Source organism: Xyrauchen texanus, chromosome 49 (genome assembly GCF_025860055.1).
Source record: "Xyrauchen texanus isolate HMW12.3.18 chromosome 49, RBS_HiC_50CHRs, whole genome shotgun sequence".
Classification (NCBI taxonomy): domain Eukaryota; kingdom Metazoa; phylum Chordata; class Actinopteri; order Cypriniformes; family Catostomidae; genus Xyrauchen; species Xyrauchen texanus.
Genome location: NC_068324.1, coordinates 12,035,744 through 12,324,101, shown reverse-complemented (window position 1 = coordinate 12,324,101; position 288,358 = coordinate 12,035,744). Strand labels below are relative to the sequence as shown.

General features: G+C 37.9%; 16 protein-coding genes and 2 pseudogenes across 33 annotated transcripts; 5 read left to right on the top strand and 13 right to left on the bottom strand.

Annotated features, from left to right (window-relative positions):
• Positions 1–3,842: 3,842 nt before the first annotated feature.
• On the bottom strand, positions 3,843–6,400 carry LOC127640352 (shaker-related potassium channel tsha2-like). Its single transcript, XM_052122860.1, has one exon. It carries the CDS (start codon positions 6,036–6,038, stop codon positions 4,659–4,661), a length of 1,380 nt encoding a protein of 459 aa, XP_051978820.1. The 5' UTR covers positions 6,039–6,400; the 3' UTR covers positions 3,843–4,658.
• An 8,753-nt stretch (positions 6,401–15,153) lies between these two features.
• On the bottom strand, positions 15,154–52,396 carry LOC127640348 (GRAM domain-containing protein 4-like). 5 transcript variants are annotated; one of them, XM_052122851.1, is made up of 21 exons: positions 52,106–52,396; positions 41,796–42,003; positions 39,561–39,681; positions 32,353–32,473; positions 32,069–32,127; positions 31,447–31,582; positions 30,978–31,003; positions 30,709–30,800; positions 30,221–30,312; positions 29,651–29,699; positions 29,465–29,536; positions 29,308–29,351; positions 28,267–28,376; positions 25,465–25,619; positions 25,196–25,213; positions 23,645–23,792; positions 23,476–23,523; positions 23,262–23,355; positions 19,198–19,288; positions 19,055–19,123; positions 15,154–18,011 (listed from the first exon to the last, which is right to left on the bottom strand). In XM_052122851.1, the coding sequence occupies exons 1-21, from the start codon at positions 52,132–52,134 to the stop codon at positions 17,895–17,897; spliced, it is 1,899 nt and encodes a 632-aa protein (XP_051978811.1). In that variant the 5' UTR covers positions 52,135–52,396; the 3' UTR covers positions 15,154–17,894. The 5 variants fall into 5 exon arrangements, with proteins under 5 accessions (XP_051978811.1, XP_051978813.1, XP_051978812.1 ...); XM_052122853.1 differs by lacking the exon at positions 23,476–23,523; XM_052122852.1 differs by lacking the exon at positions 25,196–25,213.
• A 4,109-nt stretch (positions 52,397–56,505) lies between these two features.
• Positions 56,506–124,593, bottom strand: LOC127640341 (cadherin EGF LAG seven-pass G-type receptor 1-like). The gene is made up of 35 exons (XM_052122837.1): positions 121,113–124,593; positions 102,210–102,848; positions 97,262–97,484; positions 95,122–95,237; positions 93,775–93,863; positions 83,543–83,700; positions 76,236–76,399; positions 75,424–75,549; positions 73,760–73,926; positions 72,960–73,145; positions 72,502–72,615; positions 72,235–72,409; positions 71,980–72,121; positions 70,452–70,572; positions 69,986–70,169; positions 69,292–69,393; positions 69,089–69,183; positions 68,695–68,904; positions 65,809–65,992; positions 65,328–65,468; positions 65,011–65,221; positions 64,707–64,874; positions 64,469–64,595; positions 63,515–63,715; positions 62,758–62,932; positions 62,549–62,661; positions 62,013–62,089; positions 61,750–61,876; positions 61,379–61,504; positions 61,125–61,261; positions 59,358–59,455; positions 59,119–59,262; positions 58,727–58,939; positions 57,650–57,920; positions 56,506–57,516 (listed from the first exon to the last, which is right to left on the bottom strand). The coding sequence occupies exons 1-35, from the start codon at positions 124,591–124,593 to the stop codon at positions 57,492–57,494; spliced, it is 9,030 nt and encodes a 3,009-aa protein (XP_051978797.1). The 3' UTR covers positions 56,506–57,491.
• Positions 124,594–125,037: 444 nt separating this feature from the next.
• Positions 125,038–133,861, bottom strand: LOC127640351 (E3 ubiquitin-protein ligase Hakai-like). 2 transcript variants are annotated; one of them, XM_052122858.1, is made up of 6 exons: positions 133,618–133,861; positions 132,955–133,113; positions 132,648–132,748; positions 131,184–131,267; positions 130,993–131,066; positions 125,038–127,587 (listed from the first exon to the last, which is right to left on the bottom strand). In XM_052122858.1, the coding sequence occupies exons 1-6, from the start codon at positions 133,628–133,630 to the stop codon at positions 126,576–126,578; spliced, it is 1,443 nt and encodes a 480-aa protein (XP_051978818.1). In that variant the 5' UTR covers positions 133,631–133,861; the 3' UTR covers positions 125,038–126,575. The 2 variants fall into 2 exon arrangements, with proteins under 2 accessions (XP_051978818.1, XP_051978819.1); XM_052122859.1 differs by having other exon boundaries at positions 125,038–127,572.
• Positions 133,862–134,810: 949 nt separating this feature from the next.
• Positions 134,811–138,222, bottom strand: LOC127640359 (protein FAM3C-like). Its single transcript, XM_052122871.1, has 9 exons — positions 137,969–138,222; positions 137,075–137,149; positions 136,842–136,898; positions 136,610–136,727; positions 136,477–136,535; positions 136,191–136,241; positions 135,759–135,843; positions 135,501–135,648; positions 134,811–135,369 (listed from the first exon to the last, which is right to left on the bottom strand). The coding sequence occupies exons 1-9, from the start codon at positions 137,985–137,987 to the stop codon at positions 135,283–135,285; spliced, it is 699 nt and encodes a 232-aa protein (XP_051978831.1). The 5' UTR covers positions 137,988–138,222; the 3' UTR covers positions 134,811–135,282.
• A 571-nt stretch (positions 138,223–138,793) lies between these two features.
• Positions 138,794–152,779, bottom strand: LOC127640347 (interferon-induced GTP-binding protein Mx3-like). Its single transcript, XM_052122850.1, has 14 exons — positions 152,547–152,779; positions 152,176–152,372; positions 147,707–147,844; positions 146,731–146,850; positions 145,996–146,150; positions 145,769–145,907; positions 145,477–145,675; positions 143,827–143,905; positions 142,709–142,831; positions 142,238–142,370; positions 141,814–141,969; positions 141,576–141,652; positions 141,274–141,483; positions 138,794–141,169 (listed from the first exon to the last, which is right to left on the bottom strand). The coding sequence occupies exons 1-14, from the start codon at positions 152,624–152,626 to the stop codon at positions 140,936–140,938; spliced, it is 2,040 nt and encodes a 679-aa protein (XP_051978810.1). The 5' UTR covers positions 152,627–152,779; the 3' UTR covers positions 138,794–140,935.
• A 9,851-nt stretch (positions 152,780–162,630) lies between these two features.
• LOC127640273 (uncharacterized) lies at positions 162,631–167,804 on the bottom strand (annotated as a pseudogene).
• LOC127640354 (uncharacterized) lies at positions 167,077–171,155 on the bottom strand. Of its 2 annotated transcripts, none has more exons than XM_052122862.1 (4): positions 171,001–171,155; positions 170,615–170,708; positions 170,373–170,466; positions 167,077–168,935 (listed from the first exon to the last, which is right to left on the bottom strand). In XM_052122862.1, exons 1-4 carry the CDS (start codon positions 171,020–171,022, stop codon positions 168,228–168,230), a joined length of 918 nt encoding a protein of 305 aa, XP_051978822.1. In that variant the 5' UTR covers positions 171,023–171,155; the 3' UTR covers positions 167,077–168,227. The 2 variants fall into 2 exon arrangements, with proteins under 2 accessions (XP_051978822.1, XP_051978823.1); XM_052122863.1 differs by lacking the exon at positions 171,001–171,155 and adding an exon at positions 170,851–170,986.
• An 868-nt stretch (positions 171,156–172,023) lies between these two features.
• On the bottom strand, positions 172,024–173,662 carry LOC127640355 (uncharacterized). Its single transcript, XM_052122864.1, has 4 exons — positions 173,555–173,662; positions 173,382–173,475; positions 173,217–173,304; positions 172,024–173,087 (listed from the first exon to the last, which is right to left on the bottom strand). The coding sequence occupies exons 1-4, from the start codon at positions 173,592–173,594 to the stop codon at positions 172,407–172,409; spliced, it is 903 nt and encodes a 300-aa protein (XP_051978824.1). The 5' UTR covers positions 173,595–173,662; the 3' UTR covers positions 172,024–172,406.
• A 6,274-nt stretch (positions 173,663–179,936) lies between these two features.
• Positions 179,937–181,946, bottom strand: LOC127640272 (uncharacterized). The gene has a single exon (XM_052122727.1). The coding sequence runs from the start codon at positions 181,944–181,946 to the stop codon at positions 179,937–179,939; it is 2,010 nt and encodes a 669-aa protein (XP_051978687.1).
• An 8,462-nt stretch (positions 181,947–190,408) lies between these two features.
• On the top strand, positions 190,409–221,762 carry LOC127640629 (plasma membrane calcium-transporting ATPase 1-like). Of its 12 annotated transcripts, none has more exons than XM_052123299.1 (20): positions 190,409–190,598; positions 201,130–201,327; positions 201,984–202,241; positions 203,150–203,275; positions 204,515–204,730; positions 205,272–205,292; positions 208,324–208,464; positions 208,588–208,802; positions 209,161–209,403; positions 210,416–210,657; positions 213,783–214,020; positions 214,308–214,487; positions 214,570–214,657; positions 215,077–215,183; positions 216,222–216,413; positions 217,591–217,804; positions 217,899–218,110; positions 218,644–218,751; positions 218,824–219,012; positions 219,158–221,762. In XM_052123299.1, exons 1-20 carry the CDS (start codon positions 190,409–190,411, stop codon positions 219,494–219,496), a joined length of 3,717 nt encoding a protein of 1,238 aa, XP_051979259.1. In that variant the 3' UTR covers positions 219,497–221,762. The 12 variants fall into 12 exon arrangements, with proteins under 12 accessions (XP_051979259.1, XP_051979258.1, XP_051979267.1 ...); XM_052123298.1 differs by having other exon boundaries at positions 205,260–205,292; XM_052123307.1 differs by lacking the exon at positions 205,272–205,292 and having other exon boundaries at positions 204,515–204,668; positions 208,331–208,464.
• A 1,451-nt stretch (positions 221,763–223,213) lies between these two features.
• LOC127640631 (G2 and S phase-expressed protein 1-like) lies at positions 223,214–233,579 on the top strand. The gene is made up of 12 exons (XM_052123310.1): positions 223,214–223,331; positions 223,572–223,629; positions 223,775–223,832; positions 225,020–225,650; positions 225,746–225,907; positions 227,091–227,232; positions 227,551–227,943; positions 229,568–229,637; positions 229,715–229,930; positions 230,106–230,397; positions 230,565–230,681; positions 233,303–233,579. The coding sequence occupies exons 2-12, from the start codon at positions 223,608–223,610 to the stop codon at positions 233,393–233,395; spliced, it is 2,196 nt and encodes a 731-aa protein (XP_051979270.1). The 5' UTR covers positions 223,214–223,331; positions 223,572–223,607; the 3' UTR covers positions 233,396–233,579.
• A 1,492-nt stretch (positions 233,580–235,071) lies between these two features.
• Positions 235,072–236,927, top strand: LOC127640271 (actin-related protein 6-like; annotated as a pseudogene).
• A 971-nt stretch (positions 236,928–237,898) lies between these two features.
• On the top strand, positions 237,899–242,231 carry LOC127640696 (synaptonemal complex protein 3-like). Its single transcript, XM_052123393.1, has 9 exons — positions 237,899–238,031; positions 238,149–238,151; positions 240,671–240,749; positions 240,861–240,895; positions 241,022–241,139; positions 241,229–241,328; positions 241,585–241,683; positions 241,778–241,882; positions 242,178–242,231. The coding sequence occupies exons 1-9, from the start codon at positions 237,899–237,901 to the stop codon at positions 242,229–242,231; spliced, it is 726 nt and encodes a 241-aa protein (XP_051979353.1).
• A 1,283-nt stretch (positions 242,232–243,514) lies between these two features.
• LOC127640458 (uncharacterized) lies at positions 243,515–250,957 on the top strand. The gene is made up of 11 exons (XM_052123042.1): positions 243,515–243,617; positions 243,950–244,191; positions 244,346–244,400; positions 246,186–246,708; positions 246,999–247,150; positions 248,816–248,902; positions 249,018–249,141; positions 249,643–249,752; positions 249,832–249,950; positions 250,619–250,718; positions 250,820–250,957. The coding sequence occupies exons 2-11, from the start codon at positions 244,016–244,018 to the stop codon at positions 250,877–250,879; spliced, it is 1,506 nt and encodes a 501-aa protein (XP_051979002.1). The 5' UTR covers positions 243,515–243,617; positions 243,950–244,015; the 3' UTR covers positions 250,880–250,957.
• A 710-nt stretch (positions 250,958–251,667) lies between these two features.
• On the bottom strand, positions 251,668–252,448 carry lyrm5b (LYR motif containing 5b). Its single transcript, XM_052123043.1, has 2 exons — positions 252,225–252,448; positions 251,668–251,888 (listed from the first exon to the last, which is right to left on the bottom strand). Exons 1-2 carry the CDS (start codon positions 252,267–252,269, stop codon positions 251,676–251,678), a joined length of 258 nt encoding a protein of 85 aa, XP_051979003.1. The 5' UTR covers positions 252,270–252,448; the 3' UTR covers positions 251,668–251,675.
• A 1,070-nt stretch (positions 252,449–253,518) lies between these two features.
• LOC127640487 (protein NEDD1-like) lies at positions 253,519–279,912 on the bottom strand. Its single transcript, XM_052123088.1, is given in 18 exon segments — positions 253,519–254,221; positions 254,335–254,401; positions 254,508–254,616; positions 254,706–254,889; positions 257,293–257,438; positions 257,587–257,631; positions 257,812–257,916; positions 258,062–258,106; positions 258,214–258,345; positions 258,487–258,646; positions 263,400–263,601; positions 263,812–264,041; positions 264,166–264,306; positions 264,481–264,597; positions 264,689–264,783; positions 265,506–265,649; positions 279,239–279,360; positions 279,824–279,912. Coding segments are annotated over 18 exon segments (2,178 nt in total). The 5' UTR covers positions 279,853–279,912; the 3' UTR covers positions 253,519–254,116.
• On the bottom strand, positions 269,077–271,440 carry LOC127640486 (endophilin-A1-like). The gene is made up of 3 exons (XM_052123087.1): positions 271,116–271,440; positions 270,483–270,628; positions 269,077–269,413 (listed from the first exon to the last, which is right to left on the bottom strand). Exons 1-3 carry the CDS (start codon positions 271,134–271,136, stop codon positions 269,323–269,325), a joined length of 258 nt encoding a protein of 85 aa, XP_051979047.1. The 5' UTR covers positions 271,137–271,440; the 3' UTR covers positions 269,077–269,322.
• Positions 279,913–288,358: the final 8,446 nt, after the last annotated feature.

The following is a 288,358-nucleotide window of genomic DNA, read 5'->3' as shown; positions in this document are numbered from 1 at the left end:
GTGCTGTAGTGCTTGAGACCGGACCAATTTCATGGTCTTGGTCTTGTCATGGACTCGTGAGCATTTGGACTCAGGCTTGACACGGACTTGAGTAGAGTCCGTTTTCAAAAAATATACTGTAAAAAAATAAATAAATAAAATAAAATTATATATATATATATTTGACTGACAATATCAGCATTTTTAAAACATGTGTCCCGTTATTCATTTGGCTGCTTAGAATCAGAAATAGTGATGGCCTGTTCACTAATAAATCATTCTGTTGAGTCGATTCTTTTTAGCGAATTGGCCAAATGGGTAAAAAGATCTGAATCAATTCGCTATTCAGTCCAATTTGTTCAGACTGCTGTCTGAATAATTTGCAGCAGTCTCTCACTCAGTAAAACAGCATCAGGATATTTTAGAAAACGGAGAACAAACCAATAATTGGATGAAGTTGACATTTACCAAATTTTTTGAGAGGTACATTTGGGAAACTTCCATTGGAGTTGTTTCATGATAATGAGGGGCCGTTCACACCAAACATGTTATTGTGTTCATGTTGTTTTTACATAAACATGCCAATTGAACATCTTTAATCATTGCACCATGTATCCAGTTGCGGTTGTGGCTTACTTGGTGCCACAGGCGTGATTCTAAGTGTTTCGATGGATTTTAGGATGTTGACAACTTTTTAATATAGATAAATATATTAAAAGGTAAAGTCACACATGTGCTGCCTGCTTAGTTTCTCTTTCACATCTGAAAGTGAAAATGGAGATTTAGAGTAAAAAGGGACCACTCATATCATGTAGCTTCTGAAGACACAGATTTAACCAATGGAATCGTATTGATTACTTTTATGCTGCCTTTATGTGCTTTTTGGAGCTTCAAAGTTCTGACGACCATTCACTTGCATTTTATGGAACTACAGAGCTGAAATATTCTTCTAAAAATCTTAATTTGTATTCTGCAAAAGAAAAAGTTATACACATCTGTGGGATGGCATGAGAGTGGGTGAGTAAATGATGAGTTAAAATTTTGGGGTAAACTATCCCTTAAAATAAAAATGACAAGAAAATTAATATAGAAATAATGTAACTATATGGCAAATTATTATAACATTTACATAATTTGAATTGCACAATTAAACTATAGAATCAATAAAGAAAATGGCAGAATACTTACAGTTTGCTACTTGTGCTATTACACTTAATCCCTAATTTAAAATTTAACATTCCCCTCCTAGTTTTCATTGATACAAAATCATCAATGACTTTGTCATATCTGCCCAGCAATCACATGGTTGATACTAATATTCTCAAGATCACTGAGGTGATACTGTGTCATGGTGTACCTATACTGGTTATCATGGTTATCTTATGTTTCTTCGGAATTTGAGAAAGCATTATGAACATCCACAATCCTAACCATGTGGAGTCTTTGAGGCCGAGTAGCCTGTCAGGAACAACTCAGGGCACCTTACTCCTACCGCGATAGAGCCAAGGGCGGGGATGCACAAACGTACGCGGCCGAGTAGGTAACATGTCCTGCCACCCCAGAGAGCGGTGCCGCCTTAGACGGCTGCTAATATTGCCTATATGCCAGGATCCGTGTAGGAGTGCCGCATAAAAGAACATAAACTGTTAAAAACGTGGCTCGAGACACCTGCGTTCTGGTCTGAACAACCACTATGTCTTTTGGAAATGCTAATATAAAAATACTTCTGTCAATGTCATCAGTTTAGGTTTAGATTCACTTTCTGTGTAAACATGGTCATTCATATTTAATACAATACTGTATTTTGTATAGCAGAAATGTTTACTTGACTTGAATGGAATATAATAGTATACAGACGCTGGTAGTTTGTATTGACATGCAAAGCCACACAGTTTCTGAGTGTATAGGGGCCCTAAGCGAAATCCTACATGGAGCCCCAACCCAACCTGCCCCTTCTCCCTGGATCCAGGCCCCCCAAGAATGACAGCACAATGCAGTCTTCAACATATTTGAATATATGAACTTAAATTTGAATATATGAACACATTAACAATAAATAACTTTATACAATGGGACACAATTGCATAATTGCATAACGTAATTGTTGCATATTAATGCATGACATCATACAAACACCATCTAGCCAGGTGGCTGCCTTACATCCATTACTTACCAGTGATCTATCTGTATTTCTCTTCCTTTTTCTTTTTCCACTCCTGATTTGTAGGCATGCTTCATGATGAGTCTTACATCCAGCTTTTAAAATAAAAAAAAAGACATTGCTTTGCGGGGCCCCCTGATGATTCAGGGGCCCTAAGCAGCTGCTTACCACTTATAACTAGAAACAACACTGCACATAGGCCCTTTAATTTCACTGCCATGTTGTTAACACTGACAAGTCGTAATCAGGCATGTGCAGAGGATGTATCTCTAAGGTCTCAACCCCTTCCCTTTTGCTGATGTGCCCATCAAATGCCACACACAATGAAAGCTTGCATCCCCAAATGAAATGAGTTTTTTATGTGTAATAATAGTATGTAGTAATAATAGGCAATATTTGAAGTCACTACCCTCAAAATATCTGTGCATGTGGCATTTATTTTATTTTTGTTCTCGACTGGTAAAATAACCCAGCATAAGCTTAAGCTCAAATAAATGAGATATTTTGCATATACTCTACTAGCCTAGAGTTGTTTAAAATATATATTTAATACATTCATAAACAGTCTTGTCTCAGACGCTGCCTTTTCTGGTCTCTGTCTCGACTTGGACTCGGCCCTCTCTGGTCTTGACTGTAACTCGACCTACTCTGGTCTCGGACTGAAATTGGACTCGGATGAGCTGGACTCATCCGAGTCCAATTTCAACTCTGACTCAAGGTACAACTCTGACTCAAGGTAAGATGTAACAGTGCAATCCCAGTGAAGAACTGGTATTTTGGCATGGTCAGCATGTGAGAATCTCATATGATTACATAAAACGAGGTGGCACATTTTTACTGTACAGTGAATATTTCTCAAGGTAGGTTTGTTTTTGAAGATCAGTTTTTGTTGGCATACATCTTAAATTATTGACTACAAAAAAAAAGCTATGACTATTTCAATCAATATTTGCCAAGAAAAAACACATGATGAATTGAACATTCGTTGACCCTGCTGTTGGACATGCCACTCCAAATGACCTAAAATTGATCTTTTGCTGTTATGAGGAATGTTGTCACACTATGAGTTAAAGGAATATTCTGGGTTCAATACAAGCTAAACTCAATTTACAGCATTTGTGGCATAATGTTGAGTACCACAAAAAAATATTTCAGCTCGTCCCTCCTTTTCTTTAAAAAAAGCAGACATTAAAGTTTCAGTGAGGTACTTACAGAGAAAACACGTATGTGTAATTAGACTTTTGGTTCAAAACCATATAGTACTTACTTAGATACAGCCAGTGTGACAACTTCCCCAAGTGACAACTTGCCCCGATCTCCCCTATAAATTTAAGGGGACAATACTCATGATCACTCCAACATTTATGGTCATATGGGCAATCCATTATTATAGATCACTCCCTATTTACTTACAGACCAACACTGAAACAAATGTATCAAGAGAAATGAAGTGATTCAAACAGAAACTTTAGCTATGAAAATAATAATGCATTTATTTATCAAAAATTAGTTAACAATTCTTACCTCATTAAAGTGTTACAAGGTCTTCCACTTGGCATGAGGCTGTTATGTGGGCTCTTGAACTATCCTAAAACAAATGCTATGATGAAACAATTTATGACAGCTCAAACCAAGATCTCTTTTGTTCTGTAAAGTCAATAAGCCCACAGTGTCCTACAGTGTCAGTGTTGATAAATCCAAGAATAACATATGATCCTAAGCATAAGCAACATTTGCAAAGAGCCACATTTGCATTTAAAGCACATTATGAATAAGTTCTCAGATAAGCCACAAGGCAGTACTTTTAATACAGGTTTTATAGACAGAGAGAAAAAAACAAAAACAAGATAAATTCCTCACAAGGCAATGGCAAATCTTAAAATAAATAATAAATAAAATCTAGATTAAAATAAATATATAAATGAAAATGTTTTACAAAAATGCTTAAAATACACATATATTACATGTTTACAAAAGTAAGATGCCTACTTTATAGAGATTAGCAGAATCAATTAAAAATAAACATAATCGTAGTGAGTGACACATTAGAAGACATGCACCCATCTTTAACGTGACATCATTTATATTCTCAAGCAGTGTTCATTAACTGTTTACAGCTAACTAGTATGATTGGTTGGATGTTGAAAGATGCAAGACTTAGCTTCTACAAAGACCTAAACCAGCCACACAGCGGAGCTCGATGTTCATAAAATAACTTGCACAATCTTGTACTAGCTGCGCTCCTTTTGAACAAATAGCTTTTAGGATAAAGGCAGCACTGTTAAATAAATAATTACATTTATTAAAAACAGTAATAATGGTATCAGTAGGCACAAGCAGTAGTAGTAGTAGTAATAATAATCGCAATAAAAATATTCCTCCAAGTAATATAACTAATTATAACTGTAGGCTTGCAACCTAGGCATATTTGCATTTATGCAAAATTATTATGGATCACATTAAACGACATCTAACCGAATATAATCTTGATAAGAAACCCACCAGGTCCTCACTTTTCTTACGCATCCGTGAATTTTCCTGTATATTCGTCCAATGAATTGAATTCGCTTAATGAACTGAAGTCGTCATCTATTGAATGGTCTGATGATTTAACGAGAGAGGGTTTACTGTCGCTCTTATTGTAGTCAGTCAGAGACTCCGGCGGCTGAATACAAGTTACGTGCGCGTACTGCACGCGCTCCCCCTCGTTGTTCTCTCGGCGATAGAAATAGTTAAAATTCGACACGATCACTGGAACCGGCAGTGCGATTGTAAGAACCCCTGCAATGGCACACATGGATCCAACAATTTTGCCCCCGATAGTGATGGGGTACATGTCTCCGTATCCAACAGTTGTCATGGTCACAACCGCCCACCAGAACGCGTCAGGGATGCTTGTAAACGCCGTATTTGGTTCGTCCGCTTCGGCAAAGTACACTGCACTGGAGAACAATATGATGCCGATGATAAGGAAGAATATCAATAGTCCGAGTTCGCGCATGCTCGCATGTAGGGTTCGGCCGAGTATTTGGAGACCCTTGGAGTGCCGTGAGAGTTTGAAAATCCTGAAGACGCGCACCAAGCGGATAACTCTCAGGATGGTCAGAGACATGGTCTGTTGGGAGCTTGATTCGACATCGGCGAGGTCTAATCCCAAAGTTATGAAATATGGAAGAATTGCCACGACATCTATGGTGTTCATGATGTCTTTTAAGAAGGCGGATTTGCTTGGGCAAGCCAGACACCTTACAACGAGTTCAAAGAAAAACCAAACGATGCACAAGGTCTCCAGCCAGAAAAATGGACCCGTGAATGTTATTCCAGTAGTTGTCACGTTTGGCGCAAGGTGGTTATTGAAACCTGCATCTCTAAATACCGGCAAAGTTTCTAAACAGAAGATGACGATCGATATCAAGATGACCATTACAGATATGACAGCGATTATTCTGGCTGATCCAGAACTGTCAGGATACTCAAACAGCAGCCAGATCTGACGCTGGAAATCATTAGATGGCATCGGGCGTTCTTCTTCTTCTTTCAAACCCTCGTCCTCCCGGAAACGATCGATGACGTCTTCGCCGATCTCGTAAAATCGGATTTCATCCAAAAAAAATTCAACCGGCACGTTGTTGGGTCTTCGAAGCCTCCCGCCGGATTGGTAGTAGTACAGGATTGCATCAAAACTTGATCTGTTCCTGTCGAAAAAGTACTCATTCTTCAAAGGGTCAAAGAACCGCATTCTTTTGCATGGGTCACCTAGCAGCGTGTTTGGGAATCTCGCAAGTGTTTTAAGTTGAGTTTCGAAACGCAAACCTGAAATGTTGACAACGACTCTGCCGCAGTCATCGTGGAGGGAGGCAACTTGGTCCACGGTCTCATCCTGGTTCTCTCGGGACATGGTTGTCCTTGTCCCTCGAGAGTGGTGCTTGGTGTGCCTCCTCGCCTCCCCCCCACTCCACCAGTTTTTAGGATCCGCAAACTCCAGCCTGACGGCGGTGAAGCCTCAAACTAATGGCTTGAATGTTTATATCCACCTCTTGTTTGTCCTGTTACACTTCTAAAACTATAGAAAAACGTATTTCTAAATTAAATCAGGTGTATTGTTGTAAGGCAACAGGACTTGTTTCGACAATATGCTCAGCTGACCGCTCAAACAGATATAAGACTCGCACTGCTGAAGACAGCAAAGTCCACCCTTTGACTGGCAGGTTGAAACTGCGCCGGGGGTCTTCTGAACTTGAGTCAATGGTTGAACCTGTAATTTGAAGCAGATGAAGCCGATCAAGTTGTATTTTATTTATCAAGTACATTTGTATAATCACTTCGCAGGCCTATAGGAAATTAATAAAATGATATGTAAAATAAGAACAAATATTTATTTGATTTGTGAAGGATATACATTTGCAAATTGAATGAAGGTTTATCTTGGCTAACTAAGGTTTCCTTTGCTTATTTGTTGCTATAACTTGACAAAGAATCGTCCACCCACACATTTTAATTCTCTCATCATTTACTCACCCTCACTCCATCCTAGATGTGTATGACTTTCTTTCTTCAGCAGAACACAAAGATCTTTAGAAGAATATCTCAGCTCTGTAGGTCCATTCAATGCAAGTGAATGATGAACAAAACTTTGAAGCTCCAAAGTAGGGATGCCACTTTTAAAGCTTTAAAATAAGGGACACTAAAATGGATGTGTGTGTGTGAGAGAGAGAGAGGGGGGAGGGTCACTGCCTTTGACAACATCCTCCACAGTTTTAGCAATAAATGTGTTATTATTATAAATGCGAGTTAATATGCATTATTAATACAAATTTGATATCCTTTCTTATATGCTAAAATGAGAACTTTCCTGACCCATAACTTAAAAATGTTTCTATTATTTGTCTTCTTAACTAATTTATTTATACATTTTGGATGGTTTATACATATTTTTAAAATTTTTTAATCATTTTTTTGTATTTATTTAAAAAAAAAAAAAAAAAAGTTTCCTTCACCTGTACTTGTCTTTGTGATTGTATTCATACACTGTTGATCTTATTGAACATTTATATATATATAAAAAAATTCACTGTTTTACCACTATTTGTGGACTGTTCAGACGGTCCCTTACCACACCCTCCTCGGTATTAGCACGTTTTAGCACAATGTGTGGACTTTTCAGAGGGTCCCTTACCCACCAAATATTCCAACTTATATCAATGTTAAAGTGGCGATCTGGAACGATTTCAACACGATGCCATCTGACCAGGTTAAATACGGGACTTAAATACTGGCCAATCCCATATTTTATGCGATGGGTGGCAACCCTACTCCAAAATGCACATAAAAGCAGCACAATAGCAATCCATACAACTCCAGTGGTTAAAACAATGTCTTCTGAAGCGATCCAGTCGGTTTTGGGTGAGAACAGACCAAAATGTAAAATATGTTTCACTGAACATCTTGTCATTGCAGTCTCCTGGCATGATCATGATTTCAAGCTTGGTGCTAGGAAGTGTGATCCAGCTTGAAATCATGATCGCCAAGAAAACTGCTCTCAAGATTTATACTGAAAAAGGAGTTACATTATGGTCTGTTCTCACCCCAAACCAATTGAATCGCTTCAGAAGACTTTAATTAAACCACTGGAGTCATATGGATTACTTTTATGCAGCCTTTATGTGCTTTTTTGTAGTTTCAAAGTTTTGGTCACCATTCACTTGCATTGTATGGACCTACAGAGCTGAGATATTCTTCTAAAAATCTTTGTTCGTGTTCTGCTGAAGAAAAAAAGTCATACACATCTGTGGTGATGGGAATGATAAAATTTATTTTTAATTGAACTAACCCTTGAAGTAATTTAATTCTTCTCAAATTAGCCATTTTACTGACATTAATTCTAACTATACTAATACTTTACAAACGGTTTACAGTTAAATCATTTTTAGAATATCCAAAAACTCTCTTACAGCTTTAGTGTTGCTATGGGGCCTCTTGAACTGAAGCATGAAAGTGCTAGCTTCACTGACATGTGAGCACCCGTAGAGGATAACACCTTAAGCATAGGCATTAGAGACAGTTACAGGGTGTGATTTTACTTCTAAGAATACGAGGGCCCAAGAAGAAATTTGATCATTCAACAACCAAGCCTCCAGCACAGTTGTAAATGTTTGAGCTTAACTGTTCAGGTCTTTTGGCAATAATTTATTCTATCTCTGACTTCAAATTGATATCTTCACTTTTGTTTTTATACTGGTGTTTTGAGGGTCTCACAATAGAGGTCAGGTTAGTTATTTTATCCAGTAAATTAATTGTGTTCTGTTCAGTGATCATGAGGATTTATATGTGTTAATTGCATCAATCAATAATAAATTAGGCAACATAAAGGTCAGGAAAAAAAGCAAATACTGTAATGTGTTGAAAACCTCTCCTGCATGAGAGCAGAAAAATGGTCATTCTCTCAACATTTACTCACCCATGTGCCATCTCAATGTCAAATTACTTTCTTCTGTAGAACACAAAGATATTTTGATGGAGAATTGATGTGAATATATCTATACAATGCAAGTCACTGAAAGTGACAAAAATGCCCCCAAAATTCAAAATGTATAGGGGCAAAAAATGCCACCATATTTAATTTCATGTAAACATCTGATATATTTTACTCTAAGGCTTCTAAATATTTTCACAAAATATTATTTGATAGTGATATATCATATATATATATAGGTCACAACCTTACTGAATTAATTTACTAATAAATTAAATACAAGCATTTTACATTCTTCAATTTTAAAGATGGTAAAAAGTTGTTTTTAACAAATGCCCTAAAAATCACATGCAGGGGGCAAATATTTCCATATAGCAAAATAGGTAATTTCTGCTCTTGATGAGGTACATTTTCAAGTTACAAAAAGGACCTAAAGGCATCACAGATCATCCATAAAACTCCACGTGTTCTCTTCTTAAGTCTGCTCTGCGTATGCGTCAAGTGCAAGGAAGTGTAAGCGAGCTTCAAATCATGATCGTACCAAGAAGACTGCAAATGACAAGATATACAATAAAAACAGTGGACATAATTAGTTACATTTTGGCCTGTTCCTCAGCCAAAAAAAAACAACTGTATCACTTCAGAAGGCATGAATTAAACAACTCGCTTTATGCTGCCTTTATGTCCTCTTTGGAGCTTGAAAGTGTTGGACCCCACTGACTTACATCGCACCTCATATCTCCATCAAATTACCTTCGTATGTGTCCTGCAAAAGAAAGTCATATGAGTTTGAGACGGCATATGGGTGAGAAAGTTGTGAGAGAATTATCATTTTTGTGTGAACTATTTCCTTAAGAGTTTGAGAAATACATTTGAAAGTGTCTAACACTTTTCTGCAAATCTATAAACACTAACACATTAGGGTAAAGACCGATGCTCTGATCAATTGCCTAGTGGGTCAAGGTCTTGACCCCGCACTGCCCTCTGGTAATTTGATAGCAGACCGTTGACAGTAATGGGGTGTATTTGTCAAACTGACATGTCACCATTATCATCTGCAAATATACAACAGGAATAAACACTCAATTAATGAGAACTAAAATAGTTTTCATGCCAATTGTGGCACATTGTATTGTGTTACACGGTCAACCCTAACAATGTCATTACTGGAAAAATCAAATTGTCTTAATTTAACATGACTTGAAATGTCACTGTTTGGGCAATTAAATCAAAAATATTCCTTGAACTTATTTTTCTTAAAAAAAAATCAATAGGCTAAAACTCAAATAACTCAAACAATCAAGTACAAAATGAAGGCTATGGGGAAACCCCACAATGCCTTGTGCTTGAATTATTAATTATGTTTTCTTGGTTAAAGGGAACATATGGGGACATTTAATAGTTATTATGAATTCATATAAGTTTTGGCTATTTTGTGATGTCACCATTAGGGTGATCTGATCCCCTTTAGTCAAATTGGAGTCTGACTCTATTTCATATCTCCTTGGGCATGTGCAGTACAACTGAAGTACAGGCATATATAACAACAATAATAATACTTTTAACTTATATAGTGCTTTACATGCAACAACAGACATAAATACATCAAAACAAAACATTTAAACAATGCAGTATGCACAAACACAACGTTCCAGAAGTCTAAAGTATAGTCCGAAGTGAAAATGTGGATTTGCACATATAATTCAATAATTCAAACAAAACGAGCAGTAGGATAAAAACATGACCAGAGTAGTCTTCCATGCCATAGAGCTGAAACGACACCAAATGGTGAATGGGAACATACAATGATGACAGGCACCATGCCACGAAATCCCGTTACAGCTGCTACAGCAGCTTTCACACTGCAAAATCCAGCAGGTAGGCAGGCCAGTGAGGTGAGACACAGTAGCAGGACGGTGAAGCACGGCACGTCCCGGCGCACCAGCAGGAACCATGAAAACAGGCAAAAGTCCATTGGAATTAGATTCAAGAATGTCCATTTTATGAGTGTGTAAGATGAAAAGAAACGTACATTAAAGCAACTACTGTATACAACTAGACAGAACAAAACAAAAGACAAACAAATAGCTCCGGTGTGAAGCAGAAGCCAAATGCTCACAGTATACTCACACCAAATATGCTTTTATTATGCATTTATTAAATGCATTTCTGTTGAGAATTAGGCTTATTTATTGATTGACCTAGAATCAGTTATAATGCTCTTTTTAAAGCACTTTGAGACCATTCAAATAAAATTCTTAAGTTACAACAACATGTGAATAGAAAATGGTAAATGGTCTGCACTTATATAGCGCCTTTTAACATTAGCGCTATTCAAAGTGCTTTACACTGCGTCTCATTCACCCATTCACACACACCAATGACAGCAGAGCTGCCATGCAAGGCGCTAGCCTGCCATTGGGAGCAACTTGTGGTTCAGCATCTTGCCCAAAGAAACTTCGGCAAGAATGTGGAGTCGTGTGGGCCGGGAATTAAACCACCAACCCTGCGATTAGTGGACAACCCGCTCTACCACCTGAGCCACAGCCACACCGAGTTAAGTCTACCTGCATCTAGTTACATTTCATTCTATATGAACACCAAGTTAAGTTTAGGAGACGCCATTACTCAATCCATTGAGTAGAGTCAACTTCAGGGTTTCTGCAAACATAACTGGTCAACTGTCATAAGAGTCCTTCAAGGAAGTCAGTATGATTATAGGCTCTGGTAACTCTGCAGTAGCTCTAAAACTGTTCCTCTCTCTATATATTTCGAAACAACATTGTCCCTACATACTGCATGTGGTTATAAACAGACATGATAAATCAGTGAGGCACGCCCGAGCAATTCTTCATATTGATTCCTGGAGATGGTCCTGATAAACAAGAAAATCTCTTTTGCCAGGGTGGAATGGCCAAAGATTCCCTGGGGAAAGTAAGTGATAGTAAGTAGTATACCACCTTAAAAGATGGCAGCAGCACTGGCTATTTAAGTGAAGGACAGCCCTATGGGACGAGGTATCATATTTCCATTCACACCCTAAACGTCAGCATGGAATTCTTGCGATGTTCAGAAGCCGTCAGCCTCCCCAGTGAATCTGTTCTCACGTTCCACCTCAAATGTAACGGTGTAATGGTACATCCACAAAGAATTTCTCATGTTTTCAGGTATGACAACCCTTAAGCCTTCAAATTTCAAAGAGCTTAAGATAAATAGTGGTTTGTGAAGCTGGTAATCTTCTATTTAAGTTAAGCTTCCGTGCAGTCATGTACATAACCAAACAAGAGACTTTCCCGTGTCTATATAAAGCTTAGATGAGCTTACCTCCTTCCTTCTCCGTTTAGTTTATCAGCTCACATTACAGACACTTGTCCAACAGACAGTTTTATATGTTCACCATCCCGTGTGTGTGATAGTACCTTAAAAAACACTAGTGTGTGTAGTGGGACAGATCTGTACTCATTTACATAATATATTTCGGGTCATTAGATGTTTTGCATGTGAAATAACATGCCTTCTTAAATAGATAGTTCACCTATGATGAAAATGCTGTCATCATTCACTCACCCTCATTTAGTTCCAAAACTATTTGACTTGCTTTTTCTGTGGAACACAAAAGGAGGGGTTTAGCAGAATGTCCAGGTAGCTCTTTTCCATAGATGTCAGGAACTGGGGCAAGCTCCTAATATGACATAAATGCACAATAAATGTCCAATTAAAGTTTATCATATAACTTGTATTAGTATTATTATTGTATTAACACAGTATTCCAAGTCTTCTGAAGCCATACGATAATTCCGATAAAGTTTACAGTGAACAAGAAACAACTTTTACAACCCATTTTTCTTATGACACACATTTCTGATTGAAACAGAATGCTTAACAACAAAAAATAGAAGACTGATCTCAGAGTGAAATCTGCCAAAATAAGGCTGTGCTTACCTAAATTCGAAACACTGCCCCAGTGGACAAAGCGGTAAGTGTTGTTGGGCATATAGGCACATTTGAGCTCCGTTTTCCATGTGTAATGTCCATAGAGGGGCGCCAAAAGCGAGTTGTGGTCAGATGTTTAGGCTGTAATACAGTGAAAAGCATTTTTTATCAACTGTACCCCCCAACCCAAACACAAACCTTAATATAAGAGTAGAAATTAAAAAAAAAAAAAAAATTACATTAGAGTGAACATGCAAAATATTACGGAAAATGCAATGGCCAAATTGCGCTCGTCAACGTAATTACTTCCTGGTTTCAATTTGGGATCTGAACCCGGGTCTCCCACGCTGCTCATGCAATATACTTCCGGTCACGTCACAGGTGAAGGTGTACACTCTGGAGCCAATGCAAAAATGTCTGATAGGAGATGGCGCTTGACAGCGAGTTGCCATAATGTAGCTGATCCTACCGTTCTGAAACTCTTAGAAACAACGTTCGGACTTTGTGTGACCATGTTGAAAAAAGTTAGGGTGGGATTTAATTTTCTGCATCAATAATTGATTGGATAGTGAAAAGTGGTTTCTAAGTGACAGGTGGTTGTAGGCGAGGGGTTAGACATATAAAGGATTCTTGATGATAGCCGAAAAAGAAAATTGTTTCAGAGGCAGGAACAAGTTTACAAAGACAAACTTTTTTTCAGTAATGTGCACTGATAAATCATTCAAAACGAATGACTGTATAATACAAAATAAATAGAATCAATTTGGATTTTATGATTAGATTAATAGCCCAAGTTCTTATTCAGTTTCACTGTTCATAGAAGAGCAGCCAAGACACTCTGCTGAACATCTCCATTTCCATTCCACAGAAGGAAGAATACATGCTGTTTTTTTTAAACAACTTGAAGGTGAGTAAATGATTACAGAATCTTAATATTTGTGTGAACTATCCAAACCACCAATATGACTTCAGTTTTCCATACCGTATAACACAAAAAGGAAATATTAGTCAAAATGTAAGGGCCTGACAGCATCAGTCACCTTTGGAAAAAAGATGCAATAATAGTGAATGGTGACTATGGTGAAAGGCTAACATTATGCCATACATCTCCTTTTGTGTTCCACAGAAAAACGAAAGTCATATGGGGTTGGCATGACATGAGGGTGAATAAATGATAATACATTTTAAATCTTTAATTAAATTAGGCATAATTTTCATCTCAATAGTTGATGGCCTCTCAACAAGGAGTGAAACAGTTATGTATGGATGATTAGTGAAAGGCTGCTGAGAGATTTTCCTTCCGATTATTAGTCTCCGAGACATAAATAGCACATCTACATGTAAAGTTAAGACATTCGGACATGGCGTAAAAGGATCATGATCAGTTGTTTGCGATGGCACCTTGAATTACCAAGTTTTAGTCAATTATATAAATAAAATAAAACAGTTGCAAACTTCAAATAAGTCCTAAAAGTTTTGCTGAATGGCTGATGTCCACCTGCAGTGTGTGAGATGTCATTTCATAACAAATGCCTTCAATTAAAGGTCATAGTATCATAATATAACAGGGTGGACAAACAAACTCCACCATCACTGTTAAAATGACACATTAACCACAAATGAAAACATTCGTTATTTAGAGAATATACTACTAAACTCTTTCTTTTATTTGGGTGGAAAAATATTTTTGTCAAAGATGTTTGGGGACATGAGGAAATGTCACTATGCAATAAATGAAAATGATTACAATAATAATAATAATAATAATAAAACCTTTAGGCCCACAGTGTATAAATGGTCTTTATTATTTTTACCAAGCCTATTAAAATTGTTGTTGCATAAAATGTAACATAATAAAAACCACAACTTGTACTGGGAACGCAAGTGTCATCGAATTGAAGGAATGTATGGATGTAATGAATTCAGTAAATAAGAAGAATAACTCAAGTATATATTGTAATTGTCACTGTAGACCTAATTTTATTTCAAATTAAATGTAACATGTTACACTACACTACTTATTAGTGTAGCCAACTAGTGTCCTTTTTTTAAATGATTATTATTGTTTTACTTAAAATGAATTTCAGAATCATTATTGTATTGTAAAGCATTACACCCAACACACTGTTTTTGGTGTTTGTAAAAGGCAATGCCAAATTTACATTCTTCCACCGGTTTGTGCACAAAGGTCGACCAAAATCAAATTCAGGCATTTGATGCTGTGACAATGTGTGATCCAATTATTCCAAATTAGGAAAGGAAGTTGCAAACTGTACTGCAATTAATTAATTCTCTTTCTTATAAAGAGATAACTTTTCTGTAATGCTATGACAGTAAAATATGCGATTCTAAAACACATTTCCATTAGGTGTACAGTATACGATTTCTCAAACCACACATGAGATACAAGCTACACAAATTCTATTTTTCGATTAAGTTTGCCTTGGTCAAGCTTTTATATGCATCATTAGGAGTATGTATGCAGCAGATCCTTTACAAACCACAACAGCTACATGTGCTGCCCTCTAGTGAAACATCAACCTTTGGGAGCCGTTTCAGAGTTCTCTCACCTTTCATTCTCTAATACATAATGAGAAAATAACACTAACCAATAAAGATTACAAAGAACTCAGTTTATTTCTTTTCCAATGATGACTACTTAGAGGAAGGCAAAAAGGGTTTACCAGACATGTACATCCAGTGTAAACACAAATGTTTGATGAACACAAACATCCAGTCACATTCAGCACAGATTTATTTAACACATTTCTGAGTATTTTCAAATGTGAAGACTCAAATTTATGGTGGTTGCTCCTCTCACAAATCGATTAAACCCCAGTTACTGGGCAGCTGTAAATACAATTTTTGTTTTCTACAACCAAAAACACAGATGCTTTAAATTTAAAACAACTGGAACAGTGAAAGATAATCCAAGAAATAATACAACGACACCCCTTCATGCTATAGATAAGGACTTCCTGGGAACAATAATCATATTTTTAAAATTGGATGAAAAACAAAAAAGAATGCAGTAAACTCAATATCAAATAAAAGCATGAGAGGTTGAAAAATATCCTTGTTTTTACAAGGCATTTAAAACGTTAAAATCAACCCTTTCCAGCCACTCCAGCATTCATTATAGGCAAAAACAAAAGCTAATTTTCATGCCCCCATTGTTCTGGGGATCAAACTAGCTAATGACAGCAGGATCAACACACATTTCTGTAAACACAACTCGGGGGCTGAGGCAGGACAGAGCGCAAACAATACACATATTTATTTGGCAAAAGACAATCATTATTGGTAATTTAATTTTCAAACGCACGAGTCAACAGAATTAATATGAAATTGAATGAGAACTAAAAAGGTAAAATGTGTAAACCATTATTCCCATAACCCTCAGCCAAAGTACATAATTAACGTGTATTAGTGCTACAAATATTTACTTATGCAGAGCAAATATTACCATCATATTAGTAACTCTAACTGGTATGGTATTCCACTTTAAAAAGTGGTATTATTTAAAAAGCCAAAAAAGTGCTACATAGTAAACTTGGTTAAAATGTAAGACTGTCCCTCAGAGCCCCGTTGTCATTCCCGTTAAAAGCCAAAGAAGGCGCTAGCATTGATAAGGTATATAGCATCCAAGGAGTCCAGCATCTACGCCAATAGACATATATTGACTAAAAATCAATTTCAAGAAAAACAATTAAAGTGTCAAATGGTTCTAAAGCAAAAAACAAACAAAAAAAAAGGCATTATAAGGCAGGAAAGTAATAAGGCTTTAAAATAAATGAAAAGTTTAAAGTGCAATTTAGCACAGCACAATTTGAATTGCAGACCAAATCAGACCAAAATAAAAATAAAAACCATTGAGAAAACTCTTCCTGTTAGAAAGAAAACACCTGCTTCTAATCCAAAGGAGCTATTGACATCTGCATAGCAAAAAGTTAAATTAAAAATGTTATCCACAGAGTAATGCAATGTTTTTAACATTGCAATGTAAAAGTTTTTAAAAACTGCAATGTTTTTAAAAGCGTAGCATGTCAAAGATGTACAAAAAAGTACATCAAAATGTTTTCCTACAAAATGCACATTGTGAAAAATCATAATACAATACATCTACACAGAGAATGTGGTTTCCTTATAGTAATTCAATGTTAATATAGGGAAGAGGATTTGCAATATAAAAATGTTTAACTTATGTCAGCAGTGCCAATAACATTCAAGGAGGCATCAAATACATCTACAATCCCAGGAATCAATTATACGCTAATATGACAGTGACGAAGAACGAGATTTATACTCTAGCTTATTCCTACTCTGTCTGAATGGTCTTCCACACTTTTTTGTGCACATTCATTTTATGGACAAGACATAATATTTTTGTGCTTTAAATGAAAATTCTGGCATCATTTACTCACCCTCATGACATTCCAAACATCTAGAATGGCAAGTCTATCTCCCTTGAAAAACCAAAGGAGATATTTAGCCCAAGCAGCCTAGAAATTTTGCAAGCAAACATGCTTGGACTGACACGAGGGTGAGTAAATGATGACAACTTTTTCTTCAATTAAAATGTATGAGGTTGCTATAATTTTCCAAAACACAATTCTCAAAAATACTTAAGATAGAGTACCGAAGACACCAAGGAATTGTGTGTATGGCAGTTGTCAGCTGCTTTGCCATAAAGATTTGCAATTATGCATTAAAATATGTTACTAAGTATTATGGAGTACCTAGCTAAGTGGTATTAATAATGAGAACTAGAGGTCAAGTCTGTTTCTTTGTACCCCAAATCATCCTGTATCACATCTAAAAGCTCTCAACACTACTAAGTGCAATATGTTTCTTTGTGCAAGGCCAGCGGTGATGCAATTAAATGGAAGAAAATGGGACTTAGCACAGAGATGACGGGTTATAGGGTCTGATTATTACACAGAAAGCCCTCTTATCAGAGTCTTTTTAATGAAGGAGAACCAGCTCCTGTTCCAAAGTGGCATTTTGCTGTTGTAGAACATAAGACATAAATAAGAGGTACAACCACTCTCCTACCTTATAAAATAAGACATCCCGACAAACACTTGTGTATGATTACAGAATGTCTTATGAGAGAAGACTATATAAAAAACCCCTCCTAATACTTGCTTATAGTCTAAAAAAAAGAAAAGTTTTTTTGGTAGTCCATCTTTCGGATTGCGCCCTGGGGCAGACAACACCTGGAAGGCATCAAGTCTCCACATCGGGGCTAGATTAATGTGCTACATTAAGGTTAGAACTGACTTATGGACTAAGTTGTGTTATGTGAATCAGGGTTCATACGGTCGAGGCTTAAAGCCTGCCTGTGTCCTATGTCTCTGGGTTTGGGACTGTTGTTGTTGGTGTAGAACCCATGATCTTCGTGTACTGAGTGTAGATGGCATCGAAGGCCTCGTCACGATGAATCATGGCACCAAACACTAGAGGCTGCGGAAGAGGCAAAATGGAGCAAATGTTGATGTTGATTTAAAGCCGTTTTGATAACTTCAATGCACATTGAGAACCACATATGAGAGTGTTTGAAAAAAGGGTCAGTGGTATCGATCATAAGGAATTCATATGATTTGTTATTGGTATAAAATAGTGCTAGACTGATATATGGGCAGGGAAAATATTTGGTAAATATCGTAAAATATGCATAAGTGTTAATTTAAAGTCAGTCATTTTGTGTACAATATATAGGATATCATTAAATTGTCTGCCAATGAGTCACCCTACGCTCTAGATATTGGTATCCTCCATAAAAAAAATAATAAATATGCACGTTAACCTTTTTATTTCTGCTGGACTAAAACAATCATTTGTCTTTTTTAAAACGTCATGTTTATGCTTTAATCCAACTGAAATTGTCTGCTTTATGTGATGTTGCACTAGCAGGCCTAGATAAAGTGATTGTAGCTTGACTTCGTCCAGCAGCATGTATACAAGTTAAACAGACCAAAATCCATGCATTTAACCTGGCGTATTTGACGTCCTTCCTTCCAACTCACTGTAGCTCGATTATACCGGAGCACATGTAAATGTACTGAATAACAACAATTAGCACTTATGTCTTCTGCAGCTTACATTCTTCATTTCTTGCTCTATATCAGATCTGATTACAGATCTAAGAAAATGCTATTCCATGCATTTAAATTTTGGTAGTTAAACCAAAGGGACAAGCCATGATAAAAAAAATTAAAATAAATGATTTGAACAACGATTTCCACTTTTGCACTGAGGTGAATGCAAATATATTATGGCTCTGAGCCAATTACCTAATACAATCTGAAAAGATACCTGTAGGGGGTCAAAGTGTATTAGGGTTGGATGCAAATCGAGTCAAACTGGGTTTGAACCATATAATCAAACAAAGTGTAAAAACAGCAAAAAAACAGTAAACAGTAAAAAAAAAAAAAAATATATATCTTTACAACACTTTCTGAAATTCATTACATTGACTTCACTCTGTATGGTGACTTGCCAATTACCTTTTGAGTGGATGGCGTAGTAACTGAGATCCCCATTCCAGATCCAGGCAATACTGATAACACCTTGTACTGTTAACATGAATGGAGAATCCAGTTAGAAACCAGCCAGTCAACAACCAAGAAAAAAAAAACTAAACATTTACCTTCTGAATATCGGTGATGTCGAGGAGCTTGATGACTTTGTTCTTCTTAGAGGAGGTAGCCCTGGAGCTGGAGCTCTCAAAACACAGGTAACTAAAAACCACAAGACACTTGCTTTAGTAATGACTTTGAGGGTAATTAATAATTATAATATGGATAGTTCTGGTACTAAATGCTGATTGGTCAATGCAGCTTTTCAGCCATGCAAATGTACGTGATTTTGCAACAGCTATGATGCGAAAGATATTTTCATCAAGCTATGTACCGTTTGTTCTTTTCCACCAATGGGCCAAACAGTTCTCTTGCAAAACCGTGCCATTCTGGGCCAGTTGGCGTGGAGAATGTACGTAACGGATGACGGTGTGAGAGGTAAACATTGGAGCAAATGCACTATTTGAGGATGATAGCATATTCCAGTTTTTAGTACTGCTTTTTTCCCTGGTTTTACTCTTCTAATAAAAAGGAAAGACACGGATCATGTTGCAAAAAGGAAAGCAAAGAGAAAAAGGCACAAGGTTTACCATAATTTCCTGAGGGCTTGTGTATGCCATCAGACATAAACACACAAAAGGTAAATGTTCCCAAACTAGCTTAAAAGGATAATCATTGACAAAATATTATGTAAGCATTACATGAAACTAGTATATATGAGAAAATATTGATATATTTTGAGTTTTAATAAGCTAGTAATCTACTTCCCTGATGAAAAAGGTGTGTAGAAAAATTAATGTAGGCTACTGGGCAGTGGTGGCTCAGTGGTTGAGGCTCAGGGTTACTGACCAGAAGGTTGGGGGTTCAAGCCCCAGCACCACCAAGATGCCACTGTTGGGCCCTTGAGCAAGGCCCTTAACCCTATCTGCTCCAGGGGTGCCGTATCATGGCTGACTCTGCACTCTGACCCCAGCTTAGCTGGGATATGTGAAAACTAATACATTTCACTGTATATATGCAAAAAACTGTGTGTATAATGTGTGACCAAAATAAAGGATTCTATTCTATTCCAGTTAAGCCATCATCATAAAATAATGATGACACAGAAAAACATAAGCTATTATTGATTAAATTCACCAAATTATTAGCAAACTTGGTGAGCTAGAAACAACTAAAAGCACTATAAATTACCTTGGCACTGTCAAATTCACAATCATGAGACGCCACCTACTAAAATCGTTCCACCAGCACAGTTGAGTATTGTTGAGTACGGTTAGCTAACCATGCTGAGAATTCCGGTCCAAGAATGGCTTTTAATCGTGCCGTGCCGAACTGTGCTCAAGTGGAAATGCTACTGAAACTGTTCCATACTGTGCTCAGAGCCGTTCAGCCTGACAGTGGAAAACCAGCTTATGTGTATCATAGCACAACACACATGAAGACCAACTATTAACTTAGCTCTTCAATGGAAGAATGACACCAAATAAATCTGCTTTATAAAAATAATGTTTTTGTAAATTTGAGTTTAATAAAAACCTATAAAAAAGGCACTCAAGGCCGTGCTATATTCAGAATAGTCACAGCTGAATGGGTTGCAGGCATATTCACAATATAGCATGCCTCTTCTACCTTCCGCTTAAATATGACTAAAAATGTACACCTTTTTTGGAGTAAATCGAAGTCACAAATTAACTAAAGATCAATAAATGGTCAGTTTTAACAGATACAGTTGAAGTCAGAAGTTTACATACACTTAGTTTGAAGTCAATTAAACAAATGTTTTAACCACTCATATTAGTAAACTATAGTTTTGGCAAGTCATTTAGGACATCTACTTGGTGCATGTACAAGTAATTTTTCCAACAATTGTTTACAGCCAGATTGTTTCACATTTAATTGACTATACCACAATTCCAGTGGGTCAGAAGTTTACACACACTAAGTTAACTGTGCCTTTAAGCAGCTTGGAAAATTCCAGAAAATTATGTCAAGCCTTTAGTAGGGCTGGGCGATATGGCAAAAAATATTATCACAATATTATTTTTCATATCATTCGATATCGATATTTATCACGATATTCAATCACATTTGCAAATTTTTTATTCAATCACATTTGCAAATAAATTATATATATATTTTTTTACAAATAATTAATTAATAATGTTCATATTTCTATACATACAGATATCCAAGTATGGGTGCATAGAAGCCCTTGTGACTGAGGAATGATACTGTATGAGGGTTCAGGGGTATCACTAGAGAGAAACCTTTGAAAATGTAAAAGTCTGAATGGAACATTTTTCTACTTTCATTAAAGTAAGAAAGACTAGACTACAAACTAGTAATAGTTTTGTCTTTCATCCTTGTCAGAGATGATGAAATTTGAATAATTTCACAAAATTACAACTGAAATCAATTGGTTTATTATTTTAACAAATGTTTATTATCATTTGTTTATTAAAACTAAATTTAGAAAGAAAAACATCATGGTCTAAAGGCACTCTAGAAACACGCACCTCATGTATACGCACATGTGGGGAAGAGAGGATGCGGGTGCGGCCCAGGAATTGTGAAAAACTGAGTTGAAATGTATATGGCTGAGGTGTAGGTAAACTTCTGACTTCAGTTGTATTTATAATTTTCTGCTTTTTAAAATATTGAATTTATTGATAAATGGCACCATCTGGTGGGTAAGTAGCGAATAGCACTTAAAACACAATTGCACTACTGTTCGGGAGGAAACAACAGTGTTTACAGGTAAAGGAACTTAATGTTCATTTGGTCACCATATGCAGCAGAGCTTTTTTTTTAAAAAAAAACAAAACACTCCTGACATTATATTAACATATATTTTAACGTTTACTTCAACAGTGCTCATCTACGTAATCACAACTCTGGAAAACAATGTATATTATCTACATGATACGATGCAGTATTTTGACTAAGCCCACCAGAAAGGGAAATGTTTAGAAAAACAAATACCATTCAATTTCTGTGTATATTATATATATATATATATATATATATATATATGTATGTATATACACACACACACACACACACACACACACACACACACACACACACACACACACCGATCAGTCACAACTTTAAAACCACCTGCCAAATATTGTGTAGGTCCCCCTCGTGCCACAATTCTGAGATGCTATTCTTCTCACCACACTTATACAGAGCAGTTATCAGAGTTACAGTAGATTTAAACAGTCGAAACAGTCTGGCCATTCTCTATTGACCTCTCCCATCAACAAGGCATTTCCGTCAACAGAACTGCTGCTCATTGGATGTTTTTTGCTTTTGCCATCATTCAAATTCTAAAGATTGTTGTGTGTGAAAATCCCAGGAGATCAGCAGTTACAGGGGGCCTGGGTAGCTCAGCAAGTATTGACACTGACTACCACCCCTGAAGTCACAAGTTTTAATCCAGGGTGTGCTGAGGGACTCCAGCCAGGTCTCCTAAGCAACCAATTGGCCCGGTTGCTAGGGATGTAGTGGAGGATAGCGTGAAGCCTCCACACGCGCTCAACAAGCCACGTGATAAATTATTTTATCACAGATTATTTCTGTAACTGTTGATCTTTTGAGATTTTCACACAAAATGTCTCAAGAATTTAATCATAATTAAAATGATGGTGCCATAAACAAACATACATCCAGTGAGAGACAGTTCTGTGGATGGAAATGTCTTGTTGATAAGAGAGGTCAAAAGAGAATGGCCAGACTGGTTCGAACTGACAAAGTCTACAGTAACTCTGTACAATTGTAGTGAGAAATCTAGCATCTATACACAATATTAGGCAGGTGGTTTTAATGTTGTGGCTGATCGGTGTATGTGTGTGCATGTATTTGTGTGTGTGTGTTATTATTATTACTTATATTTAGTTACCATTGTGCAAAAAGCATTAAATAATAAAATATCAATTATCAGTTCAGAAGTTATTGCATAGTAAAAGAAAGAAGAAAAAAAAATAATGTCAATGTCTATGAATAAATGGCAAAAAGATTTTTGCCAGTTTTGAAAAAGCACCAAAATTTATATTCTGCAAATCAGCAAATTAAGAGTACATGTCAAAGTACATATATTCCTAATCTGCTGTATAGGTGCACCAGAACATACTTTTCCGTCACATAGAGGACACCATTGCGGATATAGTCCGTCGGCATTTTTCTGTCCCTGTTGATCAAGCAACATCGCCATCCGTTCTCACACACTGTGAACCAAATCACACAAACATTAACTTTTACCAGCTGTTTAAAATTAAAACAAGCACCTTATGTTCTCTATTAAAGGGATTGCTCACAAAAAAATGAAAATTCTGTCATTTACTCACCCTTGCATTGTTCCAAACCCTTTCTTTTGTGGAACACAATGTCCTTTCCTTGTTTGTTCCACAGTAGAAAGTCAGTCATACAGGTTTATAGGGTGAGTAAATGAAGACAGAATTAAAAAATGTATGTGAACCATCACTTAAATCTAGCCATTTCAGTTTCTCTTCCCACCTGACAGAGGGCGCTCATTCTCAGACAGGTTGAAGACTTCATGAAAGGGGCCTCTTTTGGTGTTGTAGGTCCGCCCACTATCCTCCTCACGACCAATTCCACAAGGCATACCAGCCGCTTGGCTACCGCGTGCTACCACAGGCTGGATCTGCGGTGAGGAACAATTCAACCGATTGGTTTAGGAGCAGGGCACCAGGATGGGCAAATCTTCCAGGCTCCAGTGTGCCTATGTAGGATCAGTATTTTATCTTTTCATTTTTCACCAGATATAGAATAAAACTGATCCCAGATCGGCACCCAAGAACCCAAACAAAAGCACCCATGTGGAAGCTTGTCAATCGTTATTAACCCAGTGAATGCCATTGTGCCAAGCAGCAGTGGTGAGTTAACCTAGCATGCTGAATGACACGCTAGTGGCTCAGCTGCATGTGGATCCTGAGTTCAGCTGGTACCACATTCAGTTCATTCAGTTCTTTAGGGTTGGATGCCACATAGTAGCAAGGAACGCCTTGAGGTGCTGAGGACTAATGCAAAGCTCAAAGCCAGTGTCAAACAGCCACTTATCATTCTAATTATAGTCACCAACATAGGTATCAGGTATCAGTTTGTTGTTAATATTATGATTCATACAGATGGGAGCTAAACATATCTGCATATCTCTTTGAAATGTCAATTAGCTAAATGTACACTATTAAAAAGGTCATCATTCAAAACATTTAAAAAATAATTATTTGAACCGAATAGCCATAAAATTCATAGCAATTCATGTGATAATCACACAGTCTTAAAGAAATAGTTCACTCCAAAATAAAAATTATTTTGGAAAACTATTCCTTTAAGTCAAGTACTCTATTTACATCACACCCCTAGAAAAAACCATACATCTCAAACTAGTTTTAAAAATGAAAAACTATAATGTGGCAACACCAGAAAAGCCAAGCTTTCACAATGAGGAACCTACATACATTAACCTACATAAGACGTTTATGTAATCATGGAAAACAACCACAGACTTTATATACAGTTTATAATGAGACTTCGGTTTCCTTTAATCCTCAAAATGTCATTTGTTACTTAATTTTGTAGAAGCTTGGCTGCTCTGATGTAGTCACCAGAAACACTTTGAAATTAAAAAAAGTAGTATACTATACTAAACTATACTAGACCAAACATCACTACACTGTACCTATAATTACAGCAGAAACATTTACTAAATTAATTTAAATGAAATAAACCCTGCATTTCACAAACAAATATTCACACGCAGGATGTCTAAAACTACCACCTCTTCTGATGACAATGGATCAAAAACATCCTGGTACTTCTGTTTGCATTTATGTTCACATTTGTTGTAGCATTTTGAAATCTACTCTGTTTTTGATCCAGTTGCCAACATACATTTTCAGCTTCATATTGCGGATTCCTGACAACACACACACACACACACACACACACACACACACACACACACACACACACACACGCAGGACCAGCCATTGGTGGCAAACACAGGCACTGTTTTCAAACCAAATGCCACACTAGATTCCCTACCTTTTCAAAGCCAGACAGCTGAGAAAGGAAAAATAACAGAATAAACATGTGACAAACCAAAATCCTGACATTTAATAAATTAAAGAGGAAGCCATCACTTGTGTTTTCAGTAAAAACTGACATGTTCCTCTTCATAAAGAGAAATTGGGAATAAAAATGTAGGAGCTTTTCAAAATTGGAATAATGAGGTCACACACACACACACACACACACACACACACACACACACACACACACACAAACACACACAAACACTTTCGCACACTCACCCGTCTGTTCTGAGTGGCGTTGTTACGCTCTTTCAGCTGTGGGTCAGTGGGTAAATTGGTCCATATAATGTAGGGCGTGTCGTACTTGTCCCTCAGTTTGGGGCAGCTTTTGAAGATGAAGTCAATGATGAAGAATTTAATGCCAGCATAGATGCCTTAAAAAGATTGTAAAGCAGAATAGAAGTTAATATGAGAGAGACAGTCTACTTCTGTGCATTCAAATCAGGTTATCCACACCTTTTGATACAAAAGATCCTATAAATGTGCAGTGTTAATCTCGTCAACGAAATCACAGCCGAAAACATCCGTTGATGAAGGGGTTTTAGATTTCATAAACGATAGTGAATATGAGATAAAAAAGACGCATCATGACGATGATTAAACACTTTTATTAAAGCATACTGTTGATGACGATATGAAATAACACTGCAAGATATTAACAGTCCAAGTGCAACATCCAGAGAAACATTTGTTTAGAGAAGATATTAAATAAGAATTCATCTAATAATTCAGTATGTTGAGGATTTCCCCGTTTGAGCTGCGTGAGTGTAATGCGCTGAACACTGGAAAAATGAACCTCTTTAAACCAGTTAATAATCTAATTTAAACGCATCCTATTTATACATGAGATCAATCACTATATCAACAACATACAGCAAATGTAATATTACAACCTGAAAATGCGTCTGGCTGGGATTTATAAATTGCATGTAAATGTCTGGGATTTGGCTTGGTCTTCATAATGATGTGCTCTCTACAGTTAGTACTATCATACCTTATGTGTATTTGATACTGCACATCAGTTTTCACACATATATTTCATTAAGTGTGATTATTCTGGCTGAGATCAGCAGCGCACACTCTTTCAAAGAACTTTCTATCTCACCCGCACACCCGTGCTATGTGTGTGTGCAGGAAAGAGATCGCCACACGTGCTCTGCCGCTCTCATCCAGAAACATCAATAATGTAAGTACACTTTAAAAAGTACGTTCCCCAACTCTGCAAATTATTACATAGAACAAATGTTCTATGAGACACGAGTTACTACGCAAGACATTTCTACCAGAAAATGTTGACTATACAGAGACAAAATCAAATATGCTATGTATTATTATTATATGACAGGTGAAATAGACCATGGAAATTGTACAACTCAGTCCGTTACATATTTGTAGTGCAACCTCTGTAGGTTACCTGTAAAGCTGGCACTTGCATTTCAATGGAAAAAAGTGTCAGCAAATACAATGAAGAACACAAGAGAGGGGAGAAGTCTCTATTCATCTATTATCCATCCTAAATATAATGTGAAAAGAACACGTCAGGAGAGTTTGTCATAAAAAATTTTATCTTAACTTTAGGGAAGTAGGCTACACCTGGACACAGCAGGAGGACTGAAAAGTGTGAAGTGTAGTAGAATAAAAATATATTTATAATGGTATCTGATCTTTTCTGTTTAATTTTATGGGCATTATTAATGTTTTTTGGAATTCCCAATACGCTCCAAATCCTCGTGGTGGCGAATTGACTCGCCTCAATCCGGGTGGCAGAAGAAGAATCTCAGTTGCCTCTGCATCTGAGACCGTCAATCCGCGCATCTTATCTCGTGACTTGTTGAGCACGTTACCGTGGAGACAGCGCATGTGGAAGCTTCACGCTATTCTCTGCGGCATCCTAGCAAAACTCACCACATGCCCCACTGAGAGTGAGAACCACATTAGTGCGACCACGAGGAGGTTACCCCATGTGACTCTAACCCTCTCTAGCAACCGAGCCAAATTGATTGCTAAGGAAATCTGGCTGGAGTCACTCAGCACACCCTAGATACGAACTCACGACTCCAGGGGTGGTAGTCAGCGTCTTTACTCGCCGAGCTACCCAGGCCCCCTAAATGTTTTATTATTACCATTTATAAAATATATTAAACACATACATTTTATTTAATTAATGACAAGTATTTCACCTATCATTTTAGATAAAACTAAACTTAATTGAATGGACAAATTGAAAATTAAGTATAAAAAAACAATTAAAATTCAAAATAATAACAACTCTGTTTGTAATGACTAACGCAGCTTTCACTTACTTTAGTCTATCTTTGAGTGAAGGGGAAAAAATCAACAAATAATTGAAAAAGTCAACATAAAACAGTAAGACGTGCGTTGAAGGACAGTTTTGTCTTCATACACCTAAAGCATATGCTTTCATTCTGAAACCACTTTGAAGTTTGTTTAGCAAGATACTAATCATAACATGTGAATATGAAATGCAACAGTGGTGTTTGTGGTGCATTTATATTGACAAATTGTTTTTTCAAGTTGTGAAGGCTAAAATAAGCTTAAAATATTGATGTTGAGTTTACGGTTACAATTTTTATTCAGATTCAAGAACAGATTAATTCGGACTCGGACTGTTATGGACTTGGTCTTGAGTTAGACTTGGCCCCTTTTGGACTGACTCAACTGTTTAAAAGACTCAGACTTGACTAAGGTGGACTTGAACCCAACACTAGTATTCAGCCTATCTTTTTGATAAATGTCTAAATGAAGAAAATGTTCATACGTTGTTCCAAAATGTTAGAAATTTGGATTAAAGTTTGTTCTGATTAAGTTTGACGTTTGGTTTTTGTCATTTTGCACAGAGTAAAACTGACTAACATGAATGAAAATTACATGACAAAATACTTACCAAATTGAAAGGACATTTTTGCCAAAAGACTAAATCTATGACTAAACAAAAAACGGTGTAAAAAATTAACACTGCAAATGTGCCAAACAGACAGCATATCATACTGAATTGCTTACCAATCATGAAGCCCATGAGTTTGTATGGCAGAAAACAGGAAACGATGAAAGTAACCCACAAACCAACGTACAATTTCTGTGTAATTTCAGGCTGCACCCACATGAACAGGCTGCAACATATACAACATCATACATAGATCAAACATGTAGTATACTGCATGCAAGTACAAATAGATTTCTATAATATAACATACTCACTCAAATATAGGTGGGAGGTATATATACATATATACATACACAGTACTGTGCAAAAGTTTTAGGCACTTGTGAAAAATGTTGCATAGTGAGGATGTCTTCAAAAATAGTTTCATTTATCACTTAACGTCATACAAAAAGTTAAATCAATATTTGGTGTGACCACCTTTGCCTTTAAAACAGCACCAATTCTCCTAGTTACACCTGGACACAGTTTTTCTTTGTTGTTGGCAGAGAGGATGTTTCAAGCTTCTTGGAGAATTCACCACAGTTCTTATATCTATTTCGGCTGTCTCAATTGCTTCTGTCTCTTTGTGTAATCTCAGACTGACTTGATGTTCAGTGGGGGTCTCTGTGGGGTCCATCTTAAGACAAATTCTTTTGTGAAACATCTTATGTGCCTAACACTTTTGCACAGTACTGTGTATATATATATATATTTTACATAACTATGTAACAATTACCATTTTTGAAATGTCAGACCATTAAAAACATTACAAGTAAATGTAATATCATATATTTGATTTTAATTAAATTATTTTCATTAAATTTGGAACTGGGACACAAACCAATATATACAGACATGAGCAGTGTGTTGTAATGCAAAAAACTAAATTGATCACATTGTAGTCCACAAAGTCGTCAATGCTGGAAGCACCTGTCTGCCCATCCGTTTGCAGAGTAAACTATTTTCTGGTTGACATTTGATTTTTAAAATCACATTGTCAATATGCAGTGGTATGAATTGGTATAGCACAGTCTGTACTGGGTACTGGGTCATTTCTACCACCACATGATACACCATCATACTGCCCATCCCTGCACTCTAATATATAAAATACTCACTTTTTTATCTTTTCCAATACATCTGCCATCTTTCCAAATAGATTCTGTAAAAACAGTTAACTTGTGAGTTTTAACAGGTTTACTGTATTTGTGAACCAATGCAAAATGTGTTTGCTTTACACTCAATCACAGCAAGAAATGAGAACAACAACCTTACCTGGGCTTTCTGTGCAACATCCAGAACTAACTGGAACTTCTCTGAGACAGTAAGATCTTCTTTTGGAGGTTCCTGAAGAAAAATAGGGTGATGGAAAAAATTAAGCATTTTTCCTAAAAAAAAAAAAAAAAAGCATTTGTGTGCTTCTCTTATTGATGTCAAACTTCTGAAACAATTCTTATTTACCACAGGTTCTGAGACCACAGGCACAATGCTCCACTGTATCCTCCAACCTCTAAAAGTACAGAAAGGGTGGATTTTAGTATGTATAATTCTGACCCATTAAACACTGTAAATAACTTTAGGTATATTCCCTAACTAGTGACTTTAAAGGAATAGTCCTTTTTAAAACTTGAAAGTCCTCGTTCATTGTAATTGGAAGGAAAAGTGGAACCAGTATGTTCTTAAAAATATCTTCTTTTGTGTTCCATGGAAGACAGAAAGTCATACAGGTTTGGAACGACATAATGGCAAGGAAATGACGAGAGAATTTATTTTTGTTGGAACTATTTCTTTAAAATGTAAATTATACATTTAAAATGTAACATTTAAGTTTTTCAAACATTTATATGTAATGTTTTAAACAATGAACAAATGCTTATAAATTCATCATTTGTTATTTTATTTATTAAATAACTGAATGCCAAATAATTTATAATATATTATTACAAAAAGACCTCATGTCATGCATGCAGCACACGTGCTTGTGAACCAGTAGTGAGATCTAGTGGTAGTGACTAATTATGTCAAACGTACTTTGCTATGAGGTAATTCAAGGACAACCGCAGAATGGCTAAAAATAGAAACATGGGGATAACCCAGCCATGCCAGGCAGAATTCATATAGATCTGTGGAAAAGATGAGAGGGAAGAAGACATTAAAATCAAGGATAGCATGGTATGTTAAGAGTGTCAATCACTTTACAGAAACATTCGTAAAAATGCTATTTTGCCATCTATGCTTTAGTAAATTTAGTCAACTTTTATCACATCCCTAACAGGTGAACTAAATACATTAAGGACATTTTCATCCAAAACAGAATATTCAATCATCATTTTAATTATTGGGTGAACTATCCTTTTAAATTTTAAACTGTGTCTGGTGACGTACAGACAACAATGAGCTTGGCAACACGTATTATTTGCCTTAATTACGGTAAATGAACAAACTTTGGACTATACAAATATGATAAAGAGTGATGAATAATGTTAAAGAGGTTTGTGTGGGAGGTTGACCGTGCTCACAATAAAGGCGATGAGTGACGTGTAGACAGAGTGCCAGCTGGATAAGGCAGAAAGGTTCCTCATGAAGTTAGTTACAGGCTTAGCACCCCGTTCTGGAAACAAACACACAGGCACACACGCATATGCAAAACAGAATTTCATTTCAGTGACACAGCAGAGGTGAGAGGAGTTAAAAAGTGGCTTACTGAGAATTCAAATGAGACTGACCAATTAAAAAGTTCGGCATTATAGCTTGGAGATTTTTTTGGCTACACTATGAAAATACTCACTTAGTCGTCTCATATTTTCTGTTAATCTGCAAAGAGGAGAAAAGGAAATTAATTATTTAATGAGATCCGTCGGGAGTGTGAAATTATAAAGCCAGAAATAGCATGAAAATTGAGAATCTAAGCTGGGCAGGCTACAATTAAGGAGCGGAGTCTCAAAATGTCCAACCCATCTCAACACTAAGGCAATATAAAAAATACAATATGAAAGCATAAAAATATATATATATATATATATATAAATAAAATAGAGCCTCCAATTTTGATGCTTGGGGTGAAAAAACATTTAAAAATTAGGTACAAAACATAACAAACCTTTTAAAAATGTTTTTTCACCCCAAACATCAAAATTGCATCCATTTGTTTTAAAGGTTCTCTTTTAAACATCCATTAAAACTTGAGTAGTTAATCATTGATTTGATTCACAAAAACGCAAAGACAAACCAAAAGACGCATTATTTGGACTGGTCACCTTTTAGCACTTAGTGGTTCCTCAGTCTCTACTGTGTTCTCTTCAGGCTGAAAGCGGAAGTCTTCGATATAAACACCAAAGCGCTCATAGAGCCATTTCCACAAGCGAGAGCTCAATGTCTCCTTCTGTTTGTCCCCTATCAGTTCAAACACAGGAGAACACTTCAGCAATGTCACATTGACAATTAACTGATTCAGAATATGAACATCAACTCTGTAACAGTAGGGTTAAATAAACAATCTAATAAAAAAAGTGTTTAATTACTAATTGCAGAATTCTTAGTGAAGAACTACACTGCCCATAATCCTAAAGACATATCCACCAATCAGAGAAGGTGCTTTTACAGTGGAAACAGGAATCATGGCAAAAGAGCCTACAAGAATTCAGGAGTGTAATAATTTAAAGATGCGAGCACTGAAAAACCTATACTTGTAAACTACAAATCTGAATATTGTGGGTGTTGGGTGCGAGGGTGCCATAAATTAATAGATTATAAATAAAAAAGTAATTTTTATGAAGTAGGGAATAATTAACTGATTATAGAAATATAAAAATGAATGCAGAAGAAACTAACTGGGTCCCATGAATGCTGTTTTGATAAACAAGTATTTTGGAGATTTACCTGTCCCATTTACAGCTGTAACTTGTGGCTTTGTAGGCGGAGGCGGCGAATCTTCAAGTCTGAATCAAACAGACATCTTGATTAAAAAAGGTAGATTAAATGTATTCCTTATTCTTTAGTATTTTATTCACAGGAAAAATGATAAGGCCTATATTTTTCAAGTTTTTTGTATCTCTTTACTTATAGATGAATAGTATTGGCAAATCTGACAATAGTAATAGATTATATAGAGTTAATTTGTTATATGTAATGTCTATTCTTTGGAAGTGCATCACTTCTCATACCTGGATCTGAGAATTTCATTAATTTTCTGCTCAAGATCGACCCTTTTCGACTTTTCTTTCTCAAGGTCCTGCTTCAGTGTCTCAACATTCATCTCCTCCCGAAGCTTCCGCAGCTCCTCCTCTGTAGGAGATAAACAGAGAAAACAATTCATTTAACTGCATGACTGAAGGACTAAGGAGATTGTTGTTGACTTCAGGAAACTAGGAGGAAGTTAAACATCAATCAGCACTGGTGTGGTTTCAGTGAACAAATCAGCAGCTTCAGGTTCCACGGGGCCGCAGATTTCAAATGTGTAAATATAACGGTTTAGTTTAGCTAAATAATGTTTAGCTAAATAATGACGAATGTAATTACATTCGATAAGAGACATACAACTTGCAATATACTCATTGTGTATGACCACGTCCTTGAAACTGTAAAGTTTTGGGGGTATTTGCAGATTTAGAAGTCAATTCCACCTCATTTATTAAGGAAAAAATGGAGGAAAAAAAGAAAGAAAAAGAGTTGTAAAGCACTATCAAGATATGAATGGGAGAATCAAAATGTGTTTTCACCATTAAGCAGAATGGTTCTGAGCATTTGCACTTGAGCAAGGTTTGGTGCAATAGGATTACAAACCAATCCCTGCACAGATTTCTCTGCACGGTTAAATAAACATACTCAGGACAGAAAACCAAGCCAATGAAATGGCTTTAGTGACGTGACAACGCTTGATGTGGTTCCTGATTTCGAAGCATCACAATGGAAAAAGAGACTGTTGCGTTACCCAGGGTTGCGTTTCCCAAAAGTATCGTTGGCACCAATGGTCTCTACAATCAACTTAAGCTTGCAATTCTTTTGGGAAACGCAGCCCTTTGGGAGTTAGGGATTGTCCTACTATTAAAGGATATTGGCAAGACATTCACACTCTATTAGAAAATATCCTGTAAAATCACTTTACATTTAAATTTGAAACTCTATATCAAGGCAATGTATTGTAAATATGTTTAAAATCCACATTTTATCACACAAATACAATCTGCCTACAGCTCCAGAGAGACTGATTATTGAATATTGGACAAAATGGTTTCGACCAAATAAATTCTATGTGTAGACTGTTCATAAATCTCACCCATCTCGGAGATGACACTAAATTAAGCTCTCACAGGACAAGAAGCTCAACAGAGGAACAATATATTAGGTTTACTCAATATGAGAGAACTTTATGACTCTTGAATCAGACAGACGGGAGAAAAGGATTGTTACAGTTCTAACAAACATCTAGACAGCATGTTTTTTAAAGCATTACTTGCTTCTCTACTCATACATCAATACAAAAGCAACTTTTTCCATCTGCCCTGGATTACATATAGTACAATACGTGCATCAAGGTTACCTGGAACATGAGCCCAATCTCATCAAAAATTCAGCAGTTCCTGAGTCTCCCGCAGAGGTGCTATAGTCATGATAAAGACCCCCTGCTGCTGACTCAAGGGCAGGTGTGAGAGAAGACATCTGAATCTAGATGATCAATGAAGACCCCAGGGGCTCGCACTAAACCCTGAGCTTGCGACGAGAGAGACTGAACAAGGCGTTTCACAATGTTACAACCATAGAGTGAAATTAATATTTACGACCTAATCCAATTCACTATCGCATGATGTTATTCTTGTCTTTACAGCCAGGTCGTATTGTGGAGCATCTAAAGGCTCATGTATACTTAGTTTTTCTGCATTGGATAGCGTATGGTCGACCCGGTTGCCTTTCAAATTATACTCTTTTGACTATGACTGAGTATTGAAACAGATTTCCCCATTCAATTCAGATTCAAAAGCTCTCGATTAATTTTGATTCCAATTTCGATTCATATGGGAATATTTCAATTATAATGTCTCTTTTGCTTACATATGAAAGAAATTACTTTCCAGCAAACACTTAATTATACAGGGGACCTTCTAACTAGGTACATTACAAAAATAAAAATGTTTACTACTTACACTTATTAGTTTTTCATCATGTGTCACATTTTGGCTTTTTAAAAATTATCAAATCCAACTCAATAAACAAATAAGATATATTTCATATATTATGTTTTGTTACACGTTTATTGTTTAATTGCATAATTTGTACTATTTACAAGTATTTACATTGATTTGTTGCACACATGCTAAAACCGGTACTGTCTCTTTAACAAAACTGGCATTTCTGTAAAGAGTCTGCATACATGATTAGAATGTTGAATATTTATTTTTTGTTGCTTTTGATCAAACACTGACTAGAGAACAGAAAGAGCATTAAAGGAGAAGTTATTCTATGAAAAATGGGTCACGTGTATCTCGTCTTAGATGCACGGATCACTGGTGAGTAAAATCTAAACATTAACCAGTTAGTTGCCTAATACAGCCACAACATTAAAACCACCTGCCTAATATTATGTATAAGTCACCTCGTGCAAATAAAACAGTGCCAACCCACATCTCAGAATAGTATTCTGAGATTTTATTCTTCTCACAACAATTGTACAGAGCGGTTATCTGAGTTACCGTAGACTTTGTCGGTTCGAAACAGTCTGGCCATTCTCTGCTGACCTCTCTCATCAACAAGACATTTCAGTCCACAGAACTGCCGCTCATTGGATGTTTTTATTTTTGACACCATTCAAAGTAAATTGCAGAGACTGTTGTGTGTGAAAATCCTAGAAGATCAGCAGTTAACAGAAATACTCACACCAGCCCATCTGGCACCAACAATCATGCCATGGTCCAAATCACTGATACCCACCCACCCCCCCCCCCATTCTGATGGTTGATGTGAACATTAACTGAAGCTCCTGACCCATATCTGCATGATTGTATGCACTGCACCGCTGCCACATGATTGGCTGGTTAGATAATCACATGGATGATTGTTGGTGTCAGATGGGCTGGTTTGAGTATTTCTGGAAAAGAGCAGCTTGGACATCCTGCTATAAATAATGACAGGAAGGTGAGTAAATTATGCATTTTTCGTTTAATCTATTTCTTTAAACAAACATGAAACTATGATAAAATGAAATATTTACAGAAGTCCTAATCTCCTGTTACATGCAGTGCCAGGTGAACGTGGCATTTACATGAATAATCCTTGGGGGAACATATGAGCAATTTGTGAGATTTGCTAGATCTAGATTTGTGCTGTGATTTGAGCACTCTGGTATGCAAACTCTACCTCAGTTTCTATACATGCTTAAATGTGGTGGAAAATCAATGTGCAAGTAGAAAATAATTTTGATTTAGATTTATGCATTTGGCAGACGCTTTTATCCAAAGCGACTTACAGTGCAATTATTACAGGGACAATCCCCCCGGAGCAACCTGGAGTTAAGTGCCTTGCTCAAGGACACAATGGTGGTGGCTGGGTTAGAACCTGTGACCTTCTGATTAACAGCCCTGTGCTTTAGCCACTACGCCACCACCACTCTAATAATTCATGCAATCCTAGCAAAACTCAGTGCCAACAAGACATCTTGTTACAAGGTACAGATGAGACACTAGGCTCCAGTGTCACTAACTGTACATGTAAAGTTAACTAACTGTAAACCAACAACCCTTAAGTCAACAAGAAATGTAATAACGTCCCATTTTTACGTCCCATTGTCAAATAAGAGCTTTTGTCCACCGTCCTCCACTAGAAGCCCTGACTGTTGAGCTTGTGTAAAGCAACCTGTTGAACACAAGTCAACCTATTCTGAATCTGCCAGCGCTCTCTGAGTGAATGACATCCAAACTTGGGCCTCGGTGCATGCTAACTTGCTAAAGAATAAAACGTGAGAAAGGAAAGATGGCAACTAAGGGTCCATCTATGCAAAAGCAATTAAGCGTATAAAAGCCTTTCTAAGCAACTGACAGCATCCTATTCACATCTTTCGCACAATCAGCCTGCTTGTCTTTGCCAAAAAGAGGTTGGATACAATGATGAAGGCTACTTGAAACAATGGTCTATGCTAACTCATCAAGACATACAGCTGCTATATAGTTATATATACAGCAACATTCAATTAACTTGTGTCTTGCTCAAATCATGGGCTAAAATAATTGTTCAGAAGTGCTCTGACTGAAAATAGTTTCAGTGAATTTGAACGTGAATATTCAGAAATCCTGCCGCCTTGAATAATCACAGCATGAATATTAGAGAGTTAAGTCAAACATTAAGGTGAATGCATAATGGAATGGAGGCATTTCTTATATTTATTACTACTGTACATTTGTGTTATTATAGTTACTATGGGCAATCACATCTCTATTGTAAAATCTCGACTACATCTTCCAAAGAGGTCATCAAATGATCCAATGACACTGACATGAGAGAAAATAAAGTATGCAGTACTGTCTTATGACTGCTTTTAATGGCCCCTAGCGAATACAGTACTTACATCTCAAGACAAATTTCAATATTGTTAGGCAAGAATTCTTTTTAACTAAATGTTCAATCAGATATAGAATATAACCAAAAATTCAAGGTTGGGGGGACCAAATCAAAAGGTTTATAAATATGCCATTAAAAACCCACATTATTGCACCAATAATCTGAATATTACATATCAAATTTCACCTCAATAGAAACTCAAGCCCTATGTGCGATCTATTTGCCATGATGAAAACATTATTCATCAGGTTTTGCCTTTTTTCTAAGCACTGCGGCTTCTGTTGTGTAACAAACTATTAATAAGCCTAGTCTGCTTTTATGGGCAGCAACAGTTTGATGGTCCTGGTCTGACCTTTTGCTGCTCTCCAGTACTGCAGTGCTTTGGGGCAATGTGCACACACGCATACTAATACAAACACAGAATCAAAAAATAGACCAGATACCCCCAGTTTCTTAATACATAACTAACATATAGTTAAATACAGTATAATTTGGCAAACAAGATATTATTATGCTGCAACAGGTTGGGGAAAAAACAAATCAGGAGGCAGAGAAAAGAAATATTACAGAAATACTGGCTAGTGTTATTATTGTTAAACAAATGCAAATGGAAATAAAACACATATTTGAAAACTAAAACATTAGTAAAATGGCATGAATCCCAAACAAACAAAAATAAATGAATTTAATTTATTTAAATAAAATTGAACCCTGTTAAACATATAACTAAACTAAAAACTAGTTGAAATGAAAAAATAAACCCTGAATTACTTACAGGATGTTGTATATGTGTGTGTACGTTTTGACCCCAATGGAGGGGTCTAATCTCCGCCTCCAAGAGCCACACTAATAGAAAAGTGGTACAGGTCACACAGATCAGCCGTATACATGGTGGGTTTATCACTGCAAGGACAGCTGAGGTTGTGCGAGTCCTAATGAGAGTGATCTCACACTACTGCACAGGGTGATAAACTGACAGACAAGCTGAGTGAACAGCCATTTAAACCGTGATATATTGCAGGTCTGGAGCCCAGAGAGGTAGACTCGCCTTTTTTCCTGGCTGTTTTTTCCAAATTCAAAAGACATCATCATCAAATGTAACCTTCTTGTATTAGGCAATCCAAGCATGCACTACAATTTGCTCAATGAAATAAATCATCCAAGGCGGCGGATGTGAAATGTCTATTATAACGATACTGGTATTATACAAAGTATCACTAAAAATAGCTTAATATTTAAAAAAGAACTATTATGGCTAATGTTGTGTGTGCCATATATTTTTGGTGCTTATTGGAGTATTGATTTGTTAGCAACAACAACCGCTGGATTCAGCAACTGTAAAGCCAAGCATACTTTACGCAAGCACGCGGACACAGACGAGGGTGCTTGGCCACACACTGTTAACGCACAGTCCGTTTGAACATACTGCATAGGTGCAGTATGTAAGATTCAGAAGCCCTTGTTACTAATGACACCTGTGGCCGTTAAGTGAACTGCAGCCAGCTGCCTGTTGCTCGTGCTCACACTCCATAAGGACGTCAGCCAAAACAATGACATAAAGTACAAAGAGGCTGAATGTGATTCTGCTGACAGATGAGGTAGCATAATTAAAATTACACAGTAAGGATTGTTTTACTACAAACTTTGAGACAGTATATTATATTTCACTCTCCAGTGCTGGAACAGGTCTAAAACAAAGTGTGGATATAGATCTGACTATGAGACTGTAGTTTGAAGTAATCACTTTTCTTTGCATGATACATCAGCTATCGTATAAATGTCAATGTCGGCATTAGCTAGCTAGCCAGCTGTTGCTGATACTTCAAAGTCTGCCGTGATTCGATTTAGATTTGATTAGACTCAGGACCCAGCGATCGATATTCCGAAATTATTTGCCTATTGTTTTACAAATAAATATGTTGCCGTTGTCAAGACGTTTCACATGAAGATTAAACTGCTCCATGGTACTTTGAAATTCTCATGTAAAATTAAATTGGTTTGCATGCGCATCGATGGAAGCCGCGTTTTGTGTTTTGTTAACTGCGTTTGTCTCGAGAGCTCGCGTTTTAAGGAGCGCACGGTTGACGCACGTGCACTGATCCTGTCACACGGTAAGCTCGGTTGATGCGAGCATGGATAGCAGAGCACAATTGGGCTTCACAGACTCTGTGCACATCCTTGTCTCACATGAAAAGCGTCTTTACTGCTCATAAAATTAAATAAATTAAATAAGGTTGCTTCATCACCTGACGGAAATGCGTACAGACGTGGCTGACATGAGAGTATTCAAATAACGGTGCATCTTAAAAAAAAATTATATCGATATTTACGCGTTGTATCGATAACAATGGATCATTGGTTATTGGATCGATGCATCGATCCAGATTGACGGATCGTTACACCCCTAGTACTAAAGACGCTACATGCTGAAACAAACAGTGAGGCACTGCACAATATCAAAGACATCAGTGTGTAACAACAATTAAGCTCCAATTAAAAAATTAAGCTCCAATTAAAAAATCCACAGACGAGAGTGCATCCTGTGTGAACAGCCCTTTAAAAGGCAGTAGGCAGCAAGGCAGATCAACATTTTGGAATTGAGCTTTTAATACAATGACTCACAAATTATAATGGTGCCATAATTGTGTATGAAATCCCACAGAAAATAACAGCATAACAGCAATAGCTGGATAACTGAAATTAGCAACAGAACCACGAATCAGCAAGAAGATCTTTATCAAGACAGCTGTAAATAATTATTTAGGACAAAAGTAATAAAGAATGAAAAATAGGGATGCAACAAAAACTTTTCTTGGTTACTTACGTAGGAAGTGCTTTTCCAGTAAGGCTATCTCCAGATGACCTTTGACCTCATTGAGTCGGTCAGTTTCGCACCTCTGGTAGTCCTGGATGGCAGTAGACATGGTCAGAGTCCCTGAACCAGCCTGTATAAAGTCAGTAAGAGCAATTACAAAAGCTTAATTTCCTACCTTATGAACAGAGATAACTGCTTAGGCTGCAGGACATGAATGACTGACAGCAAACATCTAAACAATTAGATTGCTGTTGAAGTTAATAAGCAATATCAAAACAATAGTCTAGTAGTGGATATTCTCAATACAATCCAACAATTTACAGAATATGGTCACCACATTATGGTCTACTTAGTCTAATAAATGAGCATCCATTAGAGTCCATAAATAAGTGCTGTTCCATACACATTACAAATCTGTGAATCCAGCCTGCTAGAGACATAACAGCATTGCCTTTTCGGAAGTCCAGGTCGAATAGGATTCAACAAAACATGGCTCTAGTCATCAATTGAACGCTATTGTGGCTTTTGTAACCATGGCAACCAGCTCATAAGCTTGCAGAGACAAAGCAGAACTCCTAGGTGAGCTTTCCTGTCTTTATCGAATTATAACCAGCAAATGAAATTTACTTGACAACATGCTTAGACACGGCTGCCTCAGATAAAAACACTTTAATAACATTATTTTGACTAAGCAAGGTTTCAGATAATTTCTTCTCTTTTAAAAAATGATAGTTCACCCAAAAATTTTAATTCTGTCATTATATATTCATCCTCATGTTGTTCCAAACCCATGTGATTCTAGAAAAAACACAAAAAAGGTAAATATTGTTTCAATAGTATCCTTAATGCTTTTTCAATCTCTAAAATGAAAAAAAGGCACCTGGTACTATATTCCAGGTCATCATAAACCAAACGATTGCTTTGTGTGAGGAACAGAAATGAAGGTCCTTATTCACTTCTCCTGAAATGGACTACAACATTTTTATGAACTACAGATGTGGCATGTAGATGCCATATGTCATTTATTTATTCGACAAAACCTTTTTACTTTTATTATAGTGAAAACTGCAGCCAGGATTTTCTTTAAAAGAAATCCGCTTTTGTGTTCCATGAAAGAAATAAAATCATAAGGGGAACGGCATGAGGTTGAGTACATGATGACACTTTTATAATATTATTATTGAGTGAACTATCCCTTTAACATTCATCTAAAACATTATACAAAGGTCAATGCTGAACACAGTGTGCCCTTCTGGAATGAACAGAGACAGAAAAAGAGCCACTGCAGCTACAAAAAGTATTTTTTTTAAGATTTTCCCCTAGAAATAGTTTTTGTGGACAACAGAACGCAATTTCAGCTACAACAACAGTAAGAGGTCATTACAGAAAGAAATTCAGTGAACCAAATGGATGTTTTGGCTGAAATTCCATTGGGAATTTGGCTGTCTGCCTCTTAATGCAATGCAAAGCGCTTTAAATTTAGGCTACTAAAAGTAGGCTAGAACCTGCTTGAAAGAAATGGGCAACATGTTTATTTTTTATATGACACTACACTACAACTATCTGTCAAAATTTTCATAAAACATTCCAGGACAAGAACATTCCAGATTAAATACATTCACAAGTACCTTTCTAAGAGTACCTTAGTTTGTATAAACAAAAAATTGCATTAGCCGGTACAGTACACATACATTGGAAGTATATGGGGCAACCATATCATGGTTGTGAGTCACATCGTCCCCTGGACTGGAATTTGTCTATCCACACTAAATGTGAAAGTGCTGCATGACACAGCACAATCACAACCACAACCACTCATAAGATATTTGATGTTTAATATACAGTTATGTGGAGCAAGAATTTGGACCAGTGAGATTTCTCTGTGGGTGGGGCTCCCCAGCACTACATAACAGAAACCAAGAAATTGACAAAATATCCTGTTGCTCGTAGCATCAAAAACATGGACTTACATGAAGAAATATATTTTATTGTTTATTGTATCACATACGGTTGAATGTAGTGTCAAAAAAAAAATTTTTGTTTTTATAAACGGAGTATCTGAATTTCACTTAAAGCTGGTTTAAGGTGTTAAGAAAATGTTGAAATATAGGACAACTATTTCAAAATGGCCCTTACATAATCATATCAGCATTTTAGACATGTCTAGAGAGAAATAAAACAGCACTAAAGCACAACATACATTTTTTTTTTTTGCATTTTCAGAGATGAAGGAACATCACTTACAGGGTCTCGCAACTCCTCCGAGTCTTTGATGGATCCCCGCTGTTTCACCGGGACGTCGTCATTACATTCGTTGTCAGATGCGTTGGGAGACTCAGCAAGGTCCAAGAACTCATCTCGCTTGGGTCCTCTGAACCTTATCTTATCCAATCGCTTTAGCATATTCAACACAGAGATCTGTGTTTTTATCTTAACATGGCGGGTGGCAACCCTGTGGGGACAAGAGATGCTACTAAGTCATCGTGTTGACAATAAATGGTGCAGCAACGAAGAAATATTATAATTGCATAATATACTGCATGTCTTGTTAAATATCATCAAGGCAAGCACTGACTGGAAGAAACCCTTTGTTTAGGCCAAAGCTTCTCTTAACTAGATCTGCACACTGCAAATGCTTGCACCTGAGCATTATAGTTCTGCTTTTTAAAATGTATTTTTACATCTTGGTTACACATGCTGAATATGGAAAGTAGGACGATAAGTCATGATTACGAAATGTGAGATATAAAATTTATGATTTCTAGCAAACAAATATTCGTACAAATATTGCACAGGGTAGAATAATATTAATGGTCCTATTTAAATATCAAATATTAACTAATTAAATATATGACAAAGTCAACCATTCTGAGCAAAGGGAGTTTGATAAAGAATAATGTGCATCTTACATGCACACTCTTGCACAAGAATAGTCTCTCTGAAATGGGTACGGAGGTCTGTCGGCTGTAGAAGAATTGCAGAGTAAATGGAACACACTGTGAGAACTTGTTACAATATCAGACAGATCAGCTGATGTCAGACTAGTGTGAGATTAGTCCAGCAGCCATGCTCTGCTCAGTATGTGGGTCAGGGGTAGAGGCCCCCAAACTTCATAGCAAGAACATTTTCCAATGTGATTTTTTTTATATAATTTTAGTGGTGGTGTATTAATTTGTGTGCTCCAACTGGAAGACAGTTTGTCATGTGAACATGTCATAATAAAATATTGTGCACTTTCTCTGGATTGCATTTCTGCAAATTTCTTCAAAAACCCTTTGTGCATTTTAGAATCTCCGGCAATTTGGAGACTAAAACACTTGCACAGCTTTGCAACATGTGACAGGATTATATGTTTGAAAGACCTTCAAAATCACTCTAAAAAAAACAAAGACTCACAGTGGGCTACAAAGAAAAGGCTTGTTAGTGTTCCAAACTCTGAATTCCCTGCAGTTAGTTGACCTTACAGAAAACAAAACAGGCCTGGAAACAAAATGACTGTATGCGTGCCTTGACACTCAAAACCTCCAAAAGGGTTCTAATTTCACCTCCAGAGCATGGACAACATGCTGTACATGATAATGACAGAACTGAGGGTTTTGCGCCAACCTTCTTGCTTCTAAGCTGCCTGAACTTGGCATCCTGTGATTGGAAAGGGACTTGACAATGAGCAGAAATTTCAGGCAGTTCGTTGACAGGCTTTCTCTTGAGGCAAAAGGAAAGGTCTCAACGGATGGTATTTATAACCCTTGTCCAGAGTTGTCAGATTTATGTTTAATAATGATCGCAATGATGTTTTACAAGACATGGTGAGTGTGTGTTAAACATCAAATCTAATCATGTCCTCTTGCTATATATAAATTCAAAAGAAAAAAAGGTTTTATTGCGCAAAGTGATACTACAAATCAGGCCTATAGTCAAATTAAACATCCACTATTTTCCATAGTGTAAGAAAATGCCTTCTTTAAAGGGACAGTTCACTCAAAAATGAAACCTGATGTGACAAGTCTTAAAGGGATAGTTCTCCCAAAAATTTAAATTCTCACATAATTTGCTGTGTATGACTTTCTTTCTTCTGCAGAACACAAATAATGAATTTTAGAAGAATATTTTAGCTCTGTAGGTCCATATATATAATACGAATAATAAAGTGAATGGGTGCCAACATTTTGACACTCCAAAAAGCAAATAAAAGCATCATAAAAGTAATCCGTAAGACTCCAGTGGTTTAACCAAAGTCTTCAGAAGTGATGTGATCGGTTTGGGTCAGAATCAAACAGATATTTAAGTCCTTGTTTACTTGAAATTCTTCTCCTTGCCCAGTAGGGGGCGATATGCATTAAGAATGTAAATTACCAAAAACACAAGAAGAATTTCAAAGTGCAAGTAAAATTTATCATAAGAAAGGATTTAAATATTGATCTGTTTCTCGCCCACACCTATCATATCACTTCTGAAGACATCTGGATTATGATACATGCTGACTATGTGATTTTGGACCATAAAAAATTTGAGTTCAGCAGATTAAAGAAAATCATCTGGGATGGCATAAGGGTAATATGATGAAATAATTTTATTTTTGGTTGAACTATTCCTTTAAGGCACCAGATTTGATTGTGCATAAATGCAAATGAGATTTAGGAGATCATTTTGATCAACTGACCAATTCAATTTTGGTCTGTTCTTCATAGAACAGCCTGTGCAATGTCGATGTCAGCCTGTGCAATTATATGACGGCAAATGCTGCGATTTTATTAAATAAATAAGTGCATGTGTGGACGTGACAGCCCATTCTCTCTGAGAGCTGTTTGCCCATTTTCTACATCGCTAATAAAGATGACCAGTCAGTCTCAGTTTAGGGAGTGGAACGTGTGGTCATGTCATGTGAGTTTCCTGTGTTCAGCGTGGAATCAGGTGAAGATGGATGCCGAGCAGACCGACAATTAACTGGTGGTCAGAAAAAATAACACAGAAACACAGATCACGGCTTGGCAATATGTCTTTAGTTCATCAATAATTCAAGTTAATTTAATACTGACACAAAACTCTGTGCGGTCAGAGCCGCTTCAACCAGTCGTGAAGCGGCTCTGTGCGGTCAGAGCCACTTTAACCAGTCGCGGAAGAGACCCAATCAGAGCGGGAGCCAATACCGGGAGAGATTTAAAGTTCCGCCGGGTGATGCGCACTCTAACACGGAGATGCTCATCTCTCACCCCCACTGTCTGCAGCTTGCAATGTGTAGCATCATTGATGAGATCATAATAAGATCAATCTTACAGTATATGAAAAATAATGTTAAAATTACAACAACAATAAAATGTGTGTGTGTAATATATATAAATACACACACACACACACACACACACACACACACACACACACAACAACAGTTTTAGTGGTTTGAGTGAACCACACTTTTATGTCCAGTTTCCTTTTTAAAAGATTTTCTACAAAGTACATGTTACATTCTGATTAAATGTCCCTGTTTTTTGGACAATCTTATTTTCGTGAACATTTGTGTTCTTATTTATTGTTCTATTTTATTTAGGTGTAATATTGAGAAAATAACAAGTTTGCAGTAATGCAAAGATATTATTTAATTTTGTAAAAATATTTTAATTTGAAAACAATGTGCATTTATAGTTTTTGCTAGTTTGTATGTTTGAGTTGAAAAATACACATTTCAGCATTATCAGTAATCTATTTGTGCATTTTCCTTGATAACCAAGCAAGTTTACTCATGATACCATTTGTTTATTATATCGCAATATGACATTTTCCCCAAATCGTGCAGCCCTAACTTAAAGGAATGTTATGAGTTCAAAAGCTAAGCTCAGTCGGAAGCATTTGTGGCATAATGTTGATTACCATATAATCAAAAACAGACAAACTGGTTAAACTGAACAACTGCTAGCTGCCTTGAGACGTCACACAGGTCACATAAACAACAACACATAGAGACTGTATCAACTAGATATCTCATACAGACTGTCTGTTCCTCGAACTACCAAACACAAAACTCTCCCTAAATCATTTAGAAAAAAATTGATTATGGTCAAACTTGAACAAAACAAACAACTTGACGATAAACATCATATAAAAATAGGGCTACTAAACATTAGATCGCTTTCTTCCAAAGCACTAATTGTAAATTAATTTATTACAGATCATAGTTTAGATGAGCTCTGTTTGAACGAAACCTGACCTAAACCAGATTAATATATTAGTTTATATGAATCTGCTCCCCCAGGTTATTGTTATAAACACGAGCCTCATCTGAAGGGTCGAGGAGGAGGTGTGCTACAATCAGTGAAGTTTTTGCCGTTACTCAGAGGACAGGATATAAATTTAAGTCTTTTGACCTAATAATGCTTAATGTGACACCATCAGATATAAATAAAAAACGATGTCGTCTTTTACCCTTGCTACAGTTTATAGATCACCCGGGACTTATTCTGATTTCCTTGGTGAATTTGCTATTTTTTTTATCAGATCTTGTAGTTACTGTTGATAGAGCTTTAATTGTTGGTGACTTCAACATTCATGTAGATAATACAATCATCATAATCATATGCTAGATTTAATTCTGTCATATGGAGTTGATGTTGATAATATAGAAATTCTGCCGCAGAGTGATGACATCTCGTATCATTACCTCGTCTCTTGTATGCTGCGATTAGCTAATATTACTCAATCTACACCACGCTATCGTTCAGGTAGAACTATTCTTTTGACCACTAAAGATATCTTCCCTAATAATCTTCCATATCCATCTCATACACTCATTAAACCCCAAAGCATAGAAGAACTTGATGAAATAACAGAAAATATAAAAACGGTTATTTCTAGCACTCTTGATATTGTCGCACCCCTTTGAATAAAGAAAATGAAAGAAAAACGCCTTGCACCATGATACAATGATCACACTCGTGCTCTCAAGAGAGCAGCTAGGAAATGGAGTGCAAGTGGAAGAATACAAAATTAGAGGTATTTCACGGTGCATGGAAGGATAGTGTATGTAGCTACAGAAAGGCACTAAAAGCTGCCAGGTCCGCATATTTTAATACACTAATAGAAAATAATAACAACAATCCTAGGTGTTTATTTAGTACTGTTGCTAAATTGATTAGGAATAAAGCCTCAACTGAACCAGATATTACGTCGCAGCACAAGAGTAATGATTTCTTTAATGATAAAATTGAAATAATAAGAAATAAAATTGGAATTATGCCATCATCTGTCATAGCACCTCAGAAAACAGTGTCTCATTATTTTCCTTACGTGAAACTTCAATCCTTCGCTGTCATAGGTAATGAAGAGCTAACAAAACTTAACGAATCATCAAAAGCCACAACATGTCTGTTAGATCCAATACCAACCAAGCTCTTCAAAGAGGTATCTCCTGTAATCTCAGAACCTCTTCTTAATATCATTAACTCCTCGCTATGCTTAGGACGTGTCCCAAGAAACTTTAAAATGATAGTTAAAGTAAGAAGCCACAACTTGTTAAGAAGCCACAACTTGATCCTAAAGAACTGGCTAATTATAGGCCGATTTCAAATCTCCCGTTTATGTCGAAAATACAATAAAAGGTAGTATCCTCCCAAATATGTTAATTTCTGCAGAGAAATAGTATATATGAACAATTTTGTCAGGATTTAGGCTTCATTATAGTACAGAGACTGCACTTATCAGAGTTACAAATAACTTTCTCTTATCATCTGATCGCAGCTGCATTTCACTTTTAGTGCTTTTAGATCTTAGTGCTACATTCAACACAATAGATCACGGCATTCTCTTGAATAGGCTGGAGAATTATGTTGGCATTTGTGGAGTTGCATTAGCATGGTTTAGGTCCAATTTAGCAGACCACTACCACTTTGTCTATGTAAATGAGGAATTGTCAAACCAAACAAAAGTAAAATATAGAGTGCCACAGGGATCAGTTTTAGGGCCTCTGCTTTTCACCTTGTATATGCTTACCCTGGGAGATATTATCAGGAATCATGGAATAAGTTTCCACTGTTATGCCGACGATACCAAACTTTATATTTCTTAAAAACTTGATGAGATTTCACAATTCTCCAAAGTAGCAGATTGTATCAATGAAATTAAAGATTGGATGGCCAGAAATTTCCTTCAACTCAATTCCGACAAAACAGAAATACTAATTATTACCAAAAACCACTAAAAATAAGCCGATAAAATAAAATTTGACTTCGATGGATGTACCGTTTTATCATCTTCAACAGTGAAGAACTTGGTGTTATATTTGATATCAATCTGTCCTTTGAAAATCAAATGACCAATGTTTGTAGAACAGCATTCTTCCACCTAAGAAATATGGTAAATTAAGACACATGCTCTGTTGCTGATGCCAAAAAACTAATTCATGCATTCATGACCTCAAGACTAGATTATTGTAATGCATTACTGGGAGGATGTCCAGCAAGATCAATAAATAAACTTCAATTTGTTCAAAATGCAGCAGCCAGATTGCTGACGAAAACCAAGAAATATGATCATATTAGCCCCATTTTATCATCGTTACATTGGCTACCTGTTGAATTTCGTACACATTTTAAAATTCTGGTAACTATGTACAAAGTTTTAAATGGTCTAGCTCCTCAGTACTTAATTGACCTTCTACCACGCTATATTCCATCACGTTCATTACAATCGCAAATTTCTGGCATTTTAATTATTCCAAAAATATCAAAATCCACAAAAGGAGGTAGATCCTTTTCATATTTGGCTAAACTATGAAATAATCTCCCTAACACAGTTCGAGATGCAGACACACTCATTCAGTTTAAGACTCATCTATTTAGCCAGGCATACACCTAATTTATCCATCAACTCACAATAAGGCTGCTTTAGTTAGGTGTGCCAGAGCCAGAAACAGTGATCGTGATCTATAATGCTGCAATAAATTGAACGGCATCTATACTAATATTTATTTTATTTGTTTCCCTGTCTCAACCTCGGGACTCCTATCCTGAGGTCACCAGAACCGGCTGGATCCAGCTCCACTCCTGCTTCGTGTTGGAATCCACTGCTACATGTCTCTGTGTGATGATGACTAATAGCAGCTGGTGCCAGCCAAACATCACTTCAGTCTATTACGATGGACTTCAGAGGATGAACTGATGCCAACTCCAACCATAAGACATGGGATACTTTATATGCCACTGCCTGAACCTTGGACTTAGGACAGACCCCACCACAAATACCATCCAGGTTGAACTGCAATGCACCTCACTGATCTCTGCCTGCATCATCTCGGTCTATTGATGGACTACGCTCTTGAAATGGAATAAATAGACTATCAATTGCCAACAAAACCCTTCATCAGCCAACCAACAAGGACAATTGCATCTATGTGAACTTCTGCAGTTATTCTAGGATGGACTTCAATGACATTAGTTATTAATCTTACAGTTCATAAAAAATCTTTGTTTAAACACTGACCCTTAACACTTACTAAGTTCAATAATTTTAAACCATGAATTTAATTATACATAAGTAATATTGACATTATATTCATGATGTTAGCCAGAGGGGAACTGGCCCCCACAGTCAGTCTGGTTTCTCCCAAGGTTATTTTTCCCCATTAACCAACATCTTATCGAGTTTTGTGTTCCTTGCCACAGTCGCCTTCGGCTTGCTCACTGGGGTTATAAATACAATTATTATTTAATTACTTATTTTTAAACACAAATCGCAATCGTATTTTATCAAACTACACAATGACTTCAAGACATTATAGATATTAAATTTGTATCTTCTGTTAATGCATGATCTTCTGTAAAGCTGCTTTGAAACAATGCGTGTTGTGAAAGGCACTATACAAATAAAAATGACTTGACATGTAAAATGATTATGACTCGTCCCTTGTTTATTTAAAAGAAACTTAAAAAGTACAAATTGCAGTTACATTAAAGAGATCATGACATGCGTTTTTATCATTTTAATATGTCCCTTGAGGTTAACTTAGAATAGAAGTAAAAAAATAAATAAAATTATTTATTTGTAAAACGTAATTTTCCACCTCATTCTGACCCTCTGTCAGAAACACTCTGTTTTGGTGCTGCTTCTCCTTTAAGATTTGACAGTAAACTCCCACTGTTCTGATTTGCTCTCTGCTCTTGATTGACCTGCTCTTTCATTGTCATCTCACTGCTCACCGCTACTGGGTGGGGCTACAGAAGTGATATAGTAAAGTAGGCGTTGATGTGTTGTCGAAGGTGGTTAGATGCAAATGTCTAACACAGTGTGACATCACAATGTGGAGGAAGTAGAGAACGAGTCGTTTTGGCAGCTTGGGTTCAACAAATGCTCATTTTGCAGTGAACAGGTTTTGAGCTCTGAATTTTACAGTATGCTTTTATAGTATATGTTTTAAAGTCTTTTTTCTCTCTCCCCAATTTGGAATGCCCAATTCCCAATGCGCTCTAGATCCTTGTAGTGGCGTAGTGACTCGCCTCAATCCAGGTGGCGGAGGACGAATCTCATTTGCTTCCGCGTCTAAGACCGTCAATCCATGCATCTTATTACGTGGCTTGTTGAGCGCATTACCAATCTCGATGGGCACCCACAGAGATCGAGAACCACACATTATAGCGACCACAAGGAGGTTACTCCATGTGACTCTACCCTCCCTAATAGCAACCAGGCCAATTTGGTTGCTTAGGAGACCATGTCTTTACTCGCTGAGCTACCCCAGCTCCTGGCCTCTTTTATGTTAAAAGATCAAGGAAAATGTGATTCCTCATTTCATGACCCCTTTAAGACACTTACAAGGGGAATAAATGGGGCCAGTCCATTAACATTAAAATTCACAATATTTCAAATATCCAAAAAGACATAAACGTTATATGTTAACATGATTTTAGTATGATAAAATCACTTACTAACTTTATCTGTGTAAAGTGAAATCCAATACCCCATTGTACATTACAAGGTTTACGGGCGTTACGTCGTCATGACGCCTAAACTGATATATTGGATATAACTACACAGATAAGGTCCGTAAGTGATTTAATCATACTAATATCATGTAAACACATATAATGTTTAAATCTTGTGGGCTGTGGCTATTCTATACTTTTGAAACACTGTGTATTTTAATGTTTATGCAATGGCCCCATTCACTTCCATTGTAAGGGCTATACTGTACATTTTACATTGTACATTTTTGCTTTTATTATTATTATTATTATTAAGAGTGTGCAAGGCAAGACTTACTGAACTCATAACATTTCTTTAATTCACTAAATTATAATTGAATAAATTAAACAGATGTTTTATTTTCTAAAATTGTGGCTAAATAAGAATATCTATTATTGCAACATTTGCTCTTTTGTCTTGCAGAAAATGACATTAATATATGCCTGAAAATGTGTGAATCTCATAACCATGAATTGCTCCACCCAACAAGGTACATATGTTAACAACATAAACAACTTGTAAGCTTACAACAAAAAGAAAACAGAAATCCCCACACAGAAAACTCAGCCCTTCTGTTCTATATAATTTATATTCTAAACACCATTCTATGTCAAGTCACAATTTTCATGACATAACCTACTTCTATATTTATACCCATTACAATTACATCATAGATAAACACCATGGCTACCACAACTAATTTCTCTACTGACTCTTTCGGGCGACACCCCTTTCACTCTCCCCGACTCAAACAATGAGTTCAGCGGTCAGACTGCTCCTCTGTTCTCCGTTCCAATGACTGCTCTACAATCTATCCTCCGACATGACATTGTAACAGACATCTCTTTTCTCCCACACTCTTTCCAAACACAGCTAGCACGCCCCTATTTGTCATTCTCTCTGCAGCCTATTATTTCCAGAATGTTAGCAATGATTTGCGAACCTATTTTTTTATTATTATTTCATGATGCATTACAATTCACGCAATCATCTTCAGACAAAAACGTTTCATTTCCGAGCCTTGTGGTCCAGCGTTTCGCAGCTTCATTTTGCCATGTGTTCTTGGGAGCGATCGGTGGTTAAAGTTGGATCTCATTAATAATATACATCGAGGGTTGACGCCATCAATACATGCGCGCGATTGATGCCTTGACCTAAAAAGTCACTCGTCACTACAAAACGGCTTATATATCGATACAATTATCACGCAAGAGGCTCTGCAATACCTTGTAGAATGGCGGCTTTTGTATGCCTGCAAGCATGTTACAATCGTTTTCTTACCTCGTCTTTCTTGGCGCGACGCTGTGCAATTGGATGATTGTCACATTAAGCCACCTAATCTATTTGGCAAATATGCCGTGAAATAAACACAACAATATCAAACAAAGAGCAGCTCTTTTGAGAAACTGTGTTGCTGTGGTAAACTTGGTGAAACTACAAACAACGATTTTGCACTTTTGCTTTCTCGCGCGGTATAATGAGTTTGAGAATTCGAAGCAACAATGTTCGATACAATGTAACAAAAGCTTCATACATTGTAACACGCGCCCCGCCCGCCACGGGATTAACAGTCAGAAAGGGATACAAGTACAAAGTTTCTCACCCACCTTGCACGGAATTCGTAATAGAGTTTCATTAACAGGAAGGCATGAATATTCGAGCTTCGCCCCTCTCTCTCCACCACCTTCTGTTAGCAGCAGCTCGACGAGAAACCCTCCGTAATACCGCTTTCAGTGAGCCCGAACCAAACCATTGATCTATCAATGCGATTCCTAGACCTGTCAAATAATATTTCCAGCGGAATGGTGGATAAAAACGGCATGCAAACGGCACATTATCATTTGCGGTCCGTTTCAATCTGTTGTTGATATCCAGCTAGACTCACTTCACACACACCAGGAAATTTCGTCAATGACAGCGACAGACGCTCTTAAAGGGGCCGATAACTGACAGTCGTCTTGTTTTCAGTCGACCAACTATACTCAAGAAATTGTTCTGATGAATAAAGTAAAATCCAAATGGACGTCTTCTTTGGCTAGGCTATATTAAAAAAATAAAAAAAATTAGAGCAACAACCGACCTAGTTTCAACAAGTGAGGTGGACATTAATCCCATAACACTCTAAATCCATGCTTAAAGTTTACACGACATATAAATACAAGGTTGAAAACAAAAACAAAGGAGTATGTCTTTATCTATAATACTGAAGTAGTCTTGATTTATCTTGAAGATGCAGTATGAGCCCCGAGACAGCTAGGTACCCGGTCTGGTTTAACTGGTTTTGAGGTTTCTGTAGTTAGGTTGGTTAATGTCCACTAGATGGTGATCAAGGACTGCTCAATACACTGAAAGTTGTGAAACACAATCGTACTTTGAAAATGGTCCCTGTTGCTTGTGTGGTATTATTAAAACTACACGATGTAACTTTTTTGGTAAAAAAATAACAAAATGTTATTAACGAGAGAGTGCAACATCTTCCAAACCATGTCTTTACTTTACCCAAATACAATTTGATAAACCTATAAAATGATCATATATTATAAATATTTTAGAGCTGTCAGGAAATTTCGCGGGAAATTGCATACATACGTCATTCGCCGTGCGTGTTGACGTCATAGCCATACACAGAGGAAATAAGGCCCGTCTACTGTAGTGCATAAGATGTGGGACAGTGGGAGTAGCTGAAGCTGAAAGTTTGTTGTCACAACGAACAAGAAAAATTTACCATGGATCATTCCAAACGTCAAACCTCCGGGGAAGCACCAGTTGTAAAAACAAAGAAAGCCCGAACAGAGCAGAGTCTACAAGCAAAAAGGGAATGGGTGGCTTTTCTGAGATAGCTTTTTTCTTACTCAACAGGTAACACTTCTACAGCCAGTATATTCTAATTTGAAGTTTCCATTCCATTCCGGGCCGGAATTTCTGTTTATGTTTTGGCCTGTGTGATCCCGCCCACTCACTAGTATTTCGAAATCTGCCGCCATAGATGCCAGCAAACGAACTGGATCAGAGATTACAGATTCCTCCCGACCTAAAAAGCCTCACAATCCGTCTTTAAACCAACATGATCAGAGGTGTAGTAAAACAAAGATAATATTGGAGATTCCTTTGGAAGATGGAGACAGCTTAAAGCCCAGATATCCTTAGTTTAAACGGTGCTGAGTTGGCTAATTTGGACGTCAACTTTCTGGCAACCCACATGAGCTTCGAGTCAGGGACGGGGCAGACAACTCTCCAATATTTTGAATTTGGACTGCAGTACCCATTTCAAATGATTGTTGTCAATCTTACACCTTTAAGAAAACATATTTTATGTTTTTATCACATATTTTTGTTTTGCTAAATGTATATTGTACAAGCCTAAAATGAACATTCTGTTCCTGTAAAACACTTGATGTTTTACAGGAACATAAATATATATATATATATATATATATATATATATATATATATATATATATATATATATATATATATATATAGAAAAGAACATAAAACATGACAATGATCTTTTAAATCTGTTTATTTACATTGTTCAAATGTATTATCAGTGCCAGTAGTCAGAACATAAATACCTTATTTACATGCTGCCACCTGATGTCTATGAACATTGATAAGTAATAGAGGTATTTCTTGGATGCACATTGATCTATTTCATAGTAGAATGGGTGTTATCCTACAGATTATTGATACTAAATGCTTCTAAACACTATTAGTTTACATAGTTATTGATCTGGGATCTTCTCTACAGTTTGACCTTTACAGTTAACATGAGAATAAACAAAAGATTGGGTCCCTGAATTTGTCAATAAGAACATGTTAACACAACAGGTTTGGCAGAGCAGAAAAATACTGTATGATTTGTCAACAGGCACTTTTGGAATCTTGAGTCTCTGTTCACTGCAAAAAATAATTTTCTTTCCAAGTATTTTTTCCACACTGAGAACCCAAATAAGTTGACTCTACTAAATTGATTGAGTAAACTTGTTTCTTCAACTGAATTTAGAAATGGCGTCTCCAAAACTTCAGTATATAAGTTCACTTAACTTGTTGATCATATAGAATGAACTTAACTGTTTAAATTAAGGTAACTAGATGCAAGTAGACTTAACTCAGATTTGCTATTTAAATGTTTTATGTTAAAATGTAGGTCATACAATTACAGTTTTAAAAATTGAAGATTATAACCGATTCTAGGTCAACCATCAAATACATCTATTTCTGTACCTCAGTTGCACATGCGCAAGGAGAACTGAGATGGTGTTAACTGAACAAAGACAAACTGGAAGGATTTTGGGCATTTCACCCTCTACAGTGCACAATATAGTTACAAGATTCAAGGAATCTGGTCAAATCTCTGTGCGTAAAGGGCAAGACGAAAACCACTCCTGAACGTGAGTGATCTCTGATTTTTCAGATGTCACTGTCTTAAAAAGCATCATTTATCTGTAATGGATATCATTATAAATGATTAAATTAATTGGGATTCATTTAGTAAACCTTTGTTAGTCAACACCACTCGCCGCTGCATCCGCAGATTCAAGTTAAAACTTTACATGTCAAAGTAGAAGCATTAAATCAACACTGTCCAGAAGTGCTGCCGGATTCTCTGGGCTCGGTCTCATCTTAGATGGAAAGTAGAACAGTGGAATTGTGTTTTTTGGTCTGAAGAGTCCACATTTCCAAAAGTTTTTGAAAAACAAAGCCATCTTGTTATCCGGACCAAAGAGGAAAAGGACCATCCGAGCTGTTATCTGCATCAGGTTCAAAAGCCGGTGTCTGTATGAGCCAGGGGTGTGTCAGTGCCCATGGCATGGGTAACTCGCACATCTGTGAGAACACCATGAATCCAGATAGATATGTAAACATTTTGGAGCAACATGTACTGCAATCCAGCACCATCTTTTCCCAGGACATCCTTGCTTTTTCCAGCAGGAAAACTTCAAACCACATACTGCCCGGATTACAAGTGCATAGCTGTGTAAGCAGAGAGTGGGGTGCTAGATTGACCTGCCTACAGTTCTGACCTGTCTCCAAGTGAGAATGTGTGGTGCATTATGAAGCGCACAATATGGCAATGAATACCCCGTACAATTGTGCAGCTAAAGACCTGCATAATGGATCAATGTGGGAAAATTCCACTTTCTAAACTTAAACTTGTGTCTTCAGTGACTAATTTCTTAATAAGTGTTATTAGAACAAATGGTGAGGTTTCACAGTGATAAACACTGAAGTGTCCCAACTTTTTCGGAGCATGTTCCAATCATCTGATTTGACATTACTGTACATAAAAAAATAAAAAATGAAATTCACAGGGTAAAACATCATATAATGTGTAGTTGTAGTACTTTCAGTATTACAAAGGGTGATTGTAACTTACAAATCACTACTTTTGTTTTTATTAGCATTTTTCATACTGTCCTCACTTTTTCCGAATTGTGGTTGTACAAAAGAGCTAAAACCTCTATGAATTCTTAATAATTACTATTTAAATGCCCCCATATACTCCTTCACCAAATAAACATAATTAAACAATTTAAGTGCAAGCCATTGTGGGTATTCCCCATAGGCTCAATTTTTTTTACTATTGATATCTTGAGTTATTAACACTTTAAGCTATGCTTTAGAAGTCTACACTGGATTCTTTCAAGAAAAAATAATTTCAAGTAAACTTTATCTTAGTTAACTGAAGTTATGAGCCTAAAACTTCACATTTCAAGTATTTAATTAAGATGACTTGATTTTTTCAGTAATGAATATTTAAACATTCTTGAAACAAAATACATTTTTCTTGGGAAGCAAAATTACAAAATATCAATCTTAATTTCAGAGAAATGAACAAAATGTTGTAATGTTTATGCTTTAAAAAAAACAACAACAACAACAACAACAAACTTGCCAATGGGGTAAAAAAAAAAAAAAACAAGTTTATTTTTCTTTTAAAGGGAAAACAAGTTTATTTTTCTTACCCCAGCAAATTTGTTAGATATCTCTTAACTAAGTGTCTTATGTCATTCTGCTTTTTTTTCTTCTTCTTGTTTTAAGGATGTTTAGATATTTAAAATAAGACAAAATACTCACAAAGAAAATGATTTTTTTTTTTTGCTGTTTTGTTAATTGAGATGCTAAGCAAATGTAACAGAACACTGATTTTTGTGTACAGCACTGGCAGTAAGACATTAAGGCATGCTGAACATACTGTATATTGTTTAATACTATCAGTGGTAATCACTGTCAGTTAACACATAAACAACATTGGCAGAGCATTAGAAACAATGACTGGAAAAAAAACCTTATAGTTTATGAAAACAAGTAAACTAACTACCGTATCAACTGACTTATAAAACATCTTACAAGTAAAGCTATAACTGTGCTACTTCTTACAAAACGTTGTTAAAAAATGTTGTATTTGTAAAACGGTGTTGTAGAAATATCAAAGCATATGTTTTTAACATAAATATTCAATATTGGCATCACACTGAAAGCCAAATTTACAATCTACAAAACTTCTATAACATTTAAAATACAAAATGGTATTATAAACAATACTTACATATCTAAAGTCATCATTATATGATGAAGTCCAATAGGAACTTTACAGATGCAAATTTACAGTCTTTCTTTTTCCCAATACTGTTGCTCAAGATCAGCTGTTCTGTCCAAAGGTACAGTCTAAATTTGAAGCCATACATGTTGACGGCAACTACATCATCCAGGTTCATGCAATGTAACATACTTACAGCAGAAATCTTTCTGTTCCTCTCCAGCTCAGCTTGGCCTGTGTAGCATTTTGGAATGCTGGGATACCTAGTGCCCAGCTTCCACTCAGGTTACACTGGTAACACCTTTATAAATAGTGAAAAATAGAGCTGTACACTCGTCACTTTTTCTTCAGGGCAGCACCATATTGTGCATTAAAACTGGTCTTCATTGGAGCGGTCACAGACACTGGTCCTTAAAACCAGTTCCGATTTGTGAGCTTCCAATTCAAAGTCAGATTGAAGTTTCATTGCTTCTACTAACAAGAAAACATACAGAGAGACAAGATTAATCACCTACATCTGTTATATTCAGAATGAAACAATATAAATCTGACTGATGAGTATAACATAGCGAATCAGTCCTCAATGGAATTCGGTTATTTTACTCACTCGGAATCAAAGTCTTCATCCGCTAGTGCGACAGGGCCTGTTCCCTGTTCCACAGCAATCCCGTTCAGTGCAGTCTTTGGTGGTAGTGGAGGTGGTTTGATGATGAAGCTCTTGGCCTCTGTTCCTGAGTGAACCCCTTCATTTGACCCCCCTGATGGACTCTTACGAGGGATCTTGGGTGGGTTGTAGTCACTAAGTTTCTCCCTTAAGCGGTTCTTCATGTTTTTGTCTGTCAGTGGAGGAGGATATGTGATCTTGTTCTTTAAAATGCCTGAAGATAATAAAGAAAATTAAACCAAGCAGAGAACTTATAAAAAGGACTGGAAATAATAAATAAATAATAATAAAAAATAAAATAAAATCAGACCAATGCAGACACGCACACAATGTTATTGAGCACAATAAACAGCAAAGCAACGTCTTTATTTCCCTTTTGAAATTTTCCCTTTCCCTTCTAGTGTTAAAAGTGTTTGGTCATGTCTGTCTAAATATTTTAAAATTAAGTATGTCAGGGGTTTCCAACATTTTATTTTACAGTGTTCATGTTACTGTGTATTTACATTGGTAATTCCTGAATAATAATAATCAACAACATGTAGAGCTGCTTTTACTTTTATTTAGTTACTGTTATTACTATAGTAATCAATAATAGTATACAGTTCCGTAGCCAAGGGTGGGCCAGGGTGGGTCTGGGCCACCCAAATTAAACCCAAATCCACCCAGAATATTAGAGATCATTCTTTGACTTCAAATATATATTTATAAAATAGTTTTAAAAATGCATAAATTCCAATTTTTTTTAAAGTGTGAAAAAACTGTCTCTCTGTTGTTAAGAAAAATTGGGTACATTTTTTATTAAGACCCATCAAAAAGTAATTTTATGGCTATGCCCTGAAATATAATATTGAATAATAATAAAACGGAATAAAATGTATACAACATAAAACACAAGAAGTAGCATAAAGTATGCGAAAATAATAAATAAATAAATGCAATAAAGTACGCAATAAATGATATATTAAACTGTGTGTTCATACTGTATATCTATACATGTGTTGTCAAATGTTCATTGCACACCTCTCCTGGGTAGCTGGTTGCTGTTTGGTTGACTTGGTGAACTCTCACTCTGAGACATTTCTCCATTGTGATTGAATTTATTCCTTTGAAGGAGTTCCGCATTCACATTCGTCTCCACCCGCAGTTTCTCTGGAACAACCTTACCCTCACTTTCACTGGCTGTGGGTGGCTCCTCTGGCCAATATGGCTTCCCATAACTGGACACTGCATTGACTGTATAAGAATACAGTAAAATCAATCAGTAAAATCAGTAAAATCCATCAAGTTTACAAATAAAGGTTAGATATTAAGTATTTTTTTCAGGAATGTGTGTTTCCTGAAGTTTGCTTGAACAAATTAAGTTTGCTTGAGTAATGAAACAGGTCGGTGTTCATAGAAAAGGTCGTGGGCACCTTTGGGCATGCTGTGGATGGGCGTTCTCTCATTATTCCATTTGGTCTTGGAGCGTCTGGCCTCATCCTCACTGTTCGAGGAGTGGGAGGAGGCATACGAGCTGCTGTGCTCATCCACCGAGAGCTCACTGTCTGAATCAGAGTCTGAAAAGACAGACAAGTTTATGTTCCAGTTAAGTTTCTTTAAAATGTACAGTGAGAACCATCAAAAACACATAAGGTATTATTTCCATCCTCACCTCCTGCCTTTTTTCTCTTGTTGAAGAAGAGTGATGAATCTCCATCATCCTGTCCCACTTTTCCACCGTTAGAGGACACACTGCGTTTCTTCTTCATCCTGTGTGAAAAGAATGATAGAGCAATAATAATATGATTAATTAAATATTGCAAAATTGTTCCCATTGTTACCTTAAAACATTATTAGAGCTGTTCAGTCATGATGTCAATTTAGGCCAATCCAGAAAACTAATTTGTGACAAGTTCCCTGTGGGGGGTGGTAAGGAGGAGTCTAAGGGATAAGGATAGACAGGGGGCCCAGCAGAACCCCTAAGTCTTTTCAGGCAAGATTTTGTTATAAATGACCACTTTGCATTGGTTAGCTAAAATGAAGCTAAAATGCTCTTACTTGATAAAAAAGATGATAGTGTATGGGATCCCCCTATAGAGCATGCTGTAGACCACAAAACTTGAATTAAACTGACCATTTTCTATTTCTAAGCACAATGGAGAATGTCAAACACCTCATTAGGCCCAACGGACCTGACATTCTAAACAGGGCTGACGAGGAAAAGAGGACAAAAAATGTACTGAATGCAATTACAGTAGCATCATCAACTTAGTAACAGGTACTGAATGATTTGAAAGAAATGTTATAGATTGATATTAAAACTCTAAAAAGGGAAGGAGAAGGCAACTTAATTTTTATTAAAACAAAGCCGTTTTAATTATACTGTAAATTTTAAATGTGTGTAAGCTACTGTTTTTTCCATAACAAAAAGCTATAGTTTTTGTTAAAGAAACTATAGTTACATTGACCTATTCGATAATGATGAGCCATCCATGGTCAAACCTCTGATAATTCTTAAAAAAGTCAAATCAAGGGCTTTAAAGCTTGGACCTCTTTGAATGATGGACGAAGCTATCAGTTTTTCACCTGTATAAAATCTGTTCTGTTCTTAAGGGGAAAATCTGATTTAGTTTGCCTTCAGATACTCCAAGAGATGACTTAAATCAACATTTAAAACAAAAAAATCCAATATTTCCATTATTCCCAACTCAAATAAAAATGTTTTGTTTGTATTGTCATTTCAATTAAATGCTTAAACATTATTTTAATAAACTTTTCAAACTCAAATTTGTGTCTCTTACTGAATGTACAATCATGAATAAGTACACATTTATGAATAATGATAACACATTTATGAATAATGATAATATTTCATGAATAAAGAAATGTTGTATGAATTGCAATAAGATACGGTGCCCAGAGTGCAAAGTTGTCAGGGGGTAAAAGAGCCTAATGACGCCCCTGTACATGATTGGAATTTAACAACACTTTGGGGGACTGTCAGTGGTTATGGCAAAACAGTAAAATAAAAATGACAATGACTACAAGATAAGGGGCTCTCTTGATGCTCAAAATGTTCATTTAAGTTTCATAATTCATAACGTTAATTTAGTCAGGACATATTGCTGAGACCTGATTAATGTACAATGACACAGAAAGAGAGGTCTGGAGAAGTTCAGAATTCAAATGTTCAACAAGGCGCACAATTTAAGGTATCATTCATATTCGCAGCACTAATGGTGCAGACCCAGTTATGCACCAAAATATCATTTGTAGGATTAGAGGTTTTCAAAAATGCACTATGTATACCTAATATATATATATACCTAATGGTAATAGTGATGCTTGCCTTGGCAAACAGCACTAATGTGAGTTAAGATGAGAAAACAACAAAAAGAGATCAGTTTATCAATACTCAAATATTAATAGGGTTTATTACCTGAGTGTGCAAGCGAGGTAGCTGCTGCTGTGACTTTTGCCTGATTTAACAGAGCTCTCCATAGACACAGTAGTCTCTCCAATGGTGGTGCGGTACAAACCTCCATCCTCTGTGTAGGCATCACCATTCAGAGAACGCTAGAACGATGGAGTTTGTGGTTTATAATGTTTATCTCAACCATTCTTATGTTATAGATATTGTTGAAAATGGTGAAAAAAACATTTTAGATGTCTGTGAGAAATGCACAAACTCACAGTGAGTAAAGTAGCTTGTGTTGTATTGGGCTCATCAACTGGCACTTTCTTTCCTGTAAAGACACTTTTCAGGTTCCTCCTCACGTCTTTGTTGAGAACACAGTGGAAAAAGAAGATGCAAATACCCTGGGGTAGAAAAAAGTAAGGAGTCTTCACTTTATAGACATATACTTTTCACTTAAATTGAAAAAATAAATATTCTTTCTTTATAATCAAGAAACATCCCTGTTTGTTATAGATACACCTACTGTATCTACATGTCTAGAAATACAAGTGGGACAATTACATGCCCAACTTGGTCTTCAAGTTCAAATGTATGTCCTTACAAACACTGTATATTATAAATCCAATATATGTTTAGTTGGTTGTACCTGTAGGCAGCTGAGAATGGCAAAGAGGTAGTGGAAGGACAGCACATCACTATTGACTGCCATTAGACCCAGCAGCCAGGTGGCGCTAATGAGCAACAGAAGGAGGAAGGCCACTCGTAGAGCAGAGCTGGAAAAGAGGAATTTGCCATATGAACAATTACTGTCTGATTTGAGACCATTTTTTTTCTCTGAAACATTGGTTGAGGTTCAGTTTAAACTCTCAGTTGTTTGGTTTCAACTAAAAACTCTCTTGTGGAACTTACATTGCCCCTGACTTCTCTGTTCGCTGCCTCCGTCCACATGAAGTTTTTGCTGCTAGAACTATCAGAACTATGTTAATCTGTTAAATAACAAAAAAAAAATCTAATTAATTAAAAAGATTCTTCCTTTATAAGAACAGAGGCTGAGAAAAAAAAGCCATGATAAATAAGGTTTAAATTAAAGGAATAGTAGTTCACCCAAAAACTAGTCTATATCTCACACAAATCTGTTGTATGGCTTCACAAGACTTGGAATATAGAGCAATATAGTCGTATTGACCACTTTTATGATGCTTCTGTGTCCTTTTTGAAGCTTGAAAGTTTCAGTCCCCATTCATTATATGTAGAATGAATGGAGACTGAAAGAGTGACCAGTATAGTCTTCAGAATTTCTCCTTTTGAGTTCCATAGAAGAGAGAAAGCCATAGGGATTTGGAATAATATGATGGTGAGTAAATAATGATAATGATCTTTCATTTTTGGGTGACGAATTCCTTTTAATACACAATTACATTATGACACACACATACTGTACTTACCAGCACTATTATGGAAATGGGTCCAGTGATGCTCCAAATGAGAGTATCATTAACAGAGAGCCAGCAGAAGTCAGGGTTTCCGTAACCCTGAGGATCTAAACCCACAGCCAGACCTGACAGAGAAAATCAGACAGATAAACCCAAGGGTATAGCTGATTCAAGCCATAACCTGGTGAGTGAATGAGTTTGTGTGAATATGACTGTTTTACCAGTAATAATAGCAGGTATGCCCCAGCCGATGGCGTAGTAGAAGCGCATGTGGCCCTGGTTGATGTTACGCATCTCAGTCAGCATGCGATAGATGTGCAGCCCCTCCACAAACATCCAGGCAAATGTGCACATGTACGAATAATGTAGCAGAATGGCCACTACTGTACATATAAACTACAAATCAGATAAGAAAGAGGTTTAGTATAAGTTCTGTTTTTATCTCAGAATAGACAATTTGTTTACGTAAAAAAAACAATAGGGTGTGGCTATAGTACCTACTAAAGACGCTAAGTAAAGACGCTGACTACCACCCCTGGAGTTGTGAGTTCGAATGCAGGGCATGCTGAATGACTCCAGCCAGTTCTCCTGAGCAACCAAATTGGCCTGGTTGCTAGGGAGGGTAGAGTCACGTGGGGTAACCTCCTTGTGGCGCTATAATGTGGTTCGCTCTCGGTGGGGCGCGTGGTGAGTTGTGCGTGGATGCCGCAGAGAATAGTGTGAAGCCTCCACACATGCGCTCCAGTCTCTGCAGTAACACGCTCAACAAGCCACATGATAAGATGCATGGACTGACGGTCTCAGATGCGGAGGCAACTGAGATTCATCCTCCGCCACCCGGATTGAGGCGAGTCACTACGCCACCACGAGGACTTACAGTGCATTGGGAATTGGGCATTCCAATTTGGGGAGAATTTTTTTTTAATGAATTATTGGTTTCATTGTTTAGTGTTCTGAGGCCTCTCATTGGCTGCTTACTGGGCTGTCGGTCTGGTTGATGCCAGTGAGGAAGATGAACTCAGAGAGAAAGATGGCAGCCACTAGGTTCTTGTGGATGCTGTGTAGGTTGGAGCGCAGTTTGCGGAGGATGGCTAACAGGAGGAATGTGATAAGGAGAGCCACCAAAGAGGAAGACACTGTTGTGTAAGTCACCACTTTCAGAGGAAGAACATCACCATGCTAACGATGAGAAGACAAAGGGTTTAGCCATGATGGTGTTAAAAACAATGTTAACAAGCTTATATTTATATTTATGGATCATAGCTTGTTTGATGAAATGCAGTTGGCAATAATGTCAAATGCATTCACTATTGTAACTTAAAGGAATATTTCGGGTTCAATACTAGTTAGTGAGACACTTGCAATGGCAGTGAATAGGGGCCAATCCATAAACATTAAAATACTCACTGTTTCAAAAATATAGCAACAAGACCTAATCCATTTGCATGTTAACATGATTTCAGTGTGATAAAATCACTTACTAACCTAGTTGTGTAAAGTTAAATCCAATTTTGTTGCCATGACGACATAATGGCGTAAACCTTAAAACAACTGTAATAACAGTGATTTAATCAACTTTAAAAAAAATACACAAGTTTTATTAGTAGTTGTAATGTAAGTTGTTTTATAAAACTATTAGCTCCACATTTCTGACTTTAAACCCTCCAAAAATTGGCCACATTCACTTCCATTGTAAGTGTCTCACTGGAACCTCGATTTCTCACTTTTTTTTAAAGAAAAGGAGGGACAAGTCAAATTTATTTTTGGTGGTAATCAATGCTATGCCACAAATGCTGTCGATTGATCTTAACTTGTATTGAACCTGGAATATTCCTCAAACATATAATGCCTGTTTGTTCAAATATACAATTACATCAGTAACAACAGAAAGTACAACTAATTATGGAGAGGTGTCCTAAATTCAGATCCAACCTCTCGTTTGGAGATGTCCATGAGAACAGCAAAGCTGGTCATGTGGTTACACTGACAGCTGATGTGAGTTGAGTTCCTGAAGACCAGCTCACAGCCTTTAGAAGACCAGGCACCTCCATCAGCAACCCTAACAAAGAACAGCAATAAATATAAAACAGAAAACAAAAACTCAAAACCAAAAAAATGGTTCCCTTCTAAGCATAACCGAATGACATCGTCAAAGACAATAGTTACATACGGGATGGAGTGGTTCCAGTAGACACACACAGGTTTTGTCCTCTCGTGGGTCTCCAGGAGCCTGAAGTTCAAAGTGATAGGTCTTTGGAGGGGGTTAGGGAGGGGTTCTCCCTCTCTGTGGACCACCACACTCACTATAGGGGTGTTGATGATGGGACGAGTGGGCAGTCTAGGGACATGTGGTCGACCATATATATTTATTTATCAGTATTATCCTGGCTGCATACAATGCATCAATGCTGTTATGTATTCACACTAAATCAAATCTGTTGTTTTTATGTAAAATCATTGGGCTGAGGATGTACCTAAGGCTGCGCCGATCTGGATCATATCTCTCTGGAAGGAGCCGACCAAGAGACCTGTAGATCAACACCATGACAACAGCAGGCAGGTCAGTTGCTTCTGCATGGCGTCTTTTCTTAATAGATGCTGCTGGATCAACAACATCCGATCCATCTTCAAAAGTGTAAGACTCAGTTGGTTCAATCTGGGCTGGGGGCATCGTGGTGAACAGATCTATAGTGAATGCATAAAGTTTTACTCAATAATTTGGACATTGCTCTTTTTTATTAATATTACTGAAAACATTAGGAAATGAGTCTTGTTGGGGTAAGTTACCAACCTTTGCCCTTTTTTGGCATGGAAGGCAGGTTTGGGAAGATAACAGATGACTCCAGCTCTTCTGAGTACACCTTCCTGTTCTCTTGAATTCGAGGGATCTTGGCCTGGTCTGAGGTAGAGTCCAGATAATCTATAGCAACAACTTGAACATTAAGAAAGTGGGTTAATACATTTATTCTAAACAAACTGTCAAAACCGAGCAAGACAGGTTACAGTGTAGAGCAGTGGTTCTCAACCAGGGGCCTGGGACCCCTAGGGGGCCTCAACAAACTTCCAAGGTGGCCACAATATGACAAAAAAAATATTTAAAATAAGTTTTTCAAATAAAATAACTGAAAATGTTAAGCAGCTAAAAAAAAAATCAAGATGTAGGCCTACAACAACTGAGAGATCCTTGGGGGCATAAAATATTGTCTTCGCCAATAGGCGGCCTTGGAGTCAAAATGGCTGAGAACCACTGGTGTCGAGGATCCAATACTAACTCATGTTGTCCGTGATAATGGTGAAGGGTCTCAAGTAGGTCTTCCTCATGTTCTGTACCAGAGTGTTGGCATACTCCTCGAAATGGTGCAACAGGTGGGCTGTGCCACCTTCAGAGCGCTGTATCTTCTCCCAGTTCTCCTTGTTGACTGGATCAAGGATCGCACTTCCAGCTTTAATGATGTTCTACCAAAACATGCACAGACCAAACAAATATGATGATCTACAGTATTTCACAAGACCAAAAGCTAAAACTCAAGAGTTTACTCTTAATTGGACCATAACCATCCACTTTGGTCCCAAAATATAATTTAGTTAATATACATACATCTACTAAATATATTGCATAATTGATTGTGTGCCTGGTAAATAAGATAATGTGCTTAAATTCCATTCTTGCACTTACGATTTACCATTTATTGTGCTTATAAATGTTATCCTATCAGTAAGCTAAAGGCCATCATAAAGGTTAATGAGTGAACTGTATTAATTATACAGATTAAATCACATTATTCTACATAAATACATGACTAAAGCCCATAATAAAGCCTATCTGTAAAGAGGTAGGCGAGGATGGAGGATCTAAATGCAGCTTTTTAATGTAAACAAAAGATGAACAAGGCAACTCAGAATAAAATGAAAACAAAACATTGGGAACCAGGTACAGAACATGAAAATACATGTAAAGACTGACAAAGAAAACAGAGGAAACAAGGAACACCTGTGGAAACAATCAGGGAATGAGGAAAACCTGGGGAACAATCATGAAATAAAACTACGAAGGACTACAAAACTAACAGGAAACATGAACAGGGAACTAAACAAGAATTACAACATAAAAGTCAGGACAAAAACAGGGAACTATATGACACTATCACTCAGGGTTATTCTTTCTTTCGAGGGCCATTGTCATATCTTCTCCACTAAGCCTCCATAAAGAAACTAAATAACTTACTTAGCATATAATATCAAATTACTGTTTTAATAACAGTTTAATGTACAACTGTCATTTTACAAAAATACATTTCACAATTAATAAAAATAAAATGTCTACTTTTCCTCCTAAAACTCCAAATGAGAACAGAAAAGGGACCCTTTACTGGTCCTTAAAATATTTTAAACTTGGGCACAAATGGAGCTAGTGCAATTCTCAGACATTTGCTGCCGTGTCCTAGTGCCTAATGGGAGGACATACCCTGTATCAACTGTTGTGGCTCATCTCTTCTCTACATCTGAAGATTAGCAGCTAAAATACTTCTGATTGGATAAGACATGATCAAACATGTGTTGGAAACTATGGTATCTGAAATATGGCTCCCATCTGAATATGGACTGTGGTCCATTAATTGACGACCATTATGCTGAGATTTCTATAGTGTTTGTATGCTGATTTTATCAGGCAGCATAGCAATTTCTTCAAAATCAATTTATGGGCCTTTTACAAATTATTAACTGAAAAGAATTGGAGAGCGTGCTGATAGTTAAAGAACCCTGCTGTAGTTAGTGGCAGCAAATTGAAGCAAGATTTCAGAAGTATTTATGAGCTTGAAAAATAATTTAGGATTTAACTGTAACATCTAAAAATGTAGATTAGGTATTACACTTTGTGTCAGATTCTTGCACAGTGAAAAATGTGACTAAATTAAGTATGAAGCAATGTTGCAATGAACCTTATAGTACAGTTTTTTTTCTTTGATGTAAACAAATCGTTCACTTGCATAGTTTCGGTCATAAATTCTGTTTGTTTGTTTTTTAAAAAATAAGTAAAAAAAAACATGTTATGATTCACTCATAACACAGGAAAGATGTTCATTTGTCACCACCTACTGCCAATCTGTAGAAATGGTGACTGAATGACTCAGTAAACTATTTTATTTGGTGAAAAGACTTGAATCAAAAGACTTGAGTCACTGGGATGAATTAAAATCCCCAGCAAAAACCAGCTTCGAATGAAGATGTTTTAGGCAGTACAAGCTAGTTGGAGCTAGTAGACCACTTTGGACATGAAACAAACCAGCTACCATATTCCAAAATCAGCTTGACCACTTGTTATCACCTGTTATGACCTGGTTTCTCCAGCAAAGCTTTCTTTTCAAATGCACTTAAAATTCAAATACATTTTGTGCTCTTACTATACTCTTTGGTGTAATACACACCAGTTCGAATCAGTTTTCTTGGAATAAAAAAATATATATACATACATACATACATACATACATACATACATACATACATACATACATACATACATATATATATATATATATATATATATATATATATACTGCCATTCAAAAGTTTGGGGTCACTTGACTGAAATGTTTCTCATGAACTTAAAAACCTTTTGATCTGAAGGCGTATGCTTAAATGTATGAAATTAGTTTTGTAGACAAAAATTAAATTGTGCCAAAATATTCATTTATTTCATTACAAAACTAAAATGTTATAAAAAAAGACGTTTTTGAAATGGATGACTAGGACCGAATAATAAAAAAAAAGCAGCTAATAAATGCCCTGTATTCTCTCTTTCAATACTGTTTAAAAACCATCCCAGGGTGAAACCTCAGGAAGCTGGTTAAGAAAATGTCAAGAGTTCATGTCTGCAAATTCTAGGCAAAGGGTGACTACTTCGAAGATGCTAAAATATAACACAGTTTTGACTTATTTGGGAATTTTTTAGTCACAACACAATTCCTATAGTTCCATTTCTGTTCTTCCATAGTTTTGATGACTTTACTATTATCCTTAAATGTGAAAAATAATAATAATAATAAAGAATGAGAAAGTGACCCAACCTTTGACCGGTAGTGCATATACTGTATACAGTATTTATATAATTTTACAGTAAGTATATATTCATATAATACTTGCTGAAAGTGCATCTGTACCTCGTTAAAGTCTGAATCGTGTGTTGCAGTGAGATCAAAACCCTGCTGCAGACTCTCATGTTCTAGGACACTGGTCAGCAGATGATAGGCGGTCTTAACGTCGTTCCCAAAGAGACGATCAGTGTGGCCCATAGCAGAGTGCAGTAGGCCTGCCAGGCTTTTTGATCTTTCTCCATCCATTCGAGAAGCATTAGCGTGAAGATCCTCACTCTAAATCAAAAAATTAAGAAAAAGTTAAAAATTGCTCACTTCTAGAATCGCTTAAGCTGTTGTAGAATATTTAGAGTCCTACGAGAATGCACAATCAAACATTGAATTTTTATTTGTGATTCTTTGGGATGCTCTTGACAACAATTCTGGACTGAATAAACACACAAAAAGGAGACACACACACCTCTTTCTTCAGCTTTGAGAAGCTGAGGGAAGAGCAGTTGAAGAGCTCTGGTGGAAGCCAGCCTTTATCATTGCTGCAATGACGGAACGCTGTGCCTGTGAAACCACACAGATAAATCATAAAGTCAATGTGTCCAAACTTTTGGCTGGTAGTGTAGGTTCTTGATTTAGTTCATGAAGCATTTGTCTAATGTCTTGACTCACCACTGGATCCTTTGGGGCAGTTAGTGGCTAGGGGGCTATCAAAAATAGTCCTGGGCCACCAGATACCATCTTCAAAGGCTTTAGGACAGCCATCATAAACCACTAAATAACAAAACATAGAGAGAAAGTGAGACTGAGAGCATGGAAAATCAGGCATAACAGATATCTTTTAGTGTGACTAACAAGGCTTGTGACTGCAAGTCTTAATGATGGCCATCATTTATGCTCCTCGAAATCCAGATATTACACATACTCCATCCTGACATGAAAGCTTTCTGCTCATAATTTTCAGTTTTCTGAAAATTCTGCTTTTGAAGGATACGTCATTTGCCATATAGAGCATTTTATAAACTTTAAAGTTTTACTTAAGTCACATGGACTGTTTTTATTATACTTTTATGGTGCTTTTTCTTTTCTTTTTCTTTTTGCTTGACAGCCCCAGTCTCCATAAACTTTCACTATATGGAAAAGAGCAGCCAGAATATTGTGCAAAATGTTCCTTGTTTCAACAATAAAGGGAAAAAAAAATACAAATTGTTTTTTTGGTTTGGAATGACTTTAGAGTGAGAAAATAATGATAGCATTTTCATTTTTGGGTGAACTACTACTTTAACAAGAGTTAAGACCTTTCAGACCTGTCATCGTCTATCCTGGACAATAATTTATGTGAATGGGTGACTGACAGCATGCATACCCACACATCCCCCGACCGTCACTTCTGCAAAGGGGTTGTCACAGCGGTTGCACTGGTGACCTACCACGCCCATCTTACAGGCGCACTGACCAGTCACAAGGTCACATGTTCTGGAATGTGCCCCAAGGTGAAAACAATCGCACGGATAGCAAGTGTCCCCACCAGGAGGCCGGTAGTAATTTTCCTAAAAAAACATAAAAAGGAGAAAATATTTTTTTTTAAGTATTGACCAGTGATAAAGACAAGCAAAAAGAGTAAGAAGAAGTTTGATCATAATCTGTATTTTTATCAATATGTGACTGCTTTAAAAAGAAAACACAATCTTATTCAAATAATATGAATTTGTTACTATTAAACTAGAAAAAATTAGATGCAATCTGATTGTTGTTGAACGCCTCCTGACACTCCACTTCCTGTCTTGTGCATTATCTTAAGAATTTGGAGCATGCAATCACTTGCAACGTACCTTGCAGCTACATTCTCCTGTGGTTTTATTACAGTCCCTTTTGAAGCCTTTGCTGACATCACAGTTACAGGGCCCACAGGTTGGGTATCCCCACCAGCCACGAGCACAAGGCTGGTCCCCTCTGGGTGTGTGTGCGCGCACATGTCAAAGTGTGTGTGAAAAAGGACAGGGAGAAAAAGAGATACTATAAGAGTGCAAGCAAAGTGTCAAGCAAACACAATTTAAAGTGAATCGGAATGCACTTCAAACTGTGTAAAATGAGACACAGCTTGCTTTGAAATCGGACATAAATTGTGCTGTAAAATCAAAGCAAACGGTTCTGACTTCGAGGCAAACATGGAATTGAATGTGCAAAAGCAGTATATCATTCTAAGCCTGCTTTCTTTGTTAGAATTTAAAAGAGAATCTATTTATGGTTAAAAAAGCAACTGAAACTAGATAATTTCAAAAAGGTTTTTTAAATTCAACCAGCTTTGCTAAAGAACTGTTTCCCTTTAATTGATGAAAGTCTGGCCAAGAACTGGATCATTCCAACAGTCTGTCTTTTTTTATGCGTTGCATAATAATAAAAAAAGCGTGGGCGTCAGAGACATACTGAATTATAAGACCAGAATTAAAAGCAAATCACAAACATGGGTAGCTTTTGCTTTGGCAGCTTTCACCACCTCCTAGCAAAACCTTTGAGCATTTGTTACTTTGTTTGATTTCTTTGGCATTGACAATTCAAGAAACAGAATATCAAATTCTAAAGCTGCTGTCAGTGAGCATGTTTCACTGGTGGACGTACATGCTTTAAGTCCACCAGTGCTTTCTTAATCCTAACCAATTACAAAACTAAACATTAACATTTTAACGTGAACAAGTCAATTAGACCGATTCAAGTTTTAAAAGCTTTAAAGGAACAGTTCACCCAAAAATGAAAATTCTCTCATTATTCACTTACCCTGATACCATCCCAGATTTGTATGATTGTCTTTCTTCAGCAGAACACAAATTAAGATTTTTAGAAAAATGTTGAAGCTCTGTAGGTCCTTATAATGCAAGTAAACAGGCAAATTTTTATTTTTGACGAGTAGTATACATTACACAGTACAGGGCATTTTACACCAAACATACTTTTCCATACATTTGTGAGGTTTTCCAATAGTTTTTTATGTAAACCTGTACTAGGTGGACGTCTTAGACTAATACGCTGGTTTTTCGCTGTTTTTTCAGCATCTTGGTATTGAGCGCCATGTTTGAAATTTAAAAGAACTTCAACTTTAAGAACAAGTCTCGAGGCACTTGTCCAATCTTCTATTTGTTGTGCAATGTCTTGCACATTTGATATGAATGGCCCCTAACAGTGTTTCTTTCGATTTGAGTGAATTTGATTTTAATTCAGTAACCATCCCAACTGATTCAGTGAGTCATTAGATTGGTTTTAAACTGATAACTTGTGGATTATTGATATGAACAAGAACTGGTTCTTGATTCCCAACACTATAATGAATGAATGAATGAGCCAAAGAGCAAGAGTGACACTAACTTGTGCTCGCAGTATTGGCCGTAGTAATTGTGTCCGCAATCACAGCTGTAACCGTGCATGGTGCCAGGTTTGCGCACACAGGTGGAAGTGTGTTCACAAGGATTTAAGAGACATGCATCCACACAATCTCTCCCAAAGTAACCTAGTGCACAGTGAATGGGAAAAGGAAAGAGAAAGTGAGTGTATGAGTCACATATATTGTATATAAAATTGCTCTTAAGCTCTTTTGTCACTCTCAAACACTGGTAGAATTACCGGGTGCACAATCACATGTATGAGAGGCCCAGTTATCCCTGCAGCGACTGTGTGTTGGGCACAGATTGGACTGACATGTATCAGGTTTATTACATCCATCTTTAGCACGAATTTTCACTGCCTGCTGCATGTTAATATTGGCAGTATTGGTGGTGGTCTCGCCCATTCGCACACCCTGCAAGATAATCACATGATACTATATAACACATGAACAACACAAACAAGACAGTGTAAGTGTGTTTCTGTGTTTGTGTGTGTGTTATTCACCTGCATGCAACCAGTAAATCCACCATGGACTGTGCCGTCTTTTTTAAGCACTCCACCGATAAACAGGTTCTTCAGTTTAAGTCCAGGCAACTCATTGCCGATCTCCACTGTCCTCTACACAATAAAACAATATAAAAAAATCATGAATGCAAAGAAAACTAAAATGCATTGCCCACACTTAGAGCCCTGTCTTAAAGTGGACAAGGACATTTGATGGTCTTTGCTGGTTTATGTTGTATTCCCAGCCTGGTTAAGCTGGTGTTCAACTGGTTAAGCACACAGACTTTCCAGCTAAGAAGTGGAAACCCCAAACCCCTTCAAAACCAGCCAACAGATGTGCCTGATCAGGCTGGGAGACCAGCTAAGACCAGCCAACCATCTTAGGCTGGTTTAAGGTGTTTGTCTCAGCAGAGAGGTGATATGTAAATAAATATTGAGATGATATACTGTATATATACCTGAAACATGCCATAGTCCAAAGACACAAGTGCCATGTATTTGATGTCTTTGCCATCTTTTCCACTCTTGAGCTCGACGAGCACATGATGCCACACGCCGTCATCAACACTGACTTGAGGGAAATCCAGGAGCGCCACCCGTCTCACACCCAGAAACACCTGGAACCTTAAATGTCTCTTGTTCGTCTGGAATAACATTAAGTTATACACTGAAAGTGGCTGAGATGAGCAAGGAAGATTTCATCAATCTGCTTCATTAGCAAGGGCACATAAAAAACATGAAAGTGTTTCATGTATTATGTAGACGTATGTTCACAATGTGAACCCCAGTCCACCCAGAAATTTGCAAAAATTTAAAAATCGTAATGAACATATTAACACGCCCATTTTTTAAATTACATGTACTGTAGATTCAGCAACTTGGTAGGGGTTTTGTTAATCATTTCAGAGCTCAATTACACATAGAGGTCTTCAGGTACAGTACTGTCTTTTTAATTCTACACATCAATAGGAGGGTGGAAATGGTCATGAAAAAATAATTTTTTATAATAAACTGATTTATAATGGAAAAAGGTGAAAAAGAGCTGAATGAGGCTAAATCTGGTTAAATTAACAGGAGACATACAGTAGATCTAGTAGAACATCCAACCTGCAAGGTAACTGTGGTCCCCATTTTGTCAACCACATCTTTAGTAGAGTTTCAATATTTGTTTTCCAACTCAACAGGCTGATTTCTAGATGCAGCGGATTATTGAAATGATAATAGTATAATTTAAGGGTTACTAAATCACAATACTCACCATCAGACTAATCTTAGAGAACTCCCCAGCGCTGGCTTGTAACAGAACGCCAGTACTCTTTCGTGTGCGAAACATAAAACCCATGTACCAGGGGATGGCAATGGTGATATCAGTCTCGCTCCATGACATGAGGGCGTGGCCATCGAAATGCAGGGGTGCAGGCATTACTACAGATAAAGATCATCAGACACGCTAAAGTAATTCTAGACATAACAATCAACATAGTTTGGGTGACAACCAGACAAAACAAAGTTGTTTTGTTTTGATGTCTGTTAAATAAAAAAAACACACGCTGAGGGAAATGCCACTTGTTGCTTTGACATTCTCTTCTGTCTCAAGGCAGAAATAATCACTATCATTCATGTGCCGAGGAATGCTTCCAAGTCATCCAGGAGATTTCTTAATGTTGAACATTCTTCACCACCATTCTCCTCAGGGCAAATATTTTACTGCTCTATTTGAGGGCTGAACTTACAGAAATAACAGTAGTATTTCTTAGACCCAACTCTGGCAGTGTGACAGTAATATGAGTGATATTAATGGGTGGGCCGCCTTCTCAGTTTTGCTTCAGTGCATTTCATAAAGAACACATCATTAAAGGTCTAGAATGAAAATTGAAAATCACCCAAAAAAGAAAATTCTGCCATCATTTACTGGTACTTACCCTCATGTCATTTTAAACACAAAAGGACTTTCTTGCACGTTTTTGCACATATTCAAATTGGGAACGAGGGTAAGAAAATGATAATAGAATTTTAATTTTTGGGTGAACTCTCCCTTTAAACAAAACAGTGAAAATGGCATGGAATTCATAGGCACTTAGAAAAGGACTCACAAATAAGAATGATAATTATTTAATCATATTTGTGGCAAACTTACTGTACAAGACATCCTTTTGAAAAAAAAAAATTAAAAGAAGTTTAAAATAATCAGATCAACTTCTTGAGTTCCGTTGGCTGCGGAGGTAATAACTGCAGATTTTTATGTTCTTACAGTCTCATAATATGGTGTGATCCCTTCGTCCAATTGATAAGCACAAATAAATAGAACATACTAGTTCAACAGCTTTTCCCTCCAGAAAATTAGGTCAAACTAAGCTTGCAGAAAATGTTAATCACTTGCAATACCATTACCGCCTTCAAGTTAGATGGACACTTTGTGATTATAATGTACTAAAATTTATTTACAGTGGAAAAAAATATACTTCAATATACTGTATAACCAATATGTAACATCAATATTCAGCACGTTTTCCTGTAGTATTTTAAAAACTAAAATACACATACTAATTACAAAACAATTAAACAACTTCACTGATTAATGAACTTCAACATGACTGGCAATTGGCTATTGAGTAGCAAAAAAAATGAAGCATACAAACTATATTGTGCTAAATAAGTTTAGAAACAGAACATAGTAGGCTACAGGGGTAATGAAATGTAAAGGAAGATTGAGCATTTTTGAGGAAAGCTAGATTTCTGCAATAGGTGTCTTCGTTGCAAGTATGAGTCATTGGATTTTTGTACACATTGGTATTTCAAGGAGGTCAAGGCAAATCAAGGTAATGGACGGGAGGTGTGTCTACATGTGTGTCCTTTAAGCAAGATTAAGCCAAAGGTAGAGATATTACAAATAAAAGACTTGGAAAGAGAGGATTATCTTACCATGTTCACAATTCTTTCCTCCAAAGCCTAATGGGCAGTTACAGAAGTGGGTGTTCCATTTATTCACGCAAACTCCTCCATTCTGACAAACAACCTTGCTACAAAAGTCATGTTTTGCTGCACAACCTGAATAGAAAGGAAAAGCTTATTTTAAATATTAAGGTTCGAGATTGGCATGTACTAATAGATAGTTATAAAAGAAAGAAAGACTTTCACTGAATAGAGCTGTGAATGTTTTCCCCCCATTATTTAAAAAGATTTCTGTGCCAAAAACAGTCATTATTTTGACTTCCATTATCATTTACAATCTCTATTACAATAAAACTCTTATTATTTAACAGGTGTTCAGAAGGAAATGCAGAGCACCAGGTGCTATACACAGCTAGGAACAGCACAAGGTGTGGAGGACTTTACCCACATCTTACTCTTATAGTTAGTTCTTCTGGTGTTTATGATTTTTTTGGATTTAGAACTAATAGATCTATACTATTTCCTTTGTCTTATTTCATTGTGAATAGGCAGGCAAAGTTGCTGAACACTATATATACTGTATGCCGTTGAGGTGTAAATGTGGGCTTTCATGAGTGCAACCATTTGATGTCAGAAAGTGGAGGAAGTACAGTGTGAAAAAAGCCATTTTTGCAGATTAGTTTTTTTAAAAAATTGGGGAAGAGTTGGGGAGGAAGTTTTGTGTTTTTAAAATAACAGTATGTTTTATAGTACTTGATATTTAAAAAAACAAGGAAAATTTAATTTGTTATGATATGGCCACTTAGAACGTATCAGTTGTGGATGGGTACACATTTTCTAACCTGCAATGGTGCCGTTGTTTGCGATGAAGTCAGACATGTCTATGGGTTTGCTGTCGATGGTCAGGTTCCTAATGCAACCCACAAAGTCTCGGTTCTGTACAAGGAAATCCTCAGGCAAATTTGGAACCCCACCCAGGAGCAGAGGTCCAGTGAGATCCAGCGACCTGCATAGCCATGGAAATACAATACCCTGAAGCCAATACCCAAACACTTCTAAACATTATCCACTATGTGACACAGTACAAATTGTAATAAGGTTTAAAAGTAAAAAATTGACTGGTATTATACTAAACTTTTGAAAATTAGTAGGCAGCAGATCCTATGGACCCTTTTCACAGCCACAGATAATTTTTGATGATGCAATTCTGCCTTATTTAGCAGAATAAATCTAACAAATGTTCCCCTTCTGTCGCTCTCTCCACGTTGTGTCGGAGAAGCGACACTAGGGGGTCTCTCTTGAGCGCCGATATTCACCTCTGATCTATTGAAAAGGGCCAATGGGAGTTGGCAGTCAGTATTTGCATACCCCGCCCGGCGTACCTGGGTTGCAAAACACGCAGGCAGCGTTTTTTATGAATGGTCTATGTTTTCAGTACGAAAACAGCCATGACAGCATTGCGGTCATAGGCTTTCTCTTGTAGTGAGAGAGAGCCGCTTCAGCCGCCCCCCGCGCCTCGCCTCCTTCCCACGGGATTGAGGCAGGCGCCGCGGGCGATGAAAACGATCTGGGGTCACTGACGGGCTGCGTTTCGCCGGGTGAACCCCTTGAAACCCCCGCCTCCCGGCACGCTTGCTGTTTTCTGTCCGGGCTCGGGATGAGCATGCTCTCCTGTTTTCAGCCTGAGAACATAGCTGCAGCAGCGTTGCGATCTCTGCTTTCTTGTGAGGAAGAAAGCCACTTCAGCCGCCCTCCGCTCCTCGCCTCCTTCCTACGGGATTGACGCAGGCGCCGCGAGCGATGAAGATGATCCCGGATAATGGCGGGCTGCGTTCGCCGGGTAAAACCGCCGAAACCCCCCGCCCCCTGCACGCATGCTTGCTCCCCTCACGAGCTCGGGATAAGCGCGGTCCGCCTAACGGCCGGCCGCCCGGTCCCTGGAGCTCCCGGACATTGGATGACGACATCACCGCTGCATCGGAGAGCGTCACAGCGGCATCGGATGCGGATAACTCGCCTGGGCCGCCACCTACGGGTCTGCTTGCCCAGTCTGAGCCTGACGCACGGAGATCCGCTATGCTTCCCCGGGCTTGATGATTCACGGGCTGGTGCGCCGCCCACAGCCGCGCCCCCCCGTTCCTTCCCGGACGTGCACGACGAGCCAAGCTTCCTCGCTCCTCCGCTCTCACTACCTTCGGCGGTAGAACGGTCCCAGACCGCTCCCCCCCTGCATGCCATGGCCCCTCCCTGCAAGTCCACCGGGCCAAGGCACTTCAAGATTTGCACTTGGGTAGTCCTGTTCTTGACGTGCTGCAGGAACTGCACTCGGACAGGCGATGTCCACCCTCGTGGTCCAGAAACATAACAAATGGACTGGATCTGGTCGTAGTACAGGAGGTAGACAAAGCACGCTTTCTCAAAACTCTCCAGTCTCCCAGCTCCATTCGGCGACACCATCTGACGACTCCACCCAGCAGTCCTCAGTGGTGCAGAAACAGACGGAGGCCAGGTCACACGTCCTGCCCCGCCGCAAACCTGCCGCCAGGGGCCATGCCCTGTCTGCTCGCCGAGGGCGTCCTCCTGCGGCTTTCAAGGAAGGAAGGCCCCGCCGGGTACGTCCAAAATACTCGTCCCTTTGGTGCCCCTAGCGTAGAGCTGGGAAGCGTGGCTTTCGCTTCCCAATGCATCACGCTGGCTGCACCGGACCATTCGACTCGGTTACGCAATTCAGTTTGCCCGGCTCCCGCCCCCCTTCAGGGGCGTCCGCGGAAATCACGACCCTCTTAGCCAAGAGCGCGGTAGAGCCCGTCCCTCCAACCGAAATGAGGAAGGGTTTCTACAGCCCTTACTTCATTGTACCCAAGAAAGGCGGCGGCAAACGACCAAGGCCTTGTTAAAACTCCCGTTCAAAATGCTCACGCAGAGAAATATTCTGGCTGGCGTTCAGCATCTAGATTGGTTCGCTGAAGGACGCGTACTTCCACGTCTCAATTCTGCCACGACACCGACCCTTCTTACGGTTCGCGTTCGACGGCCAGGCGTTCCAGTATAAAGTCCTCCCCTTCGGCCTGTCTCTGTCCCCTCGCGTCTTTACGAAAGTCGCAGAGGCGGCCCTTGCCCCGCTACGAGTAGCCGGCATCCGCATTTCTCAACTACCTCGACGACTGGCTCATCCTAGCACACTCTCGAGAGTTACTATGCACACACAGAGACCAGGTGCTCCGGCACCTCAGCCGCTTGGGGCTTCAGGTCAACTGGGAAAAGAGCAAGCTCACTCCGGTTCAGAGCATCTCTTTTCTCGGGTTGGAGTTAGACTCAGTCTCAATGACAGCACGCCTCACGAGCGAAGCGTGCTCAGTCGGTGCTGGACTGCCTTGCTTCCTTCAAGCCAGGCACAGTGGTCCCTCTAAAACTTTTCCAGAGGCTCCTGGGGCATATGGCGTCCTCCGCGGCGGTCGCGGCGCTGGGGTTGATGCATGCGAGACCACTCCAGCACTGGCTCCAGACTCGAGTCCCGAGACAAGCATGGCACCACGGCACGCATCGGGTAAGGATCACCCCCGCCTGCCTCAAAACACTCCGACCCTGGACAGACCTCTGCTTTCTACGGGCAGGAGTGCCCCTGCAGCAGGTGTCCCGACACGTCCTGGTCACAACCGACGCCTCCCGGTCCGGGTGGGGTGCCGTGTGCAGCGGGCACGCAGCAGCAGGCCGTTGGAAAGGGGCCCCGCTGCGTTGGCACATCAATTGCCTGGAGTTGTTGACTGTCCTTCTTTCTCTCAGGAAGTTCCTCCCGTTAGTTCGGGACAAACATGTCCTCGTGAGATCGGACAGCACCACAGTAGGGGCGTACATAAATCGCCAAGGCAGCGTACGCTCCCACCACATGTCACAACTCGCCCGCCGTCTCCTCCTATGGAGCCAGCAGCGACTCAAGTCGCTGCGCGACACTCACATCCCCGGCAAGCTCAACGTCGTAGCAGACGCGCTATCACGACAACGCCTGCCCGGAGGGGAGTGGAGGCTTCACCCCCAGTCGGTCCAGCTGATTTGGGAACGGTTCGGCAAGGCCCAGGTAGACCTGTTTGCCTCCCAGGAAACCTCCCACTGCCCGCTCTGGTACGCCCTAACAGAGGCTCCCCTCGGGACAGACGCGCTGGCACACAGCTGGCCCCTCGGGGCTGCGCAAGTACGCATTTCCCCAGTGAGCCTTCTTGCACCGGTGCTGTGCAAGGTCAGGGAGGACGAGGAGCAAGTCACGTTAGTGGCCCCCTACTGGCCCACTCGGACTTGGTTCTCGGAACTCAGGCTTCTCGCGACAGCTCCTCCCTGGCGAATTCCCCTGAGAAAGGACCTCCTCTCTCAGGGACGGGGCACGCTCTGGCACCCGCGCCCAGACCTCTGGAACCTCCACGTCTGGTCCCTGGACGGGATGCGGAAGAGCTAGCCGGCTTACCGGCGACCGTTGTGAATACAATCACAACGCCAGAGCCCCTTCTACCAGGCAACTTCACGCCCTAAAGTGGCGCTTGTTCGCAGATTGGTGTTCTTCCCGAACTGAAGACCCAAGCCAGTGCTCCTGTTCCTACAGGAGAGGCTGGACAGGAGGCTGTCCCCGTCCACCCTCAAGGTGTATGTTGCCGCCATTGCCGCCCACCACGATCCTGTAGACGGCAAGTCTTTGGGCAAGCACGACCTGATCCTCAGGTTCCTGAGAGGCTCCGGAGGTTGAATCCCTCCCGGCCAGGCCTAGTTCCCTCCTGGGATCTCTCGGTAGTCTTGGCAGGACTCCAGAGACCTCCCTTCGAGCCGCTTGAATCAATTGGACTCAGGGCCCTCTCTCTTAAGACGGCCCCGCTGATCGCGCTCGCCTCCATCAAGAGGGTCGGGGACCTGCAAGCGTTCTCTGTCAGCGACACTTGCCTGGAGTTCGGTCCGGCAGATACGTCTGTGATCCTAAGACCGCGACCGGGCTATGTGCCCAAGGTTCCTACCACACCATTCCGAGATCAGGTAGTGAACCTGCAAGCGCTGCCCCGGGAGGAGGCAGACCCAGCCCTTTCGTTGCTGTGTCTAGTGCGCGCCCTGCGCCATTTACCTGGACCGCACACAGAGCACCAGACGCTCTGAGCAGCTCTTTGTCTGCTTTGGGGGATGGCAGAAAGGGAATGCCATCTCCAAACAGAGGCTCGCCCACTGGGTTGTCGACGCCATCACACTGACTTATCACACCCAGGCTGTGCCCCTACCCTTGCGGGTCCGAGCTCACTCAACAAGGGGTGTTGCGTCCTCGTGGGCACTGGCAAGGGCACCTCCCTAGCAGACATCTGTAGAGCCGCGGGTTGGGCAACACCCAACACCTTCACAAGGTTTTACAACCTCAGCGTTGAGTCAGTTGCGTCTCGTGTTTTCTCAGGTCCGAGCCCGTAGAACTCGGTAACACGTAGACCGACCGGCCGGGTGGATCGCTTGCGCCCAGCGGCCTTTTCCTGACGTCAAGAGTAGTGTGCCTTCTTCCCAGGGCGCCCCACTCCGAGTCGGGCCCCTGGTCGATTCCTCCCTAGCCCTCCAGGTCCGCGGTTCAGCGGAGGAACTCGCCGACCCAAGCCACTGCGGGTACCCTGATGGCTACCCTGTACTGGTATAGGTGCTCCACAGGTAAGGCCTCCTGCTCGGACTCCCCCTGTGTGTAATTCCACGGTTCTGTCCCCTTACGAGCAGACCCCGTGTCTCCCTTAGGCAGTTACAGCTGCCCCGGTCGCCGTGCTGTAGCAACTCCCCCCTTTCGAGGCTGGATCTACCACCGAACCATACTTTCCACACGAGCCCAAAGACTGCCGTGTGACGTGTCTACCACTTTTCCTCCCCAAGAAAAAGGGCACGTGTGGTCTCCGCAGGGTCTGGGTAAGACCCCCTTCCCTATATGCGTGTAAGGGCCCCGGCCGTGATTGCTCTATGTGAGAAACATAGAGAGAAAAGAGGCCCAGCCAGGCTGGCCCGTTCCCATGTTGGCAAACATCGCCTTGTTCCCCTCCCAGGGTAACTAGAAGGATTCCGATGTTCTTATGGGGCATTGGGGAAGGGTATGTGCAGCCAGGTACAGACGATGCGCGGCACTGGATGAAATGCCTGCCCGCCTCTGTATCGGCGGTTCACGTACACGGTTCAGCGCATGGCAAGATTGGAATGGGTCCCCTAGTGTCACTTCTCCGACACAACGTGGAGAGAGCGACAGAAGGGGAACGTTTGGTTACGTATGTAACCTCCGTTCCCCGAGTTGTGTCTTTCCTCCGCCATGTCGCTGAACCGAGCCACTGTTGTGGCCGGACCATTTCCGGCTCCTCAGAAAAATCCTGAATGAACTCCCGTATTTGCCCCGCTTAAATACCCGTATGTCCGAGGCGGGGTATGCAAATACTGACTGCCAACTCCCATTGGCCCTTTTCAATAGATCAGAGGTGAATATCGGCGCTCAAGAGAGACCCCCTAGTGTCGCTTCTCCGACACAACGTGTCGTTCCCTCCCTCGGGGAACGGAGGTTACATACGTAACCAAACGTTTTTTATATTTGACATTTTTTTATTATTTAGCATTTAATTAATTTATTTACCTTGGCCTATATTTAAAACAAAAGCCAACACTGCTGTGATGGATTTCCATATATAGCTGCTGATGGGGTGACTATCAGCAGCTGAATTTGGCATCTTTATCTCTTCTGATTGCCATAATCCATTATTCTCTATTTTTTTCCTCTTTTGAATGGTATGGAAACTTAGTATGAAAATGTTACTTTGGATGCATGATTTTAGGTTAAAATTTACACAAACGTATAAAGGAAGGAATACATGTGGGTATGTGCTCTTTGCTGTATGTAAGATTATCATATAAGATTTTGCAAATGCTGTTTAAAATAGTTACAGATGGAGTATACTGTAGCATGTTCACTGCAGTATTTAATGCCAACTACCCATAAATGCTAGATATGCAAGCTTCTTATGTGTGATTCATAGTAAAATTAAACATTAAAGGTACAGAAATACAAATCAGCTTACACTGCATTAAAACATAAAATGTGCAGAGCTACTAAAAGCTGTATACTTACAGTATGTTATGTGGTCTTTCGACTCATTATCTTGATCAGAATAATATTTGATTTCAATTGTTTTCAATTGTTTTATTTTAGTCTATTTATTTTATACCGTGGTTTTGTATTTCAGCATTTGAATTTTACAGCATTGAGAACAGCATTTTATCAACAATAAATTGTGTGACCCATAAATCCAAGATGATCTGAAGGTTTATGTGTCAGCACTTACTGTGAGTATATGGTCTGACCCTAGCAGTTGTATTGCAAGGCTTTACCAACCATATCTCCACTTATCTCAGATGGAGATCCACCATTTCAAACTGCACTGTTCTCGAAACAGAGACACAATTAGTCTATAATGGCAAATCCCAGCTGCAGATAAACTGTGATTGTGGTTCCATTGTTGAACCAATAAAACTAGTTTGACATGAAACAGAATGCAGATTGGTGGAGATTAGAAAAAAGTTGGAGCTGAGTGAGAGGAGAGCAGCACAATGCTCTGTAATCTCCTGTAATGATCAGCTATTTAACACCAGTCTGCAGTTAGAGTGCCTCTAAGTGCTCAAGTTCCTCTGCCCCATCACAATCTCCTTTTCTGTGCAATATGTTATGCCTTGAGGACATGGAATGATGGAGGGCTAATTTTATGTGGGAGACAGACAGAGTGAGAGAAGAAAGAGAGAAGGGAGAGAACAACAAGTTGTGCTTCAGTTGCTATCTAAACAAATATCTTAAGTGTAAACTCAATATGAAATCAAAATGGTCTTTCTTTTGTCACTTGTAGTCCCTGTCTGATAGTAACCTTTGAAGCCATCTTTCTTCTAGTGTACTCATAAAGTTGACAAAATAAACTTTTAGCAGATATACACATTTCAAATGTATTGTTTCTCTAGGAGATGACTTATCTTGTACTACACATATTTTTGTCCAATCAAATGCTCTCTAGATTGAGAGTGTCCCTCCCATTTAAACCACCAGCAACCGACAGCCAAGTAGCAAATGATGGTTGAAGAAAAATTGGTTATGAGTGCTGTTTCATGCTGACTTAAAGAAAACACTTACTTCTTTTGGCCTGTTTGGGTACCGCGGGCTGCACAGGTGTAGTTCCCAATCTGTTCCCCGAAAAGTAGAGCAATGGCCACATCACAGTTGTTGACAGCAACAACAGCAACCTTTTCCTCAGAGGGGCCATGAGGGATGCCAAGATGACCAATATTGGGCTTTAATAAAAAAAATGGTAAACTTAATTTTATGATTTTGATTACAAAAAAACTTGATTAAAGTTGCACTATGGAACTTTGTGCTCTCTAGCAACATCTGTGGTTGAATCATTTCTCCCTTTTTCTCCCCAATTTGGCATGCCCAATTCCCAATGCACTCTAAGTCCTCGTGGTAGCATAGTGACTCACCTTAATCCAGGTGGCGGAGGACAAATCTCAGTTGCCTCTGCTTCTGAGACAGTCAATCCACGGTTGTTGAGCGTGTTACTGCAGAGACCTAGCATGTGTGGATGCTTCACGCTATGCTCTGCAGCATCCATGCACAACTAACCATGCTCCGAATCCAATGTGACTCTACCTCCACCCTAGCAACCGGGCCAATTGATTCCTTAGGAAGCCTGACTGGAGTCACTCAGCACGCCCTGGATGCAACTCAAGGTGTGGTAGTCAGCGTCTTTACTTGCTGAGCTACCCAGGCCCCCTAAATTCTGTGGTTGAAATTTTAAATTGCAAACAATTTGAGGAAGAACACTTTATGTGAGTTGTGTTTCTGCACTGCTCTTCTGCGTGGATAAATCTCATAATTTGAGCTCACTTGGACATGCCTGTGTGTGAGATCATGACAGGGAGATATTTAGAGTCATAATGTTCTACTTTCATGATAATATTATGCTATTCTTTTAAACATTTCAAAATGAAATATTGCTTAGATAAAGATAAACAACACTACTATTTATTGCTTACAAACAGATTTGTAAACCGAAAGACTATCTGCTAAATGGCAATAAGTGATTGCTTGTGCATTTCTGCGACTGGGGAAAAGAAATCAGAAAACAGTGGCACACACTCTTAGAGAACTTGGAAAATAGAGCAATGTTATAAATTACTCAGAAGTCATGAATATTAGTAAACACGTGACAGTAGCCGGGCATTATATACATCGCGATCAGTTAAAGGGGTCATGACATGGGTTTTTTTATTGTATTATTATGTTCCCTTAGGTGCAATTATAGTATTAATATATTTTTTTTTATGAAAAACTTTTAAAATCTAGTGATTTATGAACTTTTCCCACCCTGTTTCTCATCCTCTGATTCAAACAGTCTGTTTTGGGGGCGTTTTCCATTTAAGACTTCAGTGTTAACGCCCACTGTAATGATTGGCTAACGTCAGTGCCTATGTATCAATTATTGACGCCCTCAGCCAGAACAATATGCAAGTAAACTAAGTAAAAACACTGTGATTATTCATAATGAATGAAATTGCGCTTTAAAAAGTAGTTTAAAGTTTAAAATAGATTACTTACAGTTTGCGTCGTCGTTGTTCCCAGAATAGTCGGCACGGACTTATCTTTGAGCAACAGTTTTCTGGCAAAGCCAGCATCATATTGAGATTTGTTCTCAAAACAGTCATCCTTAAAATGTACAGAACAAACGCTTAAGTTAACACTGCCGTGACTGGGACGTCCGCAAAAAATAAACTGCATCCATTTTTCCCTGACGTCTGGATCTTTCGGCAGCTTATTCAGAGGTTTTGTTTGACCACAGCCAGGAACAGCACATCTGTGTGGCATCGTAATTTTCCTGTGCACAAGTAGTCTCTGTCAGAGCTCGCTGTCCATCGACTGAACACTTGTGAGGTGCATGGCGATACTGAAATGAGCGTAGTTGTCTTCTAAGCGTAGTTATCTTGTGCTGAGGCGGTCATATGCAAATGCTGTTACGTCACTTCTAACCGACACGTCACTTCTAACCATGAATCCAGAACGAGCTGTATTTTGAGCTTGATTAAATAAATGATTCGTTTAGAATGGGGAGGACGTCTTAAAATATTAAACTTGCAGGACGTTTTAATGATACAAAGACCTCTTATATACCAAAAGATCAAGGCAAATTTGGTTTCTCATGTCATGACCCCTTTAACACACGTGTATTGTTTGATACATAAGAGCATGACAAGCAAGATAAGCTTCAACAACCATACCAGACCTACTATATTCAAGCATTATAGCAAGTAAAGAACTTTGCCAAACAGTTAACAGATAAATATCCATTGAGACTGCAGAGATGATGTCCTGAACTGTGTGACTGTGACTGACTAAACTGAACAACGTAGTTTCGCCAGCCTGAACACGCAACAGCCATAATTACTTTTCTGTGTTTACGGACACATCATGACATAATGATATATGCCTGAGATTTCATTCCCATTCCGACCGACAACTCAAAATACAAATAATTTTTCCAGGCTTACCGTAGTGAATCAGGGTAAGGTAAGGACATTGATTTGAATTTTTTTTTATTATGTTCTCAATCAGTAATTGCATTAAACAAAAAGAAATTACCAAAAAAGAAATAAATAAATCTTCCATAGTGCAGCTTTAAGTGACTAAAAGCAGTGCAAAGTTATTTTGTGGGTCCTTTGTTGATGACAGATACAGTTGGATAAAAGCAATGGCAAAATGGCAAAAAGACAACTTAGCACTGAGAATAGTTCAAGCATAATTTGCTTGTAGAGGCCTATAAATTTCATAGTTGTTTATCTAATGCAATGAAATTCATACATTTTTAAGTGTGGCTTAAGTGTGCAAATGTTTTTGGAGCAACTGTACTTAAAAACCCAATTCGTTTTCAAATCCTGTCTTAAGAATCCCAAAGTCTGAGTACAGGGAGAGATAATAGGCATTGTTTGTAGGTAATCTCTGACATAGAGCATGAGATGATACTACTCTGACATTTTAGCCTTTTCAACCTCACCAAATTGGATTAAGTCAACAAGATGCTTGCACAGAGGAGATACCAGAAAGAAAGAACCCAATTCCATGACAAACCTCCCCAGAGACCAGGGTTTTCACATCACAGCAGAAATATGTATTATCATCTGGCAACACCCTTCCCATGTGAGGTTTATAACATTTTCTCAACTCATTAAAATGGATGTTGTGGTGCATTTTACATGAGCTGCTTTTTGATGTTGGCCCTGTGGTGTTAAGAATGTCAAGTGACAGGGAGTGCCCTCTGGTCACCCTGTATGCAACTAATGTCAATCAGAGTCTGATATGTTTTCTTGTTCTGGTGGGAAACATGAGGACATTTTATAGATAGTCCATTGCATTGCATTTACAATGGGAACAGACATCCAAACTAGCTGACTATGTTTATCTAACAATGTCATCTGTGTAGCTCTAGCTAAGTTGAAAGAGAGTGAAAGCAGCAAAAAGCATTTGTGAAAGCATTTCTAAAGCATTCGTATATAGAGTAACTATATGAAACAATGAGTCTATATATAAATATGACTTTATAACTAGATAGTGTGTAGCCCACTATGCCACCACCACTCCAGTGGGCTATGGCACATAACTGGTAATCAGAAGGTTGCTGGTTCGAAACCAGAAATCACATGCTCTCAGTGTCATTATAAACATGTGATAAACACAAAATGATAGATAGATAGATAGATAGATAGATAGATAGATAGATAGATAGATAGATAGATAGATAGAATTTATAAATAAATGGACACTGAGTGTATTTTATCTGCTTTTCCTACATTCTGAAGTGTGAAAATGTTATTAAGCATCCAACTAGACATTATAACAAGAATATTTTATATCTAGACCAACATTGTGTTATTCACCCTTGTCACAACAAGCTTAAATACAATTACACATAGATATATATCAAAAAGGTGCCAAATGCCTCAGGCTGTAGTTTCTGCTTCACAAGACAAGGGTTTGATAACAAAATGTAATTATACGGAATGCTATATAATTATAAGGAAATAATATATTATGTAACTTTAAAGCAATCATTGGACTTCATTGGAGAAAACAGATAAATATTGGGTCACACACTTCACATTAGTGTTAATATTACAGCCTAATTGCATGAGTTCTACTTACCGGTACACAAGAAATGTACATAGTAATTATACAGGATGTAGGCCTGCAATAAGTAACAGGCTCTGTAAAACAAAGTGATAATTTTCTGCGAGAAAAATATGAATTATAAGAATTACATCTTCCAGATGAAAACACACACAACAAATAGACTTCTTGGACATTTGTATGCTTTCAGGGATTCTCACTGCTGAAAAATATGACAATGGCCGAGCTGCCCCTTTGTTCACTTTATCCTTTAATACTTGACTTCTAAGAAAATGCATTCATTGATAAACTAGGTGTCAGTTTCAATATACCTCTCAGTTGTTGGCACAAAGCAGAAATGAAGAAGAGGGGAGTAAGAGCAGCACTGGTAAACCGGTCAACAAGGATAGCCATGAATAAGAGCATTCCTGCAGTCTGATGCAAGTGTAGAATAGATCCAAGGCCTGAAGCTGGATATGCAGTCAACAGCAGTCTTTTTGCTTTAATGTGATGTTCACCCATAAATAAAACGTCTGCCATCATTTATTCACCCTCATGTTTTTCCACATCACATTTGACTTGCTTTCCACTGTCTTTTCCTGTCTTTGTTGGCATTTGTGTTTACTTAAGTTTCACACAAAGGTTTTCACATCAACTTTAAAGAGTTAGGTCATTAAAAAGGTAACTAACTGATATCACAATTGTAATTTTTGGGTGAACTATCCATTTAAAGGTGGTGTGAAAAACAATGTGTATAACCTAAGTAAACCCAGATGCTGGCACAGATGGTAAAGGATGGAAAAACACCAAAAATGCATGGCTAACCTTTAATGAACAGAATACCAACTAAATATCATGTTTCCACCACTATTATGGCAGGCATACTTCTCTATTACTGTTTTCATCAGGTGTATGACATTCTTTAAAAAAACAAAAATCTAACTTAAACTCAACTTAAAATCACTCATAATAGGGATCCGTTTCCATTGTAACATCTTGATGATTCTGCATTTCTTATTTCCCCTGTCCAATGAAAGGAATGAACTCAGTGACAAGCTCAATGCCCTCAGGAACATGTATGCATACAAATCCCGACAAATGCTATTAACCTCCAACCCTGTAACTCATCAGCTTTTGAATCATCTCTCAAAGTTCAAAACAATGGCTCATGGATTCCTGTGGGTAAACATTAGTTTTTTCCTTTCCACATGTGCTTCTCCATAAAAAAACATTGTTGACGTCAAAAGCCGACTGTTCAATCAAAGTTCATGGTATTTTGGCATCCAATCAAACTTAATGGTATTCTGTCACTTGGGAATATGTCTAAAGGGGCGATCAAGCTAGGCTTTGAGCACGCACATTATTCTGGACAACGCAACAGACCAGGATATGATGTCACATGCGAGAGCTTCTGGTTTTAGCAAATAACCCTTCACAAATAACAAATAATAGTATAGTAAAATGTTAAAATATTCAAATAAAAAAATATGATCACCAACTTAAACCTCAGTAAACAGTCAAAATAAGTTTTAATACACATTTGAGTGTTTTAGTGAACAAACAGTTTAGTTTACCCAAATTTTAAAATAAAAAACAACTAAATCTCTCCACAAAAATCATGTCAAAAATATTCAACCTAAAGTCCTTTACCCTTAATAACATCAAATAAATGCTTCAGGTAAGTGTTCTCAGGCTTCCGACACCTCTCTATTGGAATTTTTACACATTTCTCATGAGCAAAAGCTTCCAGCTCATTGACATTCTTTGGTTTCTGTGCTGCCACTGCTTCCTTGAAATCCCAACAATGATTTTAATGATGGACTGAAAGGGCACTTCCTGGACATTCCACAATCCATCCCTGAACAAGATTTTGTACAACTTGGATGTTTATTTGGTGTTTTTGTTTTGCTGGAAAGTCCAGTGATCACCGAGCTTAATTTTACACACTGAAGGCATAACATTTTTGCCAAAATGGCCTGTTACCTGAAAGAATCCATGGCGTCAATCACATGGTCAGGATAGACAGTTCCTGCAGCCACAAAACACCCCCATAATAGGACTGACCCACCTCCATGCTTGACCGTGGGGATGGTGTTGTTCTTGTCATCACCTTGCCTTTCTTGCTTAGACCCATGGGTCTAAAACCAATTTTCAGTTTAGTGTCATATGTCCATAGTATCATATGCCTTGCACATTGTGAACCTGTTAGATTGTTGCCAAAACCTGGGAAGGAGGAGGGATGCACTGTTTTGGAGTCCTCGCCGCTGCCGTCCACTATGGGAGAAGCCGCTGCCATCCGCCAGGATGAGGGGAGGAGCCGTTCCGTCCGCCAGGGGACGGAGGAACTGCTGCCATCCGCCAGGAAGGGAAGAAGACGTTCCATCCGCCAGGGGTCGGAGGACTCGCTGCTGTCTGCCCGGGGAGGAGGGGCTTTTGTTCGCCAGAGGGCAGAGGAGGGGCTGAGGACCAGGCGACGGCGTGTCCGGGGACCGGCGAGCAAGATTTTCTCTATCTCCTGTCACTTTCTCTCTCTCTCTGTGTCTCTCCCGCTTGCACTTTCGGGGTTGAATAATTATAACATGGCTGTATTTTTTAAATCCTGCTATTTAGAAATATTAGGTTATATATTCACACTATGACTATGATTTATATATCTTTCCAGCAACAATAAAAACACAGCTTTGAAATATGTATCCTTTGAATTGAGCCTAGACGTCAGTGTGTGCAGTGTTGTACAAAGGTTTTCCCATGAGCTTGTATTTAATGTCTCATGTGTTCAGATGCAAGACGTTTTGGAAGCTTGGTTCCAGTACATTCACTATGATCACAAAATGCTGGCCTGTTAATAGTATCTAGAATATCAAAATCCATAAAAGGAGGAAGATCCTTTTCCTATTTGGCTCCTAAACTGTGGAATAGTCCTCTTAGCATTGTACGGGATTCAGACACACTCTCTCAGTTTAAGTCTAGAATAAAGCCTTATCTCTTTAGAAGGGCTGGACTAGTAATCTGGCATTCCAGGCATTTTCCCGGTGGGCCGAAGCTCTTTGGAGCCGATCACTGCCGAGACATCACTTCAGTCTACTATGATGGACATAACATAGGATGAACTGCTGCCAATGCCAACCGTAAGACATTGAATACGTCACTGGCCACTGCCCGAACCTTGGACTTAGGATGGATTTCACCAGAAATAAACTGCAACAAGCTTCCAGCCAAACTGCGATGCACCTCACTGCCCTTTGTCTGCATCATTTTGGTCATAGGATGGACTATAATCTCTAAAATTGAATGCACAGACAATAAATTGATTGCCAACTTAAAGGAATAGTTCACCCCAATATGAAAATTCATTACACTCCCAGATGTGTTTAAAAGACTTTCTTTCGTTAGCAGAACACAAACAAGGATTTTTGGAAGAATATTTATTTTTGGAAGACCTACTCTGTAGGTCCATAAATTGCAAGTGAATGGGTGACAACATTTTTAAGTTCCAAAAAGCACATATTGTCATCATAAAAGTAATGCACACGACTCTAGTGGATTAATTAATGTCTTCTGAAGCGAAAAAATAGGTGTGTGTAAGAAATAGGTCAATATTTAAAACTTTTTATAACTGGGATGAGGGTGAGCAAATTATCAGGGAATTTTCATTTTGGTATGAACTATTCCTTAAATAACAAAAGAAAATGCACATGTGTGCACTTCAGCAGTTAATTCAGGATGGACTTCAAAGACATTTAGTCATCAATCTTACAGATCATACAAAATCATTTAGTTTAAACATCAACATCTACTCAGTTTACTCATTTTAACCATGGCTTTTACTACACATAGTTAACTAATATTTGCTTTAAATTCATGCTGTTTAGCCAGAGGGGAACCAGTTGAGAACCACTCCTATTAAGGATCAAATACTGGCAAACTGTAAATTATCTGAAAGGGTTTCCATTCATCAAAAGATAGTTAGCAAATATCACACTAGGTAGTCAATGGCTGAGATGTTTTATTACTGATGTTAAATATTTGAAAGTGTCCCCCAAGACTGTTATAGACAAAATAACACATAGGTTGAACTTTGAAGATCAAAAATCAGTGGGGTCAAAGAGATGTGAGGTCAGCTAATCTGCAGCAATATACATTTTTGAGGCACCATTTCACCATGCAGTATGGCATTTCAACCAAATCTTGTTAGTGAAATTCTGTCATAAAAATAGAGATGGATTTCAGTATGTGAAACAGCATGTCAACACGACCTCACATGCATGCATGCAATAACAGAGCTTTCACTATGGCTTATTTGATCTTATCATAAGGACAAGGCCCCAGATGGGCAAAACTTCATGAAATAAAAAGCATATTCTGGAGATTTAGAATAATAGGACCGGGAGTTTTTATATTTAAGTGCATCTGAAAAAAACGTGTGCCATCTGCCTCTTTGAATCTCCAAGCACACCATTGTAGCCCCAGATTAACTCACCAGGGGGTCTGCTATTGTCTGCATTTTCAACCAATCTACGGTAGAACTTGGACTCCTTATATAAGGGGGTAAAGGGGGAGCTGGGCTACTACAGATACAATGAAGCAAACTCACCATACGCATGTGAAAATGAGCGTTGTTTACAAATAGACGGCTTTAGGATCTGATCTTCCTCTTATTCATTTTAGTGATGCTCCAATCCTATAAAATCTTGGTTTCAAATATTTATGGTTATGACAAGTGTAATATGATACTAACTTAAATGTATTTCACTATACAACGTCAATATATGACAAAACAAACCTGCAAAAAGGCAGACTATTATAATAAGTCAGGGGCAATGTACAGACAGCTGGTCATTATTGCAAAAATAAACCCTGATAGGGTGATATTCTTGTATCATCCTGAAGGGTTTATTTTGGATGCATTGATTTTAGTCATTTTTTTATGTAAGAAGATATGAGACAGAGTGATACGAGACAGATGAAACTAACACTGTAAAAAAAATGAATGTATGAGTTTACAGTGAATTAGCTTATCGCGGCCCATTTCACGGCCGACCCACCGACCCCTTGGTTCTCCCCATGGCCAGTCCTCCCCTGATTGGCTCTAAAGTGCGTTTCCCACCGGGAAAATGTCCGGTATGCCAGATTACCATTCCAGCCCTGGTAGTAGACAATACATCATGGTCTGACATAAAGTCAATCACTACATTGACTTATCATCTCCATACATTAGAGTACAATAACTTAAACTTAATGTTCTTAAACAAACTTGCATCAAATGGTAGAAAATGTATGGTCCCATTCAAAAGGGAACACTAAACACCATAATGTAACTGCAAATTAAACACTATTTTCCCATAATGCAGTGTGATTATTCAAATGTCTTTTTTCACAGTAATTTGTTGTGTTGTGACAGAAAATGAACTAGCCTGCATTGATTTTACAGTAAAATACAAAAACAGTATTTTACTGTAAGAATTTACAGTTAAAATCCTGGTAAATTTTTAGTGCAGCTATGTAGGAAATTGGTTGCTTGAGACAATAGTCAATTATACAGTTTAGCAGTCATTATACATAAATACAAAATACTGCACCAATCAGCCATGCATTATGTCAGAAACTGTAATATGAGGGTCTGAAAACTGTAGGATCAAAAAAGTAGAAAAGAAAGCTTCTTTTGAGAGGAGCTCTTAGACGTCGCTATGAACTTTGATACAGCTAGAAATGCCACTGACATTGTTTTGTCCTCTTTCATAAAATATGGACACAGAGGAACTGGTCTAAGAAACATTGACTTGCAAGTCCCTGCCTTTCTCCAAATAATTTCCTAAAACTGGACCCATGCTATCTAATTGACATTAACACCTGGTATTACAGCAATACAACTATCCAGTCAGAAAACATCTTTAGTGTACCTAATATCAAAATACAGTGACACTTCTGAAGGTGACTTCATAAAATAACTAAGAACCATGTCCTCGAAAAATCACATTTGTGGTGAGATTCAAATGAAAGCATATTTGGGACATTTTTAATTCATGCTTTCTTTTTTAATGCAGTGAAAGATTTATGTAGTCATGAAATCACAGTCACAGGAAACACATTTGAGACACATGTAAATACCAGGATTAAAAAGCAATCTGACCACTTGTCAACATATCCCCCTAGATTATTGTTAATACCGGGTGTACACAGGGCCATTGTGCCCAGTACAAGTGTCTTACCTTGTTGTAGTAATGTAGATGGACTGTGTGCCATTGTCCGTCACTAACCCCACCAGATACCAATGGAGCAACTGTGGTTTTAGACTCTCCTGAAGAGAAAAACAGGACAGATTAAACCAGTTTTACTGATTACAGGTGGAATTTAAGAATAAGGGGCCATTCAAACTGAATGCATTCTTGTGTTAAAAAACAACAGAACGCAGGTGTCTCAAGACATGTTTTAAAGATTGAAATTATTTTAGCTTGATGCAGCAACTAAAAAACATGGTGCTACTGTGTGAGGCGCTAAAAAAATGGATGTGATGTGGAGCAACGTTCAAAGAGGTCCATATAGCACATGCTTACATTAAAAACAACAAAGAACAGAGAAGATAGATCCAAAAATTTGTTCTGAGTGAACTGCCTCTAATGCTGTCAGTCTGTTTTAGTTCAGAACTACATATGGTAATTCATACTGTCCAGTGGTGTGAACACATTATTCAATGTTGTAAAAGATGTCCAAAATATGTTACATGATTAACAGAATGTACAATACAGCACTCTAAATTCCCACATCACCAAATTCCAAACTTATAAAATGTGTCCTAAGCACCTTGCTTAACATATAAGAAGAATTTTAACATGCGCCATTTTTCCAGTCTAGTGGGCATGATAAGTAAATCATTATAGAGGAGATACTGACATATCAGGACCTACGATGACAGCATTGTCCACCGGTGCGTACACCATAAAATATCTTGTTTATGTCCTAATCCGCCTTAATTAGTTTGAGTGACTTTCGCCCTCTGTGGGTTCATAATTTACCAGAATCATAGTGTTGTGAGAAGTTTTAAATTCCTGGTCAGTGATGTGCCACTGGAGGAAATGCCTTTCACTGTCTTTCTTCTCAGCTAATGTGGACTGTTGACCCTCAGAGCTGTATAAGATATAACAAACATCTGCTCATACTAAAATACTCTAGGGCTAAATTCCACTATTGTATTTCCTTTGGAAACAATTCTGACCTGTTAAAGAGACAGGGTGTGGTATGCATTGACTGGACAGTAACTCTTGTTGAAGTGTGAAATTTGGCAAAATAAAGAAACAGGTAGACAGAGGAAGTGTGTTTGAATGATCTTTGGCTACCTGTTTCCTTTGGCAAACTCTGAATACACACATACATAATGATATTACACAAAAAGGGGCTGAATTGCCAGGAGTCTCACACTGTACTTGTTCTTCAAATGAGCATAATTCTGTTTGCTAGGAAACTTGGTTACCGGTTGCTATAATGAAACAAAATCAATTGTCTGGAAAAATACAACATAAATTAAACGTGCAACGCTGAACTAATAGTCGACTACTCACCAGCAGAGAATGTCAGCTGTATTTGTTCTTCCACAATTTCAATAGCAATGAAATCGTGTCTTTCATTAAACCTCCCGTTATACAGCAGCAAAGCATTTTTCTCCCTGGTAGCAAACCTATGAATGAAAAACAGCCTTTTTTTTTTTAACTGGAATGCATCATAATAAAATTGGTCAAATAACTGACAGACGCTACCATGAGGCATTTGTTTATGCCTTAAAAATCATCCAAATTGTGACTTTGACATCACATCCCTTTTCATCTCCAGCTAGTGAGATACTACATTTCAAAAGAAGTAAGTGAAAGAATACAGTTTTGTTCTCAACACTTTACACTTTGGGTTAGGAGTATATTAATGTTACTAAAACACAAATGTTTAATTTAGATAATACTTTAATAAAAGCCTAAGGGAAAGTGACAAGATGGTGAAGGTTAAACAGGTGTTTACACTTAGAACATTTTACCATGGTAACCATAGTTTCTTCCACACTAATGTGTTTGTTACTGGGAATACACAGTGGGAAGTTGATACTAGCCATCACTGTCATCAAGAATATTTTTGTACACAGCAAAAAAAAAAATTGTCCAGTAACTAAAAAAATAGCTTTAATAAATTAACTGGTTTCATTCAAATAAAAATATTTGTTAATAAAAATAAATATATGGGAGTGTTTGTTGCGTAGTGGACTAAAGCACATAACTGGTAATCAGAAGGTCGCTGGTTCGGCCACCACCATTTTGTCCTTGAGCAAGACACTTAACTCCAGGTTGCTCCGGGGGGATTGTCCCTGTAATAAGGGCTCTGTAAGTCGCTTTGGATAAAAGCGTCTGACAAATGCATAAATGTAAATGTAAACCACCTGACTACATTACACAGAAACAATACATTTTAATTTTGGAATCGTTTAATTTGGAATGCCCAATTACCAGTGTGCTCCTCGTGTTGCGTAGAGACTCGCCTCAATCCGGGTGGCGGAGGATGAATCTCAGTTGCCTCCGCGTCTGAGATGTCAATCTGTGCATCATATCACGTGGCTTGTTGAGCGCGTTACCGTGAAGACATAGCCTATGTGGAGGCTTCACGCTATTCTCCACGGCATCCACACACAACTCACCACGCGTCCCACCGAGAGCAAACCACATTATAGCGATCACAAGGAGTTTACCCCATGTGACTCTACCCACCCTATCAACTGGGCCAATTTGGTTGCTTAGGAGACCTGGCTGGAGTCACTCAGCATCCTCTGGATTCGAACTCGCAACTCCAGGGTTGGTGGTCAGTGCATTTAATCGCTGAATTACACAGGCCCCAATAAATGTTAACTTAAACAATGTGCCTCAAGTGGTTAGAAATATTATTTAACATCACTGAATCAACCTGAATCCATTATGTTTCACCAACAAGACCAATTTTAAGGGTTAGATCAGGAACAAATAGTTCTTAAGGTAATCATTGCAGGTTACCACTTTTTACAGTGAAGGCTGCACCAACTAAAGTCATTTTTAGTAGAATGTAGAACTCCTTAAGGTAACAACTGCACGTAACCACTATTTACAGTTCATAATATGAAAAAATGACATTTGAAATTTTTTTACATTTTGTAATTCATAAATTATTTGATATTAAATGGTATTAAAAATATATGTATTATTATTATACTTATATACTTATTATTATTATGTATTTTTTTTTTTTTTTTTTAAATGACCCACTTATCAATTTGTTTTTGTATGGAGTTGATTCAGTCTGTTCAGCAAGTTCTCTGAAATTATTTTAAATTCACTACGTATTTAAGGACGTTATTTTTGCTATTGTGAAACCATAAAAACAATATTGGAAATGTTTTTAATTTATTTTTAATGACAGTGGAGTTTAATATCCAGTTACCACAGTTGCATTGTAGCAACAATAGTATTTTGACTGAAACTAGGTTTACCATTGTAATTTTTATAAGAATAACAAAACTCTCATGTTATCTAGAGTGCATCATTTCTAACTTAAATTAATAAAACCATATGGATCAGAGCTTGTGGATTTCTTTGTCTATTTTCCCAAAACTTCACTCATTGAAACAAGAGAGTGGATGGATGGATTGATGGATGGATGGATGGACTGAATAATTCTAGAGGTTTTACTCACATGAAGGAGAGGGTGAAATGGAATCTTTGCCTCAGGCCTCTGAAGGTGATGAAGGACTGGCCAGGAAAGCTGCGTGTGGTCATCTCACAGTATGGCTTCTCATACTCTCCATCAGGACACTGGCACAGGAACCCTCCCACCAGCAGATCCACACACCTACCTCCATTCTTACACACATCGGGAACACAGCGACCTGAGCGCGAGTTCACCTCACAGCGCTCGCCTGAAAAGAGAATGATAACAAATTAAAGCAAATGAGCAAAACGTTATACAATCAATCACATACTAAAATATGCTTAGTATTTTTGGGACAAGTAGCAGTTAAAGAATGTATCAAAATATCCTGTGTTAAAGGGCTTATCACCACGTATTAGGACAATTTGCTTCATCTGGTAACATCTATATGAACAGTTTTTTTATCACTGTGCTGTTCCCATAACATTCTATTCGTCTTTACATGTCAAGGACTATATCTTCTAGAGAAGGATACTGCTTTATGAATTTTCATAAAATTAATTTGTGTCCTTAAATTTTTTTATATAATAAGTTTTAAAGGCAATAAGGCACTCAAGGTTGCATAATATTGGGAGTATAAATATGGCTGAAAGGGTTGCAAGCACTCTTTACTACATTGCATTGCAATGCAAAGGCCTCGAGTGCATTATAGGAACCATAGTGAGGCAACATACTAGTTTATGATGCATTACACAACATTGTATCCTTCCATTGACACATACTCATGGCAAGAGTAATTTACTTATGGAACTCAATTTCAGATAATTAAAAAGTTGTTTCCCAAACCCAACCTTCTAACCCAATCACCTGAGCAAGCTTAGCTTTAGTTCCAACAAAACAATAGCCCACAGTTGTGTCTAAATGAAAAGACTTCAGATAGAGCATTGAGCATCATGCTCTCTTCCTAGTTTGTTTAAAAGGGCTGCTGTGCTCACTGCTCCAGGCCAACCTTTGTTCATACTCTAAAGCAATAGGACCACAGCTAAGAAAACAAAGAACATTGGAGGAGCCATGGTGTTCTGTAAGACACCTGTTTTGCTTCACTATCCCTGTAGCAGGACATTACAAGTTGAATATGTTGACATAATTGACGATATTAATTCTCTGTCTGCAGTGAACGGAAGATGCCATTAGCAAAAGTGACATCATTCACATCGTTACAGGTAGATGTTTGTCAGAGGGCTCCTTTGATTTCAATTGTGTTTACACTAAAACAACCTGAGATTATGTTTACAGAATTTGATCAAATTAAAGATAAAACTTAATCAGAACACATATCTGACAGATAAGATTGCTTTGCTTCATGAGTTAAATGTCACTGAACCTGATTACCCTGTTTTCAAGCTTGTTTTCATCTTGTTTTCATTCATGTGTGTGTGTGTGTACAGGGTCCAAATGTAACTTTTTGCTACACATGCCAATGACTGGTGAACTTACAAGCCAAATTACATGGCTAAATGTTATTATTTATACTGTACTATATATAGATATATATAAATTGAGTCGGCCTTCGGGTCGGCCTGCCCAGTTTGAGGCTGACGCGCAGATGGCCGACATGCTTGCCCGGGCCGCCATGAGCGTTGGGCTGGACTGGAACCCTCTGTCCTCCCCTCAACCCTCGCGGATCGATGATTGGCCAATTCTCATTGGCCTTTTCTCAAAGCTCAGAGGCAACTGAGGCTCTCAAGAGAGACCCCTAGTGTCACTTCACAGACACAACGTCTCGTTCCCTCCATCAGGGAACGGGGGTTACGACAGTAACCTAGACATTTCCATTCATATTTTTTGATCCATATTTTGGGATATCTTATTAAAAATGGCTGGTTGGAAACACCAAGATGCTCACTTGAAGTGCATACATTCTTTTATTCGATAAGAAGAAATGCGCATAAACTATGATGGAAACACATTAACCGAATAAACTCCTGCTAAATTTATTATGAATACAAAATGTGCATCAAAGGTTTAAAAATCACGTGACTGAATCATTTGTTCATAACTGGACTAACCAGCGGGCTAATCATCGCATCTGAAATGTTGCTCTGATCATCCTGAATATATGGTGTCCTGAAAATCCAAAGCCTGCACAGAGTTTGCAGAGCAAATAAGCTGAATACAAACTTGAACTATGCCGAAAAGCAGTAGCGGTTTTAACCACCATGCAAACAAGCAATTGCGTGGGGCCCCGGACATCAGGGGGCCCCCGACCCAGTAGGAAAGCTTGAGGGGTGGCATGTCACATGTTGTTCTGTTGTCACGTGCGAATATGCTGTTGTAAGTGCTCTCAGAGCTGTTCATCTGGTCCACCAGATTGGGTCAGTTTTTCAAGTAGGACTTTTAGTTTGGATTTTTATGGATCATGGAAATGGGGCTCCGGGTTGATCGGTTGCTTGGGGCCTCAGAGATCGTACCTGCCAAAGAGCAGGTTGATCTTATAAATCAGCACGGTAAAGTCATAAGGATAGAGGAAAGCACACACGTAGTGCTCCCAGAACTGTTCGACGCTCAGTCGCTCCCGACGTGAGTTCTTTAGAGTGTGTTGTCTGTGTGTTCTAAACCACAAGTATTTTATTAATAAAAGAATCACAGTGGCTACAATTTATCTAGAAGTGACGATTATTATGTGTTGAACAAATGGGATGGAAACGAGGCTTTATTCGCACATTGTTTTTGTAATATTATGGATTTTCACATAAATTAAATTCCCAACTTGGATGGAAACATAGCTTATGTATTTGATTTGAGTCATGCACATCACTTACATCAGTAATGGTCAAACTATCATGTCTGCAATTCCACTTACACTGTGTATTATGTTTACGTAATGTCCTAAGGAAATATATATTTCTAATAAAATCACCAGACAACTGGAGTGTAGGCCTAACTTTTGCATTTACTTGTCAAAGCCAGTTTTTATTCACATTTGGCACTTGATGTGTTTTAATTTTATACCCTGTGTATATATACAGCTGTATGTGTGGTTTGCTTTCAGCTCAGATAGACAAATTAAAAGAAACCCACACAGGACATAAAGAGTGCAAATTAAGCCAATTGAAAAGAAACAGCCCAATAATGATCTCCCCAAAAATCTATCACCATGCTGACAAATGTAGTAGCCCCAGAGCAAACATCTGAAGTATGCTTGGAGGACTTTCTCTTGTTGTGTGTAATCCTGTATCTCTGATTAGGGCAAGCTCATTGTGCACACTATTGTGTACCTGCCAGTACCATGACAAGATCTGGGCCCAGAGGAACTATGTCTGCTGGGACACACAAAAGAGGTTCCAAAAAGGTAATGATCCAAATGTTGGTCAGATAATCCCTAATTTCTGAGGAATTACAGGGATACATTACTCTGTATTGAGAGCAACCCATAAGAGGAACAACAGAGGCCACTGTCAAAACCTCTAGTTAAGACCACATCCTACCTGAAGGTTTGATAGGGCAGAGGTTCACTACTCTTTAATGTAGTTCAGAATCCTGAGCAAAGAGAAAGAAGCTGTCAAAGTATGTGATCCAGAGCGGGAGCTGTGATTCCTGTTGTTAAACATGATTGTTCCCTCCCACAAGCATAGACCTCCATTCATGTTAGGACAGAAGCCAAACTAATAAGACTCATGAGAATGTGACAGTTTGCAACTAATATGGAATCATTAATCCATAAAAAACACAGCTAATTGTTATTAGTGGTATAGTTGTTTTTATTGCTCGGATTTGGGATGGGAATTTAAAGAAATGTAGTTTAAAACTCTGAGTAATAAACTATGTGCAACTCATCTGGCTTTGTTTGTGCTACAAACATGGATGATGCTCCAAATCATGTAGCTTGTTTTTAGATTTTTTTTATTAAACATTTTTGGATTTTCTACCCTTTTTCTCCCAATTTGGAATGCCCAATTCCCAAGTAGGTCGCTATAATGTGGTTCGCTCTCGGTGGGGTGTGTGGTAAGTTGTGCATGGATGCTGCGGTGGATGGAGTGAAGTCTCCACACACGCTGCGTCTCCGCGGTAACACGCTCAACAAGCCACGTGATAAGATGCGCGGGTTGACGGTCTCATACGCGGAGGCAACTGAGATTCGTCCTCCGCCACCCGGATTGAAGCACGTCACTATGCCACCACGAGGACTTAGAGTATATTGGGAATTGGGTATTCCTAATTGGGGAGAGAAAAAAGAGTATGTTCCCCAACTCGAATTATTAAATAAAACAGACTCAACATTACTTACATTTTCAATTTTTTACTGAAAATGTTGATATATTGAAATAACATAAAATTCAGGGACTACATATCAAGGAAATTTAAACTAATATGATGGATAAAAATAGACCATGATGGAAATTTCTAAAGTTCGTCAGAAATTTAGAGCGCAACCTCAGTATGTGACCTGAAAAGCTGGTACTTGCGTGCCAGTGGCAAAAAAGTCAGAAAATACAATGAACAAGAACAAAAGTAAAAAAAAATCCATGCGTCTCCTTTCACATACTATCTATACTTAATATTACTATGACACAAACCAAACAAAATACATTAAATATATTTACAATCGATTAAAATCTTGTTAGGCACATTAACCCAGTAAGCAAACACTATACAACCAAACGACCACCCATAACACCCTAGCAACCTCCTAGCAACCATCCAGAAAACCCTAGCAACAACCTAGAAATATGCTAAAAACACTCAGATAAACTTAATTGCATACACCTAGTAAGCAATGCCACATCCACACTAATCTGTATACGGTTATGGCGATTGTTTCCTAAAGTCTTCATTTTTGGTAAAGAAAAATGCCATTAGATGCCAGTGCATGAGAGCAGTAAACGAAGAAAAATGTATGTGCTTTTAAACAGAAATGAATTTCTGTGGACATGGCCTAAGAGATCAAATAAAAGCATACCGTAAAAAGCCAATAAGATAAACAGATACTGACCAGTAAAATCTTGTGGGCACTCGCAGGTGTATCCCCCCTCTCGGCTGCGGCACTTCCCGTTGTTCTGACATGGCCCTGAGTAACAAAGGTCCACCTCTGTCTCACAGTAGTCGCCGGTAAAACCGTCAGGACATCGACACCTTAGCCCGTTCACGGGATGTATGGGCCTAAAAAGAACCGTATTGGAGGCCACGAAGGGCGCCGTGCTGTCAAACTTAAGAACAGCTACACACTTCATATAGTTTTCACAGGGCTCGCGCAGACAGATGTTATCATCAAATGGCAGAACGCGTTGAGTTGAGATTAACCTTAACAAAGTGCGATTCAGGTACAGTTGTTCTTGCAGCTCCTCTGATGGGAAATACCGTCCTGGAGTTCCACCTGGAAGCAGGGCTGAGAAAGTGACGTTGAGAATACTACTAGTAACATCCGTGTCATTTTGGACATTGACGACGAAGACGCCATCAGGGCTGGTGGAGAGAACCGCGGCCACGCCTTCGGTAAAAAGCGAGAGCAGAGGGGAGAGGAAACGCTCCTGAGACATGTTCTCCAGACGTACGGTGATGCTGTTTGTGAGCATGTCGTCCGTGATGATGGTTACCCGGAGGGTACAGAGGGCTGAGACCTGGTGAAGACCATCTGAGAAGAAACAAAGGGACATTGAGGGACTCAATGGATAGTTTTTATATTGAAATGCAGTATATTGAGCTGCAAGTGGTAAGTTTACATTAAATGATAAGTACAAATAATTTTAAAGGGATAGTTAAACTAATGATGAAAATTCTATCATCATTTATTCACCCTCATGTCATTCTAACCCATATGACTTTTTTTAATCTGTGAAACACAAATGAGAATTGTTGAGGACTATCCACAATGCTCTGTTTAATAAAATAAAAGTGGATGGGGACCAGGAGGCTGTCAAGGTCTCAAGAAGGTCAAAAAGGACTATAAATGTATCATAAAAGTAGTTCATAAGACTCAAGCCCTGTATTACAAGTCTTCTGAAGCCATACAGTGTGAGAAACAGATTCAATTTAAGTAATTATTCACTGAAAATCAGCTCTAACAATGCCAAGGTCATACTACTGTAGAAGACCCAATGTGCACACACAGATGGTGCAGTAGTGCCAAGGTACTTTTATTTGTACCATGGTACTGAATGATTACCATATATATGTACCATGGTATTTAAAGTATCTGGTACTTCAAAGAATATAATGGTATTACCATTGTATAATCTTTCTAAATTCGCTTACAATTTCACGAGTCACGAGGAGGTGGATTTACTAGAGTTTCGCATTAGTTAAAATGTGCATTAAGGTGACAGAAACAGTTTATTTGAAAAACAATTATGTATTTTGACAATTTGTGCATGTGTTATAATTGTGCGATAGCTTGATGTGACTGGCCCAACAAAAATGTCTGACCTTGGCACACAATTCTTTGCTTTCGGAAGTGTTTAGCTCACAGCTGGTCGATAAAGTTGGTCCTCACAATCCACCTGAACAGTTTTGAGAGCGGGCAGGATTTGCAGCTATTTCACTTATTCTGTGATGTCTCCTGGCATCATTTAATAAAACAAAGTATAATTGCTCAAATCCTGCAAATAAAATTCTCCCTGAAGCAAGGAGGTCATTCAGCTGCACAATCATGACAAGGTGGCACCCGGCACCCTAAAGTTAATGCACATTACATAGTATATGGAAAGGCACAACAATTTCATATTTTCTTATGTAAAATTTTTTTTAAATGCGCTTCAAAAACGCAAAACATTTCGATGGAAACCCAGCTACTTTTTGGACAGCAATCCAGACAAGCTTCTTTGAAGGGTTGGGGTTCCCTAACCCAGATCTCAAAAAGAATACTGTGCTCAAAATTGTGTTTTGAGACTGGGGGTGGGTGTCAAGATACAAAGCCTTAGGACAAAATCCCTGGACTTGTATGGGTGAATCTTATTAAACCCTAAAATCAAAAGAAAGAATGAAAAATTATATTTTGCTTCAAGAAAATGAAGCCTATTTTAAGGACCATCAAGATTTTTTGCACTTTAACATCATTTTTATGTCAAATAAGCACTATGTTAATGACATTTATAAAACTAAGCACCATTTCATGATAATTAAGCAACCCATTTAATTTATGCTAATCTAAATAAAATCAACATTGCATTTTGGTGATTGTTTCCCCTTTTTTAACTCAAAAGTAAAACGTCTTGACGCACAATAGTATTGAGATAATGAAAAAGCATTTAATTGTCATGAGAAAAATTCACAGTGCATAAAATCTTAATTGTCTTAAAAATTGGCTTCATTTTCTTTATGCAAATTTTTATTTCAAATTTTTAACTTTTAATTTTGGGGTGAAATGTGACTTGGAAATGTTTTCATAAGATTTACCCATATACTTTATATTTATACAGAGAAACAATCATACACCTTCCTTTAGTCCTTCAGCACCACTTGACCATCACCAAAAGTTGAGAGCAAAGCATCTAAGAGTTGTGTTCTACATCTGGCCACTGATTCAAGGTTGCTCTTTCCTATATTGCAGACAGGCAATGTTCTATCCTCAGTCTATTCTCTGCTACCAGTTGCATGCTCTGGGCCCCTCTATCTGATGTCAAGGGGCCCTCTATCATGTGAATGAAGAGCGCTATAATTGCAGGACAATGAGGACAAGTTTCCACTGTTACACTGTCCGTTCAAATACAGTCAGCTAAAGCCAAACACGCAGTTGCAGACACAACAAAGAGTTCGCAAGGAACACACGGGCATTTACACAAACACATATAAAAGCATTAATTGAATAATTCATACCACAAATGCACAAATCCAACATTTGGTCAAGTATCATTTACTGCAAACAAAGTTTACCACTACTCCGTTGAGCCTTTAAACTGTCAAGTTTGACAGATTTCACCTTTCTCACTCACATTATAAATTACATTTGAAGTGACTGAAACAAAACCCCTACAAATGATTAAGTGTCATGGCAATTCTTACATAAATATTAAGGATGCATGACATATTGGTGACTATAATGCTATGGGCCAATTTTGCAGTTTATTTTTAATTATCACATCTATAATAAAAAAAACATCCCTGTTGTTACTAAGAGCAGGTCATCACTAATATGTTTTTATCAGAAAACGCACTGATTTTGCTACATTTATTGAAACTGCATTTTCCATTACCGCACATTTTGGAAAATAATGATTTTAGAATTTTAGACTTTTCAAACCCAATTTTAAAACAAAAAATCAGTATAGAATTTAATATGGCATACATTTTATTTTACATAATGTTGGTAATCATTTCAGTTACTTAATGTCAATTTACAGGAGTCGCGTGGTGTCATAAACTGGTGAGATTTGATACACCCTGCTACATAACTGTTCTAAGAAGTCAACATGTCAAAGAATTCAAAATCCAAGGCCTCTGGAGATATTAAAAGACACTGACATGCTCAAGCTGATAATCCAGAAAGGGCCGCAGACCAGGGACTCGGTTTGGTGGGTGCGGCAGGAAAAATTCAGCACCAACTGTCAAGCATGTCTGTAATGCTGGCGAAGGTCGTAGCGGACTTGGAGGATCTTGCTGTAAAACGTCGATTGATTACGACGATATTCTCTGAACTGGTTACAAGAATCGGGACGTCGAGAAAGGGAACAATTATATGGAGTCATCGGAGAGGGAATTAGCTGCTAATCCACTAGCGACCAAAATAGATTTGGAATGTTTTTGGGGAAAGCTGGAAGACATTGAGAATCGTAATAAGCGAAACAACATCTGAATTGTTGGAATTCCTGAACATGAGGAAGGTCAGGATTTGGTCAAATTCCTAGATTAACTCTTTCTGAGTCTGCCCGACATAACAGGCCATAAGCTGGAAATTGAGTGAGCTCACAGGGTTCTGGCCCAGAGATCTGCTGAGGGAGACAGGCCCGATCAATTCTGGGCAAATTTCTGAGATCATCCGATAAAAACCTTGTGTTACACGAGGCGAGGAGTAAAGGAAGGCTTTCTTGGAAGAACCACAACATTTAATTTCTTGTTCTCAGACTTTGCAAATTCAACAAGAGAGAAACATGATCAAATCAAGGAATGCAAGAAACTCTTACAATTAACGGAATATTGCTTTTGCACTGATGTTTCTGGCCAAATTAGGAATAGATACTAAGGATGGCCGCAAAATATTTACATGCCCACAGCAAACATTGTCTTTCATAAAGACAATGGGGTGAGTAAGCTATTTGGTGTTTCTCACATTGCCCCAATTGAGCTTGACTTGCAGAACATACACTTGACTGTCTGAGGAAGCTGGACACCTTTTTGTTTCTTTTTGTGTTGGTACCACCTAGCGGCTATAGTTTGTTTTATGTAGTAACACTCCTTCAAGAAACTCTTGCAATGACGGGGGTCGCTTTTGCACTGATGATTCTGGCCAAATTGAGAATAGATACTAAGGATGGCTGCAAAATATTTACATGCCCACATACACCCTTTTTTGTTTCTTTTTGTACTGGTTCCGCCAAGCGGTTGGAGTTTGTTTTGTGGAATAACACTCCTTCGTTATTGTAGGTGTACATGGACAGTTTGAGTTTAGAGGGATGGATGCCAGGGCTGGACTGGGAAGAGAAATCGGCCCGGGATTTTACATAGCAACCGGCCCAAAAGTTGTTGAGCGGGGGAGGGGGGTGTTTGCTGTCCTTTTCTGCATATCGTGGCACCGTTTTGTGGTCCTTTTTTCATAACGAGCCGGCTCATTTTAGCTCATGTTTCATGTTGACACACCGGCCCACTCGGTTCTCCCGATGGCCAGTCCACCCCTGATCGGCCCCATAGTGCGTCGGCCACCAGGAAAATGCCCAGTATGCCAGATTACCAATCCAGCCCTGGTTGGCACTGGGGTTTCTTTTTATGTTTGTTTAGTTCAGGGGGAAGTTCGGGGTTTGACTGTTGCACTAATGTTGGAATGTGGTCTTTATAATGTTTTGACACACAATCTTTTTTTCTAATATGTCAAAATGTCAAATGTTATTATGAGTGGATTGTCTCTCTCCACGTGGAATGTGAATGGGTTGGGGCACCCCATAAAAAGAAGGAAGGTTATTTCTTTTCAGAAACGTAAGAAATATGATCATATGTTTCTTCAAGAAACACATCTTTCCTGCAGGAAGCTGATATTGTTTTTGCACAAATTCAGGGGCAAAGGTGGATTTTGGCTAATATTTACGCACCTAAAGCTGATGATCAGGGATGTTTTATAGATCTTGAAGGCATGTTGCAAGCCGTTGGCACCCCTTAGGTTCTTGGGGTCTAGATTATACAGTATAAATCAGTATGGCATGTTTGTTTGGGGGCGGCATTGGGGATTGGGAGGGGTAGGGGTGATTGTGGTTTTTAAATGTTGATTGCATATATATATATATATATATATATATATATATATATATATATATATATATATATATATATATATTATTTTTATTTTGTATATATATATATATATATAATTTTTTTCTTTTCTTTATTATTGTAAGATTTAATAAAAAAGGTTAATTGCAAAATGTAAATTTACATAATAAGCCAAAGTTTTAATATTGCACCCCTAAAAGAACTGCTAGTATTTATTTCAAATACCTGTGGCATACATCTGGCAAACATTGCATCATAATTTTGACACATACAAACAGCAAGTTTAGCACAAATTAATAGAGTATAAGGGCAACAGACTAATAACAGGGGGAAAGTCCGTCATTTAAACCACTAAACAATTTTTTTTCCAAATTTAGTTAATAAACTTTGCTAAATCATAACAGAAATCTGTTCTCAGCTATACTCAGATGTGGGTAGCAATGTATGTACTGCTTCCTGTTGTTCAATTTAATGAGGTGTGCAATAAAATCTTACCCTATATATCAGGCCACTCTGACATGCATTAAGTCTCTCTCTCCTGCTTTCTGTTTACTCTCTTACAAATAATTGCAACTAAAGCATACTGAACACTGGCAAATAATATAAAACAGTCAGAGACACTCTACAATAAATCAAAGTATTTACTAAAATTCTAAATGACACTAAATTTCAAGGTGGAATACCATAGAAAGACTGTTCAACAAATAGAGCATTCTCAAAGTTATTACACACATAATAAATAGGCCTACTGGTATGTTTCTGGAACCCTTCCAGTGAAAGCTTGTACTACAGAATGCTAAGACTTGAAACTGGCTACAATGTCAAATAGGATTCACTCTGTTAATACTAATTTTATACACAAGCATAGGTGGTCCAGTGCAGGAACTGTACCAACAGATTCCAGAGTTTGCAGAACAAGAAAACAAAGCAAAACATTGTACAATCACTTTTAAATGGAAAAATCGCCAAGATAGCACTGTTCCACATGAAGTAACAGCTGCTACAAATTCATCAAAACTTGTACTGGCAAAGTAAACTATGTTGAATTCTTCAGAGTTTCACTTGGCAACAATTTCTTTACATGACCACTGAGGAGTGACAGTATTAACAGCCATGAGAGAGTGCCATGTTCAGTTTTCTTTTCTAACAATCTGAAAGCTAAGGCAAAAGTATTCAGCTGCTTTTCGGCATGGTGTCTTACTGAAAGGAAAGGCCAAACAGTCTGTGTAAAGATGACACTTTAGTGTACTTTACAATCAGTTTAAGTACACACTCGAAGGACACTCACTTTGCACTCGAAAGAGCTGTTCTGCAAACTAACACAGTGGGAATCTGTGGGATGTTTAGAGGTTATCAGCTAAGTGTTAAACTGTCTCATAACTAATGTCAAAAATGGCTTGGAACAAAAAAAAAATAAAAAATCACGCCAAAACCATTCCAAGAAAGGCCTACTTAAAGGTATAGTTCACCCAAAAATAAATTATTTGCATTGGATGGACCAACAGAGCAGAGATATTCTACAAACATTTGTTTGTGTTCTGCTGAAGAAAAAAAGTCATACACATCTGGGGTGGCATTAGGGTGTGAATGATGAGATCATTTGAATTTTTGGGTGCACTATCCCTTTAAAATTTTAAGAAGGTATTGTTAGATGGGTTGTATTTTGTGTAAAAAAAAAAAAAGAAAGAAAAAAGAAAAAAAAAATCTGCACTTTGCAGTTTTGCAGTGATTGGCGAAAGCTTGTGTTATTTAGTATTGTGCTAAACTATGAATATTTTGGTGCAAAAAAATCTCTTGCAAACCAATGTTTTTTAACCATCATTAATGTCAGACACATGTTCATACTAGAGGTAGACTAATATATTATATGGTTGTACCAATTATTCTGTGCCGATAGTTGCATTTTGAAACTATCGGTTAACGGCAAATATCAGTGATCGTATTTGCTGATGGTTTTTGTCCCCCTCCATGTTCCTCTATGACCAGCAAATATTTTGCGCTAAATCATGAGAAATTTTCAAGTTTTTACAGTGTTGTGCAACATTTTTGCAGTGATTAGGGAAAATGTGTGTTATGTAATGTTTACTGTGCTAAACTATGAATATATTTGGTGTGAAAATCGCTTATGAAAACCAATGGTGTTAACCATCACTGATGTCAAACCTGGTGCAACATGTGTTCATATGGCAAATTTCCACAAATAAATGCTAATGCAAATGAGATTTCAGAGCTGCAGCAGAGGCAACAAATTTCAGCTAATGCCAACGTGATTTCCATCTGTGAGATTAAAAGATGTAGAATGTAGCGCAAAAGTTGTATGGATTACTTGTATGGTAATTTTATAGTACTTTTTTATGGAACTTGACAGCCCATGGTCATATAGTGTGCCATTGGGTGAGACTACAAAACACATGACACAAACACATCAGACTTTTTTGTCTCTTCTCAGTCATCTATCCTAAAACACTCCCTCCCAATGGCATGTTGGAACATAGACTTGGACAGCTGATTGGCAGTTGGCTGGCACAACAGTAGCTGAGACTGACAGAGAGCTACCAAGATCCATCCAAAAGCATAAGTTAGCGAATGCCAAGACACATGGCCTGCTTCTCTGGTAGCGGCCAAGAGAACGTCACTGCTGATTGCTGACCTAAATATGTGCGAAGCCGAGCCAACTGGTGCCCGTCACACAATAGGCCCAGCTGAGAGAGGGGCTACTGAGTGCACACTGGCAATGAGGGTAGAACTGTGCCCATCTAAAAATTCACCACAAAGTGTTTGAGAAGGCTTCAGTCCTGTTCACATCTACAAATTTATTTTTGGAGTCTTAGCTAAGAAATGACTGTTATTCAGAAACATGCCAACTATCAAATATCAGAGGTCGTTATTCACTGAAAATCTTGACCATAGCTGTTAAGCACATTTGTACTTCAGGATATAAAAAAATGGGCACATTTTGATCGGTTACAAGACACACGAGAATCAATGTGGTGTTGTTTTGTAAAATACTGTGTGATGCATCTTCAAACTGCAAGTCTGAATATGTGCAAACGCAAATACAATTTGAAAGCTATAGTGGAATTGCCGGGCAGACACTTATATTCTGAAATAAAATTATTTTAGAATACAAATAATGATTATGTATTTGTTTCAAACAGATACAATGTAAGTATTCCAATTACCAGAGTTTTCACTCAAAACAAATGGCTAACTGTATATCTAATGTTAAAGAATAGTAGGTTGCGCATATGACTTGGAATATATAGCGAACTTGTTCATACAAACTATTCTATTGAACTTTTGGAACTTGACAGCCCCTGGTCACTGTCTCCTTTCGTTGTATGAAAAACACAACATAATGCCAACTATACCTTTAAGTCATGTAAATGGTCTGCACTTATATAGCATCTTTTTAACCTTAGTGGTATTCAAAGTGCTTTACACTACACTACACTACACTATACATCTAATTCACCCATTCACACACACATTCACACACCACCGATGCCATGCAAGGCACTGCAAGGCACTAGCCTGCAAGGCACTAGCCTGCCATTGGGAGCAACTTGGGGTTCAGTGTCTTGCCCAAGGACACCAGCATGTGGAGTCGTGCGGGCTGGGAATCAAACCGCCAACCCTGCGATTAATGGACAACCCGCTCTACCACCTGAGCCACAACCTCCCCACAATGCACATCATGTCAGTTCTGATGTGATTAAAATAAAATTCAATCCTAGAAATGTATTCAGTTCTATATGATAGTGGTCAGAGGTCATCATTAATAACATTCTATCCCACCAGCCCTTAACACAAGTGGCTTTCGATACTTGATTGTATGTTTTTTTGTTTTGTTTCTTTCTCACATATCTATCCTCAAGTCCAGCATTCCTGCTTTAGGCCTATTAAAACGCTTTTGCCCTTGTGTGGAATGTGATAAGTTGCACATAGAGAAGTTAATGAACAAAGCTCTCCACAGAGTGCATGGTCTAAATGCATGATAATGGAGACCACACCTCACAAGCAGTCTCATGAATCTGTTGTGATTCTTGTTACCATAATCTGCGTCAGGTCTACTTTGATCCCTCCAAGAACAGACATAAAACAGAGGGGAGCACTGGCAAATGGATCCCCTGAAACTAAAGGTGTGGATTTTATGGGTTTTGCCATTAACTTAGCTCCAAATCCAAGACACATGTAAAGGAGATTCTGGTTGTTATGCCTTAGTGTCTAGAGATTATTGAGGGTGAACGTTCACAAGCATTAATGTAAAATATTGATAAAGCACAGACATAGCCTGAGTCTAAAAGCCTTCGTTTGAAAATGCAGCAATATACACACTCCCTGCTATGCACTTGACCATTGATTCTGTTTTAAATGAATATATTAACATTAACATGTTTCTTTCTCCATTACACTGCATTAGGTGAGATTTAGCTGTGCTCATTCCAGTGATTTTTACACACAAAAAAAAGATGGAAAGAATATTTGATTCAAAAATTGTAATTCTCTCGTAATTTACTTCATGCCGTTTAATGACTTCATGCGGAACATAAAAATATATTTGTGTACTGAATAATACAAGGGGGGGGCGGAGGACATGTCTCAGTTGCCTCCACTCCTGAGAAAGTCAATCCGCACATCTTACCACGTGGCTCATTGTGCATGACACCATGAAGACTCTACATGTGGAGGCTCATGCTACACTCCGCGGTCCACACACAACTTACCACGTGCCCCATTGAGAACGAGAACCACTAATCACGACCACAAGGAGGTTACCCAATGTGACTCTACACTCCCTAGCAACTGGGCCAATTTGGATGCTCAGAAGACCTGGCTGGAGTCAATCAGCACACCCTGGATGCATGCCTCAAGTGAGGCACATACAATGGAAGTCAATAGGGGCCAATTTCTGAATGTTAAAATACTCACTGTTTAAAAATGTTTATGAACAATATGTATGTCAACATGAATTTACTGTGATAAAATCAGTTACTAACCTTTTCTGTGTAAAGTTATAGCCAATTTTACAACTTCATTACCATGACAATGTAATGTCAACAAACCCTAAAATACAACTTTACAGCTCAAATAATACACAAGTTTTGTATAATACACAAAAATGAATGCAAGTGCTTTTTATAAAATTATAAGCTTCACAATTCTGTTTAAACCATCCAAAATTGGCCACATTCACTTTTATTGACTCATTATCTCATTATCAGATAATTTTTTTGGATGTTTGGATTCTACATTTCCTCTGCCAAACATATGTAGTATTAAATCAGGCAATTATAATCGTTCAATTAACGATTCCACAGCAAATAATTTTTCTGAAGCTTTTTTTGCCTCATCACTCTTTCAAACAATAGAGTCGCTGCCTCCTGATTTAGTTGTAGAAGAGCATTTTAATCTATTTAACTCTAGCTGCACAAACATCCTGGATGCTATTGCTCCTTTCAAGTACAGAAAACAAAATAATCATTCTCATCCGTGGGTGAATAATGAAGTTTGTGCCCTTAGACAAGTTTGATGTAAAGCGGAACAGAAATGGGAAAAGGATAAATTGCAAGTTTCTTTTGAAATATTAAAGGAATCTTTGTCTACTTTTCAGCATACAGTGAAAACAGCAAGAGCAAGTTATTTTTCAGACATAATTAGCAAGAATTTCCATAAGCCTAATATTCTGTTTAATACAATTCATATAATGTTATCTCCTTTAGTCACAAATTGTCTAGAAGTTAATTCAACAACTTTTTTCTTGAACAAAAATTAAGAACCTCAGGACTTGTATCATTTTACCTTTGTACGACTTTCGGAGATACCGCAAAGTCTCAGTAGTTTTTGTAATTTTGAACCTGTTTCTCTTTCTCAATTGGTAAATATAATGACTCATATGAGACTTGCCACTAGTCCCTTTGATTCCATTCCTCCTCGGCTGCTGTTAAACCTGCTAGAACTATTAGGTCCTAGTATTAATTCTCTTATAAATAATAGCTTAATCAATGGTATTGATCCAAATATTTTAAACATGCAGTAGTGCAGCCCCTCATCAAAAAAATGAATTTAGATCCTTCTGTTTTAAAATATTATCAGCCTATATCTCAACTTTTTCTGTTTTTATCTGAGAATGAGATTATAGACACATTCAAATCTGGGTTTAAGACCTCTCACAGCACAGAGACCGCTCTGTTCAAGGTATCTAACGACATAATTATACCTGTCGACTCTGGGAATACTGTGATTCTTATCCTGTTTGATCGAACATGTGCCTGATAGGTTCAATTTGTCAGAAAATATAATATTGCGTATCATTTGTATGCTGATGGTTAAGTCTTGGTTGGCAAGCAACTTTCTTCAGCTTAACAGTGATAAAATGGAATGCATTGATTTTGGTTCTTCACCGGCCACCAATGTGATCACTAACAGAGAGGTGGGTAGAAACGTGCTACATTTACTCCGTTGTATTTATTTTAGAAAAAACTATTACTTTTTGGGTAGGTTTAAAAGTGGGTACTTTTTACTCTCATTCAAGTAATTTTCTAATTACATTTTTTTTTTACTTCTTTACAATTTGCGGCATTCCTGTCGTTACGTTACTTGGTTTAATATTAGTTCATGTGTAATTTATTGAGAGATTATTGAATGGGACTTTTACGACAGGAAGTTCACAGCTGTGCATGCTTTCACAGTCTGTCACTCAAGAGTCTATCACTGCTGCAGCAAATTGAAACACTTTCTTCATCTCCACACAGTGAAAATGTTTTGTTTCATGCAATGCCTTAATTTAACACCAAGACAAGCTGATATTTCAGATTAAGATTCAAATCTCAGCTTCAATTTAAGTAAGGCTCTTATGCTAACGTGGGTTTTTCTGTATAATGTGCTGGTCATTTTCAGGGTGATTCTGTAACTGGGCTACATTTTTCAATCAGTGCAGCAATATATCAGTGCGTTTTGCACTGCATGTTATGAGCAGTATTTACACATTTACCCCATGCCCTCACGGGGGTTCTGGAAATTATTGCAGCTACTTCGGGCTGATTAGATCCATGTAAACATCCAAGTTAAATGTACATGCCTTTTTGGAGCATCAACATTTTTACACCCATTCACTTGCATTTTACTAATCTACAGATATTCTTCTAATAATCTCAATTTGTGTTCTGCAGAATCTTGATTTTTTTTGGTGAACTATACCTTTAAATTGATAGCTCAGCCATGCTGTCATAATGTTCCAAACCCGTGTATATATCCTGATTGTGTTGCATGGAAGAAAGAAAGTCATATGGGTTTGGAACAACCTGATGGTGAATGATTAATAATAATAATTCTGTAATACCTGTTAAATGTGTATTATGTAATGGAATATAGGGGAGTTAATGCCTATTATGTCATTAGTGAAAATAACGAGTTACTCACTACTTGTCTTGTAATTGGATACTTTCTTACTCTTACTCAAGTAATTATTTATGTTAGTATATTTCTTCTACTTGAGTAATTATTTTTTTAAGTAATTGTACTTTTACATGAGTACAGATTTTGGCTACTCTACTCACTTCTGCTAAAAGACTAATCTCTATCTCATAAAATTTATCTTACCAGGTGTCATCTTTGATTCAGAAAATAAAGCCTAGCAAATAAAAAGTGTTGTTAAAACTATTTGCCTCCAACAAAGAGCTATCTCTAAATGAAAGGCGATGCTATAAAATGCTGTCAAAGTTCTGGAAACTGTTATACATGCATTTATATCTTCACATATTGACTATTGTATTTCATTATACATGGGCATTTCTCAGTACCATCTCACCCATCTTCAGCTTGTTCAAAATGCAGTGGCTAGGTTTTTGACAGGCACAAAGAAGAGGGAAAATATAACCCCAGTTCTGGCGTCTTTACATTGGCTGCCAGTCAAGTTCAGGATACAGTTTAAGATCCTCCTGTTTGTATTCAAGACCTTTCAAGTTGTAGCTCCTCTATATATTGCTGATCTTTTAAATCCTCATCAAACTATTGGAAATCGGAGGTCCTATAACCAGATGCTCCTGTTTGATCTAAAGACAAGATTAAAATCTAAGGGTGACCGTGCTTTTTCCACTATGCTCCAGAACTCTGGAATACTCTTCCCTTAAACATTAAACTTTCTCCTACATCTTTTTAGTTTGACATTTGAGGCTGAGTAAAGTTATTGTTCTTAATATGTTGTGTGAATGCTCTTGTGCTGTTTTAACATTATAATTTTGGTCAACATTTACTTTGGTCAACTGCTATTGTTTTAAATGTGCTATAGAAATAAAATTCTATTGTGTTGTATTGTCCCCATTCACTTCCAATGTAAGTGCCTCACTGTAACCTCGATTTCTGCTTTTTTTAAAGAAAAGGAGGGACGAGTCTAAATAAATATTTGTGGTAATCAACATTATTCCACAAATGCTGTCAATTGAGCTTAACTTCCATTGAATCTGGAACATTCCTTTAAGATGGAATAAATAATTTCAGTTGCAAAACCCACTTAATGACCTAGAATGTATTATTATTACATTCTATTTAAAGTCTTATGTAAGGAATTTAGGCTTTAGGCCTACAGAATATAATGGCTAATTTGCCCTTTGTACTCGTGCAGGCCAATTAAAAACTTCTATACACCATGACTTGACTCTTTTTTAAATAGTCTTTGGTGTCCAATGGCAACCGCTTGTGCCTGAAAATTAAGAATGGCTCTTCAGGCATGCAAAGCTCCATTTATGAGTTACTCAACTCAGCAATCATTACCATGCATCGTCTTTTGATAGGGATACAATCATGCAAGTTTCATGCAAGTGATGTCCAACACAATCAGAAATATTGTTGTTTTGTTAATGTGCATCCAGTCAGTAAAAGACAAACACAAATTAGATCTTTCAATATCTCAATTACTTCACCTATAGCAATGAGATTGCCCTCTTGTTGTTCCAAACCTGTATGACTTAATTTATTCTGTCAAACACAAACAAAGTTTTTTGAAGAATGCTTTTTTTCTATCCATAGAATGAAAGCAAATGGTAACAAATGGTAAGGCTAACATTCATTCTACATTCCATTGAAGAAAAAAGGTAATATGGGCAGGGGCGAAAATTTCATAAAAATGTTGGGGGGGACAATAAACATAACAATTCTCAAGAGCAATTTTTGAAGGGGACACCAAGGTTGTTTTTGTTGTTGCCCCGTTTGCATTTGTATTATTTTATTTCTTAAACAATTATTTTAAGAATATATAATTATATTATTTACAATACACATATCTGAATGAAGGTCTCAACACACAAGTAGCTTTGTCTTCAGTGGCAGAAATCTGCATGTGGTCAATGCGTCCCTCCTCCTCGAATTTAAGAAGCACCCCACATTTTACCCCCTCTCCTCCTTCTCACCCCACTTCACAAAAGGGGCCCGTGCTTCAACCCCCCAGCTTGCTGCAAATGCTTAAGAGCTCCACAATGCTCCAAAGTTCACCATGGCAACAACAGTGGAGAGCAAGAGCTATTCAAAATCTTTTTTCCCCCAGACTTCCTTCAGGGGACGTCCATGAAGGAACCCAATGGGATTCTTCAGTTTAATTAGAACTTCAGTTCAAGGAGATCTGCTTGCTTAAGTGAAGCTGTAGTGGATAACGTTACTATCTGTACATTTACATGCGCAGTTATAATCTAGCTTTTTGAGTAGTCAAGCTATAGACTTAATCTGTCCAAGTATACATGACACATTACGTAACCAAATGTTTTTTTTGAACTTGCGACTCCAGGGGTGGTGGTCAGCGTCAATACTTGCTGAGCTACCCAGGCCCCCGCGTAACCAAATATTTGAAGAAAGGACATCAGCTGAGGAAATTAGATGTTTTCTGGTTGACCTTTTGTCATATTAGTGCATAAAACCAAATGAAAGCAGTCAGCTCTCTAGCTGCTCAACAGCAACACTCACACAACCGACGCCCCATATATATATATATATATAGAGAGAGAGAGAGAGAGAGAGAGAGAGAGAGAGAGAGAGAGAGTGAGTGTATATATTATTGAATTAATATAGACAGTATATATACTATACATACATAGTTTCTATTTTTAGTTTCAATTTGTTAGTTAGTTTTCACTTAACGTTTTTTTAATAGTTTCAGTTTAGTTTCAAAAGTTTAAAATTAATTCAAGGTCAATTTTATTTTAGTGTAGTGTTAGTTTTTGTCCAACTATGTATTATTTTTATTTTAATAAATTAAACATTATTTGTTTTATTTTTTTAATAATAACTCTGATGAGTGTAAGATTATGGTATCAATATTTTTGGTGTGTTTTCAGAAATGTAAGACAAGGAGTACATTACCATTAGCTGACCACAAAGCTAACAGACATTGACTAAAATCCACAAAAGTTCCATTTTGATTTCATGGGGTTTTTAAATGTGACTTGACCTGCAAATTACTGTTACTTGATCAGTACTTTTCTCCACAAATTTCACAAGTTCCCTGCATGTTTTAGATGCTCAGATATAAAAGCTGATACACGATAATGATTCCATACATAAGATGATTTAGAATGTGCAGCAATGGGGATAATGAAATATCACTGCCGTTAATGGGAAAAATGTGTGTGTAACACACGCTTTGCATCAGCTGCTGATGAACAGAGGATGAATAAAATACATCAAAGGTTCAAAAGATAAAGCTGAAAAGATAAGAGATTATGAGAAGTGCCCTTCCTTTGACAAAACTATAGATCAAAAGTTCAGCTGAAGAATTAAGCACAGATGGTCTTTTCCTGGCAGCTCACTGCCCAGATTTAGGCATCAAATTATCACTCAAAATCCAATGGCATTCCAGATAAGGCTTGTGCAGATATCTCCATGCACTGTTATGTTTGGAATGCACCCCCCAGGGTTAAGTTAAGTTTACTGATGGAAAGTAAACTGATGCTAAAAGAAACAAGCACTAGTGAAGGTGCATTATGTGTGCATAAACCATGGTCAGAAATTAACTAGGGGACAGGGAGAAATGCTGCAGTAAAAAAAATCATAAAAAACAAACTTAGACCAGGTCTCAACCTTTCAAGATGTATCAATACATCATGTGCATCCAACAGATCCTGCTCTGGTCACTCATTGTTATATGTTAAATATATATATATATATATATATATATATATATATATATATATATATATATATATATATATATATATATATATATATATATAGATATATATAATTATTTTTTTTTTACTTGGACAACCACAGGTGTAGCTATGCACACGTTCCACTACAATTTATATTGAACAGTTTTACACTAAATAATTGAAAACTAAACAAACTTATTATTTTTTAAATGTTTGCTAGAAACTTTATTCAAATAAATATCACTCGGTTCAATATTTTGTTACCTAATACAATTATATTCAAACTATTTTAAGTGTGTGGCTTAAATGTCCAGATACTTTTCAGGGCCACTGTGGCTTTCCACAGACCTATTAAATTACTAAACTAGCACATGCTGAACAAAAGCAAGATTTACTGCACCAACCTTAGGCCTGAGTAATGTTTGTGTTCTCCTACTACTGTCATATGACTAAAGCAGGAAGTTATTTGTCTACCAGCTAAACAGCAGCACGTGGCACTTCTCCGAATCAAATTAAGTGGCAAAGTGTCTAGGAAGTCTCACTTAGAGCATGAAAGAGACTTCTCTGCTAACCGAGTGAGATCAAAACAGATCCTTATCCATAAGCTGTGGGATTCACATAACAACAACTAAAAAAAGTTATATAAACAACTAAAAACAAACTCTAGTTGTACCAGCCTACGTAGGAGTTTTAAAGGATCTTTAATTAATCCCTAATATTTTCTTGTATATTATACACCTTTTACAGGACAAACTGTAAAGTTTTCTTGCTGTGATACTATAAAAAGCTATCACTGTGGACACTACTCCTGATTTCATGTGATATCTTGTTGGGACATGTTAATGGATTTCAGCTTCTGGATGGAAGTTATTTTAGCTTTTTTGTTTTGTATAATTTTGTCTTAAATTAACAAAGAGACATGTTACTGCTTGGGAATGGAGAACAGAATAAGACTTGAAATCATAAGTCAAGTCAAAACCCCCTTTGAATGACACATGATCAGTGACTGATAATGAGCAGGACATCCAGTAAGTTTGGCTTCTGGGAAAATGTACATGAAACTAACAAATTTGGCAGATATGAAAGAGTTTTGAATTCTCTGTGATTCAAATGAAGGGTTCATTACCTTTTATTCATGTTACTGCATGACAGTTGTTAGTGGGTATATGTTAAAAGATTGTGTATTTCAGGTATGCTGGTGAAGATCAACAAAAGTTCATTTGAATGGTTGGAGAGAAGTAATTTAGACAAGCAATTTAGATTGGCAATTTAATCTCGCCATGAAACCACAGCGTTTTGTCATATTGTTGCACTGTAGTGGATCAAACTTTCAAGGCGCTAGTACAAGAGTTAGAAGAGTTGTATTTCAAAGTAATTTAGAACTTAAAGAGATAGTTCTCCCAAAAATGATTAACAACATTTTTTTATAATTTACACACCTTCAAGGTTTTCCAACCCCATATGACTTTCTTTTTTCTCTGGAACTTATAAGGAGATGTTAGGAAAAACTTTTGTCTCAGTTACCATTCAATTTCATTGCATCTTTTTTCCATACAATGAAAGTGAAATGTGGTTCAGGCTGTCATTGTGCCTAACATCTCTTTTTGTGTTCCACCAAAAGAAAGAAACTTTGGAACAATAGGAGTGTTAGTAAACAATGACAGAATTGTCATTTTTGTGGGAACTATCCCTTTAAATGAGTACTTAATAAGACTTGCAGCATATTTAAAAATCGAATAATCATTGAATAATCTATTGCTAACAATAAACCCGCAAGTGGTTGGGCATCTTAGAATTGCAGCAAATAAATCAGCTTAAGCGTGATAATTGTTGTCATGGTTATGCTCACTAGGGAGTGGCAACAAATGTTCTTGAGCAAAAGCAGAGACACAGTCAAGCTATAAACATAAATTTGGGATTGAGAATCTGCCAGAAAGAAGAGCACACCAGACAGCACTGAAGGAAGAATTCTATCACTAAGAGCATCAAGAAACAGTAATAAACAATGTGAAAAGATTAAAGCTCATACAAATCCATTTCAACTAAAACGAGGCAACCAGCAATGCAGATTTTTTTAATTATTCAAACTTATTCACATTAATCATTGTAAAAATGCTGGATTACCTTTTTTCAGACCTGTATGACTGACTTTCTTCTGTGGAACACAAATGGAGACATTATGTTAGTCTTAGTCACCATTCACTTTCATTGCATTTTCTTCAATACAATGGAAGTCAATGGTGACTGAGACTGACACTTGGCTAACATCTCATTTTGTGTTCCACAGAAAAAAGTAATCTACTACTTTATATAATGTGGTATTATATGCATAATGCAGGTCTCACCTGAAACTGTCAACCTCATTGTGGCCTCAAGAGGTCTGTTTTTATCCAGGTCTTTGCTCAGCTTAAGCTCCCCTGTATTTTGGTTGAGAATAAGCAGACTTAGCTCATTTCCCTCAACAAACGTGTAGAGTAGCTTATCAGACACATCTGGATCACGAGCAGGAACCTTCCCAATAACTCCCATGGGAAAGCTGCTGGACTTATTTGTGATGTAGTTGTTAAAAATGATCTCAAAATCTTGCAGAACTGGGTCGTTGTCGTTGACATCCACTAAGAGGACGTGTACAGTGGCCCGGCTGACGAGTGGGGCAGATGTGGCCTGGACCACAATTACATACTCCATCTTGGTCTCATAGTCAAGGTCAGTAAGAGCAATCAGATCTCCACTGAAAATGTCAAGCTGGAAGACCTCAGGAATATTGCCCTCAACAATCTGGTAGAGGATCTGGGCATTTGTGCCTTCATCTGGATCTGTGGCACTGACCCGAGCGAGAGTGGATCCCACAGCACTGTTTTCCTCAATGTAGATATACAATTCGTCCTTCTCAAACACAGGTGCATTGTCATTTATGTCCAGCACGGATACATGGATGTCCATGGCTGCTTTCAAAGGGGGGATTCCTTTGTCCACCGCAAAAGCCTTGAGGGTATATACTGCAACATTTTCTCTGTCTAGCTTGCGGGCCGTTCTGATGATCCCAGAATATGTCTCGATAAAAAAATCTCCCTCACCATCATCCCCACCCTGGAAGGTGTAACTCAGTCTACCGTTAGATCCTGAGTCTCTGTCCGAAGCAGATACCTGGAGGACACTGGTGAATACTGGTGCATCTTCAAACACAGTGCCCTTGTAGATGTCCCTGAGGAACTGGGGTGCATTGTCATTGGCGTCAAGAACTATGATCTCCACGTAGGTGGTGTCTGATTTCTGGGGAATGCCATTGTCACGCGCAATGATAGCTAGCGTGTAGGAGGCCTGATCCTCATAATCAATTTCAATCTGAGTTGTAATGGCTCCAGTGTCAGGATCAATCTTGAACTGTGGCACGTTGTCTTCCATTACATATGTGATGCGGGCGTTCTCACCGGTGTCCTCATCGATGGCACTGATGACCACGACAGTGGAGCCAACAGGCCGATCCTCACTTACTAAAACTTGATAGTTCGCACTTTGAAACACAGGACGATGGGTGTTGGCATCAGAAACATTAACGAAGACCTGGGCTGTGTCATGGCGTGTACCATCCGAAGCTGTGATAGTTAAGGCATATTGCCGCTCTTGCTTGTAGTCCAGAGGGAGTGCTAAAGTAATAAGGCCTCCTCCGCTCTGGCTGGTGATGGCAAACCTGTTCCGTGTGTTCCCGCTAGATATCTGGTATGTTACCACGCTGTTTACATCCCTATCTATGGCCATGACGGTAAGCACACTGGTGCCCACCACCACATCCTCACTGACCTTTAGGTTATACAAGTGTTGTGTGAAGGTGGGGACATTGTCATTTACATCCAGTATAGTGATCGTTACACTAGCTGAGGATGACATTGTAGAAACGCCTTGGTCCCTTGCCTCCACACCAAAACTATAAAACTCAGTTGATTCTCTGTCCAACTCAGCACAAACAGCAATCCATCCAGTGTTGTTATTGATAACGAATGGAAAGCCTGGTAACATGTTGGTCAGCTTGTATTCCAAATGAGCATTGTCACCTGAATCTGCATCAATAGCTTGAATGTGTATCACAGAGTAGCCAATGGGAACATTTTCTAACACAGATGCCTGAAAGGGTGTGCTGACAAACATGGGGGCATTATCATTAACATCCACCACTTGAATAACAACCAAACCTGTACTGTTGATAAGAGGTGGCCGCCCACCATCCTGTGCCTTCACTCTTAAGTTGTACTCCCTTATCATCTCATAATCGAGAGGGCGGATAACATCAATGACTCCGGTAGGGGAGTGTATGTAAAACTGGCCCTTTACATTCCCACTAATAATGCTGTAATGCACTTTAGCGTTGTTCCCAGCATCTGTGTCTGTGGCCTTCACCAGGGCCACTTGTGAGTTTACGGCAACATTCTCAGCAACCTGAACTACATATCTCTTCTCACTAAACTGAGGGTAGTTATCATTCTCATCCTCTACAAATATGTGCACAGTGGCTGTGGCAGTACGTGGACCTGGCTCCTTGCCCTGGTCATTGGCTTCAACTATAAGCTTGTATTGGGATTTGAGCTCTCTGTCAGGTCTTACTCTGGTTTTCACCTTGCCATTCCTTGGATCAATTTCAAAACAAGTATTCACCTCATCATCATTGACAATCATGTAAATCATATTGGCATTTGAAGGCGCGTCTCCATCTGTAGCCCTAATAGTCATCACTTCGAAGCCTACTTCCACATTTTCCCGAATACGAACCCTGTACTCGGTCTGTTCAAAAATTGGCGCGTGATCATTCGTATCGCTAACCGTTATAGTGAGATACGCAACCGCCGATCTCCTCGGCTTTCCACGATCAGTAGCTGTTACTTTAAACACGTGAGTGTCTTTAAGTTCCCTGTCTAACGGCTGTAGAGTGGTAATACCGCCCGTCTCGGGGTTGATTTGAAATAAATAGTTAGATCTGCTGTCAAAAAGAGCTTCCATGTCGTATTCGATGACACCAGCATTTCCATCGTCGGCGTCAAAGGCTTTCAGGGTTATCACGCGCGTACCCGAGGGCTCGTTCTCGGGCACTGATACCTGGTAATTTGGCAGCTGAAACTGAGGAGCCGAGTTCACGTTTCTTTTTTGACGTTTAGCCCACGGGTCCAAAGACCACCCTTTACTATGACTGTGTTTGTTGCTTAAATGTAATCTGACGTCCACAAACAACGAACTATTATGTGAGTTAGGCATTAAACAAAGTAAATTCCCCTCATTCAGCTCTTTATCTGGCAGACAGAGTTGTGAATCACCTTGGAGCTTGTTTTTCTTCACACATCTACCACGAAACATTTTGGAATTCCGCGTAAAAACGGGTAAACGTTCGTAAACGTTTAATGGCAAGGTGTCCAAAGAAATGCATGCATCATATCCTGACAGTAGATGCATAGAAACATCTGGATTTTGGTGTTTTCTCTTGTATTTGATAAAGCAGTTTTGACCATGCAAGAATGTATTGAAATGAAGCAGTATGAAGTCTTCTGAAAGCAGCGATTTAATCCTCAAACGCAGTGGCACGGGATTTCTCGGTAGGCGCGTGCAGTCCACTTTGCGCGCGAGGGAGAGTACCCCGTCACCTTTCTCGATCTTCAGAAAGTGTCGGAAAAACTTCGGCGTGTGATTTCTGTCGATTCCATACATCCATTCTGGCCCGATGGATACATTTGCTAGTGTTGCACCAGGTTGATGGTTTTCCGATAGGTGTATATCTAAGCATCCAAACGGTGGGACATGAATAAGTAACCCAAACCATATCCCTATCATTGATAATTCCATGGCTCACCGTGCATCTCATCGGGAAATTTTAGTCCAAACAATCCAGAAAGTCTGCAGTCTGTAAAATTCCACTAATTCCTGTGATGTAAACGTTCGCATTGGGTTAAGGCATGATAATGTGTGTAAAGCAGCAGGAACAACAGAGAACTGCTGCGCTGATCAGTTTTAATGAGTACGGTTTGCGCTCCCTCCCCTCACACAACCGTATGGCGTTGTGATTTAAAATATACAATGAGCTCAATAGCTTGAATTCCTGGCAACTCACGCACAATGTTTTAAAATTCCATTTAAATAAAACCACTTTATTTGTAAAATATTTAAGTATTTTGTAGTACTTTTTAATGTCCTTAATGTTTTAAAATTCCACCATAATCTTTTAAATAAACACATTGACATCTAGTAAAATACCATTTTATATTTATTTATTTAACTTCATTTCTTCTCTCTATTCCTTGTATGCACATTTTTTCATGTTTTACAAAAATTTTAAATTACATTATAGTTATTTAATTTAATCATAAACAAACATGTAATGTGGCTTTTATATTAGCCCTTTTCATTCGTTGTAACGTATATATTGACATAATTGAAAAGGTGTTAAAACACAATTTGTCTACCAAGAAAAAAATTAAAGAATAAAATAAATTTGTCTACCAAGGAAATCTCTTCTTTACCGTGCCACAATATACAATGATTATTAAAACACTATTTTGTTCACATATATCTAGATCAGGGTCAGAAAAATATTTTTTTATGGGTGAATTTCTGCCCTTCTTATCAAAATTTTTGGGGCATTTTTTTTACCTTTATGAGATAATTTTTCAAAATGAATCTTAATATAAATTCCAAAATAATTTAGTACGGTTGTTTCCTATACATTTAAATCAGCATCAAATCATATTTTGTGAAAATATGTAATAGGCTTAGGAAATAAATATCACAGGAATTCATACTGGAGGTATTTTTTGTCCCCATGTTAACATTTTGGGGCCATTTTTTTTAATTTCAGTGGCATTTTTGCCCCAATCCCCTATACATTTCTGTCCCTGGTCTAGATACAGTACATTTTACTGTAAAATCTTACTCCCTTAAATCACTTCATTCCATTGTTTTACTGAGTATAACAAGGGTATGACATAAACCTAGATTGCGTACGCCCCCTTGTGGATCAATCAGAAAAATCTTTGTGTCTGCATAACAAATCAATGATACAAAGGAATGCTGTGCTCTGGAATATACATTTGCTGAGAAATATTCACTTTTTCTTTAGGTTTATTTAATAAGAGAATACACAAATGTACAAAATAATAATAATATGCTAAGGACCAATAGTGTCAGTAGTGTTTATCCACCCCTTTATGTGCATCACCAAAACATACACTAGGTTACAGGTCATATAGGTTACAAACTTAAAAATTGAAAATAAATTGCACGTTTGTTTCATTTATTGCAGTTGTTGGGTCCTTTATCAAAACGGATGTGTTATGCACAAAAAGTGTTCAACCAAAATGATTAAGAGTTTTAAAGGGACAGTTCAACCAAAAATTTTAATTCTGACAATATTTACTCACCTTTATGCTGTGTGGAACCCATACTATCATTTTCATTGTAGGGAAAAAGATGAAATAAAAATAGTGACTGATGCTTACATTCAGCCTAACATCTCAATTATGTTCATTGGAAGAAAGTCAGTCCTACAGGTTTGGAACTACATAAGGGTAAATGACAGAAGTTTCATTTTTGACTGAACTATAACTTTAACTGCAAGTTTTTTTTTTTCACTCACAACTATTCAATCCTTTATTATTCCATGAAATACCCTGCATGAGGGACATTAATACAAAATCACCAGCAATGCAGATTGTATCTAGTATCATTGCAAGAGACTCATAGAAACACATAGTCCAGGCAGCTTGCTGGATCCATTTGAGGATGACACCATGTAGCTTACGCTGTTTATCAGATCTGACATAGACAAGATACTACTGGTAATATGGTCTGTACCGAGACTGGTCGGGGTGGTGCGGCCCAGGCATCTGTCCCTGTGGTGGTGGCCCCTGCATTCGAGGTGGATGCGGGCCACGTTGATTGGGCCACATTCCTGGGCTTATGCCCCCTGGTTGGGTAAAGGGAGGACTAAGAGTACCTTGATCCTGTGGCATTGAGTTTGGGTTGTAGTGATGAGGAGGGGGGCCACTGACAGGTGGACCCCCATGTTGGGGAATTGGACCAGGTGGTGGGTGATTCATATATGGTGGCATCTGGCCAATGATGTGTCCAGGTGGAGGGGTGATTGGAGGTGGAGCAGTTGACATGGGAGGTGCTTGGTTATAAACCATGTGAGGTGCAGCTGAGCCCTGGGGCGGATGCTGCATTTGGATGCCGAGGAGGGGAGGTGGGGGTGGAGGCCCATAGTGTGGCTGTTGTGGCGGGGGCATTATATGATGCGGATGGGATACCACAGGTTGGGTGGAGTAGTCTCCAGGGTGGTGGTGTGGAGGTGGGCCAGAGGGCGTCTGTGGATGGGGCTCACGGGAGGAGGGGCAGGAGCTCCCAGAGTCATCATGGATGGGCACGGTGATGAGGTTGCTATGTTTACGTGTAGTCAAGGTGGCGATACGGAAGGTCTCCTGTGGGAGGGAGCGAGAGGAAGGCCCCAGATCGGAAGAGGAGGGTGAGACTGGGGGAGGTTGGCTGTAAGTGTCATGGCCTTGTAGTGGGGGAGGGATCAGAGGGTGTCCCTTGGGCAGGTGGGGTGGCGGAGGCAACCGGAAGCGGTCCGGTGGGTCTGAGGCCAGGGCTGGGTGTGGCAGTTCTGGGCGAGAGCTGTTAGCTTTGCTGGCCCTCATGTGGCGATGGTTGATGTGGGCCTGTAGGTCTCGCTGCGAGAGGTAGGTACGTTTGCAGCCTTGCACAATGCTGCACATGTAAAGAGAACCACGATGGCACTGCTCGATGCGTTGGACCGGGTCTGTGCAGCTGTAGAGGGAGAAACTGAACTTAGGATTTAATAGGGGAATTGGACCCATTAACACACAAATATACAGATTTTTTTTTAAGAGGACATAACTGCAAGAAATAAAAGACCTGCTACATTTGAGAATTTACAGCAGTAATAAGATATATTTGTTACAGATATAGGTATATTTAGATAGATAACAGGAATATTTTATGTTCATTACAAGTTAAGCTCAATCAAAAGCATGTGTGGGATAATGCTGATTACCACAAAAATATTTTTTTTCTTAAAAAAAGCAAAAATCTAGATTTCAGTTTACAGCATTTACAATGGAAGTGAATGGGGTGAAATAATTTTGTAAAAGTACTTATATTCATTCTTAAGTTAATACTTGTGTATTACAAAATTTGTAAGGATGTTTAAAAATATTGTTTTTGCGGGATTAGAGGGTTCACAGCGAAATATGTTGTCATGGCAACAACGTTGTAAAATTGGCTACAGCTTTACACAGAAAAGGTTAGTAAGCAGTTTTATCACACTACAATCATGTTAAATGTTGTTTGTGACTTGTGGAACAGTGAGAATTTAATCATTTAAGGATTGCCCCATTCAATTCCATTACAGTAAGTGTCACACTATAACCCAAATTTGAGATGTTTTTTTATTTTATTGTATTTTTATTTTTTTTTAAGAAAAGCAGGGATGAGTAAAAAATATTTTTTTGTGGTAATCAACATTATGCCACAAATGCTGTCAACTGATCTTGACTTGTAATGAACAGAATATGTGTTTACAATCCATTCATTGAAAACAATATTTAATAGGGGAAATTTTTTTTATAATCTTTGATCAAAACGTAATAACTTGCTTTACTTTATGTAAATAAATCAGATTACAGAAGTAAAATATTCGTTTCATGTTGATTTCAACTGATTCTTTAATTATGTTGATAAAGATTTATCCTAATATGTAGAGGTCGACCGATATATCAGTTTTGCCAATTAATTGGCACTAATAAAACATTTCTGAAACTATCGATTATCTGCAAAAATCCACGGCAAAAATTTTTTCCCCATTGTGTGCAGTGCTGGAGTGGCTGGGAAGGGTCTGCTGTCATAACACATCACTTCACTGATGCCTTGTGGTGTTTGTTTCAACATGTGAGACTACATGTTGAGCGCATGGAGCGGAACACTTAAGATGTGGATTTAAAACATCAACAACGAAAAGGTATGTATACAGTACACTACAGCACACGTTGCCATATTATAAAGTAATTGATTTGTTGAATAGATGCTGCAATGTTTTTTTAACTTTTCTCCTCAATTTGGATGCCAAATTCCCAATGCGCTCAAAATCCTTGTGGTGGCGTAGTGACTCGACTTTGTGTCTAAAACGTCAATCTGTGCATTTTATCATGTGGCTTGTTGAGCGTGTTACCGTGGAGACATAGCGCATGTGGAGGCTTCACGCTATTCTCCGCCGCACCCACGCACAACTCACCACGCGCCCCACCGAGAGCGAGAACCACATTATAGCGACACAAGGTTACCCCATGTGACTAACCTCCCTAGCAACCGGGCCAATTTGGTTGCTTAGGAGACCTGGCTGGAGTCCCTCAGCACACCCTGGTTTCAAACTCACGACTCCAGGGGTGGTAGTCAGCCTCAATACTCGCTGAGGTACCCAGGCCCCCTAGATCCTGCATTAGTAGAGAACAGCAGTATGTCTGCCGACAAGGCTGAGAGGATGCTAACATTAAAGCTAACCTCAAGTGGTTAGAACACTGTATCAAAAACACACAAAGTCCTACCCAAATGTTTAAATGTCACGATTGCTACCATCCATTACCATTTATTTGCATTAGTTAATATCCAGCTGGTCACGTTTATGCATTCGTTAGCCAGCTAAGTTGCATATTTAAAGCTAGTGATGTGAGAAAGCAAATGAATACCTTTATGCAACCGAGAGAAACGTATGACTTCAGAGCGATCACATTCTTGCGCTAAAAAAGGCTAGACAGCAGAACAATTTTTTACAACGGTTTAAAAGAAAGCAGGTGTCTCAATATGCTTTTAAAGTTCTTTTTAATTAGACACAGCATCTAAAAAACAGCGCTCCTGCACGAGATGCCAAATAAACAAAAAGCGAAACAAAGACGTTCGTCTAATGTGCGTTTACATAGAAAAACAAATGTATGGTTGTAAAAGCGTTCGGTGTGAACACCCCCTTACATTAGTGGAGGTCTTCGGCCATTGCGTCTTACTCTCTTATAAGCATTTCTCAGATTAAGCAATGAGTTGTTTAAATGCTTTGTCAGGAAAGATGTTCAACTTGGAAATATATGTCTCGAGATCCTCGTGTTCAGTTCCAATCTGCTGTGTTCCGTCTGTTTGAACAGCCCCTGGCCTGGGCTCATATTCTGAGCCGCTTCACCACCGAGTTCAGCCGAATACCACTGCTACCTGTGATTATTGCTACTATACATACAACTGTAATGAAACAAATAACAATGTGGTTTTCACTGTTAATATGAAGCTTGAGTCTGGAGTTGTAGGAATCAGTGCAAGTGTAACGCCATGTGAACTGTCTATTGAAGCATTTCCCCCCTCATTTTACTTTTGATTTAACATTTGAGAATATGGACCGACTACAACATTATGCACGTTAGTTGAAAATTTAATTTTCTTTTTTTAACAACCAGGATAGGAATGTTCTATGCAATAATATAATAGTAATGAATGGTTTACGTATTTATTGCTCCCTCTTGTGGACTAAGGAAACAACGTCAACTGAAAAAACAGCTGACTTTAAAATTCAAATATTAGTTCAAATACAGTATATTCATATTTATTTCATTTAAAAAAGAATAGTACATTTTCATGGTTCAGTCAGTTCTGTTTATTTTTTAAATAAAGTTCAGCACTATTCTACTTTGAGTGTTATTTTGTTCATTCAGAATCAATTTTAAAAACCATCAGTTGATTAATCGGTTATCGGCAGGTATTGACCAACTGTCAGTATCGGTAAAATCCACTATCGGTTGACCTCTACTAATATGGAAAAAAAAACAAAAAGTCTACATATAAAATTTATGGTTTCAAATTTGACACAACTTGTGTGTACATTTTTTTTTTACTTTTCATATTTCTTAACTGCCACAACACCAGGAGGTTTCGACTACGTGCATTCTCTCTGAACCACAAGAAGTCGGTTAAAATCTTCTTTTCCACCAAAGGCAAGTATCACCATAGGAAGTGCTCAAGAAATTTAGAGGAATTTATCAAATATTGTCTCACCCCAAAAAGGCCTGGGTGTACAGTGTGTTTAGAAGAATTACTGGAATCACCCCGATAATTAAGAGACTTAAAAATTAAAACTATTATGCCAACAACAAAATAACAATCCACTTAAGCAAATAATAGTATGAGAAAACTCACCCAGGGCACATTTTGTCACATTTCTTCTCATAGTGCACCGCACAATCATAGCAGAAAACATGCTTACAGGGAATCTGGTAGAAAAAGAGAGAAAAGAGACAGAAGTATTACATGATCAGAGTCCTGCTCTATCAATGAGAAATTAACAACAAAAAGTATGGTTTAGGGGCACAAATGAACTTCTTTCTTACCATTCGTCCATAGGTCTTTATGGGCAGGCCACACTTGCCACAAAAATGAACTGGAGTGGCATCTTTTTCTCCTACCAAGTTGAGCTGAGGAAATAAGATCATCTAATTTTAAATGTCCATAATTACAAGAACATTGATAAAAAAAAACTTCAACTTCCAACAAGGAAAAGTGCAATGGAATGCCCTTGAACAGAACTTCCAACTTGGAAACTCATGCGGAAATTTTCAACTCCGATGTCACTGAGATGCAAGCGCATGACGTCAAGCAAACACGTCCTTACACGTCATCCGCCAAGCATCGGGGAATAGATTAAACTACTCTGACGTCACACCGCAGGAAACCGCGCTTCCTAGTTCTTTCGAGCAGCAGATTTCAATGGTGGAAATAGGCAGCGCTGTAGTTTTAATACTCTTTTAAGCTTCATAGAATGTAATAATGTTCTTTAATGTTAATAAAAGTTATTATAAATGGTTTATCTACGGTTTACAGTGAAGAAATTATGTGGGTTCTTTTCTGAAATATCAGCAAAACAAGTTTAAACTTGGTTAAATGAGCCTGTATGATTATGTCAGACATGTTACAGGTTAATGAATACACATCCTCACATGTTTAACACATGCTTCTAAAGCCTAAGTGCTATATAAAAATAAAAACTACCACTAGAAATGCAATATGTGTCTTTACTGCTTAAATTATGAACCCACATACAATAAATAATAATATTCTTACTTCAGTATGATCATATTCCATTTCAAAACTTAATAGCAGCTGTTTTTGATTGAGCAATATTATTTACTGCATTCAAAATAAATGTGAAGTTATTTTTATTCACTTTCACAAACATTAGCCCATGTGCTGCGGTGGTGGAGACAGAATCTTTTCCTCCTGATATATCACATACGGTGATCTTGATCAGATAAGATCATTGTTAGATCATATTTGGCCTCATATCTGTCAAAGCGACAACACTTTGGAAATTTGCAGTTTGCATTCAGTTTATGCGATTTCTTCAGAAGAAAAGTTAATATCGAACAACAGCTGCTGCGGGTCAATTGTATTTAATAGAGCAACTGAGATAAAATTGACGGTGACCTGTAAATTATCGTAATTTATGTAAAATCTCGAGTCTTCCAGATGCAACGATTTTTTTTTAATTTAAAGAAGCATCACTCTCCAATAAACTGTGGGAAACTGCATGTTCCAACCCACAAACAGCACTGTTTGGGCAGTTTCAGTGCAGTTTGAGCCAAGCACCCATAGACAGCTGTTATTTTTTGGGCTACCAAAAGAACCCTGAAGGGGTGGGGCAGAGCATTTGTTTGTAAACAGAAACTTCATCTATGAAACGCCTTTATTGTTGGAGATTGGAGATATCAAGTCAGATTTTCCCAGATCCGACCAAGAAGGGAATGCAGCATAATGTTAGCCTAATTGTTTTGTAATCAGTTAAGAATATGTGTAACCTTGTAATCCCAGAAGATTGGTTGAGGGAATCTGCGTTGGTTTCCATAAGCATCTCCAGATTTGCACTCAGGCCTTTTCTCCTGTTTATAGCTGATAGGCTCTGCAGACCACAAATTACATAGAGCAAATAAGTGATGATGATATTAACTGGCGTATGCATTTGTTACATTTTGCTCATGTCAGGCATGCATTATGTTGTTGCTGTTAAAAATCCAATAAAACTAGGTGCAACTTTCTTTAAGAATACATAAATCCAATGGCCAATGTTCCTTCCTATCAGATGTTCTATTAATCGCCAAGACCAACCTTCATCACTTTTTGAGGGCAATCTTGTGGTGGGCCGCTGAGGTCGAGCAGCTGGTTTACCTCTTACCAATTGTTTAGACAGTAACTTGATGGGAATCTGTCTGCGAACATCAACACCTCCATGGGACCCTGAACCATCAGTTCCTTGCAAGTCATTGTCTGCAAGAAGCGCGAATACATCATTAATGAGATTAAGAATTAATATAAAATTGTATAATAGCAATAAAAAACATTTAGAATGACAATAAAGCTTAAATATTATTAAACATAAAAAACAGAAACCTATAGGAGTTGTGTCTGGACTTGGGAGAGGAGGAAGGTTTAGCCTTCACACTGTAAACACGGGTACACACTATCTTGCATTTCTAAACGAATAGAGTACAGTAGTGTTTAATTGGATGTTAGGCTCTAATATGAAAGGGAATCGCTCGTGCATCTATTCAAATTTAGCTCTTGCTGAACGGTGCGCGCAGCTCTAGTAGTGATTATTAATAAATGCTAGAAGGATATAGCTAGTACATTTTCTGACTATTCAAAGCAACGTTTATTTCTGCTAGGGGCTTGCAGCATTACTGGCAGGCGGGTTCCTTTCACTCGCACACATCTTGGGTATTTCAAGAGAAAATGAGCAGTAAAATTGTTTGTTTCATTAACTTAGCTCACCATTTTGGTCCATGTCTTACAGCTGAGCATTCTGGGATGAAATTATGTGCGTCGCTTCGTGTATTTTGGCGCTCAACGTTGCGCATACTTAACGCAGATGATCAAAGTGGCTTTCTAGGCAAGTCAGTCCACTCGGTGGTCTTTTTTGAAACGCTCTAGGGCAGCTATGTTCTATGGATACAAGCGGCAGTAAAGTACAGCTCTTATCCACTTGATTGTGGAACATTCAAAATTGTTGCTCAAGTTGATGATCAAATAACATTTTTAAAATCAGTAGTTAAATATCCAAACAACGGCATCATAAATTGTGCTTCATTAGCTAAGATCAGGAAGAAAAAAAGGCACTTTTTCATGTTGGTTCAGCTAGTGCGCATGCGCGTTCTCGAGTTGACCGACAGGCTATGTCTGTATCTAAAAGGTGATTGGCTGTTTTACCTATAAGGCGGGCTTTCATTTTCTACATCCGCCATATTGGGTGTTTCAATTTCTCCCATTCATTTTAATACAAGTGTTCAGCCTTAGACTAAGCCATCTTTGATATGATGTTTTGTGTCGTGTTTTCATCTGTTGTTTTCTTCTTTACACATCACTGCCTATTACATTTTACGTATGCCAAAAGAATCAGATAAGCAAAACCAATCACATGAAAGCTAACACGAGTTAAAAAGAGAACTGTTTAATAAATGTTACAAAAAAATTAAAATAATAAAACATTGCAACATTCACAAAACATAAATACACCACTGACATAAATATTAATTGTAATGATTCTGTTTACAATCTGATTTTAAACAAGACACAAAATTATAATTCTATGACACATATTTATTATTATATTATATTATATTATATTATATTATATTATATTATATTATATTATATTATATTATATTATATTATATTATATTATATTATATTAGTCCAGGGTGACATCTTTAAAATGCATCATGACTTGCAACGTGGCACCGTCTGGTCTTATTATATTTATCCAACACATCCAATCGCTTCTGCCTTTACATACCCTTGAACTGTATATATCCGATTTGTATTTAGTTTTGCACTACGTATGTGTATGTATGTATGTATGTATATACTGCATGTATATACTGCATGTATGTATATATATATATATATATATATATATATATATATATATATATATATATATATATATATATATACACACAGACAGACAGACAGACAGACAGACAGACAGACAGACAGACAGACAGACAGACAGATAGATAGATAGATAGATAGATAGATAGATAGATAGATAGATAGATAGATAGATAGATAGATAGATAGATAGATAGATAGATACTACTGTTTTTGTATTGTTGTTCACAGGAAGCGTCTGTCACCAAGACAAATTCCTTGTATGTATAGGCATACTTGGCAATAAAGCTGATTCTCTTTCTGATGTATGCTCTCAGAGATGTTAGCAAAAAAACCTGTTCCCACAACAGTACAAAAATTCTTAGGAAGACATGAACACAGTAATAATTAATATATAAACCACATCAGAAATGCAGTTTGACCAGCTTTGCGTTTCATTGTGGATATTGAAATAGTTCCTTGTGATTGACTTGATTGAGTATTTGTCCTTTCCTTTCAGCAGAAAAATGTTTTCAGAGCAAATGCCATCCGAGACTGTAGAAAATATTATTCCAGTCGAGGTATGCAACCTTCCATTTCTATCATTTCTGGCCAGCTTTCATATTTATTGGTTTTCCTGTCATTCTTCAAGTGCTGAAAAAGACAGAAAAGTTCAGGACATTTAATTAGAACTGATCTCTTAAGAAAATCAGTAGATGTTTTTTCATTGCACAAACCTAATCATAGTTTGAGACATGAATTGAAGAATTTAAGAATGACTTTACCTGCTCAAAAAAGGCTTGGATCATTGTTTTCTTCCCTCCCACAAAGATCCAGTTATCTCTGAATTTCACTTTGGAAATGTATGAACTGCCAAGCTCTGTGATAAGTGTCCTTGCCTCCTCATTAAGTCTCCTTGCCTCCTCATTAAGTCTATAAAAGGAATCATACAAAAAAAGGATATGATAAGACACCATCCCGATAAGATGTTAAATGAAGCATATTATGAAACTAGAAATATTTTCATCAGATTTCTACTTTACTTTGTGGCTGGAACATCAAAACTGGCCATCAACACAATTGAACCATCCTCAGTTGACTTCAGAAATGCAATCAAGTCACGAACATCTGTCAGCAACAACAACAACATTCATATCCATTGGGAAAATGACAGAGAGCATATTAACAAACATACATATATTACCAAACTCATTACTTGTATTGCATTCTGTAGGATTTAAAAGTCATAGAGGGGTGTTGACAGAATCTAACAATGATCTATGTTTTAGTGGGCCTGGGTCCTGACTATATATTGTGATCAGTTGAATGCCACTTTGCTGAATAAAAGTGCCAATTTTTTCCATAAGAGCAAACTTTTGGCCACCAACGTGTATATATATATTATACAGTATATATATATTTTTAAAGGCATTTCAACAGAAAAGGTTTTAATGCTGAAAAAAGATACAACATACCTTCATTCCACATATTGAAGCTGCCAGTTTTTCTATGTTCACCTGTTTTTTCTGATTTTTGTAATGAATGAGAAAGAAAACAGGCTTCAAAATGAATGAATAAATATGAACATGTGGCTTGCATAGACTTGTACATTATGAATTGATGGAGCATCATATATGAGAAGACTCAACAGTAACTTTCAGAATAATGAACCTTATATTACAAAGGAACTTCAATCAAAGCAAAAACATGTACTATTTTGACATTTTTTACAAGCAAAATTGCTAATCTGAATATACTCACCATTTATTACAACAATGCTGATTCCTTGGCGATTACCTCTTGACTTTTTTTTTATTATCCTGAAACAAAACAATTGGTTTAAACTGAGAGTTTTTGGTATTAATTTAACTATTTGGAAAAATTAAGTCTTTACATTTTCCCTTCAAAGCATATTTGTGGTCCAACGATGCTTGTTGCTCCACTGGAAACCTTAAAGGCAAAATCGTGTCCAGGGCATGGCGCTGAGAGGCCACATTTGCCAGCTCTAGGACCTGAATAAACCACAAGAGACAGTTAAATGTATATTCTTAAACTTTTACAGTGTAGCATGCATTAAAATTCAAACAGAACTCACTTTGGTGCTGCAATGTTGTGTAATTGCTTACCATCATCTTTGTGATGATCAAATTTTAATTTGACAGAATCCGCTTCTCTCAGTGAATCTGAGGGACAATCAATAATTACAATTTTCATCCTATACATTATCTATATTATTTTATAGTTTCAATATTTTAGTGACACAAACATCACAATGCCAATACACAAAACTCAACTAATTCAACAGCATATCTCTAGATGTGTAACTCACCTACTAAATATGGTAATGTTAATTTAGTACCTGTTTGCAGAAGTCTGTAGATAAGGCTTACGGATATTATAAGGACACACACCATGGAAATGAATTTCAGTTTATCTGTGAAAATAATGTATTCGTTTTGATTATGCAGTATAGTTCTCAAATAAATTTTTGCTAGAAGGTCCAATGTTCACACTGTATCCTTCCAACATATTGTTTTCATGTTCTAAATGTATTATCACCAATTTGTTAAAGGAATATTCCAGGTTCAATACAAGTTAAGCTCGGTCGACCGCATTCATGGCATAATGTTGATTATGCAAAAAAATCTAGGTTACAGTGAGGCGCTTACAATGGAAGTGAAATGGGAAAATTCTAGATGGTTTAAAGGCCAAATTATGAAGCTTTTAATTTTATAAAAGCACTAAAAAAGCACTTAACTCATTATTTGAGCTGTAAAGTTGTTCAAATGTTATTTTATTTAGGATTACAGGGTTTACGCCGTTATTTCGTCATGGCTTCAAGAATCAAAAGTTCCAAGATAGGAGAAATGTTCCACTTTGACTAGGTACTTGTAATTTCACTTAAAATTGAACTATTGCCTTTTAATAGAAGACTACAATGAAACTACGGGAGGGAAGTAAATAATGCCTGCTGGCACTTTCCATAAATAAATCTGCTCTACACTTCTGAACAAGAAGTACCAGGCCTTCAAAATGTAACTTAATTTTGTCTCTCTGCCTCTTAGATAGCACATGGGGACCAACTAGAAACAAAAATGTCAACATGTTTAAACATGGAAGCGATAGAGAAAGCGAGAGAGAGAGAGAGAGAGAGAGAGAGAGACAGAGCGAGAGAGAAAGAGAAAGAGAGAGAGAGAGAGAGAGACAGCGAGAGAGAAAGAGAGATAGAGAGACAGAGATAAACAGAACCAACCTCTTCGAATGTATATCATGACTGAATCGATTTGCTCGCGGAAGGACAATTGCCTTTACTTACTAGAATCCACACGTAGATACACTTTGAGTGAAGGCATACAAGAACAAGTTGTAGTGCAGACTAGACCAATTAAACATTTGTAACCTGTCACTAGATCTCTTTCTATAAGTTTCTTTTTAACTCTTTAGTAATTGTTTTTGCTGATCTATATCTCTGACTGAATAACGTTGTTCCATACTTTAGACTCTAGATGTGAGTAATGGCAGTCCAAACATAGATCTTGTCTTTAACCCATTCTGTCCAACTTGATAAACTTGTTCTTCAGGATTAATATTTAGTTAGTCAAATACCCCAACATAAGATTTTGTATGTTTGCACAGGATCCACCCACGTTAACCGTGGTTAGATCTTATGTAAAGGAACAAAGGTACACCTGGAGACTAAAGAGCTGTAGGGACGGGTGTATACGTTTGTGAACTGTTCTGTAAATCACTTTGTATTACAGGTAACCCATAAATGCATGCTGTTGCGCTAAACATTATTAGACACCTGGTGTCTTTAGTGACCCGGCAGGCATATCTAGCACAAATGGATCTTCAAAATGCCCAGATAGTGACACATTTTCAATGCATTTTCAAGACAATTAGAAAATAATAGAATAGAATATATTCTTATATATTTTGATGCATTATTTTTCATTTGTCAAAGAGATGATGCAACAAATGATAGAATGGGAGTCATTACGTCCATGCTGAAAGTTTATGAGATGCAACTGCTTTTAAACACATATTGAAATGTACATAAAACATAAGCTACACATATGTATTGTTTTCAGACATTTTTGGAGACTAAATATACAAGCAAATTCAGTAGTACACCCAAATATCAGTTCTGTTCATGTGTTGTACTTGCTGAAACAACAGCACCACCTTGAGTAACAAATAGCATGTACAATTTTTATGTGTACACAAGTCTGATATTCTGATCCTTTATGCCGTTATATTTATGCCACAATTCTGCGCATGCATAATGATTTTTTGAGTGATGACAGAACTGATAACAAGGTTACAAGAAAATAAACCAATGAAAACAAGAAACATGAATATGGAGGGAAACATGAAATCACATGACCAGGGGACCATGACATGAGAAACATGAACAAACACATTAAACATTGCAATACTGTACATTTCAAGATACCCCACAGCTTTAAAATGCCAACATAGAATTGAATGTTAATTTAGGCAATATTTATAATATTCATAATATTTATAATACGCAAGGCTGTTGAAGAGAAAATGGGAAAGAACACTAAAGAAGGTGGACAAAATAACATGTTTATTTATTGTGAGAAAAGAGTATTTCATGAAATATTATCATATTATATTGAATCGTTGAATCATATTAGATGCTCTTAGGAGCACAAACCATTAAAAAAAAATACCCTGTATTACATTGTGTACAAGATCTGCTATGCCAATAATTTGGTTTCGCATTGTAAATGTATTTAATAAAAGCAGTTGTAAGGTAATATTTATTAGAATTTTATAACTTGTGTGAATATTTTAGGAGGTACTATTATGGGGTCCCTTTCTAAAATACAGCATCATGTTCTGACTGTGATAATTGACTCATTAGTTATTGCAATCTTTTTCAGATGTTTCCTCTGTGTACTGCCATTCAACTTTGAGCACTTGCCTCTCCTGCTCAAACTCGGTGGTTCCAGCTCCAATTCAGGACAACTTTTAAAATGTGTAATATGAGATGTTTTCTGTTATGTCAGATTTATAGAAGTTATAGTGTCATGTCTTGAAATGAAAGTGCAATACAAAATGTAAATAAACCATAACATGCCTTACTTACTTAAAATAAATTCTGTCATTTTCAAATTCAATCACCCTTTTTTTTTTCTTCATGCATGTAACTACAAAACACAATAAATGAGTACATGGATTTACACACACACAAACACTGGAATTGAACATTACAACTGGAGTGCTTGCATTTTGCTCTTCTCATGAGCCATGTCCACGTTTTATTTTGTGTAGTCAGAAAGGTTTTAAAATAAACCTCAAGTGTCTTTGTAGTTTTGTTTTAACATGTCAGTGAGCATTTATGTGTTAGGGGTGTAGTATTTAAAATGTCATCACTGTTTAGGTAAAGTGAACTGTATAAAAGGACAAGGCAAACTTTGCAGGTGCTACAGTAAATCAGTTAATCAAAGTAAATAATAATAATGTGTTCTTTATGGGTTTATACAGAAATTGTAAAATTAAAGAAAACATTTACAAATTTGTAATAAACAGATATGAGGACAAAATTATTTTAATTTTCAATTGATCATAAATTTAAACAATGAACAGTACTGCTAAATATACTAGGCACATCAATCAAAGAGATTAAAGTTTGTGAACTGCCCGAAGCATCATAAGATGGAAGCAAGAAAGAGACCTGCTTGATTTGCAGCAACCTATTGGCTATAAACGTATCAAGGAAAAGTAATGCATTACAGACTATATCGGTAAATTAATTTGCCAGGCTAATGTTAACATTATTGAAAATGATTAAATGGAAGTTTGGATTTTTAAGCAATCTAGCAATATATCAAAATATCAAAATAATTGATATAGGCTGAAGAGAGTTTTCTGGTTTATGTTGTCAGCAACATTGTGAATTTTCATAAAATATTGCATAATGTCATCTAGTCTCTGGATCCCTTAAATACAATCACTAATAATTTGCTATATTAAAAAATAAAAAAATGACCATATTAATGAATACTACATTGATCAATGTATTTGTAATGCTAATAGTAATATTATTGAAAAATGGTTATGGAAGTTTGAACAATGTGTGAAAATGACAGTAATTTAGCAATACATATAAATCTAAAAAAATTATTAATATGCTCAAGAGTGTTTTATTGGTTAAGTTGTCTAAGACATTAGACAATTTCAGAAAACATTAGACCCCTGAAATAAAACTGCCAATTCTTTCCTGAGCAATACTCAGTCGTGTCAAGCGATCCTGTAAGTCGATGCGCCTTCTACTGACTTCAGAATCCTCATGCAGCATCTCACTCACATTTGCCCCATCTAATAAAGTGAGAATTTCAGTACACAAAAGCTGAGCAGCCTCCTTCAGCATTAAAAAACTGATCAGCATGGGCACCTGGTCAGCCATCCGCTGCACCACAACCTGAAAGAAAACAAAAAGCATGAATATAGCAAGTTACATTTCAGATGGCTGAAGCAAGGAAGTTATTGGTAAAAGTTGCATTATTACAAACTAAAAAGGTCTACCCCATAATAAGCCTGTAGCATTTCACTGTACTGGCTTCTTTTGTCAAAGCCAGGTATTTGATTCTCTGAATATGTTTCTGTGCTAATCTCATTCAAAAACTTCAAGTAGATGCGATCTTGAGTGTAGATCATGTTTTCCATCTCAAACTGCTCCAAGATCCTCTGCTCTGCTTTGGCATGCTGGCTTGACTGAATGTTGTCTATTTTGTTCTATGGTTGAAAAATGGAGAAAACAGTTAGATTTAACTAAAATAAAAATTCAATTGCTGTATTTTTTGCAACTAATTAAGAGCAATATTTACCATAGCAATATTTTGAAGAAAACGGTAGTTTCGAAAACACTGATAAGAAACATCATTGAAATGCTTGAGAATGATGTCTAAAAGAGAAATATATAAATATTAAAAAAACATACAGTAAAGTCACAGATAGGCATAACAATTCACATATGCCAAAACTACTACAGGTGTCATTCATTAATGGACACACTCGATGAGAGAGTCTATAGAATGACACAGACATGAAGATGTGTGATGCTACCTTTTGTAGCATTGAGTGATTCAATGGCTGGCTCCTTAAGTTTTGTCAAATGGTCCTGCACAACCATCTCAAACACTCGGTAGTTGCTAAAGCCAAGCAGTTCCCTCCCTCTGTATCTCTGGCTGCATTCTTTTATATCGGCAGTTAACTCATCAACTTGTTTGGGAAAAGAATAGATTTCGTATTAAATGAATTGTCTTTCATATGCACTTGTTTCACAGCAAACAAACAAGCAGTGACTACAATTAAAGGCTCATGTTGTGCTTTCACATTGACAGTGTTTCTGCTGCTTAATATATAAATGTTAATAGTTAATATGTGTGCCAAAATAAATATATGCTTCTTTAGCATGCAGTGTGAAACAGGCCTCCGAAAAGTACAACAACACAAAATTCTAACTCATAATTATGTTGCTTATACTGACATTGAGCCTTTGTACTGTCAAGATGAACATTCCACTCTTTGAACGCTTCCCGAAGTTGGTTAAACAAATTGTCCTCAAGCATCAGCTCCCCAGATGATAACAACTTGATCTGATCAATGAATCGTTGTAAGGTCTGCAAGAAAGAAATAATATATGTTACATGAACCTGTTTCAAGTTCATTATCATTATATGGCAGCTGCGTTTTCTCGCAGGTAAAAAAAAAAAACTGGATAAGAAAATAATAAACAGTGAAGAAATAATACAAAACAAATATTATGAAATAAGAGAGCAGATAGTGAAAAGACATATTATTATATTCAACAGTGACACCATTGTAGTTTTAGAGGTCCCTAAACAAATTTTGTTATAGTATTTATAGAATCATTCCAAAACCCATGTCCTCTAAATATTTAATGATATTTCAAGAAGCAAGATGATTGTGTGATGGCTTGAGATGGTGAAGTTCTTACTTGAATCAGAAAGAGTTTTGCCCCCTGAGGGTCCTGTGGCGGTCCATCCTCACACTCCTTGAGGTCTTTTTTCAAGTCCCACAACTGCTTTTTTATCTGTTCATCGAGCAGTGGCAGTGATTTCTGACCGATATGGGTAAAGAAATCAATCAATCCCAATCAAACAAAAATCAGTCACACTTTCCCCACACAACATACATTGTTACAAATTTGAGATATATTCATGCGTTTTAATGACATACAACAAATGTGGTTTGAATCATGATATGTGTTATTGCATTTATATTAAACACAGTGTTGAATAAAAACAAACTTTCTGTAATCACAGAAAGTCACAAAACATTATTACTAACAGTGCTTGGAATATATATGCAATGTGCAAGTTGTGGATTCATAAGTAGGCATTATAAAGGGGCATAACTATAAATAGCAGGCAAAGCCCCTACTCTCATGAGTCTATCAATGTTCAGAAGAGAACAAGAATAGAAGAGAAGTTCGACACAGGCTGAAATTGGTTCAGAAGATCACCAGCCCCCAAGAGATGGGTTGGCCAGCCCTGATTAAAACACTTGAGTCGCATGTATTACATTTGTGCTGCCTTTATGTTTTTTATGGAGCTTGAAAGTTTTTGACTCCACTGATTTACATTTTATAGACAAAACAGATATTCTTAAAATTTTTGTCTTTTGTTTTTCGCAGAAGAAAGAAAATCATTTGAGTTTGGGATGCAATAAGGTAGTAGTAAGTAAGGAGTAAATCATGATAATTTTCATATTTGGGCAAACTATTGCTTTAAGAACTAAGATCCATCTTTTTCAGAAAGCGCAGCACTAATCAGTGAAGTAATCTGATCACAATTTATATTTGTAATCAGAATGTGATAAGTAATCTGTAATGGATTACTTTTGAGTAATTTACCCTACAGTGATTGTACATATACTAGTATAATAGAATTACACTATTATTTACATATTTTTGAGCTCTCTCCCCATCCCAAACCAAAAAATTACATAATTGAAAATGTTATCCAAAAATTGCAAAAAAAAGCATTTAAAGTACTGTTGTGGCAAAAATATGAGTGTCAATAGACTGTAAGAGTGAGAAATTTAGAGACTTACTTTGATATGTTCAACGAGAAGCTCAGTCAGTCTGGTGGCAAGACATTTAATAGTCGCTGTTTTTTTAGCCAAGAGGCAGCTGTAGAAAAAGTGACCATTTTTTATTTAGCGGTTGATGAGCTTGATAAACAGGCATTTTCAAAATTTACAACATGCTTTGGTTGTTGTGAATATTACAAAAAACTAACTGTGGCAGGGTGGAGGGCGGGGCCGGGTCGTGATCCTACACACCCGGTCCCGTATTAGGCTAATTAAGCCACCATGAGGGATAAAGGTCGCCTGCAGAGGATCGTGCGGGAGAGAGAGATCGTTAACGGACATGTCCGTCATGTGTGTATTTATGTTGTCTTTTAAATTTATCATTAAAACATTATTTATAACGTCAAGCCGGTTCTCGCCTCCTCCTTTCCATTGATCCCTTTACACTAACATTAAAAGGGATAGGTTACCCAAAAATGAAAATTCTCTCATCATTTACTCTCTCTTCAGCAGAACACAAACAAAACATTTTTGAATAATATCTCAGCTCTGTAGGTCCATACAATGCAAGTGAATAGTGATCAGACCTTTGTAGCTCCAAAAAGCACATTTGGAACATAAAATTAATCCATATGACTCCAGTGTTTAAATCCATATCTTCAAAAGTAATATTATAGGTGTGGGAAACAGAATGAAAAACAGAACAATATTTAAATCCTTTTTATTACACTAAATCTCCACTTTAACTTTCAATTTCAGATGTGAAATTGTGAACGTGAATGTGAATGTGATTACATCACACGTGCTTACCATTGCTGACCGGAAGCATGATTTAGAGTTAAAACAAATACTTAAATATTTATCTATTTCACACCAAACGTGATCGTGTCACTTTAGAAGACATTAATTTAACCGCTGGATTCGTATGGATGACTGTCTGTGATTTTTGGAGCTTCAAAAATCAAATCACCACCCACTTGCATTACAAGGGCCTACCGAGCTGAGATATTTTGCCATTTTTTTTTCAAACGTGTTCTGGTGAAGAAAGTCATACACACCTGGGATATCATGAGGATGAGTAAATAATGAGAGAATTTTCATTTTTGTGTGAACTATCCATTTAAAATATCTTTTAAGGATGTAATTTGTGGTGAAATATTTTCCAATGGATATTGTGAAGTACAGCCAGGATATGCTGAATATTTCGGTTTATTTCAGAAATACTCCCATCACAGGAAACAGATGGAATAAAAAAATACAATGACCTTATGACTCTTGACCTTAAATGTGCATTCAGTAACATTTGTGCTGTGCTAAAACAGTTCTTAGTAAAAATGTGAATGCACTTTTTGTGGTCAGCATGATTAAAATATTCTGTGACCATCCAATTACAGCTGATTATTTAGATACATTTTAGAAGTGAGTAATTTTCGCCTGGTCAAATTATCTTAACATGGCAGTGCTCATGAATGTGCTCGTAGTACCATATCTAGAATAAAGCAGAAAATACGAGTATGAGCAAGTAAATGAGATGGAGATGACCAGTCTTTATAAACTTAATCTTTAAAAATGTTTTGAATTTCTTATTGTGTCTGTTCAAAAGTTAAGCATTTAGAACAAAAAAAAAAAAAACAACAACAAAAAACAATTAAATTTCCTTCAGATTTTAACCTGAAATAGTTATGATTTTCGAAGAAATGTTGCTCCATTTGTGAAGCCTCATTCAGAGGAATTTTGTCATCAATCTGTTTTTGACCTCTACATTTCACCATGATGTAACCCTTGCTGAGAGGGATCAATTTGTTCTGGGCAATTGCCAAAACGTTAATTTCTGTTCCCACATCTATGAGGTCTGGCTTGGTCAAAATGGCTGAAAGAATGAAAAATAGAGATTTTGTCAAATGTTTTGCTGACACATTCTCAAAGTTTAATTGCAAGACATGCTGATTATTTGGTACATTACCGACAGTCCTTTTACCATCCGGATCTACTTCTTTTGCCATTTTTAATGCTTCTGTTGTGGCAATGTCAATGTTACAAGGGACCACTACCATGTTTATAGTTTCCTGCCTCTCAATATATTTCATAATCAGAGTTTTGATCTATACAAGACACAAAGATTTAGTCTTAAAACTGAATGAGTATGGTAGGTTACTTAATGTGTCTTGCAAATGAGATTGGACTACTAACCTTGTTTCCAATATCATCTGGTTGTCCTTTTACTGGGACTCTGGCAATTCCAGGTAAATCAATCAGTGTGAGGTCACACACATCTGGTGACATGACCTCTAAAGTGATTAGTTCATCAGAGATTCCTGACCCTTTTCCTGCCAGCTCATTCTGGGCTGTAAAACACATATACTGCAGAATTAATTATGTTTTGCCTTTGTAAACCACGATCAAAATTGAGTTAATCAGGTTGGCAAATATGTCTTTGTTATGAGGATCCTGGGCAGGTGTCAGAGTCACAGAAGAAACTAATCAAAAAGGCTCTACAAGCTAAAGTGAGTGAGTGTGGTGACCGCACCTTTTAGTCATTTTTCAGTTTTTTCCTTTGTTGGCTGTGATGTTTGATAAGGCATTATTTAAAAAGTTTTCTCAAGTGTTTTTTATTTTATTTGTTTTAAAATAAATATCAAAGCTGTGTTTCGATCCTCAACCTTATTCTTTTGGAGTATATCATTAGTTATTTTGTGAATGCAGTTACAGTTAAAGAGGGCATTGTTAGGCATGACACGCAGCAGAGTGCCTGAAATACTATCAGCCATGATTATATAGCATGGCCTCGAATGCCTTATTGCTTTTATAAAATGGTCAATATAATAATAAAAATATTAAGGGTAAAAATGTCCTTTTTAACAATGCTATTTTATTAGCCAAAATAACAATAAATAAAAACAATAAATTGTGAACACTTTTACTAACCATCTGCAACGTGTTTTTCAACTAGCGATGGATCCCCAAATTCAATTTTCTTCTCCTTGTAGGATGTATGTGACTTCCTGCTGAATCCATTTGCCATTTGGCCAGAAACCTTACTAAGAACTGTAAATTTACATGGTTAAATTGAATGGTAAGAATGATAATCAGACTTTTGCATGTAAGTGACATTAGTAATTCAAATCAAACACATACAGACAGTTTGCTAAAGTTACATTTAAAGCTAATTTACATTGTAAGGTTTTCAAGTAGGCCTACTCGTGGAAACCCTAATTAAATGGTTCAAATGTATTTGATTAGGGTTGGAGCTAAATGCTGCAGGGCACGTCCACCATGAATGGAATTGAATAGGACCTCACTTCACACAGAATTGTTTTTTATGTCAGATAGCCTAAAATGTACATCAAGTGGCAACATCTAAATTAACTGTTTTTATTCAAGTCAAGATATTATAATATATCTGATAAACCTGATAAAACACCAACAAAAGTCATTTTTATTGGTTTGATCTGTGGTAGAAATAGATCCTTGAGGTAACAGTTGCAGGTTATCAATGTGCAGTATAGACACATAGACAGTGTACACATATCCCTGCATCTCAGCTACAAGCACTAAGCCTAATAAGCATGTTATTACAGTACATTGCTTTACCCAGAATTATAATTGTGAATCTTATCACACTAAACTACCTAAATTATCATATGATGTTTTCATCTCTATCAGATGGAAAGCGGAGAGGAAGACAGGAAAGGACAGAGGAGAAGAGGGGGAAAGGGATCAGGAAAGGATCTCGAGCCAAGACTCAAACTCTGGTCACTTGCGGTGACTGCATCGTATCAGACCACTGCCCACAAGTTTTTGTAACACTTTATTCTTACACTCAAACATAGACTTTAGTCACACAAATCACTTTAATCTTACAATTCAAACATACAAAAAAATTGCAAGCAGTTTTACTTACCAGGTCCAGCATTTTTTACAGCTGAGGATGAATCCACAAACTCAATTCTCTTCATACGGTAAGAAATAATTGCCTTCCAGTTGACTCCACCTATAACCTTCCTCAACCTCAGCTCTAGTGGGCATCTGGTGACAATTCCTACACCGAACACAGTTCAGTTATCGCAAGCTCTTTTGACATTTAATTATGTGCAAGAATTATGAATTATGGAAATCTACAAATCAGAATTCAGTAGTTAAAATACTAATTCTTGATTGTCAACAATTATAGAATTTCAACTAATAAAAGATGTAATTTCTATATTTATAATTTTTATTAGTAGAATTCTCAGTGGTCTGTGTTTCATTCCAGTAACAAATGCAATTACAGATAAACAGTAATACATTTATTACTAATTGAAATTCCAATGTCATGTATCAGCTACGCACTTCTATAGTAAAATGTATAGAATTTTAATATCAATTATAACATTGTTACTAGTGCACATGTCTGTCCCTGACATCAACAATTAAAATACAAGTTTACAAATAGTAAAAATGCTTGTGTTTTATATTTGTGATTTGATTTGAACTACTGGCAATGTTAATTTCAGATATCTATAATGTTATTGTAACTAGTAAGAAAGCATTTAAAGATATCTTTAATTACCCTTCAATTTAAAAACCAAATATCTGAAATAACAAATCTGAAATAACAAATATTTACAGATATCAAAAATGATATTTTTACTTGTTTTAATAACATTTTTGATATCAGGAATTAACATTTTCAAGAATGTAACAGTTGACATAAAAAACGATAAAAGAAAATCCAGTTTAAAACACATGTCAGGTTCTTAGTGTCACAGTTATTCACCGTTCTGTTCCCTGGACTCTTATTTTGAAATGGTTTGTTGTCCTATGGCTTCAGATTCCTCCGGACTACACTTGCCATAACGCACTGCCCTCATCACTGCCATCTGTTCCCAATCCTCCTCACCTGTTCTCCATTCCCTCATCTGCACCCGCTTGCATAAATACCCTTCTGTTTTATCCATTCCATGTCAGTTCTTCAATTGTCACGTTGTACTGTTGAATTGTTATGTTGAGTTTGTTACTTAGTAGTATTCCACTCCAGCGTATTTTCTAGATTGATTCCTTGTACGTTACTTCTTCCACTCCAGCGTTTTCTATTAAAAGTCTAATGTTACTCCAGTGTCTCCTCTATTCCTCTCCACAAACACCAATGTTACAGAAGAACTGACCGACTAAAGGACCATACAAAATGGATATACCTGCCTTAAGAATCCCTCTCTTCAAACAAGGGGACCTTCCAATTGAGGATCACATCTGTGAGTTTCTACATCTTGCGAATTTGGTGCACTATCCTGACCACTCCCTGGTGATTTTCTTCAGGGCTGGTCTTAATAGTGCACTAAAGGAGCTGATGCCTCTGGAGAATCCTCACTGGACGCTGTGCGAATTCGTGGAGGTGGCTCTGCAACTTTGCGGCTCCCCTTTCACTGTGGATAGGGAGGATGACGACATTGAATCTCCTCCCACAGTGGATGCCCTCAAGCCTTCCACGGCCCCTGTCGCCAAGGGAACTAAAGAGCCAGTGCCAATGCCTGTAGCCTTCCCCCTGTGCTCTTGTCCACGGCTCCTAGCTTCACGCCCTCCGAGGCTCCTAGTGCCACGCCCTCCATGGATCCTTGCTCCAGAGCCCTCCACAGCTCTTAGTCCCGAGCCCTCAATGGCTCTGCCTTCCATGGCTTTGCCCCTCGAGCCTCTCACAGATCTGCCTTCCATGGCTCCGCACTCGGTGTCTCCCACAGCTCCGCCCTCAATCCCTGGATCTCCACCTCCAACAGCTCTGCCCATTAAACCATGGTCTCCTCCTTCTAATCCTCTTATCCCAACTCCTGCTGCTCCACCTGCCTATGTCAAGCCTCCCTTGGCTCCACGCTCTGAATCTCCCACAACTCCACAATCAACCCCAGAAACTCCACCTCCTACGGTTCAGCCCGCTCTGCCACTATCTCCACCACCTGAGTCTCAAATCCTCCATGCTCCTGTGGCTCCATCTCCAGACCCATCTTCGGCTCTGCCGCAAGCTTGAACAACAGAATGGGTGAAAAGAGGGGCGATACACACTGACGCTCTATAGATGTATTCAATTGCTCACAAGATGATATCTGACGAAACCGCATATGAGCGCACACAAACCGACTGTCACCAATGGCGATTAGAATTTAAACGATTGTCGCAATCAATTATTTTTGGTCACATTTGCTACCATTTTAGTCGCAGTCTGGAGCCCTGTGACGGTCACTCACTTGCGGCATACTCATGTCAGTCGCTGTCCCATGGGACTGCGGCATCGTGTTTACTCTTTGGAAGGTTATGTTGTGTAGTGCGGCATGATGGGACTCCCCATATGCGTCAGCAGAATGCAATGTCAAGTGTACTGAGTCGTAAGAAAACATCTCGGTTACGTACGTTACCTCGGTTCCCTGTGAAGAAGTGAACGAGTCATTGTGAATGCTGGCCACACTACACGACTCTTTGTGTTCTTTGAGGTATAAGCGATGATGATTGATACTCAATCATACAGATGAATGAAAGTGACAAAATGAATGCATGTAATGTGAATGTATGCTTAGGCTATGTGAATCATAAGGGGCTTTCACTTAGCCTAAAGATTTTTGTCTTGAAACTGAACAAATGCACACAGAACAGGATTAAAATTACGGGCATCAGTATTAAACTACTCATAGACCTGTCTATATATTAACAGATCATCTGGTTAGAGAGCAAGGTACTGTATACTTGTAGCCTTACTGACATTATGCACCATGCAATTTGTTACAGCCTTGTAAAAAGACTATAGGTGAGCCGATATGAACCAGCCATTGGAGGAAGAAAGAAGAGGATGAGGATGGAGAGAGAGAGAGAGAGAGAGAGAGAGAGAGAGAGAGAGAGAGAGAGAGAGAGAGAGAGAGAATCTCTCATTGTACACTCTGGATCTAATCTCCTCTGTTAACCATAATTTAATTATTTATTTAGGCATATTTATTTACATTTTAAACTACGTGGTCACATTATTCACATAAGTCCTCTTAAATAATCTGTTGAATAAAAATATGTCTTTCTATTGCCATTACAATTATGCTTATCAAAGAAGACTAATATAATGATTACGTGTCTTGTAATTTTGACCTATCACATCACATGCGCAGAGACTACCTATTGATTTCATAGCAATTTTTTTTCAACACTTTTTATCCTCTGAAATAGTTTACAATGGCTTTCCAATGATCAAAATTAATTAATAAAAACTGTAAATGTCCCATTGTCTTTGATAAACTCAGAAATATGCCAGAACTTTTAATAAACTACTAGGATAAAGCTGCTTTTGAGAAATGCGACTTAAGTCCTACTAAAAAAAAATTAGCATCACGTCACTAACACTAGTAATACATACACAACAGATATGTGTATTTGGAATTTAAACAAAAGTAAGAAATCAATTCTGCATTTGTGTCAGTCGGAATTGCGTTTTGAAAAGGAGAGAATGACAAATTATTGAAATTCTACTAGTTGCAGTTACAGATATCAAAAACTATTCTTGTTGGAATTTAATTATATATATATATATATATATATATATATATATATAAGTTATTTTGGTTGGCTTTTATAATTTCTATAATTTAGGTTTCACCCAAACACAGTGTTTGGATTTAGAAAATTTTAAATGAGTTCCTTCTTAAAGTGACGTCTTGAAAATCTAATCCAATTTATAGTGTGTCACACCCAAGCGTTCAATGAAAAAGAAAGTACTTTCTGTGAAAAACACGTCAGACATGTTGTGACCCGCACAAGAAGAGACAGTCACAATGTCGAAATCAAACAGATTTATTAGGCAATTTTATTGACCACACCCTCACCTCCACATCATGGGAATACCTATTCTTATGATGTGGAGGTGAGGGTGTGGTCAATAAAATTTACTCACGTGAACTGTGGAAACCGGTTCCCGCTTCCCCCTTTATCTACCCAACCCCAACCTTTGTTACACTTTTCAGTCACACACAATAAGGTCGCTTTTCAGCAGTACACAAAGTTATACATGAGTTATGATGTTATTTTTTAAATCAACAATCAAAGTTTTTAATGGTGCAAATGTAATCACTGATTTCAAAAATTAGTATTTGCACTAATTAATTAAATTAATTAAATAAAATAGTCATTCCATTCCTGATATCAAGAATTAGCAATTAAACTTATGAAAATTAAATTGCATCAATTGCATATTATAGATATTCAATCAGATGAAGTGGTGGGATTGATGTAAAAAGTACATAATATATGCCTATTCAAAAACACAAAGAGCTGCTGATTAAATAAAATTGTTTTCTTATTAGCATTTCATATACTTTTATAATATTAGCATAACTAGTAGCCAAAGGAGAGAAAAATAGTCCTGACCACTCCCTCTCGGTAATGCAACTCCAGACAGTGCTTCCAACACAGAACTTTTTCCAGAACTCTGGTCGCCAATCACTACAATAGTTGGCAATCCCAAGTCCTTATGAATGCCAACTGACCGCAGAGTGTCAATCAGATCAATGTATGGACGAATGTTCTCCTCTAAATGACTGTGAACCTCTCCCTCCATTTTATAACTGTAAAGATAAGAAACATTTTTTTACTTGTATTTAAATGTACATTTCTAATTGTTTTTCAGTGCACATAGCAAGAAACAAATCTGACCAAAAGTAAATAAAATATTTATTTCAAAACAAATAACACAACCAACCATTCATACAAAATTAGCCTAGTTTAATAGGTACACATACCTTCCAACACAAGAACTATCAAAGTCTTCATTGTCATCTGAAGCACCGCTGCTAGAAAAAGATGAGAAAGCAGAAAACATGCCTGAAGAATTACTTGTCACAAAGTTAATTATTATTGTTTTCTTAATTCTTTTGGTTGGCTTTTATAATTTCTATAATTTAGGTTTCACCCAAACACAGTGTTTGGATTTAGAAAATTTTAAATGAGTTCCTTCTTAAAGTGACGTCTTGAAAATCTAATCCAATTTATAGTGTGTCACACCCAAGCGTTCAATGAAACAGAAAGTACTTTCAGTGAAAAACACGTCAGACATGTTGTGACCCGCACAAGAAGAGACAGTCACAATGTCGAAATCAAACAGCTTTATTAGGTCACAAAGCGTGCAAAGTACACAAAAAGGGCAAATCCAGTGAAGAGTAGTCAAAGGGAGCGTGAGGTCGAAGCCGGGGAATCAGTAGATGAGAATAACTAGTGGGAGCAAAAGACAGGGGAACAAGGGAGCTGGCAAGCTAAGAGGAAGACAAGAGGAGGTCAAAACTAGAAGAGACTAGCGGGGGCAAAGACACGGAAACTAAATACAATAACCAACCCGAAGTGAGACTAACGGGTTGTGATATATATAGGGGCGAGTGCAGGTGTAAACAATGATAGGTGATGAGACGAGTGCAGGTGAAACTAATGTGGTGACTGAGAGCGGGCGCAGGTGTACATAATGTTCTGGCCATGGGAGCGGGCATGTGAGCCCGAGGGGGGAGATAGTGTACGAGCAAGAGAGCTTGTAGGAGCAAAACGAGCGTGGAAGCTCGAGGGAGCAAAACGAGCGTGCGAGCTCGTGGGGGCAAAACGAGCGTGCGAGCTCGAGGGGGGCGGAACGAGCGTGGAAGCTCGAGGGGGGCGGAGCGAGGGAGCGGGGCTCGTGACAGTACTCCCCCCTCTAAAACGGACGGCTCCTGACGGCCGCGCTCTGTAGCGAGGAGCGCGACCTCTGGGAAGTGGTGCCTGAACAGACAACCCACAAAACACACTAACAAAATTGAGGGCAGTCCAAGGGGCACAGAGGGAAATGAGACAGTCCATGGGGTCAATGGGCAGTTTCCAGGCAAGGTCGGGGGGAACATAGCGGACAGGCAGGTGGTCGGGAGATCTAGGGGGCAGCCATATGGCAGAGACTGGGTCAGGGGGTCTGGAAGGCGACTGGAGGACAGGGACTGGGTCCGGGGGTCTGGAAAGTGACCACCGGACAGGAATAGGGTCCGGAGGCCAGGGAAGAGGCCACAGGACAGGAAGGGGGTCAGGAAGTCCGGGCTGAGCCATGAAAGGCGGTGCCGTCAGAGGCACTGTAGGCGGCTCTGGAGGTGGGGTTCTGGAAGGCTCTGGAGGTGGAGCCGAAGGAGGCTTTAGGGGCGAAGGCCTGGAAGGCTCTGGAGGTGGAGCCGACGGAGGCTTTAGGAGCGAAGGCCTGGAAGGCTCTGGAGGTGGAGCCAAGGGAGGCTTTAGGGGCGAAGGCCTGGAAGGCTCAGGAGGTGGAGCCAATGACGGTGGTGCCGTGGGAGGCTCTAGCGAGGTAGGCCTGGAAGGCTCTGGAGGTGGAGCCAAGGGAGGTGGCACCGTGGGAGGTCCCCGAGGCAACGACCTGGCAGGCTCTGTAGTCTCGGGGGGTAGAGCCGTAGGATGCCCAAAAGGCGGAGCCGTAGGAGGCTCGAGAGGCGGAGCCATAGAAAGCTCTGGAGTCTTTGGGAGCAGAGCCGTGAGAGGCTCGGGAGGTGGAGCCGTGGGGGGCTCTAGAGGGAGAGCCGTAGGAGGCTCTAGTGGCAGAGTCCTGGAAGGCTCGAGAGGCTTGGGGGCGGAGCCCTGAGAGGCTTGAGAGGAGGAGGAGCCCTGAGAGACTCAAGAGACGAAGCCGTGAGAGGCTTGAGGGGTGGAGTCATGAAAGACTCGGGGGCGGAGCCCTGAGAGGCTCGAGGGGAAGAGGAGCCCTGAGAGGCTCGAGGGGAGGAGGAGCCCTGAAAGACTCGAGAGGGGAAGCCCTGAGAGGCTTGAGAGGGGGAGGAGCCCTGAGAGACTCGAGAGGCGAAGCCGTGAGAGGCTTGAGGGGTGGAGCCATGAAAGACTCGAGGGACGGAGCCCTGAGAGGCTCGAGGGGAGGAGGAGCCCTGAAAGACTCGAGCGGGGAAGCCCTGAGAGGCTTGAGAGGGGGAGGAGCCTTGGGAGGCCTTGGGAGGCTCTGAGGGGCAAGCAGAGGCCGGCAGAGCCGTGGAAGACTCTGAGGGCGGAGCAGAACCCGGCAGAGTCGTGGAAGACTCTGAGGGCGGAGCAGAACCCGGCAGAGCCGTGGAAGACTCTGAGGGCGGAGCAGAACCCGGCAGAGCCGTGGAAGACTCTGAGGGCGGAGCAGAACCCGGCAGAGCCGTGGAAGACTCTGAGGGCGGAGCAGAACCCGGCAGAGCCGTGGAAGACTCTGAGGGCAGAGCAGAGGTCGGTAGAGTTGTGGAAGACTCTGAGGGAACCTCTGCGGTCTTGAGCACAAGAAGAGACTGGGGAGAAGGGGCCCTCTTCCTTCTCTTACGTCTTCGGCCAACAGGGGACGTGGCCATGGGGACGGTCGAGGCTACAGGCGCTGGCTCTGGGGCGGTCGAGGCTACAGGCGCTGGCTCGCTGACCGTGGCGGGCATGGGCGCTGGCTCTCTGGCCGTGGCAGGCATGGGCGTTGACTCGCTGGCCGTGCCAGGCTTCGAGACTGGGGCCGTGACAGGCTTCGGGGCTAGGGCCGTGTAAGGCTTCGGGACTAGGGCCGTGTAAGGCTTCGGGACTAGGGCCGTGTAAGGCTTCGGGGAGTCTTTGCGTGGAAGCTCGAGGGGGCAGAGCGAGCGTGGAAGCTCGAGGGGGCGGAGCGAGGGAGCGGGGCTCGTGACACATGTTTTCAATCTAAATCCTTTTGAAATCAGGGCCCCAAAGGTGTGGTGTGCCACAATAAGTAGACAGATTGCTTTTATCAGGCTTTAGATTAAAGTACACTTATAATTAATGCTTTTAATAATGTAGGATCTTTTGATGAGCAGAAGAATTAACGATTTCTACGCAAAATTATTCTAATCCAGGATGTAAACTGATATTTTCCTTCCAAGTTATTAACTAAGACACAGATGCCTGAAAATAGTCCATTAAAAGCAGCTCTGTTGAGTGTCAAACATCTTGAGAACAAAGAGAGTTCTGTGGACACACCCAAATTCCTTCTCACCCAGGTTGTAAATCAGGAATGCCCTGAATGTGTATGGTCATCACATGACTTAAACACTACTCTTCTGAAGAAACACCTATGCAAGAAATCTAAAAGAAGTCCCTTTGTTTCTATCATTTAGAAACACATGAACACTTAAAAATGAGACATTTTCTATGTCACATGTTAAAACTCATTACCAAGACACAGAGCTAAAGCAGACTCCCTTATAAAACCCTCTTGTTTGCAATGGACAACATAATTCTTTTTGTAGGACATCTCATCTTAAATCCATGAACATTTCACACAAAGTCACAGTACTTAGCTGACTTGACCCTCTAAAATGCACAGAATCTACCTTTTGTACCAAAATGTACACAATGCTTAGCCTTTCTATATAATTCTGAAAATGATGTTGTTCTGACCTGTAATCACTTTGATAACTGACGAATTGATGACTTTAATCTTGAATCTTGTCTTATTTATGTCATATTACTAGAATGGTAACCATTCGTGATAAAGCACATCATGTTTACTATTTTTTGAGACTCTTTCGGCATTTCAGGAATGATTATGCTGATGGATTTTTGATATATTCAGTTGTATCCGAGATGTATCAAATGTATGATTAAAATATGAGCAGGAAATGGGAGTCTTCACACTCAAAGGCTCATCAATCACCTTCAGAAGGAAGGACAGAAATGACCATGTCACCCCACAAAAGACACTTCTGATTGGCTCAAGACACCTTTGGGATGTGGCCAACCACAATAGTATAAAGCCTCCCCACAAATAAAAATGTCTCTCTTACTTCTTACTCTCTTGCTCTTCCCTCAGGGCTCTTTGCCCATCTGCGCTGGATCCGCACAATTTAGAGTCCAGGAAGGCTCGAATGCAAAGTTCCTAGGAAGCATTTCTCTTCTCTGTGCTACGACTCACAGACATGATGGGAAGTAGCAAGTCTCCATTGTTATCCCATGTCCACGATCTTAACAGAGGTCCAAAACATTAATAGAACTTCCTACAAAGAGCCAAAGTACCAAAGCAACGCAAGGAAATGCAAGAACATCTCCAAATTTTGCTGAAAGTGCTGGTGTCTCTTTGCTATAATTTGAGTAACCCGATTGTAAATGAATGTACCTATTCTAAATTAAGTATCAGCTGGTTCTCAAGGCATTGTCTATAGACACCATAAAGTTCCATTTCTCTGAAAAGATAATTTAATTCACCTTTTGTTACAATTTACTCACCAACCTGTTTGTCATGTCTATCTCTTTTTATAAGTCTATCTCTGTGTTTAGATTAGCAATAAGTCTTGTTTGTATTGAAAGATAATTTGACTGTAGTATATTTTGATAATCTCGTCACTTGATTTTTTAAAAGATCTGCGCTCCGAAGATCGAACCACATATAAACATATTTGTGATATTTTTTTCAATAGCCATGAGAATAGTATTACTCTAAGCTAATTCTTTACATTTACATTGTGAGTGGATACAACAAGCCCATTGGCTTACTCATTAATGGTGGAGAATTTTATTCAGATTTATGATCTGATCATTTGTCATTTATCCTTCTAATAATGGTGGTCGAACGCAGCTAATTCTATTATACAAATTTCTACATATCATTGGTGAAGGTACAGTATGTGGTCACTTTAATTCATACCATGTATATTTATACTTTCAAATTTCCCTACAATATAAATTAGGAAGTAATGTATTCTACTTAAGAGCTGCATCAAAAACTCATTGCAAATACCTGACACAATTTTCCTTGGATGTTATTGAATGAGGACATTTTCAAGTGTAATCCACATATGACACAAAAAAGTAATAATTCATCCATCTACCTCGGATGAGCTTCAGTGTGTCCATAGCTGGTTGTTTAAGGCCTCCGTGTTTCTTTACCATTTACCATTTCTTTAACATTTTCAGTAATCTCCCTTACTGACTCTCTGACTAAAATAAAATACAACTTACAGTAGTCAAATCTAATGTTAAGACAAAGGGACAGTTCACTCAAAAATTTAATTTCTGTCATCATTTACTTTCATGTTGTTCTATGGCTTTCTCCTGTGCAACACCAAAGAAAATTTTTGGCATAATGCCCGAGCTACCTTTTTCCATTCAATGAAAGTGGATGTGGATTAGAGGCTGTCAAGCTCCAAAAATACAACTCATTCATTATATTCCAAGTCTGTTGAAGCTATTTGATAGCCTAGTGTGTGGAACAGACTAAAATGTAAGTCGTAATCCATAAATAATTTGGCCTTGAAAATCTTGCTTGACAACCTTGGTGACCATTCACTTTCATTTTATGGAAGGGAGCAGCTTAATAATTCTGCTTATATATATATATATATATATATATATATATATATATATATATATATATACAGTGAGGAAAATAAGTATTTGAACACCCTGCTATTTTGCAAGTTCTCCCACTTGGAAATCATGGAGGGGTCTGAAATTGTCATCGTAGGTGCATGTCCACTGTGAGAGACATAATCTAAAAAAAAATCCAGAAATCACAATATATGATTTTTTAACTATTTATTTGTATGATACAGCTGCAAATAAGTATTTGAACACCTGAGAAGATCAGTGTTAATATTTGGTACAGTAGCCTTTGTTTGCAATTACAGAGGTCAAACGTTTCCTGTAGTTTTTCACCAGGTTTGCACACACTGCAGGAGGGATTTTGGCCCACTCCTCCACACAGATCTTCTCTAGATCAGTCAGGTTTCTGGGCTGTCGCTGAGAAACACGGAGTTTGAGCTCCCTCCAAAGATTCTCTATTGGGTTTATGTCTGGAGACTGGCCACGCCAGAACCTTGATATGCTTCTTATAGAGCCACTCCTTGGTTATCCTGGCTGTGTGCTTCGGGTCATTGTCATGTTGGAAGACCCAGCCTCGACCCATCTTCAATGCTCTAACTGAGGGAAGGAGGTTGTTCCCCAAAATCTCGCAATACATGGCCCCGTTCATCCTCTCCTTAATACAGTGCAGTCGCCCTGTCCCATGTGCAGAAAAACACCCCCAAAGCATGATGCTACCACCCCCATGCGTCACAGTAGGGATGGTGTTCTTGGGATGGTACTCATCATTCTTCTTCCTCCAAACACGGTTAGTGGAATTATGACCAAAAAGTTCTATTTTGGTCTCATCTGACCACATGACTTTCTCCCATGACTCCTCTGGATCATCCAAATGGTCATTGGCAAACTTAAGACGGGCCTTGACATGTGCTGGTTTAAGCAGGGGAACCTTCCGTGCCATGCATGATTTCAAACCATGATGTCTTCGTGTATTACCAACAGTAACCTTGGAAACGGTGGTCCCAGCTCTTTTCAGGTCATTGACCAGCTCCTCCCGTGTAGTTCTGGGCTGATTTCTCACCTTTCTTAGGATCATTGAGACCCCACGAGGTGAGATCTTGCATGGAGCCCCAGTTCGAGGGAGATTGACAGTCATGTTTAGCTTCTTCCATTTTCTAATGATTGCTCCAACAGTGGACCTTTTTTCACCAAGCTGCTTGGCAATTTCCCGTAGCCCTTTCCAGCCTTGTGGAGGTGTACAATTTTGTCTCTAGTGTCTTTGGACAGCTCTTTGGTCTTGGCCATGTTAGTAGTTGGATTCTTACTGATTGTATGGGGTGGACAGGTGTCTTTATGCAGCTAACGGCCTCAAAAAGGTGCATCTAATTTAGGATAATAAATGGAGTGGAGGTGGACATTTTAAAGGCAGACTAACAGGTCTTTGAGGGTCAGAATTCTAGCTGATAGACAGGTGTTCAAATACTTATTTGCAGCTGTATCATACAAATAAATAGTTAAAAAATCATATATTGTCATTTCTGGATTTTTTTTTTTAGATTATGTCTCTCACAGTGGACATGCACCTACGATGACAATTTCAGACCCCTCCATGATTTCCAAGTGGGAGAACTTGCAAAATAGCAGGGTGTTCAAATACTTATTTTCCTCACTGTATATATATATATTTTTTTTTTTATAATAAAAAAAAAAAAAAACATTATTTTGTGTTCCACAGAAGAAATTCATACCGGTTTTGAAAGACTGTGGGTAAATAAATGATTATATGACTTTTGGGGTGAACTATGCCTTTGCCAGAATAAGAAGGTCAAGCATTGAGTGTAGCATTAGTCTCCACATGCTGTGAGTCTCTGCGGTGTCATACACAACAAGCCACGTGATAAAATGCACAGATTGACTGTCACATAAGCGGAGGCAACTCAGATTGTTCTCCGCCACCAAGAGGGAATTCGGCATTCCAAATTGGTAGAAAAGGGGATAAAATTTTTTATAAATAAACAATGAGTTTATTCAAAATGAAATTAGTAATAATAGTAACCCAAACACAACACAAAAATGGTTTTAAATACTGTTGTTTTTCATACAGAATGCTTTGGAGCATTCCCATTGACTGAACACTGGTTGAAGGAGAAAGTAGAGGTTCCCATTTCCTGATTCCCCTGTTCTACACAACTCACTTATCTGGTCACTGAACTCCAGTATTTTCTGCACATTCAAATAAATAGAGTGTTCATTCCAGTCTGGTGTCAGAACACCAAGTAGATAATTATGTTTGCGCTTACCTCCCTAAGGTCCCATCCACTCTGGTTCTAAAGGAGGATTTCATCATAATGTTTTAGCTTAGCTGTCACGGGGAAAAAAGCGGATTTGAATTTGCTCTCTTAATGATGGAAGGGAAGACTGTAATGGAGTAACTTAAAAGTTGACTTCTTATTCAAGGTAAGTCCGAATATTTAGCCATGTTTAGACATGCCTTGATATGTTCGACCATATGTTACAGTTTATTTTTACAGTTTTTCATTTTGCATTACAGTTTAATTTTCTGTTAAAGCATGATTTTCTGTAAAGCTGCTTTGAAACTATGTGTGTTGTAACAAAAATATAGATGACTTGACCAAGTCCTTGCTAGCTGTGTCTTTTTTAGACATTTCCGTTGAAGCCAAGAATTGTGGGTTGCGAGTGCCCACGAATGATACACCTCATGCGTCCTCCGAATTCCCGTGAAAGAAGGTTACATTCGAAGTGTCCTACTCGCTTTTTTGAAACGAGACAGCCTCGATGACGTATGCGGCATGCGACCTACGGAGGACGCATCCTTCCAAACGAGGCACAGCCATTGAGTCTGGTGGCAATGCTAGCTGTAGCACTCTCCTCACCAAGAAGATAACTGGTGGCAACAGAAACACTACTAAATGGCTTTGGACATGACATATCATAACATATAACATACGAATACATATTTTTACCTTATTAAAGACCCCATGAAATCACTCGACATGCACAGTTTTCTTTCCAGTGTTGATATATTTCCTATTGACACAGGATGTTTGGGCAGGCCATTTTTTAAGTCCTAAAAAACAAAACAGCCAATGGGTTTTAGTAACATCACAGCCATGAACCAGTTGCAGATAGGATAAGGTGGAGGGACATTTTCATTTTAGAGCCTTTTTGATTGGACAAAAGTCTTTTAAGTGCAAGATGAGTGTTCAGTGTTTTGGGAATATTCTCCCGAAAGAGAAAAACAACATTCTAAAGCTGAAGTGTATAATTTCTGTGACACTAGCACCACTGAATGGAATTGAAAAATTAAACAATGTTTTCAAAACAGCTTTCCGAATATGCCCTAAACAGACAGTCCAGTCCTTAACTTACCCCACTGGTGGAACCAATTTTGTGTCATGCTGGACAGGCCAGTGCAAACAAACAGAAGAATTTTTATTGTGCCACAGAGACACAGTATTTACAGTTTTTGAGAAAATGAAAATTCTCTCATCATTTATTGACCCTCACACCATCCAAGATGTGTACAAATTCCTTTCTTCTGCAGAACACAACGTTTTTTAAAATAATATTTCAGCTCTGTGGGCCCATACAATGAAAGTCAACATGGTCCAGAACTTTGAAGCTCCAAAAAGCATATAAAGGAAGCATTAAAGTCATCGTTAAAAATTGAAATTCAGTGGTTAATACCATTTCTTCTGAAGTTATATGTGTGAGTGAGAAACAGTATGTTCAGCAGAACATACACTTCTGGAATGGCATGAGGATGAGTAAATGATGAGAGAATTTACATTTTTGAGTGAACTGTTCCTTAATGCTACTTTTTGCTAGACCGGAAAACTTTAGATACCTTTTGTCCTGCATAAAATGAAACACTCACCTGTTGTTACTGATTTTTGAGGTTGTGAAGCATTAAAGTACATAAAGTACTGATTTTGTAGGACACTCAATAAATGTGATAGATTCAGAAGTCTGAAACATGAATAACTTTTATCACAATGCACTCATGAGACTGAATATGAAGGGGAGGGGGAGGGGGTTAACATTGTTTATTATCAATTATGTACTGAACTGCAATGAACTATAAATTTCTGATGCCCTTTGTTCATCAGTGAACATATTTTCTCCTAACAAAACCTTGTCAAACAGGGATAGTTTACCCAAAGTTGAAACTTAAGCCTCTTGTCATTTCAAACCTGTTTGACTTTCTTCTGTGGAACACATTCTGAAGAATTTTTGTTTTTATATGAAATGAACTTTGACTGAGGCTGTCAGTGTCATTCTGCCTAACATCTTATGACAGAATTAATTTGTTAACCCTCAGAAGTCAGATGTCAGTTAGGACTAACATGAAGTCTAGTAAATGATTGCAATTATATTTTTTGTAAACTACCCCTTTACATAAACAAGAACTTAATCTTGAAATGCTTTAACTTAAATGTATATTTAATTTGTATTAAATACTTGTACTTAATTATCCTCAGAAACAACAACACTGACATTTTTCTGTGTATATAAAGGATCTCAAAATCTCTCAATTAATTGCTCAGACTAAAATATTAGTCTTTTCCTGTCCTCAGCATAAGGAGAGTCCGCTTCAACGTGTCCAGTGCCGATGGTCCCAAGAGTCATGGCAGTAAATGTCTCTCTGTCTCTTTTCAGGGCCCCTCTGTCCCGCTCCATTCTCGCTCTGTCCTGTTCCAGCGATGCTCACTCTCTGTTGATTACAGCTCTGTCTTTTTCCAGCTGCTTTCTGTCTCTCTCCAATGCTATTTTCTCCCTCGCTGCGATGGCTCTCTCTCACTCCAAAAGTACTCTCTCTCTCTGGAGGGGCTCTTTTCAGTTGGCCTACATCTCTCACATTCAGACGTCTCTGATGAGGTTCCTCCATCCGCCACTGTTGTTTAAGAGTTGACCTTGATTACTGAATGTGTCAGTAACTCTACAATATCACTCCCCATTTTGACCTGATACATCTTCTTGCTGAGCTGAGCTGCACATTCAGACTCATCTGCTAGGTCAGACAGTAAGGTTGGATCGGGAGGGTCAATATCAGTGGAATCCCCATCTACAGCATTTCCCATAAGTCTGTACCATCTCACGGATTCAGGTTTCACTGTTGCAACATCCTTCAAAAGAGCTTTTAAAACCTATGCCAAAGGAAGGGAAGAAAAACAACATCAAGTAATAGCTTTAGCATGCATTACGAGACATAAAGTCGCTCCTGGTCACAATAGTGTTGTTGAGAGAAAAAAAAAAACAGATAAGTCGCAAGTAGTAAGTATTATATACGTTGTGACAAAAATGGTTTATGGCCTATGATTTATGACATAATTGGGGTACATTTGACCTTTTGATTCCTGTCCCCCTTTCCCCTCCACTTTTTTAACAAAATATACATCCAATAATTACTCAATGAATCACTGTATACACTTGTACTGCATATCGGGGGTTTAATAAATATTCATATCTGTGATTCTTCACACGCAATCGCCTACTAAAAATAAACGAATACATTCAATAATATTATAATTAAAAAAAACAGCTACAAATGATGTATCTCTTTCTTTTCGTTGTAAAAAAGCAAGCTGAACGGTGTGTTGTTTCACTTTCAAACCATATGCTCTTTTATTCTGTAATGGTTAAACAGCTTATTAGGTAAGACCTATTTCCTACAAAATGTTTACTGACGATTATACATGTGTAGTGTTACAGGACAATTGTAGTCGTAGTCGATCTAAAATGTTTTTATTTTAAGCCATATTAAAAAAATAAAATTACATTACATGTGCTTTTCAGATTTGAGTACGCCTCTCCAGTACAAAGTCAAACCACTTAAAACAGAACGAGGACTGTATTTTGTGTGCTAATGTCACAGTTGAGACATACACGTTTGTGTGCTGAGACGGCAGCTGGTGTTTAACAAGTGCCATTACTCTTTTAAAATGCCATTTATTTTCAAAAGTATGTGTTGCTTGTACAATTGATTTATAAAATATTTGTAATTTCCAAGCTAATGTTCGGCATTAGTTTAACAAACAGGTTTATTTTAGCTATAGCTCTAACAACAAATATCTACAAATTTTACCTTTAACAAAGTTTCCAAATCAGTGGATATTGGCTGTGAAGCAAACTCATTCAGATTTTCACTTTTAAAGATAAGGAATAAATGGTGTTAAGAAAGATTACATTTAACATTAGTTTAACAAACACGGTTATGATACTAAAACGCAGTAATACATTTAAATGCTAATTTAGATGCATCTTTAGCACAAAGGATCTTACATTTATTAAAGACAAGAAAAGTATCTTTCAGAAATCTTCTTTGGAGCAGATGGTCGTGTTGCAGTCAGCTGCAAGTCACACACCTGTTCCTGTTTTCCTCTGACGCTTGCCTGTTGGATTCGACGGCGCATTACAGCGGCTTTCTCCTTCTCTGCACGGCAGTGCAGTTTGCCCCTGGGCGCTTCGACAGCGCAAGAAACTTAAGAGTTATAAGAGTGATTTATAAGAGTGATTTTCTCTGAAAGAGTTATTTCCTCTAAAAGAGCAAATACGCAGCTGGCGTTGAACGTCCTCTTCCGCCCCTGCGTAGTTCCTGGATGCTGTAGAGTGCTCTCCGCTTCAGACGGCCACTGGCGTTGTCTCGTGTGTCTGGGTTGTGATCACACCGAGGCAGCGTTCGTGGATGGTTCATGTTCTCACTGCGAGACTGGAACCCTCCGTCCTCCCCACAGCCATCGCGGTTGGATGACTGGTTCCTGGGGGCTCTGCGCCGCTCACAGCCCCGTTTGCTCGCCGAGGGCGTCCTCCTGAGATGAAGAAACGCCCTGCTCCGCCTCAACCCGGGCCCAGCTCTCAGCCCACGCGTCGAGCACTACATGGGGCTGCGGTACCCACATTCTCAATAAAAGAGCTATTTCCTTTGTCTCTGGGTCAACTGGCCCGCAAATGCCGTTCTCACAGCCCCATGACTGTTCCCCGGCCGGCCGGTTCTGATGAGTCCAGAGGACGCCGCTACAGGACTTCCTCCTCAATCACGAACCCGCCCCCTGCCGGGAGTGCGGAGCAAGGTAAGCGTATGCTCCTGCCACATGTCGCGACTCACCCGTCGTCTCCTCCTTTGGAGCCAGCCACGACTCAAGTCGCTGCGAGCCACTCACATCCCTGGCAACCTCAATGCGATGGCGGATGCGCTGTCACGACAAAATTGGCCCGGTGGAGAGTGGAGGCTTCACCTCCAGTCGGTTCAGCTGATTTGGGAACGATTCAGCAAGGCCCAGGTAGACCCGTCTGCCTCCCAAGAGACCTCCCATTGCCCACTCTGGTATGCCCGAACAGAGGCTCCCTTCGGGGCAGACACGCTGCCACACAGCTGGCCCTCGGGGCTGCACAAGTAAGCATTTCCCCCAGTGAGCCTTCTTGCACAGGTGCTGTGCAAGGTCAGGGAGGACGAGGAGCAAGTCACCCTAGTGGCTCCTTACTGGCCAACCCGGGCCTGGTTCTCGGACCTCGTACTCCTCGCAACAGCCCCTCCCTGGCAAATTCCCCTGAGGAAGGACCTTTTTTCTCAGGGACGGGGCATGCTCTGGCACCCGCATCCATACCTCTGGAACCTCCATGCCTGGCCCCTGGACAGGACATGGAAGATCTAGCTGGTCTACCACCTGACGTTGTAGACACAATCAGCCAAGCCAGAGCTCCCTGTACCAGGCAACTTTACGCCCTGAAGTGGCACTTGTATGCAAATTAGTGTTCTTCCCGGGCTGAAGACCCACAGAGGTGCGCAGTTAGGTCAGTCCTCCTATTCCTGCAGGAGAGGTTGGAGGGGAGGCTGTCCCCATCCACCTTGAAGGTGTATGTTGCGGCTATCGCAGCCCACCACTACGCAGTAGACGGCAAGTCTTTGGGTAAGCACGACTTAATCATCAGTTTCCTAAGAGGCGCCCAGAGGTTAAATCCCTCCCGGCCAAGCCTGTTCCCCTCCTGGGATCTCTCAGTGGTCCTCACGGGCCTTCAGAGACCCCCCTTCGAGCCGCTACAATCAGTTGGACTCAGGGCCCTCTCTCTAAATACGGCCCTGCTGATCGTGCTCGCCTCCATCAAGAGGGTCGGGGACCTGCAAGCGTTCTCTGTTATCGACACTTGCCTGGAGTTCGGTCCGGCCGACACATATGTGATCCTAAGACCGCGATCGGGCTACGTGCCCAAGGTTCCTACCACGCCCTTTAGAGACCAGGTAGTGAACCGGTAAGCGCTGCCCCGGGAGGAGACAGACCCAGCCCCTTCGTTGCTGTGTCCGATGCGTGCTTCGCGTACCTATTTGGACCGCACGCAGAGCTTTAGATGTTCTGAGCAGCTCTTTGTCTGCTTGGCGGACAGCAGAAAGTGAACGCTGTCTCCAAACAGAGGCTTTCCACTGGGTCATGGACACCATTTCATTGGCCTATCACACACCTGACCAGCCTCTCTGTGTCTTTGTGAGACCCTGAAAACAAGACGGCAATGAAAACAAACGGCAAAAGCTGATTTACAGTAGGATTAATTGTCCTGTAACATGATTATTCATGCATATGCAAAACAAACCACTACACTCCAACCCAGAACAATAGTACGGAGAACTAACGCCTGTATGAATGGTGAGAAATCCTTATAACCCTAAAGCTTAGTGCTTTAAATAGGATTTAAAAGTAAAATGAATTGAGTATGCAACAGTTTTGCATGCGTGCACATTTCAGGTTTATAGCATTACACTCACATTGATGTGTTGGTTGTGCCATTGTTTAAAGTCAGAGATGTCAAATGACCAAAACTGCACTTGAGAGATACACATTGAAAAATTGTTGGCTTTCAAAGAAAGTTTGGTTCTCTGTAGTGGATGGTGGTACTTCACAGCTTCTCCGTTTCTGATAGATGGGTGAATGGTGTCCCTCTACTGGTCAGGTGAAGCCATTTCTAAAGGCTCTCATTTCTACTATGAAAAGGGACTTTGGATAAACTAAATGATAAAAATGAAAGGACTGTCTTTCCATCAATTTATGTTTAGTTTTTGTTTATTTTATAGATCTTAAATCTCCACGTTTTATGATAAGTAGACCTTTTTCATAGTAGAGCCACATTCGATTTTTGATGTGAATGAAAACAAGGCTGTGAGGGATATACTTGCAATCATTTCAATGGCATCCACTGGGAAAAAACTCATGTTTTTGGAGTTTCGTCAACTTTTTTTCAACATTTCATGTTGAAAAAATGAACGATTCAAAACCATTTAAACAACATTAAAATTCCAAAGTATACTTCGGCTGTCCACGTTGCTGATCGCCTCGCTCACGGCGTGCTCTCAGCCTTTCAAAGTCTACTCTTTTGATCACAAGTAAATACGAATGTTTTCAAAGCATGTGCACTACGACTGTTTTGAGATACTCTTAGTATAGTCAATGGCAGGTGATTGCACCAATGATGCGCACAAATGAGGACGGACCACAAGTAGAGAAAATCTGGTCCATGCGTGAACAGTCTGCACAGACTGTGCTGATGACGAAACTGGCGTCACCTTAAAGGTCAAAGATACTTTGGTTGTCCACGTTGCTGATCGGAACGCGCACAGTATGCGTGACACAAATTTCATCATCAGCACAGTCTGAGCGTGCTGTCCGCATGCGGTTTTGATTTTCTTGACCGTCCTTGTCTGCATGCATCGTTAGCTAAGCATCTGCCATTGACGGTACTAAGAGTATCACAAAGCAGTCATAGTGTCCATGCGTTGAACGCTTTCTTATATGATCTCGGTCAAAAAAGTATATTTTAAAGGCTGAGCATTTGGCTACCAAGAACACAGAAAATAGAAAGTATCCCAGAGCATTAAGTCTATTTCTCTGCTGTCAAAAAATGTAAGGGTGCTACTGTAAATAAGGTACAACCTGAAGGAAAATCTAATTGATTCTTGGGTTGTCTTTTTGTGTTTTAGAGATACATCTGAACATTGTTATGTATAATCTTTGTATTTAACACTCCAAAACTGACGTACATATGTGACTCATAGAATGGATTTCACTTGCCACATAAAGACTTTTATCCTCAGAAACAACAACACTGAAATTTTTGTGTGTATATGAATGATCTCAAAATCTCTCAATTAATTGTTCAAACAAAAATATTAGTCTTTTCCTGTCCTCAACATAAGGAGACTCCGCTTCAATGTGTCCAGTGCCGTTTGTCCCAAGAGTCATGGCAGTGAACGTCTCTCTGTCTCTTTCCAGGGCCGCTCTGTCCCGCTCCAGTCTCGCTCTGTCCTGTTCCAGCGATGCTCGCTCTCTGTTGTTTGCAGCTCTGTCCTTCGCCAGCTGCTTTCGGTCCCTCTCCAAAGCTATTTTCTCCCTCGCAGCGATGGCTCTCTCTCGCTCCAAAAGTACTCTCTCTCTGTCCAATTCTGCTTGCTCTTTCTCCAGAAGCTTTCTCTCTCTTCTAATCTTTGCTCTTTCAATGTCAAGCTCATTATGATTCTTGGAGGGTCTCTTTTCAGTTGGCCTACATCGCTCACGTTCAGAAGTCTCTGATGAGGTTCCTCCATCCGCCACTGTTGTTTGGGAGTTGACCTTGATTACTGAATGTGTCAATAATTCTAGAATATCACTCCCCATTTCAACCTGATACATCTTCTTGCTGGGCTGAGCTGCACATTCAGACTCATCTGCTAGGTCAGACAGTAAGGTTGGTTTGGGAGTGTCAATATCAGTGGAATCCCCATCTACAGCATTTCCCATAAGTCTGTACCATCTCCAGGATTCAGGTTTCGCCGTTGCAACATCCTTCTCCATAGATTTTAAATCCTATTCAAAAGGCAGAGAAGTGAAAACTACATCAAGGAAACTGCATTACCAAAGTATTTCCATACTAGATCAGGTTATAACTACATTTGTTACATTTAATGAAGAAAATGTGAGTGGTGCTTGGACGTACAAAACTCACCACTCCCAATACCAGGGCATTACTATTCAAAGATTACCAAGGTGATTTGGGTGGTTTTGTCATGTTGGCATTGCTAGATGGTTGCCAGGGTGTTTGGAGCAGTTTCTTACTGGCCCAAGCCTCTATCATATTCTGGTCTCTATGAAATGTGTTTGTTCAAATCCCTAAAGCCCAAAGTATACTTCAGTTTTGATGCGAACACTTGGCGTATGCGTACTGTTGAACACGCAGCTTTGCAAAGTATACTCCATTTACTGTGCATGGGGCATGCAAGCTTCGGCTGCTATGTGATATCGGAGAGTTTCTCTTAAGGAGTTTAGACCCATACTGGTGTCTTTTAAGTCCTTCAGAGTCGATTTATACAAATACAGGTATCACCTGACTCCTCGCACACACGTTCTTGATATGCACATCCACTATTGCTGTTGTTTCCACCTCTGTCTTCTGTTGTTTAGCTGCAATTACATCTTTTAGCACTTCTCCGTGACAGCAACAGCTCAACTGTGAGTGTTGCCACCTTGTGGACACACTAGAGCAAATAATTCCAGGAACATGCGCATTCTGCATGTTAACAGTACAGGTGTATAGAAAAATCTGGCATCGCGATTTGCGTCAAACGAGTCTGACCGAAGTATATTACATGGCTCACACATAATTCTAATTTCAAATTATGTATAATACATTTATAATATGAATTCATATTTAGTATGTCTGTTTGCCTCTCAGTGACATCTGAAGGGTGTGCGACAAAGAGGATGTATAGACATTATTTTAAACTTGAACTATTCTGTAAAAATTTATTTTAAGAGTAACTGAAAAGTAAAGCAATTGGTACTGTGATTACTTTTGTGAAGAAGTTATGCAACTAAAGGAAGTAATTAATGTAATGCATTAAAAAGAAATTTTTAACTCAACACTGATCACAGTTAGTGGCATTTTGAATAGCTATTGGCCATGGGCAATGGCAAAGAGGCAGTGTACTGTTGCAATTAAAACAGCTGTCCTGGGTAGCTCAGCAAGTACTGACACTGACTACCACCCCTGGAGTCGCAAGTTCGAATCCAGGGTGTACTGAGTAACTCCAGCCAGGTCTCCTAAGCAAGGGGGAGACAGCTGTAATGACTTTTCAAATAATGCAGCTATAAAGGTTCACTAATTTATACAAAACAATCAAGCATAAAAGTTAGATTGTGTTAATTGTCAGAAAAGCTAAGGAGAAGAGATGAACAGAATCTTTCAGTACTGTTACAATTATACTGTAAAAATAAGCAAAGAATTCAGCTATGCTACAATCTTACCTTGTATTTGCATTTTAAATTTTCCCACTTCTTTTTTGCCCTGAGAGCAGTAATAGGTCCATCCAGGTCTAATATTGTGTCGTGTATGAACTGCCTGCAACAGAAACAGTTTCTCTCATTTTCTCTTCATATAATTCAACAGACTTTACTGAAAATCAATAATATTAAAATAAAGACATCTAGTATGCACAAATACACAATTAAGCACATGTGGTACTGATGAACATTTAAACAGTACATACTGCCAGCCATTTCTGCATGTGTTCCTAGAGCCAGAGAATAAGTGGTCATTGGCCATGCGCCACCTGATCAGTGTCTCTGTGTCATGGTGAGTCCCTGAAACAGAACAGAAGAGAAAACCAACAAATATTAATTTACATACTGTACACGCAAAAACAAAGTAAACAGCTCCAGTCAAACCAAAACATTAGCACTGACAATTAAAGGTCAGCCTATATTAAAACTAATAAATACTTACTTATTACACTAAATCCGTAGCAAATATCATGTGCTATAAATTTAAACTTAATTGGGTATAAACTTTTTCCTGTCTTGCAGAAGAGAGAACAGAAACATGCGACAGTTTTGCATGCATGAACACAGTGCGGGTTAATACTGTTACACTCACATTGATGAGCTGATTGCGCCATTATTTAAAGTGAAAAATGTAAAATGTCCGAAACTGCACTTATGAAATACACTATCTTATTTATTTAGCTTTTCTTGCACTTCTTGCACCATGATCGTTCGCTTCACTGTAGCGGATGGAACTTCTTCGCAGCTTTCCCGTATCTCACAGATGGGGTGAATAGTGTCAGTACATTACCCTCTAGTGGCCGGGAGAATCAATCGCTCCGTTCTCAGTGACATTAGACGAGAGATTTGGGAGAATCTCACTAATGCTAAATGCTAAATGCTAAAAATAATAATAATAACACAAATTAAAAAATTAATAATTAAAAGGACCGTCTTCCCATGTTTAGTTTTAGTTATAGATGGCAAATAAATATGTATGATTAACTGAATCCCCCAAAACATTGTTGGGCGTAAACATTGTTGGGAGTATAAATTGTCATACTCTAAATTTTTTAAAATCAGTCATCAACATTTACAAATCAGTTAACAAACCCCAAAACCTTTTTGTTTGGGAAAATAGGCCATTCAAACTTTTAACATTTCTTATGCTCCCTGTCACTTTGTATTTGGCAAGTGTAATCCATTCTATGAGACACATTTGTGAATGTTCGACAAATGTGATCAGTTCTGGAGTATAAAATAAAAAATTTAGTTAATGACAAAGGTTAGATGTTCAAATTTATCTCACAACAAGACAACAACTCAAGGAGCATCCCGTTGTTCCTTAAAGGAATAGTTGAAATGAAACTATTGCAATACAAGTCTCTTGCAATACAAGTCAACAGGGTCTAAAATTTTGAAGCTCAAAAAATCACTTGAAGGCAGCAAAAAGTAATCCATTAGACTCAAGTTATTAAATTCATGTCTTCAGAAGTGATTTGATAAGTGTGGGAGTAAAACAGATAAATATTTAAGTATATTTTAACTATAAATTCTCCTCCCTGACCAGTCGGTGGCAATATGCACGAAGAATGCGAATTACCAAAAACAAAAGAACAAGAATGTGAAAGTGGAAGACTTACAGTAAAAAAAAGACTTAATTATGAATCTGTTTCACGCCAACACCTATCATAATGCTTCTGAAGACATGAATTAAACCACAGGAGTTGTACGGATTACTTTTAAGCTACCTTTATGTGCTTTTGGAGCATAAAAGATTTGAACCCTGTTGACTTTCATTGTATGGACCTACAGAGCTCAAATATTCTTCTATATATCTTTGTTTTCATTCAGCAGAAGAAAGTAAGTCATACACATCTGGGATGGCATAAGGGTGAGTAAATATGTGAGAATTGTCATTAACTATCCCTTTAAGTTTACAGCACAGCATTCAATGCATTATGCATTTTTTTCTTTAAAAAAGAAAAAAAAAGAGTCTTTTCCTCTCTCACACTTGCTTCAAATTTTTTCAATCACCTTTTCAAGAAGGAATATTAATTTTTCTCTGTTCTGTTCACGAGGACAGTCATGTTTATTGCATACTGTGTTGCTTTTCACATGATTTGTGAAATCTGCCAATAATTTGTCTCTTTCAAGCGTGGCTCTGTCCCTCTGTAAAGCTTCTTTGTCTTTTTCCAGTCGGACTCTGTCCATCTCCAGTGATGCCTTGTCTCGTCTGACGGCAGATTTGTCCTTCTCTAGCTGGGCTCTGTCTCTCTGAAGCGCTGCTCTTTCCCTATCCGCAAGGGTCCTCTCCCGCTCTAGAAGAGCTTTCTCTCTTTCCAGGCCTCCGAGTTCATTCTCCAGAAGTTGTCTGTCTTTTTGAAGTTTTGTTCTCATAAGTTCCACAGACATTTGTTTGACTTTTTGTCTTCCCTCCGTAGCCATATGTGATCTGGAGACCGGTGTTACATTTAATGCAGTTCCTTCCTCTTCCAGGAATTCCAATATTTCCCCTCCAACTTTGATCTGACATAACTTCTTATTTGGCTTAGGTGCTTCATTACTGCCTCCAACTAATGGGGTCACTGTGTGGCTGATCTTATCTTCAAAATCTTCACCCAAAGCATCATCCATAAGATTGAACCATCTCCAGCAAGTGGGGTTCTTCTCCACACCATTGGGAGGATATTTTGCATCCTTATAATAAATTGTGAAAAACATAAATGTTCTGTTTTTCTTAAGTGAAACTTGGTAGAATAGTAGTCTACTCACATTTGGGGGGAAAACACCATTTGGTGTTGAGCATCAAGTGGCAATGGGACCAACCTTATATCTTGCCTTCAGGTTTTCCCATTTTTTGGCCATCTGTTCAGTTGTCACCTTGTCCTCAAGCCCCATTTCTCTGATAATTGCGCTGAAATACAAAATAAAAGAAACTTTTCAAATAAAATTCTAATGTATGAGCACGTTTGTAACGGTAAAATCCCGCACCTCCAGGCTGTTTTAGAAGAATTTTTCCTCCCGTCAAACAGCGCCGAGTTGCTTGAACGCAACTGAATCAGTTTTTTGATGTCCTCATCAGACACTAGTGCACACAAAACAGCCCGTTAGTAAGCATTATACTCACGCTAGTAATTCATTTTACGCAAAAACAAACGACTTACTTTTATAGATGAGTTTAGAGCTGCTCGATAATGGATCCATATTTATATCACTTTGTAAAATAGATTTCTAGGGCCCTTAATAGTGCACGCTTACAGTGTGCTTCTGTTAACGTTGCCTCTCAGTTAAAATGGCACCGTTTGGCACCGCCTACATAGGCTGCCTACCGAGTGCCCTCGTTTTGAACGAGTGAGTATGCGTCCTGAAAGCGTGTATAGAATTTTTTTTATCGAAGTGGGCCATTTATTTTGACCCAAAACAGTATTATTGCGTGTGATTAGAACATTTAAGTCATACAAGTTTTTTTCTCACAAATTCTATAAGAATGGTAATTAGCATGAAACAGGGCGAGGCGTAACGACACAGAGGCTATCGCTGATTGGCCAGGAACGATAGCTCTTAATAATTATTTTTAAATATTCAATATTTTTACTGTGTATTTATAATTTAACTGATGTTAAAGTTGTACCATGTCTTTATTCAGGTTCAACATATTGTCCAGACTACTGCCATAGAAGCGCCTGACGGCATTGTCATGTGATTACTGTTACTTTATTCAGCGCTAATCAAGATAAACCAATCACTGTCATTTGTGATTACAGTGCGCGTTTATTTGTATTGTTTTGTTTTTAGTCATTTTATAGAGATCGTTGAAGCGGATTTAAATTTGTATTTCAGGTGCTAATAATTGTAATTAATACATTCAAACGGTTATACTTTGTAGTATATAAATTCATAAAATAAAGTCGCACTGAGATGGATCTGAAAGCAACTTAAAGGTGGATTCGGCTTTTAAGCAGTCATGCGCCTCCTGGCGGAAGACAACGGAAAATATGACTAACTGTACGAAAAAAGGACATCTATGCTCAACATAGAAAACTTGTATAGTTGTAGAGTTCTTTTCACTTTATTATTTAGTAAAAAATAAAATGCTTTGTCTATGAACAGAACCTGTCGTAAGAAGTATAAATGATGCATCAACATTATGTACCCTTGTGAGATTAAGGTATTCAAAGTGTGAAATGGGATATAAAAACCATGTGTGGTTATATTGTGCACAGATTAACACTGGCACACGTTTAAACAAGCCTACCTATTTTAACGCTAATTTACACAAACACAAAATTAATACAGCAGCTTAGATAAAATTAACAGCTACACATATCCTTCCAGATTTTTATGCTGCATTTTTTTTAAATCTCAGCCAATGCATTGACCTTTACAAGCCTTTGCTAAACTATCAATAATAGAAGATGGTTCTGTCCCTAATGAAGAAACAGTCAACAAGTGCTGACAGACCAGAGTGTCAACATACAGCTCATCAATTACAGTAACTGTCAACAAATGTAGCAGCCTGCCAGATCTTAACATACACCTAGTCACATCGTCCTCTTTCAAATATTTTTGCATTGAACTGTAAAATACATTTTAAATAATCTCTTTTAAGTATGGAAACCACAGTTTGAACGATTTTACAAAAAAGCTGACCCAAAAATTACAATTCTGTCATCATGTCGTTCTGAACCCATATGACACAAAATTTTAGTACCAGTCACCATTCACTTTCCTTGTATATCCTTTTGTGTTTTTGTTTCATGTAATGTGCCTGTATTTACACAACTTTGACCCATCAGTCTGCTGGCTACTCTCCTTGAAGGATTTGTGTCATATTGATATTGGAATGCGTTATGTATATCATCAGTTTAGTAATGTGAAAGAGTGTCTTTGTTATCAGTGTTGTCCGGTATAGAGCAAGGGGGCTAATCTCAGTGCATATGTCCTTAAAAGCACTGATGCTGTTTTCCTCTTAAATTATTAAGCTTCTTCAGCTGCTTTAAACCATTGAGAGAAGATTAGTGGGGTTATTCTGTGACGGTGTGTATGTGAGTATATGTGTGTGTGTGCGTGCTTATGTGTATGTGTGTGTGAGACAAGGTTGAAGCCATGTTTGTGTCTTCCCCATTCTATTCTGTGTGTGTGTGTGTGTGTGTGGGGGGGGCAGTTTACGAGGATATATTTTAGGTTACAAAATGATAATTACAAGCGTATTATGCTCTAAGTGTGGTTTATGAGGACATTTCTAGTGTCCCCATACATCAAATCGCTTAAAAAAAACATACTAAACTATGTTTTTTATTATTTATTCTTTTTAAATGTAAAAATGCAGAAAGTGTTTTGTGAGGGTTAGGTTTAGGGGATAGAATCTATAGTTTGTTCAGTATAAAAATCATTATGCCTATGGAGAGTACTCATAAGGATAGCTGCACCAACGTGTGTGTGTTTGTGTTTGTGTGTGTGTCTGTGTGTGCATACATGTTGTGTGTGAAGTACACTATAAATTCAATATTACTTCTGCTGGAACACTGTATGCACTTTAACTAATACCTTGTTCCTTAGTATAATGTATACTCAATAAACAAGTATCCCAGTATACAATATACAAACATCTCTCTATGGAAGCTAAATCCTGCCACAGATTTATAAATTAGAAGAGGTAATTCTGGCTTTATATTTGCCAAAGCATGACTTAAACTCACTATTGTGGGAAAGAAAGCCAGAAGTTTGAGAAATTAAGTCAGAATTACATTCTTTATTCTGTGTCAGGTTCAAGGCACCATAGTCCCTCAACACACTTCTAATAGGAAAAAAATTCCCTAGTGTTGCAATTATCACATGAGCTGCAAAAACTGCTCAAACTAATTAAAGTGAACATCTGGATCTTGACAAAATCAGATAAGAATACTTATTTAGCATGTATTTACACTAATAGTCTGCCATGTGACTAATATCTTATAGGTGTAACTGTAGCCAGCTGGTAGGTAGCTGTGCAGTGTGTAAATCTCACTCCCTAACCTCAAGAGGTGCACTAGCGACTGATGCTAGGAGCTGTAAACTTTAGCCTCCTTGTTAGCACGTCTGTCTCCCATGCCAGAGATGCCGGTTTGAATCTCGCTCAGAGCAGGTCGAATAGAACCCGTTACATAGGCTTATTTATGTGTTTGATTCCACTGATGGGGGATGTTTTCATTCTCAACACCACATTTGATAATAGTAAGATCTGTTGAGCAGATATACTTTTATATGCACTGTTTTGTAATTTTTCAAGTGAATCTGTGTCTCTCTAATCCTGCTTTCTGTTTCCAGTGTGTGTGTGTGTAAGAAGGGGGGTTGTATGTGTCCCTATAATCTTGCTATGTCTGTGTGGAACTGTTTTGGTAATCCTGCTGTGTGTGTGTGTGTGTGTGTGTGTGTGTGTGTGTGTGTGTGTGTGTGTGTGTGTGTGTGTGTGTGTGCGGTGTAATCCTATGACTGTGAGCATTTGTGCATGTGAATGGTTGCAAATGTTAAGGCCTACATGCCTTGTACGTTTAGCATCATTTCATGCCGTATGGCTGCACGGACGCACACATACACAAACGGCTCCACGTGTGGGCAAGGTTTGACATCATCAAGCGTTATCTCCACAGTGAGGTGATAACGGGAGGGATGGGCCTGGATAGCCTAAGACGTTTGGCTTGATCTCTATCTTTCCAGAGGTGTGGCTGGGGGAGGGGAAAGATTGATATTGGAATCACAAGCCGGGGAATTTGGATAAAGGTAGTCACACAACAATCAAAGAATTACATTTTAGACCAGTTGTTCAATCTTAGCATACAAACTTTGAACTATTCTAAAGGAAATCTGCAAATCTGGTCTCAAATCTTGGCAGTTGTCTTGGTTTCAGTAGAAGATTGTGGAGTGGTGGTGGTGTAGTGGCTAAGGCACAGGGCTGTTAATCAGAAGGTCTCTGGTTTGAACCCCACAGCCACCACCATTGTGTCCTTGAGCAAGACACTTAACTCCAGGTTGCTCTAGGGGGATTGTCCCTGTAATAATTGCACTGTAAGTCGCTTTGGATAAAAGCGTCTGCCAAATGCATAAATGTAAATGTAAATATGTAAATATTAAAGGGATAGTTCATCTAAAAATGAAAATTCTGTCATCATTTACTCACCCTCTTGTTGTTCCATACCCATATGACTTGTGAAAGCAGGTCACTCTGCAACCGAGCAGATAGGCAGCACTATTTATAGCTAATCCTGTTTAAGTGAGGTTATGCTCTCTACCATCCCTGAGACAGAGCAATAGAGTTAAACGCTCGCGTGCCAGCGTGTGCAGGGCGCTACATGAGCTTTTAATTCATTCTACCAAACAGAACTACTCTTGGCTACATAGACACTTATACACACTGAAGCAATGGAACTTAGGACTATAACATAGTATACATTATAGAGGCTATTAAGCTTATAGATATCATAGGGATTTATTCTGTTTACTTAGCCAATGGTTATATCAAAAATGAGCACCAAAATTAAGGATGAATCTGCAATGCCAGACATACTTGATGCATCAGGTTTCATTTCACTGTAAAAAATGTATAGTTTGAAAAAATTATAGTTTTGCTAAATTTAAAAATTAAGGCAATGCAGAAAGATTGATGTGAATTAGTTTTTTCACTAAAAGCAAAAATTCTTGTTGCATGTTCTAATAATTTTTCGTTTAGCAAACTATCAATTCGCAACACAAGAACTTTTATTTTGTTAACATTTAAATTACTTTTTCATGAAGTTAACTGCAGTCTTTGACTCTGAAGGGAGGTATCTTGCGAGGCAAGGCAGTGTGTACATTTGTTTGACAAAGACACACAACAGACCTCAACCCTTAACATATAAACCTTAATAACTATGACAATCAACAAACCTCATTAAAGGAACAGTTCACCCCAAAATGAAAATTCTCTAGTAATTTACTCACCCACATGCCATTCCAGATGTGTATGACTTTCTTTCTTCTGCAGAACACAAATGAAGATTTTTAGAAGCATGTCTCAGCTCTGTAGGTCCATACAATGCAAGTAAATGGTGACAAAAAATGTAAAGCTCCAAAATGCACATAAATCCAGCATAAAAGTAATCCATTCTTCAGCAGTTAAATCTATACCTTCAGAAGCAAAAATATTTTCTGCAAATAAATACTCTAAATGACAGTATTTTTATTTGGAATTTTGCAGAAATGTTGACAGTACTTTATAGAATAAAACAAAAATTTAAATTGTACTCAAACACATACCAATAAATAGTTAATCCAGAGAAACTGGTCATTTTTCAGTGATCTCTTAATTTTTTATCCAGAAGTGTAATTGTGGGTGAGAAACAGATCAATATTTAAGTCCTTTTTTTACTATATATTCTCCTCTCTGCCCAGTAGGTGGTGATATGCACAAAAAATGCAAATCACCAAAGTGTAAAAAGTGTGAAAGTGTAGATTGATAGTAAAAAGTTTTCTCACTCACACTTACAGCTCTGGAAAGAATTAAGAGACCGCTGCAAAATTATTAGTTTCTCTGGATTTACTATTTATATGTATGTGTTTGAGTAAAATAATAAAAAAAAATGATTCATTCTATAAAGTACTGACAACATTTCTGCCAAATTCCAAATAAAAATACTGTCATTTTGAGTATTTACTGCAGAAAATGACAACTGGTCTAAATAACAAAAAAGATCAGACCTTGAATAATGCAAAGAAAACAAGTTCATATTCATTATAAACAACAAAATACTAATGTTTTAACTAAGGAAGAGTTCAGAAATAAATATTTGGTGGAATAACCTTGATTTTCAATCACAGCTTTCATGCATCTTGGCATGCTCTCTGCCTGTCTTTCACATTGCTGTTGGGTGACTTTTTGCCACTCCTGGCGCAAAACAATAGGTTACTATCGTAACCCCGGTTCTCTGAAACATCGAGTGGAGAGATCCCCCTATGGGAAGGGCATCCGCACCTGACCTCTGCAGAAGCATCCAATTGCACCAAGTCTGGCCTGACAGACAGAAGCGCGTGTCCAATGCTCGGTAAGGGACCCGCCCCTTACCAAGTGCATAAAACACTCGTACGCGCTATCTTACCTCAGTGAGCATATTCGCTTCTCGTGCAGCAAGCGGGGCAAGCTTGGTGGATCTCTCCACTCGATGTTTCAGAGAACCGGGGTTACGATAGTAACCTATTGTTCTCTTTCATCATCTCGTGTTCGAGATCCACCTATGGGAGATATGGACAGCTCCCCGATTGCCCAATACACTACAATGAGGCCCTGAAAGCCAGAGGACGGTCCCTCGAAAGGCGGTGCATGACACGTCACACGGAAACCACCCCACAAAGTGAGGAAGCCACTTTAGCAACAAAGAATAGCATATGGTAACATGCATTCGTGAATAAACCTGACCGCACTCTCATGGTGAATATATGGTGGCAGGTGTAGAGTAGAAACATGCTTAGTGACTTTAAAGTGCTGGACTAGGCAGCCCAGACTTAAGGAGGGGTGGAGGGCCTAAGAGCACAAAGCTACAAAGATCCGACACCCACGACAGAATGAGCTACCGGGGTTCTGGTGACATCTAGCCGGTAGAATCTGGCAAACGTATGGGGAGAGGCCCAGCTTGCAGCGGCACATATGTCCTGCAAAGAGACTCCCTTAAATAGAGCCCAAGAGGCAGCCATACCTCTAGTGGAGTGAGCTCTGATGCCCTCTGGGGGCTGCACTCCCTTTGATTCATATGCCAAAGATATAGCTTCCACAAGCCAATGAGAAAGGCGTTGCTTGGAAATGGGGTTCCCTGAGTGCGGGGGGTCCCAAGAGATGAAAAGCTGGTCGCTTTTTCTAAACGAGCTGGTCCTGTCTAAGTATGCCCGCAGGGCACGTACAGGACACAAAGCGTTCAACCTCTGATCCTCTGTGGAGGAGAAAGGAGCTGGGTGGAACGCGGAGAGCTCAATCACCTCACACGTGAATGCCGGGAAGCATTTTGGCATAAAGGCCGGGTTGGGCCTGAGAAAAACCTTATCTCCACTGAGAGAGAATTTAGTGCATGAGGGATGAACAGAGAGTGCATGCATATCACTGATCCACTTGGCAGATGCCAAGGCCAGGAGCAAAGCTGTCTTGAAAGACAAATTCTTACGGGAAATACTCCCCAGGGGCTCAAATGGCTGTTGAGACATTGCGTCCAGCACCATGGAGAGGTCCCATTCAGGAACGACTCTCCTGGGGACTGGAAGAGAGCGGCGTGCGCCCTTCATAAACCTACGAATAAGGGGGTGTTGCCCCACCGTAGCGCTGTCGAACCCCACATGACATGCAGCGATAGCCGCTAAATAGACCTTAATAGTGGAAAAGGATCTTCCCTTTTCCATAAGGTCCTGCAAAAAGCATAAGATGTCGGTGATTGAGCACTGATATGACGTTACCCGTCGCCCTTCACACCACTCTTCGAACACACGCCACTTACAGTCGTAAAGAGACCGTGTCGAAGAGGCTCTGGCACACTGAATGGTGGCCACAACACGTGGGGGGAGCCCCAATGTGTTTAAGTTGGCCCTCTCACGGGCCAGGCCCAGAGGGCCACCCTGTCCGGGTGTGGGTGATAAATTTCCCCGTTCGCTTGAGACAAAAGGTCTGTGCGAAGTGGGAGGGGCCATGGCTGGGCATACAGCAGAGGGATAACCTCTGAGAGCCACGGCGCCTTGGGCCACCTGGGAGCTATCAAAATCATGGTCAAGCTCTGTTCCCTCACCCTGGCCAGAGACGGCGTTATGAGGCAAAGGGGAGGAAATGCATAAAGCAGCACGTTGGGCCACGGGTGGGCCAGTGCGTCCACGCCGAGGGGGGCGTCCTCGTCCCGTAGCGAGAAGAACATAGGGCGAGGCGAAGAGATCTACGGTTGGCTGGCCGAACCTCCTCCACAGTAGACACACTATCTGAGGATGGAGGCGCCAGTCTCCGTAGAGCGGGTTTCCCCTTGACAAGAGGTCTGCGCCCCTGTTCAGTATGCCCGGGACATGGGTCGCCCGTAACGACAGGAAGTGCCGCCTGCTCCATACTAACAGCCTGTGAGCGAGAGCATGCAGCTTGGAGGAGCGCATCCCCCCCTGGCGGTTGATATATGCTACAGCTGTCATGTTGTCGCAGCGCACCAGCACATGATGCCCCTGCACGCGGGGCAGAAAGTGATTCAGAGCCTTCCACACAGTGAGGAGCTCTAAATAATTTATATGGGCTGAGTGAAGTGTGCTTGGCCACACACCATTCACTGTTCTGCCCTCTTGCGTGGCTCCCCATCCTGTTAAGGACGCATCTGTCGTCACTACTTTCCGCAGCATAATCGCCCCGAGAGGGGTCCCATGCGCGTAGAACTCTGCGTTCCTCCAGTGGCGCAGCGCTGCTGTGCACGAGCGCGTCACTGTGACAGAGCGGCGGAGATTGCTTAAAGGGCTGAGATGAAGAGTTAAAACCCACTTCATGAACGCCCTCATTCTCAGAAGGCCCAAAGGCAGGACATGTATAGCCGCAGCCATAAGACCCTGTAGCCTGAGACATGCGCGATAAAGTATTCTCGTTCCTTCTTTGAATTGTGAGAGGCAATTCATTAAGGAGAGAACGCGCTCTTGTGAGAGACGCGCGCGCATTGTAACCGAATTCAGCTCCAGACCCAGAAAAGTAACTCTCTGCGCCGGAGTGAAATTGCTCTTGCTCACGTTCACTCTGAAGCCGAGCGCTGTGATGTGAGCGAGCACACGGGCAGTGTTTTGCAATACGATCTCTCTCGAATCGGCTATAATCAGCCAATCGTCTATGTAAGTCAGGATTTTGAGCCCCGCTATTCTCAGCGGGGCTAACCCTGCTTCCGCACACGTACAAAACACTCTTGGACTGAGTGCTAGGCCAAATGGAAGCACTGTAAATTCGTAACATATGCCTTGGAAGGCGAAACGAAGAAACTTCCTGTGTGGCGGGTAAATGTTGATTTGAAAAAACGCATCTTTCAGATCGATTGACGTGAACCAATCGCTCTGTTTTATTGCACGAGAGAGAACGTTGTGGGTTAACATTCCGAAATTGTATTTCCTTAAATGTTTGTTCAACACTCTGAGATCCAGAATAGGACGAAGTGAACCGTCCTTTTTTGGAATCAGGAAATAACGGGAGTAAAAACCCTGTTGACATTGATGCGGAGGCACCGCTCGCACCGCCCCCTTCTCGAGAAGAAAAGAGATCTCGTCTTTCAGAATGTGCGCGGAGCTCTCTTCTGTTTAAGATCTAGCGGGTCCTTCCAATAGTGTTGCATGTGCTTAGCGCACGCAGGGAGTACAGGCATGAGCTGCTTCCTAGGACCGGGAGGGGGACCTAGGAGTTTGCCGTCATACACATCCCTCTCTTGGTCGGCGGCGTTCTGGAGGGCCAGCCATTCCATGCCGAGACGAGCGGCCGCTCGCTCACACACCTCGAGAAGGACCGCGTGCGGCAGTGTAGCCGAGCCACTAACCGGGGGAGCTTGGGCGGACGGGGTGGTTTCCTCGTCGTCCGAGCCCTCAAGTATAGCGGGGTCCTCGTCCTCGCCTGAGCCGGGCGGCTCGTAGTCGAATGAGGAAATACCGGGAAGGATTTCCTCGAGTAGGCCCTCGTTAGACTGGTCAGCCCAACTGAGAGCAGGCATGCTCTGGGAAGTCCCCGGAGCTGTAACGCTTTCACCTACTCCAGCGTCCGAGTCGTAATGTTCGTCCGTGCTTTGGGAGGATGCAACTTTGAGTCTTCGTCGAAGAAGCTTCCTAGGCAGGGCGAGGCAATGGGTGCAGTTCTCAGGAAGTGAAAGCGCTTCCTGTGCGTGTCTTAGTCCCATGCACACCACGCAGAAGGGATGGGCATCCCTCGCGGCAATGAGTGAACCGCAGGCGGCAGGGCATGCACGCGACTGCACGTCCGGTGGGTTAGTGGGACCGGAGAGCTTGTGATCCATCGGAGAGGTGAAAGCTGAGAAACAGGTGGGCAGCCTGAGCAAATCCAGGTAGCGAGCGTGGGTGGCTTGCAACCCGAAATAATCGCAACTAAACGCAACCGTCTGACAATCACGCCTGGCGGAGGCTGATCGAATGGATATTTCCTCCTGTTGACTGTGGTGAAGTCAGCGAAAACCGTAGAGCTGCGAAGCAAAGAGGTCGTGAGAAGCGAATAACAACTGAGGTAAGATAGCGCGTACGAGTGTTTTATGCACTTGGTAAGGGGTGGGTCCCTTACCGAGCATTGGACACGCGCTTCTGTCTGTCAGGCCAGACTTGGTGCAATTGGATGCTTCTGCAGAGGTCACGTGCGGATGCCCTTCCCATAGGTGGATCTCGAACACGAGATGATGAAAGAGAACTTCAAGCAGCTCTGCTTTGTTTGATGGGCTTCCATTGTCCTCTTGATCACAATTCCAGAGGTTTTCAATGGGATTCAGGTCTGGAGATGGGGCCGGCCATGACACAGGGTCTTGATCTGGTGCTCCTCCATCCACAACTTGATTGACCTGACTGTGTGGCATTGTCCTGCTGGAAAAAACAATCCTCAGATTTGGGGAACATTGTCAGAGCAGAAGGAAGCTAGTTTTCTTCCAGGTTTATCTTGTATGTGGCTTAATGATTCATGCGTGCTTCACAAAGACCAATCTACCTGATTCCAGCTTTGCTAAGCACCCCCAGATCATCACTGATCCTCCATCTAATCATTAGACGACCAGGTGGAGGATCGGTGATGATCTGGGGGTGCTTCAGTAAGGCTGGAATCGGGCAAAATCGTCTTTGTATAATATTACTCATTTAGCTTGCTGACGATAATGGAATTTGGTCAAATACAAGATATCTTCACGGTGTTAAAATCTACAACATGCATAGAATGGTTGCTGATATATACTGTACATGAATATGACCAAACCAGCAAGCACTAACAATTAACTAACAAAACCTGTCATTTACTACAGAAACAGTACTCTCCTCCACCATGTTGAAAGTTTAGGACTCCTCCCATCTCGGAAATGCGATATCAAAATTATCTCATAGTTTTCCCAGCCATAATTACAAGTTAAGGGGTCGTTCATGTGCAACTTCTGAGTGGGAAACTCATATTTACGTTAATTCCCATAGCAATGCAGATGTATGTATGGAGTATGGATTACTTCTATGCTGCCTTTATGTGCATCAAAATTTTGGCCACCATATACTTCCATTGTGATAACTAAATAAGCTGAAATATTCTTCTAAAAATCTTTGCTTGTGTTCTACATAAGAAAGAAAGTCACAGACATCTGGGATGTCATGATGGTGAGTAAATAATGAGAGAATTTTCATTTTGGGGCAAACTATTCCTTTAAGATAAAAGATGAGCTCCTAAAATCACCACACAACAATTAACTAATAGTGGCAACAAAAAACAACAATAAGAGTATAAATAAAGTCAGCAAAGAGTAAAAAATAAGCCTATAACACAAGCCATAATTCATGTTGCAATGCATGCTGGGAACTCGCAAATCAGAAACACTGTTCAATATGAAATTGTTCGTTCTGACAACTCTGTTTTGGGGGAATATTGTTGGTATAATATGTTTTTTTATGTTTATGCATTGTAATTGTAAACTGTGACTAAAAAAACAAACAAACAAAAAAACCTGGATAAAATGCTGTATTTTTTTTTAATTTTTTTTACAGTATTTCCAAAGAACTGTTGTAGATGTGTTTGTGCAATAAAGTGAACTGGTATTGTCACTACATGTTTTCATTTCTGTGCTCGATGTATATATAACGCATATAACAAATTACATAATGCAAATTACACTGTTGTGGTGAACTTTGACGTGATCATTTGTTTTCTTATTAAATGAGCAAAGCAATGATCCATTTTGAGATATCGTGTTTGAATAGCTTATCTCCTAATATGTTTTGCGTTATTGAATCTATAAGTATGTGTTTGTCCAGTAAGAAAATCCGCTCATTCAATCTAATATTAGATGTGGCTGGACAGTGGAGCAAAAGCCTCCAATGCGATAATAATTTGTAAATCTCTTCTATATGGCCCTCGTCTTGCTGCCAGTAATAGAATGTCAACTTTATCACGGCATAGTTGTTCATCTTTGGCTGGGGGTATTTTGCTGGTCTCTGGAGATGACATCTGTTTCAACAAGGTCTGACACCTGTACCTGGGACATGCGATGGCCAATGGGAGTCCGAGTTAAATCCCGAGGCGTGCCTCTGACGTAAATGTTCTACAGACTAGCGCGCGCTGGGCGGGTCATTACGGATCGAGTTGTAGATGGACGGCGCGAGACTACTGATGCCAAGTGGAACTAACGCGCACCAGTTCAGAGTGAGTACACATGTAATGTAGAATGCTGACGCAATATGGGTAGATATAGTATTGCTTCAGATTTTGCAGTATAGGAACCAAATAACTTATTTTCTTCTGCTAAATGCCAAGTACAAAGGTGCAAAGTGGTAACTTGCAAATGTTACCTCAATGAATTGCTTCTACTTGAGCTAAGCCTTACTATTAGTTTTGTTAGTGTAGTGTATTCAGGTTGATTCAGTGATATTAATAATATTTCTGACTTGAATCAAACCATTAGATGTTACCACACGAAGCACATTTATTAGGCTACATGTTTTCAGCGTATAGTCATAGATAGATACTTCTTATGTAAGCTTTAATGTCATTATTATCAGTATAATGAGTTTAGAAATCGCGTCACAGATGTAAATGTACTGATATAATTCGGAAACATTAGAAACTTAATTACTGTATCAATACGGTTCTCTCCGTTTCTTTTATTATGTACTTTAAAAATATATATAATTACGGGGAGATATTTCCAGTTGTATCTGCACGCGCCATTTCGTGAATCGAAGGTAAAAGAGACCGGCGTTTCAAAATACACGATTGTCTCATTCTCTATCGCTCTCATTTATTAGCCTATTATTATTTTTTTTTAGATTAGTTTCAACTTTATTGTCATTGTGCAAAATACAAGTACAGAGCCAATGAAATGCAGTTTAATGCTCTTCATGCTCATGTAAAGCCCTCGCGACAGAGGGATCACTGGGGCCCATTAGCGCGCGCAACGCTGTTGTGTTGCCAAGAGGATTTTGCATCGATGGCACAGTGACTTTATAACTGCTTTGTAACATATGCTTCCTGCTTTGTTGGTCAATAAGTATTGCCTTTATGCTTTTTCAGCGGATATCATGTTTACATTGAAACATTAGTAATATCAATATATGTTTTATCCCTTTTAACATACACAATCAAGTCTTTGTATTCTTAATAAACGAGAGTCATTTTAGCTGTAGCAATTATTTATAAGCAATGGAGAGCTTTTACCTTCTTTATATTCAATCATAACTCACGGAAGTGTATTATGATGATATATAGCTATTTCTATGTTAATAAAATGGCTTAAATTAGAGAGTATTTTGACAGGGTTTTGTGTGGTGTTATTGTATGCAGCAAAGATATAGGCCTACTATTATATACATTATTAGATAGTGAATGTCCTGTCCAGATTGGGAAATACTGTATTATATTTGGCTCTCTAGAATGGCAGGTTATTCCTGGCACATTCATTTAGACTTCTCACTTTGTTGCCGACACAAAGATGATTATAAATGTATGATATTCCAGTTCTAGAGCATCATGCCCATTGCAATGTGACTCCAATCCCCATTCACAGCATGATTATAGATTTTTTTTTCATCAGTTATGTCACTTATCTTATAGATAGTATTAATAGGCCAAACACTGTTCTGTAAACATTCTGCATATTTTTCACTGAGCATTTGTTTGGATGGACTTTAGAGAACTGTTATGATGGTAAAAAGATACTTACATATTTTATATATTACAGTATTTATTAAAAATACAGTTTAATGAACCAGTAGGCATTATAATATTTTTGCATTACAGTTAACTTGAATATTATAGCTGTCTAAGTCACTGACAAATGATGGTATTTCATATTGTGCACATTGTCCCATCAAGTTTTGATAGAATTTACTGTATGACAACACCACATAGTACCGTAACTGAATATTTTCTCCAAGTTAAGCTATTTTATTAACAAATAAATAATTTCCCCATACAGAAATCTTATATTTAGCCATATACAGTATATTACAATAATATATTTGGGCATATACTGTGTGTGCATATTAAAATTCCACTTTTATTTGGGAAAAGTTACATATAAATGTAGTATTTATAAATATATGTAATATGTGACTTTTTATAAACATATTTTGCAATATTTAAGATTTCTGTCTAGGATAGCTCCCCCCAGATGTCTGAATGAACTTAGGGTATTTGGAAATGGTTAAATATGTTTGTCTGTATTCAAGAGTGCATATACCCTAACTCTACAGCAGTCATGGTTGTGTCTCACTACTGCCACAGATTGACTAATTAGATTAAGCAAGAAGCTTTCCTGAGATAATCATTCAGCAAGCCTTTTCCTCTAATAGAGACAGTGCTCCTCAAGACTGTTCATTGAAGGTCAAATCATTTTTATGAAGTAATGGAGGATTTATGGAATGTTACTTTGTAACAGACTTTATGTTGTCTGGAGTAACTGTAAGTGAGGAGTCACACAGTCTTTGCAGTTCTTTGAAAGTAGCTCTTTGAAAGCAGCACCTTAGGCCTCGGTTGGTATATGTGCTGTTTTTATCTCTTGTTGTTGAAGGAACGGATAGGTAAAACAAATCTGTGAGTACTTTTCCATCTGTTTTAGATTAATGATTAGATGTATGTCTTTTATAGTTCATCATGGAATTGAATGGGGATGCTTTGGTGTGTGCATCTGTTAAATAATGATTTCAATCATGTGATTAGCTAGTTCAGGTTATATTTTGTAGTTTCTTTCAATAGCTGGGAGGAAAGAGGGTATGTGATACTCATAAAAATAGTTTTGCAAACATGCTTTTAAACAGCTATAGAAAAATGAGGTGCTTTGACGTCTTGAAACTCTTAATTAATTAATTCAAGTAAACTAGACCACATCATGGTGGCCATGACCTTTGAGAGAGCTTTAGATGGTCACTGCAAACAGTACTGTTGTGATGTCTGCACGCCCCTTGGTTTCTTAACATCATTTACAATTTTTGCTTTTAATAATGCCAGACTTAATTGCAGATTCACTCAGAATGTATTCAATAATGAACTAATTTGTAAATGCACAAATTTCTCCATTTGTTCAATCGTTCATTATAGTGGTTTGTGGTTACAATGTTCCTCAAACATTTTGGTTAGAGCTCATTCTGGGTGTTAAACTTGTTTTCATATATATATATATATATATATATATATATATATATATATATATATATATATATATATATATATATATAGCATGCTGAAATGATATGATATATATATACTGTATATATATATATATATATATATATATATATATATATATATATATATATATATATATATATATATATATATATATATATTTGTTTTTTAGAAATGTAAGATTGAAGATTGGAATTCTCCCATTGAATTCCATAGACAGAATGTTCAGCTTTCTATCACTTACCTAAAACTTTAAGTGCTCCTTTGATGCCTTAAAAGCACTAGTATTGCCTTCAGCAAATGCAAATCTAGCTCATTTATACTTTCTTTTGAATGCCCTCTAAAAGTCTCACTCTTTGAAAAAAATGACTGCTTCAACACAACTTTTTGAATCATGTCTATTGCCTTTGGCAGCTCTCTTCTGGAGAAGCATGGCAGTTTTATGTAACAGAACTAATTTTAGCATTCCGTTCTTTAAGCAGTTCCACTGAAGGGCCATTATAAAAGCTGACTGTCAGTTTCCATACCTATCAACTTCATCTTTAAATAGTGGCATACTGTATGATGTGAGTTCTTTATTGATTGACAATGGTATCACTTGACCTGGCATTTGTGACAGTTCAAGAATACACTCATTATTTGGGCTGAGATGTGATGGCAAAAGGGATAAAGGCAATCAAATGTCTTTTCTTTGACTTCAAGTGTTCATCATTTTCATGTATGTTGACGTTGCAGTGATAATGTAATGTATGGTTTTGAGCAGGGGTGGGGAAAAAAATCTGAATTTAAGAATTGTCTCACTTTCATTTTTAAGTTGGGATTTTAATTAAATTAGAAATTTTAATTGGAATAATAGGAGGCAGAATTTACTGAATTGCGATTTACAGAAATTCAACATAGTCACACAACAGAGGAAATTCATTATTCCATCTCAGCAACGTGGGCAAGATGGGCAAATAGATAACTTCTTTGGTTTTCAGTTTATGGTTTCCAATTTGTAAGCTTGTTTCATGATGTTTGGCTCTGTTTTAAAGATTTCGGGAGAAATTTGAGCATGCTGGGAAATTAAATGAAAATTTGATTCATGGTCCATAATATCAGTGCTTAGTAAATATAATCTAAATGAAGTTTAGAATACAAACTTCTAAAGGTTCATATAAAAGTGCATTCAAGCTCTGTTTATTAATATAATTTAATGTTTCTGGAAATACTCCATTCACGTTGTGTACATGTTTATGGGTAAACCATACTGAAAATGAAATGCAATATTAAAAATGTCACTTAAATTTCATTCTGTTTCAATTTACAACTACAGTTCTGCATCCTGTTTGCCACCTGAATTCAAATTGTATTCATATTTAAAATGTATTCTTATTTTAATTCTACTATAGTGAACGGGAATTCATTCACTTTCTGTATTTTTGTTTTTGTTTCAGATGTTACTTGGTGTGCACCTGATGACTCTGATCCAACCATGATGAGAGAAGAAACACAGAAAAATCTAACGAAAATGTATTTTCAGGTACACTTGGTCTGTCATTTGGAGAGTTGCTTTTTGCATCCCTGAGGAATTACATCTGTTTATGGGAAATTTTGTCTCTGAGGATTTTGCTTGCCTCAGAGGAAGCCACTTCTCCACCGTTTTTTGGCGTGCTTCATAGAGATCATGGCCAGAAACTCATTCCGTGGGTCGAAGTACAAGGCAGAAGCCAATCATGATGGAGATTTTGGCTGTACACTCAAAGAGCTTCGCTCTCTCATGGAACTCAGAGGGGCAGACGGATTACAAAGAATCCAGGAATGTTATGGAGATGTTCAGGGACTCTGCTCCAGGTTGAAATCATCACCAATAGAGGGTAAATATTACCATTGCTTCTAGTGGTGCACCGATTTTTTTAAAAAGTGCCCTTTGCCACACTTTTGCAATTTATATTGTGTTGTTATATGTTTATGCCCCACACAGTAAAAGTACGGTAACACTTTATCAAAAGGTTCCATTTGTTAACATTATTTACAACATTAACATTAACTAATGAACTTAATGCTAGTTACAACATATACTATTACATTTTTAAATCAATAGTTGTATTAGTTTACATTAATTAATGCACTATGAACTAACATTGAACAATTGTAAAAATTGTAAAAACTAATATTATAATCAATAAAGGCTGTACAAATATATTGTTCATGATACCTAATGCATTAACTAATGTTAACGAATGGAACCTTTTTATAAAGTTGCCAAAATTACATTACAATTGCTGTGATTAGTTGTAATGTGACCAAAATTAATCTGATTTAAATTTGGATCCTCACAGAATAGGACTGAGATGAGGGGCTGGTGAGATATTGAGAGCACCCATATATTTTTATATGCATTTGCAGTCTCTTTATCCTCTCTGTGCTCACAGTTCAGCAAGTCAGAATAACTACAGTAATGATTCTAGAAAATGGGCAACTTAACCCTTGTGCGTCAATGAAAACATTTTACTCAGAGGTCAAAAATGTCCACGTCAAAAAACTGCCATAATAATGGGATATAATAATATTATTTTCCACTTTAAATTAGTTAATTTTGTAACCAACATAATTTCTGATCAGGGCCGGTTTTAGGCATAGGTGAGCTAGCTGGGATGGCAGCCAAGAGGATGCCTCTGACAATAGGGATCTCGCCTCAGGCTGGTCCTGATCATAACTACCAAATATTCATTCATTTTCATGAATTGAGCCCTTTAAATGGCAGTTTGTTTATATAATTATTATTTTCCATATACTAAATGTTAAGGGGAAATTTTGGGGTGGATTATCACAGTCTGGGATATGTCAAATGATTATCAACAACATTTTAAATTTAAAAAAAAGTCACTCAGTACCTTAGAGGACAAAAATGTTGCATCAAAAAACTGCTATAAAAATATTATATATTAATATTATTTTCCACTTTCACAGTTTTGCATCCAGTGTAGACAGACAAATCTCTTGTTGCTGGAAAACTGTTGCATCCAGGTTAGAAATTCTATATCTGTTGGGCAATCGAATAACGAAGTAGTATTCAACTCTGTAGAGCTGTAGAGGATTTAGTCAAGGTGGGGGTGGTGTAGCCTATAATTGAGAAAGATCTAGGCTTATGACACAAAGGTTATAGTTCAAACACATCAAGGGTTGATCCATGAACTATAACCATGTTGTCGTTGAGCATGACACTTATCTTCAGATCACTTAAGGTGGACTGTCCCCTAAAGTATTCACTTTAAATGCTTTGGAAGAAAATGTCAACTAAATGAATTGGTAATTAGGTATACTTTTTCAGTCACTTGTGTGAATAGCATTGTAGCTTCTTTCAAAAAACATATTTTGGCTTTGTAAGGCATTGTCAGCCTCTATCTTGTGTCCTGTGGTACAACTAATAGTGATTGTATTTTATTTAGCCAATTGCTAATCTTTTAACATACTGTTTTTGAGCAAATTATTGAGGATTGTCATCAAATATAACAGTTAAATTACCCAGATATATCATATTTCCAATCAATGGACTTAAGTCAGATTAAATTTTACATGAATGAAAAATGGAGGTAGACTGATAATGGGTTTTGCCGATACGGATAACTAAGTTGGTGGGAAAGGCTGATAATCGATCAAACGGCTGATATTTTTAAAAATAATTTAGAGAATGATGAAAAATTTTCTTACTAACTTACAATGATGGACAGAGAGGCTACAACAGTCCAAAATGAATAAAATCACAGATGCAGTTTATTGTTTAACCAAAATCCCAATAATAACCAGCAAAAAATACGATTTGGTACATAACGTGTGACTTTTAACTTTAAACAAGCCTGAGAAATACCGCAACTCGTATTTTGAAATGGAGACTTGTCTTTGTTACAATGCTCTATAGTTTAGTAGGCTATTTACCAAATTAAGCTTTTTATAGCAACCAGAGTAAGTAGTAAAAACTTAGTGTAAAAGTTTTTATGTCTCGTATTAATTTTATTTAGTTTGGTAACATATTCCAAAGTTGAGAACCCTTCACAGAAAAAGCCTGTTGCCCCTGTGTCTTTCCACAATAGTCAATCCTACAGTTACCATTCACTGTGCTCTTGCTTAATCTGCTACCATACATTTAAATAACACCTGTGGGGCTTTATTATTATATTATTACATTTAAATACAAATTTTATATATCATTTTAAAACTAAGAAAATTATGCGTTTCTTTTTTTAAATATAACAATATCGATTTGGTTTATTGTCCATGATTTTCAAAACCTGATTATATAGTGATATTTTTATTATTGTGGATTTAATGTTTGAGTCTAACTGTGATACAATTTGAAATATGGGACAAAATTATTGCATACATAAAAAGCTGAGCTTTAAATTCTACTGTCTGATCAGTTTCAAACAATTTCAGCTGATCTTTAGTTTTCAAAAGTTTTTTTAAATGTGTCAAATTTGAGTTGTAAATCAAAAATAATACCTAAAAACTTTATCTCGTTTACCTCTTCTATGTCTTGTATCTCAATTTTCATTTTTGCTTTCTATTAGAAAAACACATAGAAACTGTTTTCCTAACATTCAAACTTAGGTGTTTTTTCTTTTTTCGAGTGACTGGGATACTCCCTAAACTTGAGCTTTTCAGTTCTCTGCTACCTTGGCAGGTGACTTAGCTGATGTATAAAAAGCAATGTTGTCAGCATAAAGCTGACATTTAATATCTTAAACTTCAACTGAACGAAATAACAAAATATGCACTGAAGGAAAAGAAAATAGATATTTTTACAGATTTAAATACAGAAAGTTCTCACAAGGTGTCAGTGATGGTTTTTATTTCACCTCGAGAAGCTGCTGTTACTGAACAACCAAGAAAAGAGGAAAAAAAATAAACAATTGGCATAGATGTTCCAAAAAGCAACTATTGGCACCAATTAATTGGTAAACCGATATATTGGTCTACCTTTGAATTAAATGTTAGGTATAAATGTACAGTCTGTTCAATGAGTTGTACCGTTGTGTACCTTCGTGTTGATCATTCAACTGGAAAAATTCCAGTGGACAATAAACTATGGAAAACATGTTTTTTGAAACTCAATGGGCTTCATTCATGAAACTTTCATACATACGGTATGTGTAAATTGGGAGTATCTAATTAACATGTAAAATAGACCTTTCTGAGAACATTCCTCCGTTTCACAAATGTTATGTACACCTAGGTTGTTTTGTTAAATCGGTTGCATGTATGTTAATGAGTTCCAAACATTCATAAATAGGGGCGTGTGGACGTTCATTCACACCATAATACATGGCCATGAAAACAGCATATAAAAGGAAGGCACCAGACTTGCTAATAAATGCTCATTACCATCTATGCGGAGCAGTAATTACATTGTTTTTATGAATGAAGTGCATTCACATCATTAAAAAAAAATAAGTGATGAACTTACTCTCCTTCCATGTTTTGTCGTCATCTGTGGCTCTTTTCTGAATCAGACAGTCCAAGAGGTCAATAAAAATGGTTTGACATGAAGCTTTAGCGTTATTACGATCCCTCATATAGGGGGTGAGGGAGTAATAAAATAAAAGGTTTCAGCCAACCGCCAGACCAAAAACACATGCGACAATGAAAAGTAGACGCTGTTGTTATTTAACAAAAATAATTCTTTAAAGTTAAAGCAGCAATATATTTGGCTTTAGGGTAAATAAAGGTCCAAAACAACTAACAAAACCCACTTACAGATAAATGTATATACCAGGTTACCCCTACAGGTTGCTGCATTAAACTAATGACACAAACGAATTAACACAAGAAAACAACATAACACAATTCGCTGTGGAGCTTGTTGATCTGCGAGCATGGAGATAAGTGACCAGCCCGAAGACACAACACCCTCCTTTCCAGAGAGCAGCTCTCCCGATTATAAACCGACCATGCCAATTAGTCAGCCAGCCATAATGACTGTGGGGTGGAGTTATCCAATCTTTCAATCATCACATCATTCAATGATTCGGTCCTAGGAAATCACAGCACAAACACAGGAGAAAAATAACACATTAGAAAAAGGCAAGCAAAACAATACACAGCACTGGATGTGTAAAAAAAAATGCCCACATGAGGAGGCCCACCACAGTTAACTTTTTCTTGTTTAGTTGAGAGCATCACCAGCTTCATTGGTGAACATTGTCGGGTAAATCATGATAGGAACAGTGATATAATTCCAGATTACAGATTTGCAAGATATACTACAGTGTGCAGGCCTTTTCTATTTTTCCTGTTATATTGTGTACACACCTGCCCGCAACGGTGTATTTATAGGTTTAACAGTATTAGGATAGACGATATGTTATCAACAGAATGTGATTTATCGATGCCTGTACTAATTTAGGAAACCTTAATTATACAGCTCATATCAAATGAGAAAACTGTCCAACCAGTCATATTAGGGCATTCATTTTTTCAAGAAAATCAAATACAAACTGCGTCTTCACATGACCTTTTTCGCCCCATGCCAAGCTCAGTTCGGAATAAACTATACTTTAAAGATATCAATGCAGCTGCAATGAAATTTTCGCACCTGCATATCAATCTACATCTTGATGTAATCCTCATGATCACACAGCATGTTTTCATCAGATGAATGGGAGGCTAAACAGTATTAAAGTGTGACGCGACTTCCAAGCCATTTGCGCATCACAAGCAGATCAACTATTTAGCCCTTTTTGGTGAATCGCACCTGCAGAATCCAAAACCTTTTTTCCAGGTTTAATTTATATTTTAAATAGACTCAGATTTTTGAACCCCACGATGTGGGTTTATGATTTCTCTTTTAATCGTTTAATGTAGTTTTGAGTATATTAGTGTACCTGTATGCTGGGTTGGAAATCTCAAAGATTAATAGTGGTGTTTTCCTTATTACATGATGTTTTGTTCTGAAAGCAAAAAGAAACAAACACGGAATGTAGGCTGTCATCCGTACAGACTGACCGGAGCAAAGCGGGCATGTTTATATTTGCGATTAAAAGAAAGGGAAGCGTGCCGGCTCGTGATGCATGAATGGACTGCATGCGCTGTAGAGTCTGTTGGGTATACTGCAGTTTCGTCACATTTTAACTTTATGTTTAGCCTCCCATTCAGCTCATGAAAACATGCTTATTGTTTAAAAATAATATTTTGGGTTCAATACAAGTTAAGCTCAGTCGAAAAGCAAAAATCTGGGTTATAGTTAGGCAATTACAATGGAAGTCAATGGGGGCCAAATTTAGAACATTAAAAACTCACTTTTTCAAAAGTATAGCCAAAAGACATAAACAAATGAGTGTTGTTAACATGATGGTAGTGTGATAAAATCATTTAATAACCTTATGTGAGTAAAGTTATGGCCAATTTTACAACTTCGTTGCCATGACGATGTAATATCAACAAACCCTAAAATTACTGCAAAAATGAGGATTTAAACAACTTTACAGCTCAAATAATACATGAGTTTTAACAACAGAATTAATGTAAGTGCTTTTATAAAATTATAAGCTTCCCATGTCTGCCTTTAAACCTTCAAAAAATTGGTCCCATTTATTCCATTATAAGTTTCTCACTGGAACTGCAATTTTGGAGAAATGTTTGTGGTAATCAACATTATGCCACAAATGCTGTCGATTGAACTTAACTTATGTTGAACCCAGAATATTTCTTTAAGGTAATTTTCACGCATTCAATTATAAGTTAAATATTTTCATTTATTATTTAATCAAAATGTAGCCTTGTCATTGCAGTTTACCTGAAGAACACAACATGTTTGGATATCTTACACACGATTTACACGTGGTCAGGAGCAGCTGCAAATGTACCAACTAACATTTTGAAAATACGAAAGCTTTACGAATGATTTACACACACAACAAAATAGTTCTGCTCCTGTTTAATGAATGAGGCTCATTCAACATATCCACGTATCCAAGCTTTTTACTGCCAGGGCCAGGTCAATGTTATGTTTTTAAGGGGGGCCGGAGTGAGCCTACGGTATTTTTGTCACAGAGATTATTCTTCTGGTTTTATTACATTAATTAATTTTACAATTAAAATGTATTCCTTGAACATAATTTTAATATTGGTAACTTTGCTGTATTTATACATTTCTTAGCAACTTGCTTTAAAATAGGCCTACTTTGTCATTGCATAGATGTTATCTCTGTTCACTGACATGTGCATATCAAGACATGAAGAGGGGGGAAAAGGTCCAGTCATGTCAACAGGTCTTTTATTATAAGTTTTTCTATCATAGGCTAACGAGATAAAAATTTAAATCTGTGTAATGTGTTACATCTTAGCCTACTTCATCTTAAATCAGTGGATCCATCTGTTGGTTTGAAGAACTTGGAATAGGTACTCTGTACAGTGGTGGTGATTTCGAATCATCTCAGTGACTCAAGTCTTTTGAATATGTTGACCTAAAAAGATTCTCTCAGATTAGTTTATTGATTAGTTCATTGACCGTTTCTGCAAGTTATGTTTTTGCGTTAAATGACCATCTTTTCCGCTTTGACCGAAAAAATTGCACAGTTATTCACGATCGGAACTAGTCTAATTATCATTTATAAAAATTTGCATGTCAGCACTACTAAGAGTTTTCAGCACTGGAGAGTGATTAAGCATCATAAGCATTTCCCCACATGACAACAAATGACAACAAAGCATATCTATCATATTGTGCAACTGCTGAGCATGACTTTTTATCAAGCAATACAAAAAAAACAACAATACTAGCCTAAAAATTATAATGAGTTTCAATATAGTCAATATGCCATTGTAAAAGTTGTTTATCAATCCATTGTTTTCATAATTCATCCAGCGCATTTTCTTGTTGAACGAGATTGACTGATTCATTCATGGTGTTCGCGAACAAGGGTACTAATGCATTCATTTGGTTGCTCAAACGACTAACTCAAACCACCGACTCGGACTTCAGTGAAGGGGCGTATTCCTTCAGTGGGTGAAATCAATGATATGCTCCTTAACAGACTGCACTTGAATGCTATTGGATCACACTTACAGTTTCCAGGCATGAAAATCCAACAGAGCAGTCTCGCGCTTCCAGTGTGGCCCGGTCAAAATGTTTGTCAGGCATGGTTCCACATACTGGTCAAAACATATCAGAGGGCTGGATTTGGCCCGAGTGCCATAGTTTAACCTAACTCTAAACTAACTAACCCTAACCCTTGACCTAGAATATAAACTTTTAGCTAAATTACAGCTGTTCTTCTCTGCCAAAGAGTTTTATGACATTATGCTGCCTGTATGATTTTTACGGTCCTTTACGATTTTTCTTTTCAGATTGTAGGATATAATCCAAGTGAGATCTTGGATTGGAGATACTGCTGATTTTGCCCTATGACAAATTGTCATAATCGTGTCCAAGATTGTACAGTGTGAACACAGCTTTACTTGCTTCGTTTTTGAACTAGTTATGAAGGCCAGGTCATGGATTGTCCCATCAAAATGTCCCCCTTTTTCATTTTATTCATCTGCTGTCTTTTTGCAGTTTAGACCAATCCCTTTTCATATGATTTCAGCATGCTCAACTTCAATCATTTGTCTAACACCATGATCAGCTTATGTTCCCCTTGATAATTCCAGCAAAATATGTTTACACTCTACTCTTGTGCATTATAAAAACACAGTATGTCTGTCAAGCGTTTGTTTGAGTCATACCTCCTATTAAAATTGAATCTTGATTTTTGGTTTATTAAGTAAGGTTTAAGTTTGATTTTAGTCACTAGCTCAGCCATTTTTACAGTGATTTTGATATGCCACACATTTAGCTTGGTTATGTGTCATAGCAGTCAGCCAGTTGATTTACCTCATGTAATCCCACTCACCTCAAACTGCAGCACTGAGACAGGCTCTTCATAGCTCTGCTTCACGCCATAATCTCACTGGCTGCAGCTCTGCTGCACGGAATTTACAGTACATTCATTTTTGCCCTTGCCAAGAGTGGGTAAAACCTTTGTGGGGGCAGAGAACTAGCATTCGTAATCGAGCAAAGGGAGGAAGAGAGGGATTACACTATGTTTGTGTTCATGCTGTTCTCTTGGTCACTTTAGAGTTGAACGTTTAAAAATGCAATCCAATTGTTTTTGTTTAAATGGGACAGATCACCCAAAATGAATATTCTGTCATCATTTGCTTATCCTCATGTTTTTCGTAAATTAAGCAATGGCAGAATTTTCCTTTTTGGGTGAACTTTATCAATAAAAATACATACAATTTTAATAAAATTCTAAGTTTTAGACATAATGATGCAATAATGCACATCAGTCATTTTTGAAAATTGTTAAATCAGCATGTTTTACCACCCCTGTACTATTTTAAAATATTTCTTTTTTATGTAACAACTGCTAACTCAAAATATATAGCTTTACTTATAAGTTGATTTAGAGATGTTTTGGTGATCTAAGACCCAGATTTCATTCTGGACCCATATTTTATATTGGACACCCAGTGGCGGTCAACACAGTTCTGAAATTGTTTATTGTACAAAATTGAATTTCGATGGTTTCATGCTCTTAGCAGCCAATAATTCACTGCACAAATCACGGACAACACAAACCACGTTTATCCTTTTTTGTAAGTAACCCTATATTTAAAGTAGACTGCCTCATGTTTTCTTTTACCTTACATAGTTTTGTTCATTGTTTTCAATGATGAGGGCATGTCTCACAACCTGTTCATATTTGCATCTGGCAAATTTGTCTAGCTTCTATAAAGTGACAGTTTTGAACAGAAATATTGTAGAGTTAAATTGGACTTACAGACTTTGGCATCAAAAACAAATTCATGTTTTTTTCTTTGTTTTAAAAGTGGATAAGCTGATTTATTTAGCTATCCTAAAATTGCACCTTCATTTGGTTAGATGCACCTTATTATTTGCATTTAGCGTGGATTTTCCCTCCTGTCCGCCACCAAATCAGAACAGACCTGCAAACTATTTTTGGGTTAAGGTCGAAATAATGTATACATTTTTACTGATTATTGATGGAGCAACATAATTTTTGTGAAAATAATTAATAATGGAATGTTGTTTCGATTAAAATTCTGTTAAAAAAAAAAATGTGGTGAGGGAGCCTTTTACCCCACACTTGGGGTAAAAGGCTCCCTCACTTGGGGTAAAAGGCTCCTTCATTTGGGGTAAAAGGCTCCCACACTTAGGGGTAAAAGGCTCCCACACTTGGGGTAAAAGGCTCCCTCACTTGGGGTAAAAGGCTCCCTCACTTGGGGAAAAAGGCTCCCTCACTTGGGGTAAAAGGCTCCTTCATTTGGGGTAAAAGGCTCCTTCATTTGGGGTAAAAGGCTCCCACACTTAGGGGTAAAAGGCTCCCACACTTGGGGTAAAAGGCTCCCTCACTTGGGGAAAAAGGCTCCCTCACTTGGGGTAAAAGGCTCCCAAACTTAGGGGTAAAAGGCTCCCACACTTGGGGTAAAAGGCTCCTACACTTAGGGGTAAAATGCTCCCACACTTGGGGTAAAAGGCTCCCTCACTTGGGATAAAAGGCTCCTTCATTTGGGGTAAAAGTCTCCCACACTTAGGGGTAAAATGCTCCCACACTTGGGGTAAAAGGCTCCCTTACTTGGGGAAAAAGTCTCCCTCACTTGGGGTAAAAGGCTCCCACACTTGGGGTAAAAGGCTCCCTCACTTGGGGTAAAAGGCTCCCTCACTTGGGGTAAAAGGCCCCTAGGGGGGTTAAATTGATATAGTGTATATACAAGGACAATATATAGGGCACAATTTGTCAACTAATGCAAATAATTTTGAAACAGAAAGATGCTTTTTTTCAGAAACAAATTAAGATGATGCCTACTCAAAATATCTTCTTCAGAAAAAAGTCAACCATTTCCTGTTAATTTCAAACACATTTGGCATTTTATTATACCTCAAGTATTCTATAAATAAACTAATAACTATTATGATTGGATGAGTGTGAGCCCACTAAATCATAACAAATCTATTCGCCCCACTTAAAAAAAAAAAAAGGAATGGGTTCAATAGGGGTCTTTAGCCCCTCCAACAGGGGGGCTTTTTACCCCAAATACTGTCTTTTCACTTATTGGACTATTATTGATATTTTTATTATTATTTAATGACCTTGAACAAAACTGAAAATGATTCATTCATATTTTGTCTCCAAATAAATGTTAATTTCAGGGATTTTCATTTGCTACATAAATTTACAACATTTAAAAAAATAATACAAATTAGATCAAATTGGCTCAAAATCAACCCATAGAGACCACACACAAAGATATCATGGAACAGGGCTTTTTATGGCAGAAATTCTCAATATTTTTGTTATCAAAGCAGTACTAATGTTTCTTTTGCTCTTTCCTGCCTTCTAGGTTTAAGTGGTCATTCTGATGACATTGCAAGAAGAAAAGAAGAATTTGGAAAGAATTTTATACCTCCAAAAACGCCAAAAACATTCCTACAGTTAGTGTGGGAAGCGTTGCAGGATGTGACTCTAATTATATTGGAAGTTGCAGCCATAATATCCTTAGGCCTTTCCTTCTATAAACCTCCTGATGCTGAGAGAGAATGTGAGTATTGCAGGGATGCTATGAATAATATGCCTCGATTTATATTGCTCATCGCTTCTGTTGAATAACCATGAATTTGGAATTGTCACATTGCCTAGAGAGGACATCTTGCTATTATGTATTCAGCTCACATTTCTAATATATTTTTACCTGAGTGCATGGTGTACATATAGAATTAAAATCCTGTTCCTCACTTGCTGTACAAGTGCAACTAATGGTCCTTGGTATGATATTAAAATTCTATTAATATCATACCAAATATGTTAGACTTTGTTTAAAAACAGAAATGGTGAATCTTTGAAAAATATCCTGGCCAAAGTGAATGAGGAAAGGGCCTTCCATTTTCAGTGAATAATGGCTTAAATTCATGTCTGTTTCTCACTTGTGAGTTTATGAGAATGTGAGTTTATGTTTGGCTTAGAACACATGGAATATAGCGCACAAGTCATATAGACTACTTTTATGGTGCTGGACAGCCCCAGTGCTCATTAACTTTTTATATGAAAAAGTGTGGACACGATATTCTATTCCATATTAAAGGATATTCATTTAAAATAGCAAACTTTTCATTTAAAATAGAAGTATCTCCTAAATTAACACATTAAAAATGTTAGTTGTTAATGTGCCTATTTTAAGTGAGTGTGTTATTGGTGCAGACTGTGGCAGGGCAGCTGGAGCAGTTGAGGATGAGGGTGAGGCAGAGGCAGGGTGGATTGAGGGAGCTGCCATCCTCCTGTCTGTCGTATGTGTGGTTCTCGTCACTGCCTTTAATGACTGGAGCAAAGAGAAGCAATTCCGCGGGCTGCAGAACCGAATCGAACAAGAGCAGCGGTTCAGTGTAGTCCGAGCTGGACAGGTCATTCAGATCCTTGTGTCCGAGATCGTGGTTGGAGACATCGCTCAAGTAAAATATGGTAACATAATAATCTTCCTTGAGAGTCATCTCTGGTGTTTATGTTGTAATCAGACTAGAATAATTGCATAATTCCCCCTTTGCTAAATAACAATGCTTTCATTTTACATCAGGGGTTTTCAACAGGAGGTCCATGTTGGTACTGCTGGGGCCCTTCAATTATTGTTTCATCTCAAAATAATTGTTGTGCTAAAAAATGAATAAAATGAAAATATGAGTTAATTAAACGCAAAAGCTAAAGAAGCTAAAACACAGCTAAATGATTCATTGTCCCTCCCATATTTAAAAATGAATTAAAATTAAAATGCAAAGTACAAGTCTTCATCAGTGATTGGCTTTGTGATGGAACCATCATAACAATGTTAATACATGAATATTGTACTAATCTCATGTTATTATAGGCCAGGCTTAAAATGCAACAATGTTTGTACAAAATGTGACAGCGGATCCCTGCTGTTCTCTTTACCCAGGACTGTTAGAGGGATAGTTCACCCAAAAAAGAAAAATAAGTCATCATTTACTCACCCTCACGTTGAAAGACTTTCTGTCTTCCATGGAACACAGATAGAGATATAAGGCAGAATGCCTCAGTTACCATTCACTTTCATTTTATGGAAAAAAGATGCAGTGAAAGTGAATGGTGACTGAGGCATTCTGCCTAACATCTACTTTTGTGTTCCATGAAAGTCCTGCAGGGTGAGTAAACAAGAGTACATTTTCATTTTTGGGTGAACTATCCCTTTAAAGTATGAAATACAGTGTTGTCCTTTGTTTGTTTTTTGTTGTTATTTATTCTTTTGCATTGGCAGAGCCTCACTGCTTGATTTAAAGCCTCTTTTGGCATGTGGTACAAACATCTGTCTGTTGTGTCTCAGACGAAACCATCTGTCCAATGCTCTGTGCTTGCAGGTGACCTCCTTCCTGCTGACGGTGTGCTAATCCAAGGGAATGATCTCAAAATTGATGAGAGTTCACTCACTGGAGAGTCTGACCATGTCAAAAAAACTTTGGACAAAGACCCCATGCTGCTTTCAGGTTTTGCTTTACTTTATTTAAACAATGGAAAAATTCTGGTAACAAGCTAAGTAAAAGTTTGACATTGTAATTCCTACACATTTTTTCTAATTATTTGATGAATAAACACTTATAAATGCCTGGTATAATTTAAATATAAAGCATTACTATAGACAGTGGAGATATGTATATTCTAACAAAGGGACTGGACAAATATTTAAAATCTCTTAAGCAAAGCGTTTAAATGTGTTGTGAAATCTTGTACATAATATAAAGCAAATGAAGTATTGAATGACTATTTTATGAGTAACAGTCAAAATGTATTTCATTTATACATACAATGTACATTATTCAATTGATGTGTTTGACATAAATGGTTATTTAAAAAAAGCCCTCATAACAGCAAAAAAGACCCCTATAAGTCATAACCTGGAGGCAAATGTTGCTTTTTAAAGGAATCGTTCACCAAAATATGAAAATTCTCTCCTCATTTACTCACACTGATGACATCCCAGATGTGCTTGACATTCTTTCTTCTGCTGAACACAAATTAAGATTTTTAGAAGAATATTTGAGTTGTGTTGGTCCACTCAATACAGGTGAATGGTGGCCAGAACTTTGAAGCTACAAAAAGCACATAAAGGTAGAATAAGTTATCCATATGACTATCCATTATGTGGTTAAATTCAGGTCTTTGGAAGCGGTATTATAGGTCTGGGTAAGAAACAGATCAACAGATATGTCAGTACTTTTTGACTTAAAATTCACCTCCCTGCCCAGTAGGTGGCGATATGCACAAAGAATGTGAATCGCCAAAAACTAAAGAAAAACAATGTGAAAGTGAAAGTGGAGATTGATAGTAAAAAGGACTTAAATATTTATATTTTTCTCACCCACACCTATCATATTACTTCTGAAGACATGCACTAAAACCACCCAAGTGTTATGGATTACTTTAATGCTGCCTTTAGGTGAGTTTTGAGCTTAAAATTTTTAGTTACATTTCCCTTGCATTGAATGGACCAACAGAGCAGGATATTTTTCAAAATATCTTCATTTCTGTCCAGGAAAAAGTCATACATATCTGGTATGACATGAGGATGAGTAAACAATGAGAGAATTTTAATTTTTGGGTGAACCACCCCTTTTTAAAATTAGACAATACTATGTTGCTTTTGGCTTTTAGTGTTATTTATATGGTCACATTAAGTCCATATAACATAATATGCTTTTACCCCTATTTTAACTTTGTTACCTCAGGCACACATGTGATGGAGGGCTCGGGTAAAATTCTGGTCACTGCAGTGGGCGTGAACTCTCAGACTGGCATCATCTTTACTCTGCTTGGAGCCGGTGAAGATGATGATGATGACAATGAGGAGAAAAAAGAAGAGAAGGAGAAGAAGAAAAGAGAGAAGGAAGAGAAAAAGAGAGAAAATGAGAGGAAAAAGAAGGAAAAGAAAGAAAAAATGAAAAGTAAGTTGCTCAAGCTGCGTTTCTAAAACGCATTTCCAAAAGGGTTAAAAAATACTACAGTTTGTACTACTAAAGATTTAATTTCCCCCTAAAATACTCATGTTTCCCTTTGAACTATTTTAAAACAATTCATTTGAAAATCATCAATACACATTTGGCTAGAGACTGTGTAACAGATCTGAGTGACTGTACAACCATAAAACCATTTAAGATATCTGTTATCTGTTACATATGGAGCTTCATGCTTCAGGACCCGGACTTTCCTCATACAAAAGTAAACAATTATGTCTTTACAAATGTGCATTTCATTTTATTTGCATTTATATTACTTATTTTATTTTATTATTTGCACTTAGCATTGTTATTTCCTGCTGTCCACGACCCAATCAGAACACATGACCCATTTTTTGGTCGCAACTCACCAGTTGAAAACTACTGCTTTGAATATAATGCTTCAGATTTCTACAAAGTACATTCAGTTAGTAATCTTGTCTCCTATTAAAATCATAGATTTCTACTTTTCTTACAGACAAAAAGCAAGATGGAAGAGATAAAAAGAAAGGTGAGGATCAGCACTTGTACTTGAATTGGATGTCCTAACATTCCCTGTAATCCACTCATAACTTGCAGGAATATTACAGGAACTAGCTTTCACTGACATTGTTCAGTCAGTAGTTATGCATTATGTGTTGTGGTATCTTGAGTCTTTAAGTTGTGAGAATGTCCTGTGAACATATGGTTGGAGTCAGTGGCTACATGACAGATGCTCTTTGCTCTTTTCATGGTGATTAGCAATAAGAAGATTAGAGTCTTTGGTCTGACAGTGTTGATTTTTCTTCTTGTCCACTCATAGACAGGCACACACATGAACCATCCAATGTGTATTTAAGTGTGAATTAGCTTTTGCGCCTTTGTGTGTACATTAATCTGCTATAAAGATTATTGTAAAATAGTAGATATATGACAAATGTGTTTCTCATCAACAACATCTCAAGATCTATGATTTATGATCTATGAGTCAGAGCACAAATTAGAAGAAATTGGTTCTTCACTGATCCTATGCTTTTTAGATAAAATGTCCAGCTTATTTATTTTGTGAAATTAGCTTCTTTTATGGGAATATTCCAGGTTCAATACAAGTTAAGCTCAATCGACAGCATTTGCCACATAATGTTAATAATCACCCAAATTAATTTCGATTTGTCTTTTCTTGAAAAAATTTTTAAAAAGCTAAAATTTGGGTTACATTGAGGAAGTGAATGGGACCAATCTGTAGACATTAAAATACTCACTGTTTCAAAAGTATAGCCAAAATGTAAACAATATGTGTGTTAATGTAATTTTAGTGTGATAAAATTGCTCATGACGACGTAATGGCAAAAAACCTGTAATCCCAGTAATTTAGTAGTCACACAAAAACGCCGAATTCAACAAATTTACAGCTCAGTGAGATTAATGCAGTTGCTTTTGTGAAAAAGTTTGCTTTACATTTCTCCTATTAAACCATCAAAACATTGGCCCCATGCAGTTCCATTGTAAATTCCTCACTGTAACCTCAAATGCTTTTTTTTTTTTTAAGATGATTGAAAAAATCAAGTTGAAGTGATTTTTTGGTTTTGTGGTAATCTACATTATGCTATAAATGCTGTTTACAATTAGGTTCCATATGTTAACATAGTTAACATGAACTACAATGAACAATACTTCAAAAGCATTTATTAATCTAAATTCATGCTAATTTCAACATATACTAATACATTAAACTGAAAGTTGTATATGTTAACATTAGTTATGTAATTCACCATGAACTAACATGAACAAACAATAAAAAGATTTGTTGTTATTAAATCACATTATCAAAGTTTTTTTTTTGTGATTAACACTTTTTATTGATTCTTATATATGGTAGAGTATAAAGATAAATATATATGCAGAATCAACTTTTAACCCCAATTATTTCCCTTTCCCTCTCCCAATCCCCAACCTCACCCTGACCCTCAGCAAATATTCCTGTGGTCAAAGCCTGAGTTAAAGACATATATAGGGCGGTTGTGGCTCAGGTGATTGAGCAGGTCGGCCGCTAATCACAGGGTTAGCGGTTTGATTCCTGGCCCACATGCCAAAGTGTCCTTGGGCAAGACACTGAACCCCAAGTTGCTCCCAATGGCAGGCTAGCACCTTGCATGGCAGCTCTGACGCCACTGGTATATGAATGTGTGTGTGAATGGGTGAATGAGGCACAGTGTACAGCGCATTTGTAACCTCTAAGGTTAAAAATGGTGCTATATAAGTGCAGACCATTTGCCATAAACAAACAAACAACATTTTTGGAGAAAATGTAATTATAAAAATCAACAAGTAAAGAGAGAAAAGGACAAAGAAAGAATTCCACAAAGGATACAATTTACAATTTCGACCAAAATCATGTTTCTCTCCACATTGTCCTCACTGGGAGCCTTCCAGAAAGGTCAAGAATTGTCCCATTTTTCTAACCAAAGACATCTAATCTAACAAGCTGTTTAAATGACATCTTTTCAAATGCCGCCACCCTGCCCAATTCGGTGAACCATACTTGAAATGAAGGAGCGCCTTTTAACCTCCATCATTTAAGAATTATTTGCCTGCCAATCATTACACTAGTTTGGCCCAGCTTATTGTATATTTGTCACATACTTTAATACCACCCCGACCCTAAATATACATATTTACAAATTTGAGTATCTAAAACCTCACAGATAAAGTTCTGCACTCTTAACCAGAATTCTTGAATCTTAGTGCAGAATAACAGAGCATGGGCTATGTGCCCATCCTCCAACTGACATCGCCAGCAGGTAGATGTGTCTTTTAAACCAGCCTAAAAAATCTAGAGGGAGTCCAATAAACCATGCAAAATCTTAAACTGAATAAGGCATTCCCTTGCATCTCTAGACATAGTTCAAAAAAAAATTCAAATTCTTTCCCACTCCCCATCCTCCAATTCCAAGTGCAAATCTCTTTCCCATAACCTCTTAAGAGCAGTTAAGGCTTCATCACCCAGGCTCTGAATCAAGGAGGAGTAATACTCTGATGCTTCATGACCCTTTCCAAAGGCCGTGAGCACCATACAGAGGGTATCTGCAGCCTCATTATCAAAGATGAATAAATGCTGTTAAAATATATTGTTCATTCTTTGTTCATGATACCTAATGCATTACCTAATGTTAACGAATAGAACCTTTTTGTAAAGTGTTACAAATGCTGTTTATTGGATCTTAGCTTGTATTGAACCCAGAATATTCCTTTAAAAGATAGTGAAATGTGCTTTGTCATAGTACAAATTATTTCAGTTTGCAATAGTCAGCAAAAGAACTTGTGTGTATAAATGTAATTGAAATGCACACAGTTATTGGCATTCCCAACCATCAAAGCTAGGTTTGCTATAGATATATTTTCACATATTTGAATAAAAGCATGTTTAACAGAATAGAATAATGCAGTTTTTTAATTTTCACTAATGGCCCAATACACAATGCATTAAATGCTATTGCATGGTAATACATTTACAATTCAAGTGTATAAAGGTCAGATTGATTTTGGGTTTGTATCTCATTCAGATAAGGTTGGAGGTACAGTGGAGATGGAGTCCCTCAACAGTGATGATGATGCAGAAGAGAAAAAAGCAAAGCTACCAAAGAAAGAGAAATCTGTGCTTCAAGGAAAGCTCACCAAACTAGCAGTACAAATTGGAAAAGCAGGTGTAAAATATAGATATAACATTTGTACTCGCATGTCTCAACTCGTTTATGTTACCTTGTTTCACAAACGTATGTGAAAATTTTTATTTTATGGTTGTGTTTGTTGATGTGTTTATTTGCCAGGTCTCTTCATGTCAGCCATCACTGTCATCATTCTTGTGGTGCTCTTTTTGGTGGATACTTTCTGGGTTCAGGGGCTTCCCTGGATCAAAGATTGCACTCCCATCTACATCCAGTTTTTTGTTAAGTTCTTTATCATCGGTGTCACTGTGCTGGTTGTTGCTGTGCCTGAGGGTCTACCCCTCGCCGTCACCATCTCATTGGCTTATTCTGTCAAAGTATGTGATCTGTTTTTCCTGTATCCTGTGTTAATGACAATGATCTTGCTGAACTGGTGTGTCTGCGATTACATTAAATGTGTTTTTATATGTTAAATACTGTAGTGATATTGAATCTATGAATCTAGCAATATGATTGGGTCCAGGGTCAGAATTGAATTCCTCAGGATTTTTTTTTAATCTAACCTTTTATATGTTTCATAATATTCTGTTCTAGGTTGGATGTAGTGGACAGAAATAAAATTTAATGGGGCAAATGTTTCCACTTACTAAAAGAGTTAAATCTGCCATTGATTGCATAATTGCTTATATGTTCCCATTAATTTGCATCTTTCTGTTAATTTGTCATTTTCTGTAGAAAATGATGAAGGATAACAACCTGGTGAGACATCTGGACGCTTGTGAGACAATGGGCAATGCCACTGCAATCTGCTCGGATAAAACAGGCACCTTAACTATGAACAGAATGACGGTGGTTCAAGTGTATATTGCAGACAGACACTACAGGAAGGTCCCAGAGCCTGATCTGATTCCAGACAAAATCATGAACCTACTTACTACAGGCATTAGTGTCAACTGTGCATACACTTCCAAAATCATGGTAAGAAATTATCAGCCTGATCTCATGAACATTACGTGACCGTGGCAAAATTTTTGCAAAAAAGAATGATGTGTCTTTTTACACTTTTGGCTGCAGTTTGATAGTGAAATGTCCAGTGGGGGGGGGTGCCAAAAACGAGTGAAATGGTGTCGTAATCAGACTTTTAAGCTGAATACCGGTAGTAGTTGGAGGTCCTCCCTAACCTAAAACTTTAATCTAAACGTAATCAATAGTGAGCTAAAAACAGAAGGCCTCATGTCTAATCCTAACGAACACTGTCCAAAACAAACTGTGAAATGAAAAGCCCATTTTCTGAAACAACCACATCATTTTGTTTCACTTGCTAAGCTAATCATATTGGAATAAGTGTGTAAATGTAGATGAGTCTGTAATACAAGCGTTAAAATGTATCGTTTTTCAAATAATGCGTTATAGTAAATGTGTTTTGATATCATAGCAGTGTGTGAGCAATAGTGAGAAAAATACGTTTTTATAAAGTCATAATCAGACGTTGTACTCATGATTTGGGTGAAAATGAAAAATAAAATGCACAATTGTTGTAGCACCTCTAGTGTTAATTTTTACCAGGAAACTGCACCAAGAAAATGTGGAACGTGGCACGTAAAAGTCAATTGATAAAAATGTAGTTATAGTAACATTCATTCCATGAGACTATGTTGAAAACTGTACATTGTGTGTCCAAATGTCCATATATCAAAACATATATAAATGCATTGGTGGTCCAAAAAAGACAACCATGGAAAATGCTTCAAGTTGTTTTTTTCTTATTTAGTTCAAATTTTTTAATTGCATCTTATATTATCTGCATAGTAATATTAGTTCAAAAATGTACATGAATTTCCAAATTTCTTAGTTATACCAGATTTTCAATGTGGTCTCAGACTTTTGGAACCCACTTTATGACAAACAATATCATATTTTGTGATTCTGCTCTTTTTTTGTAAGATTTGATTTTATAATTTAAGTAAATGAACCCTTTTTGTTCATCTAGCCTCCTGAGAAAGACGGCGGTCTGCCCCGTCAAGTTGGGAACAAAACAGAATGTGCCTTGCTGGGGTTTTCCCTTGACTTACGAAAAGATTACCAAATGATTCGCAATGAATATCCTGAGGAAAAACTGTTCAAAGTATACACCTTCAACTCGGTGAGGAAATCCATGAGCACAGTCCTACAAAACTGTGATGGAAGTTACCGTATGTTCAGCAAAGGAGCCTCAGAAATCCTCCTGAAGAAGTAAGCACACATTTAAGCAACAATGTTTCCATGGGTTTAGAAAGAAATACTTGTTTCCTTAGAGGAGAAGTATGCAAGTTTTTCGATGTGTAAATACTTTCTCTTGTCCAATTTAAAAGCGCACCCAGTAATTTGTTTCCTCATTAAAACGTTTTAATCTTAAAGAGGTCATGAAATGGAAAATCAAATTTTCCTTGATTTTTAGACATACTGTAATAGGTAATTGTACTATTAAAACACACTGTAAATTTCAGAACTCAAAACTTCCACCCCAGTCTAAAAAGAGCATTTATAGTCCCGCCCTGCTGCAACGTCTTATTTTCTAAACTATGGGCTCTATTTTAAGAGCGATAGCGTTAAGCGCAGCGTGATGTCATAATTGATAAGTGCCAGTTTAGTGGGCAAATTTTGGTATTTTCATGCATCATGCATGCATTAAGTCTAGGCACAAGTAGGTTTGGTTAAGTCGCCCGTGCAAAGCGCAAATGGGCTGGATTAAGTGCAGTTGAATTCTGAGGTTCTTCTCAGGGATTTACACCATCTGCATCCTATTATAGTCCATCCATATACCCTGTCAAGCACCAATGATATAAACAACGACATGAGAAGTTGGTAGTGTAAATGGACTGTATGCAATGAATTGGAAGAATAGAAAATGTGCAATAACTGCGTCCTTGATGAATGCCAGGCATATTTATTTCTATGAAACTGACACGCTCCTTTTACATACATAGAAAATGTGAATCTTGTAAGAATTTGAATGTACGCTCCATTAAATTAAAGGGAATGCAAGTATTATTAATATTTTTCATTTACTGACACACATAGCTAGTATTATCAGTGATAGTATCGACACGCACTTCACTTCTACCGGTCGATTTTGATTTTAACAAAAATATTGAAAACTAAATATTATCAAAATAACAAAGTGGTTAAAAAATCATACTCACTCCAAACATTTTAGTCTCTCCTTCTTCCACTTTTGCAGTGACTTTAAAATCAATCTCAACAACAGGTGGAAAATTACTAGTAGGCTACCAATTACATCATAAATAAAGTTGTAAATATACAGTACAATAATAATTATACATATAAACATAACAATAAAAATAATAATAAATATAATTGAAAAATAAACTATGACCTTTAGAAATTTTCATACAAATCTCAAGCGATTACCCTTGAAAAATTGTGATTGATGTTCTGTACTTTCAGAATTTGGACATGAACTTTATTACCACCTGCTGATGGAATCTCCAAACTGCAAATGCAGGAACTGAATTTGAACTTTTTGCTGAGTTAAGATGTGTTATTGAAACATTTTAGCAATCTTTTTCACAGGAAACTAGAAAATTGTGCTTTGCGCCACTTCATTAACATAAAATATACCCACAGTTTGCGTGCCTACACCCACAATAGCGCAAACACTCCCCCACACACCCATTTATGCTTTTTGCTGGCATGAAAATTGCACTTAGATTTAGCGCTCACACGAAAATTGGATAAGACGTAATGCTGCACTTTGCGCACTCACAAAAATAGAGCCCTGTGTGTTTATGCACAAGCTGGATGTCTTTGAACGTTTGGATGCTTTTTTGGCAATCTGCACTTCAGTGACCTATGTGTACCCTTACAAAAAATATAAACTAGCCGCAAATTTACTGCAAATATGCCGCATTTTATTTTCACATGCAAATGAGCTTGTGATTTGCCACAAATGTTTGCCAGACATTTGCAGATCTTGAACAGTAGTGGTGAACCTCCGGCAAACCTTTGGCAACAATGGGCAATTTTCCGCAAGTTTGCTGCAAAGCTCATTTGCATGGGAAAATGATCTGTGGTGAATTAATTTCCAGTGAACTCTCAATTTTTGTAAGGCCGTGCAATATGTTTTACCGGGCTATGGACTGTGTTTGTGTGGCTATAATATGATTCAAGCTTTGCAAAAGAACTATTGAAGAATGGGGCAGATAAAACACTTGGACTTGGACAGCAAAACTGCGAGGAAACAGTTTAATTCATGAACATTTCAAATGTCATGACTGTTTGATAGTTATGGTGCTGATGTGCTTAAGTTAAGTTTAAAACATTTGGATGCAATGTGTTGCATGTGCATTATATGTAAACCCTGAAATTTATTTTAGAATGTTGTGGAGAATTTGTATTCCCTTCCGACTGAGTTTGAAATATGGCTGAATTTGAGGGGATGCATGATGTTAACCAATCAGAACAGTGGGCGTTTACATTGAAGTTTAAAGCAGACGCTGAGGCCAAAATTGAGCGTTTCAGTCAGACAGGGTGGAAAATGATCTTTTATTACTAAAATATGACAGTTTTTCTGTAAAAAAACGTTACTGACATTTTCAGTGGACCTCGGGGAAGATTACAAAATTATTAAAAAATAAAATTTCTTGACCCTTTTAAAGAAATTAATTGTAATATTGAAACATATGTGTAAAATCAGAACCACTCACATGAAAATCAGAACCACTCACATGGTGACTCCAGTTGTATCAGTAACCTTATGAAAGCTGTTTTATTCTGCATGGAGAAAGTCCCCTCATGAGGGCTGCCACATTAGAATCACATGACTAGCTGAATACTACTCACTAAATCCCAGGAACCACCCTGTTATTGGACACTTTTACCTATGAATTAAATTAATCATGGCTGACTGTGAATAGTGAATTTCTACAATGGCATTGGTCAGTAAAACTATGGAGTTTGAATGATGCTTCATCCACGCCACTAGGTGTCAGTGTAAATCCAAGATGACATTCATAAAATATTACTGAGTGCAGCTTAAAACATAATATGCACAAACAACTATAAGTAACAGCTTTGTTGGTTGATTTCCTCGAACATTTTAAACACTTGCTCTGTAGCACCATTAAAACATTGCTGTGTAACAACATTGGTTCAAACAATTGCATGAATTTGGGGCAGGGCTATATGCATGGCAGACCAGTGACAGATGTTCAGGAAAAAGCAAGTGATGCATAAATTACACACATCACCTTTAAAGAGGAATCACTAAATATCTGTTTTGTGTTTCATTAAAGAAAACTTATGTATATGTTCTAATATTTGTCTATTTGTTGTCTGTTCATTTAATATTTTCCCAGATGTTGTAAAATCCTGACAGCCAGTGGCGACGCCAAAGCCTTCAAGCCTAGAGATCGAGAAGACATGGTGAAAAATGTGATTGAGCCCATGGCCTCAGAGGGCTTGAGAACCATCTGCCTGGCCTACAGGGATTTTCATCTCTCAGATGCGGCACCAGACTGGGATGATGAGAATGATATACTGACTGGACTCACCTGCATTTGTGTAGTGGGCATTGAGGATCCTGTTCGGCCAGAGGTATCTGCTCACCTGATGAATTCTTTTATTCCAACCACTTTCAAATACTACAAATATACAGTTAAAGCAATCCTTAAAGGTGTAGCTCACCCAAATATGTTATATAGGTTTAGAACAACATAAGGGTTAGTAAATGATGACAGAATTTGGGTTAACTTTTCATTTAAATGGAGACAACCTTTGTCTCAACTCCAAATAAAAAACTTGATTGCATAAGCAAGTCCTCATTGCTCTAAGTCAGCATATGTTTGTTGACACCTAACTCCTGGGTGGTATAATCGTCACAGGTCCCAGATGCTATTAAGAAGTGTCAGCGAGCAGGTATCACGGTGCGCATGGTCACCGGGGACAACATTAACACTGCTCGAGCTATTGCAACCAAGTGCGGCATTCTCCATCCTGGTGATGACTTCCTGTGCATTGAAGGAAAAGAGTTCAACAGACGGATACACAATCAACTGGGAGAGGTGAGATGGGAACAAAAGTTTGTTATTTAGTATTATTTATGGATATGGAAGGTCAACAGCAAAACTCTCAAACTCTTTTTAGATCGAGCAAGAACGTCTAGACAAGATTTGGCCGAAACTACGTGTACTTGCAAGATCTTCTCCAACTGATAAGCATACTTTGGTAAAAGGTAATAGGATCATATGCATCACATCTTAAAGGGATAGCTCACCCAAAAATTTTAATGACTGAACTTAGAATATTATGTCATTTATTTACTCATCCTCATGTTGTTCCAAACCTGTATGACTTTCTGTTTTCTGTGGAACACAAAAGGAAAGGTTAGGCAGAATTACAGCCTCAGTCACGATTCACTTTCATCATATGTACAAAAAAAGCTGGATTGTAAGTGACTTAAGGTATTATTCTAATTAACATCTCCTATTGTGGTCCACTGAAGAAAGAAAGTCATATGGGTTTAGAACAACATGAGGGTTAGAGAATGGTGACTGAATTTTCATCTTTAGGTGAACTATCCCTGTAATTCCTGTGATATATGTATCGATATGAGCAATTAAATCTTAAGTAACGTTCTTGTTTTTCCCAAAGGTATAATCGATAGCACCGTTTTAGAACAAAGACAAGTAGTTGCTGTCACTGGAGACGGAACCAATGATGGCCCTGCATTGAAAAAAGCAGATGTTGGATTTGCAATGGTAAAACATTCAGATCATTATCACGATTAACACATCACATTTTATTAAAGGAGATGCCCCTTTTTACAAGATGTAATATAAGTCTCAGGTGTCCCCAGAATGTGTCACAAAAACACGCTGTTTTCATGTGTGTCTCTTTAAATGCAAATGAGCTGCTGCTCCCCACCTCCGACATAGATCTGTTCTCTGTGAATACAATGGTAAATTTAGCTGCATTAACTGTGGAATCAGCAAACAAGCACATTCGTAAAGGCGATTTGAAAACATTCACAAAATATAAAGTGTGATGCTTACATCTTCAGGATATAACGCTGGAACACGTACAGTTGGTTCTGATCCATGCTTGAGAATCTTTTTTTTTTTTTATCCTGCTTTATATTGACACTCATTCACAAAGCAGTCCAGTGTAAAATTATTTGCACAAACATACACACATTTTTGTATATTTTGGGGTACATTTCCTTCAAAAACAAAACTTGTTCACTGTGTCTTCAGTGGCTCTGATGCCGGGAGTACATGAAAACTCTTATGTTCACTTTTCTAGCCAACAACAGAACACTTATGAAGCTTACGAAGATGAGACATTATTCTTCTCACTGTATCTGCTCCAGCATGGAAAAAATGGTGGACTGTGTAGATCACTCAATGGAGGATCTATGATAATAGGGTGGAGTCCGTCACAGTTGTGGGCGAGGCCTGGTCAAACGTGACATCACTTTAGTGCAGAAACTAAATCCATTCATTTTGACCAACTGATTTTTATTAATAGAAATATAAGAAAGAGGAGTGGGTGGACTTTCAACATTGTAGGGTGGTTGTGTACACACTGCGACTCACATTTATGTACAAACTCCATGTAAAAGTGAATTTTGCATAATAGGTCCCCTTTAAAACATGTTTTTCTGAAAAACGTACATTTGCATTACTAACCCATAACTGTAATACTATTCCTGACAGGTGCTGATAAAATTATGACACATTGTTAATGTAATTTGACAGTGATGTGCCATGTTGAGCTTGATGTGATCTGTTTCTTAGGGCATTGCTGGTACAGATGTGGCCAAAGAGGCATCAGACATTATCCTGACGGACGATAATTTCTCCAGTATTGTAAAGGCAGTGATGTGGGGAAGGAACGTCTATGACAGCATCTCAAAATTCCTCCAATTTCAGCTGACGGTCAATGTTGTGGCTGTGATTGTGGCATTTACTGGAGCCTGTATCACACAGGTCCTCTGCCAGTCTCAGTTGTTTCAACTTTACCAAAACGTCTTTCATTTATCTTGTGTCTGTGCCCAAACACCTCATTCTTTCCCATTCCCTTCAAGGAATAATTCACCCTAAAATGAAAATGATATTATTTACTCATCCACATGTCGTTCCAAACCTGTTTGCTGTTATTTTCAAGCAATCTTTACATAGTTTTTTCCATACAAGCTCATAGTGACCACATTGCTCAAGATCCAAATAGGACAAAAAACATCATAAAAGAAGTCTTCTGAAGCGAATGATAACTTTGGGTGAACTGGTGTTAAAAATTAGTTCAACCAAAAAATTTAAATTCTCTCATCATTTACTCAACCTCATGCCATCCCAGATGTGTATTACTTTCTTTCTACTGCAGAACACAAATTAAGATTTTTAGAAGAATATCTCAGCTCTGTAGGTTCATAAAATGCATGTGAATGGTGACCAAAACTTTGAAGCTCCAAAAAGTACATAAGGGCAGCATAAAAGTAATCCACAAGACTCCGGTGGTTTAATCCATGTTTTCAGAAGCAATCAAATTAGTTTGGGTGAGAATAGACCAAAATAAAACTCCTTTTCCAATGTACATCTTGCCATTGTAGTCTCTTGGCATGGTTATGATTTCATGCTGGATTACACTTCCTAGTGCTAGATGGTGCTAGGTAGTGTAATCAAGCTTAAAGTCATGAGCGCCAAGGAGACTGCTGTCAAGATTTATTGGAAAAAGGAGTTACATTTTGGTCTGTTCTCACCCAAAACCGATTAAAATGTTTCAGAAGACATGGATTAAACCACAGTCTTTTGGATTACTTTTATGCTGTCTTTATGTGCTTTCTGGAGTTTAAAGGTTTTGGACACCATTTGCACCATACAGAGCTGAGATATTCTTCTAAAAATCTTTGTTTGTGTTCAGCATAAGAAAGAAAGTCTTTCACATCTGGGATGTCATGATGGTGAGTAAATGATGAGAGTTTCCCTTTTTGGGTGTACTATTCCTTTAAGTAATTGTTTACAAAAATAACTTACAACATGGTTTTGATCGACATGAGGGTGAGTAAATAAAGACAGAATTTTAAATCTTGGTTAATTATTCTTTTAACTTTCCATTATGATATTTGTTCCCTTGAATGTAATATTCATACTCTAACTCTCCACATAGGACTCCCCTCTCAAAGCTGTACAGATGCTGTGGGTGAATTTAATCATGGACACGTTTGCATCTTTGGCACTGGCAACGGAGCCTCCCACCGAGGCTTTACTGTTGCGGAAACCTTACGGCCGCAACAAGCCCCTTATTTCCCGAACCATGATGAAGAACATCCTTGGACATGCTGTATATCAGCTAACAATCATCTTCACTCTGCTGTTTGCTGGTGAGCACTGTCCCAAGGTATCTAGAGCATCCAAGCTAAGTTCCAAGCTTGACGGAAATCGGCTCAGATGTCTCTCACTTTTCTTATCTCACAGGTGAGAAGATCTTTGACATTGACAGCGGCAGGAACTCTCCTCTTCATGCCCCGCCTTCAGAACACTACACCATCGTCTTCAACACCTTTGTGATGATGCAGCTCTTCAATGAGATCAATGCTCGGAAGATCCACGGCGAGAGAAATGTTTTTGAGGGCATCTTCAATAACTTGATCTTCTGCACCATTGTATTCGGGACATTTGTTATACAGGTATGCAAGTTTTTTGTTTGTATTTTTCAGTAAAAATGTCTAAACATCCTTAAAACAAGATAATTTACATGAAAAGCAAGATGTGTAAAATATTAATGGAATAGGTCTCATCTCTCATCATTTACTCACCCTCATGCCATTCCAGATGTGTATGACTTTCTTTCTTCTGCTGAACACAAACAAAGATTTTTAGAAGAATATTTCAGCTCTGTAGGACCATACAATGCAAATAAATGGTGACCAGAAATTTGAAGCTCCAAAAAGCACATAAAGGCACCAACAAAGTAATCCATATGTTTCTTCTAAAGTTTCTCCTCCCTGCCCAGTATGTGGCGATATGCACAAAGAATGCAAATTGCCAAAAAAAAAAGGGGTTAACCCTAATGAATGCGCATAGGTTCATTTATAGGTGAACTATTCCATTAATATTTGACACATCTTGCTTCTCACATAAATGTATCTTTTTTAGATAATTTTACTGGAAAACAAGACTTTTGGAAAGCATGGTTATTTATGAGCATTTTTATTTTTAGATCGTTATTGTGCAGTTTGGAGGGAAGCCTTTTAGCTGTGTAGGTCTCACTACTGACCAGTGGCTGTGGTGTGTCTTCCTTGGCTTTGGCTGTCTTCTCTGGGGTCAGGTAGGCCTTCAAACACCCCTCATACCCCCCCTCATATTCTCATATTCCTCACTAAAACCCTCTGTCCCACAGTTTGTCACCACCATTCCCACGAGTCGACTGAAGTTCCTGATGACAGCAGGTCATGGAACCCAGAAGGATGAGATCCCTGAAGAGGAGCTGGAGGAGATGGAAGACTTGGATGAAATTGACCATGCTGAAATGGAGCTGAAAAGAGGGCAGGTTCTGTGGTGCAGGGGTCTCAACAGAATTCAGACACAGGTAATGCTCTCCAGTCTTACAAAGTTCTAAACAGATTTACTAGAGGGCATCTTAAGACATCTTTCTCCCTTGAGAAGTTTTGCACAGACAATAATCACTAAAAATCTAGTTCTTGTATCTGATTAGTACTGTATTTTCTCTTCAGATCCGTGTGGTGAATGCATTCCGAGATTCCATGTCCCCTTATGATGGCCTGGAGACGCCAGAGTCCCGCAGCTCCATTCACAACTTCATGAGCCACCCAGAATTCCATATTGGGTATTCAGAGCCAGCTATCCCCCTTATCGACGACACAGACCCTGTGGAGGAGGCACCCACTAAATGCAACACAATCCCTCCCCCACTGTCTCCAATTTTATCTTCTCCTAATCAGAACAATAATGCATCTGATAACAGGAGCTTCCATCACAATAAAAATCTAGCAAAGACTGTCCTTCCTCCAACTCCTGGAAGCCCACTGCACAGCCTGGAGACCTCTCTCTAATACAGCATCAACCACGCTGAGACCTTGTCAGTGACTCCGTGAGACTTGGGCATATTAAGGACAAGGTCTGGAATTCTAGTCCACTTTCAGTCTGGAAATTGGAACTGGCAAGATAGCGAAACTTGACAAGTGATGGTTTTGTTTGTTTTTTATTTGTTTGCTGGAAATTGTGTGGTTTGAGAATAGACAGTGTTGCATCTAAATAGATTTATGAAACTTGATCTTGAAATTGTCTACTTCCCCCTTTTTTCAGTTAAATATTTTTTTTATATGTGGTATTGGCTGTTCATATACATTGTAGTTGGATTAATTTCCAGTTCTTTTTTTTTTTTTTTTTTTTATAGTGGGTAAAAATTGAAGAAAAAATACAAAGAGTTTTAATTCCTTCAGATCCATTTATTGTAGTTACTGCTCAGTTTCATTATGAACACACTTTTTTGAACACAAGGTTTACTATTGGCTTTTAAAGGAATAGTTCACCCAACTGTAACAGGTAAAGCACGGGCAAGGAGGCGGGAACTAGCTGAACAGTAAACACATTTTTAATGAGAAACTCGACTTAAAACAAACGTAATCCAATACAGACACACATGCAATGTGGCCGCATGCATCTCTCTCTCCCGAACCGGTGTCTCCAGCTACCCTTTATCTCGCTCTCCTGCTGATCAGCTGATTAAGTGCGGACCGTGCTCCATCATGGCTACGCCATCCTTCTCGTCACACTAACAATTAAAATTCTCATCATTTACTCACCCTCGTGTAATCCCAGATGAGTATGAATTTTATCTTCTGCTGAACACAAATAAAAAAAATTTAAAGAATATATCAGCTGTTTAGGTCCATAAAATGCAAGTGAATGGTGACCAAGATTTTGAAGCTCCAAAAGCACATAAAGGGAGCATAAAAGTAATCCACAAGACTCCAGTGATTAAATCAATATCTTCAGAAGCTAAATGATACGTGTGGGTGAGAAACATTAATATTTAAGTCCTTTTTTTCACTATCAATCTCCACATTCACATTCTTCTTCTTTTGTTTTTGGAAATTCACATTATTCATGCTATTGGGCAGGGAGGAGAATTTATAGTAAAAAAGTACTTAAACATTGATCTGTTTCTCTCCCACACCTATTTTATCGCTTTAGAAGACACATATTTAACCACTGGAGTCGTATGGATTAATTTTATGCTGCCTTTGTGTGCTTTTTTGAGCTTCACAATTTTGTTACCCATTCACTTGCATTGTATGGACCTACAGATGGCATGAGGGTGAGTAAATGATGAGTGAATTTTCATTTTGGGTGAACTATTCCTTTAAAGATTATGTTTTTTATTTTTAGAAAGCAGGAATCCATAAACATGATAAGCCTTGTGGTCTAATTTACTGTAAATGTGAAAGGATATACACGCAATGCCTCACCATTAAACAACTTCTGAGGGGAACGGCATATCCGTTTTGGACTTTTTGTTTAATGAAGAGTGATCTTATCCACTCGTACTAGAATTTACAGCATAATTACACATCTAATGTGCATTAGGGGAATAAAATACTGTCTGTTCATAATATTTACAGTGGGGAATTTAGCTCTGGCAAAAACATGTTTGAATTTCATATCTTTCTTTTTTATATTTTTAAATCAACCAAATAAAAAACAAGAAAGGTAACAGGGACACACTAAGAGCTTTGTGCACAAGCCTATTATTTAGCAGTGTATTTTCTGTAGAGTGCTTTTTTATTATTATTTTGATCCTCCCCACCCCTCCAAACAACACATGATAATAATTAATTAATTCCTTTTCTAGGCACTCAAAGCGCTTTACATAGTATAGGGGGAATCTCCTCAACCACCACCACATAATATACACACCACAGCCTAAACACCACACAAGTCCCTTGAATTTAGTCAAAATGCCATTTTATGAAATAGTATGATGATAATGTGAAGTGTATTTGTTCATTATTGGAGCTATTATTCGTTGTGGGAATATTAAAACAATTTCAACTGAATGTGGTGTAGGATTTAAACAGAATTAGGGCATATAGGCTCTGTTTGGATGTATACATATTTAATAAAATAATTTAGCAAATAGGAAAGAAAGAAAACTGGAGAGAATTCTTTGGTCATTTTTGTTTGTTTCGCTGTAGTTTCATTCCCATTTTGGGAATGAAAATTTCTACATCTGTTTATGGAATCTTTTTTTTTCTATTGTAATATTTGGTAATAAAGTAATTAATGTCTGTTAATCTTGAGAAATGTAAGTGGTTATTGTGGTTCAATTTACATTTGAAAGTCTTTGAATTATGTGTATGGTTTTGACAATAAAATATAAATATTTAGCTTAACCTAATTATTGGTTTTAATTCATATCTTGACTATAGAATATAGGATCCTCATTAATATTAGCAAACATTATTGCATTGTGTGATAATTCATTAAATCATTTATTTATGTACATTTATGTAGTCTAACTTTCATAAAAGCTGATTATATTTGAATGTACACAAACTATTGATTTGTTAAAGGAATAGTTCACCCAAAATATTTTATTCTCTCATCTACTCACCCTCAGGCCATCTCAGATGTGTATAACTTTCTTTCTTCTGAACACAAACAAAGATTTAGAAAAATATTTCAGCTCTGTTGGTCCTTACAATGCAAGTGAATGGTGGCCAGAACTTCAAAGCTTCAAAATCCACATAAATGCAGCATAAAAGTAATCCACACAACTCCTACGGTAAAATCCTTGTCTTCAGAAGAGATATAATATGTGTGGGTGAGAAACAGATCAATATATACAGTAAATCTCTCATTTTCACTTTAGTTTTTCTTGATTCACAGTCTTCATGCATATTTCCACCTACTGGTCAAAGGTGGAGATTTACAGGAAAAATTACTTAAATAGTGATCTGTTTCATATGGATTTAACCAAGTTGTATGGATTACTTTTATGCTGCCTTTATGTGCAATTTGGAGCTTCAAAGTTTTGGTCACCATTCACTTGCATTGTGAATATCTACAGAGCTGAGATATTCTTCTAAAAATATTTTTGTGTTCTGCAGAAAAATAAATTCATACACATCTGGGATAACATGAGGGTGAATAAATGATGAGAACATTTTCATTATTGGGTGAACTATTCCTTTAAGGATTATGTTTGCCAATGACTCATTAATGTCCATTATTACAAACTTTTAATTATACGTATTACTAATAGCAAAAAGAACATCATAAACCTAAAATCATCCCTGACTGCAATGTCCCATCCAATTAATGTTGTGATAGCCATTATATATATCTTGTAAATATATTAACAGCACATACTTTGGCCAGATTTCCCCCTTCCACTTTCGTAGGTGTGTTTTGTTACCTCTTGAACGCATATGCCATTTGATTTCATTATTTTTATTTTATTGATCAATAAACAACATATAGGCTACAAATATACTCTAACAATTAAGGCTGCTGGGGGGGGTCGTATACAATATTACATAAAGGCTGTAATATTATGGCGGTACAATGAAGCCTTTCGCTTTTGAGAGGGCAAATTGAAGTCATGATTTATTTTTTATTTTAATTTTTTAATGCGCAACGTGAACTCGACTTCAGGGCTGCGTTCAGCGCCGACAAAACGTTGCGCACCGTTTTGAACTTGCCCCAGCACTCCTAGAAACTTCCTCCACCAATCACGTTTCAGTATCTACGTCACGTGATCTTCAAACTCAGCCTGCCCACGAAATTTGAATGTGAGAAACAGCTCGCGAGTGCCATTTATTTACTACGATCAGACAACACTACAAACAATAACTATATCTGTCCTGCTGTGACAAACAAACAGTAAGTAAGTTTGATCATATGTTGTGGTAAACGTCTATTTTTATGATCAATTTAGGATTTATTTGGCGAATAAACCGTATGACTGCACAAGCTCGATGATTTTCATTGTCTTTATACATTGCTAACTTGAAAAAGATGCTTGTTTTATAGGGTATTTATAGATTTGTCGAGGGTTTAAACTACCTAATTGTATGAGCTGGTATTAAAAGTTTTCCCACCTTGACTTAAAACTGATTGCAGGACTGTGGCTTCCATTTGTTTTCCTGGTTGTTAAAGATGGCATCGTTCACCCACAGTGGTAAAGATATTTCTATCAAATCTGCATTTGAACTAGTCGAAACAAACGCAGTCTACATCGATTCTGATTTAATGTCATTAATATGTAATAAATTGTTACGTAAACAGTAGGTCATTATTTATTATTGTGTCCGTTTCACTTCTAGATTTTGTTTCACTGGCTGAGGAGAAATTTGACTTCGATGTTTCACTGTCACCAGCAAGGTTTGTTGTCAATTAATATTATACTCAACACATTAACAGGTGTTTAATCATATTTGAATTACCATATCCTGGCATGGCATTCTATAACAATGGCAATTTGCTAAACTTTCTGAATTATTATTATTTTGAACAATGAACTTTTACGTTGGTGAGTCAGGGCTACACATCGATTAACCTGTTATTTTTTGTTGTTTTTTTTTGCTGAAAAAAGCTTTTTTTTTTTTCAATTGTGACAATTTGCCCTGGTCTCCCCTATATATTAAAGGAATAGTTCAACCACAAATAATAAATCGTCACTTACTCGCCCTTATTTCATCTCAAACTCATATGACTTTCTTCCATGGAACACAAACAGATATTTTAAAGTAGATGCAAGTGAATGGTGACCAATTTTTCAAGCACCATAAAGGACATATAGGCAGCGTGAACAATGCACAAGAATCGAGTGGTTTAATCCATGTCTTCCGAGGCGATTCAGTTGGTTTTGGGTGAGAACAGACAGAACTATAACTCCTTTTTCACTATGAGCAGTCTCCTTGATGATCATGGTTTCAAGCTCTATTACACTCCCTAGCGCCATCTAGTATTCTGCACATGCGACAAGCTCTAGGAAGTGTAATTGAGCTGGAAATCATGATCATGCCTAGAAACTACAAACTGACAAAATGTACAGTGAAAAAGGAGATATATTTTTGTCTGTTCTCACCACTGGATCGCTTCAGAAGACATGGATTAAACCTCTGGAGTCTTAATGATTGCCTTAATGTGCTTTTTGGAGCTTGAAAATTTGGTCACCATTCATATGCATTGTACAGTATAGACAACCAGACATCATAGTTCTATGAAAATATCTTTGTGTTCTGCGGAAGAATAAAAGTCTTACGAGTTTGACGTGACATAAGAGTGAGTAAATTATGATAGTATAATCATTTTTGGGTAAAATATTACTTTCATTTACATCTACACTAAGAAAATTGCAACTTACAAACTGGGAAAAAACACAAGCAGTATTAGCAATGCCATTATACTGAATTGCAACAGTAAACTAGAATATTATGACCAAATCTACACCAGAAGTGAAATTACTGGACAGTAAATAAGATAATTTATGGTTATGATTTGGTCAGTTAGGCTATGTACATCCTAAAGGTTGTTTTTATAGTTGTTTTTAAAATATCTTCTCAAAGCTCCAAAGGAGACGACAATGTTGAGGACGAAGTCTTCCTGGGTCCAGTTGGTCATGAAGAGAAATGCATTTCCCATGGAGTCGAGATTCACATGAAAGACAGTTTGAGCAGTGGGCCTTCTCTGGGAGAGGAGCCCAGCTGGAGTCCCCTCACAGGAGATAAATTTGAAGAAATCTGCAAAGAGGCTCATCTACTTGCCAACCACCTTGAGCAAACCATCACTGACTCTGTTGTAGAGACCAGTGTGGTTTCCTTGAGCCAAGCTGATGACACTGAGACATTTGAGGAGGACACCACAACCAAACTCGGCATGTTCAACAAACCAGCTGTGGTTCTCAGTCCCATTAAAAGAGAGACTTTTCTTGTGCAGGACAGTCCGATGAAGCAGCTTCCACCTGCCATTCAGAAACGTATGCTGAAGGCTAGCGGGGCACCCGGGTTTGGAAAGCCATGCCTCAGCACGTCAAGTCCAGTCAGACCTGCTGTGATACACCCAGCTAGTAGAGGCAAAACCCTTGTGGCCATTAGTGAGGTGTTACCGAGCAAGCCCACAGCCCAAGGAAGTTCACGACTTTCCACCACCACAAAACTACCCCCTGCAATGAAGACTAGACTTGCTCCTTCCAGCAAAGTACAGCCCCTAGTTTCCTTTTCGTTGAAAATGCTTTTGTAATTGGTGAATACTTGAAGCAAGTATTTAACTTTTAACTTATTAATATCTTTCAGGGTAATTTTGGGCTGAAACGCAGTCCCAGCAGCAGAAACACAAGTAGAGCAGGTTCTTCTGAGGATCTTCTATCTGATAACACCAGTGTTGCTTCTGATGTCAGCAATTCTTCATTTAATGCTAGTTTGCCTAGCAGAAGCATCATTCCTTCTCGGAGCAAGGTATAAAAGGGCAGAAGCTTGTCACTGTTGGATGCCATTTAAAAAAATAAATAAATAAAATAAACTGTTGATAATAGAATCATAAACTATTATTGAAATGTAAAAATGAACACTTTGTCAGTTAGTATAATATTTTACCGGTGTAAGAGTAGAACTATTTTTATAACAGTTGAAATTGACTCTGGTGGATACTTTAGTGTGTCAATTACAATACTCTGTTTTTAACAGTTTTATGAATATGAGTAATGCTTACAGAAACAGTTCACTCAAAACTGCTAATTCTCTCATTATTTACTCACCTTTATGCTGTCTCAAACTCATATGACTTTTTTGAAGGATACATGTGAATTTCTCCATACAATGTAAAACAATGGGGTCCAAAATTTCAAGCTCCAAAAAGGACATAATGGTAATCCATGCAACTCGAGTGGTTTAATTCATGTCTTCTGAAGCGATACGATCGGTTTTGGGTGAGAAACATCCCATAATGGAAATCCTTTTTCTGTACAAATCTTGACATCTGCAGTCTCCTTGGCACATTCAAGATTTGACTACACATCCTCGTGTGTACAGAGCGTTTATATATTTACAGCATGGATACAGGTTAAAAAACACCTATTTAAACCACTGGAGTCGCACCTTATGTCCTTTTTTGAGCTTGAAAGTTTTGGATCCAATTGACTTGATATGGAGAAATACACATCACTCATCTTTGTTTGTGTTCCGCAGAAGAAAGTCATATGTGTTTGAGACAGAATGAGGGTGCAATAATAACGATGAGAGAATTATAACTTTGGATGAACTATTCCTTTTATAGTCAGGGTTCCCACGGTCATGAAAACCTGAAATATCAGGTAATTTTAAAATTGTGTTTTCCAGGCTTGGAAAAAGTAGTAATATCTTAAGTGGTATTTACACGTTTCTGCTAAAAATGGCTCTGTGTGTGTATGTTTTTAAAAGGTTGTTCGTAAATAAAAATAAATGACTTGAAAAGTCATTGGTCAAAAGATGTGGGAACCCTGAAGAGTGAACAGCCTTTTTTTTAGCCTTACACTGTGTGCTGAAATGAAAAACATGTTTTTCATAGCTCATATTTAAGGTTTTTGAAAATACAAATGAGTTTAAAGTTCTTCAAACTGGGATTCATCACGCAAAACACACATTTTTCTTCATAATCATGCAGACCGAATTGCGAGCTCCGTCTGCACTTAAAGCTCCATCACTTCAGAACTCAAGAGTCATGGACAGGAGGAGAAACACTTCATCCTCTTCCTCCTCCGTGTCTAGCATCAACTCTAGTCTAACTATCTCTCCAGGAGGCAAAGGTGACCCTCATTCTCATTCCAAACCCGACCAATTGTTTTTACTTCTAATAACGCTTGATATACAGCCAGAGGATTGTACCCTCATTTTGCTTCTTTTAAAGGCATAGTTCACCTAAAAAGGAAAATTCTCTCATGTTGTTCTAAACCCGTAGGACTTTCTTTTATTTGTGGAACACAAAGGGAGTCATGAGGGTGATTTAAATTATGAAAGAATTTTTGGGTGACCTTCCCATTAAAATTGCAGGGACTTTTCTCGGGTATCTGCTGCCATCTAATGGTTATGTTGCCAATTACTCTCAACTCCCTTTCTCTCACCAGCCAAACTCAATTCATCTCTGAACTCCAGCACAAACAGCATCAGTAGTCGTTCGCACAGCAATGTGAGTCGGTTGCCCAGTTCCAGCCGCAAATCCTCTGTTGTTAGCAGAAACCCAGAGCCCGCCGTCAGTAAGAAAACCTCCATCTCCTCACAGGGGCAGAGGTGCTCAGAACTTCTATCCAGACCTGTCAAAGCCACACCAATTAAAAAAGTGGATCCAGGGCCTTGTACTCGGCACCAGACTCCAGCAAGTAATACTGTAGAAAAGACCTCTTTTACATCCAACATTCCTGCAGTTGCTGCAAAGACTGCTCTTAGGGGCAACCCTAAACTCAATGCTCCAGTGGTGCCAACACCCATAAACTACCTGAAGGGTGTGCACAGATCAGAGGGTGAGAACGTCTTCTTGATATTAGTGTAGAGGAACAAAAATACACTATATGGCTAAAAGTATGTGGACACCATCTTCTAATTAACCAGTTTGGTTACTTCATTAATTCCATTGATGACAAATCAGGATACTATTCCATACAATGGCAATGTAGGCCATTGTCTGCTTACAATTTAGTGGCAACTAAAAACGTTTTGGGGAGAGCCTTTTTTCTATTCCAGCATGAAAATGCCTCCGTGATTGTGCACATAACGAGGTCTATAAAGAAATTGTGTTGAATAAGAAGACTGGCCTGCAGAAAGCCCAGATCTGAACCCCACTGAACATATTTGGGGTGAATTGGAACACCAATTGTGAGCCATGTCCCACTGCCCGACATCAGATGCTGATGCTTTAGTGTCTGAATGGGAGCAAATCCCTGCAGCCATGTTTGTACATACAGTATAGTGGAAAGCCTTCCCAGAAGAGTGGAAGCTGTAATTGCAGCAAAGGGCGAAATGATGCCCATGTGTTTGAAATTACATGTTCATCAAGCACACGTGGTGTCCACAAACATTTGGCCACATAGTGTAAGAAATTATATTTTGTTAAAACAAAATGAAGCCTCTTTTGAGGACCATCAATATTATTTTCATAAATTAAGCATATTCTCCTGCATATGTATGACCAAATAAAAAAAAAGAAAACCTGGAAATATCAGGGCATTTTAAAATAGTTTTCCAAGCTTGGAAATTTCTATAGTGAAAATATATATATTTTTTTTTACTTCACACTTAAATATTTCATTGCCTAGATATTGCTGTTGAGTGGAGTAAAATTGTTCGCTAGCCATAGTGATGTCCAATTTGTGAGCAAATTGTACTTTATAAATCAGTTATTGACTCAGCCAATTTTTCTGAATCAAAATGGTTTTCAAAATTGTATTCTCAGATAATCACAAACGTTACTGGAAAGGTCATGGAAAGTAATTGGAAAGTCAAGGAAATTCATTGTTCAATAAGGGACAGAATGTTAAATTAAATACAGAATGCTATTAAATATTAATAAAATACAGAACGCTGTATTTAATATTAATCATGTATATTTATTACATTATGGTAATATTTTACTGCCTTTTAATTCATGCTGATTTAAATATGCACTCAGTAATTTGTCAAAGTAACTTACACTGACACCTAGCGGCCTGGAAGCTGCATCATTTAAACAGTAGTTTTCAGTTACCAATGCCATTGTAGAAATTAACAATGCACAGTAAAACCAGATTAAATTAATCCATGATAGAAAGTATTCAATAACATGGCAGTAATTAAGATTAAGCAAGAAGTATTCAGCTGGTCATGTGATCCTAACATGGCTGCCCCCATGATGGCACCCTAATATAAACCTATATGGATTACTAATAATTTCTTTAGAAGTAAAACCTTTTAAATTAGGAAAAAATTACAGAATGCACCTTTTAAATTAAAATACAATTATTACTGTATTACAGTAATTAGAATCACCATTTAAGATAATGCAAAACATATATATAAAAAACACTTTGGATTCAACCACTATACGGTTTGGATATAATTGCATTGAGTCATTGTGTTTCTTATGTGCTAACTTCCATTTGATTTTTACAGTTTCCTCTTCGCCTGATGCTCCTCGTATCATGAAGCCAAAGAGATTATTGTCTGCGTGCAGCATGGAGAGGTAACTTCACAATGCACTAGAACAATTGTTTTGATTATTTTAAAAGATTATCTTAACTTTGATTAATCTCTCTGTAGTATTCCAGATAATATAGCTGGTCCTGTCCCAATGGGCCTCCTGACCCCATCGGCTTTGGGAAGTAAACGGCGGAGGCTCTCTGCTCTTCCCACCCCAGCCAGCTGCCGTATCTCTGGCATCCCTGCGTTCACGCCCAAGAGAGTGTCACGCCTCAGCAAGCCTGACCAGAACACAGACCATGCATCAATCTCTAACCAAGAGGCCACTCATCCAAGGTGAGTTATAAAAAAATTGTGTTTGAAAAAAAGAGCTGAGCAAGTTCCAAAATTTAGCTATAACTATAAGATGTACAGAGTGGTATTTTAATAGTGTATTGGCCCTTTGTTGTGATATATCATATGATAAATTTGTTACAGTTGTAAGTAGAATTCTAATTGAATCTTTATGTAGTCCAAGGAACCTTAAGGAGAGTGAGAATCATGAAGGTGAGCAAGCCACCATGTCTGGTGAGGAGACCTGCTCTTCCGCTGATCTCCAGCCCTGTTCTCTGGTCTTCAATCTGAAGGATGAGACTGAAGGACCTCCTGCCTGTGAGCCAACAGTTGTGAAGAATCCCTCAGAATCTTCCTCATGTGATCCAGAGCCTTCACAGATCAGCATGGATCCTTCAACACTCCCAAATCCAGTGGACAACAAAGACGACCACCTGCAAAAGAATACAGAGACAAAAGATGTTAAAGAGGTGATATAATAGCAAGGTCTCTTTGAAAGTGTCCTGCAAGCTTTTGTAATGTTATCTCGATTTAATTTAATTTGTAGTCTAATTCCCAAGATATGAATATTGAAAATGTACCCCTGGCCACAAGTTCACAGAAAAGCTGAACAGGTCTGCATATGTTGCTCTTATAGGTTTTGTTAGTGGACGTTCCTGCTCCTACACAACAGCCTGTGGAAAAGTCACTCATTGATCTCTGCAATACACCGGACCTGATTAAAATCTCCTCTACAAAGCCCTGGGGAGGACAGGTGAGAGTTCTGATATTATTACAGGGTTCCCGATCATCCTGCAAAACCTGGAATTTTGCAATGCATTTTTCCAGTCATGAAAAATTAAAAAATACCTAAATGTCCTGACAAATAATTATTTGTCCTGGAAAATATTTAAGTAGAATAAAACCGTTTGACTGTGTTGCTAGCAAGGTTACATGTACAAAAACATGGTAATGATCGGGACTCAGAATAGGAGTCAAATACACAACTCTGCCGGTGGCTGCACATTGTGAAACAATATAATTTACATTACATTTACATTTAGTCATTTGGCAGACTCTTTTATCCAAAGTGACTTACAAAAGAGGAAAACATAAGCGAATCATCTTAAGGAGACAGTGGTACGAAAAGTGCCATACTACAAAGTTTCACTAGCATCAGAATGGCATTCAAAACAGATTAAAGTGATTTTTTAAGTGACTGGTTAAGTTCTCATGGAAAAGATGTGTTTTAAGTCATTTTTTGAAGACAGTGAGTCAGCTTCACGGATGGAGTTGGGAAGGTCATTCTACCAACATGGTATGATGAAACTGAAAGTCCAAGAAAGTGTTTTGGTGCCTTTGTGTTAGTACGACAAGGCGACGTTCCTTAGCCAACCGCAGGCTTCTGGTGGGCGTGTAAATCAGTTCTTCAGAAATGATTTTAGATATGCTGGTTATCAGCAGACAATATCAGCGGTTAAGGGTGCTTACACTCTTGTGATTGATTACAGCAGCAGCCAATCACGTGCTTGGCTACAGCTGCCCTCATGAAACTTCACATTCATAAACAAACTGAATGACATGGTACATGTACCGACCGACTGAATGAGAGGGGCATGTTGTTTGTTTACTTTAGCATTGGCATGTGAGCCTACCATGTTCATCATGGGGAGAAAAAGGAGGAGAATCTATTAATGTGTAAAAGTAACCGATGTTTATACATGTTGAAGGACAATCACATTACAAACAAGTCCTCTTTTTACTTTCTGTAATCAAAGACATTGCCATTTTTTTCTCTCTTCCAAATACATGTTTTCAATATTTATCATGCACACCTCCTGCTTTCTTGCATGGCAAGCTCATAAATTCGCCCCTCCATGATGCTTTCTGCAACATTTGTCATGTGGAGGGCAAGGCACCGGTTGACGCTGCGTGGAACGGAGCGTTGACGCCTCAATTCAGCTCATGTGAAACTATTATTAGGCTATTATTGTTGTCTTTTCTGATAAGTCATGCCCAGCAGTTTAAATACTGTTGGAAAATGAAACGGTAGATCTGCTTTGTTCTTATAATGCTTAAACATTCTACTGACGTCAGTAGATTTTACATGCAAATTTTAATAAAGGTGAAGGTAAGGAGGTTATTGATACTCATTAGACTATTATTGTTGTCTTTTTGGATGAAAAGTCATGCTCGGCAGATCGCAAACTGAACTGAAATTATAGATGATCTTTGTTCTTATGTTGCTTAAATACTATAAAGTCTTTCTTAAAAGATTTTGGTCGTGAACATCTCAAAATTATTAAATGACTCAATCATTGTCACCACCTTATGACATCTCCAGAAGTGGTCACTAAACTAATCAATTAATGAAACTGAACAAATTTGTGAAACGAAGTAAGCCACTCCAAAATACCTTTTTATTTTTGCAGTTCATTCTGCACAATTGTGGAGATAATTTTCTATACTTTAATTATTAAAATAGCTTCAATTGGCACTTTTAGCTTATTCTTCAAAAAAATAACCCCGGAAAAATATCCGGGTGAATTATCCGGTGAATATCTCAACTTTGTGGACCCTTATGAGTTTGCATCCCTGTGAGTTATAAACTTTAGACATCGATGACAGTCGGACCACTGATTTAAAAAAAAATTATTATTCACACTGGGTTGGTAGCATGGTGATTCGGCCTTAATATCTCAAGATGTAAATTCATTTTCAATAATTCAACGATCGGAGTCAGTTTATACTGCGGATTCCACATGTAGAATGCAGAATACACAGAATCTAGTCATAATAATAGCATAAGCAATAAAACACAATGTCATGGAATATGACATATTTGGATGAAAATGTATGTTTGAATGTACAATTAATCAAATTAAAATTGTGATATGTCTTTGTGTGATAATTAAACTTCAAAAGTCTGTGATTTAATAGAACAAATATAGAATCTGAGTGATACATGCTTAAATGAATGTGTGAAGCTGCTCATAAACTGAAAACACCTCATCATGATCATCATGTGCGGTCTTGTGTGAGAGACATACAGGCTGTGTATTTATTTAATTAAAGCTTTATGGGGTTTAATAATCAGACTGGGCCAATTAGCAAACTACTTATCTTAAGGTGAGAAACCATCAACAGAAACGTCAAAATAAAAGCCCGATTTGAATAGATGTGTGTGTTTTTTCCTTAAATTTTACACTTGTTGGACACTGGAAATGTCCTGGAAAATTGTGCCTTGAAAAGAGTGTGAACCATGTATTAGTACTTTGAAATATCTTGTGGCCCTGCTGTTACACAGAGAGAGGAGGGGGGTATGTTTCTTAACATCCTGCTTTCAAGTGTGCATTTTGTAATCATTGTTTGCAAATTCTCCCCCCCCCCCCCCAGTTAATTGACCTGAACTCACCTCTTATCAAGTGGAGTCCAGAGGACAAGAAAGATACTGAGAATGCGCCGCCACTGATTGACTTGTCTTTTTAGACCAGCTGTGAAATGACTGTGAACTGTGCCATAAAAAAATAAGAGTGGAGCATTTTAAATAATGCTTAATTGTATTTTTAAGAGGGGGTGTGGACGCTGCTTTGTAAAGTACTTTTATTTGTGCTAGTTCTATATGATTTTATTTAATTATGCACATCTTTTAAAACTTAATGTTGTTGTTTTACGCCCAAAGGTACAATAAATGTGTTGCATTAAATAAAATGTAATCAAAGCAGTTATTTTGTCAAAGGTGGTTTGTATGTGTAATTTTTTTTTTACATTTGTGTTTGTGATTACAAAGGGTGATTACAGTTGTCAGAAGGTCAACATAATCTTCCATATAGTAGGTGGCAGTATTCACTCACTGTGTTTTCAGACCACAACCATCTGCAGCCCATAAATTATTTATTTCAGTAGATGCAATGTTCATTTGAACCACACAATTCCATTTGTATTTTGTTTCTTAAGACTGTCTGAATGTTTATTATAGTGGTAAGACCCATTTCATACTGTGGTTTTAAACCAGTGAATTTGAGTAACTGAGATGTAAAAATGTCAATACTCGTACTGGACAATGCTTTGCTAAAATTGGGTAAAGCCATGAAAAAGTCAGGGTACTGTTATGGCAGCTACTACTTATTATTATTATTATTATTATTATTATTATTATTAATATTATATATTATTCTAAACTTATTGATTTATGTTGTTTCTGGTGGTTGTATTGAGCGCAATACAGTTTTTTTGGCTGAAAACTGTCACATCGAATCAGTTGATGAAATCATAGACCTGTCTGGGGTCTTCTACATCCTCCCATTTCGAAAGGTATCATGCCATATTAGTTGTAAACTTAAGAGACACAGGATTGCCTTTGTTTTGTTTTTTTTTGTATTTGCAATGTTAAAATACTTCTTCATATCCAAACTTAATCTGTAGGGACAACTATAAGCAAGCCATTCATATTTGAATCACCCTAAAATTGCAAACACAGTTGCTCTGTGGCGCTATCAAAAACATTGCTCTTTTTGTTTTAGTATCCTGTTACAGATACATTAATTGGCTCAACCTTTGGTTTGAGTTTGGATCTCATTTGGCATCCGTTTGTGTTACCAATAGCAGGTGTTCGGGAAACCTGTCTGAAACGGTCACTATTTTTGCAGTTCCATTTGATGACGCTAATGGTGCAGATTTAACACACTTCACCTTTAAATGCTAATTTCGTGTTCAATGAAAATTGAACTCAATCAACAGCATTTGTTGCTTAAAATGTGGTACACATATTCATTTCGACTCATCCCTCCTTTAAAAAAAAAAATAAGGTTACGGTGAGACACTTACAATGGAAGTGAAGAGGGACAATATTTGGACAGTTTAAAGGTAGAAATGTGACTAATTGTAAAATGCCATTTTTGTGGCGGATGACTGTACTACGCGGATGAGCTTCAAGTTATTTGTCACTGAAGTTATGTCGTCATTGCAATGAAATTGATTATAACTTTACACAGAAAAGGTTAGTAAGTGATATTGTCACACTAAAAGCATGTTAGCTATACTTTTGAAACTGTGTGTTTTAACTTTTATGAATTGGCCCCATTCAATTCCATTGTAAGTGCCTCACTGTAAGCCAGATTTTTCATAGAACTAAGCATGGATTAAGTCTGTATAAAAAAATAATAATGAAAACACCAGGTTCAGAATGTAAAGATTTATCTGATCTGCACATCATATCAAATCTGTGCCATCTTCAATGCTTCTGTTCAAAGGTGGACATTGTAGATACCAACATTTTTATATCAGAACAGTATTTTAACTTCACATCAATTCAAGAGTCCATGAATGAGATTATATTTGAGGAATATCAGTTCCAGGCAGCCCTCAGAATTAATGGTGAGTCCACTGTTCAGCTTCAGTGAAATTAGTATTATTTATTAGGATAAAGGATTATTGGTCGCATTGCATGTTTATAACTCTGTGAGTATGAAATGTCTTGTTTCAGCTTTATCTTTGAGCGCACATCGATACTTCCATGAGAACAACTTGGAGCTGTGTTGAATTGTGGTGGACAGTGGCTTCTCCGAGACATACATTGTCCCGTATTGCAGGGGAAGGAAAATGAAGCGGGGCATTTGGAGCTAAGCTAATATAAATTTGAATTCATAGTCATGCACTAAAGATCATTTTATTGATCTCAACATAGCTTCTCAAATTCCTAGAATACATGTTGGGGGAAAGCTGCTCACCAACCATTTGAAAAAGTTAATTTCATGCAGGTAAGAATGCTTACATTTTCTGTCAGTTCTTTGGATGTGATATAATTGAAAAGCCTGTATAATCAAAGTGAATTGTAGATAAATTTGGTGGTATGACAGATTGAAAGGAGAATATCATATTGTGATGAGGGACTACTTACTGCCAGACTTCAGTGCCATCAAAAAGGGATTTTGTAAGGTAAGCATTTCAGTGTACAAGAGATCAATTCCTTTTCACCATTTTTTTGGTGTAACATTTCCCCCCCAATGCGCTCTAGGTCCTTGTGGTGGCGTAGTGACTCTTCTCAAATCGAGTGGCAGAGGACGAATCTCAGTTGCCTCCATGTCTGAGACCATCAATCCTTGCATCTTATCACGTGGCTTGTTGAGCTTGTTACCGCGGAGACAAAGCGCGTGTGGAGGCTTATGCTATTCTCTGCGGCATCCACGCACAGCCCACCACGTACCCCACCAAGAGCGAGCACCACATTATAGCGACTAAGGAGGCCAATTGGTTGCATAGGAAGCCTGACTGGATTCACTCAGCGCACCCTGGATTAAAACTTGCAACTCTGGTGTGGTAGTCAGCGTCTTTACTTGGTGAGCTACCCAGAGCTACCCCCCTTTCACCATTTTAAGCTCTTGAGTCTGTTTGATTCTCAAAATTATGCTATGGTGCAAAAGCATGTCTCTCTATCTTTGAATTGCTCTACTAGCAATTTCATTTATATTTTTTGTTTTAGCCACGAGAAGAGATTCAAAGGCAAATATAAGACGGGGGAGCAGATTATTCATCTGACTGAGGTTTGCTGTCCCAGAGATGCTCTTTCACTCCTTTGACATCGGCATTCAGGAGATAGGCATGCAAGAGGCTATTATAGTCAACTCCATTAACAACATGCTAGAGGGTAGGAGAGGTCATCCACATTCATTATCTAAGACGTATTTGTGGTTTAAAATTGTATTGCATTGAAAATACTTACAATACATCTATTCTTTATGTCCAGAGATGCAGCCCCACTTCTACAAGAACATTGTTCTTACTGGTGGCAACTCTTGTTCCTGGGATTCAGGGATCATGTTTGCAAGGAATCTGTGCACTCGATCCTGTAGAACATCAAGTTTCTGTTGTGCAGCCATTAAAGTAAGTTTTGAAAATTTTGGAAAGTCTTGTCTAGTTGATTAATTGTTGATTTAATATTTCTCTTTTGTTATCAGTACCATTTGTTACCTGTAGGGAGGAGGAAAGCTACTGGCAGAAAACCCTGACTTTGAAGAGATGAACATGGACATTATGTGTGCGAGGAGAACTAGTTAATCTTCCGTGAACAAATGCTGTCATTGCTACAGAAAATGGAATAAACACTGCTCATGCTACCTGTAGGACAATTTGTCCTCACATCCTGTCAACAACTGACTGAGCCATCTTAATACTTTTTTTAGCAAGTAGAACTTTGAACGAATTTGTTTGAATGTGATAACTTTGTGTCCTTTTTACTTTCAATATTTTGTCTTTTGTTGTATATATTGTATGTTATACAAATAATTTAAACCCGTAGGAGTAAAAGTACTTTTTTTTTTTTTTTTTTAACTAACCTGTGAGCTTAATGTAAGACTAAGTGAAACAACAATGAATATAATAAATTGCCTTAAAAATGTCTTGAACATGTGATTTTGATTCTTTAATTGTTCGATAGCTCATGTTTAAGGTATATTTTTAATCACTGGCTTAATAAGTCACATTATGTGATGCGGAAATCATCTCGCGCGCAGGTTTAAAACAGCGGGAAAACTGCTACAGAGACTCGCGTTGACACGTTTTAAAACGACTGACAGAAGTATTTTCATTTTAGTTAACGGAACAAGTAAATAGTGTAAAAAAATTACAATTTTGATAATTTAATAGGCTGAAGTGACTGACAAGTGTGTAGGTAAGATCGTCATGTAAAATAACGCAGATTATGTGGAAGTTCTCACAGAAATTATATTTTGTATAATACGTTTTAGCTTGTGAATAAACTATTTGTTAATCGCGTCGTCACTGGGATTTCGAGGAAGCCTGTTTCAGTGGTTTTTAATTGTAATTGACGGTAAGCTGTGATCCAAATCACAAATATGTTTAGTTTTTGTAAGCCCCTCTGTCTTTCAGCTAGTTTTTATGTATCTGGTCGATGATAAATCCTTTATCTGTACAGATAATTTAAGTTTACCACTGCTTTAATAGGTAACTAAATATTCATTATACAGCAGGACTATGGCCTCATCAGGGAGAAAACTGAACAAGAAGACCAAACACGCTGATAACACTACAGACCTCAAAACTTTTGACTTCAAGATAGATGAGGAAAAGAAAGAACTAAGTGGATCGGACGATGATACAAGAGACGGTGGGTCACTTAGCTATAGTGGGTGCCAAATCGGACAAAACCGACCTTTGGGAACATTTTGGGACGTCCTCTATTTTGTAAATTATGCAAAAAGTATAGGTACATGTATGGAATCAGATGGTAATAGCACTGCACTGAATGATTAATAATGAATAATTAATAAAGAAAAATGTTCATTATTATTATATTTAAATACCATTGTATTATTGTTACTCCATGGTCAAAGTATCACTATGGTACTTGTCAATAAATATATAAATGGTACCACGTCCAAATAACCATGGTGTTACCTTGGTACTTTTTTTATTAGTGATATAAAAAGGGATAGTTCACCCAAAAAAAAATTAAAATTCTCTCCTCGTGAATCCATCCCAAATGTATATGATTTCCTTTCTTCTGCAGAACACAAATTATAATTTTTAGAAGAGTATTTCAGCTCTGTATGTCTATACAATGCAAGTGAATGGTGGCCACAACCTTGAATCTCCAAAAAACACAGTCAACACAAAAGTAATTGGTACGACTCCTGTGGTTTAATCCATGTCTTCTGAATCGATATGATATGTTATGATATGTTTCTCACCCACGGTAAGCGTGGGTGAGAAATAGATTAATATTTACAGTTGAAGTCAGAGGTTTACATACAATTAGGTTGAAGTCATTAAAACTAATTTTTTAACCACTCCACGGATTTCATATTAACAAACTATAGTTTTGGCAAGTCGTTTAGGACATCTACTTTGTGCAGGACACAAGTAAATTACAACAATTGTTTACAGGCAGATTGTTTCACTTTTAATTGACTATATCAAAATTTCAGTGCGTCAGAAGTTTACATACACTAAGTTAACTGTGCCTTTAAGCAGCTTGGAAAGTTTCTGAAAATTATTTCATGGCTTTAGACAATTAGATTCTGATATGTGTACTGAATTGGAGGTGTACCTCTGGATGTATTTTACGGCCTACCTTCAAACTCAGTGCCTCTTTGCTTGACATCATGGGAAAATCAAAAGAAATCAGCCAAGACCTCAGAAAAGAAATTGTGGACCTCCACATGTCTGGTTCATCTTTGGGGGCAATTTCCAAATGCCTGAAGGTACAATATCCATCTATACAAACAATAGTATGCAAGTATAAACACCATGGGACCACCCAGCCATCATACAGCTCAAGAAGGAGACGCATTCTGTCCGAACGTAGTTCGGTGCGAAAAAGTGCAAATCAATTCCAGAACAACAGCAAAGGACCTTGTGAAGATTCTGGAGGAAACAGGTAGACAAGTATCTATATCCACAGTAAAACGAGTCCTATATCGACATAACCTGAAAGATTGCTCAGCAAGAAAGTAGCCACTGCTCCAAACTGCCATAAAAAAACGCCTGACTACAGTTTGCAATTGCACATGGGGACAAAGATGATACTTTTTTGAGAAATGCCCTTTGGTCAGATGAAATGAAAATCGAACTGTTTGGGCACAATGGCCATTATTATGTTTGGAGGAAAAAGGGTGAGGCTTGCAAGCCAAAGAACACCATCCCAACCGTGAAGCATGGGGGTGGCAGCATCATGTTGTGGGGGTGCTTTGCTGCAGGAGGGACTGGTGCACTTCACAAAATAGATGGCATCACGGGGAAGGGAAGTTATGAGGATATGTTAAAGTAACATCTCAAGACATCAGCCAGGAAGTTAAAGCTCAGTCGCAGATGGGTCTTCCCAATGGACAATGTCCCAAAGCAAACCTCCAAAGTAGTGGCAAAATGGCTTAAGGACAACAAAGTCAAGGTACAGGAGTGGCCAAAGGCCTGACCTCAATCCGATAGAAATTTTGTGGGCAGAACTGAAAAAGGAATGGGCCAAAATTGCAGCTACTTATTGTGAGAAGCTTGTGGAAGGCTACTCAAAATATTTGACCCAAGTTAAATGATTTAAAGGCAATGCACCAAATACTAACAAAGTGTATGTAAACTTCTGACCCACTGGGAATGTGATGAAAGAAATAAACCCTGAAATAAATCATTCTCTCTACTATTATTGTGACATTTCACATTCTTAAAATAAAGTAGTGATCCTAACTGACCAAAGACAGGGAAAGTTTTCTACGATTACATGTCAGGAATTGTGAAAAACTGCATTTAAATGTATATGGCTGTGTATGTAAACTTCTGAATTCAACTGTAAGTGCTTTTTTTCACTTCCATATTCTACTTTTGTTTTTTGGCAATTCACATTATTTGTGCATACTGCCACCTGCTGGTCAAAGGTGGAAATTTATAGTAAAAAAGGGACTTAAAAATGTATTTGTATCTCAAGCACACCAATCATATAATTTCAGAAGATATGAATTTAAACACTGGAGTTGTATTCACCATTCACTTGTATGGTCTGAAATATTTTTCAAAAAAATCTTAATTTGGGTTCTACAGAAGAAAGAAAGTCATACACATCTTGGATGGAATGAGGGTGATTAAATGGGGAAAATGATCTCAGCAGTGAACTATTCCTTTAGGTTCAGATAACTTGGACTGAATTATTTTGAAATTAAATAACACAAATATTATATTACAAGGGACATACTGTAGCTGTGAAGGTTTTTTATGCTCTTTTATTTTGCTCCTATAATTTTTATTTTGTTGCATTAGAAACTCCAATCATTGACAAACTGGCCAAGAAACGATCTGCAGATACATTTGATGACGATGACCCAAGTGTCGGTGTGGGGTAAGTACCAAGACATTTATACTTGGCCATAGTTGTGAAGCCCTTTCTCTAAAGAAAATTAAAAAAGAAAAAAATCACAAACATGTACACATTTACTGTGCTTTATCCCAGGAATGAAGTTCAGTCAATGCTAGAAAGATTTGGTGGTAAGTTTTGCTTATTGTGCATTGATATCTCAGTGATGTCACTTTGATAATATTGCCTTGTGTTAAAACAGCCTGTCATTATATACTGTTTTATTCTCAAATACACACGATTGAATGGCCATTTAGCGGACATAAGCAAGGCCATGCAGACCAAAAGGAAGCGCTTGGAGTCTCTTACTAAACACTCTTTAAAGGGCAGCACTCAGAAACTAGAGCAGATGTGGAAAACCCAGCAGAATCAGAGGTAAATGAGCAGTAGAAAATGGCACGTCTTTTTTTATTCACTTCTTTATTGATGTTCAGAAACAACGATATTTGATTGCCTTTTTGCAGGCAGAAGCTGACACAAGAGTATTCCCAGCAGGTGTTCTCTGTACTTCAGCAATGGGAAACTGATGCTCAGAAATCTGAAGAACAGGAGGAGAAACTGAATGTAAGTGCTGGACATTAGATGAGAGACTACATTATTAACTGTTGGCTTCAGTGAGTTACGTCGCTTAACTACAGATCTCCTCTTCGAAATGTAGCCAAGAAGTTTATAGTTTGTAATGTGATTTTTGGGCACATGACGCATTTGGTAAAATATAATGCAATGCCTTTCAGTACCTTGCAGCCATTTAGAGTTGTTTGACATAAATGTCTACAATCATATAGCTTTTCCTTTGAACTTCTCATTCCTTTTTTTACAGAATTTGTTTCGCCAGCAGCAGAAGCTGCTCCAGCAGGCAAGAGTTGTGCAAAACCAAAAAATAAAAACCATCAAAGACCTGTATGAGCAGTTTGTCAAGGTTAGAGATGCCATCATCGTTTTAAGTACTTGAACTTAAAGCAAGACCAACTTTTTTTATTTATTTCATTTGAACGAGATCAATTTCTGTGCAGAACATGGAAGAGATGGAAAAAGGCCATGAAGCTTTCCTGCAGGGCACCCAGATGGAGCTTAAAAAGGAAATGGCCCTGCTGCAGAAGAAGATAATGATGGACACAGTGAGTGCATCTACAAAGGAGATTTAACATCACCGCATTTAGGTTTCTTCTGGATGTCTGCTTTAAATAGACTTTTAATATAACATTTGGTGTATTCTTCATTGCCTTGCAAAGTTTTTTTAAATGGAAAAAGGTAGATCCTTTAAATTTAAAAAGCATGTTGTGAGCCTATTAAACATTTAGATTTTTCTTGGTTTAGTCATTGGGTCTCACTCATGAAACACAAGCAACAATTTGCACAATAATTGATTTATGAATAATTTACACAGAAATTGTTATTATTTTATATTTACAGCAGCAACAGGAGATGGCCACTGTTCGAAAGTCCCTTCATTCCATGCTCTTCTGAAAATGTCTTTCCATTCTTATGTTACCATTACATGTTCAGATGTTGTGAATGATTTAAGCTGTTACATTTTTTTAAAAGTATATATGACTAAGTTAGTGGTCTCTGTATTTAGTTTTTTTTTAATCAGTTTGTTCATTTGAATCAATAATTGTCCTCCTGTTGTTTTAAATTAAATGGTTATCTGATTAGATCAAATTAATGCTTCTGTTATGTTTTTCATTCTAATGAAGAGTCCAGTGTCAACCTGATGCTCCAATCTTAGAAAGTCCCTATTCGCAGGGGCCAGGGTAGCTCAGTGAGTATTGACTCTGACTACCACCCCTGGAGTCGTGAGTTCGAATCCTAGGTGTGCTGAGTGACTCCAGCCAGGTCTCCTAAGCAACCAAATTGGCCCGGTTGCTAGCAAGGGTAGAGTCACATGGGGTAACCTCCTCATGGTCGCGATTAGTGGTTCTTGCTCTCAATGAGGCATGTGGTAAATTGTGTGCGGAGAGTAGCATGAGCCTCCACATGCGGAGTCTCCACGGTGTCATGCACAATGAGCCATGTGATAAGATGCGTGGATTGACGGTCTCAAAAGCAGAGGCAACTGAGACTTGTCCTCTGCCACCCGGATAGAGGTTAGTAACCGCACCATCACGAAGACCTACTGTGGGAATTGGGCATTCAAAATTGGGAGAAATTGGGATTAAATAAAGAAGAAAAAAGAAAGTAATTTTCCCATGGTAGTGCAGTTTAACCCTAAAAAGGGCAAGAACATAAAGAATATTAATTTAACTATTTGTAAACTCATTATCCAAATAATAAATGTCCATGTTTTTATTCAAGATATTGCTTTTGTTTTCAATTTGATACCTTTTAGAAATTATGAAAATAACATTGAAACGTTAGAAAAATTTGCTTAAGGGTCAGCTGTTTTCTCAAAAATGCTCCCTTGTTGTTTTAGGTAAAATATCGCAAGTTGATGCAAGAGTTTTAATACAAAGTCATATAACCTCAGTATTTGCAGGGAGCTTCACAAAAATTTTAGACTCGCTCAAAATTCCGTTCCCAAGCTTGGTGAGAATAGTAATTTAATGGTCAACGTGCAAAAGACTTAATTGATTTGCCTCTTTTATTTGTGACTTATTTTAAAGAATATATTTAAATAGATTTTAATATATATTTTGACGTGAAAAACGGAAGAAATGTTCCTCAAATTGAAAGTGAAGAAATATATTTAGGGTCCTTTAAATATAAAGCTAACTAGCCATGATATGCCGGAAGTGACATAACCGGAAAAACTGAATGCTCAATGGCGGTATTTGCCATGGTGACTTCAATAATCGATGATGCGGTATCTAAGCGAAAAATTTGCGTTTCACGTTGTTATGTTGTATCAAGATGGTAAGTAAAAAAAAGTTAATTTTCATTATATTATAAAACTGCGAACTGGTGAAGTTTTGTATTAAACTATCGCCTTAAAAACGATCTTAATGTAATTTGGCTTGCTAACTGGTTAGCAAGTTCTCTGGTTAACCGTTAAATCCAATGGTTATACACTTCAGTAATGATATTGTTGTATAAACACTGTAATGATAACGATTGTATGTCAAAACATATGATGAAAACAGTTTCACTAACCAAGAACTGATCCCCCCTCCCCCCTTAGCCTCTGGTCTTTATGAGTTTATAAAGGCTTTTATGTATCTGATATGCATACGTTTCTCTTTATATAGATTCATCAGCACACCAGCTGTCAACTGTAGCCACAGGACGACTCCAATAAGCCATAATCAGAAGTAATGTTTCACATACAGGAGAGCTCGGAGCCGAGCAGTCCTCTGTACCGTCCCTGGATGGAGTCAGACACTCCTGACTCTCTCAACAATGCCTGTTTGTTGAATGACAGCGATTTCCTTTTGGAAGACCCCGGGCTTTCTCATGAATTGTCGTCCATTATCATCCCAGAGACCCCTAGGTATAATTTCTGATGTAAATATGTATTGATGAGATGTTTGTTATAAGCAGGAGCTTGTGTTTTTGTTATGCAGTAGGTTTAATCTCTGTACATTGAACATTGTTAACTTCTTGAAATTACTGACTGCAATGAAGTATCTAGCTTTCCTTTACAGCCCCATGACTCACAGAGGAAAACGGCATTCCCAAAAAGATGATGACAGAAGTGTGGTAAGAGAAAAGGGTTGCATTCAGAATGGCATACTACTGTACTACTCTTGCTATTACTGCAGTTTGCATTATGTGTACTGTGCACAGTATGTGAATTTCTGTATGAGTAGTATATATGCATAGTCAGTGCACTTTATCTTAGCATATTTATTTTCCAGTCCAACAAATAAACAAAGTAATATCAGCTGCCATGTTTAACATCTTCTTTTTGACTCATTGTTAGGGGTGGAAAGAGTACAGCGTAATAATACTCAAGTAAAAGCACTGTTACATCTTTAAAGATTTAGTATGAGTAGAGTAAAAGTACCTGTCCTAAAATCTACTCAAGTAACAATAAAAGAGTTGCTCATTTAAAAGTACTCCTGAGTATTGAGTACCGAGTTGCGAAAGCTATGCCCCTATAAAATAAAAACTCTATGCTACGATTTTAAAAATGTAGCACACATACTGTAATTTACATTCCTTTTTATGGCTGTTTGCCAGAAAGTATAAAAAAAATTGGTATTTTATAGGTGTTTGTGATTGACAACTTTTAAAATACATCACTTATCTTTGATACTGTACACACTACATGAATCTGATTTAAAAAAATATATATAAAAGGGTGACATGATTACAGAAATTAAAAGATTAAAGTTATTTTCATTATCATAATGTATGAAACAATTACATTAATATCAGTTTATGTGTAGGGTCTACATTTTCTTTAATGCCGACAAGAGAGAGTTACTGTTGCGCATAAAACATGTTCAAAACAAAGCAATAATAATAATTTATGAAAACCCACTAAAAAAGCAGGGTCACTTGGTGCGTTATGTCCCGCACAATAGAGGGGGTAGAGCAGTTGTTTGGTACAGGGGCCACATTGGGCTTCAAAGGAATAATTCACACAAAAATAACAAATTCTCATCATTTACTCACTCTTATGCCATCCCAGATGTGCATAACTTTCTTCAGCAGAACACAAATTAAGATTTTTAGAAGAATATCTCAGCTCTTTTGGTTCATACAATTCAAGTGAATGGGTGCCAAAATTTTGAAGCTCCAAAAATCAAGTCAGCATAAAAGTAGCCTAATCCATGTGAATCCAGTGTTCAGAAACGATATGATAGATGTGGTGAGAAACAGATCAATATTTAAGTACATTTTTACTATAAAGTCTCCTCCCTGCTCAATCAATCTCCACTTTAACTTTCACATTCTTCTTTTGTTTTTGGGGATTCACATTCTTCATGCATATCACCATCTACTGAGCAGGGTGAAGAATTTCTAGCAAAATTGGACTTAAATATTGATCTGTTGAAGACATGAATTTAACCACTGGAGTTGCTGCATTTATGTGCTTTTTGGTGTGTCAAGATTTTGGCATCCATTCACTTGTATTCTATAGGCCTACAGAGCAGAGATATTCTTCTAGAACTCTTAATTTGTGTTCTGAGGAAAGAAAGTCATACACATCTGGGATGGCATGTGGAAGTAAATGATGAGAGAATTTTCATTTTTGGGTGAACTATTCCTTTGATGGCACCCACTGACTAAAACATGCAATTTACTGAGATCACGTGAGAACAATGTAACATACTGCAGTTTGAAATACTGCAAGTGTTTTCACTTACCATTTATAAAAAAAAAAAAAAAAATGAAAGGCAGTATACAGCGTATAATGCAAATTAAGAAGTTTGCTAATATTCCATTCCAGATATAACCAAGCTCTGAAATTGTTTTCATAAATGTTGTTATGCTTGGTGCCACATGAAAGTCTCGCCATGTTGTCCTTATCTTTAGGCTACATCGTCCCATTCAGATGGTAGAAAATTAGAAAGACGAGGAAACATTCCAGGATACCTGAGTACGACTCCAAGCTCCCAAAGAACAATTAAGCGGCGTAAACTGGAGGACTCAAATGCAGGTGCGATTGTCCGCGGGAACTTTGACATTACACCAGGAGCAAATGGATTTGTAGCTGCCTCATCTCTGTTACCATCTCATTTTAAATGGCTGGAGTCTCCACGTCCAGCAATGTCCTCGGTTTCCCATCCTCCTGCATCTTCAAAACCCTCTTCTTCGGCTGGGTCTTCTACATGTGTACTGGATCCAATTAGCGATCAGACATATTTAAATGAGTTGTTAGGGATGGGTTGCACCTCTAAGCAGAAGACGAAAAGCACCACCAATGGAAGGGAACAGAGATCTAAAAAGACTTTCTATAGCAAGAAACGATCTAGAGCCTCTAAAAGTACATCAGCAGAGCCCAAGACAGACTCCCCTTTACTTGCCATAGAGGAACATGATTTATTGCTTGATGCCGGTATGTATTATTCACCATAAAGAGAGAGAGATTCATTGTCAAAGTGAATTTGGGCCTTAAACTTTCTTCACTCAAGCCTATAATTGATCGGTGGTTACATTTTCATAGATGCCACTGTACTGGTCTTCAGTCATAACTCAGTTTTGACAAATGTGTAATTACTGCGTTTGGTCATTTGTTGTGCATTCCTCCAGTCCCTTTTTTCACTTTATTTTCATCCACAGGTTTAAAGGTCAGGATTTTGCTACTATATTTTAACTCTTTGTTTTATTTGGTGATCACACCAACAGCAGAGAGAATACGAGGACCAGTAAATACATCCACATGTCAGATACCAGAAGATGTTGTCATCATAGAAGATGATGCCAAGGATGTTGGTGTCGATAGTATGGTCCGTACAGCTCAGATGGTTGAGGATGAGGCTTATGCCAGAAGCCTTCAGGTGGGACTTATTCTCCTTAACTGTTCCATTAATTATTATTTTAGTGCTTTTGAGGAGTAAATATTTGGAAATATGAAATGCAATTCTCATTGGATTGCCTACCCACAGCAGTGTGTTACACAATTATTATCATTTCATTTTAACAGGGCAGATTCTTGCAAATGGTGTGTTTATACAGACATGTAAAAATTATAAATATTTCTTTTTTAATTAGCTCAAATGTGTAACTTTTTCAGTGTTAAAATACATTCTCCTATCCAAGCTTAATATGCGGAGACAACTGTAAATAAAAATTAAGCCATTCATAGGTACATTTTGTCTCTGTGGCATTATGGATATTCCTGTTTGTTTTGAGTTCTACACGACAAGACTGACTCAGCTGGGGTTGGGGACGGGACTGTTTGTTCGATCAACTGATGGGGGTACATACTTTCAATTAGACAGGGGGCATATTCAGCTGTTTTGTTTACACATAGTTTATTTTTGCAATTCAGCTTAGTGGTGCAGAAATTACACACTTCAGCTTTAATTCATTTTTTTATACCACTAATTACAACAAAACACAAAGTGTATCTAACTATAAATTGTCATTAAGGCTATATAACTGCTCAGTAATTACTCTGCATTCTTGGTTCAATTCTTGGTTCATTTCAAGTCGGACTTGACGAAATTAATGATTTGTGATTCAGTACGTTTTTGATTCCCTAAAATGTATTGGGCTAATAAAGTAATTTGTTCGGTAAGAAGTATGTTTTACGGTATAGATTCAAAGGAACCATCTGATAATGGCCTTTCATTCTGGAAAATGACTATGCTAGATACCCTGTATGTTTTGCCTTGTATATTAAAAAAAGGTACACGGTTTGAACTTTTAATTGTTGATTTCAAATTTGCGATGTTCCTCCTAAATACATTTTATTAGTGGTGCCTTTTAAGGCAAGCATCTGTATTATTATTGCTCATTCAGAGGGTTAGAGATTTGAACAAAACAGCCCCCAACATTAAGTATTATACTTGGTATTATAGTATAGGTAGACCTGGGTAACTCGGCGAGTAAAGACTCTGACTACCACCCCTGGAGTCGCAAGTTCGAATACAGGGAGTGCTGAGTGACTTTAGCCAGGTCTCCTGGGAGGGTAGAGTCACGTGGGGTAACTCTACCTTGTGGTCGCTATAATGAGGCTCTCGGTGAGGCACATGATGAGTAGCGTGACTTCTCCACACGCGCTATGTCTCTGTGGTAATGCACTCAACAAGCCACGTGATAAGATTCATGGATTGACATTCTCCGACTCGGAGGCAACTGAGATTCATCCTCTGCCACCCGGAACGAGTATTGCCCTGAGTCAATACGCCACCACGAGGTCTTATAGCGAATTGGGCATAACAAATTTGGAGAGAAAAGAAAAAAGTATCTCGTTCTGAAATGTATGTGCTACGTGTTACCTTAAATGATACGGCTTGTTGAGTAGCGGTGGGCTGTTATTTTTCTAAATGATCAAGTTTACCATTTTCTCATGGCAGACATTTCGGGACCAGATATGAAAACAAGAACCTTGATGACAAAGAACCTTATAGACTTTCTTCTGCTTTCGATCATGTTGAGTGGAATAGGCTAATACTGTACTTTTCATTCAGTTGAGTCACCCTTTGTGTATGATATAGGAACAATTTGATATAGAAGAGCGACTGGAGCAAGAGCAGCGGAGGCTACATTCCAGATCACCAAGCAGAAATTACCACAACCAAATGGTCAGTTGTATTGTTTGCTGTATTTGTATTGCTAGTTTAGAGAATTGAAGCATAATACTGTGATCATAATTTTCATGGGATTTCAGGAAGTGATTGTTTCATGCATTTTTTGCAGGTTGATCCTTATGTTGGCTTGGGATGGATCTCTCCATGGGCCTCAATGATCAACTCTGCATCATTCTCACATGGAGCCTCAGAATTTTCAGAGCTCCAGCAGGCCATGTTTGGAGAGCAACCCCGTAAGTCACCTCTAATTGTCACGTGATCCAAATGTATCAACTTGGTTAGAAAAAATATTTTGATTCTGCTCTGATTATGTAATTTGCAGGGTTCCCATCCTTTTTGACCAGTTATTTGTGATATCTGGTCACCAATTTTTGAAAATGATTTTGATTCAGACTGATTCACTAATGAATCATTCAGACTGTTTTTGTGAACCATTTTGAATAAAACTGTAACTATAAAGAACTGACTCAAAATTCGGACATCATTATGGCTTGCAAGTTCTGACCAAGAGCAATATAAAGTTGATGACTTTTTTTAGAGCACATCTTATGTGTAAAAAAAAAAAAAAAGATAGATGAAAAAAAAAAGTCCCTGATATTTCAAGATTTTATATTGATGATAAATTTAGATTAAAACAATACAAAATGTTAATTGTTGACAGTTGAAATGCAACCATGATCTTTTAAAGGCCAGTGCATGTTATTGCCTCTGATTTTGATTATTTAATTGGACAGGAAGACAACAGGGAGGCCGTCAGACCGGCAGAACTCGTAATTCCCGGCGCCGACAACCTTCTCACTTGCATATGGACGTGTTTGATGACTTGCAGGGAAATAATTACGAGGTTTGAATTTTTAATGCAAGTTAATCACATGCTGGTCTTCCTCAACACCTGTTTTCTTAATTGTCCTTTGCTTTTTCAGGCTCTTTTAGCATTTGAGGAGCAACAAGGTGCTGTAGCCAAAAACACTTTGAGCAAGGCAGAGATCGAAAGGTTGCCCACAAAAGTGTATGATCCTTCACACAGTGCAGGAAAGACAGAGTAAGTCACTCTGATGCACCGAACGGGATGCCAGGATTGCCATACTCTAATAATTTAATAGAATAGAAATAATTTAATAATTTTCTTCATTTTCAAACAGTGATCAACTGCATTTCTTTCAAAGGGGTCATGACATGAGGAATTACATTTTCCTTATCTTTTCACATGTAGGAGTTCATTGTTTAATCAAAACATAATATAAGTTTCAGAACTCAAAACCTTCTCTTCACTGCAAAAGGAGCATTTTTTGAAACCAAGCTGCCAAAACGACTCTCTACTTCCTCCACATTTTGATGTCACATTGTGGTAGATATTTGCATTTGACTGCCTCCACAACAACACATCAATGCCTGCTTTACCTTATCACTTCTGTAGCCCGAACAATAGTGGTGTGCAGTGAGATGACAAGGAGAGAGCAGGTCAGTCAAAAGCAGAGAGCCAATTAGAACAGTGGGAGTTTACTGTCAAGTCTTAAAGGAGAAGCAACACCAAAACAGTGTTTCTGACAGAGGGTCAAATACATGACTGTTTTTTTTGTGAAAACACTTTACTAATATAATAAGAGAACCTCAAGGAACATATTAAAAAAATAAAAAGGCATGTCATGACTCCTTTAAAGTGGTGCCTATAGAAGATACGTTTTTATGCCCTTTTTTGTCTCTTCGCAGCTGTCAGATCTGTTTCAGTGAGTACAAAGCGGGCGAGAGGCTTCGAATGCTCCCATGCCTCCATGACTACCATGTGAAGTGCATTGACCGCTGGTTAAAGGTGTGGATCATTTTGAAAACTCAATTCCAAAATGTATTTTACAATCACAGTATTTTGCAAAATGTAAAATCCCACCATCCTGTCTTGTGTTCTGCTCACAGGAGAATGCCACTTGCCCCATATGCAGAGCAGATATATCAGTATGTGGAGGTTTTTCTTAAGAATGCACGAGTTCAGGACTTGTGTCTACCTCAGAGCTGGTCGTGTGATCACCTGTCTGACTTTTAATGTTACTGTGAAGTTTTACTTTGAATGTTATTAAACACATTTTAAATGTATACCATGTTTGAGCCAATATAAGTCACTGCCATGCAACTACTGTTTATTATTTCGAAAGATCCTCCTAAAACATATCGGACACAGCAATATTGTTTCACACCAATGGCAACAAAAGGGATAGTTCAGCTAAAAAATACTGTCATCATTTACTCACCCTCAGGTTTTTTTCAAACCTTTAGGAATTCATTTGACATCAAGAGAGTGAGTAAATGACAGCGTTGTCATTTTGGGGTTAACATAACCATTTACCAAAGTAAAACAATTTTAATTTTTCTGATTTTCAAATAAATTCAATTTCTATAGATCTGCTTGTCTATTTTCTTATATAAAAAGTAATAATACATATATATATAACACAGTATCTCAGTGTAAATATATATGTACTGTACACTCACTACTTTACATTGTAGCAAAGTGTCATTTCTTCAGTGTTGTCACATGAAAAGATATAATCAAATATTTGCAGAAATGTGAGGGGTGTACTCACTTTTGTGAGATACTTCATGTTGGCATTTAAATAGACTGGTTTTCCCATATACTACATTAGATTTTATGTTAAGTTAATGCACAGAAAAGTAAAGATATCTTTAGTGTGTTCACAGCTTCTTTACCACCACTATTGCCCTGTTGTTAAAGAAAATTACAGGCAAAGCATTGCCAAGTGATTTTATTCAGCAGTCACTCGTCTGTGTCATAATATCGCTTCTTCAAAGCTCTGTACTTTCGTAGGTAATACAGAGCTTCCAGCTCTTTCACCACAAATTCTCCTCGGCTGATGAGTTCTTTGATCTTCTCTGGATCTCGCACATCCTTATTCTTGGCAAAAGCGGCCCTCAGTCTGTCTCTGAAATGGTCTCCGCCTTTTGGGTATTCGCGTCCAAGAAAAAGCAACTTGAAAGAAAGAAAGGATTATGATTATCTACTGCCTAGAGTCAGATGTGAATGGCGTGGAATTTTAATATGGCATACTTTAATGTTTTTTCCCTTTAGTATCATAAATTAAAATTGTGACTTGAAAGTATAATAACAGTATAGAATGTGACAAACACACTGCCTAACATCCACGGAAAAAAGAAAGTCATATGGGTCTGGAACAACACGAGAGTGAGTAAATAATGACAGAATGTACCCCATGACATAGTTGTTTCATAATTTAGAAGCCTCTATTGATTTTTTTATCTCCTCAAACCAATATAATTTATAAGCAGAAGGGGGCAGTGTACTCACAGTTTTATATAGTTGCACTACTTCTCCTCGGAGTGTGTTTGTCATTTTCCAGCGATTGTTTTGCGTTCTGAAACAACAACTTGCGTACAAGAAACTTCAGCTGACCTGTTACAACTCAAACAAGATTAGTGATTATGAAAAGATTTAAATTGTAACACGTAAATATATAAGCATGCATGTCATTTTGCCCTTTGAACGGAATGTATACAATCAGTCAAGCAACTTCTGACGTCCTCAAAAAGCATGTCAAAATAAAAGACCTCCTTTTCTTTTTTTTAGGTTAAAAATAGTATTATTATTGCTATAATTAATGACAGGCAGTGTACAAAGTATGTCCAAAAACCCTGTAGAGAAAAAGGGATTTTCCCTTTAGTTTTTTTATGATGGCAGTTCTGGATTTATGATTGAAATATGGTCTGTAGTAAACATTACTTTAAGATGCTTCGATGTTTTGTTTAAAAACATAACGTGCACACGGTCATACCCCTAACATGAATGTTGCTTACAAGTTGCATGATAGGAACTACAACTGTTTCCCGTTTCGTCAGGCACGTTCGCTCACATGGTTGTGGTATTTGTAGTCCGTATCCAGCAACTCGTCAGCAACGTACTTTTGTTTATTAAACAGGCCGTCTTAATTCACGTTTGATATATGAATGTGTAGTTTCTGTTGTAGAACAAAACGTCCAAGTATCTTCAAATAATGTGTAACATGGACAATATTTTACTCATAAATTTAAAAACAATAGGAAATTCCCAGGGTCAATTAAAATGTGTAGGCGCATACATATATATATATATAGCGCTTTTCACAGCAGGCCTTGGTTCAAAGCAGCTGTACATGAAATTATAACAGAATATGAATGAATAGAATCCCAATATTAGTTATTTATGTTTAGAACTATAGTGGTTAAAATTCTTAAGTGTTGTGGGTCAGTGATTAAAAAAAAAAATATTTAGTATGAACAACACAGGTGCATTGTCCTTTGATTTTGGTCGATGACGGCTTTTGAATGTGATTTGATTTTTTGTTGAACAAAAAGTGTTTTTGTTTGTTTATTTTGACTAGTCTGTCAAAATAAAAGTCATTTCGAGTACTGGTAAATTAAAGCCTATATAACAACCAGAGTGCAATTAAAAGCATGAGAACAAAATTAATGATTTACACACGTTTACACACTCATATTATGCTGCCGTAGTACTTTTTGTAGTACAACGTTATTTGAATGTACAAATCTTCAACAGAAAATCGAAGCAAAGCATAAAATGAAGAAATAATTTATTTAGACCAGTCCATTCGGAAACATCTTACTAAAACAGATTAGGAGCACCGTATACAGAATAATATATGTGTTAGTCATTTTCTTTTTGATGCTAAAAGTATTGCCAAGATCATTTGAAATTTATTAAAGATGTCGTCATGTATTGTTACTAATCTGTAAGCAGAAGCAATGGCATACAAATAATCCCCATACAGACATAAGATGCTCAAAAATATCTAATACCACACCTACTCTTACACATCCTTATCATTTTTGGCATGTGGTTTGCAAAAATAATTCGGACAGAATTTGTGAAAAAAGCAAACACATAAATGGCAACATTTATGTGTTTGCTTTTTTCTAAATTGTGTTCTCTTCCGTGCTATTTGATTTTTAAGGCATGGAAATCTTAAAAAACAATCTTTATAAACTGAAAACAAATACAAAAGTGTGTGCCACTATAACAAATGCAAAGGCAGTCGGTGGGCTGTGGTCTTGAGATGAGGTGTGCAGAGTTACGGCACTAGTAGAAACATATGAGCTTGTCTCTGCCCTCTATCACTTCGGTCAGTATTCATAGACTGTCACAGGCTTCATAATGCAGAAGTAGATGCATGTGCATGAATGTCATTAATAATTGGCTCGGAGTCGCTTGTTTTTCTTTTTCAGTTTTTCTATCTCCTCGACAAGCGAGTCATTCACTGAGTGCTTCTCAATTAGACCGTGAATTTCATTCTGAAAAAAGATAATTGCCAATGTTAAATGGGATTTTAATTCAGCAATATAAGCATGTCACAAGAACATTAGTTGTATGGCAATCCTTGGTAAACAGGACAATGTCTACCTACCATCTGAATATAGAACTGTTGAACCATTTCCACCTGTAGATTGATAATGTCTCTATGACAGGTGTCCCTGGAAGCAAAAATATTTATTCAGTTTACAAAAGATACATCACTGCAAGCAATCACATTTAAGATCACTAGATTTTACACTGTTTAATGAATGTTTGACAGCTCACCTAAAGTCCTCCAGTGCCTCATGGATCATATTGTGAACAAAGCTCATCTGAACAGAGGTGAGCGGAGGTCCACGACTCTCAGCTCTAGAATCAACTGTTGCTGCTGGAGCTTTAGTTTAAAACATCAGTCACACATTATGTCCAATTAAATAAAACAATACAAATATTAATCGAATTGCCACTCATTCAAAAAAATACCTGGTGCAGTTGCAGGAGGGGCTCTGCAGACCGGTGAATCATAGGTGAGCTGGGTGGGCAGATCTCTGCTTTGAGTGGGCTCAGGTGTGTTGAACGGATGCACTGACTGAACACGTGTGCTCTGAGAGGTAGGGGGTGTTGTTATGATTTCATACTCTTGGCCATTGCCATAATTGTTTTCCACCTGTCAATAATCCAGAGACCATGAGGTGAATTAAAACGCCTATCAGATTAAATTATACAGGGTTCCCACTGTTTTCAGCCAATTAATTTCCATGACTTGAAAGCTAATTTCCATTCCCAAACATTTAGCATTTCATTCTGAAAATGGCACCGAAATCCCATCATCACAAATTTGTAAAAAACAAAAATACAACATTGTTTGCTAAAAGTTCAACTGATTTTTATTTATTTATTTACATTTAATCCATACGAACAAATTGCGTGAATCCTAAAATGGGCGGGGATTAGTGGCACATCGTTGTCTCTAATTGGTCAGGCAGGGCTCAATGCTCGGGCCAGTCCAGTGGTTCAAATGTTCACTTGCCCTGCCAAATTTGTCACTGGCCCCAATGCAAAACTTAAAAATAGCTGTTTTTACCATCATGCTTAAAAAAAATGTGTCTGAAGCTATTTTTTTGTTGTAGATAAATATTAAGTTTAAGACATTTTTAAGACACATTTATAATTTGCAAGATATGATTTATGCCTTATGTGACCCCATACCAGCACTTTATAGACATAAATTCATCATAAGCCATCCAGTCATTTACATATGTTTTTAAGTGAAGAGTTCCATGGAGCAAATTATGGTTTTCCTTCACCAGTTTAGTCTTGCTGTCAATTTTTAAGCTCTGTGTAGTTTTCACAACAGGATCAAATATATAGTCACTGAGTTAAAGATTTGAATATTGGCTGAATGTTACACAAATATGAATCCCTGAGAGAGGAGACCATGCTACTAAATCATTTGTGATGCGTACAGTATATACAGTAGGTAGATTTTAGGCCTAATCTGTAAATTAAGAGTGGACATAAACTTGAAATTAGACAACGCAAACAAGACCAACACTGACTGATCCACAAATCACAGAAAGAAAATATCTGTACAATCCAAAAATGAGAAATGTAACAAGTGTGATGAGAAAGATGAAGTAGACTGTTTTAAATGGTCATCTTCACCCTGCAGCTGAACAGCTCTGAACATAATAATAACTATGGATTCACCGATACCACTGTTTCTCTTCCGATCCGATATCGGAAATCTCATTATCTGCCCAAGTCGATAGAAGTGTTGTTTTTTTGCATAATCAGTTTAGAATATCTTTACATTATTGTGTGGAACTAATTGGGAGTATTCTTTAATATGTAAAGAAACACAAACCTCTAACTACACATTATTTCAATATAAATTAAGAAACACTTTATTATTAACTAGTATACTGGGTAATATAGCAGCAAAATTAACAGTAATTCCAGTCTTCAAATCTTCAGTAGAAAAGAAACCGGTTTTATTTTTCCCCCAGAGAAACTGGAGCGCTGTTCTGGACAAAGTATATACAATTTAGACTCTTAGAATATGAACTTGTTGCCCTTTTGACCTGATGAGGGTTCAGAGCTGAATTCAGAGAGCTTAGTGCTAACTTTATAGATGTTATTGTTTCAAGCAATGTGCAGACGGGAGTCTTGCACATACAGGATAAAACGACACACTTGTGCTAGTGCTGGTGTTTCCGCCCGGTTCTCAACATGCAAGGCCACTTAACCGCAGCCTTCGCACTTCAATGGGTCATAACAATATGTCGTGAAAACCTTGAGATAACTTCAAACCGTGAAGAACGCGCTGTACCAAAAAAGGTTAAAAGCTTCAGTATTGGAGCGATCGCTGCATCCGTAATAATAACCGTAGTGATTTTGTTTTTATTCATATCAAATGCCATTAGCATGTCGAATTTATGGTTGCATTTTGAAAAACATAACCTAAATATATAGGCCTACTTGTATTGGGTAATGTGCAGCTCAGATTTCCAGCCACATGCATAACCAGGGTTAACCAATTTTATTACGTTTTATTCAGTGCTTCTCTAAACACGAAATAATGAGAGAAACTGCGCTTTTTATTTGAAATGTGGGAACAATACTTGCGCTGTCCCATTCGAGTGCACATTAAACAGTGTCTACACTGCATGGAGAGATGAGAGAGAAATGCACGGACAGAGATGGATTTACAGTATTATAGAAATGAGCGGTTGATTTCATGTGTTCCAATGTGTGGATTGCTAATTTTCAGCATGTTAAAACGATGTTTTCGTGCACTGTGATTGTGAACTGTGGAATGTGCGGGCCATCAGGCAGTCCTTATTGTCGAGCCTTGGGTCAGGTATTTTAAATAACATTATATATTTTAAACTCTTCACCATTTGTTTTTAATCCAGTGCATAATAAATAACAAATATATTAACTATAAAAAATTCCATGGTTTTTCCATGACTTTTCAAGGCCTGGAAATCACAATTTTAAAATACCCTTATATTTTCAGGTTTTCCATGACCGTGGGAACCCTGAATATAAACAATTTTTTTTTTACCTTTGTGCCATTCTGTATATCTGTCCGTTGCGGTGCGGCAGTGATGGGCTCCTCCTCTTTGATGGGTGGGGGAGTCTGAACCACAGACGGACTGTAGAAGCAACTGCCCGGAGTGCCCAATGGGGTCTTTCGCTGTGACGAGCCACCTGGGAAATGAGGAAAGTATTCAAAGTCTAGTAACACAGGAAATACAAGTGTTTGTATTGTTGAATGCAATAGTGCTATTTTGTCATGTTTGAATTATGACTTTATGTTTCTGTTATGTACACAAGAGTAGACAGACAGAGATCTTGCCTTTCTTTCCACACGATGCATCACTCTGTCTGTAGGCTTTGTAATCTAAAAGGATATTATTGGAAATGGTCAAACATTGCAGACTACATACATCTGTCTATAAGTGTACACTAATGTATAGTTACTGTATGAAATAAGACAACAATAATTTTACATAAAATTATGGTTTGAGTATTAAATACAGATGGTAAACCGCTATAACACCAAATGGAAATGTTTTCTCACCATCTCGTACAGGTGAGAAGATGTCCAGGCTGTTTCGGCCGACCCGGAACCTGTCTGTGCCATGTTGTTCTCCTGCCTCCCTTGAGAACACATCTATACTACCCCCTAGAAACAACAGAGAAACCTCACAGTTCTGTTTCACAAAAACAGCAATGTCCAACCACCATTTAGCCATGTAATCATTGCAAAATATATTCAAAATCATTTGAACTCTGCCGTAGGAACAGTACATATTTTAGAAAATACCCACCATTTCTAGAAGTTGGAGTATCACCCAACCCATGTGTCTTGAAGCCTGTACAATGGATGGAAAACCATATTATGAGACTATAAAAGGCAGAGAGTGAGATGACAGAATGATCTGAAATAAATAAAAAATTCAAGGACATTACGATGATTTACCATCATTAAGAGGGGAGAAAATATCCAGGTTGAGGCTGTTTTGGCCAATGCTTCTGAACTTCTCCCCACACGGCAGCTGATCTTGTCTGTGTTGGCCCTCTCCTTCTCGGGAAAACACCTCCACAGCAGTACCTGCAGACACATAACACATTCAGTACCTATAGAACCAATTAAAAAAGCTATAATTATGGCTTTAAAATAATAACTAAGCAAACCTATTATGATTGAGTAAGGAGCTTTATACTATTTAACCCTAAAGAGGCAAACGTTGACCTGCGATTTGGGATTGGCCATCTCTTCTTTCTTCAGGAAATTCAGGCACACTAGGTGGGACTGTAGATGTTGGAATGGAAGATCCCATCTGCTGACTGCTCAGCTTTACAGAGACCCTCTTATTTGTCTGGGAAGTCTTGCTGGATGCTGTTTTAGTGTACTGTGGGAATAGGGCTAGTTTTTAAATATGCAATATAACCAGTGTCATACATTTTCTTTTTTTTTTATTAAAATGTATTAATATTGTTTGTCCCTAGAATTGATTTTCATGGGACATTGTTCAGCTTGAGGCATTGTCTTATCATTTACTCACTGACATGTCATCCCAGACGTAAAAGGTTTTCTTTCTTTTGCAGAACACAAAAGGAATATTTTTAGAATATCTAAGCTCTGTAGGTCTATAAAATGCAAGTGAAAGGTGACAATAACTTTGAAGTTCCAAAAAGCACATAAAGGCTCCAGTGGTTTAATTAATGTCTTCTGAAGCAATCTAATTGGCTTTGGGTGAGAACAGACCAAACTATAACTCTTAAATCTTGACATCAGCAGTCTCCTTGATGATCATGATTTTGAGCTAAATTACAGCTCATGATTGGAGACTGATTGGATTTTTAATAAATTGATTTAAATAAATTCTCCATCTGAATATTTAAAAATAAGAGGAACTCATAGGGCAGCTGTGGCTCAGGTGGTAGAGCCACTAATCGCAGGGTTAGCGGTTAGATTCCTGGACCACATGACGAAGTGTCCTTGGGCAAGACACTGAACCCCAATTTGCTCCCAATGGAAGCTCTGCCATCATTGGTGTGAATGTGGGTGTGAATGGGTGACTGATTCACAGTGTAAAGCGCTAAGATTAAAAAAGCACTATATATGTGCAGACCATTTACCATAGTTCCCACTCTTTCTGACCAATGAATTTCAATTACTTTTCCAGTTGTTAGTGATTACTGCATAAGGATTTTTAACATCAGTTTATAGAGAATGTACTCAAAAAGAACAATTTCTTGCCGGTTAAATATGCTAGAGGTGATCAAAGAGAGCAATTACATTTAAATAATACATATTTTATTATATACACTCACCTAAAGGATTATTAGGAACACCTGTTCAATTTCTCATTAATGCAATTATCTAATCAACCAATCACATGGCAGTTGCTTCAATGCATTTAGGGGTGTGGTCCTGGTCAAGACAATCTCCTGAACTCCAAACTGAATGTCAGAATGGGAAAGAAAGGTGATTTAAGCAATTTTGAGCGTGGCATGGTTGTTGGTGCCAGACGGGCCGGTCTGAGTATTTCACAATCTGCTCAGTTACTGGGATTTTCACACACAACCATTTCTAGGGTTTACAAAGAATGGTGTGAAAAGGGAAAAACATCCAGTATGCGGCAGTCCTGTGGGAGAAAATGCCTTGTTGATGCTAGAGGTCAGAGCAGAATGGGCCGACTGATTCAAGCTGATAGAAGAGCAACTTTGCCTGAAATAATCACTCGTTACAACCGAGGTATGCAGCAAAGCATTTGTGAAGCCACAACACGCACAACCTTGAGGCGGATGGGCTACAACAGCAGAAGACCCCACCGGGTACCACTCATCTCCACTACAAATAGGAAAAAGAGGCTACAATTTGCAAGAGCTCACCAAAATTGGACAGTTGAAGACTGGAAAAATGTTGCCTGGTCTGATGAGTCTCGATTTCTGTTGAGACATTCAGATGGTAGAGTCAGAACTTAGCGTAAACAGAATGAGAACATGGATCCATCATGCCTTGTTACCACTGTGCAGGCTGGTGGTGGTGGTGTAATGGTGTGGGGGATGTTTCCTTGGCACACTTTAGGCCCCTTAGTGCCAATTGGGCATCGTTTAAATGCCACGGCCTACCTGAGCATTGTTTCTGACCATGTCCATCCCTTTATGGCCACCATGTACCCATCCTCTGATGGCTACTTCCAACAGGATAATTCACCATGTCACAAAGCTCGAATCATTTCAAATTGGTTTCTTGAACATGACAATGAGTTCACTGTACTAAAATGGCCCCCACAGTCACCAGATCTCAACGCAGTAGAGCATCTTTGGGATGTGGTGGAACGGGAGCTTCGTGCCCTGGATGTGCATCCCACAAATCTCCATCAACTGCAAGATGCTATCCTATCAATATGGGCCAACATTTCTAAAGAATGCTTTCAGCACCTTGTTGAATCAATGCCACGTAGAATTAAGGCAGTTCTGAAGGCGAAAGTGGGTCAAACACAGTATTAGTATGGTGTTCCTAATAATCCTTTAGGTGAGTGTATGTTCCCATTCGTTTTAAAGGTTTTATTATACACCTATCAGCCACAAAAGTAAACCCACCTGCCTAATATTGTGTAGGTCACCCTCATAGCATTCCGAGATGTTTTTCTTCTCAACACAATCATACAGAGCGGTTATCTGAGTTACCATACACATTGTCACATTTTTTTCCCCATTCTGATGGTTGATGTGAACATTAACTGAAACTCCTGACCTGCATCTGCTTGATTTTATGCCCTGCTGCCACTCGATTGGCTGATTAGATAAGCGCATGGAGGATTGTTGGTGAAAGATGGGCTGGTTTGAGTATTTCTGTAACTGCTGATCTCCTGGGATTTTCACACACAACAGTCTCTAGAATTTACTCCGAATAGTGCTAAAAACAAAAAACATCCAGTGAGTGGCAGTTCTGTGGATGGAAACGCCTTGTTGATGAGAGAGGACAACAGAGAATGGTCAGACTGGTTTGATCGGACAAAGTCTACGGTAAATCAGATAACCACTCTTACAATTCTGGTGAGAAGAATAGCATCTCAGAATTCTATTATGAAATGCGGGCTAGGGCTGTTTTGGTGGCACAGGGGGGCCCTTCACAATATTAGGCAGGTGGTTTTAATGTTGTTGCTGATCTGTGTCTATTCAAGACTTTTCCAAGCTTAGAAATCACAGTTTTTTGGCACTATATTTTGAATTTCTGTACCATCTTTCTTACTTTTGGAAGAATTTTTGCCTATAGCCACTTTCTGACCCTGACTGTATATATATATATATAACAAAGACTGATGTAGGGATGAGTCAGTTTAATAAAAGTAAAACACAACCTCACATACAACAGATGGTGGGTTGTTACCAATGTGCATGTCACAGAGGGAATGGTACCTTTAATTTGTTTTTGTAATTTAGTGTTTTTATTTATTTTGACAAAGTTTACAAAACATTTTGCAATATAAGAAAGAAAACTTATATGACTAGTTCTCTTCCAATCTCCCCCCCTTCCCCCCTTCCCGCACCCTCCCCCCTTGCACTTCGGGACATTGGGCAGTATCCGAATAACAAGGGATAAAATAAAATGCATACAGAGAAAGACAAATAGAATAACATTAATGATAACACCCATAAGTAGCTGCAGATTAAGTAGCTAAATATTTCTAAAGATATCCAGTTCTTCCACATCGAAAAAGTCCTAGGGTTAGCGTGATTGGACCGTGCAGATGACAACTCCAGATATAATATCTCCAATAAAGAGTGAAGCCAATGTTTAATAGAAAGGTCATGTGGAGGTTTCCACCGTTGAACAAGTAACTTCTTTGCAGCGGTCATGGCAGCTAACCAGAATTTCCGTACCTTCTCACAAAGAGGAAATTGAGAATTGTCATTTAACAATAAAATAACAGGATCTTTGGGAATACAAATCCTCGAGGCCTTGTACAACACATCAAGCACCGCATCCCAGAATTTTTGCACATCCGGACAGTCCCACAGCATATGCACCAAAGAGTCCACACATCCCGGTCCACAGAAATTACAATACGGGTGGGGTGACAAACCCATTACATGTCGTATGCGTGTGGTTAGATATGCCCTGTGAATAACTTTAAAATGAATGAATTGGTGATTCGGGTTCGTGGATGCATGGAATGTATTGTCCCACACTGTATTCCATTCAATTGTCCTGTTCAAACGTTCAGATCTAATATCCAAGCTCTAGCTTTAGAAAAGTTATCTGTATTTAGATTTTGAAAGCAGCGATAAAAATATGAAACAATTCCTGTGCTTGGTGCGTTTGAGATCCAATTCACCACTGGATGGGTATGAAGATTTATACCCCAAGGTACCTTATGGGCCTTTAACACAGCACGTAATTTGAAATATAAAAATAAAGTGTTATGCGAGATATTAAATCTTTCTATTAAGTCACGAAAATCCAAAATTGAATCTTCCCCTTTTATGTCGTTTAACGTTAGAATACCTTTTGTAGACCAGGAAGGCTGTACGAAAGGTTGACCGCCAGAAAGTAAGTTCAGATTGTGCCAAATCGGAGTATGAGTGTGCCATAAAGTTTTAGATGCAAAACAGGCTTCAATCTTTTGAATATTTGAAGAGTGTAGGAAATTATAGGACCATAATATAATGAGCATTTCCTGTGAGAAAGGCCTGAAAATAAAAAATCTTGCAAACTAATTGGTAAAATCGCTCTTTTTCTAATTGTTTCCATGAAGGTTGTGAGCTCGAATCAAACCATTTCAAAACTGAGAGCAGGATAAAAGACCAGTGGTACCATTTAAAATTAGGGCAGCCCATTCCACCTTTTATTTTATTTTTTTGAAGTGTAGACCACTTAATGCGGGGACGCTTTCCATTCCAAATAAATTTTATCAGTAAAGAGTCTAACTTTTTCCAATAATTCACTGGTGGGGGGAGAGGAAGCATAGAGCTAATATAATTTATGCGGGGCAAAATATTCATTTTTATTGCTGACATTCGGGCAGATGGCGATGAAGGGAGACACATCCATCTTTGAATATCCGACTCCACTTCCCCATAAATTGACGTATAGTTAACTCTGGAAATGAGGGGTAAAGTAGGTCTCAACTGAATCCCTAAGTATGGTACCTTTAATTTGGAGGTGGAGTTCTGAAAGCGAATGCAGGTAACCGAAGTGTTGTGAGCTGTGGTGATTTTGACCGGTGCACTGAGGTTGCGCAAGTCGTACAGGTAGATTCTGCCCTGTGTGGAGCCCACAACCAGTCCAGCCCCGTCTGGAGTGAAGTCGATGGCTGTGAGCGGAGACTCCACCAGCTTATTGCGAAAGACCCTGTAGAGAAATGCACATAAAAAAAAAAAAACATGCTACATCTGATCAACTGATTCAATATGCATGTATAAATCAATTCTTCTCATTCATTCAGACTTAAACACTCAAAAAAGCCACAATCAATAACCTCCAATGGCCAAAGTGCATACTGCTAAGCATGAAAATATAATATGATGATCTTGCAGCCTACACAAACAAGTTTAGTCTTACATTTTGCTGGAGGTGTCATAGCAGACAATCTTCTTGTCCAGCCCTACAGTAACAAAGAGCAAATCATTGGCTGGAGAGAAGGCCAACCCTGAACATGGGGCTTTGTGTGCCACCTCAAATAAGTGCAGCTCCTTTTGAGTGTTCACATCCCACAGTGCCACCGAGCCACTGTCAGACACAGTGGCTAGCAGAGACCTCTTCACCAGTGAGTATCTGAGATCATGTATAGGCTAAAAAAAAAGACAAAAATGTGTGTTCAACACTGGATAATCAAAAGCTTTACATGACTGGTATAGTATACTTTCTTTGTTGTATGGCTGTACAGAAGGAAATGCCATGGGGCAAGAAACTCACGACATTTGGCCCATGACCAAAGGGTCTGCTAGACAGGTTGGTCGTGATACTGTGAAGGATGATATCTCCACTGGTAGAGCCTGATGCTATGTAGCTATCTCCTCCATTAAAAGACACACATGTGACTTCTTCCTTGTGGTCCTTACCAGAAAAAGACAAAGGAAATGGGTTGGGATCTGACTGATTCCACAGATAACAGTTTTGAAATTTCTTTGTGATTATTTTATGTTCTTTGAAACTTCCTTGCTGGTATTAGAGGCATACAAACTTGTAATGTTTTAAGAGCTATACAGCTAAACACTCTTTGTGCCATACCTTGAGGCTTCGGTGCAACCTCTTCGTCTTTAGGTCCCATATATTAACTGTGTTGTCCAGGCCTCCACTGACCAGGAACTGTGAAGTGGAGTTCAGACAGACGCGGGTTTGCTTTTTCTAAAAAAAGAAGAAAAAAAGAAAATAAACATTATGAGACACTCACAGTTGAAAACAACATATTATATGTTACAAAAGGCTGTCAGCTCACACCTTCACCCAGCTAAATCACTGGAACTGGTGAAGACTTGAGACTGGATACCACCAGTTTGTCCCCTATACTGCTGGCACTGACCAGGTACTGATCTGAACAGTGTTAAGGCAGATCTTTTAACTTTGAAATCAACCCATAAAATACTACCTGTATTGAAGAAAAAGTTCACCCAAAAATGTAAATTCTCTCATCATTTACTCACTCATTCCATCCCAGATGTGTATGACTTTTTTATTCTGCAAAACACAACATTTTTTAGAAGGATATCTCAGCTCTGTAGGTCTATACAATGCAAGTGAATGGTGGTCAGAAATGTTAAACTCTAAAAATCACAAAGTCAGCATAAAATAAACACATACATCTCCAGTGGTTTAATACATGTCACTATAAATTTTAATCGAGCTTGAAATCACGATCGTGTCAGGAGACTGCAGTGGCAAGATGTACAGTAAAAATAAGTTATATTTTGGTTTGTTTTCACTCAAAAGCGATTATATTTCTTCAGAAGACACAGATTAAACTATTGGAGTTGTATGGATTACTTTAATGCTGCTTTTATGTGCTTTTTGGAGCTTCAAAGTTCTGGCCACCATTAACTTGCATTGAATGGACCTACAGAGCTGAGATATTATTCTAAAAATCTATGTTTGTGTTTTGCAGAAGAAAGAAAGTCATACACATCTGGGATGGCATGAGGGTGAGTAAATGACAAGAGAATTGTAATTTTTGGGTGAACTATCACTTTAAATATGCTGCCTAGATAGGCAGTTCACTAGATTATGAGTGATATTTCACAATCAGCTTTACAGGATACTGCTGCTGCTAAAGCACACTTGAGCCACTGGATGTGTAGCACTGTGAGGGTTGAACTGCTCCACCACAGTCATGGAGGTCGAGTTCCAGATCTTCAGGCAGTCACCTGAGGACACCAGTCGCATGACGTCTTCCATAGCAACAGCTGCCAAGAGACAAAAGATGGACAGCTGTCAGTCGCGCAATAACTAGAATTGTAAATGTTTTATATTCCCCTGAAGCTCTAAAGGGAAATTAGTATGACATTTTTATGACATCGTATGATGCTGCACTTTAAACTACTGTAATTATGTTATTGTTACTTGTTTGATTAACAACACTCTAAAAAAACACTTTGTTTAAATAATTGTCCATTTACTTAAGGAGTTATTCTTAAAATTATTAATGAGGCTGAATTATGCCTTAACAACAAGTAAAATATTTGCAAAGACTTTTTCTAAATTAAGTTAGCCAACAAGCAATGCAGCTAGTCCAAGACAATGTAACTAAATTTTAGAATATGATCAAACTTATGTACGCAAATGACTAACAAGAACAAAAACGTCTGAAACAAACCACTAACAATACTTATCCACTAACAATACTTATCTAATTAACTTTTGCTTCCAAAACACATGTACTTGTTTATGTTTATATTGTTGCGCTACCAGACAGTTTCTGCATTCAACAGCTGATTAGAAACAGCTAACTACTTACCCTGAGATTAGGCTACAAAAAGTGAGGAAATTCAGGAGGATATGTTGATAAACACCTCACAAGACATCCACTAAGATTTAATAAATGTATCCTTTTGTTTAAGTGTAAAACATTGGCATATCACTGAAGTTTGAAAATCCATGGCTAGTAAAGAACCGCCACTACGGCGCGCTGCTGGGCTCAAAAAACGAGTAACATTCGGAAATACCTCAACGCAATGTTAGGAGAGGACTTGCAATTTAAGAGTTAAATGTGCACTAAGTAATTGATTTCTAATAATAAAATAAAAAAACAATTAAATGTTTTTTTTACTCCTAAAGCAATAAATTGTAATTTTAAAAGATATGTATGTATGAGCACTCACATTATATGAAGACTCCAGTCATGTCAGTATCCTTATAAAAGCGTTTTAACTCTACACGGAGTGGGTCCACTCAAGGGGGCTGCCAGGTTTTGACATGCCTCGCTAAATCTCAATAACCACTCTCTTTTTGACATTTTCCCTCTTGGATTAATTTAATCATGGCTGACTGTGAATAGTGAATTTCTTCAATGCCCTCTGTAACTAAAAAGTATTGATTTTAAATAATGCTGCATCAACACCGCTAGGTGTCACTGTAAGCCCAAGACGATATAAACAAAAAGTTACTTTTCATTAATTAACATTCTTGATAAACACATCCGTTTAAATGTTTGTATACATATATAAATAGGTTAATAGCTCATTTTTAAAAGTTAAAATTGTTAGTGAGAACGCAGGACAGTTGTTGTACTCTACACATTAAATATTGTAGGGTGATTTTCATGTGACCTTTTTTTCTGGACAGTTTTGTACATTCTGCTCCACAATTATCGTTGCCGCAATGCAAAAAGAAGATGATCATTATGATATTACTACCACAATGTTCCCATTTTCAGCAGCCATCACTCCAACACCTTATCCTTGAGTAATCACAATAAATTGCTAATTTGGTTCAAGAAAATCACTTGCCTTTATATTAAACACAGCTGAAAGCCATTTGGTTCATTAAATGAAGCTTAACATTGTTTTTGAGTTGCCACAGTATGAAATAGACTGGTATGTCTTAAGGTCAATATTAGGTCAAAAATGGCAAAAAAGAAACCGCTTTCTCAAGAAACTCATCAGTCAATCATTGTTTTGAGGAATTAAGGCTATACAGTGCTTGAAATTTAAAAAAAACTGAAGATTTTATACAAAAGTGTACACTACAGTCTTCAAAGAAAAAGGACAACTGGCTCTAACAAGGTTAGAAAGAGATGTAGAAGGCCAGATGTACAATTAAACAAGAGGATAAGTACATCAGAGTCTCTAGTTTGAGAAATAGATGCCTCACATGTCCTCAGCTGACAGCTTAATTGAATTCTACCCGCTCAACACCAGTTTCATGTACAACAGTAAAGAGAAGACTCAGGGGTGCAGGCCTTATGGGAAGAATTGCAAAGAAAAAGCCACTTTTGAAACAGAAAAACAAAAATAAAAGGTTAGAGTGGGCAAAGATACTTGGAAAAGAGTGTTATGGATCTTAACCCCATTGAGCTTTTGTGGGATCAGCTAGACTGTAAGGTGTGTGAGAAGTGCCCGACAAGACAGCCACATCTATGGCAAGTGCTACAGGAAGTGTGGGGTGAAATGTCACCTGAGTATCTGGACAAACTGACAGCTAGAATGCCAATGATCTGCAAAGCTGTTATTGCTGCATGTGGAGAATTTTTAGTTTAAGAAATTCAGATACATTTTTTTTAAATTGTAATAGTACATTTTCATTTTATTAATGTCCTGACTATACATTGTGATCAGTTGAATGCCACTTTGGTGAATGAAAATACCAATTTTATTCCATTGAGCAATATCTATACATTACTCCAAACATTTGGTTGTCAGTGTATACTGTGTATATATATATATATATATATATATAATTTGTTGTGGGGTCCCCCTGGACATGTGGGCCTCTAGAACTGTTACCACATTTCACGCCACCAGCTATGGACCTGATTGTAAAGTATTTATACATCATACTCCCTACTGCATTATATAACATTAAAATTAACATTTAGAGTATGAACATATTGAGGATATGTAAGATATAGTATACATTTAATATAGCAGTGCAACAATTTACATTGCGTTTAATTATTTGTAAAAAATGAATGAAACAGAGGAATACACAGTCTAAGTACGTGACTTTGCATAGTAATAAGTTTAACACAGATAATACTGTAAGGGCTCAGATATTCTTCATTAACCTTCATCAAAAAATTTAATTTTCTGAATCTCCAAAACCCGCAATAGTTAATGCTGTCCAGTTGCAAAGTCTTCCTGCTGTCATTGTGGCAGAGGTACAAGGACTTTGACGTAGTTTATGGGAAAGAAGCCAGAATCCCCTCTGAGCATACCCTCATGCCAGTTCACATCTATCTGGTTGGTCAGAATGATTATGTCACCTTCCTTAAAGCACAGCTCTCCCTGGTTGTCTGGCTGGAAATTGTAAAGTGCACGACAGCAAGGCTGATCCAACAGAGAACCACTATCATCTAGCACACATGGACACATCCCAACATTTAGTATAAATTTAACTTTATTGTTGAGGTGGTAAAATTCATAAAGAGTCGACTTCTATACAGATAAGACGTTTTTTGAAAATTACACCACACTTAAAAGTATAAATTTAATTGCATTAGATACAAAATATTATACCAAGTGGCATCTGGAGTGTAGTTCATTTCACTAAGTTTGACAGCAAGAAAATGTCCAAATATGTTTGTCTTAGTTTTGAACAATATATAGTTTGATAATTTGAAACAAACAGGTATTTGTTAACTGTTATACTAGAACAGTTTGCTTTGCTATCTTTCTTTTAATCCTTATGTTGTGTTCTAGGGCCTGGGTAGCTCAGTGTGTATTGACTCTGACAACCACCCCTGGAGTCGTGAGTTCGAATCCAGGGAATGCTGAGTGACTCCAGCCAGTTCTCCTAAGCAACCAAATTGGCTGAGTTGCTAGGGAGGGTAGAGTCACATGGGGTAACCTCCTCATGATCACTATAATATGTGGTTGTGCGTGAAGCCTCCACACGCGCTACGTCTTCGTGGTAATGCGCTCAACAAGCTACGTCATAAGATGTGTGTATTGACAGTCTCAGACGTGGTGGCAACTGAGATTTGTCCTCCACCTCCTGGATTGAGGCATCACTACGCCACCACGAGGACATAGAGAGCACATTTGGAATTCCAAATTGGGGAGAAAAGAGGAGAAAAAAATAAATAAAAAATCCTTATGTTGTGTTCTGGTCATTTTGACATGGACAATTTCTTTTTATTCTTACACATTTTTTTTTTGTACTTAATCCAACTGAAATACAATTCCTTTACTTTGTTTACATATGGCATCTGAACACAAAAACAATTTGGACCATTTTCTAAAATTGTTTTGGGGTTTTATTTCACATTGGTATACTTGTGTTCCTGGTTAAAAATGACCAGCCATTGGAAATGAATGGATTAGACTACAAAACACAGAAATATTAAGTGTTCAGGAGCATCCCAATCCTTTAGATGAGCACACACACACACACACACACACACACACACACACACACACACACAAACAAACATGTTGTGATTCCAAGTTTTATGGGGACTTTCCATAGACATTTTATACCGTACAAACTATATATTCTATCTCCTAACCCTAAACCTCACACAAAACTTTCTGCATTTTTACATTTTCAAAAAACATAATTTAGTATGATTTATAAGCTGTTTTCCTCCAGTGGGGTGAACAACAACAGGAGCATCTGGCAAAGTAACACTGAAGGACAGTAGTAGCAACCTAACTGGTGGCCTTCCAACTGTCTATTAAAATATAAGGCTGCGTGGTATCTGTTTGACAGATTGTGTATCACTTAGTTTTGTATTTAAAATTACATTTTCACTCAAAGCTTCAGTAACCTCAGTAGCTGTGGAACATAATAGAGTATTTCAGACAAAAAGCACTGACGTGTACCAAGACTCTTTCAGTCTAAATAAGAGAAAAACTAAACACTACACCTGATGACTATCCTGACGAGCAAGTGGAAAATCCACAAACATCCATGTAGCACATTGTGCTCGCAACTGATTTTGATGCAAATTTCCTATTGGGCCAATTGCTTGCATCTGTTATCCTATGCACAGGGACACAATAACAGGGCACTGTAATCAAATAAAAAATTTCTTAAATAATATGAGTTGAGGTCTATGAAAAAGTAATGATTCTGACCTGGTCTGCAAACTGCTGAATCCAATATCTTTGGATTCTTCAAACTTTTCGAAAGCCTTCTTTATATCAGAGTCCACAATCTTGCCTTTACGCATCTTCTTGTAGTCAAAATCTAGACGCCGACCTTCAAGTTTTCTTAAATGGTACTGACAATCAGAAAAAAGAGGTCAGTTCTTAGTTCAGTACAAAAATACCTTTCTTTATACAAAATGCATGCATTTCAATTATTTTCGTGCTGAGTGTCAGGAGATAAAAATACAAGTAAAAACAATACAATCACAACATCACAATAATTCCAACACTAGATTTAAATCCCAACTATGACCCTTGAACTTGAAATTTAGATAAAAATCCCTAGGATTTTCCAACATTTACTAGCTAAACCTTTATTTAATTATTAATAAATACAAATTTAGTGCACTGAAAAAGTGTTCACCCCATCCTGATTTCTTTTTTGTATATCTCATACTAAATTATTTCAAAAATTCTAACAAAATCTAACATAAAACAAAAGGAATCTGAGTAAACACAAAATACAGTTTTTTAAATGACAATGTTATTTATTGAAGCAAAAAATATTTTATAAAAAATGACTTCTTTTGAATTCCATGCCATTACTACAATGCAACCCACAAAAATCCATGTTGTTGTCATCTATCACCCTCCAGGCCAGCTGGCAAACTATCTTGAGGAGTTGGACGTCCTGATGTCCTCCTTCCCGGAAGATGGTAGGCAACTTGTGGTTCTTGGAGATTTCAACATACACCAAGACAAGCACCAGTCCACTGAACTTCATGCTCTTCTGGCCTCATTTGACTTGGAAAGACTAAGCACTACAGCAACTCACAGATCGGGCAAACCAGCTGGACCTCATTTTTACATGTAACTGTACCAACTCAAATATTCTTGATACTCCTTTACATGTCTCTGATCACTACTTTGTTCAATTCAACATGACTCCCTTGTCTATATTAAAACAGACTACGCCTTTGGTTTCCTTTCACATAACCTCTATTCTCCTTCACCCTCACGCCTTTCCACTGCTGTCTCTGTCTCTCTTTCCTTCACTTTCCATTACATCCCTGAATGTAATTACTGCCACAGACACACTAAGCTCTACTTTAACAACCTGTCTAGACAGCATCTGTCCTCTCACCTCCAGGCCAGCGCGTATGACACCACCCATCCCCTGGCTCTCTGACGTTCTTCACGAACATCTGACTCAGGGTGGCTGAGGAGAGATGGCGGAAATCTAAATATCCAGCAGATCTTGGTAAGTATTAGTCTCTGCTTGGAACTTTTACAGACAACATTACATTTGCAAAAACTTGATCAACGGCACCACAGATATGCGCAGCTTGTATAGAACATTCAACACACATCTCTGTTCTCCCCCTACACCGCTTGACACAAAACATATTTACTAATAAGTTTACAGCCATCAGCAATACATTCTCAGCACCACACACTGTCAAACACCCACCTGCTGTATGCAGCTATTCTTTCTCTATGTTTTCTCCTCTGACTGACACTGAGGTCTCTAAACTCCTACTCTCCATCCATCCCACCACCTGTTCCCTTGACCCCATTCCTTACCACCTTCTCCAGGCCATCTCTCCGTCCATCCTACCTGCACTCACACACGTAATTAATACATCTCTACTTACAGGCATTTTTCCCACTACATTTAAGCAGGCTAGAATAACCACGCAGCTGAAAAAAACCTGCACTTAACCCCACACAAGTAGAACATTACAGACCAGTTGCTCTCATCCCATTCATAGCGAAAACACTTGAAAAGGCAGTTTTCAATCAGATCTCTCACAGAACATGCTGCTGGATGAAAATCAGTCAGGCTTCAAAAGTGGACACTCCACGATTCTGCCATGCCATCTGTCACTGAGTCGTTGAGACAGGCGACAGCTGGATCCAGATCATCCGTCCTGATTCTACTGGACCTTTCTGCAGCCTTTGACACAGTCAACCATCAGATCCTTCTCTCCACCTACCTCTCTACTCTGGGAATCACAGGAACTGTAATTCCCATATCTCAGATAGGTCCTTCAAGGAAGCCTGGAGAGGTGAGGTGTCCAAGTCAAATCAGCTGCTTACTGGGGTACCTCAGGGCTCAGTGCTTGGGCCACTTCTCTTCTCTATTTATAAAACATCACTGGGACCCATCATTCAGGCACATGGTTTCTCTTAACACTGCTACGCCAATTACACACAGCTCTCTTTGTCTTTCCAGCCCAACGACACCATAGTGACTGCTTGATTCTCTGCCTGTTTGGCAGACATCTTGGCCTGGATGAAGGAACATCACCTGCAACTTAACTCAGCCAAGACTGAGCTCCTTGTCTTTCCAGCCAACCATGCTGTTGAACACAACATCATGGTGCAGCTGGGTTCAACTACAGTAACAGCTTCTAAAACTGTGAGAAATCTAGGGGTAACCACCGATAACCAAATAAAGTTCACAGACCACATCTCAAAGTCAGTACTACCATGTAGGTTTAAACTCTAAAATATTAGTAAGAGAAGACCCTTCTTCTCTGAACATGCCACACATCTTCTTGTTCAGTCATTTGTCATAACTAGACTGGACTACTGTAATGCTCTCATGGTAGGCCTCCCTGCATGCACAATTAGACCCCTGCAAATGATCCAGGATGCAGCAGCAAGTCTGGTCTTAAATGAACCAAAGAGAACACCACTCCTTGTCTCTCTTCATTGGCTCACTCTGATGCTGGCATACAAAACAATCACTGGGTCTGCTGCAGCATACCTAAAATCATTTCTGCAGAGCTGTGTTCTCACCAGAAGCCTGTGGTCAGCTAAGGAACGGTGCCTTGTTGTACCAACACAAAACACTTTCCTGTACTTTCGGTTTCATTGCTCGACATTGGTGGAATGACCTTCCCAACTGTGTTTTAAATTTTTTTATATTGTAGTATTTTTTTAAATTTTGTAATTTAATTTAACAATCTTTATTTCAGGCACTAGCAATCCCAATTTCATGGGTTCAATTCCCAGGGTACACAAAAACTGATAACTAAGATGTATACCATGAATGTACTGTAATTCACTTTATATAAAAGTTTCTGCCAAATGCTTAAAATGATTTTTTTCCTGTAGTTCCATTATAATCTCCTAGGTGATCAAAAACATGATAAGCACAACCTGCCCTGACATAAAAGCCTGTTTTGAGGAAAGCACCCAACCACACTTCTGTCTAGGCTAACGGTCCCTGCAATTAGCATGTTGTAGAATAAAATACATCTTGAAAATATAGGTAATCTCAATTTTTTTAATTAACCCAGAAAGGAATTCAAGTGTTATTATGCTCATTAACAACATAATGACCAAATACATACCCCAATTTCCTTCAGCTCTTTGTCCTGTAGTGACTGCTACATAAAGGTTTGCTTCACTCGGACATCAGTGCAGTCTCTTACCTGGGCTAGTTGTCTGGGCCTCTCCATTTCAATCAGAGCAAAACCTGCAGTTATAACAACATCTATAAACTCTATAATCAAAAATCGTATTCCTGTTCATTCGTTGTCAACCCACATACCAAAACCAGACTTAACTCCAAGCTCACTGACATACAGGAGCATGCGAGCTCCAAGAATGCCCTCAGTCTGTGGATAGACAACAGCCTTCACCTGCCTGCGTATTCTAGAGACTATGTTAAGCAAGCTGAGTTTTTCTTTGTATGCTAGAAGTCAACAATATTTGCACGATAAAAAAAAAAAAAGATCATATTAACTAAAGCTTAAAGAATAACTTTAAAAAAATGTTTTATTAAATAATAGGCCTACCTGGGTTTGGCTGAAGATATCTTGTAGTTTTTGGAACAATGTTGAGAATCAATTTGTGAGTAATATCCATTTTCTACAATAAAGCAACTAATAAAAATACACAATAAAAATGCATTTTGTTGCATCCAAGTCCTTTACTGTATATTTCAAAGTAAAAAACATATATATTTTCCTTTAGCAACTGTAAAAACGTTTTTGTTGGATTAGTATCTCAGCATAGATTGGGCTTAACAAAAAAGGATATTAATTATGGAATAATTAAGAAAATGTGCTGGGGTCAGCTTGGAACTTGTATACAATAAGGACATTTAAGAGTTGACCATACTTGGGTGATCTCAATCAAAAGTCTTAAAGGAAGACTCCGGGTTATTACAAGTTAAGCTCAATCAACAGCATTTGTGGCATAATGTTGATTACCAAAAAATATATATATATTTTTTGACTTGTCCCTCCTTTTCTTTAAAAATAAAAGCAAAAATTAAGGTTACAGTGAGGAACTTACAATGGAAGTGAATGGGACCAATTGTTTTTAAGGGTTTCAAAGGCAGAGATGTGTCAGAAAAGCTTATAATTTTATAAAAGCACTTAGATTAATTTTTCTGTTAAAACTTGTGTATTATTTGAGCTATAAAGTTGTTTTAATCATCGTTTTTACAGAAGCTTTAGGATTTACAGTGTTATGTCATCATGGCAAAGTAATTGGATATATAATTTTACACAGAAAAGGTTAGTAAGCGATTTAATCACACTTAAATCATGTTAACATGCATATTGTGCATGTTAACAACATATAACTATAATATAAATGGTTTTACAAACAAGACTTGGATCATAATGTACTACTTAATGGTTTAATTGCAATCTTTACATGATAACATGAGAATGAGAGGTTGATCACAACACTATTCAGGTAAACCAGAGATACATTTCCAAACAAAACCAGGAAATCCACACGCTTTGCCATTTTTAACACATTGTGATGACTGAGCATCTGTTTCCTCTAGTATGTAAGCCAAACTGTATATCAAGGTCAGTGCTTTGGCCAATGCTTTCACAACACTAAGAGGATTCAAGCTGCCATAAATTAATAGAAAAATGTGACCCTGGAAACATTCTTAATATAAATACTTAGTGGCTTGGAAACTACACTGTACCTAATACACTGTAAACAACAACTATGTAGGAGTGATTGCTCAGCCTCTGCAAGAGATTTCAAGAGAATTTGTTATCCACAATACGATATGAATAAAAACTGTAGCAGATGGTGTGTATGTGTCTCACTAGCTTTCTTGTCAGCTAAAGCCTAGCTTATTACTGCTCACCTTACCTCTGCTGTAATTCAATCCAACAGGTCTGACACAGCAACACAAGGTGGGGGACAAGTTTGACTTCTAGTGAGCAGTACTGCAATTTCACATTCTAAAACAGATAGTTCCGAGTCATCCTGTGAATTCTGATTGGATGAGCTGAATGTGAATGTCTATAAATGCACAAATTTTCACATTTAAGCAATAAGGTACGAGAGGCTGTGCTATATTGCAAATATAGTCATACAACAAGGAATGAGATGCTGTGTTATATTGCAAATATAGTCACGCTGTTACAGTGGAGTAACCCATTCAGCCATGACACAATCTGGCATAGCCTTGAGTGCCTTATTACTTGTATAAAACGGTTACTACACAAAACTAAATATTAAAGTTGCAGCAAGTTTCTTTTTAGGAAATGACATGCAGAAAACACCTGTATTACCTGTCAGATATCACTGAAATAGGTGCCATGAAATATCACATCTGTAACAGCCTTTGGTTTGGTAAACAGCGGGGCAAAAGATGTCAGATTTGTTTAGCCAATCAGAAGACTTGTTTAGCCAATCTGCCAGTCGATCATTTTGCGTGTTCACAGGGCAGTCCATATATGCTCGTATGTGCAGGTGTCCAGCTTCCGCAAAACACTCAGGGTCGGATGACAAAATGCTCAGGGATACCCCACAGCTCTCTATTTACTCCAAAACAACTGTCTCTAGTGTGCTTGTGTGTGTGCATGTGCTTTTGGAGTTCAGGGTTTTGGAAAGAGGGGAAGTGGCTAATTTGAAGAAGGTGAAGTTCCAAAAGAGCTAAAATCGCTTACAGCGCCTATATTTATTAAAAGGAATATTTGAGGTTCAATACAAGTTAAGATTATATGACAGCATTTGTGGCATAATGTTGATTTAGACTCATCCCTCCTTTTCTTAAAAAAAAAAAGAAGCAAGATCAAGGTTACAATGAGGCACTTAATGAAAGTCAATGGGCAAAGTTTTGGAGGGTTTAAAAGGCAGAAATGTGATGCTTGTGATTTTCTGTTAAAACGTCTGTATTATTTGAGCTGTACAGATTTTGAGTTTTCATCTAGGGATTACCAGTGAATAGGCTACGTCGCCATGGCAGTGAAGTTGTAAAATTGGATATAACTCAGAAAAGGTTATTCAGCAATTCTATCACACTAAAACCATTGTTACATGGATATTGTTTCCGTCTTCTGGCTATACTTTTGAAAAGGTTAGTATTTTAACATTTATGGATTGGCCCCTTTCACATCCATTAGTGCATCATTGTAACTCACTGTGATTTTATTTAAATGTTTTTAAGATTTACAGTATTTAATTTTAAGAAAAGAAATGACAAATGCTATTAAGAATAGGAGTCTTTTATCATAGGCCTACTGCTGTTGTCACCGTTTTATAATGCAATAAGCCACTTGTGCGATAATGTGATTTTACCAGGTTTTAGGCACAATGTGAATATTATTGCTTTATGAAATGAGATAATTTCAAACATTTATATTTTTTAAACAATTTAGAAAACTCTTGCAAATAACTTAAAGCTCTGTACCTATTTTTGGAGATAAAAATTGTAAGGGTATTTGTAATGCTATATGACTGTCATTGCTTAGTGCTTCTGAACACTTTGTTTTTTCAGCCTGAATAGTGACGCACTGAGAAAGATTAACTACAACATCCACGCCGCCAGCAAACGTAGCAAGAGTGTTAAAACTATTTTAAAGGGCGAATAAAATCATGCATGTTTGTTCTCAATGATGAATCAATTTAAAGAAATGACTCAAACAAGATTTGAAGTTTCAAACTGACATCCTTATTCCTCGACCTGCAATGTTCAATATGACCATACGTGTCGGGATGGTTCAGTATGCAGTTGTGTACTATCACTCCACTTGAGTGCACACACATCTGTCCGCCCTCTTCTGTCCGAAGCAGTGACAGTCTGCTGTTATTTGCACCTTGGAACTTTACCCAGATTTGATTGGTGGGGCTGTACGGACATCCTGCACCTCCCAGAGGTCACTCGATTAATGCAATGTGTCTACTGCAAAAATGTCACTTTAATGGACAACTAGTGTTAGCCTATAAAAAAGACATCTCAAAAGTTTTGTTTCCCTAAATAGCTAGGCTACATAACAGAATATGAGCAGTGATTTCTTCCACTTGAAATTCAGATATCCATTTACATTTATTCATTTGAAAGACTATTTCATTCAAAGCAATATACAGTGCATTAAAGCCAAGATATATATTTTATTAGTATGCATGATAATGCGTGTTTCCTGGAAATCAAACCCATGACTTAGGTGTTGCTAAGATCTACTGGTTGAACTACACGAACACTTCCATCTTTTGATTGTGTGGCACATTAGGGTTGGGACTCAGGGTTACTTTTTAAATGAATTCCACTACAGATTACAGAATACATGCTATACATTTTTTTTTGTAATGTATTTCGTAAGATTACTCAGTAACTGACTCAGTAGGTCAGTAACATATTCTAAATACTTTGGATTACTTCTTCTGTACTGGTAGATTTGTTCACTTGTTTTGACTATAAAAACTAGTACAGTAAGACAAAATACACATGTTAAAAATACATTCTCTGAAAACTCTAAATATCAAATGCAGTGTTGTTTCTAATACAAGTTAAATCAAATTGATCTTGTTTTAAGGATTTTTAGATATTTTTACAGGAAAACAATACAAACATTATTATCAAGAATATGATTTATGCCCTAAAATCAAAGGTCTTACTAGAAATAAAATACATTTTGATCCAATGTGAATTTTCTTAATAAAAAAATATGATAGTGTCTGGTAACATGTGCATGTAAAATGGCTAGAAATGAAAGCACAGCGTAGTTCTAGTGGGGAGACTAGCGGCTGTATATCATCGCACCATTAGCTGGGTAATTCCTAGCCAATCACATGTAATCCATTGCTTTACAAGTCTGCTCTCAATCTATCACATTGCTGTTTCAGTGTGCTAACACGGCACTTTGGATCGCATCATTTAGATTTTTTCCATCTAAAAGGACTAAATATTAAATGAAACAAATGACAATACAATGCAAAGTAGTCTCTTCAGTAATCAAAATACTTTTTGAATGTAACTGTATTCTAATTACCAATGCATAGTTTTATGCGTACCTTGAATGCAAATATAAAAATTAGGCTATTCAACGGATAGTTCACCAAATTATAAAAATACTATCATTAAGTTGTTCCAACCCAATATTACTTTTTTTTCTTCTGTAAACACAAAATTATAGGTTAGGCAGAATGTTAGCTACAGTCATCATTCACATTCAATATGGGAAAAAGATGCAATGAAAGTGACTGAGGCAAAAACTCCTTATTTTATGTTCCACAGAGGAAAGAAAGTCTCATAGGTTTGGAACAAAATGTTTTCTTTTTGGGTAAACAATCCCTTTAGTTTATGCACCCATTGTATTAATAATGTGATCATAAACTCTTTTATTGATTGCATCTCATGGCCTCCTGTGAGGCTGTGTTACCCCACCTGTGAATATCAATGAGTCCTAATGATTTCAGAAAGGCTACATGCTTACAACATAATTGTCTTATCATGCACAACTTCATAATATCACCTGTCCTTGAGTGTGCAGTTCGCGTTTGCATTATACCAGGAACCTGACGTCCCTCTGCAACGTGCAATGCTGATCGTCCATCATAATCTACAGCATTCACATCTGCTCCTGACAGAAGGTACCTATGAAAGTGGAATAAACTCCTAATTTCTTCTTGTTTTATATGTAGTTTAGATGTCTGCATTGCAGAATAAAATGTAATATGATTATATTATCCAACCTAAATACACAGCTATTATGAATGATGCACATTTATAATTGAGAAGTTGCCTTTGTAGGACATAATCACAGATAATATAATGAAACCTAGACCTCTCCATTAGCTGGCAGTAGGGGAATGCATAATTCTTACAGATGAAATATTATTCAATTTATGGACACCGCCTCTGCTATTCGTTATTGACTATAATTACCACTATTGTTAATTAACATGGCAGGGCAGGGGCCAAGTTAATTAGTAACTTGAAAGAGGGGAGCAAATTAGTTATTTGAACAATCCTCTTAGAGATGTGGGAGTAGGATCCTAAACCTGCATTATATAAAAAATATGACTCATTATTTACTGCAGCATTTCAAAGAACTCACCCTGAAATGGAAAGTTCTGGAATAATCATTCATGCCAGCAACTTGCATCATGGAAAGTATGCTGCGGACGGATTGAGGAGAAAGTACTTGATCACCTGACAGAGGGCACAGACCCCATTAGCTAAAGTCGCCACCAGTGCTGCTCCAGACTTGCAAGTGACTTCTGTCGATAAACACTGAGATGTACAAAATTAACATATCCTTCTAAATTCACCTGTATAAAGAATCTAGGATGTAAAATGAAATACCTGTAATAGTAAATCCAATGTGGCCAGTCAATGACATTCCTCCAGTCTCCACACCTTCCGGAAAGCTCTGGAATGATTTAGTCACCAAAAACAAATGACGTCAGCAGACACATTTTAAAGTAGACATATTTTTAATCCTACAGGGAATTATCCTGATCTTACTTTCTTCTCTTGCAGGTAAAATGAAAGTGCGTGTACTCGAATAATGTCTTTTCGCAAGTTTTGATTGCTGCAACAGCACAGCTGACAATCACAATCATCACCAAACAGACACACTTTTAAAATCAATTTTCACAAAATATAGATAACATACCTTGTGCAGTTTAAGTTTGTGTGCTCTTTGTTACACAGTCTTCTGATGATATTCAAAACCTGTAAGATTAAAACTGATTGCTTGTTTTTCTTATTTTCAATCAAACATCGCTGCCAACTATAAAAGTTAAGCATACATTCTCATACTTTTCTTCTTCCCCCATGATTGGTCTGGTTGCCAGCTGTTTTAGGACAAAAAACATCAATCAATCAATTTTTTTTTTTTTTTTTCAAGTAAATTTTGTGAATATTGCTTTTGCTATTAACAAATAAAGAGCTGCTGATAATGGCTCCTGTCTCAATCAGTGGACTATGTGGTACACCTGCAACCAGAAGAGGTTTGTGTTTTCTTTAGAGAAGCACTTGCTGAGCCAGAAACATTTTGAAGTGAATATGAAAAGGCTTTGAACTGAACATCAAACTTTGAGTCCAAAGCCAGGCCTAAATCAAGGTAGTGCAATGTGTGGAATGAACTGACGGAGTTTACCTTGCTTGGTCAGGGTAAAAGGTGACTCATATTTGGAGTATTCCTCCATCCCCACAAATCTGTGCACATAGTCAACACCTTGCTGGTCCACTGCAAGACTATATATGAGAGGCCAAGATATCTCACCAAGAACGCAAGGTTCTGCTCAGTCTCCTAGAGAAAGTCTAGGGTCCAAAACAAACAAGAGCATCTCAACTAAACTTCCACAGGCAGCTGTGCCTAAGTACTGCAGTAATACTTGTACAAACATGTAATTCAATTTGAGTGCTGAAAGAGAATTCTAGTAATAATTTGAAAAGTTAATCAAGACAACTTTAAATGTTGGCTCAAAAAAAGCCTAGCTTAAAAGCTGAAAAGAAAAAAAAAGCCTTGAAGTCTGAAGGTTATTTAGGAGTTAGTTTGAATACTTTGGCATATTAAAGAATGAGATTTGAAGGTTGAAAGCTATGCAGGAGCTAGACGTTGTGAAGATGCTTTTGGTGGTTTCTAGAGTGATGTTCAGTGGTTAAGGTGTTCTGGGGTGATCGCACAGACCAATTTAGAAAAGCAAAGCCTACTAAGTCACAATGGCCTAAATATTGTGTCAGATTTGGTGGATATAGCGTGAAAGCTCTAGGAAAAATTACAGTCAGATCTTTGGTCAAAAGTGTTTGTCTAAAACTGTGGCAGAAATTCACATGGTCAGTCTAACCGAGTCGCACCTTCCACAGATCATTTGCTTTCAACTGAAAAACTGTGTCATTATCTGTCCACTTTCATATCACTTGAAACTTGAATGACTTTTTCCCATGAAACATAAAATGAGCTATTATCAAAATATCAAAAGCTGTTATTTCACATTGAAGAGAAATACTTGGTATTCACTGGCTGTCAAGTATTAATTTAGCTTGGAATCTGATTTTTGAAATTTGTCAAGATTTGAACATGGGTCATCACTAATCAAAATAACTACCTCTTGGCAAACTAGCTTTACATTATTCAATGTATTAGAAATGTGTTGTTAGAAAGCATTTTTTCCTTTTTAATTTTTCTTTGGTCATGCATTATTTTGCCTTGTGCTATTGTGCATATGTACAATAACAGTTTGTTGGTTATACCAAGCCAACACATATATAACCATTCTTACAGCTTCTGGAGCATGTGCTCAGTGTATAAAATGGACTAATGTTAACTTAAAAAAAGGGATCTATGTACCTCTGTCCATCCGCTGTACAGATTGAAATCCCCCATTTTATGCTGCTTTCTTTTACATTATATTTCTCCTGTTCAGAGCTACTCAGGATGTGAGTCATTTTGTGATATTTTTCTTAAAAACAATCAATTAGAAAATAACCCATGCTACCTTAATGCATTTTTGAGCATCTCTTCCATTAGACTGTTCTATTAAAATAGCAACAACAATAGATGCCATTTTGACACACCTTTACAGAAGACAGCTGTTTACATTTAATGAACAGCTTTTGTGTTTCCTCTGCAAAGGTTGAGAAATCTGGAATGACAAATCTTCCCTGTAATGCCTTGAGGATGAAAGACACAAATCCAGTTACACAAATGCAAGATGTCCAGAAGGGATTCATACAGCATTAGTTGCACAAAAGAGTAGGGGCATTATTAATTATTTAAAAGGATAGTTCACCCAAACATGAAAATTGAGTCATCATGTACTCATCGTCATGTTGTTCAAACCCTGTATGACTTTCTGTCTTCTTTGGAACAAAACAAACTGACACAAGGGTGAATTACACAATGACACAATTTTCATTTTTGGGTGAATTGTTTCTTTAAGATGCTCCAAATTAGACTCTAGACAACGGCGTCATGCCCATTCAGACTAAGGGGGTGTTTTTCATAGTTCCTGATTTACTAAAGGAATTGTGCAAATCAGGCAATGCCCACAAACATGCCCACAAAATATTAACTGAATGCAATTTTCCTGGAGTAATCCAGCTCTTGCAAGCCGGTTCTAAGTGCTATATACTGTAGTTGTTGTTTAAAAAAAAAAAATTGTTTTCCTCAGACAGTTATAGCACAATATAGAATTTATTGAATAAAGCATAAACTGTTATGAGCCAAATTTGCATAAGGAATGTCAAAGACTTAATATAAATATTTAAGACACATTGCTATATCAGCACTAATGGCACCTGCTTAAACTAAAATGTGATTGGTAAGTAAATAAGACACAGGTTTGTGCACTGAAATGGCCCTCGCAAAAGTGCCGCAAGCTTTTTCTGAAATTTTTTAAGTATAATTACATAATTATTATGTATAACATTTGGTTGTACAGAAATTCTGATAACTGTGCCTGTAGACCCTTTTCACAGACTTTAATAACGCATTTCTGCCTTAACACTAACAGTGTTAATCAAGCAAACTTTTTTATTTTAAATTGTTTTATTATTAAAAGTAAATTGATAACACAATACTTTGTCTACTATTACCGTGGCTGGTATTACATTAACATATCTTGTCAACATTGATGCGATGTGGTTTAAAAAACAGGAGTGACAGTAACTTTGGCATCTTTCTCTCTTCTGATTGCTGTAATACAGTTTTACTCTGTATTTGTTTCCCCCTCTTTTGTAAAGTCGTGGAAACGTAATAGTGGATTTTTTCTTTTGCTGTTTTAGCAAATAGAAAAGCAAAAATATGCTACGGTCTCCCTCTGTAGAAGTTTACCCTGCTGTAGTTTACTTCCACATTCCAAACATAGAAATGTGAAGAGGGTCCACATGTATTAAATAAATGCTCCCCTTATATATGTATTTCAATGTATGTTTGAGACTCACACTTTTTCCCTAAAATGACCTTGTTGGAGCTCTTGTCTGCCCAAGTCTTGCAATTGTTGGCTGGCTTGACAAATTTTGTCCTGCTCTGGTACTTCTCTTTTTGTGTTTCCATTGCATATAAAAGATCACAAGCCTATGGAACAAAACTGGCCTTAATTAAAATTAAAGTATTTTATTAATAGTTTAAACAAAAGGAACAAAGTACAAATGTACATGAAGGTGGCAGGGATTGAACAGTAGGCAGAAATGTGTGCCACTGGAGATAAGGGCACATATTGTTTTACTTTGCTCCGTTCACCTGTGGAGCCTGGAGGAACATCATTGACTGGCCTCTGGGACGGAAAGGTATTTCTTGGCACTGATTGTGGAATGTTCCCTGCAGGGGCTTTTGTTTCCTAGCAACATAAAAACAATGTATTGAGAGCTCGATTGTGAATATTTATCTAAATATAGCACTATATACAGTACCTACTATAAATGTACCATAAAGCAAACCGTGTTAATTGTTATCATACACTATTCAGATTTTTATTTTTTATATTTTCTTGTTTGATTTAACCAAAAGAGAACTTGCTTTTTTATGTTATTCCATGTCTGAATTAGCTTATCTGAGTGTTTTTTTATGCCTTTTGAAGCCTGATGAAATACAACATATGCAGTAAATGGTCCTTAATGTTGGTGCCAGACACGTCTTTGATGTTTAACTAATTGCAGGTGCTTAGCATTACAGGGAAACATATTGAGACATATTGCCCTCTCGTCTCAGCTAACAAATGTGAGATGAAACAACGTCTGGAGGGCAGGGATTTTATTACGGGAGGTACAAATTAACTTATTATCTGCTTACTGCCTTTGCACAGGCATGTGCCACTATGTACATTGGACTGTGGAGGCAATGTGTATTTTATGTCCAACACAGCGTTTCTCTGTGATTAAATTAAAACAGCACTTTTGCAAATGTCAGCTGAACTTTTAAGGTATTTTTAAAGCTTAACTGTGTAATTTCTGTGCCACTAGCATCATAAAACGGAATTGCAATATATATATATATATATATATATATAGTTTTCAAATAGAGTGCAACACTGCCCGCCCACTTTTTCAGCGATCTTGGTTCCGGAAGTATTTTTCCCATTCATTTTTTCCCGTTTTTACATCATAAAGTAATCAAAATGGTTGGTTAAATCCATGTGTTAAGACATGATATGATAAGTGTGGGTGAGAAACAGATAAATATTTAAGCCATTTTTTAAATAATAAATTCTCCTTCCTGCCCAGTAGGGGGCGATATGCACAAAGAAGGAAAATCACCAAAAACAGAAGGAGAAAGTGAAAAAGGTCTTAAACTGATCTGTTTCTCGCACACTCCGATTGTCTCGCTTCAGAAGATATGGATTTATTTGGAGTCATTTGGTGTACTTTTATGTTGCCCTTATATTAATTTTGGAGCTTCTAAATTTTGGCACCCATTCACTTACATTGTATGGACCTACAGTTATAAAACTCTTTGTTTATGTTAAGCAGATGAAAGAAAGTCATACACATCTTGGATGGCATGCGGGTGAGTAAATGATGAGATCATTTTCACGTCATTATCGCCTTTTATGAGAACACAAACTACAATTCCTTGAAGCATTGCGAATGAAGTTATGAAAATATATATGTATACATAATGTTATTATTTTCTTTATTTTTTGTGCAAAATACAAATATATAAATAGTTTCACAGGGTAGAGAGACAGACACGATTGTGTCAATCACAGGGAGTAGCTGGTTGATTCAAATCTCTTTTGGTGCACTTTGTGTTGCCACTATTTTCTGATTGGTGGGTTGTTTCTCTTCAGGATTCATGGGTAGTGTAGTTCACATGATTTTTTAAATGAAGTTGAAGTAACACAGACTGTTGGATTCTAGAAGCAAATATTATTGACAATATTAACAACCTCTGAGCAAATGTTAGATCTGCTAAAAACAGATGTCCTGCCCCAAACTCACGCCATTGGTTGAGCCAGTGCTGCTGTATCAGACTAGTAGGGATATTCAAAAGTTTACACTTTTCAGGGAAATTAATCAACGAATGTATTACTTGTAGTTGTTTCTGCTTATTAAGCTGGGATAGGAAAAAGCATTTTAACACTGAAAATATGACACACTTCAGCTTTAAAAGTCCAATATTAGAGAGCAGTAAAATAGCACATTAGTTCAGGACTATTTAAATGTCCCTCATCTCTAGGCAGGTGCTGTTAGTTGTACTGCTTGATCTTTTTAATAATAGTGGTCATAGTTTCTGCCCCAGGGTGGTCATTATACTGTAGTTTCTGCTTTGCTTTATAGTGTGCCGTGTAGGTGAGGTTGTGTATAAGGAAGCAATCAGGACCTAGCTTGTACCTGAGTTGTAGTAAACTTCACAGCGTTGGCATTCCTCTTTGGGAGGGCATCTGTCATCTCTCCATTCTCTGAATGAGTTGGTGTGTGTGTGTGTGTGTGTGTGTGTGTGTGTGTGTGTGGTGGTGTGGGGGGTAAAAATCCAGGATGAGAAAGTTCTTCCTTTGCTGACACTTGAGAGAGGTTTAAAGATTAAGATGAATGCTTATTTGTGAGAGCAAGATTAAAAAGGATTTTCATTGAAGTTAAGCATTGCCTCAGCAAAAGAATATACATGAGGCTATTTTAGAATCTAGCAAACAAAATTTCTGAGAGGTTTAAGATACTGTTATGTTGTGTTGTCCTCTTTGCCCAAAACCTCAGCAAATACCACACAATAACATTTTTGGAGTTGAGAGTGAAAACATTCAAAACTATGGTGCTATTGGATGGTAATCATACTTTCTAGTTTGAGTTTTTTTACTAACAATCTTCAATTTGAAATCTTATACAAATGTGCACATATGTATTTACAGAATGGCAACAGCATGTAGAGCACAAAGATATGTAAACTATTTTTATAACATCAGGGTACTTTAGAATAGTGAGGGATTGCAGATAGTAGATTTTGCATCATAGATTTTAACTTAAAAAGTATGCTTTTACTAGTTTTTACCAGAATAAGGTTGTTTGTTGGTCTTAGCTGGCCCAAACCCCTAAAATGTGTCTAACTCTAAACTAAATCAGCCTGACCAGGCTGGAAGACCAGCAAACCACCTTAGACTAGTTATTAAAAGATTAAAAAAACATTTCAACAGGGAACATGTAGAGCGTGTAGCATATATGTAGTAGTGCTCATATGAGCACTACTACATATATGCTACACGTGGGATTTCTGAAATGTAACTTTTGTTTGTGGATATACTGAAATAAGACCTTGGGATCAAAGCATGATTGTCTCTTTAGAGACAAGCTCAGTCATGAAAAGCAGTTGAGAGAAACATTTAGTGAGTTCTGGCACAGCCATCCATTGGCTTCTCAGCTCAAAGCTGTGTCCAATATGCGCTTAATGACAATATATTTGTAACTATTTTAATTAAATTAATTTCAAGCTCATTAAAGAGTGTACTTAAGCCGCAATATTTATTTAATCTGCCTTGCAACTCTTAATAATAATAATAATAATAATACATTTTATTTATAATGCGCTTTTCTAGTACCCAAAGTGCTACAAACAGATGACAATAAAACAAATAAAGTACAAAAGTACTTTAACACAGTACAAAACAATAAATCATTCTAAACAATACAGCAGAACTAATCAATACAATAAAATACGAGTCATCTCAATTTATAAAAGCTGATATAGATCTGAGTATCATCAGCATAAAAGTGGTACCCTAAGACATAATTCCTAATTATATGCCCCAGAGGAAGCATATAAATGCGAAATAATATAGGACCCAAGACAGATCCCTGAGGAACACCATGACAGACCTGTCCAATGTCAGATTTGTTGTTTCCCGAAACAACAAACTGGGAACGATCAGTATGGTAAGATTTAAACCATTTAAGCCCAGTACCAGAGATACCAAGCCAACTCTCAAGTCTATTAAGCAGAATGGAGTGGCACACAGTATCAAATACTGCACTAAGATCTAACAAAACCAAGATGGTAGAGGCTCCAGAGTCAGCTGATACAAGCAGGCGATTCATGACTCGAATCAAGGCAGTCTCTGTACTGTGTCCCTTTCTAAATCTAGATTGGAAAGGCTCAAAAAGCTTGTTGAGTGACAAGTGTGATTATAGTTGTCGCAACAACACGTTCCAAAATCTTAGCAAGAAAGGGAAGATTTGAGATAGGCCTATAATTTGATAGATCAGACTTATCACATCCAGGCTTTTTAAGGACTGGTGTAATAACTGCAACCTTAAGAGCTTCTGAAACATTACCAGTACTAAGCGAGGTGTTCACAATGTTCTTATTGATGGCAAACATTCCTTAAGAACAACTGTTGGGATAGGGTCAAGAGTACATGTAGTTGTATTCATTGATAACACTAATTTCATAATACAATCAATAGAAACGTTTTCAAAATTAAAGAATGTAATTTCAGAAGAACTAGGTGGATAAGTCACAGGAATTGCAGAACAGGGAGTCGAACTAATAGACTTATGAATGTTCTCAATTTTTTCCATGATGAAATTGAGAAACTTGTTACACTCATGTACAGAGGAACAAATCGGTGGCTTAATAGGTGTAAGAATTTTGTTGATTGTTTTAAAAATCATGTTGGGGTTTACAGCACCATCACTAATAATGGCCGTATAGTAC

Bases quoted from the DNA above. Each gene is read 5' to 3' on its own strand.
- LOC127640347 (XM_052122850.1), bottom strand. From the start codon at position 152,626: ATGTTTTCTGCTTTCTCATCTTTTTCTAGCAGCGGTGCTTCAGATGAC. The intron at 142,832-143,826 runs GTAAGTCTCTAA...CATATCGGTCAG, and splicing joins TTCTCGTTGAACATATCAAA to AAATCACTGCCACTGCTCGA. The intron at 141,170-141,273 runs GTAGACCTTTTT...GTTTTCTTTCAG, and splicing joins TGCTACAGGCTTATTATGGG to GTTGTGGTGCAGCGGATGGC.
- LOC127640629 (XM_052123297.1), top strand. From the start codon at position 190,409: ATGGCCAGAAACTCATTCCGTGGGTCGAAGTACAAGGCAGAAGCCAAT. The intron at 208,803-209,160 runs GTATGTGATCTG...CATTTTCTGTAG, and splicing joins CATTGGCTTATTCTGTCAAA to AAAATGATGAAGGATAACAA. The intron at 217,805-217,898 runs GTGAGCACTGTC...CTTATCTCACAG, and splicing joins CTTCACTCTGCTGTTTGCTG to GTGAGAAGATCTTTGACATT.
- LOC127640486 (XM_052123087.1), bottom strand. From the start codon at position 271,136: ATGACAACAACATGGATTTTT. The intron at 270,629-271,115 runs GTGGGTTGCATT...TCTGATTGTCAG, and splicing joins TGACAACAACATGGATTTTT to TACCATTTAAGAAAACTTGA. The intron at 269,414-270,482 runs GTCAGAATCATT...GTGGTGGCGTAG, and splicing joins TTCAGCAGTTTGCAGACCAG to TGATGCCTCAATCCAGGAGG.
- LOC127640631 (XM_052123310.1), top strand. From the start codon at position 223,608: ATGGCATCGTTCACCCACAGTG. The intron at 225,651-225,745 runs GTACAGCCCCTA...AATATCTTTCAG, and splicing joins GACTTGCTCCTTCCAGCAAA to GGTAATTTTGGGCTGAAACG. The intron at 230,398-230,564 runs GTGATATAATAG...TTGCTCTTATAG, and splicing joins AGACAAAAGATGTTAAAGAG to GTTTTGTTAGTGGACGTTCC.
- LOC127640272 (XM_052122727.1), bottom strand. From the start codon at position 181,946: ATGGCTGCGGCTATACATGTCCTGCCTTTGGGCCTTCTGAGAATGAGG.
- LOC127640341 (XM_052122837.1), bottom strand. From the start codon at position 124,593: ATGGAATTATCAATGATAGGGATATGGTTTGGGTTACTTATTCATGTC. The intron at 83,701-93,774 runs GTAAGACACTTG...TTTTTATTAAAG, and splicing joins ATCTACATTACTACAACAAG to CCCAATATTGGTCATCTTGG. The intron at 64,875-65,010 runs GTACATCCTCAG...ACATGTCCCTAG, and splicing joins CCAGATCGGCGCAGCCTTAG to ACTGCCCACTCGTCCCATCA.
- LOC127640359 (XM_052122871.1), bottom strand. The intron at 136,728-136,841 runs GTAAGCAATTAC...TGGTTTATTCAG, and splicing joins TGATCATCACAAAGATGATG to GTCCTAGAGCTGGCAAATGT. The intron at 136,242-136,476 runs GTGAGTATATTC...TACAAAAATCAG, and splicing joins CAGCATTGTTGTAATAAATG to AAAAAACAGGTGAACATAGA.
- LOC127640348 (XM_052122851.1), bottom strand. From the start codon at position 52,134: ATGAAACTCTATTACGAATTCCGTGCAAG. The intron at 42,004-52,105 runs GTGGGTGAGAAA...TTGTCCCCACAG, and splicing joins TATTACGAATTCCGTGCAAG to GGTTGCCACCCGCCATGTTA. The intron at 32,474-39,560 runs GTAAGTAACCAA...TATCTCCTACAG, and splicing joins ACTGGAAAAGCACTTCCTAC to AGGAGGAGCTGCGGAAGCTT.
- LOC127640354 (XM_052122862.1), bottom strand. From the start codon at position 171,022: ATGGCGCAATCAGCTCATCAAT. The intron at 170,709-171,000 runs GTGAGTGTAACA...GTTCTGTTTCAG, and splicing joins GGCGCAATCAGCTCATCAAT to GGACTCACCATGACACAGAG. The intron at 170,467-170,614 runs GTATGTACTGTT...TTTCTGTTGCAG, and splicing joins ACATGCAGAAATGGCTGGCA to GCAGTTCATACACGACACAA.
- LOC127640352 (XM_052122860.1), bottom strand. From the start codon at position 6,038: ATGTCCCGAGAGAACCAGGATGAGACCGTGGACCAAGTTGCCTCCCTC.
- LOC127640351 (XM_052122858.1), bottom strand. The intron at 132,749-132,954 runs GTTGGTCTTGGC...TGTGGTCTGCAG, and splicing joins GCCCTCAAAAAGTGATGAAG to AGCCTATCAGCTATAAACAG. The intron at 131,067-131,183 runs GTAAGAAAGAAG...TTTTTCTACCAG, and splicing joins TAAAGACCTATGGACGAATG to ATTCCCTGTAAGCATGTTTT.
- LOC127640355 (XM_052122864.1), bottom strand. From the start codon at position 173,594: ATGGATCCATTATCGAGCAGCTCTAAACTCATCTATAAAA. The intron at 173,476-173,554 runs GTAAGTCGTTTG...TGTGTGCACTAG, and splicing joins CTCTAAACTCATCTATAAAA to TGTCTGATGAGGACATCAAA. The intron at 173,088-173,216 runs GTTGGTCCCATT...ATTTATTATAAG, and splicing joins ACCTGAAGGCAAGATATAAG to GATGCAAAATATCCTCCCAA.
- LOC127640696 (XM_052123393.1), top strand. From the start codon at position 237,899: ATGGCCTCATCAGGGAGAAAACTGAACAAGAAGACCAAACACGCTGAT. The intron at 240,750-240,860 runs GTAAGTACCAAG...GCTTTATCCCAG, and splicing joins GACCCAAGTGTCGGTGTGGG to GAATGAAGTTCAGTCAATGC. The intron at 241,883-242,177 runs GTGAGTGCATCT...TTATATTTACAG, and splicing joins AGAAGATAATGATGGACACA to CAGCAACAGGAGATGGCCAC.
- lyrm5b (XM_052123043.1), bottom strand. From the start codon at position 252,269: ATGACAAACACACTCCGAGGAGAAGTAGTGCAACTATATAAAACT. The intron at 251,889-252,224 runs GTGAGTACACTG...CTTTCTTTCAAG, and splicing joins TAGTGCAACTATATAAAACT to TTGCTTTTTCTTGGACGCGA.
- LOC127640458 (XM_052123042.1), top strand. From the start codon at position 244,016: ATGTTTCACATACAGGAGAGCTCGGAGCCGAGCAGTCCTCTGTACCGT. The intron at 244,401-246,185 runs GTAAGAGAAAAG...CCTTATCTTTAG, and splicing joins AAGATGATGACAGAAGTGTG to GCTACATCGTCCCATTCAGA. The intron at 250,719-250,819 runs GTGTGGATCATT...TTCTGCTCACAG, and splicing joins GCATTGACCGCTGGTTAAAG to GAGAATGCCACTTGCCCCAT.